General features: G+C 45.3%; 2 protein-coding genes and 1 long non-coding RNA gene across 9 annotated transcripts; all 3 read left to right on the plus strand.

Annotated features, from left to right (window-relative positions):
• Positions 1-7894: 7894 nt before the first annotated feature.
• Positions 7895-21876, plus strand: LOC122125132. Its single transcript, XR_006150729.1, has 4 exons — positions 7895-7991; positions 8247-8254; positions 19703-19705; positions 21864-21876. It is a non-coding gene; the product is annotated as an uncharacterized LOC122125132 (long non-coding RNA).
• Positions 21877-30212: 8336 nt separating this feature from the next.
• On the plus strand, positions 30213-240410 carry Dysf (dysferlin). Of its 7 annotated transcripts, XM_042699708.1 has the most exons (57): positions 30217-30304; positions 53318-53373; positions 54485-54576; positions 72276-72381; positions 82637-82751; positions 83966-84058; positions 84394-84605; positions 87464-87592; positions 87998-88060; positions 89089-89139; positions 93520-93550; positions 94287-94402; positions 96279-96405; positions 97946-98049; positions 106115-106183; positions 106387-106430; positions 110117-110199; positions 118222-118263; positions 119792-119907; positions 120353-120466; positions 121708-121885; positions 122523-122647; positions 124670-124776; positions 129948-130140; positions 131744-131899; positions 134869-135000; positions 135093-135259; positions 135932-136046; positions 136308-136413; positions 136515-136657; positions 138542-138715; positions 150464-150557; positions 151013-151090; positions 159406-159587; positions 162846-162986; positions 163652-163681; positions 164379-164408; positions 173454-173555; positions 173645-173806; positions 174781-174946; positions 175289-175365; positions 180361-180423; positions 206919-207017; positions 214483-214611; positions 214890-215045; positions 217671-217762; positions 219857-220027; positions 220693-220835; positions 223229-223368; positions 224441-224529; positions 224782-224877; positions 225241-225382; positions 229244-229343; positions 234128-234306; positions 235597-235706; positions 236933-237080; positions 240133-240410. In XM_042699708.1, the coding sequence occupies exons 1-57, from the start codon at positions 30217-30219 to the stop codon at positions 240169-240171; spliced, it is 6405 nt and encodes a 2134-aa protein (XP_042555642.1). In that variant the 3' UTR covers positions 240172-240410. The 7 variants fall into 7 exon arrangements, with proteins under 7 accessions (XP_042555639.1, XP_042555642.1, XP_042555640.1 ...); XM_042699706.1 differs by lacking the exon at positions 180361-180423; XM_042699703.1 differs by lacking the exon at positions 118222-118263.
• On the plus strand, positions 71454-71810 carry LOC122125141 (60S ribosomal protein L30-like; the record flags this gene model as incomplete). Its single annotated transcript, XM_042699709.1, has 1 exon — positions 71454-71810. A coding segment is annotated over one exon (357 nt), but the record flags the coding sequence as incomplete, so codon positions are not given.
• Positions 240411-288358: the final 47948 nt, after the last annotated feature.

A 288358-nucleotide genomic window follows, 5' to 3' on the forward strand; every position in this document is an offset into this window, starting at 1 on the left:
CTAGTAGTGTCTTTAATTTCATTCTTCTTTTACCTCCTTACTTATTAGTCTTTTACCTCCTTAGTTATTTAATTCTTTTGAAACTATTGTGGATAGAATTTTCTCCTGATTTAGATTCATCCTGTTCATTATTGGTATACAAAAAATGTTTTTTATTGGGCTTGGAACGTGGCTCAGTGGTAGAGCGCTTACCTTGCATGCCTGAGGCCCTGGGTTCGATTCCTCAGCACCACATAAGCAAAAAGAAAAAAGCCGGAAGTGGTGCTGTGGCTCAAGTGGTAGAGCGCTAGCCTTGAGCTGAAGAGCTGAGGGACAGTGCCCAGGCCCAGAGTTCAGGCCCCATGAGCGGACCCAAAAAAAAAAAGAATATTAAAAAGAAAAAGTGTTTTTAATGTTGATTTTGTATTCTGATACTTTGGTAAAGTTTTTTTTATCAGATTTAAGAATTTTGTTGGTAGTCTTAAATATCCTGTAAGTATAGAATCATTTGTAGATATTATGCATATATATGCAAGTAGGGAGAACTGGAGTTCCTTTCCTATTTGTATTCATCTTGCTGCAGCTAAGAAATTTAGTACTAGATTGTATAAGGATATAGAGAGTAAACACCCTTGTCTCATTCCTGACTTTAAAGAAAATGGTTTCAGTTTTTCTCTATTTAAGATGATAGTGGCTAAAGGTTTATCATATATAGCCTTATTGTGCCTGCATTCAGATCTCATCTGAAGAACATGGTCTGAAGACAGCCTGGACAGGAAGGTCTCCATTTAACCACCATAAAGCCAAAAGTGGAGCTGTGACCCAAGTGGTAGAATGCTAACCTTGAGCAAAAGCACTCAGGGTCAGCTGGGCTCTGGTGGCTCATACCTGTAATCATAGCTACACAGGAGTCTGATATCTGAAGATTGTGGTTCAGAGAAGTCCAGGCAGGACGTCCATGAGACCCTTATCTCTAATTAAGCAAAAAAAGGAAACTCCAGAAGTGAAGCTGTGGATCAAATCAAGTGGTAGAACACTAGCCTACTAGTGCTCAAGAACAGTGCCCAGACTCTGAGTTCAAGTTCCAGGACTGGCATCAAAAACAGCAACAATAACAAAAAAAAGAACAATACTTTTTTAATTTGGAATCATTTTTTTACTACCATCTGGATTCATACCAAGTCTCGTTTATTTGGATTTTTTAAGAGGTTATATTTTTAATTTTCTTTATATAATGTATTTTATGTTTTCTGAAGTTAAATTTGCAAAACAAGGCATATTCAAAGTAACTTAGCTTCCTTCCCCTAACCTGTATGGCCCCCTTTGCCTATAAGAGGTACCTTTGTTAGTTTTGCCATTTTTTTTTTTTTTAAGAGCAGAAAAGGAGGGGGGGGTGGTTCTTACCCAATTTTGGGATTTGACCTCAGACCTGGGCGTTGTCTCTATACCACTTGAGCCTTAGTTCCACTTTTGGAGTTTTGGGTAGTTTATTGGAGATAAGAGTCTCAGATGTTCCTACCCAGGCTGACTTTGAACCATCTAGCATACTTAGATCTCAGCCTCCTGAGTAACTAGTAGTATAGGCATGAACCACCAGCACCCAGAGTTTGATTAACTTTTTATAATGATGAAATCTTCAGTGATCACTTGTCTTAGAGAAGAACTACTGATAAGAATTGAGATTGAAACTGGAAGAAGACAGACAGGTAGCTAAATATGTTTAAATATAAGAAATGAGATGCTGAACCCTTTAATGGTCACAAAATAAGTTCTATGAACTAAAAGGAAATCTACTTTTATAAAATTTTAGATATCTTTTTTCTTAACTAGTTTTTATGGGATTTCATTTATTGTTGTTGTTGGTGGTGGTGGTGGTGGCGGCGATGGTTGTGGGGCTTGAACCCAGGGCCTAAGCACTGTCCCTGAGCTTTTTTGCTAGTACTCTACCGCTTTGAGCCATAGCTCTCCTTCCAGTTACCTGGTGGTTAATTGGAGATGAGAGTCTCACAGACTCTCCTGCCCTGGACTGGCTTCAAACTGCGATCCTCAGATCTCAGCTTCCTGAGTAAGATTATGGGCATGAGCCATTAAGACCTGGCCTGGTGAGATTCCTTTTAAAGACTTAAAAGGAAAATTGGGTCTACAGTCAGCTGATATTTGACAAAGGAGCCAAAGACATACAATGGAAGAAACACAGCCTCTTCAACCACTGGTGCTGGGAAAACTGGGCGGCCACATGCAGAAAACTAAAAGTGGACCTCAGCCTATCACCATGCACCAACATCAACTCAAAATGGATTAAAGACCTTAACATTAAACCTGAATCTCTGAAACTACTGCAGGACAGAGTAGGAGAGACACTTGAACTGATAGGCACAGGAAGGAACTCCCTGAACAGAATCCCAGGGTCACAACAAATTGGAGAGACACTCAACAAATGGGACTACCTTAAAATAAAAAGCTTCTGCACAGGGCTGGGAAGTTGGCTCAGTGGTAGAGCGCTTGCCTTGCATGCCTGAGGCCCTGGGTTTGATTCCTCAGCACCACATAAGCAAAAAGAAAAAAAAAGCCGGAAGTGGCGCTGTGGCTCAAGTAGTAGAGTGCTAGCCTTGAGCTGAAGAGCTGAGGGACAGCGCCCAGGCCCAGAGTTCAGGCCCCACGACCGGACCCCAAAAAAAAAAAAAAAAAAAAGCTTCTGCACAGCTAAAAGCTATCACAACCAAGCTAGAAAGACAACCAACTAATTGGGAAAAAATATTTACCAGCAATATATCAGACAAGGGGTTAATATCCATTATATATAGGGAACTCAAGAAACTAATCCCTCCCAAACCTAACAAACCAATTACTAAGTGGGCAAGGGAACTAAAGAGGGACTTCTCAGATGAAGAAATAAAAATGGCAAGAAACACACACAAGGAAATGTTCATCCCTGGTTGTGAAGGAAATAAAGACAACCCTGAGATCTCACCTTACCCCAAGTCAGAATGGCCCACATCCACAAGTCAGCCAACGACAAATGCTAGAGGGGATGCGGAGAAAGAGGAACCCTATTACACTGCTGGTGGGAATGTACACTTATACAACCACTTTGGAAAGCAGTCTGGAGGGTCCTCAGAAAGCTAAATATTGACCTACCCTATGACCCAGCCATACCACTTCTAGGCATCTACCCTGAACAACAGGAACACGTGCACCTCCATGTTTATTGCAGCACTGTTCACAATAGCTAGGATATGGAAACAACCCAGATGCCCCACCAAAGATGAATAGATCCAAAAATTGTGGTATCTATATACAATGGAATATTATGCAGCCATTAGAAATGACAATGGCATTTGCAGGGAAATGGATGGAGCTAGAAGAAATCATGTTGAGCAAGGTAAGCCAAGAGCAAAGAGACAAACGGTACATGGTCTCCTGATAAGTGGATGTTAAATCCAAAATGTTAGGTGATACGACAAAATTAACAGGACTTAAGAAACAAAGAACTTCCACTCATCTGGTCGAACCACTACTAAATAACCCCATGCTGCTGATCACATGTATGGTGTATATGTATATACCGTGATATGTTATAGATAGTGATAGACAATTTGCTCCAGGAAAGTTAGAATGAGTTTGTGACTTTAAATGAACATCATCCCACAATACTGTGAAATTTGGGAAATTATGTAATCAATCACAATAAAAAGAAAAAAAAAAAACTAGAAATGGCGCTATGGCTCAAGTGATAGAGCATGAGCCTTGAGCTGAATTGCTCAGGGACAGCTCCCAGGCCTAGAGCTCAAGTCCCACGACTGACCAAAAAAAAAAAAAAAAAAAAGATCTTTCATGGGATTGTTTCTAACATATTTATAAGATTATGTCTTTGTTGCTTTGTATGTCCCTCCCCCATGGTATAACCCCCCCTGCTTTCACTATATATGATGTTGGTGTATGTGGAGGGAAAGGGAAAAAACAAATCGTTAAAAAAAAGAGATACAGGAAGACCCATTGCAACAATGAGATGTACAAGTCGTTATGTCGAAAAATGAACTTTACAACTTCGGTGGGGGGGACGGTGGGGAGGATACGAAGGGATGGGAAGGGGAAACAAAGGAGAAGACTACAATGCTTGATAAGAAATGTGCTCATTATCTTGCCCATGTAATTGTAACCCCTCTGTACAGCATTTTCACAATTTAAAAAAATGGGGAAAAAAAAGGAAAACTGGGGAAACATAACTGGTAACCCTATTTTATACCAGAATCCTTGGAGAAGAGTAAGGTGCTATGATCTTTACAACTTTGTTCTCACAGCCATACATACAACACCTGTACTTAAACTTCTGAGGTAAGCACTAAGATTCAAGGTATGTATTTATGTATACTACAGGAGCATATTTTTTTTCATGAGCATATTTATATAAAGCCTGTTCTTGTCCTTTTGAAAGGCTTACATGAAAACATGCATAAAAAGATACCTGACTGTGTAATCTATGGTAAATTCCTAGTACCGTAACATAAAGAGAAATAATGGAAATTAAAAGGAGGATGCTAGGAAGTAAACTAGAGCTTTAGTGAATTGCTCTAATTTTAGTTCAAGGTCATTTACAATAAATTATCTTTTACAAACACATACACGACCAATCAGGGTGTTTCTACTAGTACCTTCCACATTCCTTTCATATGCCCATGGAACATAAACCAAGATTTGCCATTTTCTTTGGCTATAATGGAATCAAACTAGAAACCATTAACAAGATAACAACAACACTAGAATACTTTAAAACATAAAAATTATGTGTGAGTTAGTCATAAAAATAGTCTCAAAAGAAATTTTCAAGTGGAACTCTGGCTCAAGTAGTAGAGCACCTGCCTCAAGCAAAAAAGTTAAGGAATAGCACCCAAGCCACGATTTCAAGTCCCAGTACTGGCACCAAGAAAAAAAAATGCCAGTGCTGTTAAGTTTTAAAAAAAAAAAAGATCAGCCGGGTGCTGGTGGCTCACGCCTGTAATCCTAGCTACTCAGGAGGCTGAGATCTGAGGATCGCGGTTCAAAGCCAGCCCAGGCAGGAGAGACCGTGAGACTCCTATCTCCAATAAACCACCAGAAAACCGGAAGTGGCGCAGTAGCTCAAGTGGTAGAGTGCTCGCCTTGAGCTGAAGAGCTGAAGGATAGCGCCCAGGCCCAGAGTTCAAGCCTCACGGCTGACCAAAAAAAAAAAAGATTAATAATGAATTACTTAAGTTTTTTATTGTCCAAAGAGTTTAGATTATTAAAAATCTGAAAGTAATTCTTAGTTTCTTTCTCAAGAAACAAAAACAGAAGGAAAATTATAAGTAACTGAAATAAATTGAAAATAGAAAAACAGAAAATGGTGAAGTTGATTTTTGAAAGAATCAATGAAATTGACAAACCTCTAGAAAGACATAACCCACCGCTATTAGTATTGAAATAGGACAATATCACAACTTACTATTGTCACTAAAAAAGTGATAAAATACCAGTAACTGCTCAAAAACACAACTGAAAGAAATTGGTAAATTACTCAGAAAACAACGTGCTACAATTTGTGACACAATAGAGAACCTGAAAAGTCTTAGTGTCACTAAATTTGTATTGAAAACATTCTTGAGAAAGGTTTCCTAGCTCTGGTGGTTTTACTGGAGAACTTTTCCAAATACCTAAAGAAGGATAGATTCCTATACGGTGTGTTCTAGATAAAGAAGGTATTCATTTTATGGGGGGTTTATTTCAGATTTACAAGGCTAGTTCAATTAAAAACTCAGTTTGACTTACCATCCCAATGGGCTAAAAATGAAACCTATCAATTGATTTAGAAAAGGCATTTTAACAATTTAATACCTGTTCATATTAAAATTCAGAACAATAAAAAGGGACTTTTCAATTGCACAAATAATTGTATTAGCTTTGTGTTAAAATGAGATACTTAGCCAACTAACTTATACTCAAAACAAAAAGTTTTTTTATTTAACCCAATTTTGGAAACTTCAAAGCATACAGTATAGTTCTGGTTAATCTGGTAGATGATGACACAACATGGTGGGGGTTTCTATAAGAATAGTAAGGGGTATAGGGGGTAAACGAACTTTACAACTTTGGGGGGGGGGAGTAGATGGGAAGGGGGAACAAAGGAGGAGGCAACAATGCTTGATAAGAAATGTACTCATCTTGCCCATGTAATTGTAACCCCTCTGTACGGTATTTTCGCAATAAAAAAATATTTTTAAATAAAAAATAAAGCAACATAGGTGTTATGTCCCCAACACCTAACACACACACACACTCACAAAAGAACAGTAGGGGTCACCCACATCAGCAGGCCAAAAGCCCTGAGGGCACCATGCTCTGAAGAGGGGCTTTTCTGCACCATCAGGAATTTCAATTTGGAGAACCAAGGGGAACAGGAAATAAGCAAGAGTAAGCCCTCTTTGGTTCACAAACACTTCCACCAAACAGCTTCTGTGGAGCAGATGAACTGTCATCCAGAAATTGAGAGAGAAATTACTTAAAAAGATAATAAGCATGGGAGCTGGGTGTTTAGCCTAGCGGAAGGGCGCCCCCCTGGCACGCGCAAGGCCCTGGGTTCGGTTCTCAGCCCTGGAAAAAAAAAGATAATAAGCTGCTGTTATTTTTGAAAGATACATATGTTGGTTCCAGATCCTGTGTCTTCTATTTTGTTAGTTTTGAAGTCTCCTGAAAACAAGAAAGCACTATAATCAAAATGAACAGCATCACAAAAGGACTTTTCCTAGCTCTGATCTGTTTATTTCCTTGTGTTTAGCATCCTAAATTTTATCAGTCACTGTGTTTCATGCTCCCCTGACAGAACACAGAATTAATATATTAAGTTCAGAGTTTATAGGATTTGATCATATATATTGTTATAAACGTTAATTTGATATATGCACTGGTCCTATGTATACATTAGCATGGCTAATCATAACTATAAAAACAACTAAATTAAAGAGAATTTGTTATTTTAGGCATATTGTATCAGATCAAGTAACCAGAATTCCATATTTAAAATTCAAAGGATCTCCAACGTTAGGTGATTAATTCTTTGGTGTGGGGTTTGAAATGAGAGCTTTCTTGTCTCCAATATAGACACAATGTTTTCTTGTTAGGGAAAGATACCTTCAACAGTGAGATCGAATAATATGATTTCCCAAATAAAGACAGAAGACTAGATAGAAAACATTTTTTATTACTACTTGGGAATCAGAATTGAGGGTTTCTTTGACTTGGTTATGAGTATGGAATAACTTTAAAATTAAAGTGGTGCTTATAAAATGAAAGCAATCTGGCAAAAATAAATTCAAAAGTGTTGAAAGAAGCTGTAAGTATTGGACATATTAAAAATAAATTTTTCAGCTGGGCATCTGTAATACTAGCTACTCAGGAGACTGAAATCTTGAGGATCACAGTTCAAAACAATTCAGGCAAGAAAATCTGTGAGACTCCTATCTCTAGTTAAAACCAGCAAAAAGCTAGAAGTGGAGTTAAGGCTGTAGTGATCGTGCTAGTCTTGTGTGAATAAGCTAAGAGTGCCCAGGCCCTGAGTTGAGATCCCAGGAAAGTGCGTGCATGCTTGCGCATGTGCACACACAAGGATAGCCCAGGATAAGTGAAATCAAGAGGGTGATCCAATAGTGTTTTCCAATTTTCGTGCTAGTTAGAAGTAAGGGCAATTGGGGAGGGGGTGGGGAGGATGGGAAGGGATGGGAAGGGGAAACAAAGGAGGAGGCTACAATGCTTGATAAGAAATGTACTCATTATCTTGCCCATGTAATTGTAACCCCTCTTCAGTATTTTCACAATTTAAAAAAAAAGGGGGGGGGCAATTAAAGGGTTTAAAATACCTTTGGAAGGGAACTGGGACAATAGAGCTTCATTCACTTGGACCTTGGAACCCAGTATAAACCCATGCTGGGACCTTGAGTTAGACTTTATGAGTTTAGCTCTGTATTGCTGCCTGTGAAATCTTGGCTAGGTTGAGACTGAATGTTTAAGAAATGAACATAATGCTATTTTGCCTAAGGGCCGTAGTACTGGGTGAAAGGACCAAGAAAATGACTTTTTTTTTTTTTGGACTGAGGAAGACACAATATATTAGCTAATGTAATAAATGACAGGTCCAGAATTTAGGTTTCAAACACACACACACACACACACACACACACAATATGGTTACATCTTGAGCCAGAGCAAAGATGGCTAGGCCCCTAATCTATTTTAAGATACATCCTCAGTGACTTGAGAACCTCTTGTTAGGTTCCCCCTCTCAATGCCACCCTGGAGAACCAAGTTTCCAGTTGTTGACCTTCAGAGGGCACCAAAACCAAAGCTGAAATGGTAGCAAGGATATATGATGAAAAACAAAGTAATGTCCACTCTTAGCACTTTTTGCAACATAGTACTATAAAGCAAGAAAACAAGAGAAGGCACAGGATTACAAGAGAAGACTGCAGATTATGTGATTGCCTCACATGAAGTTCCAAGAAATCAAAATTCAGTACGATTGCAGGATACAAGGTCAGGAAGGGTCTATTACATAAGCAAGCAAGTGAAAGATATAATTAAATACCACTTAGGGTTGCTCTAAAGAGAACTACTTATGTATAAATGTGCCAAAACGTGTAGAATATATAATGGAAATTGTAAAATGCTGGTGGGAAAAAAATAGAATGATTTGCTGGGTTATTGGGTTGACAAACGTATTCCTTTTTAACTTTGTTTTCTTCTTAAGTGTATTGCAGTTCCTATAAAAATCCTAGCAACTTTTTTTTGTGAATATATGATTTAGTCTAAAGTTATATGGAAAGGAAAAAGCCTTCTAAAAGATGTTGAACAAAGTGAAGGATAAACTTTAAAAAATTAAGGCTTAATTATATAGGTGCTATAATCAAGAGCATATGGTAGCTGCCAGAACGGAGGCAGATTTATAGAAGAGATTCATAGAAAATCAATCTGGTAAAAACAAATATATATATATACAAATATGTCTAATTATTTACGCAAAGTAATTCTATGAGTAGCAGATCACCTTAACCTCACACCTTATGAACCCTTTTTGAAGGTAAAAACTATAAAAACATCTAGAAAAGCTTAGTACGGTTAGCATGTGCTTACAATATAAGTTTCAAGAGACTCTGAAGGATCACTTGAGCCCAGGAAACCATACAGGGCCAATACAACAAGACTTTGTCTCAAAGTTTAAAGAATCCAAATTTCTAGGGGAAATAAAGCTTGAGAAAATTTTCAGGATCTAAGACATTACCAAAGAACTCTTTAAGATTTAGCACAGTGTAAGAGGAATAGTGGATGAATTGGGTCTCATCAGAATTAAAATCTTGTTCTGTTAAAGACCTAATTTTAAAAGTTAAAAGACAAATTATAAACTAGTAAGATATATTTTCAAATCATATCCAATAAAGGCCTAGAATATACAGTCTCAAAACTTTGTATAGAAACTAAATCCAGTGATAAGATATGCTAAAGGGAATGTACAGATAAAAATGTACATCTAGACCAGGCTGGGCATGTAATCCTCCCTCCACCGAGGGCTGAGATCAAAGGATCAAGATTCAAAAAGCAGCCTAGGAAGAAAAGTCTGTGAGACTTCTCTCCAATTAACCACCAAAAAAGCCAGAAGTGGAATTGTGGCTCAAGCGGTAGAGCAATAACCCTGAGCAAAGAGGCTCAGAGATAGTGCCCTGAGTTCAAGCCCAATCACTGGTGCACACACACAAGCAGACGCACGCGCACACACACACTGAAAGAAAAAAGAGATAATACTAAGCGCTGAAAAGTATGAGGAGAAACAATCACTAGTACACTGTTGGCATGCATATAAATTGACCATGACATTACGTTGGGATAGTGGTGCACATTACCAAGTACTTATCAGAGCTGAACCTTAAGCTGGAGGGCCCAAACAACCTGCTTTCATGAAATCATTTGCAGCTAAATTAGACTGTGGAAAGTGCAACTTGTAGAAAGAAGTAACATTAATCCAATCTAGGAAAAAAGCCTACAACACTTGAATATGTTGGTAAATGCTCACAACTAAGGCATTTTATGAAAGGTTCAAGGACATGAAAAGTAAACATGGAATTGAACATCTTTGCTACACTGTTTAATGGGGAACCTGCTAATAGGCCTGATAACCTACAGTGCAATCATTCCAGTGCAAAGTGATGATAAGCACTGCTTGAATTCTTACAAATGTCACGTAAGCAATGATGAATTTCCCACTTTGAAGAGATGCATTGAAATATGCATCTGTATTTTGAACAACTTACTGCTGGGAGCAGTTCTTTTACCATTGAAAAGAGTGCTCTGCTCTAGATGGACCAACACAAACTTGGGGAAAAGTTGTGACTGGCAATAATCATCCATACCAGCTAACATGTCTCACCAAAGAAAAGCAGTTCCAACCATCACATTAGGGATGCATTAACTAAATGATCAAATACAGCAGGCTAATTATTTGTATGGCCAGAAAATATGCTCCTTGTAAATCTATCATAATTTCATAATAAAAATTTAAAATTTAACTCATGTTGGATTAGTCACATTCAAATAGAGGTTAGCTCTTTGCCAGGGATAAATGTGACCTACCTCACTGTCATGCAGTATCATCATGACATTGTCATGAAGGAATGGAGTACAGATAAGGGACAAGGAACTGGAAGACCAAGTGTCAAGTTACTAGAACAGTAGTGATTATAAAGAATGAAAAGTAACTTGTTTCTTACAGCCCATTGAGCATTTTAAGAAAAAAAAAAAAAGGTTAAGCAAACATTTAAAACACACAGAAATACAGCCTCTGGCAGCTTTCTAGTCTCATCTCTTAGGGAACCTGCCAACTGGTTGACCAAATTTTGCTGCTGTGCATCAAAGAGGGTACAACATGTAGTCATAATAGGAATTTTTAGGTTAGGGGCATTTGTCTTCCCTGAATTCATTGCTTCTTATGACACTACTATTTGTAGACTAAGGAATGCCACTTAACTTCATTTTGACAAGGAATTACTTCATGTGTGTATATGTGTGTTCTACTGTGACTTGAACTCAGGGCCTAGGTGTGCTTCCTTAGTTTTCTTCAAGTCTAACACTCTACCACTTGAGTCACAGCTTTTTTGGTAATTAATCAGAGGTAAAGTCTCACAGACTTTCCTGTCCTGGCTGACTTCAATCCATGATCCTCAGATCTTGGCGACCTGAGTAATTAGGATTGCAGGCATGAGTTACTAGTACCTGGCAGGGATGTATTTTTTTATGTATTTGCAGTGGGCTCGATCTCTGACTTCATATGGTGTTGTGGTTTTGTTGCCACTGTGACAAATATGTCAAAGAATCAAGAGAGAAAGAATGTTTTGGCTCACAGTTCCAAAGGGTTCAGTCCATAATCATTTGGCTTTATTACTGTGGGTCTGGGGTGAAGCTGAACATCATGGCAAACAGTATATGGTTATAGTAAAGTTGCTCACCTCATAATGGCCTACAGTCAAAGAGAGGAGGAAGTAGCTATGGAGGAGATGTTCCCATGAAAAGCACTCCTCATAGTGATGTACTTCCTCCAGCTAGGCCCCATCTCCTCAAGTTTCCAACGTCTCCCAAAAGTGCCACAGGCTGGAATCAAGGTTTCAAACATGAGCCTGAGAGGTACATTTCCTATTCAAACCATCCCTAAGGCTTGGGTCCATCTCATGGAGCAAAAGTACATTTGGTCCAAAAGTTCAAGGCTAAAGTATTCTCTGTGATAACAAAATTTTAAGCTGTGAACCCCTGTAAAGTAAAAAAGGAAATAATAGTCTTCTAATATGTAATGGTACAGGATGAACTCTCCCATTCCAAAAAGTAGGAACATTAAAAAAAAAAAAAAAAAAACAATGAAAACTAAAGCAAAACTAATATGCAGCAAGGCAACCATTAAATTCTCCCTAGCCCCATGTCTGAAGTCCAGTGGCATGATATGAGCTCCAAGAGGCTAGGGCAGCACTGCCCCTATGGCCCTTGTGGCTATATTCCACATAGCTTCTGTCCTGGACTAGCTCTGGTGGATGCCTTGGCTTTACTCACCAGGTCGTCCATGTTCCTAGTGAAGGATTGACCCTCCCCCCCCCCCTCGCCCCACACACACACCTTGTTTTCCCAGGTGCATACAGATACCAGACAACCCACCAAAGACAAGTGCAGACTGCCCGTCTCCAGCAAGGCAATCTAAGCCTGGCTGTAAACATTCCATCGTGGGCCCAACCAAAAAGCCCCCACCTCCCTTGACCTCTTTTTCATTGACCTCTGCCTCCTTGCTCAGACCTCATAAAACTCAGCTTCGTTTGCAGCTCTAACACACAGTCTCCAAGCTCGCTGTTCTATCTCAATAAAGTCCTCGCCTGTGGAAGACTGTGTTCGGCCTGTTCCCTTTCTTTCTCCATTTTCCTAACATATGGTGCCAAAACCTGAGAGAGGAGACGTGCCAGAAGTAACGAGGTCCCCTCCACCTGCCTCCTGGCCACCTCTCATCAAACCTTTGATCTTCCACTCTCCCCTCCCGGAGCACAGAACTCTCTATGCCTCTTCCTCCTACATCTTCCTCTTAGTCTTTCCCCTCTTGTATCCCCGGACTCTGATCTCCATGCAGGAGGCTCTTCACCATTTGACCAACTCCACCCACCACTCAAAAGCCTTCAGACCATCCACAGTCTGTAGCAGAGGTGCCCCAAAACAGACCAGGGGACCCCGGCAAGTCCTCTACAGACCTGGGAATTAGAAGTCCCCCACTCCCTGATGGCGGGTCCCCAGAGACTCTCTCATGCTTTGCTGACCCCATTGACACCCTTTAATTAGGACTTTGGGGATACCCTTTCCTAATTATTGGGCACTTTTTTATTTGCCTTCCCAAAGTATTGAGGACACCTGAAGGGCGGGACAGGCCACTCTTGTATTCCTACCAAAATCTCCAAAGTGGGCTCTAAGTTGTTCCCAGAGACACCCCATTGGCATGCCTGCGATCTAATCTTTTTTGGGGGGAGGGGGGGTCCGGTCGTGGGGCCTGAACTCTGGGCCTGGGTGCTGTCCCTCAGCTCTTCAGCTCAAGGCTAGCGCTCTACCACTTGAGCCACAGCGCCACATCCGACTTTTTTCTTTTTGCTTATGTGGTGCTGAGGAATCGAACCCAGGGCCTCAGGCATGCAAGGCAAGCGCTCTATCACTGAGCCACCTTCCCAGCCCCGATCTAATCTTAAGACTCTAGGCTGACTGCTTTACAGTCAAAGAAAACTCGTTTGTCTACTGAAATCTGGTCTTACTATCACGTAAACTGGCCACCATTGGCCTGAGGTTTGGAACCTTCCATTTTACTCTTACTGATCCAAACAATTCTCCAACGAAACAGTGAGGATCCGAGGGCCCCTACACCCAAGCCCTCCTCTACCTCCACTCCAGAGGGCCTCCTCCCCTCGTCCTGTTCTGCCCACCAAGTCCTTCTCTAATCTCTGCTAGAGACTGCCATCCTTGCTGTTCGGCCTTGGTCACAAAGCCCTTCTCTGCCATGAGCCTCCCAACCATCTCCTGTAGAAGAGTTAACTCCTTATCTTTTAGCAGCTCACTGTCTCTCACGCCCTTTTTCTCCCTCCTTCCCTCTTTCTCTCTTTCATTGATGACCTCCAGGACCAAAGATCCTTTTCTCCTTCCTTGTTCTTCTAATTACACTCTTGCTATTTGCAGTTGGTCCAGATTCTCTAAGCTAAAACTGACTGCTCCAAGCAAACTCCTTCTGTTGACCTCTGTCCCTGTGCCTGCCTGCCTATGTAGTTGACACAAGGGAGTAGTGGTAGGCCTCCAAAGGTAAAACAACAAGCTAAAGGCCCTGCTTAAACTCCCTCTAAACAAGACCCTCCAAACTTACACATTTCCATGTTGTAAGCCCCTTCTATGGCTAATACACCTTCTGCTCTAGCTCTTTTGTTAATCTGTCAATGACAGTGGCTGGCTAGCAAATACACTGAGGCCAGCTTCTCTCTTTTACTGCTCTCTCTCTTTCCCACCCAAAAATCGCATAATAAAAACAAACCAGTCCTTTTTGTCTTTGGGACTCAGACAATAATCCAATCCTTTTCTCTTTCCAGAGTCCACTCACTTCAGAATCTGGATTCTTAATTTCTCTTCTAGGAGGCTGCAGAAGAAAAATCCCTTCTTCTCACTTCTTCCCTATCAGATACTCTCTCTATCCAATTACTCAAGCATTCATTTTTCAGTACCCCTTAAATGTCTATGGGTTAAAGGTGCTGCCTCCTCCCCTTACAAACCTGTTGGGCCACTCCCTTCCCCAATTCTTTCTACAGGCACTGGAAGCTGACACCTAGGAAGAGACAAAGGCCACATGATGGGTTTTTCTACAACCTCAGTTCCACCAACCTTACTCCTTTAGGTGTTTAAAGGTTACCTCTTATAATGAGGTATAATATATCTCATTATCAAAAATTAAAGTTTTCTGTTTTTGTTTCTCAATGTTTATTCAAATATGGAAATTCTGTTAAATTCTGCTTTTTAATTCCTTAGGTTACCATGACATCCATCTTCAGCTTTCCATTAAAGTGAATCTGGGGACTGGGAAGGTGACTCAATGGTAGAGCGTTTGCCTAACATGCATGAAGCCCTGGGTTTGATTCCTCAGTACCACATTAAAAACATAAAACAAAACAATAAAGTTAATCTGGTTTATTGTATTTAAAAAACATGCAAGTCAATTATTTAAAGGTCAATATGTCTTGATAGCAAAGATGTTTGAATGTTTTTGGTTTCTGGCTAGCTAAATCTTGGTAATCTATAAAAGAACTCTATAGACAATGGTATGTGTTTTAGAGTTTTTGTTTTCCCAATTGACCACATGGTTTTATCATACTGGGCAAAATATTATTTTGCCACTGGAATTCCAAAAAGCTTATGGCCAATTTTCATTTTTTAAACCTAAGCACACCTTAAAACTTCTGTACAGTGGCTGGGAGGCCCTGGGTTCGATTCCTTAGCACCACATAAGCAGAAAAAAAAAGCCGGAAGTGGTGCTGTGGCTCAAGTGGTAGAGCGCCAACCTTGAGGTGAAGAGCTGAGGGACAGCGCCAGGCCCAGAGTTCAGGCCCCACAACCAGACCCAAAAAAAACTTCTGTACAAATGTGTATGTGAACATGTTCAACGTAATCTCATAAAAACTGTTATGATGTATAAAGATATCTTTTTTAAAAAGAAAGTTGGTAAAGACAGGGAAACTCAGGAAATAAAAAATGAATTCCTTTGGATAAGAAAGGATTTGGGAAAATTGTCTTAAATGTTACAAAACCCCAGAAGATTCAAGTATGTAGCAGATGCTATGAGTATGTCTTATAAGTTGGTAATATTGATCTATAATTAAGTTGGCTATGATTTAAAGAAAGTCATAATTAATATACTGAGGTAAAACTAGTATCTCATTTTTTATTTCCTTCTATAAAAGTAACTGTGCATTATGAAGTTTGCCACATAAACTAAGTGGCAACTAAACCAAAGTCCACTTAGATGTTTGTTTATGTTAAGATCCTTCAAATGAACACCTTTTAACTCAAATGCCATTTTTTCCTGTTTAATGTCTATTTCCCAAGTAATTAGTATCCTAAAGTGCTCTTCTCAGTTAAAAACTAACTAAATTGTTAAATCACTTGCTGTTTAAAACTGTCATGTTTACTGATTTTGTTATTACCGATTTGATCCTATGTAGTAAGTTTCAGATAAGCCTGCTTAAAAGCTATTTCTATTTGATTTCCTTGTTGCTTAAATTGGGAATAAAAGGGCACAGATTGTATCACCCTCTCTGATGTGGGATTCTGCCAAGTGGAACAAGTCATCCCAGCAATGGGCAATGCCAAGTATCATCTCAGCAAGAAGAGACCTCCCAGACCCACCTGGACAGTCCTGGTGACCACAGGCAGTTGGGAAGAACTGCTCAGCTAAGAGGGATGATGTCAGATCCTGAATAGAGTCACTTTCAAAATTAACCAGAGCTGGGAGATCAAGAGAAAATAGCTCATAAGCATGTCTATCTAATATCCATACCTGTCTACCTTCAAACTGGACAAGAACTTACAGTATTGCCTTTGTTATTTCTATTTCCCAACTATATAGTCCAGTTATATGAAAAGTCCTCCTTTCCTGTAATAGGCCACAACTGGGATTATGCTCCAAATGGAACTTTTCTGGCTTATGCCCAGGGTGTGTTTTCATGTGTCATTCATATCAGCTAGTCCTGCCACTTTGTCAGCCTTTTGCCTGACAAGTTTTTTTTTTTTTTTTCCAAATTTCTCTCTAGCAGGATAACAGCCCTCACTCAAAACATCACCTGGGAGCTTATCAAGGCCATCCTATTACTGCAGGCAACTGGGGGCTTTGCTTACATTGCCATGCCATGCCCAGCACAGACCTAGACCCTGAAGACCTCAGCCCCAATGACTTCTTGATGCCCTCATGTCCATAGGAAGTAGCCAGAAAAGACCATGGCATCCCTCAATTTTTGTACTTCTTTGGGGTTTCAAATGATAGGAATCTGCTTTGTTCTCATTATAACAACACGTTGCACCCTTGTCAGCCCAATTCTTTTTATGTATCCAAAGACCCTATATGAAGAACTTGCCTCTAGGCCCATTCTTTCTATGTATCCAAAGATGGAATATGAAGGATTGACCCCCCACTATGTTTTCCCAGGTGCATACACATACCAGACAACCCACCAAAGACAAGTGCAGACTGCCCATCTCCAGCAGGGCAATCTAAGCCTGGCTGTAAACATTCCATCGTGGGCCCAACCCAAAAGCCCCCACCTCCCTTGACCTAGTGGCTTTTTTCATTAGCCTCTGCCTCCTTGCTGAGACATCATAAAATCCAGCTCCTGTCACAACTCTGACACAGTCTCCAAGCCTGTGAGAAGGCTGTGTCCCTTGCTGCTATATCTCGATGAACAGTCCTCATCTGTGGAAGATGGAATCCGGCCTATTTCCTTTCTCAGTCCTCCATTTTCCTAACACGTAATATCTTCAATTTCTTGGAATCTGCTTGGCACTTTCAGCCTCATACAATTCCTGTACGGGCTCTGACCCTGTCACATTCGCATGAAATCTGAATAGAAAACCTCCATTATCCTACAAGTTTTTGCTTAGTGTATATGTGTGTAAAACAGCATCATGTGGGCCACACAAAGTACCATCAGTAGTCGGGTGCCCTCAGGCTATGCCTACAGTGGCTTCTCTGATTGCCTGGGTAGGGGAGCATGGTAAAATGTCTCCTAGGGAGACAGCTTCCTATCCTACGTGAGCAGAGTATTCTGACTCTTCTCAGATGTGAGTTTTAAAAAAATGTGTTTATGCTTTTATACCCATACAGCTGCAATGGCTGACCAGAAGGCTTCAAGGCATCTTTCCTTCTGTCCAAGTGTAAAATTCTTGGCTTCTTCGGCAGCCATGCTGTCCTTAGCCCCCTGTATGCATGGGTTCTCCTCACCAAGCCTTTTCAAGTCTTTTTATTCCTGAATCTTACTGTAAACCTGGCTAGAAGCTGCTAGCAATAACCACACCATGGCCTGAATGCTGAGATGCCATGACATTTTCTCTATCAGATTCACTCATTAGCTTTAATCTTATTCTCCCACAGTGCTTATACAAAGACAAGTTATTTGCAACAATATAAAATGGACATTAGTCCATTTCTTAGTAGAGTCTGATTCCCATCTGAAACCATGTGAATATAGACTTTCCTGTGAACATTATTACTGGTATTCTGTTGATTCCAAGGTTTTTTTTTGTGGTCTGGTTGTGGGGCCTGAACTCTGGGCCTGGGCACTGTCCCTCAGCTCTTCAGCTCAAGGCTAATGCTCTATTACTGGTGTTCTGATCTTTTGTACTTCCACCAAAATCACCCCTATTAAGCTCTGCCTAAAGCATTCTGTTTTCCCCATTTCATTTCTCTATCATTTTCCATCTGCTTTCAAAAACCAGTTCCAAAAGTTTTTTGACTATATCATCAGTAATAACAATAACCTCATGTCTGCTAATTTTCTGTGTTAGTTTCTTCATCTCTGTGACAAACAAGGGACAAAAAATGGGGGGGAGAACTTACTTCATAGGTTGTCAGTGTACAGCTGGCTCCATTACTGTCAGTCTGAGATAAAACAGAACATCATGGCAGGAAGCATATACTGAAGCAAAATTGCTCCTCTCATACCAGGAAGCAAAGAGAAGAAAGGTACAGGGACAAAATATGGTTATTGAAAGCCCTCTCCCCAGATAACATTCTTCTTCCATCTAGGCCCTATCTCCTAGTTTTCAACACCTCCCCAAAAGAGTTACATCAGCTGAGGGCCGAGTGGAGACATATTCAAAAATAACATGCTTTAAGAAGCAGTTGGTTTGATAGATTGAATGACTGCTAAAGGCATGAGTAGGCAACAGTGTTTCAGGACATATAGGTGTTGTCTTACATATGCTTTAGTGCTCTGAACAAAGACCAGTATATGGAGCCATCTCCCCCTTGGTTACAGTGCTTGGATTTGGGGACTAAGAAATAGACATGAGTATTTGTTCTCACTATCACACCCACTAACTCACTTGAGGGTTTTAGTTCCTCAGTCTTTGGAAGTCCCAAGTGCCAAGAGATTACAAACAATAAGGAAATAAGATTATGATTCCAATGAATTGGGAGTGAGATGCCTTTTAGAGTTCCTTATGGCACTTAACCAACAGGAAAGGAAAAAAATCACTGTGGTAGATACAGGTAGCTGGTCTTATTTAACAGGAGAAAACTGAGGCACTGCTACCCAGATTCATGAGAGTAATCCTTACAACTCATTTGTCTGATCTTCTGGTCAATGGAATACTGGAAATCCAAGAAAGACAAAACCAAGGGCTCAGATCTGCCTAGCCTCCATGCTGGCACAGGGACATGAAATGGATAGTGTAAAAATTAAATTGAGATTACCAGACTAAGTAAATGTCTCCAGCTACAGAGATGATGAGTATGACAAACACATTATACAGTTGTTGGTGATCCCTTGCCCAACTCATTTATTTTAGATGGTACAAACTGTGGATGCTTAGACAAATTGATAATCCTAAAACATTTCATGAGGAAGTCTGACCTCAGAGCCTACATTATAGGAATGAGGGCTTGAAGGAAATCACCTAGAAAGGGATAGTATTTTCAAATGGTAAGTGTGTCAAAAGACTGATACTTAGACCAAATATCTGGATGATGATTAGGCAAGGCTGTGCAGCAGCTGTGAAGTACAGACTCTGGGCATGAAAACTGCTACCTCTTTTTTTTGTTGTTCTGGATTGGTCATACTTTTCTTGAGAAGAGTGATAATTTGCCAGGGACAAAGAATTAATTTCCTTGAGTTTGAGGAGCCAAAACTAATAAAGCATGATTTTAAAAATAAAAAATAAAAACAAACTACCAGAGCCTCACAGAAGTTACAGTTCTTTTTTTTTTTTCAGTTAGCAGATAGCAGTTTCTATCTTATTTCTTTTTAATTTTTTAAAGATTTTTTTATTGTTATTATAAAGAGAGGTGACAGTTAGATGAGTCAGAGTACATTTCTTTTTTGGACAATGTTACTCCTTCCCTCACTCCTAGTTTATCTCTCAAACCCACCTGCAAGTTGTATATGCTCATTTTCAACATAGTGTCTAGTGAGTACCACCGCCGCATTTGTTCACATTTTGTTCCTCCATTTCTGTGCCCCTTTGACCCCTTTCAAAGACAGATAAGACAAAAAGAAAGCAAAAACAGCAACAAGGAAAAAAACCTCTTGTTTTCTTTTCCTGGAGTTCATTTCAATAAATATTATTTTAAATGATTAGATGCACATAGGCATTGTGCATTTGTGTAACTCTCTTAAGGAGATTTTAAAAATAATAATAAAACATTGTGGTATTTATCCCAAAGATGATTCTCTCAAGTTTCCCTTCTGTACCAAGTCCCTTTTATCAGTTCATCTAAGAGATGGAATTGTCCATAAGATAAGATAATTGCCCATAAGATTCATCTCTGAGCTGGGGTAGCTTCCCCAAATAACAAAGCTCAACTTGTCCTTGAACTATGTATTAGTTTCCACTAATACTACTGTCCATTTTCCTCTCTTCCTTGGTCCTTACCTAAAGCCTTTATATGAGTCCATTGTTTTGATTGATTTACAGAACTCTCCCTCCTTCTGGTAGTTATGCTTTACTGACCAAGGAGTATCATTTGCTATTTTGTTGGGTTTATGCAAGTAGTCTTATTGTTAAAATTTTCAGGACAGCCAACATTTTTATAGGTGCCAGAGACTATAAACATTATATGTGGCTTTATTTATAGGGTTTTAATCCTGTTACTACCTTCATATACCAATAATAATAGCTAACACTTCCAGATGCTGATTATGCTTTATACTGTATATAAAGCACTTATTTAACCCATGAAGCACATATTCTTTATAGTCCCCATTTAACAGATAAGGAAAATGAAGCTCAGAAGAGTAGGATAACTTGCCCAAAGCCATACACTAGTAGGTTAAGAGAGAGAAAATTTGAACCTAGGTAGGGTGACTTCAGAGTCAACCTTTTACACTGCTGCAATTGCTCTTTTTTGTCCTACTGGTTTGACCAATTTTAGCTGAATGTTATCTTCCTCACTTTGTCTCCTGCATTAGTTAGCTTTCCATTGGTGTTACAAAATACCTGAGAAAACCACTCTGAAGGAAGAAAGGCTCATTTTGGCTCCATTTCCAGAGGTTACACTCCAAAGTCATTTGGTTCCATTGTTTCTGGGCCATAGTGAGGCAGAACATGTTAAGCAGCAAAGCTGCTCACTTTATGGTCACCTGGATGCAGAGGAAGAGAGAAAAGAACTAGGAATAAGATATACTCTTTGAGGGCATGCCTTCAGTGGCTTACTTCCTCTAGCTATATTCTACCTCTTATAGTTTTCACCAGTAGTCCATTCACCTATTGATTAACTCATTGATGAGATGAATGCCCCTACAATCCAGTCACCTCTGAGCACTATAGCAGTGGAGACCAAGACTTTAACACATGCACCTTTGGGGACGTTTTCTATCCAAACCATAATATTCCCCTCTTCTCCATCTCCCCCCGCCCTTTTCCATTTAAAGACAATCTCCAGACAAATAGTCTTTTCAGTCCTTGTGAAATGTATTGCATCTGGACTCCAGTGCATTCAGCTAACATTATAGACTTTTGCTGTAAAGAACCAAAACCTGTTCTTTCTCCAGCATTGTCAGTAGTTCCTTGTCTTTAGCCTGCGTGAGATTAAGTGAAGAGCTTTTAAAGGCCAGATTCGTGAGCCATTCTCAGGGATTTTGATTCAGTATGCTTGGAAATGGACAGGAATCTAGATATCTCCAGTTTTTACAAACCAATTTTGGTACAGAAGTCCTCACACTGGCTTCACTTTAGCAAACACAGGTAAATTACATATTTACATTTCTTGCTATCCCTTCTTTTCCAAAGCTCTGACCTTCAGCTATAGAGGAAATAATGAAAGTGTCCTCTTAACTTTTGGAGATGTTTGCTTGGCCTTTTCTGGTTGTATATGAGCTTCATAAAGCTCTTTGACCTCTCCCAGCCCTGAAATAGCTTAGAGACACTCAATCTGCTCCCTTGCCTGTGTAATTTCTGCTTGTGCTTATGCCCTATTTTGTACCTTGGCAGGTCCATTCAGTGCCAGTACCTGACTCTGTCCACCTCCCGCACCTGAATCAGGTGTCCTCACATTTACTTATATTGGTTCATTCTGGGATGCTCTGGCCTCTTCTAGAAGATAAAATATGAGATGACTCCACTTTGGAAAGGATTTAATTTCTATCTGATACCTTACCTTTGTTTGACCTTCCCTCTGTTTCCTTAGATGTATTCTTTGCATATTCCTTAGTGTTTCAGAGAAGTAGAACCAAAAAGATGTGGAAAAGGAAAGGAGGAGGAAGAAGGAGAAGAGAAAAAGAAGGGGGGAAGAGAGAGAAGGAAGAAAAGGAAATGAACTAAAGGAGGAAAAGGTGGAAGAGGCAGAAAACAAAAAGGAGAAGGGATTGAGATTTCCTGTAGAAGTTAGCCCATGTTATTATGAAGGCAAGAAGTCCCCAAATTTGCCATATACAAACCAAAGAACCAAGAAAATCAGAACCTACAGGCCTTGAGGTCAGGAGGTGTTGAAGGATAGAGCTCTGAGCAGGAGTGTGATGGGTATTCAAGTTCATAAAGAGAATATATTCACCCTCCCCCCATCTTTTTGTTGTATTCAGGCCCTTGACAGTTTGTATGATGCCTCTCATTGGGAGAGAATAGATCTGCCTTACTCAGTCTACCTACCCCAGTGCTAATCTTTCCCAGAAATTTCCTTATAGACATTGAACAATGTTTTCCAGCAATCTAGGCATCCTTTAGCCCAGTCAAGTTGACACATTTCAACCATCAGTGTGTGACTGTCTGTTTGCCCTGGGGGGTAGAGGGTAGGAGGTTTTCCTTAATCCTATCTATTGACTCGTTATCCTCTAGAATAAGTTCAAAATGAGGACTGTGTGCACAGACTGACAGCAGCTCACTAGATAACCTGTTCTTTACTCCTTGATCAGGAGGAATGAGGGCTTTGAAGAAAGTTTCAGATCAACCACCTCACCACTCTGTACCCTGAACACACCTCTTCCACTGTATCAGCAGCCATTCTTAAATAGATAGTAATATTGTTTGTATTGATTGTTTACTGCATGTGTGTTATGATATATTCTCAAACAATACATTATCATGGGAACTTGAAGCCCTCTCACACTGCCCTTAGTGTTGCTTCCCAGGGGAAACAGATGAGATTAGAGTGCAACCAGTGTCTGTGTGTTCCTCAGAAGGCAGAGCACATGGGCACCATGTAGTTTTTCACATTATCTCCTTAAAAGCAGTATTTTCAGAAGACTTATAGTGTTGTGAGAATTGTCTATGGCATAATATTAATAATGAATGGAAAATTGCTCATAGTATATAACCTTAATAACAAAAATTGGTTAGAAGAAATTGAAGTAATAGAAAATAGAAAACAAATAGAAGTGATCTCTTTTTTTTTTTTTTGAGCTTTTATTTTTATTTATTTATTTATTTTTGGGTCCAGTCATGGGCCTGAACTCTGAGCCTGGGCACTGCCCCTCAGCTCTTCAGCTCAAGGCTAGCGCTCTACCACTTGAACCACAGTGCCACTTCTGGCTTTTTTTTTCACTTATGGGTGCTGAGGAATCGAACCCAGGGCCTCAAGCATGCAAGGCAAGCGCTTTACCACTGAGCCACCTTCCTAGCCCCTTTTTTGAGCTTTTATATTTGTTTATTATTCTTCATTCCACTTTTAAGACACTACCACAGTTGAATATAGAAGTGATCTCTTTTCAAGTATTTTTTTCAAGTTTTCTACAGAGTATCATGTGTAATATCTCTGGGGGGACTGTTTCTCCTTCCCTAAGATAGTGCATGCTCTCAAGTAACAATGCTATATTCATCATTGTTGCCAAAAAGAATGAAATTTCTCTTCTTTTAAATATCCAGCAGATCCAAGCTGGGCACTGGTGGCTTATGCCTATAATCTTAGCTACTCAAGAGGCTGAAATCTAAGGATCCCAGTTTGAATCCAGCCTCAGCAAGAAAGTTAGAAAACTGGAAGTGGATTTCTGGCTCAAAGGAGTAGAGCACAGGCTTGAGCAGAAAAGATCAGGGGCAGCACCTAGGCCTGGAGTTCAAGCCTCACAGCCAACAACAACATAAGTGCATATCCATAGCACAATAACTTTCAAGGACATGTTTCCTGTTATTCTGGTGATTGACACAGAAAGAAGCAGCAGCACGAGGCCAGGGTTTCAGTCCTCCCCATATACCCCTGTAATAGCCCTTCCTTTCCTCCGGACACTGGTCTGGAGGACACGATAACATGTCACTACAAACCTGGTACTTAAAACAATACACACACACACACACACACACACACACACACACACACACACACACGTGTCTCACTGAGCTCAAATTAAGGTGCCAGAAGGCCTACGACTCAGTGGAATCTTGAATCTTGGGAGAAGTTTCTTCCTTGCTTTTTTTAGCTTTAAGAAGCTGTTTGGAGAAAGCAAGGGAAGGGTGACATTGTCCAAAAACAGGTGTACTCATTACTTAACTTATGTAACTGCAACTCCTCTGTACATCATCTTTACAATAACAAGAAAAAAGAAAAAAGAAAAAAAAAATAAGAAGCTGCCAGTGTTCCTTGGTTCATGGGGCCTTCCCCTGTCTTCAAAACCAGCATCACCCTGTCTTTACCACTCTGCTTCCATCCTCATTTTCCCTTCTCTCTCATTTCTTTCTATTTTCTTTTAGAAAATGGGATTAACCATGTCCCTTAGTTTGACAGTGTGGTTGAAGAGAACTCTCTTTTCCACACACACACACACACACACACACACACACACACACACACACACACACATTTCAAAGCACATTTCTGCTTTGAAACAGTAAAAATGATCTCAACACTTGCCCTCCCTAGCAGTGGTCTAGTGTTGCCAAAGGTTTACTGTATTACTTTCCAACAGGAAATGAGGAACAGCCACAGCTCCTATAGCTGCTGTAACCAATTGTCACTACCTAAGTGGCCTGAATCAGCAACTTTCATGGTCTCACAATTTTAAGGCCCAAAACCGGGAGTTACAGTGTTGGCAGGACCGTACTCTCCAAAGGCTTAAAGGAGAATCAGTTCCTTGCCTCCTCTAAATACTGGTGGCTATATTCCTTGTTTTGTGGCAGAATCACTCTAATCTCTGTATCTTCACATTGCCTTCTTTGGATGTACCTGTCTGATCTCCCTCTGCACCTAGGATATAGATGCATCTGCTTGTGTTTATGGCCTATTTATGATTTAGGATCAACTCTCAAGATCCTTAATTTAAACACATATTTTACCCTAGAAAGTGTTATTTACAGGTTCTGGAGATTAGACAATGAATATATATTTATTAGAGTTTTTGTTTTTTTGTTTTGTTCCTGGGGCTTGAACTCAGGGCCTGGGTACTGTCCTTGAACCTTTTTGCTCAAGGCTACCACTCTACCACTTTGAGCCATAGCTCTACTCCAGTTTAGGGGTGATTAATTGGAGATAAGAGTCTCATGGACTTCCCTGCCAGGGCTGGCTTTGAACCACAATCCTCAGATCTCCAGAGTAGCAAGGATTATAGGCATAAGCCACCAGCACCCAGCTTTTTATTGGAGTTGGTTTATACCTCCTACACATGGCTGTGAGGTCTACTCCTTCTACTGTCAATCCTCAGAGATCAAGCAAGCTAAATCCCATGGTTTATATACAGACAATGGCAGTATCTCACACTTAGAGGAGGGCAAGAACAGAATGGACATATCTGCGTGTAAAGGTAGATAAAATAAATGTAAAAATACATTTTACTAGCTTTGATCTTGATGTTCTGCAATTTCCTATGTGCCATGATCTAAAGAGATAAAGTAAAATAAATGTAGGCCAGAAAACAGAGGCATCCCATTTTGAGAGACCCTAAAAGAGTGCTTTACATTATTCTCATTCTCAGTATATCTATAATTTTGTCTATTTATCTTACAGGACACTAAAGGTCAAAGAAATCAAGTCTATCAGTCATCATGTGTGATACCTGGGATCTAACATAATTACCATCTATCTCTCCTCTCCTCAATACTTTGTAATCTTCCATCTTCCTTTCTCCAGATCAGAACATTTAGATCCCGAAGACTTGAATTCATAGAAACAAAAATTGACTGACCTTGAGAATTTAAACAATTTCCCAGTAATTATTTAACTTGAAAATGGCTCTATAAGTTCTTTCCTAGAAGAGAAACCAAACTATAACTCTAGATAGAATTTAAGAATTGCACAAATTCAACTGGTAAGTATGGATAAAGCTAAGCAAAATTGATGTAAATCTTTCTAAAGACTGGTATGATGCAGGGATAGCTCGTTAAAGCAATCAAGATAAAAGCCATGAAAAAACAAATGACATTAAAAACTTTTATTATTATAAAGGTGATAGACAGAGTGGCTACAGTTAATAAAGAGTGCATTTCTTTTTGGACAGTATCACCTCTTTGCTCTCCCTCTCCCTCTCCCTCTCTGTCTCTGTCTCTCTCCCTCTCTCTTTTGGTTTTTCCTTCCCACCCCCACCCACAAGTTGCATAGTGCACTTTCAACATAGCGTCTAGTGAGTACCACTGCTGCAAAACTGGACATTTTAACATGCAAACATCTACAACTTCTCCCTGTCAGCCCACATGCCTACAGAGTAGAATGCATTTCAGGGGACTCCCAAACTGAAGCAGACTGACTGCCTGTTGTTTAGTACCTCCAGCCAGGGATGATTTTGATGGGTACTGAGGCTCAGAAAATGCTAGCCCAAAGTGAAAGTCTGAGAAGCAAAGTTTTTCTTGCACTTTCTGGCCTCCTGTCACTGTCTTCCTGCCTCTTTCCTCAGTCTTCCCTCATGGCAAGTGTTAGAAACTGGCATTCCTCTTGTCCAGAGTAGGTCATAGAAACTAGAATCTCTCTCTCCTAAAGCCAACAATTCTGAAGCCTACAAATATTTTTTTGGAATACACCCACTCCTGATCATTCTGTCTTAAAGCTAGTCACAGAAAATTTCTCTGGTCTACCTTGTCTGAGAGTAAGTCATAAGACCTTCATTTCAGAAAGAGTTCTGCCTCATAGACAGGAGGAAGGAATTCTGTACAGAGAGGCCAAGAAGACTGAACACTTGGGAGAAATAATCCATCAATTCAGCTTGAGTGGTCTCAGAGACCTACACATTGAGGAGTAAATTTTGGTTGTTCAGAAAAATCTTGCACAAGCCTGCTGTATAAATAGATAAAAGAATTGTATTAAACTCACAAAGAAAACTTACTATATCACTTTAGTTACACCATATTTGCAAGCAGCGAGGTGGCTCTTAGATCCAATTTTAGTCCTGCTATAATATAGGTTTGTGTTACTATATCATTTATATATAGCCAAATTGTACTTTAAAAATAGACCATAATTTGGGTTTTTCCCATATCAGCAGGTTCTCTTGCCCTGCTTTACAATACAATTAAACCTTCCTCTCAGCTTGGTTTCCTTCCCTACAACTGGAATATAGCAAATACTTGCCATCTACAAGGAAGACATCCCTAGTTGTTGGTAAATGATGAATGCATCAACCTATTAATCTTTTTTCCAGACTTAATGTTTTTTTGTTTTGTATTGTGTTTATGTCTCTCATGCCAGTACTGAGGTTTGAACTCAGGTCTGGCGTACTCTCCCTCAGCTATTTTGCTGAAGGCTGGCACTCTACCACTTGAGCCACATTTTTACTTCTGGCATTTTTGATGGTTAATTGGAGATAAGAGTCTCATGAACTTTCCTGCCTTCAAACCATGATCCTCATGTCTCAGCTTCTTGAGTAGCTAGGATTATAGGCATGAGCCATGGATACCCAGTCAAACTGAAGCTATTTTATCCAGTAACATAGTATGACCAAGTGCTATAGTAGATTGCATAATTTGTTCTGCAGAATTTCCCTTCTATTTGATGCCAATATTGCTCTGTTTTGCTCATTCACAGTTTTGGTCCAAGTCCCTGTCATTTTTCACCTTGATAATGCTGTAGTTTCTAACTCTTTCTTCACTTGCACTCCATTCTCTTGTGCTTCCTTCTCCAAAAGGCAGCCAGAGGGAGCTTTTGAGAAAGTAGATGATTTCCTGCCATGTTTCTAGATTTAGTAGGCCTTTTATAGTATCTCACAGCCCTGCAGGTCTTTTCCAACCTCATCTCCCCAATCCAGCCACCCTTGAGGCTATATGCCAATTAAAGCTCTCTTCCTCATTCCTCTGAAAGCCTGATGTACAGCACTCCCTTCTCCCCAGAGCATTGTTTTCCTCTTCCCATACCTTGGTCCTGACCAATAAAATTCGCATTGGCCTTTACATTCCATCTCTAGTAGCTCTTACTGTCCTGGAGCAAGATGAAGGTGACCTACTGTGTGCTCCCACACCCTCTATGCTTTTGTTCCACTTCACTTAGATATTTGTATTGGTTAATGATTGGCTTGAGTATTCAATAAATCTCAGCTTCTAGTACTGAGGCTCCTTGAAAGTAGAGACTTTATCACTTTGCTAGAACTGACATAATGAAATACTACAGACAGTGACTTAAATAACAGAAATCCATTTCTCACCTTTCTAGAGGCTGAAAGTCCAATATGAAAGTATTAGCAGGTAGGGATGGTTTCTTGTAAGCTTTCTTTCCTTGGCTTGATGATATTTGCTTTCTTGCTGTATCCCCATATGCCTTTTTCGGTGTATGCATAGATCCTGAGTTGATCTTTAAGCATCCAGTTTTTCTTCTTTCATAAGGACACTAGTCAAGGCTTACTGTAATGGCCTCATTTTTATTGAATCACTTCTTCAAGGTCCAATCACCAAATATGGTCACATTCCAAGGTACCAAGGGATTAAGTTTGCAACAGAGAAACATGATGTGTGTGTTGGGGGTGGGGGGAAGGCATCCTATAGCTTAGCCATGCCAGGAGCCATGCCATTTCTGCTTACCATTGCATCCCTATCACTCAGGACAGTGTCTTATTTGTCATAGGACTCTCTGTCTATTGTTTAAATAAATGATTGAGCCTCAACCCTTTTGTCCACACTCCCCACTACCACAGATTTTGCTAGAGACACACAAGCAGGTGGTACAGATTGCTGCTGAAGGATCACAAGTGATCACTGGAAATATATGCTATCATGATCTTGAAATTAAAGGCCTTGGGGAAGGGAGGTTGCTTAAGGAAAAAGCTAAGGAACAGTGTCCTAGTTCAAGTGCCAGTGCTGCCACTCTCAAATCCCCTTGCAGCTGCTGGCCTCTCCTGCCCTTAGTGTATCTGCTGCCTCAGTGGGCTGATGGGGAGAAGGGTTTGCTAACAGCTGCAAACCCATCCAACTGGCCCTCTTTAGAGCGTGAGTCACAGGCTGCTGAGAGTGCTGATCTACATAGCTTCCGGAAAACAGTTCAGCAACAAGTACTAGAACCTAAAAAAGAAGTCATGCCTTGTAACCTTATAATTCCAAAGCCAAAGAACTAACAGAGGCAGAGCTCAAGGTGAGTTTATATCTCAATGTAAGTTTCTTTGAAATATCTCTCACTATTATAATAGTGAAAATCTGGGAAGAACCTAAATGTGTGACAAGAAGAGAAAGCTTTGTGATAGGATAGTAATTATGTAGCTACTCAAAAGACTATTTGGGAAGAATTTTTACTGATGCAAGAAATTGTTACATGAAAAAATGGGACAGAGCTTGCATAGATATAATAGATGCTGTCATGTATGTGCATTTATACATTCAGAGGGAAAAGTTATCATTAAAATGTTACAGTTAGTTACTTTTTTTTTTTAAGAACCTGGTAATTTCTCCCTTCATGTTTTTGGTGTTAAAGTTAGCTTGTGTTATTTTTACAACCAGAAAAGGCAGTCAAAGTTTTCAAGGCAGCCTTGGTGTCTGCCAATGAAATTCTAAGCCTCCAATGAAAGCGGGCCTGTGCCTGCTCCCCAGTCTTTCCCCTGGATCTCTTCCTATCCAGGGCTGGCTGGATAGCGACTGGCTGCTGGAGAGTGTTTCCAAGTCCACTGCAGGAGCAGGCTAAGATCAGGGGGAGGGGCTGAGCCTTTCTTCTGAGCGGGATCTGGGCTAAGCTGGGTGTCCCAGCCCTGGTCCAGCCCCCTCCTCCCCTCCACCCCGCCCCAGGCCATCGCGTCCGACGCCCAGTCCGACTTTCCACCGCCGTCAGGTGCAAAATGCCGTGTCATTGGGAAAGCGGGCGGCTGGAGCATTGAATTACAGCTCTATGGAGCCCACGTAGGGCTGCGGGGGAGGAAAATGAACAGAAACCCCTGTTCTGGCAACGCCCTCTGACCAGCGGAGAGGACGCAGCCGGGGGAGGGGGCGGGGGACGGGAACGCGCTTAGCCCACTGGAGCAGCCCGCGCTGGCCAGAGCCCTTTAAGAGCAGCGGCTCTGAGCCGGGAGTCGGAGACCCAACCCAGCCCGCACACGGTGCCTCCACCCTCCTTAGCTTTCTTTGCGCCCGCCTGGGGCACAGCGGGCCCTACAGGCACCAGCCATGCTGAGGGTCTTCATCCTCTATGCGGAGAACGTCCACACCCCGGACACCGACATCAGCGATGCCTACTGCTCCGCGGTGTTTGCAGGTAGGACTGGCCAGAGACCCCCGCGGGTGGTTGGGGTGGGGTAGGGAACATCACTATGATCTGCGTATAAAGAAGTTAGAGGTGAGAAACAAGACTGCCCCACCCAGCCAGACTGAGATTGAATGTTGCGAAGACTCACAACACACCTCCGTGGAGAGGGAAGTCACGGGGAAACTGAGGCTGTGAGGTAAGATATGACAGTGTGCAGTTCCTCTAGGGCCTGACAGCTAGGTCCTAAGCTAGGAAGGCAAGGCCTGTTTCTCGCACCTTTTCTGGATCCCCTAAAATAAGTCTCATCACACTGCAAAGCTCTGTGCTGCTAGGTTCTGCTCCTCTCCCTGAAAGGTCTGATCCCGGGCCTATTTATAACCCAGCTCCCCCTCCCCTCCCCAGCCTGGGCCTGGCTACTGCCCTCGGCCTTTGTTCACTGTTAGAGGTCTAGCTAGTAGGCTGGCCATGGCTGAAGGCACAGACATCCCCAGGTCTCCCGGGATCCTACCCTTGCTGTCACCAGAACTAACCTTTAGGGACTGTCCCTACCCTTCTCCACCAGATTGGTGCATACTGGAGTAGTATTTGATCCCGACCATCAGATTGGGGCCTCCCTGAGCAGGGCAAACTGCTCTTCTATCATATTGGAACTCTAGTCCCTGGGAAAGCTTTGGCAAGTTTATGTTTGAACTTTTCCTCCAGGAAGTGAAGGCTGGTTGGAGTCTACTTTCTCAGCGCTCCCTCTGGGGATCTACAAAGCTAGGCTTGGGCCTTGGTGGGTGGAAGACTAGGGGGAAAGAATTTGAGCCAGGTTCACTACTCACTCTGTAGGTTCTCCTCACAGCCTCTATTACTTGCCACTTCCATTGTCCCCAGAGGACTAACTTATCTACCTGTATCCCAGGCACTCAGGAATAAGAGCATCCGTTTTCCCCAGACCATGAAATAGATGACAAGGCAGTGCCTGTTCCCAGTTACCTGTGTGCACATATGCTTCCAGGTAGATACACTTTAGAACATGTGGCACAACTACAATATTCGAAGAATGGAGAGTCTGAGAACACAGGCTGGAACCCACCACAGCACACACTGATATTCTCTTTGAGGTGCACCAATCTCAAGGTGTGGGATTTGAGGCTTCTGTCTGTTGGATAAGGGCAGAACTTGAGGAATTGTTGAATGAGGTCTGTGAAAAACATCATAAACCAGGAAGAGGGACCAGGAAGTCTAGGGAAGTACTCTGGCTGTTTTGTTTTTTTTCTTCCCTAATGCACTACTTTTTTTTGTTCTTATTTTGTGCCAGTTCTAGGACTTGAATACAGGGCCAGGTCATTCTTTAGCTTTTTGCTTAAGGCTGGTACTCTACCACTTGAGCAACACCTCCACTTTCTGCTTAGTATCTCATAGACTTTTTAGCCTGGGATGTCTTTGAACCTCAAATCTCAACATCCTGAGTAGCTAGGATTATGGACATGAGCCACTGGTGCTTAACTCTAGCACACTCCTTTGACTTGTTCTGTAGCATTGTTTATAGAGGCCCTGGAGCTTTGTCAAAGTATCTCCAGAAGGGAGAACAAGGATGTCTCTCTGTGGTAGTAGTATATGTAGTGGAACTTCATGTTTCTTCTCTGCAGCCTTAGCTCTGTGCAGGCTAGGCCCATAGCCTGGTTTAGCTGCCTGGCAGGAACTCTGGGCTCCATGTTGCACAACTCAGGAGGGCACTATGCATGTTGGAAATATCCCCTTGATATTTACATGGGAAAGCGAATATTACCACTAGAAAGAGAAAATAGACTCACTGTGCATTAAGCTGCTGCCACCCACTTCAGTGTCCCTTCTTCCTGTACTGTCTCCAAATGGTGCATGGAACAGGCTTTGTGAATGGCACACGCTGAGCCCAATGGTGCACAAGCCACACTCATCCACATGAATCTCTGCTCTCAGGGCCTTTTTTCTTCTGGTGTCTCACAGCCTGAATCTCCACTTACCCTGACCATCCCCCCTTCCCCCACGCATTCTGTATACTCTCTTCCAACCTCATCTCCAGTGCCCCCAGCTCTGATTTCATCCTCTCCCCATGCTTTCTGTACACGCTCCACCAGTCTCCAACCTCTGTATAGTTCCCCAGCCCTGATCTCATCCCTTCCCCCCCATACATTGCGTAAAGTCTCTAACTATCTCATCCCCAGCCCTCCAGAGTAAACTCTTCAGTAGGAGAAAGGAGAGAATGAGTAATGAATTGTAAGCACTTTCTAACCCCAGAAGAGCTTTTCCCACAGGAAGCGCTGCTGATATGGTTTCTCTCCTGTTATTTCAGCCCTGGGGACAGTCTTCCCTTTCTTCTATTCTCATATTTACATGTCCCTGTCTGAGCTCTCTCCCCCATCCTCAGTCTCCACCACAGTTCTGCCCCTCTCTTGTCCCTCTGGATGGCTGCCTCCCCCTTCCTGGAGTCCAGAGCTCATGATAGAGAAGAGGAGTTTACTGCCTGTGCTTGTTGGGAGCCTCTGACCTGGAAGAAGACTGACTGCAAGCTTGAGTCATCATTGTCATCAATGTCACTACTGCATGCAGGTCTTCCCCTCCCCCAGCTCCTGGCCACCTTCCACCTTCTGCATTAGCCAAACTCTTAACCCATGTCCAAATTTGGTCTCCCTGTGGCATTCAGACCTCCTCACTCTCCTTCTCCCAGCCAGGGCCAGATTGGCAAATGATTACTCAAGAGGCTCTGGCCTGGGACACACGGATGAGTGTAAAACACCCTGTGGAAAGTGCTCTTTCACCAGTTGCTCTAGATCTGGCTTTCTTCTCCTTCAGCTACATGATTATAATGCTTCAGAATAACACCTCACAGCCCCCTCGTGTAAGCATAAATTTATTTTATGCTCAATAGCAACTCTCAGAGCCAAAGAGATATTATACTCTTTTACAGATGAAGATTTGGCCCAGACAAGTACAGGGGTCTAGCCAAGGTCAAACAAAGCTGTCAAGTCTTGGTCACAATCTGGTGGTCCAACTCCCATTCCTATCCCCACCCTTACCCCTCAGGGCCCTCTGTTGTTCTCAGCATCCTTGGCTCATGAATAAGAACGTGCTTTGGAATGCAAACCATGTGCTGCCCACACCAGGGAAGGCGGACTGGTGCCAGGGCATCCATCAGATGGCTGAGTCAAAGCAGGAGGCATGCAGGGCTGTGGGGACAAGTTACCAAAAACTGGAGGATCATGGGTTTTTAAATATGTCTTCATCACAAAGAAAGGAAAATAAACATTCATTAAGCATAAGCAACATACCATTTTGGGGGGACACTGTTTCTTTTTTTTTCCTGTCCTGAGGCTTGAACTCAAGGCCTGGGCTCTGTCCCTGAGCCTCTCTGTGCATAAAGCTAGCGTTCTACCACTTGAGCCACAGAGCCACTTCTGTTTTTTTTTTTTTTTTCTGAGTAGTTTATTGGAGATGAGAGTCTCACAGACTTTCCTACTTAGGCTAGCTTTGAACTGCAATCCTCAGGTTTTAGCCTTCTTGCACGTATGAGCTACTAGCTCCAGAGACAATGTTTCTTTCAAACACCACAAAAAATCCTTTGACCTGCTTATTATGGGCCAGACTTTCTTTTAAATAGAACCTTTACTAGGAGCTGTATCATGGTCCAGCTAAAGTTAGTCTCAGGTTCTTGTATAGGTTCATAGGTTCACATAAACCTCATTTTATCCTCTTAGCAAGCATAAATGGTAGGAACTATAATCACAGAACTATTATTATCTTTTTTTTGTTGGTCGTGGGTGGGGCTTGAACTCTGGGCCTGAGCGTTGTCCCTCAGCTCTGCAGCTCAAGGCTAGCGCTCTACCACTTGAACTACAGCACCACTTCTGGTTTTCTGGTGGTTTATTGGAGATAAGAGTTTCATGGACTTTCCTGCCTGGGATTGACTTTGAACCGTGATCCTCAGATCTCAGCCTCCTGAGTAGCTAGGATTACGGGCGTGAGCCACTGGCACCAAGCTTATTATTATCTTAAAGAAATTAGTTGTGGGGCTTGAACTCGGGGCCTGGTCACTGTCTCCTAGCTTTTTTGCTTACGGCTAGTGTCCTACAACTTGAGCCACAGTTCCACTTCCATCATTTTTTACATTTAATTGTATATAAAAGTCTCAGGGACACTCCTGCACAGCTGGAATTGCAGCTTTGAGAACTGAGATCTTTTAGACCTCAGCCTCCTGAGAGCTAGAATTATAGGTGTGAGCCACCAGTGCCTGGCACAGAACTATTATTTTACAGATAAGAAAACGGAGGCCAAAGGTGTTAAGTAACCTGCTCAAGTTCATATACTGTTGAGTACTGGAATTGAGATTTAAGCCAAAGTATTATAGCTCTAGAGTTCCTTCTATCTTTAATTGCTCTGTGATCAAAGGTTTTACCTTTGACTTGTCAGAGACAACCATAAAAGGTGGAAGGGGTGGATTTGAACCCAGGTCTTGCTTACACTGTAAAGCCTTCTGTCATAGCCTGCCACCTCAGGCACATTGTCCTTATTACCATTCACCTACTTAGGTACTTAGAGACAGCTCTAGCTGTCTCATCTTGGGGATGCCTTCTCATCTTAGAGGGTTTCTGTCCTTCTACATTACCATCTCTGAATTTATTCGGGCATCATTAAGTCCAGCTGTTACCCAAGGCAGTGCCCTACTGCCAGGATAGCTCACAGAGCTGTAACAGGCCTATGCTGGTTGTTTAACCTGAGGCTAGGGTAATAATTGGTCATATGGCCTTGAGGTAGAAGATTTTAGTGGGTGTAGTAGGTATCCTGGGGTCTCTGGACTGGGGCTAGTGAAACTGTCGGTCTGAAGGTTAGCTATTACTTTTGGAAATAGGGTTCAGGAGTACACAGCTTTGGTCACAATCCAGTGACATAAAAACACTGAACAAGAGAGAGAAAGATGGAAGCTGAGTATACTGGTATTGAACCTAGACTGCTTGGGATCTTGAATGGCCTTCCAACTCTGTCACTTTCCAGCCATGTGTACTTGGCTAAGTCATTTAACCACACTGTGCCCCATTTTTTTATCTGTAAAGTGTTGATCATAGTAGTATCTGCTTTAGTGATATGATTGTGAAGAATCTGTGTGAGTGTAGATAAAGCACTTTGAATAGTGCAACAAAGTTAACTATAATAATTAGAATAACCATAATAACGATAACAATCATAATAAGTTACATGTATAATACATATACTAAGAAATCATTGCACACGTCCAAGAAGGCTTTCGATATCTTTTTTCCTGGTCAATTCTATCATCAGTTCTGTTTATCCATTGTCTTTCAAAGACAGAAATAACCAGCTGAGTGGTCAGTGGTTGTGACTTCTACCTCTAAGGACCTGACCCTGTCTCTTCCAGATGCTTTTCCTACAAGTAGCCCTTTCTGAGCTAAGGGCATTTGTCTGGTGCTGTGCCTTTTTTTTAACTAATATTTTCTGATTATCCCCTTAGCCCACAAACTGCTCCAGTCCCTTTCCTGAGCCAAATATACTTTCCTTCTACTACTTGCCTGCTGGTCTCTTTCCATATTTGTTCTTAGTAGGAAATGCTAGCAGGGAGAGCCTTCATGTTGATTCCACACCTTTCCCCAGTTACTATGCTGGAGGCACTAGAATTTTAATCCTTCCAACACCTCTCCCAAGTTGAAACAGACTCTCTGAAAGATCAAGTCACATGTCTCAGGTCACTTGGGGAAGAGAAAGTAGACTGGGCCAGAAGCCTAGGGTCATTCCCACTGTGGGTAGGAATAGGACTGTATCTTTAGTTTATATTGGTGCCCTGTCAACCTTAGAATATCTTCAGGATATTCTAACAAAGGGAGTGGGACAATTTAGTACACTAAAAACTATATTCTGAAAAAATCCTATAAACTCATATAGAGAGGGTTCCTTTCCAGTATGATGGCAGTGAGTAGAAAGTCAAGATCTATTTTTGTGGGCACTTCACATTTACACTTTGGGGGAAAACAAAGTCCTAGATAATATTAAGAGAACATTGTCAGAGAAGGTGAACTTACCCAATACCATACTTACAAGATGCTCAGGGATGTGTGGCCACAAATAGGTGGCAGAGAGAACAAACTCATGTGCCTTGGGTACATGGTCAGTGGGGAACTAAAGTTAGGTCAGTTATAAAACTATATGTGGCTATGGGTAAGTGGGGGCAAGTGTGAACACACTGTGAACACCTGTGCCAGCTCCTGTGCCTAGGGACCAGCTGATCAATGCTAAGCAGCGTCTCAGTCAGTCTCTGATTTTGTAGAAAATGTAAGTTGAGATTTGTATGAAAAAAATCTCCTAATATTTAATTTAGAGGTAATTTTGTTATAAAACATTGTATTGTTATAAGACCACATTTGTAGATCACGGCTCAGAGAACACCAGTCACATTCTTTGAGGCACAGTATTGAATCTTGGAAACTTTAAGCCAATATGATCCCACTTGGGCTCTTCAATAACAACTCTACTGGGTTGAATGGAGTTTTAATTCCCTCCCCCAATACTTCTACCATCTCTGAGACATTGTAGCAAATGGGAAACTTTGACAAAAGCTGGGCTTGCTCTATGCAAACTCAGCTTCAAAGCAAATTTCACCCTTGCCATGCATGCTTGGATTCTACATTTGGCTCCAGGGCCCTCACCTCTAGGTTAGAGAGGTCTGGGATATCAATAGGCCTTACTTTCAGCCTTACCTTAGGTGGAATGCCTACCATTTGTTTGCTAGTGGAACCCTAATGATAGTCTCTGTTATTCAAGCAATGATTGAGATGTAGGCCATCATGACTCGTAAGATTCTGACCCATCATACTGCCTAGGACCCCAGATTCTCCTGCTTTGTTACTCTTCAGGGTCCCTTTGACAACAAAGTCTATAATGGCTCACTACCACTGCTCATACTACAGCCAGGCAGAAAGGGGTACTAGGGTGAGGCATGCTCTTTCTCTTTAAGGGCACAACTAGGCAGTTACATACATTGCTTCTGGTCATCATTCCATCTCATGGCTACATCTACCTACTGTTGGATGCCAGAAGCTGGCTTGGAAGTATTTCTGTTTGAGTAACCAGGTACAACTCTTAGAAAAATGTCAATAAAAGAATGGAGGTCTCAGCCATGCTCTGCATTAGAGCTTTATTTCAATACAAATCCCCCCTGAGGGGAAGCTCTATTGTTTCTAGGCCCCAGTTTGATGTCAACAAAAGAAATGCTGTCTGTTTAGGAAAAGTCCTGGGTAGTGAACAGCAGTCTGACCAGGAAGTTGGAGGTTGGGATGGGAATGAGGTTTCAGGATGTGTCCAGGGCCCAGGTCACCAACTGTTGCCTTTCTGGTTTGCAGAAGAGGTATGTGGAGCCCCTGTTTCTTGGATATAAGCCAAAGGTTTGTTGACGTCCCTTAGACTAGGTCTCTTGAAACAGCAGCTGTACCCCCTACACATTTCCTGTGCTGACTCTGACATATAGGATCCAGGGTAGGGTGTGGTATTGAGGTACGGTGAGGTTGTGGAGTAGAAGCACAAAACCAGGAATCAATGGAACAGATGAAGGAGGAAAGGGGGGAGAGAAAGAGAAAGCGGGGTGGGGTGAGGGGGAATCCACAATTCCTAAGGTTCCCCCCTAGAGGGCATTACTGTCCTCTGAGATGCAAGATTAGATTCATCAGGTGAAACATCAGAAAGCCATATGCAATGTCCATTGCACCAACTCCAGCCCAGCCCTGAACTGCATACTAGGAACACCTGGGTCTAAGATGACCCCAGTCTCTGTCCTAATTCATTGAACCCACACTCCAGCTAGGTATTAAGCCAGCAATTATGAAATTGGCATTTCTTATCATGTGATGAGCTCTAAGAGCTCTTTGAACTGAAGGCTCAAGAAAGAATGGCGATGGCCCTGAGAAGTGAGTGGGGAAGATAGCTGCAGGCAGAGAGACTAGCTGACCCCAGAGTGGGAAGAGAGTTTGGCATGTTCTAGAAACTGAGAAGTCCCTGGAGCTGCAGTTCTAGGGTCAAGAGACTGAGTGGTCTTGCTCTCTGGGCCAAGGGAAGGAATCTAGACTTACTCTCAAGAGCACAGGAGGCCCTTGCAGGGAGAAAGGAGTGTCCAGCAAGGTACTGGTATGATCATTTATGTTTCTAAAGACTGCGTGACTGCAATCTGGATAGTGAATGGATGCGGCCACAGTGACTGTGAGGTGACCAGTTAGGAGGTGCCCAAAGAAACCTGTGCAGGAGAGGATGGTGGTAGACTTGGAGCTATTTGAGTCCACAGTGGAGCTAGACACAAGCCCTGCTATGAGGGAGGAAGAGTGCTAAGTGCTAGAAAGGGGCCAAGTGTCTACCATACCTTGAGGAGTAGTCAGGAGGAGGATGGGAGGATCCAGGCTGTTAGAGAAGTTCTGGAGAGGAGATAGCTGCAGGTTCTCCTTCCTGTCACTCCTTCACCATGTTTCTGTTCTTGAGAGTAATTCCCACAGTGCTGTTGGGTATGGGTGCCCTCTCTGTTTCCTAACACTGAGCATCCTGAGGGCAGGGGTATGCCCTATTCTCATCATCTAGTACAATTCCAGGAGGTTATCAGTACCTGATGATGGGCATAGGATGCATTTATTACTTCAATCCACTGTCTAGGTGCTAAGGAAATAGCAGTGGACAAAACAGACAAGAATTCCTGACTTTGGGTTGGAGGTGTGACTCAGTTGGTAGAGTGCTAGATAATGAGCAAAGTGTCAGGTACCAAGTTCTAGTCTAAGGCCAAAAAGAAAAAAAATCCCTGACTTTTAATTTTTTTGGGTTGATCGTGGAGCTTGAACTCTGGGCCTGGGCACTATCCGTCAGCTCTTCAGCTCAAGGCGAGTGCTCTACCACTTGAGCCACAGCACCACTTCCAGTTTTCTGAGTGTTTTATTGGAGATAAGAGTCTCATGGAGTTTCCTGCCCGGGCTGGCTTTAAACTGTGATCCTCAAATCTCAGCCTCCTGAATAGCTAGGATTACAGGCGTGAGCCACCAACGCCTGGATCCCTGACTTCTTGAAGCTGACATTCAAATATGGGGAAGATGGAAAGGAAATAAGCTACACATTACTGAGTGATTGGTGCTATTAAAAAAAAATCATGAAAGGGAGAAGGTGCTGATCCTGGGGCTTCAACTCAGGGAAAAGGCACTGTTCCTGAGCATTTTTTTGCTCAAGGGTAGTGCTGTACCATTTGAGCCACAGCTCCACTTTCAGTTTTATTAACTCTTAGTTGGAAATAAGAGTCTTATGGACTTTTCTGCCCAGGCTGGTGTTGAACCATGACCCTCAGAACTCAGTTTACTGAGTAGCTAGGATTATAGGTACCAGCGCCCGGCATATTGGTTATTTTCACGTCAGAGTCTCAATATCCTCCCCTTGTGCCTCCCCTTATAGTACAGGCCATGGTGCCCTATGAAATGCTTTATTCCGCAAAGTAAGAAAGGGAGTTGAAAGTTTACTTAGGGAAAGCCTGCTAATAATCAGGCATGGAATTTAGGACAAGTAAGGTGATTGGTTAGTGAGGAATTGCGGGGCGTCTACGGGGTGTTGGGATGTCGATGTGAGAAGCCAGGGTCCTGTGGTCAGGATACGCTGGAGAGGTGCCTGACGCCCCCTTGCAAGTGTGCTAAGGACTATCACCGCTCCAGGAGGAAGACATAAGCAACTGTTTCCACGGAGGTGATGGTGTGTATGTGGGATACGAGTGTAGAGATTTCTGGAAGCAGGGACTTGAAGAAGGGATTGGACTGCTATGCAACACAGTGTAATTTACATACAGACTTCAGTTCCCAGAGATGAGCAGTCCTAGCGAGCCATAGAGAAAGCTCAGAGGCGCCTTTGCAGGAGTTCGAGCCTCGGGATTTCCTCTGGACCAGGGTTCTCAGCAGATCAGAAAGGCCCCTTGGCAGCCAGAGCTAGCGCAGAGCAGCGGTTGGCGAGCGCTGGCGCCGGGCGGGTGTCGGGGGCAGAGCTGTGTGGACTCAGGGACTCAGAGCGCGAGGCGCACAGCGCAGGGCGCACTCGCCGCTCCTGTCTCCTCTCTCCCGGGGACACGCTGGTGTCCTGGTGGTGATCCCCACACCGTCCGCCTCCATTCATTTCTCCCGCCCTGGCCACGCTCTCGGGCACTGGGTGAAGTTCGCTAAGCTTAGGCCCATGGAGCCCCGGATTCTGGAGACTCCGAGTCTGCGCTTGGCCAACAAACGTGCGCTCCACGCCAGCTGCACTTTCTTTCTTGGGAGCAAGAGACCAGCGCCCCCACTGGTGCATCTGACCCCTGCGCAGCCCTGCCAGCTGCCGATTGGACGGATCTGGACGGGGTCTGGAGGGGTGGACCCGCCCAGTGGGTATCCGGTGTCCTCCAGGCGGCCTCTCCTCAGGGGCTGGGCTACTTCTTGGAGGCGCAGCGCAGGCGACGGCTCCCCTTTGGCTGGGCTGCCTGGGAGCTGCGCGCTTGCCGGGTGGGTGTCTGGGTCCGGTGCTCCTGCTCCCTCGTTGCTTGCCGGTGCGTTCCGTGCTCCAGGGGCTGCCCAGCCATGCTGTGCTGCCTGCTGGTGAGGGCCAGCAACCTCCCCAGTGTGAAGAAGGACCGCAGCGACCCTGTCGCCAGCCTGACGTTCCGAGGTGAGAGCCCCGGGGGCCGCCGCGCCCACACTCGGTCTGGTGCCACCCAACTTTGAGCTCACTGCCCGCTCTGTACCCAGACTGGGAAACTAACCCCAAACCAGCTCACAGTTTCTTTCGTCAGTAGGATCAGAAATCCCACTCTGTGATTGGCAAGAATGAAACACAGTTCAATAAAGGTTATAGGCTTTGGAAAATTGAAAGTGCCATTAATATGTCAGTAATTACCACTTTACTAGAATGATTTCGGAAGGAAAATGTCCCCACTCTTACCGAGCAGTGGGCATAAGGCATGGCTGGAAGATGTGTGTGGGAAGTAGAGAGGAATCAAGGCCACTTGACTGGGTATGTGCTTTGAAAGTGGTGTGTGTTCTGCCCATCCATCCATCCATCATCCATCCATCCGTCTGTCCATCTGTCCATCCATCCATCCACCCACCCACCCACTAGTTCAGTAATTTATCTTTATGGAACACTAGCCATATTGAATTCACCATATATGTCTCAACCAGAAATAAGAGGAACAGAATAGGATGAATAGGCCTTAAACAAGGAGGCTTGAAGGGTGTTTAAGGCATTTGTTTTTCTAAATTCAAGGAGCTAATTTTCTATATATGGTGCTTAGACTGGAGAGGGTCTTTCCCTGGGATAGCAAAGCAATCACACCCTCTTCTACTCCCCAGGCTCCTTGGCCACCACTTCAGGCAGATTCCCATGAGAGAAGTGTCTCAGGAGGGGAAAGGGAAGAGGAAGGATCTGTCAAAATTGAGAGAAGGAACAATAGCTGTGAGTCAGGACGCTAGTTCTGTGGAGAAAGATAAGGAAAGGAAAGAGGGTTTCCTCTTAGTAGGACCTATACTCTGTGGCTTCGTGAATTTTTTTTTTAATATGTGTTGCAAAAGATGGTGAACTATAGGGGAGTGAGTGACAGTTTTTCATGAAGGTTGAAGGCCATGGGGACATCAAGGGGACTTCTTGGTCACATTATCTCTGTGGCATTCCCTTCCCCCCAACACACAAATACATAATAATGATAGATAGATGACAGTCAATTTAGCAGAGTGAGTTCTAGGTATAATTTCCATTCTTTGTTATAGGAGGATTTATAAAACCATTCCTTTTTTTGAAAGATGTGGTTTGAAACATTTTAGACAATGTTGCTATTTCCATTGATTATTGACTTGCCAGGTAGTTCATAGTGCAAGAACAATTTTAAGACAGGAATCTTATGTCTCCCTGCTTTTCAGATGCTGCCCGGTCCTCCCACTGTTACAAAAGTTGTGGAGCAGTCCTGGGATATGGCTCAGTGGTAGAGCACTTTTTTGGTACTAGTATAGGCTTTGAACTCAGTGCTTAGGTGCTGTCTCTTAACTTTTTCACCTAAGGCTGGTGTTTTACCACTTGAACCACAGCTCCATTTTTGGCTTTTTGCTGGTTATTGGAGACGAAAGTCTCATGGACTTTTCTGCTTGGTCTGGCTTCAAAGCACAATCCTCAGCCCTCAGCTTCCTGAGATCTGGCTAGGATTACAGAAGTGAGCCACCGACATCCAACAGTAGTAAAACACTGTGTAATATGCACAAAGCCATAGGTTCTACACACACACACACACACACACACACACACACACACACACACACACACACACACAGAGTAAATGAATGAATGAATATAAATTGAAGGCCAATTATGATCAGAAGAAATCCCCAGAGGACATTGAACCCCAGGGACCTTGTCAGCCTGGGATGCCTGGGTGCCTGGATACCTCGAAACTCCTTTGAGCCTGTTCCTGACTCTCTTTGGTTCAGCAACAGTCCAGGGGTGGCTACTAAATGCCTTATTCTGCCTATAAGAAACCAGAAAGTTGGAGAAGTTACACGATGTGTCCATGTCAGTGGTCACAGCAGGGAGTGATGACCAGAGCTAGGAGTGGCACTGCCCTTGAGTCAGAGAGGTGACTAAATCTGTTGAGATCCCGCTTGGCGGTTGCCCTGGCCCAGATACCCTAAGCGTGAGCTCCTGCTGGTCTCCCTCACACTCTCTGTCTCCACCCTACGATATAATACAACATAGCATTTCTGACCATTCAAAGTCCATTTGACTTTCAAAGCCCTCCAGATTTATCACCTTTTCTGCAAAGGCACCTAGGATTCCCCTGGGTGATGTTAGTCTTCACTCTGGATGTAATAGCACCTTGTCAGGTCTGCTAGCAGACTCATCCCAGCTGGCCTGTGCTCAGTCTTCTACTCCACATAGGATGCAGGGATTCATTGAGAGATGGGCCCTGTCTTGTTTATTCATTGACATGGCCCAGTGCTCAGCACAAGTAGACTCTATGTCTTTTCTGGTCTGGTCTCTAGCATCTTCCAGAAACTTCCTTTAGTCTAGGGGTGTGTTCTTCCCACTTGACTATGACCCAGAGTCCTGGAAAGTTTATTTGCAAAACACACTTGAGTCTTGTTGATACTTTTAGAAGGCCCATTGCCAGACTCCCTGTCTCCAACTCTCAAGGAGCTAAGTCTCTCTTATGGGGCCCAGTCTTGGGTGCTTCTGACAAATCTCCCAGTGTTTTGGATACAGAGTCAGAGTTGAGAAGCCCTGAGCCTACCCTGTTCAGGGAGACAGTGGCCTTACAGAGAAGCCAGCTCACACTTTGTTTGCTTCCAGCTTGTTGCCTGAAATGCATGGGCCTGGGCTTGCCTCACTTTCCTTGCAGTTGTTCCTGGGCATTCCAGCCACAGATGAAATTTCAGGACCTGCTGCCCAAAATAGACTATGATGAGCTTTGAGAGCCTTTGGATTCTGAGGCTACTCGTTGGCTTCCCCATTTAAGGACCTCAGGATAGAGCTAATAATGAGTGCTGTTCATGGCATTGTTCTTGTATTAATTAATTAATTAAATGAAGATTTCATGTGATTACCAGTTAGTTGTACCCTGAGGAAGAAAATCACTCCCAATTGAGAACCACCATATGCCAGCATACATTTATGTTTATATGCACTTGTGTTCTAAATTAAGTAAATAAAAGATGTTTTTCTTTTTAAATAATAGGAATAAAAGGGTGTTGGAGGAAAGACATCAGATTGTTGAGGTTAATTCAAGTGGCTGGACTTAGGGTTTACTGTACTTTTGTCTCATGCTTGTCTCTGTCATTCTTACAGTGACTACATACTATGTTTTTTTAAAACGGCATTGGTAGATCTTTTTGATGGATCATTAATGTGAATGAGCAGCTTAAGCTTCATTTCCTGTAACATTAGATAATCTTTGCCTCCTCTTCTGTCCTTACCGTTTCCCATCCTGTAACACAATTATTTATAAGCCTCTGTTCATGCATTTGGTTCATTGGACAAATATTTATTGCATATCTACTATACTCCTGGTGTTGTGCAAGAGGTAAAAGAAAAGGGCCCCCAAATCTTGCCACTTGAATCAACTTGTTAACAATCTAATGTCTTTTATCTAAGATTTTCCCCCTTCCCATTTTTTTTTTTTTTTTTTGTTGTTGTTGTTCCTGTCCTGGGGTTTGAACTCAGGAGTTTTTTTTTTTTTTCTGCTCAAGGCTAGTGCTCTATGAGTTGAGCCACAGCTCCACTTTTGGCTTTTCTTTTGGTAGTTAAGAAGAGATAGGACTCTCACAGACTTTCCTGACTAGACTGGCTTCAAACCTTGATGCTCGGATCTTAGCCTCTTGAGTGGATAGGATTGCAGAAGTGAGCCATCAGTGCCTGGCTTTAAGATTCTTTTTTTTTTACAAAGAATTTCAGTTATATTTTTATTGGCTATATTAGTTATACAGGGGAATATTCAGTGTTATACTTCCAACATGTTCACAGTGTATTCTAGTCAATCTCACTCCCTTTATCATACTCCATATCCCTCTCCACAAATTATGATTCCCGTTGAGTTTCCTTGTTTCATTTTCTTAGTTGCAAATGGACAGTTTTCAACTTCCTTTATCCTTCCTACTAGCTCACCCCCCTCCCAATGGTTCCCATTCATCTACAGAGTCGACACCCCCTCATTCATCATCAGATTTCATTGAGTTTCTCTGTGCTGCCCTCAAACATGCTTGTGATAATATATTACAAAGTTTTCATTCATTTCTTTTTCCATCTTTTACTCTTATCTTGCTTCTATTTTTAACATATAAGTAATTATGGATATGGATGTAGATATATTTATGTACACACGCATGAATATGTATGTATTTTAGGTCTAGCTTCTACATATAAATGAAAACATACAATATTTTATTTTTTGATCTTGTTTTATCTTGTCCAATATATGTCCTCTAGTTGCATTAATTTTCCTGTAAATAATATAATTTCATTTTCCTTTGGAGATCATTTTTCTTTGGCTGTGTAATATTCCATGGTTTTCTATATATATAAATATATATATATATGTCATATTGGCAAGATTTTGGGGTCCTTTACTTTTACCTTATTTCTTTCTTTATCACTGCTTACAGAGTATACATATATATGTATATAATATGTGTATATGTATTTATAATATGCATATAAAATATATGATATATGTATATATGTATAGATTGTATATAATTATATACAGTTGTATATAATGTATATGTATATAATAATATAATGTATATATAATGAAGTAAAGTAGATTGTCCCATCACAGGAGCTAGACTCATGTTTTCTCCTTTCAGCTGCTGCTGTGTTCTGTCTGTCTGTCTATCCTTGAATTCCTGTAACTTTCTTTATGTTATGGGTAGTTCAGTGGGTGTCAGGAGAGTGTTCCATGCAGGGAAAGCCCTCAGTAATATCTATGGGGTAGATGAGAAATTACTTTGAGGCTACCTGAAGGATCTGAAGGTCTTCTGCAGCTTCTGAGCACCAAGTTCTGTCACCTGATAAAAAGCTGTGTCTGTCTGTCTGTCCTTTTCTCTCAGAGTCCAAAACACTGCATCTTCCCTCTTGCTCTTGGCTCTCTAGGTGGGCACCAGCAGCCACCCATATGCTTTGTCAGAAGCCATCCTCTCCCCTTCACACTTTTTATCCCACACTGACACTGATCAATAGACTCCAGGCTCACTGCCTATGTTCCCACCATTTTCCATTTAAACTTTAAAAACATACTGTAGTAAAGTGGGCACTGGTGACTCACACCTGTAATCCTAGCTACTCCCTAGCTGGGATCTGAGGATCATGGTTCGAAGCCAGCCCAGGCAGGAAAATGCTGAGACTCTCCAATTAACCACAAGAAAACTGAAAATTGAAGTTGTGCTCAAAGTGGTAGAACACTAGCCTTGAGCAAAAAGAGCTCAGGGACAGCACCCAGCACTGAGTTCAAGCTCCATTACAGAAAAAATAAATGAAGCCACAAAAAATTCTGTAGTAAAATATGCATGGTGGGAAATTTACCACCTTTACCATTGATACCAGTGGTATTAAATACATTCTTGGGGCTAAGGTGGAGCTCAGTGGTAGTGCATGTGCTTAGTTAGCATGCATGATGCCCTGAGTTCTATCTATAGAGCTACCTCCCCTCCAACAAACAACCAACCTGTCACCATCATCCATCTCCAGAAGTCTGTCTCCCAGGGGAACTCACTCCTTGTTAAACATTAACTCCTCACTCTAAGGACCTCCAGTCCTGAAAATCCCGAAGACTACCATCCTACTCTGTTTCTGTGATTTTGACTACTGTTCTAGGTACTTCATATTCATGTATCTGGAATTGACATGTATTTGTGTGTGTATGTGTGTGTGTATGTGTGTGTGTGTGTGTGTGTGTATGTGTGAGTGTGTGTGTGAGAGAGAGAGAAGGGGGAGGAGGAGGGAGAGAGAGAGAGAAAGAGAAAGACTGGCTGATTGGCTGAATCATCCAGTCTCGAGAAACATCCAGGGCTTCAACACAATTCTCAAGGATGTTTACTGACCCCCAGATCCACAGAAGGTCTATGGAGAGGGTGTGGCTCTTCCCCTCATTCCCTAGCACAAAAAGCTGTGAGCTGAGAAATGCCACACATAAAGTCACAGCCCTCAAGGTCAGAATTAAGTATTAGGCACAGGATAGGGCCAAATTAATGATGAGGATGAAACTGTTTCCAGATTAACAATTGTGTCTTCCCTTTCCTTGGTGTCTATAAATTATGTCATGTGCTGTGTGACTGTGGCTCATGCCTGTAATCCTAGCTATTTAGCTGAGATCTGAGGATCATGGTTTGAAGCCAGCCTGGGCAGAAAAGATTGTGAGACTCTTATCTCCAACAAACTACTCAGAGAAAACCAGAAGTGGTGCTGTAGCTCAAATGATAGATGGCTAGCCCTGAGCACAAAGAGGCTCAGGAACAGCACCTAAGCCCTGAGGTTCAAGCCTGAGGACCCCCCACCTCCCCACCCCCACAAAATGTGATGTGCTGAGTTTAAACTGACTTTCTTTTTCTTTCTTTCTTTCTTTCTTTCTTTCTTTCTTTCTTTCTTTCTTTCTTTCTTTCTTTCTTTCTTTCTTTCTTTCTTTCTTTCTTTCTTTCTTTCTTTCTTTCTTTCTTTCTTTCTTTCTTTCTTTCCTTTCTCTTTTTCTCTTTCTCTCCTCTCTTCTTCCTCCCTCTCCTCTTTTACCTTTCCCCCTTCCCTTCCTTTTTCTCCCCCTCCCCCTCTCACTCCCCTTTCACTTCCTCCTCCTCCTTCTTCTTTGGTTCCTCTTTGGGACTGTAGCACCCATTGGTGACCCCTCCTTAATGTCATCCTGCAGGTCTGATAGTTGGTTCTCTAACCAGAACTTAGCAAAAACTATCTAAGACTTTTCTTCTCCTCTTTGGGGAAGGCAGGAGAGCAACTGGTTAAATGATACTTAGCTTAGAGCTTGGCATGTATATTGCTTCATTATACTATCTGGGGGCACCAGGAACTGAGTTACCAAGTGGACAACACAAGAGAGGCTGCCGATGGAATTTTCCATGATACTCCTAGAGGCCACAGAAACCAATCTGTGCTTGAGGAAAGGAAGTGGACACTTAGCATCTCTGTTTCCTAAAACCCTACAGCAGACACTTACTATTAGTTCTGTTGGGGGAGCAAAGACCTAGAAAGGTAATGAGGTCACATAGTAGTGGCTATTGACTAACTCCAAAGCCATGTGTCCAAGTCCTGCTGGAGCCCTTAAAACATGGGCTACACAGTTTTCCAGCCTGGGTGGGCCTTAGATAGCAGCGTTGAGAAGATGAGTGATTTTTCCAGAATACCTCTCTACTCTAACGTGCCTCCTGCCATCTCTCCTCCATGGGCACAGAGCCTGAGTAATAAAGTCTTACGATTATCTCTTGGTGAGGAAGGGAACTTGCAGCCAACTTCTTCAGAAAGAAAAGGATCCTTCACTTGGCTTTGCTGTTAGCACGAGGGAGGCATGGTGTCTGTCCTCTGAAACACAGCCCATTTCAAGGGACTGACATAGAAACCCAGTATTACCTTGCTGTCCAGAACAAGGGGTTCCAGCAGGTTTGAGGAACAGAGAGCAGCCATCTCTGGGAAAGCTAGGGAGTCCCAGCCAAACCTACCCAAGGGAACATGGTGGAGAGTTAGTAGATGTTCACTAGATGTATCAGAATAGTGCAGAGTTTCTGTGGAAGAGGATGAAGAGTACTGGGAGTGGACGGTGAGGATGGCTACACAATACGATGTTTTGTTTTGTTTTGTTTGTTTGGTTTTGTTTTGGTTTATTTGTTTGTTTTGGTTTTTAAATTATCTTTAGTTTTCAAAAGGATTTTAACATATATCAATTAATGAGTACAATACATCAATGTCACCCCTTTTATCATTCTCCCCCATCTCTCCCAATTGTTGTTGGTTTTTGTTTTTTGTTCATGGGTTGGTTGTTTGAGAGAACCAGGTTCTGGGCAACTTTACATAGCTATGTTATTTAATATTCACAACCCCTGAGGAAGGTATTATTATGAATTTTCAAATGAGGAAACCGAGGGTGAAGTGTTAAACAATCAGGTCAGTAAGGTCTCAGTTCCCTCTCCTATACCACTAGGAACTATTTGCCCTTTACACGTGCTGCCATCTTCACTAATGATTGCACAGCAATGGAAGGTAAAACTGCTAGGCCCTTACCACTCAGCAAGAGCTTTCCAGCAAATCATGCAGGTTTTCTTCCTACATCCCAGCTACTCAAGTTTTTAAAAAGCCAGTTTTGTTTAAGAATGTCCCTGAGGGAGCAGAAAAATTACTAATTTTAATTCTTGCATATACATAATATGCAATCTTTCATATAATATTATGGTAGTGTTTTACATGTTATCTTATACTGCAACAGCAACATTTGGTGAGATGAAGTGGGAAGTATGTTCAGAGCCCCTCTGCACACAGATAATATGGTGATCATTGAAACGAAAAGCATGGATGTGTCTATCTGAGTTATAAGCTGGTTTGCTTTTATTATGAAATCTCTCTCTCTCTCTCTCTCTCTCTCTCTCTCTCTCTCTCTCTTGGAATGACTCAAAAACTACGATTGTTCATGCTTGAGCATTTGGCATGTGTTTTCTTGAAAATGGACAAGTGAGCCTGCTCCTTCAAGGGAAATGGACAATACTTACCTGTTGTTACCAGTCACAAAGTTTGGGCCCCCAAGCAAAATCTGGAATTTTAGAAAACTTGTTATTTCCAGCTTCCCAGCATGGGACTGCTGATGATACCAATGAGTGGGATTCTTTTGTACTGTGTAATGAAAAGTGTTAATATTTGGAAGAGTTACATAACTCATTGAACCAAAATTTTCTAAGTGACCAATGCTGGTGTTGTAGATTTATCATTGAGTAAAAGATCCAAAGTGTAAGATAGATTACTCAGTTTTAAGGTAACTAACAGAATATACAAAATGTCTATCGATTTAGTTTCAGACTACACATTGTAGCTTACCTTTAAGGTGTTTACTTAAGACATAGTAATTGTTGAGTTATTTATTTTAATTTTTTATTGTTTTTATTTATTTTATTTTATTTTTTTGGTCTGTTGTGGGGCTTGAACTCTGGGCTTGGCCGCTGTTCTTCAGCTCTTCAGCTCAAGGCAAGCGCTCTACCTCTTGAGCCACAGTGCCACTTCCTTTTTATTGTTATTATAAAGGTAATATACAGAGGAGTTACAGTTACATAAATCAGGTAAAGAGTACATTTCTTTTTGGAAATGTCACCCCTTCCCTTGCTCTTTACTTGTTGAGTTTTGATGTGATTTCAAAGTTCATTAAATTATACCCCTTTCTATTACATATCTGGCTGGATTTTCTTCATATATTAAACTAAAAAGAGAAATGTGAACAGATTGAATGCAAATGTAGATATGATAATCTAGTCATTAAAAAGATTTGCAAAAATGTAAATGTTGCATTTCTTTTTCCTTTGTTTTGGAAGGAACAGTTCTTTTTCATAGCAATGTGTCACTTATGTATTGTCCTTATTGCTTTAAATTACATATATATATATATATATATATATATATATATATATGTATATATTGCTAGTCCTGGGGCTTGAAGTCAGGGCCTGGGCATTGTCTCTGAGCTTCTTTTTGCTCTAGGCTAGCACTCTAGCCATTTGAGCCACAGTGCCATTTCTGGCTTTTTCTGTTTGTATGGCACAGAGGAATCGAACCCAAGGCTTCATGCATGCTAGGCAAGCACTCTACCACTAAGCCACATTCTCAGTTCCATTGCTATATATTTAGAATGATTCAGTTTTAATTTTGAATGTGGTGAAAATTTACAGACAAAAGCCCCCTAAATATGGGCTGGGAAGGTGGCTCAGTGGTAGAGCGCTTGCCTTGCATGCTCGAGGCCTTGGGTTCGATTCCTCAGCACCACATAGGCAGAAAAAAAAAGCTGGAAGTGGCACTGTGGCTCAAGTGGTAGAGTGTTAGCCTTGAGCTGAAGAGCTGAGGGACAGCGCCCAGACCCAGAGTTCAGGCCCCACAACCGCCCCCCCCCCACAAATAAAAGCCCCCTAAATAAAAGTTCATTGAGGTCTACAATAGGTTTTTGGTTCATGGGACCAAAAACGTTTGAGAATTGAGATATTTTACGGTGGTTTGTGTCATTCCAGAGTCTACTCATCAATCTTTTCAACATCAGTGATTTGCAACCAGAAGGGAGAGGTGGTTGGGATTTGTCTTTTCCCACTGGAAGAGTTTGTCAGAATCTCTGGGAGGACTCAAGCAGACTGAGCAGATATTTTTGAAATACTTGTTTTAGAATCTACCAAACCCACCACTGTTTCTCTCTTCTCTCTTTTCTCTCAATCTTCTCTTCCCTCCCCCCCTCTTTCTGCTCCTCTCTCTCTCTGTTGTTTTTCTCCTCTAAATCCTGTCATACCCCTGGCCCACATCCTCCACCTTTCTCTGCTTTGCCTTCCCTCCTCCGAACCTGGCAGGCAGGGATGACTGTGGAGGTTGGCCCCTCATGATGGATAAGCATGGAGAATTCTCAACTCTAGGGAACTTGGGGCTCTTGGGATCTTTTCAGATGTTCATGGGCTTTCATGGTCCAAGTTGAATGCAATGAAAGCTGAGCAGTCCAATGGAGGAGACCAAGGACATCTCATTGGGCAGTCTTACGCAGATGGGCTTATATGGGGAGGTCTTTAAGTCCCACTCCAAAGAGAATTTCTGCATCTGGCTGAATACTTTCTACCATCTGTTGAAGGCCCAGGCATTTCTGTTCCTGATGCTTCCTGGGAAAGTTGGACATGTGTAGTCCCTTCTGTGCCCCTGGGGATGAAAAGAACAGCAGGCCAGGCTTTATTACATATCTCCTGGGCCTCTCTGTGGATAAGTATGTCTTTGCAGAAAGAAGGGTTTGCCTCTTAGTAGAGTGAATGGGACCTTCTTTACTGTGATCTAATCAGTCTTGCATGTTGCTCCTCTAGTTGGGAGGCCAGAAGCTATACCAACTCTTTTTTGGATTACTCAGAGAGAGGAATGCACTGTTTGGCTGAGCCACGCACCAGGCCCCTTCCCTCTAGGTCCAATCTCTTTTATAATGATGAGTCAGAGTCAGAGAGAGGGGCACTAGGGGTCTCCCTATACCCATATGGTACCATCTTTCCTCCAAGGTCCACGTGCTCCACTGTACTGGGACAGGCATCCAGAAGAAATGCCCCTCTGTTATATGGGGCTCTGTCATCTGAATCAGATTTTCACACTGTTAGTTCCTGTGTACCCAAAAGCCATGCTGCACTCTCTCAGTCCTCATGAGCCAGTAGAACTACCTTGGCACAGCTTGCTTTATGTGGACTCCTATAAGGCCTTGGATTTGGAGGGTGATTTTGTTTTAATGGAGGTGAAATTCACAATTTAGATGACTTTTAGGTTGCAATGTTGTATGCAGTTGTTATCAATTCCAGATCATTTTTATTAGCCCCAAAAGAAATGTGATGTTCATTGATCAATTATTCCGCACTCTGTCTGCTCCTTATCCACTCCTGGACACAAAATCTGCTTCCTGCCTCTATGGATTTGATAATTCTGGACATTTTTAATTCTTTAAATCAAGTAGTTGCACAAAGGGGTTTTACTTCAACATATTATTCTGGACATTTTGTATACCTGCAATGTGGATATGACTTCTTTTTAAAAAAAGAAATGAACAATAAGAGAGACATATAGTATTTTCTAGGAAGATTTTTCATTTTTAGAATCTAAAACTTACAATTGGAACTAACAATTTGAAAAGTCAGGGATGGTAGATGTAGCTCAGTGGTTAGAATGCTTACCTGCCCTGTTTGAGGCTCTGGCTTTCATCTCCAGCACTGTGGGGGAGAAGTCAGGAATGACAATAATGAACTCAGTTGGGCATTTTCTTCTTCCTTTTCCTTTTTAGCAGTATTGGGATATGAACTCAGGGCCTCATGCGTACTAAGTAGGTACTCTACCACTTGAGTTATAACCTCAACCCTTTTTTGTGCTCTAGTAACTTTTCAGGTATGGTCTCTTGTTTTTACTCTGAGTCAGCTGTAGACATACCTGGTTTATTGATTTAGATGGGACCTTGCTAATCTTTTTTGGCCAGGATGGCCTTGAGCTGAACTCCTCCTGATCTCCACCTATCAGAAGCTGGGATTACAGGTGTGAGGCACCATACCTGGTCAGCTTGGACAATTTTTGAAAAAAAGCATCCTTCTGACCAGGCTTTTGTTTGGTGGTCCCAGAACTGAGAGAGAAGTTGTGTGATTAGATATTCCTTGGTGGGATTCACAGGGGATGGTGTTTTTGTAAGATTTGCTTTGGCCTTTCAATCATAGCATAGGTCTCAAGAGCCGAACCTAACTGGATGGATAATGGTTCAGAATGGGATATGTCACGCTATTTTCCATTTTGTATTTTCTGCAGGGGTAAAGAAGAGAACCAAAGTCATCAAGAACAGTGTGAACCCCGTGTGGAATGAAGTATGTGAATTTTTTTCACTTTCTCTTTGTCTCTGCAGGACAAGTTAGGGGACTCATGGAGGAGTGGCTTTCTTAGTGCTGTCCTTGAGGAGGGGAGGAGCTGGTGATCCAGAGTGTCAACCTGACTCCTAGGACTTTGGGTGGAGGGTTGGTAAATGGAGATGTCTTCCAGTGGTAGCTCTGGCATGGACATCAAAACTTGTCCCGCTTCCCCCAGCCCTGGCCAGCCAGGTAGAACATATCTAATTGCTCCTTTGCCTGCCTTTTCTTCTTCACACGGGCATTGCCTTTGCCTGAAACTATCACGTCTTCACAGCCCTCCTTCATTAACCAGGCCATCCAGTGGCTGCTAATGGTCGATGGCCTCTTGTCCGGCTGTCTACGTATATGTGATATTTGGTGACAAGGCAAGGTGCACATGGGAGCCTTTGTCCTTAGGAGGGTTTCAGAACCTCTGGCTGGGCCTACCAGGGATCTGTTTTTTGGACAAGCACAATGGTTTGGTCCTTTAGAATCCTACCCAGTCACTTGGCTTTGTGTGTGTGTGTGTGTGTGTGTGTGTGTGTGTGTGTGTGTGTGTGTGTTAGTACTAGGGCTTAAACTCAGGGCCTCATACTCTCATTTGTTTTTTCACTCAAGGCTAGCACTCTACCATTAAAGCCATACCTCCATTTCTGGCTTTTTGGTGGTTAATTGGAGATCAGAATCTCACTGAATTTCTTGCCCAGCCTAGCTATGAACTGCAATCCTCAGATCTTAGCCTCCTGAGTAGCTAGGATTACAGGCATGAGCTACTAATACCTGGCTCATCTGGCATTTTTCTAGCTTAATTCTACTCCTTAATGAGTTTCCTGGGGATGAATTGAAATTGGGTTGGGAGAAGAGGTCAGGAGAGAGTAACTTCCTCTTTTCCATTGCCATCAGCTTTCACAGTCACCTCTGAACCTCCGTAACCTGAGTATTCACCCATCCATCCAACCATCCAACCATTATTTACCCACTTACTAGACTTATTCACAGATGCGTGTTTAGTGCTGGGGCATGAAGGAAAACTAGATAGTCTTTTCTCCTGGATACCACTGGTTCAGATGCATTTTCTCTTTTATTCCAGGGCTTTGAGTGGGATCTCAAGGGTATTCCCCTGGACCAGAGCTCCGAGCTTCATGTGGTGGTCAAGGATCATGAGACAATGGGAAGGAACAGGTAAGGTGGCTCAGTAGAGTTTCTCTGTGGCTTGAAGGTATAGATAGGTTGTGGCCCTGGATCTGGGCCCCAGGTTTACTATTTACCAAGGGTTGCCTCTTCTGGGACTGGTCCAGTGGTAGATGCTGGGGAGAAATCTGGCTGCAGCTTCAGCAAACTCAGCCATGGGTACAGTTGAGAGCTGCCCAGACTGCTGGAGAGGGAAGGCGGGCCAGGATCAGGTGTCTATGGTTTGTACCTGCCTTGTGTGCCCCAGGGAGGAGGAGAAGGCTCCCAGTCTCCTGATCCAGTCCAGAGGCTTACAGGGTGGGGCGGGGCTCCCTTCCAGCCCAGTCTGGCTGGTGAGGTCAGGAGAAGAGTGCTCACACACTCCTGGAGACAGACAGGCAAATCTGCAGCTAGCAGGAAGCTTGTTATCCAGAAGTGCTATGAAGAAGACTTAGGTCTCAAGGTGAGATTCCTGGTGTAGAGGTCAGAGGAGTAATATGGGATTGCATGGACTAGATCTCTCTGTGGCAGGATTTCTATTCTGTGAGTTCATGCGCATAGCAGGGAGGGTTGTCAGGCAAAGCTAGCTCTCTCCAGGCAGGTGACAATGTCTTCTCTTGCCAATGGGCTCATGAACCTTGTACTTATTGCTGGTGGGGGTGCAGGAGGGCACCCCAACCCAGCTTGAGATTGATGAGCTGGTGGAGTGTGGGTGCAGGGAAATGCAAGGATGGATGGTGATCAGCCTTAACTGTCAGGGGTCCTTCATGGGCATGTGGGGACATAGTTGTATTAGGTGACAACAGAGGTGGGCTCATATACCTGAGGCTGTTTACTGAAGTCTGAGCCCAAGGATCAGGCCTGGGATTGCTCTGCTGGCCTGCTCACAGGGGAGCCTTTGTTTGGGAACTGGGTCAGCTGGTGTGGTCTCTGAGGCCTGAGGGACTGGCTGTGTGATATTGGGGCAGGTGGAGGGAAGAGAGGAGGAAGGCTCAACAGGAGGGTCTCAGGCAGCAAAACAACATGGAAAGTCTGAAATCTTAAAAGATGGGGATTAAAAATCCAGTGATCGTTGTCTCTGTTTTTCTGTTGGCCATGACTGCAGAGTGGAGTGTCTGCAGAGGGGACGAGGGAATGCTTATTTACTGCACCCTCAAGGATGGACAGCAGAGTGTGATGTGGGCCCAGCCTGCTGCTGAGGGTCTCCTGGGTGTTGCTTGTCCAGCTGTAGACATCAGCCACCTGCACCACACAGGGGTCAGGGGCAGAATCAATCAGGCTAAGCTACCTTCCCACACAGAGGCAATGCGGAGAACAAGGCAACCTTTAAGAAGCCTGAGAGGTGAGCCTGCCAGATGAGGGAGGGAGTAACTCTGGACACTGGGCAGACATTGAAGCCTTCCTGGAGGAGGCCTCATCCTGACTGGAAGGCTGGGCAGGCTTTGGTGAGGTGAGAAAGGGAGGGTATTCTAGTATGGAGGTGTGTAGGGCACTGGGCTCAAGTCTTATAGAAGGACTCAATGTCATGATGTGCAGCCCTGTCAGCCTCGTGAGAAGGGAGCAGTGGGGCTGGATTGGGAGCCAGGCTGAAGATAGCTGACTCATACCAAAAGCTGAGCTGAGTGCTGAGCCTTATAAATGAGATCTCTTTCTTTCAGTTAGATGCTATTCTTACAATTATCATCCTTAAAGATGGGGAGCCGAGGCTCTGAGATAGTGGGGAACTTTTCTCCAAGGCTGGTGATGGAGTTGTGATTGGAGAGTGGGTCTTTGGAACATATTTGTAAGCCTCCTACCCCCATGGTTGGTTGCAGAGGCCTCTGGAGAACTCAGTTTCCCTAATGATGCTAGAGTTGGGAGACATCACTGAGGCAAAGGCAGGCAGTCTGGTTACTGCAGGCTGTGCGGAGGAAATGCATGCTTCATCTTCATTATTGTAGTCTAGCATTTTCAGGCACAATGGGGTTTTCTGAGGCCACAAAAGGAACATGGCAGCAGGAACTAGCATGCAGGAGCTAGACTATATTTTGATCAATTCAAGCGTCAGGCTGGACTAGCAGGGAGACACTAGGCCTGGCCCTGAGGGTCATACAACCATGGAGGGGCTGGTAAATGGTCCTGGGGTCCTCCTGCTGGCCCCCTTAGCTCCTAGGGGAAGCCAGCTACAACTAGCTCCCACATGACCAGTTCACTGAATGTCAATTTTCTAGAAATGAATTCCTCAAACATTCATTTACAGAATTGCTCATTTGCTAATCTTAATAATTTGCCAGAAACTTTTTTCTTATAATTATTTGGATATAATTTTTGTCTTTTTCTGAACAGTCATCTTAATTTTGCATTTCTAGCAATTAAATTGTAGCTAAATCAAGTTAAAATTAAATATATATTCATAAATACCTGAAGAAAAACAACACTGCCCTTGAGGAAATGATTGGAGCCAATGGGATCTGAAGCCTCAACTGCAGTTTCTCCTTCCTTCCTTCCTTCCTTCCTTCCTTCCTTCCTTCCTTCCTTCCTTCCTTCCTTCCTTCCTTCCTTCCTTCCTTCCTGCCTTCCTTCCTTCCTTCCTTCCTTCCTTCCTGCCTTCCTTCCTTCCTTCCTGCCTTCCTTCCTTCCTTCTTTCCTTCCTTCCTCCCTCCCTCTCTTCCCTCCCTCCCCCCCTCCCTTCTTTCTTTCCTTCCTTCCTTCCTTCCTTCCTTCCTTCCTTCCTTCCTTCCTTCCTTCCTTCCTTCCTTCCTTCCTTCCTTCCTTCCTTCCTTCCTTCCTTCCTTCCTTCTCTTTTTCTTTTTTGCCAATACTGGGGCTTGAACAGAGGGCCTATGTGCTGTTCCTTAGCATTTTCACTCAAGGCTAGTGTTCTATCAGTTGAGCTACAACTCAACTTGCAGTTTTTTGGTGGTTAATTGGAGATAAGAGTCTTGTGGACTTTACTGCCTGGGCTGGCTTCAAACTGCAGTCCTCAGATCTCAGCCTCCTGAGAGGCTAGGATTATAGGTGTGAGCCCCAGTGCCTGGCTATCTACAGCAATTTCTTAATGTCTGGTACCTGGGAGACAGTGGAGGGGCACAGTCCCTCAAAGATAGTTTTGTAAAGTCTCCATAACCAGATTGCAAAGCACTTTCCCTCTATTTATGAAAAGTGGAGGGAAAATTAGAGCCCAGAAGCACTGAAAATTAGAAGACTGTAAAATTTAAGAATACATCTAGGAAATCATAAAAACAACCATGTATATTTCAATTTTGGAAGGAAAGGAAGAACACTGAATTCAACTTGGTGACCATTTCACGTTAAATGACTCCTCACTGCTTTCAAGTCACCCCCGTCTGGTCAGGAAGTAATTAACTGTGGCATCCAACTCTCTTCTCTGTGGTTGCACTGAGGACCATGGGGCTTTCTGCTTCATGTCTGAGATTCCTGGAATGTCTTCTGTGAGCTCAGCACTGTGTTCTCTGGGCCTTTTCCCAAGCAGTTGGCTCACAGCCTGAGAGCCTTCTCTCTTGCGCCTTCTTCTCACCTACTATCCCTTCCAGATATCCATCTTCTGCTTTTCCTCTGCAGCTAGAATTACGCTCCAGGCCTCCCTTCTTCTCCATAGTCTCTCACTGCACCTCTGTCCACAAATCTCCTCTCCTCCCCTTCCAGCTCTCCCTTTCCTCTCCTCCCCTTTTCTTTCCTCCTCTCTTCCCCTCTTCTCTACCACTGTCCTTTCTCTCCCCTTTCCCCTCCACTCTTCTCCTCCCTTCTTTCCCCTCTCCCTCTTCCCTTCTTCATTTCCTCCTCTCTCTTTTCCTTTCCCCTCCCCTCTCCTCTCTTCTTTCTGTCTTGTTACCTCCCCTTCTCTCCTCTCTTCTGTATCTTCTCCTCCCTTCCTTTCCCCTCCCTTCCCCTCCTTTCCCTTCACCTTTCCCTTCCTTCTCTCCTGTTTCTTCTCTTCTTTTTTTCCCTACTTCCTTCCTTCCTTCCTTCCCTCCTCCTCCTCCTCCTCCTCCTCCTCCTCCTCCTCCTCCTCCTCCTCCTCCTCCTCCTCCTCCTCCTCCTTTCTCCTCTGTCTCTGTCTCTCTCTCTCTCAAAACAGGGTTTCACTAAGTTGTCTAGGCTGACCTCAGACTCTTTATAATCTGGCCTCAGGCTCCTGAGTGCTGGGATTTCAGACATAAGCCATCACATAGTCTTCATTTTATTTATATTATTCCATAAAAATTATCTTAAAGTAGCTGTACAGAGGGATTTCATTTATCTCGTCAGTCTATGAGTACAGTGCATCTTGATCTTAATGATTTCAGTAGCTCTATATAGCTAGTGGCTATGGTTCTGGCCTGGGAAACTAGATCTTCAGACGATGTTCCAATCCTGAGTGCTTCTTACCATGACCCAGGAATTTAAAAGATAACAATGTCTGAGCTGGGTGCCGGTGGCTCACGCCTATAATCCTAGCTACTAAGGAGGCAGAGATCTGAGGATCACAGTTCAAAGCCAGTCCAGGCAGAAAAGTCTGTGAGACTCTTATCTCCAATAAACCACTAGAAAACCGAAAGTGGTACTGTGGCTCAAGTAGTAGAGTGCTTGTCTTGAGCTGAAGAGCACAGGGACAGTGCCCAGACCCAGAGTTCAAGCCCCATGAGCAACCAAGAAACAAAAAATAAAAAAACAAAACAAAAAAGTTTAATCTCCACACTAGATGGATCCAGTGGGAAATCTTGTGGTGGGCTGCAGGCAGCAGAAGTTTTAGAAACTGCCCAGTGGGGGCCATTCTGCTTCTAGGGTAGAGAGCTCACAGTCCTGTGCCAAGTATGGACTTTGAGAAGAACTTGGATCTAGATCCAACAGTTGTGTAGCCTAATCTCCCTAAGCCTCTGTTTCTCCCATTGTTTCAGATCACTAAGCAAATGCAAAACAGCATATTTAAGGGACCTGCTGCAAAGGACTACTGTACATATGGCAGCTGTATGTGGCACATCCCTCTCTTTACCTCCTGTACAGTCCTCAGCTGCCTCAAGTTCTGCTAACCTGGCCCTCTCCATGTCAGCCAGCTGTGGTTTGGAAGGGAACTGAATTGTACTAGTCTATAGGTGGCAGCCATGGCTTAAGGTTCTGCTCTTCCTTAGGACTGAGGGCTGGAGGATGCTTCTTTACAGCCAGCCTTGCTTGTTCAGGAAGGGGAAGTGCTTAAAGGGAAGTGCTAAGAGCTGTCTTGTGAATGGCCGATCTTCCTCTCAGAGATGATGACCAGTGGATTTACTATAGAAGCCTCTAGGGTGGTGAGAGTGACTTGGTTCCTCTTGTGAGGCTCTTAATATGTGTATTGAGGCAATTTGGGGGTTTATAGGAAGGAGCTAACCACACATCTCCGTCCTCTCTGCTAGGGTAGGAATGCTCAGGAGATGGCAGAGGTGCCTGGGGGATGGGCCTGGCCATTGGAGGTGTGCTGATATGATCAAGGGGCTCTCTCCCAGGAGTTGCAGGTGATCCAAACTTCTTGGGCTATTCAGAGCCCCAGCACATGGTGTGGCCTGGACTCCTCAGCAGTTGAATTTCCTCCTCAGAATTGTGTTACAGGACAATGACAATAATAGTACCTGTGTGACACGGTTGATATGAACTTTTAATGAGATATTGTGTGTTGAGGGTGTTCAAGTTAGGGGGACAGTTGGTAGGAACAAGATCCATATAGATGCATATACAAAACTCACACATGCATGTGTGTGTTATGTGCAAGCCCACGGGGACACATGGCAGTGAGATAAGTGTGCTCATATGTGTGTGTGTATATTAATAATAAATATTATAAACAAGTGCTATTCTTTAAAAATTAGCTTACATTAGTAATATTGCTACATTTCCACATATTTACAGTGAATTCCAATCCATCTCACCCCTTTATCACCCTCCCTGCCTCCCTTTCCTCCTTCCCAAAACAATTTCAGGTTTCATTGTTCTAGTTTCATACTTGCAAATGATCTGTTTCTCAGTATTAGACATCCTCCATCTTCCTTGTTAGCTCAGTTCCCTCCTGCTAGCATCATCCCTCCCTGAGTTTAATTCTCTATTTTTCTTGTAAGCTTCATTTGTAAGAAGTAAAGAAAAAGTGAAAATTGTTCCAACTCTTATTTATCTATTTTCTCTTTTTTCTTCAGAGGTGTCCATTGTTAACAATGTAGCACATCTGTCTTGAGTTTTACTAAGTGTACCTGGGGTTTTCACTAAGCATTATCCCCGCATCTATTCTCTCTCTCTCATTTATCAAAAAATTGAATTATGTACATGCTGGCCTGTACTTACTTTTTTTTTTTTGGGGGGGGGTCCAGTCGTGGGGCCTGAACTCTGGGCCTGGACGCTATCCCTCAGCTCTTCAGCTCAAAGCTAGTGCTCTATCACTTGAGCCACAGTGCCACTTCCGGCTTTTTTCTTTTTGCTTATGTGGTACTGAGGAATTGAACCCAGGGCCTCAGGCATGCAAGGCAAGTGCTCTACCACTGAGCCACCTTCCCAGCCCTGTACTTTCTTTTTTGTCACTTAACATTGCCTCTTTCCTAGTTCAGTACGTCATTTTCAGATGACCAGGTGGTATTCAAATTAGGTCCCTCCAAATCTATCCCTTTATGAATTGACATTTAGTTTCTCTCCAATATGAGCTGGCATTTAGTTTCCCTCTAATTTCTTACTCACAAATGATTACCCAGTAACAATATTATTCAAATGTCTTTATGTTCTTATAATATTTTTTCTTTAGGGCAGGTCCTTAGGAGTGGCACCACTGAATCAAAGGGCATAAGCATATAAAAGTTTTATGGAAGTGGCCAAATTACTTTCCAAAAATGTCTTACTTGATGTCTACCAAAAATTGCCTGCCAATCTATTTTTTCTAGTGTGATGGGGGAAAAAGTGCTTTGTAATTTGTTTCTTGACTTTCTTGTGCATTTGAGCATGTTTCTGTATGCTTATTGCTCCTTTGTATTTCTTCTTCCACGAATTGTCCCTCCATATGTTTTGAGTTGCTTTGTCTTTGTCTTAATAATGCATAGTAATTTCATATATTTGAGATCTTTTTTTTGGCATATGAATGCTGGATCTGTATTCTATATGGAGGCTATTTTTTTCTCTGCTTTCTAAACTCTGTCATACTTTGTCCTCAAACAAGAAATGACACTTACCCAGTTGCCTCTGTGTGTGTGTGTATGTGTGTGTGTGTGTGTGTGTGTGTGTGTGTGTGTGTGTGCAGATATTTCAAAAGGCAGAGATGTGCTTGCTTCTGCTAAGTTGGGAAGAATAAGGCACAAGTTGAGCCTTACTCACTGGCTTTCCTTTCTGGAATCCTTGGAAGGCTGTGTGGGACAAGAACTATTTGCAGTTCACTGTGCCATTGTTCTTAGCAGGCTCAAAAGCACTGGTGATGTCCTTATTTTTCAAGGATTTTTATAACTATATTTTGCCCTGGATTCTATCCAGGACATCCGTGGATGTTAGAATAATATTTCTTTTGTTTTTCTCAGGACAGAAATGGAAAACTATTTAGAATTACCCTTGGGTGGCCCCCAGGGAATCATATACTGGAAGGAAGGCTGCCAGAGGCCAGGTGGGCTCAGGGGCTGTGGAATGTCCTGCTGCCTCTCATTTCCTGTCCTTCACTGCCAGGCATGCACAACTGAGGGCCAGAGGGATTCAGCTTCTGGGTATTTCCTCCCTGGCAGACCAGTTAGTTCCTCCCTGGAGTATGTGTGAGACTTTCCATAACAGGGGCTCTGACTTCCCTGTACAGTCTGATTAGTGAGGACAAGATACAGCTGAGTCAGGGAGGAGCTGATTGGTAGTTTAAAGGACCTGTCCTTTCCTTAATTTCAATGATAAAGGATGAAAGACGGACACATGGTGACTTTCAAGGATATTAAAACATTCAAACGTGCAGACAAGTTGAAAAAATTAGAAGAAACTATTCATATTCTCTAATTCAGATATATATTATGGGAATATTTTGCTTGTGTGCGTGTGCATGTGTGCGCGCGCGCAGGCCGGCAGTTTGGAGCCTGAACTAAGGGTCTGGGTGCTGTTCTTGAACTTCTTTTGGTCAAGTCTAGCATTCTACCACTTGAGCCACAGCTCTACGTCTGGCTTTTTGGTAGTTCATTTGAGATAAGAGTCTCACAGTTTCTACGCAGGCTGGCTTTGAACTATGGTCCTTAGATCCCAGCCCCCTGAGTTGCTAGGCTTACAGGCATGAGCCACAAGCACCTGACTTACATTTGTTTGATCATAGTTTCTCTCCTTTCTTCACTTCTTCCTCATGCTTCCATATGAGAGTAAGTTATATTCACTGTGCCTGTGTGTGTGTATGAGAGAGAGAGAGAGAGAGAGAGAGAGAGAGAGAGAGAGAGAGAGAGAGAGAGAGAGAGAGAGAACTGGGACTTGCACTCAGGGCCTCAGCATAGTTTCTGAATTTTTCACTCAAGGTTGGCACTATACTATTTGACCCACACCTCTACTTCCAGCTTTTTGGTGGTTAATTGGAAATAGCTTCATAGACTTTCCTGCCAGGCCTATCTTTGAAGAATAATCCACGAGCTCAGCCTTCTGAATAGCTAGGTTTACAGATGTGAGCCATCAACTTCTGGCTGTATTATACTGTATTTCTTTTTTCTTCTTTTGGTTGGTTGTGGGGCTTGAACTCTGGGCCTGGGCTCTGTCCCTGAGTTCTTCAGCTCAAGACAAGCACTCTACCATTTGAGCCACAGTGCCACTTCTGGTTTTCTGTTGGTTAGGTGGAGATAAGAGTCTCATGACTTTCTAGCCTGGGCTGGCTTTGAACCATGATCCTCAGATCTCAGCCTCTTAGTAGCTAGGATTACAGGCATGAGACATTGGCACCAGCCCATACTGTATTTCTTAAGAATAGAGTTGTTCCTTTACAGAAGCATGTACAGTTTTTAACAACAGTACATTTAATATGGATGTGTTAAATCTCATCAATGGACCCAAATAAGGTTTTCATAACAATTCCCCCTTTCTCCTCATCACAGAGCAGAATCCAGTCTAGGGTCTGTACTGATACAATCATATTTGTCATACTTCCATAGTCTTATTTAATCTGGAACATTACTACTATTTTTGGCTTGTATGACGTTATATATAATGAATAGATAATATCCTACTCCTTTAAAAGTAAGCTATTCCTCATTTGTCTGAAGTGTGCCACGATTAGATTCTTGGTTGTATTGGGTTACTGACTTCTGGCTAGAAGGCTCTATTTCACAATCTGGGAGCACATGGTCTTTCTTACTATCACCTAGTCCAGGTCTGATTTTTCCTGCATAGATTCATTGCTCATTCTTCCCCTAGAAGTATAAGATAAATTAAGACTTGGCACTCACAGATGATTCTTGCCTGGCCAGTCTTTCTATTGTGACTGTGAACTGATTTCCTGTGTCCAGAACTCTTTTTATAGGTACCCAGCGGGGTCTAGTGAATCTTTCCAGTCTGTCTAGACTGCTATGTCACAGTGGGATTGGTGTACCTCCACCATGTTACCAGGTCGCACATTCATCTGACTCTGGCTGCACTAGGCACTAGCCAGCCATGGTTTCCTTGAGCTCATCCCTGGCTCAATGCCAATTTTCTGGACTCAGAGACCTCATGTAACTCATCAAGTTACATACGTCCTCTCCTGCATTCATGAAAGACTGTACTGGACTGTTGCAAGGTTTTTCCTTCTGCTGGGCCAGTCTTTCTCCCGTATCTTTTGAGGATCTTCTTCCTGTTTGATGTCATTTTATTCTATGTCATATTTTAAGTCATTTCTATGACTTAAAAGAAATCTAAGGTTTTACACATAATGGCACTGAAGTCATGATAGAACGTGATCCCCTGAGTCATTGGGTGGTGAAGAGACTGTTCAGAGAAAGAAAAGCAGGGAGAAGGGGAAGAGATATGGAGCTGGCATTTACCAAGGCCTGTCTATGCTCTAGAACACATGAGACTGTTCATGTATGATCTGAAATCTTACCAAAACCTTCTGCTAGTGAGTGCTAGTTCCTTGAAGCTCCAATGGTGTGGGGTAGGGGTCCTGGTACCTGGGACAGGGGCTCATGCATGATAGGTGCTCATTCATGCCCAACAATAAATTGACTGTCAAGTAGGAGAGCTAGCTTTCCAGCCTAATGACCTGAGGGCTCCTCTTCTGAGTCAATGAATGATGAATGCTGCATTTCTCTCTGGCAGATGGTTGAGAACTGAGCATTTTCAAGATGTCACTATGGGTTGAAAGGTATCATTTAAGAACTTTAGATTTGTGTGTGTGACACCCTAGGGTTGGCCAGTCTAAGCGGTACCAACTTCTCTGATCTTCCTGCTTCTACCACAGCTCCTTCCTGGAGGACTGCCTGACTGTCATACCCCCTCACTTATATATATATATATATATATATATATTTATATAAAATATATATATTATATGTAACATAATAGTATATAATATTATAGCATATATACCATATAGCATATATAGTATATGATGTATATATAATAGTGTATAATATATAATATACATATAACATAGTTAATATATATAATATATAGTTGTACAAAGGAATTATGCCATGTAACAAAGCAGTTTATGATTACAATATATCTTGTTCAATGTTACCACTTTCAATATTCTCACCCATCCCTTCCCTACCCACCTCTTCCTCACTCTTCTTAATTTTGTAGGCTGTACATTGGATGCTTGACTGCATCCTTCCTGCTCTTTCCCTCTTCATTTGTTCACCTTTTTCCCCCTGACCCCACTCCTTTCAAGTTCCCACTTCCTGGTGTTTTATTTTGCTGAACTTTGATTTTGCCTTTCTAAGGAATTATACTACTTGAGTTCTCCTTTGGATATGCCATATTTCAGTTAATACATTTGTATACCACTCACTCTGTTGGGAATGTAAACTTGTTTAGCAGTGTGGAGGTTCCTCAAAAAATTTAAATATAGAACTACCCTATGATACAGCAATTCCACTCCTAGGCATTTACCCAAAAGATTTCAACCCAGGATAGTAAAAACACCAGCATAGCCATGTCCATTGAAGCACTACTTACCACATTCAAGGTTTGGAATTGGCCTAGATGCCCCTTAATGGACCAATGGATCAAGAAAATGTGGTACAGATACACAATGGAATTTTACTCATCCATTAGACAGAATGATATTGTACCATTTGTAAAGAACTGGAAAGACCTATTAAATGAAGTTAAGTCAGGCCTAGAGACAAAGGATGCATGTTTTCCCTTATATGTGGAGGCTAAATTTAGCTTATAAACACTCCCTCATTTGTGTGCTCACATGTGATGCTGGCATGGAAAAGGACCCAGCTAACTGAGTGGCATGAGGGAGATTCTGCCATCTTGTACAGGTATGGAAGCTACCTTTAGTAGAAAGGAAACTTTTAGGGGTCCTCAGGTGTCCTACGCAAGGGTTCCTCTGACTCTGACTTCTTCAGACTTATATTCAATATTACCTCTTTTTCTTCCACCTCTCCTCATCTCCTAGCTTTTAAGCCATTTCTGTGAAAATTCCAAATGCTAGCTTTGCATACTCTTTGACTACTGAACCTCCAAACTCCTTTTCATATGATTGTTTAACTCATTTAAAAAGTACATTCAAGCTGGATGCTGGTGGCTTATGCCTAGTCATAGTTACTCAGGAGGTTGAGATCTGAGGATTGTGGTTCAAAGCTAGCCCAGGCATAAAAGTTTATGAGACTCTTATTCCAATTAACCACCAAAAAGCCAGAAGTGGAGTTGTGGCCTTGAACAAAAAGCTCAGGGACAGTGCTCAGGCCCTGAATTTAAGCCTCAGGATTAGCACCCAAAACACCAAAGCAAATAATAACAAAAAGGGTTGGGAAGGTGGCTCAGTGGTAGAGTGGTTGCCTTGCATTAGGCCCTGGGTTCAATTCCTCAGCACCACATAAGCAGAAAAAACCAGAAGTGGCGCTGTGGCTCAAGTGGTAGAGCACTAGCCTTGAGCTGAAGAGCTGAGGGGCAGTGCCCAGGCCCAGAGTTCAAGCCCCATGACTGACAAAAACAAAAAACACAAAACACAAAAACCCCAACAAAAAAATAGTACATTCAACAGCTCTCTCACTCTTGTGTTGGGCAATTAAACCCAGAGCCTGTGCTTGCTAGAGCAAGTGATCTACCACTTGAGCTACACCCTCAGCCTTTATTTGTGTGTGTGTGTGTGTGTGTGTGTGTGTGTGTGTATTTGAAATAAGGAACCATTTATATTTTATTTTTTAATTTTTAAAATTATTATTATAAAGATAATGTTCAGAGGGGTATATGCCACGTGACAGAGGGTATATGGGGAAGTGCCAGAGTCAATTGGGAGGTGGAGGAGCAGGAGAGGCCTAGGTAAGAGCCTTTATTGTGTTTTTCATAAGAAGGAATGGGCCAAGCAGGCTAAGCAAGCTTAGGGAGCTTAGTTTGAATAATGTAAGTGGCCTTGGGATGCAGGGCCCCAGCCTCATCCTGCCTCATTTGACTCCCATCCATCCCCTTGGACCTTTACCAGGCCACTGGTTAGAATGTGCAGGACCTTGATACACTGAAGAAGCCTGGATCCATCTCCAGGTGGGTGGGTCAGGTTCTAGGCCTTCCAAAGCTAAGATCTCTGAGTATATTGCAGGGGAATTTATCCTCCCCTATCCTTTGTGCAATGGATGAATGAAGGAGAAACTGCCTATAGTGTTCTATATGGTTGTCTCAGATACTTTCAACCTTTCCAGAGACCCCCTGCTCCATACCCCAGCTTCTCCTCTGTGAGCCATGTACTTGTATTACCAGGGAGGGGAGGCTCTACATCTCCTTGGCTTTCTGTATTTGGTTCCCACAACCATCTCCTAAGTCTTTGGGATAGACAGCCGCCAGCCCTGCCTCCTAGGGGAGTAGTGTTTGTGAAGCCATCTGTCAACTAAAAGTGACAGGCTTCAGAAGGTATATTTTATGGCCAAAAAGAAGTCTGGAGTTCTACCTCAGGGGTAGAGCAGCCTACCAAGTATGAGGCTCTGAATTCAAGCCCCTAGTAGTATAAAAATAAATACATAAATACATATGTAATAAATAACAGTCAACCCTGTCCACTGTGTCTGGGGCAGCCTGGAAGTGCCTGGGCTGGCAGGAGTGAGGCCAGCCCTTCCTTCTGAATTTCCTCCCATTGTTCCCCATCCTACTTCCGGGAATTCTGGGAATTCTCCATGTCTGGATCAGCATGGCTGGGCTGCAGGCAGAGGAGGTGTGGTTTTCTTTGGGCTTCTGGCCCAGAGAATAGAGTTCCAGCTGCTATACAGCTGTTGGGACAACCAGACTGCTACCTGTTCCTTCTGCTCATTTGTCTTGCCTGGCCTTTTCTTCCCGTGAACTGCTTCCCAAGAGCTGTGGTGATAGCTCAGGAAATCTGCAGAGTCTTGGGGCCAACTGATCCATCTACTTGCTTGAATGAGCCACTCTGATCTGCTGCCCATTTCCCCATGAAGGACAAGAGAACCTTGATCTCTGATGTGATTCCAGGGTCCTCTGTACCTAGTGCCTGGTCTTTTTGAAGTTGCTTGAGTGTCAGGTCAATATACTAGTGACAGGTGCCCCCTCCATGCTGACCCTTGGGATGACACAGGAGGCTCTGCTTAATAAGTTACGGTACAAAACCAATTTCTAAGTTTCAAGGGAACAAAACACAAAGCAGTCCACATTATAGGAAATATAACTCCAGCTCACAAGGGGCCTTAGGACCCTGGAGTGAACACCCCTTTAATTCTTTTTTTTTTTTTGTTAGTTGTGGGGCTTGAACTCTGGGCCTAGGTGCTGTCCCTGAGCTTACTCTATCATTTGAGCCACAGCGCCACTTCCAGTTTCTGAATATTTAATTGGAGATAAGAGTTTCATGGGTACTTTTCTGCCTGAGTTGGCTTGAAACTTCAATCATCAGATCTCAGCCTCCTCAGTACTTAGGATTACAGGCGTGAGCCACTGGTGCCTGGATTCCTTTTAATTCTTTATTTAAAGAAATGTAAGCCAGTGGCTCACACCTGTAATCCTAGCTATCAGGAGGTTGAGATCTGATGATTGAAGTTTCAGGCCAAACAGGGCAGAAAAGTCCCCATGAAACTCTTTTTTAAAAAAAAAAAATTTTTATTGTACCCATGAAACTCTTATCTCTAATTAAGCACTCAAGGAAGTGATGTTGTGGCTCTAAGTGGTAGAGTGCTATCCTTGAGCAAAAGAGCTCAGGGACAGTGCCCAGGCTCCGAGTTCAAACCCAATGACTGAAAAAGAAAAAGAAATGTAAAAAAAGAAAAAGAAATGTAAGAAAAATTGATCTTGAATACACACAACATTTTTTGTCTTCCTAGGAAGGGGAACTACAAGTAACTGAGCCTCCAGCCCAAGAGGGATGGATTTTAAGGTTGAGAAGCTTATGGAAGCAGCCTAATTTTCATTTATGTGCATGTGTTTGTATTAAAATATACATAACAGGCCAGCCACCGGTGATTCACTCCTGTTTTCCTAGCTACTCAGGAGGCTGGGATCTGAGGATCATGGTTCAAAGCCAACCTGGTCAACAAAGACTCTTTATCTCCAATAAACCACCAGAAAACTGGAAGTGGTGTTGTGGCTCAAGTGCTCACCTTGAGCTGAAGAGCTCAGGGATAGTGCCCAGGCCCAGAGTTCAAGCCCCATGAAAATAAATAAATAAATAAATAAAATATACATAATAAAATGTACTGTTTACACCATTTTAAGGTGTACAACACAGTGACATTAGTATGTAAGCCTCACTCCCATCCATCTCTAGGATGACTTCAGCTTCCAAACTGAAAGCCTGTATCCACTGAATAATTCCCCACTGCCCTCTTCCCCCAGCCCCGACAAACCCCACTCTGTTTTCTGTGTGTATGCATCTAATTACTCTAAGTGCCTCTAAATGAAAGCATATATTAATTGTTCTTTTGTGTCTGGCTTGTTTCACTTAGCATAATGTCTTCAGGATTAATTCCTGTAATAGTGTGTGTCAGAATTTTCTTCCTTTCCAACACTGAATAGTGTTCCATTGTATGTCCACATTGCTTTTTTTTTGTTGTTTATACATCTAGTCAAACTTGGTTGTTCCCATTAGGCTTTATAAATATGGCACTATGAATATGGGTGTGAAAAATATCTGCATGAGACCCTAGCTTCAGCTTTTAGGTGTTACATATGCAGAGATGGGATTGCTAGAGCATACTTTAGTTCTAGGTTTAACTATTTTTTTGGTCCCAGCCTATGGCTTGAACTCAGGGCCTGGACACTGTCCCTGAGCTTTTTTGCTCAAGGCTACTGTTCAACCACTTGAACCACTGCTCCACTTCTGATGTTTGGAAGTTCATTGAAGATAAATGTTTCAAAACCTTCATTGGGCTTGTTTTGAACTGTGATCCTCAGAGCTTAGCCTTTTGAACAGCTAGGATTCATAGCCGTGAACCACCAGTGCCTGGCTCTATGTTGAACTTTTTAAAGAAATTTCGGAACTGTTTTTCACAACAGCTGTACTTTTTTTTCTGTTTCAACCAGCAGTGAACAGGATAATAATTTCCCCACATTCTGACCAACACACATCTGCTATCCTCCTCCCTCCTTTGTTCTCTCCCTTCCTTCCTCCTTGCTTTTGGCAACACGGGGTACAAGTGCTCTATCACTTGAGCCACTCCAGTCTCTTTTTTTGCTTTTAGTCTGTTTTTCAAATAGGGTCTCATGCTTTTGCCCTGGCCAGCCTTAGACTGAGATCCTCTTGTCTCCACCACCTGAATATCTAGGATTATGTACATGTGCTACCACATCCCGCCCTCCCTCTCTCTTTATTATATCCATCCTAATATATATGGAGTGGTACCTCATTGTGAGTAGCCAGTTTCAGGAATCAGCCAATTAGATCATGATTGCAGTCTTATCTCACAAAGCCATAAAATCTCATATTCAAATCAATTGTTACAGAGCCAAGGAAAAGGAGGGTCCCAGACACCAGAGTTGCTTTATTCAGCAGGGGAAAAAATAAGCAGGAAACGATGAGAGTGTACCTGGGGCTGTTGATGGGACTAAAGAAGGGCTGTGTCCTGGCAGTACTGTACAGGACAGGACCCAATCCCCAGGGAAGCAAGCAGAGCCCAATACATATATCCAGAGACAAGTCCTGGTTGATACAGGCCCCGTATTGCAATTCTGTGCTGCCACCATAGAACACAGAGTGAATGGTAATCCCTTTAGCAGCTCAAAGAACATACCTTGCTTTTCAGCTCTCTTCCACAGGCCCTTCTCTGTGGGTGGCCTACTATTTCTGAAGACCCCATCCATATGTGGGGCCCCTGAACTCAGCGGGGCATGGAGCCTCAAGAATGTGTACTTGCTGATGATTCTGAGCCTCTTGGAGGGAATCTGTCTCCCTCGTCTTAGTGTTCACCTGTGCCTGAAGATAGGAAGGTTGCTTTGTGTTTATGTCATCATGGCTGCTGCAGAGCCCTGGGAAACAAGTGTAGATGATCTGTGTAGACATGGGTGATGGGAGCAGTGTAGATGTGATGGGGGAAACTGCCCTAACCTTGCTGCACTGTCAAGGTCTGGGGGAGAAGCCCTTATACTTGACAGTAGCTGCATGGGGAAACCTCTGGGGTAGGGCAGAAAGAGGTTAAAGTTGAGCTTGGAAAGGTGCAGGTAAGTCTGTTTCTTTTCTCATTTTGTGGGTATCTCTGGAGTGTCCTTGTTTTCCAGGGATGGTGTCTGGGGGTGGCTGTGGTAGGAGTATATAGAAATATGTGAGCAGCTTTTCTCTCCACCCGGCCATCTTGTCTGCTGCTTTCGGTTGGGAGCCCTCCCGCACCTAAGGCAGGAAGATAGTGGCCACCAAGAAGACGAAAAAGTCCCTGGAGTCGATCAACTCTAGACTTCAACTTGTTATGAAAAGTGGAAAGTACGTGCTGGGGTACAAGCAGATGCTGAAGATGATCAGACAGGGCAAAGGGAAATTGGTCATCCTCGCCAACAACTGCCCAGCCTTGAGGAAATCTGAAATAGAATACTATGCCATGTTGGCAAAAACTGGTGTCCATCACTACAGTGGCAATAATATTGAACTGGGTACAGCATGTGGAAAATACTACAGCGTATGCACACTGGCTATCATTGATCCAGGTGATTCTGATATCATTATAAGCATGCCAGAACAAACTGGAGACAAGTAAAGAGCACACAATTTTTCTTTAATAAAACTTTCCAGAGCTCTTTAAAAAAAAAAGAAAAGAAAAGAAATATGTGAGCAGATCAGCTCAGCTGGCTTGGTGATGGTGAGGGATGCTAGGGGAAGATTCAGGACAAAGGCTAGTTTCTTTTCCTTCCTTCTTTCCTTCCTTCCTTCTCCCTCTCTCTCTTTTCTTTTTTGTTGGTTGTGGGTCTTGAACTCAGAGCCTGGGAACTGTCGCTGAGCTCTTTTGCTCAAGGATAGCACTCTACCTCTTTAAGCCACAGTGCCACTTCTAGCTTTCTGGTGATTAATTAGAGATAAGAGTCTCATGAACTTTCCTGCTTGGGCTAGCTTTGAACCATGATCCTTAGATCTCAGCCTCCTGTGTATTTAGGATTATAGGCATGAGCCATCAGTACTCAGCTTTACAGGCTAGTTTCTACATGCGACTTTTCTGTCTTTTCAGGTTTCTGGGGGAAGCCAAAGTCCCACTCCGCGAAGTCCTTTCAACCCCCAGTCTATCCGCTAGCTTCAATGCTCCCCTGCTGGACACCAAGCAGCATCCCACTGGGGTAAGTGCCCATTGACCCCTGACTAGGCTCTAGTTTCTGGTCTGAGGCGTTACCCGATGGCTTCTTCCTCGGGCCTTGATGTTTTTCGACTCTGTTGATGTGTCAGAATCCAGCTCTTAGAAGCTAAGCTTGGCCTTCCCTGGCCAGGGCTTTGGATACCAGGATGGACACTGGACTAGGAGTCAAGAAAGCCCTGCCCTCCCCCATACATATCAAGTCAGCTGTACCTCACGCCAGTTTGGCTGCGCCTGGGTCGCGTCTTGCCCATATAGTTACCTTCTGCCTCTAGTTTTCCGGTCAACTCTGATAATCTGGCAGACCTTCCTTTCCTACTGCCCAGCCCCATTCTCCAGATTTGGAACATCTGAGTCATCTAGGTGACAGATCACATGGAGAGAAAGACAGATAGCCCACTTCCGTCAACCAGGACTGGGCTGACTCCCTTCCTTTTCCTCCATTGTCCTTTCCACCCCGCCTCCTGCCTGCTCAGGACCGTCCTGGTCCAAGCAGTCAGTTCCTGGCCCTCATCTCTGGCCTCCTGTTATTTTTAGTGAGCTAAATATACTCTGAAGGGCTCTTTCCTCCTGGTCACCAGAATTCCTGACCTTCCCTCTGGCTCTGCTCCATCTCCCAGGATGCACTTGGGACTATTGATCTGGAAATGCTTCTTCCCAGTGAGGCCTGGTTGGGGGGGAGGGTGAGTTCTAGGCCTTGAGACAGGATGATTGTGTGTGTGTATGTGTATGTGTGTGTGTGTGTGTGTGTGTGTATGTGTATGTGTGTGTGTGTGTGTGTATGTGTGTGTGTGTGTGTGTGTGTGTGTGTGTGTTTTGGCCCTTGGATGTCTGTGACAGTTAGTAACTGGCCAGTTTGAGACCACGCTGGCTGAGCATTAAGCACATCTGGGCTCATAGCAAACAGATTTCCAAAATGGGGACACCAATCAGTGGGGCATCTTTACATTCTGAGGATTTAAGGGGTCAAATGGACTTCTGCCTCTCTGTACTCCTGATCTGCTACCCTTCCGATGTTGGAATTTGCTCCCAAGGCATCTTAGGCCAGTGATGGCCAGTAGCTTCCTTGAATAGGAATAGTATTTCCCAACAGAATCCTTCCTAGCCTTGGGCTGGGAAGGTGGCTCAGTGGTAGAGCTCTTGCCTTGCATGCATGAAGCCCTGGGTTCAATTACTCAGCACCACAAAAGCAAACAGAAAAAAGCCAGAAGTGGCACTGTGGCTCAAGTGGTAGAGTGCTAGCCTTGAGCTGAAGAGCTGAGGGACAGCACCCAGGCCCAGAGTTCAGTTCCCATGACCGGACCTCCCCCCCCCCCCCCCCAAAAAAAAAAAAGAATCCTTCCTAGCCTTACAGTGCCAATCTGATTCAATGGGACAATCTGATTCAATGCAGTGTTCTTGAGCCTGTCTCTTATCACCTCCTGAGTCCCCTCTAGTTCCCCCCCACACACTTGTATGTGTATGTGTATGTGTATACATGGGTGCCATTCCTGGGGCTGGAATTCAGGGCCTAGGTGTTGTCCCTGAGCTTCTTTTGCTCAAGGCTAGTGCTTTATCACTTGAACCACAGCACCACTTCCATTTTTTTTTTTCTGAGTAGTTTATTGGAGTTGTCTCACAGACTTTCCTATCTGAGCTGGCATTGAACCATGATCCTCAAATCTCAGCTTCTTATGTAGCTAGGATTATAGACATAAGCCACTGTGCCTGGCTTCCAGGGACTTCTGGAACTGCTCCCCTCCCCATAGCGATTCTTAGGTGGTCCCCTGTAGCAGAGCACCATGGAGGAACCATGGTCATGAAGGTATCCACTGAGAGAGGCTGTTGGAGGCTGGAGTCTGCCTGGAGCTTTTCCATCGCCCTTCAAGATATGGTTGGCTCCTCTGCAGTATATGGGGTTCCCAAGCCCAAATTGGGATTTCTTCTTTTCTTCTGTACTGACTGAGACCTCAATATCTCTCCACTACTACCTTCTCTGCATCTGAGACACTCATGTTTCCTGCATCTGCTCCTCTCCAAGCTCAGCGTTTCCTCCATCCTTCTACATCTAGTTGTTGTTCACTAGACTGCCAGGCTGGCTACTTGTTACCTCTCCTCTCCTTGCTCCTATTTCCATGCTTTCATGCTCTCTCAGCTGCATGCTCATCAGCCAAGACCTTGTCTTCTCCCTATAGCCTGGGGTCCTGGGGTGCCTACAGTACAGGACCATCCTTTACCATGACTCCAAAATGGGTGGTGGAGAATCAGGAGGTGGTGGGTGAAAGAGAAAGGATGGATCCTCCTGGGAGAGCCAAGCATAGGCTGGGAGAGATGAGGAGATGAAGGCTGTCCTGCTGCCTAGGATGTGGAGAGAGTCCAGGACCAGACTCGAATCCTAGTGACTAGAGATCTTTTTAAGCTTCTACTCAAGATTTAGCATAGCCCCAGGCACATCTAAGACCCTCTGGCCTGGAGCTTCTTGGGCTGCTGTGTTATAGTGAATGACACTGAGAACTGGGCTGCATGTGGAAGGGACAGATAGCCACAAAAATTTGAGGATTCTCACTGGATTCTTTCATAGCTCAATTTCTGGACCTATTGAGCAGAGCATGGCCAACCACTTTCCGTTTCGTTGTAGCTCAAATTACTTCTAAAAATCTAAGGATTTTCTTCTCTGAAGAGGAAAGAAGGATGGCCAATAGACACATGAAGAAATGCTCAACCTCCCTAGCCATAAAAGAAATGCAAATCAAAACAACATTGAGATTCCACCTCACTCCAGTTAGAATGGCTATAATCAATAAATCTAATAACAACAGATGCTGAAAGGGATGCGGACAGAAGGGAATCTTACTATATTGTTGGTGGGAGTGTAAACTTGTTCAACCACTTTGGAAAGCAGTATTGAGGTTCCTCAAAAGACTCACATAGAGCTCCCCTATGACCCAGCAATCCCACTTTTGGGCATTTACCCAAATGATCACAAACAAGACCACACTAAAGCTACCAGCACGACCATGTTTATTGCAGCATTATTTACCATAGCTAAGATATGGAACTTACCCAGATGCCCCTCAGTAGATGAATGTATCAAGAAAATGTGGTATATACACACAATGAAATTCTCTGCCTCCATCAGAAAGAATGACATTGCTCCATTTGTTAGGAAATGGAAAGACTTGGAAAAAATTATATTAAGTGAAGTAAGCCAGGCCCAAAGAAACATAGGTCCCATGGTTTCCCTTATTTGCAATAACTAGTATATATTTGAGTCAAGTAGAAAAGGTCAGATAAGTTGATGTTAGGGGAAAATGAACCCCAAGATAAGTATTCAAATGTTTTTTTTTCTTTCATGCAATTGTTTCTAACATATTTATAAGATGATCTCTATGTTGCTTTGTATGTCCCTCCCCCACGGTATAACCCCTGCTTTCACTATATTTGATGTTGGTATAATTTGTGGAGGGGAAGGGAAAAAACAAATCGTTTAACTAGGGATACAGGTGGACCCATTGCAACAATGAGATGTTCAAGTCGTTATGTTGAAAAGCAAACTTTACAACTTTGGTGGGGGATGGGGGGAGGATCGGGTGGAGGGAAGGGAGGAGTATGGGAAGGGATGGGAAGGGGAAACAAAGAGGAGGCAACAATGCTTGATAAGAAATGAACTCGTTATCTTGACCATGTAATTGTAACTCCTCTGTACGGTATTCTCACAATAAAAAAAAAAGGGGAAAAAAAAAGAAAAAAAAAGATCCAAGGAGCCTGCTAAAGGAGTAAAGACAGAGCCTGTGAGATTTTTAGAAACCTAGGAAGGACTGAGGAGAAGAGGTGGGGAGAGAGAGTCTGGGAGGCTCTGCTTCAGGCTAGACTTTAGGGTACATGTGCTTATTTAGTTCTCATTTATTTATGGCTCACTGGGCTATGTGTGCTGGGCACACATGTAGGAAAAACATACAAATGCATTTTAAAAATAACTTTTTATTGAGATTAAGTAATTACATAAATTTCACATCGTATTGTGAGATAGTGAAATAGTTAAAGTCACAAACACATTTTAACCTTCACAAGGCAAGTTGTCATTATCATGGTCTTCCTCATTGGGTGATACGTATGTTTCTTTCCTTTTGTTTAGCATACACATGCATTTTAAGAGCAGCTTGTCAAATGCTGGACACATGACAGAGCTACATCCTATTACCTCAGCCTTGAAAGGCAGAGTCAGGTGGGAAAGGGAATCCCCAGGTGACAAGAACACATGGAGGGTTGGGAGAGCCAGCAGACACTGCACATTGGGCATAGGGATCAGAGGAAGGCAAGCACACTGCTCTGGGAATCCCTGAGCTTCTTTCAAATGTTCACCTAACCAATGCTTTAGCATGGGAGATGCCATCCTACCCTGCAGCAGCCCTTGGAGGCATCTGAGGGAGAAGTGAGGGATCCAGGAACACAGTAACCATTTGCCCATGAACTCCTGAGGTCCTACTGCTTGCCGCTTATCTCCTGGACTGCAGCTTTCCAACCCTGAGCTTGTCAAGACCAGTGCTGAAGAGCTGCCTCCAAGTATGGACAGATAACATGTGGCCTAGACTGATTGCATAACTTGTGGGAGGACAGAGACTTCAGAGTTGATGGCAAGGTAGCTCTCTCCTGCCTTTGTTTCCTGAGCCCTCTCTGCCTAGGGGCTGAGGACTCCAAGATGGCTGATTTTGGTTCCTGGGCAATGTGTTTTATTGGATATATGGTTGATAGATAATTGTCATGTAATAGAATAATTCCACAGTGTTATAAAGTCTGGAGACCTGAGGAACTGGGCATCTAATTTGATGTCTTGAAGAGGGTCCCAGTGGAACTTCTAGGCCAAAGTCCTGACCATAGGGCTCACATCCCATAGGAAGAAAATCCTGTGTTGTGATTGCAGAAGCAAAATTCTTAGATTATTTCTTCTTCTTCTTCTACTTCTTCTTCCTCTTCCTCTTCTTCCTCTTTTTCCTCTTCTTCCTCTTCTTCTTTTGGTGCTGGCCCTGGGCCTTAAACTCAGGACCAGGGCCTGGGTGCTATTCTTGAGCTGTTGTGCTCAAGGTTAGTGCTCTACCACTTGAACCACAATTCCACTTCTGGATTTCTTGGTAGTTAATCTTTCTAACCCAGGCTAGCTTTGAATCATGATTCTCATAGCTCAGCCTTTTTTTTTTTTTTTTTTTTTGGGTCCGGTTGTGGGGTCTGAACTCTGGGCCTGGGCACTGTCCCTCAGTTCTTCAGCTCAAGGCTAGCGCTCTACCACTTGAGCCACAGCACCACTTCTGGCTTTTTTCTTTTTGCTTATGTGGTGCTGAGGAATCGAACCCAGGGCCTTGAGCATGCAAGGCAAGTGCTCTACCACTGAGCCACCTTCCCAGCCCTAGCTCAGCCTTTTGAATAGCTAGGATTATAGGCAAGAGCTACCAGCACCCAGCTTTAGATCCTTTTAAGCTTCTCTCATAAAATAATTTAAGACTACAGTGATCCCTCACCAACTGCGGAAGTTATATTTCAGAGACCTCCAAGATAGGTGAAGATCTGTGAATTAGCAACATTACATTTATTTTATTATATACATATATTTAAAGGCTTTATAAACTCTTCCCACTCTCTTATCAATCCTTTCCCACACTTTCATAAACACTTCATATGTTCTTAAATATGTTCTACACTCTTAAACCTGTGTAATTTTAACAACATATAAAATTCTGTGTGGATACTCACCAATGAAGCATACTACAGCTTCTATGATGAAGACCATGGATCATGTAGCTGTGCAGTACTGATGATGATGAAAGCAATGATGATGAGATGAATGTACTGCACAGCTTTTCATCAGGCGTGTCATCAGGGGCAGTATCTTCTCCCTGCACTGTAACTTCTATTTCTGCTAAAGGTATAGGAGTAACTGATCTCTTTGTCTGAGTGATGAACATAGTTATGGGGAGTTGCTGGCGTTGCTTTTTCTTCTGCGTGAGAATGTTTTTATAAACTGACATACCACTCTCAATTGTATTTACGAAGTGCAACAAACAAAGCATCTGGGGGTATCATTCTACAGCTACTCGCTGAAGTTCTTTGGCCATTCTGACCATGGTTGCAAGACAGTTGAGTGTTAAGCCAACCTTCTCCTCCTCTCCAACACGTAGTTCATCTTGTTCCTCATCCTCTTCTTCACTTGCTGACTTTGTCTCATCCATGTTAAAAACTTGTTCAGGCTTTTAGCCCCTTGGCTCTGACTTTATCTGCAGAAGTAGCTTCTCCATGCAGAGAAACGCTCTTGAGTTCAAAGCATCTTGGAAATTTGTCAAACCAGCCCTTGCTGGCACTCTATGGGGTTGGTCTGGTAGGAGAAGCACTCGACAGTTCTGCTTCTGCGTTGTCATCCTGGTCTTCATCCTTGTCACCGTCGTGAATGTCTGTGCTGTCCGCAAAACTATCATAAAGTTTCTTCGCCTTCATCCAGATAGTGTTGGTATTCAGGGAGATATTCTTCTTTCTGCAGTCATTTATCCACAAGGCCAAGGCAGACTCCATCCTCACAATGGCCTTATAACAGGAAGTGACCACCTTCTCTGCAGTCTGGTTAAAAGTCATTGTTGCCATAGACCTAGTATTCTTTTCACCTTTATGTAGTGAACAATAGATTCATTGATACTGTAATGGTAGCCTACAGCCATGTAGCTTTCCCCTTTTTGCCTTTAATATGCTGAGAAGTTCTACCTTTCCTTTGGTGGTGTAGAATGTTTGGGCTGCATCATAAGGCTTAAAATAAATTCAAACTTTTATGATAATGTCACAACACAACACTGCAGAGCAACATTACATGCAGTGATCAGACAACGATGTGAAGTAGACAAGGAGAGATGCTGAACATATGGGCACAGCAAACAGCTGTATGCTATGGTCACTGAGCCAATCAGTGCCCAGGATACAGAACACAGTGCTATGGTTGGTCGCTTTCTAGTCCATCAGCCAATAGTGTGCTGTGTACAATCTCACATTGGGAAACTTGTGTAAGCAGTAGTAGTGTACTGCACATTTCCATTGTGTACAGTATGGTATTCATCTGCTGATGAAATACATACTGTGGGTTTTTTTACATTTTTAATATTGTTTTAATATTTTTGGCAAGGATAATTAAAATCGCAAATATTATATAAATACCTACACACCACAAAATCCCACAATATAGCGAGGGATGACCATAGAAAAAATTGTCAGGAATGGTAGCAAGAATACGGTGTCCTTAGCCATTTGAGATTAAGTTGCCAACCTCTTGGCTCATCACTCTGAATTTAATGTACATTTCTCTGATTAAAGATGTTCTCCCAAGCCAGGTACTGGTATCTCAGGCCTGTAATCCTTGCTACTCAGAAAGCTGAGATATAAGGATCTGTGTTTGAAGTTGGGCTGGGTAGAAAAGTCCCTGAGATTCTTTTTTTTTTTTTGGGTCCGGTCGTAGGGCCTGAACTCTGGGCCTGGGCGCTATCCCTCAGCTCTTCAGCTCAAGGCTAGCGCTCTACCACTTGAGCCACAGCACCACTTCCAGCTTTTTTCTTATGTGGTGCTGAGGAATCAAACCCAGGGCCTCAAGCATGCAAGGCAAGTGCTCTACCACTGAGCCACCTTCCCAGCCCCGTCCCTGAGATTCTTACCTTCAATTAACCACAAAAAAGCTGGAAGTGGAACTGGAGTGGTAGAGTGCCAGCCTTGAGCAAAAAATCCTTGAGCAAAAAAGAACGAGAGGCCCTGAGATTAGGCCACAGTACCTCAGTACTGGAGCGTGTGTGTGTGTGTGTGTGTGTGTGTGTGTGTGTGTGTGTGTGTGTGTGTGTGTGTGTGCAAAAAATCCTTGAGCAAAAAAGAACGAGAGGCCCTGAGATTAGGCCACAGTACCTCAGTACTGGAGCGTGTGTGTGTGTGTGTGTGTGTGTGTGTGTGTGTGTGTGTGTGTGTGTGTGTGTGTGTGTGTGTGTGTGTGTGTGTATGCGCACACACGTTCCCTCATAATCAGAGGATCCATCCTAGGAGGATCCTGCCTAGCAGGACATCAGGGATGGTCCCTGGCTGTTCACATAGCGCCACCTGGTGATATTTACCAGATCTGCAGGGCTGGTTCCCATCATGCCTTAGATGTGGGATTTAAAATCTCACTTATCTCTGGTCTCTGTCTTCAGTGTTCTGAGCCCTCTTTGCCAGTGTTCCCTGGATGCTCCTTCCCAGATCCTAATTTGGAGAGTTCAACCATGAGAGTGGTAACCTTCATTAATCTTGCCCAGGAGTCTCAAGATATTTTTACTATTACTCAATAGGGATGTCCAGTGTTCTGGGTTAATAACACTGATAGTAAATGCTTTATTAAACACTTATAAAAGACAGTTCACAGCCTTGGAGAATGCTTGTTATTTTAAGCTAAATTTAAAAAAGCAACTACTGTTCTAAAAGATTGGAGAGGCTGTGAAGAATAGAGGGATTTGAGCAATGTCTTTTCTTTCGCATTATTTTTCTTCCTTAAAGTTTTGATATGCTTTCCAAACTTTATTAATTTTTATTTTGTATTAACATATGTTAATTGTACAAAATATATGTATATCCATATATGCATATATTTTGACCAAAAGCATAAGTAACAAAAGTACTTCTTAAATGGAGTATTTACTATTTGGATAAGAAAACTTATGGGTCCCATGGACCAGAGAGAAGCCCAGCCAGGCCTCTGATGGCCTGGGACTGTGAGGCTGTCTGTCTTTTCTGGACAGGCTTAGGGTGAAGTTTAATATGGGAGCCCAAGCAGCCTTCTTTAACCTATTTATATGATACAACTAGGCCTCCCAGGAGTCCCTGCCAGGGCTTGAAGTCAGGGACTCACTCCCTTGCTTGACTTTCTCTCAAGGCTAGCTTTCTACTACTTGAGTGACACATCCACTTTGGGAATAGAGACTCATGGATTGATCTGCCCAGGCTGGTTCCAAACCTTGATTCTCAGAGCTTAGCTTACTGGTAACTAGGATTATAGCTGTGAGCCATTGGTGCCTGGCAGTGTCTTCATTTTACAGATGAGGAAACTGAGTCACGGGGATGTTACAGGTCTTGCCCAAAGTCACACTGCTCCTGAATGGTGGAACTTGACCACAGATTCTGACCGTAACTTCCTGTCTATGTTTGTGGATCCCCAGGGTGACTTTGCTGCAGCCTCCTGAATATGCAACTCTTTTTTTTTTTATTGTGAAAATACTGTACAGAGGGGTTACAATTACATGGGCAAGACAATGAGTACATTTCTTATCAAGCATTGTAGCCTCCTCCTTTGTTTCCCCTTCCCATCCTCCCCTTGCCCCCCCCACCCAATCCTTCCCGCTTCCCCCCGCCCCACCAAAGTTGTAAAGTTCGTTTTCGACATAACGATTTGTACGTTTCATTGTTGCAATGGGTCCACCTGTATCCCTATTTAAACAATTTGTTTTTCCCCTTCCCTTCCACAAATTATACCGACATCAAATACAGTGAAAGCAGGGGTTATACTGTGGGACATACAAAGCAACAAAGAAATCATATTATAAATGTGTTAGAAACAATCGCATGAAAGAAAAAAAAACATTTGAATACATATCTTAGGGTTCATTTCCCTAACATCACCTTATCTGACCTTTCTGCTTGACTCAGACATATACTAGATATTGCAAATAAGGGAAACCATGGGACCTATGTTTCTTTGGGCCTGGCTTACTTCACTTAATATAATTTTTTCCAAGTCTTTCCATTTCCTAACAAATGGGGCAATGTCATTCTTTCTGATGGAGGCATAGAATTCCATTGTGTATATATACCACATTTTCTTGATCCATTCATCTACTGAGGGGCATGTGGGTTGGTTCCATATCTTAGCTATGGTGAATAATGCTGCAATAAACATAGTCATTCTGGTAGCTTTAGTGTGGTCTTGTTTGTGAACATTTGGGTAAATGCCCAAAAGTGGGATTGCTGGGTCATAGGGGAGGTCTATGTGGAGTCTTTTGAGGAACCTCCATACTGCTTTCCAAAGTGGTTGAACAAGTTTACACTCCCACCAATAATGCAGTAAGGTTCCCTTCTGTCCACATCCCCTCCAGCATCTGTTGTTATTAGAGTTCTCTTGTCAGGGCTATATTTTCCACGGGAAATAGGCAAGAATTGGAGGGATGCTGGAGGCTGTGGTCCAGCCAGGATACTAACTCACTGCCCACCCTCAACTCTTGCAGGCTTCGCTGGTCTTGCAGGTGTCCTACACACCACTCCCTGGAGCTGTGCCCCTGTTTCCACCCTCTGTTCCTCTGGAGCCCTCTCCGACATTGCCTGACATGGACCTGGTGGCTGGTGAGGAGCCCACTTCCTGCATGGCAGGGGCAGGGGCAGCAGCCAGGCCTCTCAGCCTCATGGTGGGAGGCTTTCCAGGCAGGGAGAGGAGAAGATTTGGGTGGATGGAGAGTTCTGAGAGTTGCCTTCTGCCATGTGGGCATACTTTCTTTGGGAAGTGGGGCAAGGATGCTCCTTTAGTCCTTTTGGCTCAGGGAGGGTCTGGGCCCTTGACTACAGAGCTCTGAGAAGGGTCTGACAAGGTGGGGGTGATGCCCATCCTGGGTGATGGGCATCCTGTGTGATGGGCATCCTGGGTGATGGACATCCTGGGTGATGTCCATCCTGGGTGATGGGCATCCTGTGTGATGGACATCCTGTGTGATGGGCATCCTGGGTGACAGTTTAGGTGATACCTGAGGCCCCACCCATTTCCCTGTCCTGCTACCCAGCTTCACTGTAGCCTTCCTTTGTGACAAGAGAGCTCATTTTTCCTTGAAAGAAACCTGGGCTAAAATTAGGAAACATGAATTCCAGTTTTGCCATTGTCATTGGGTAGCTGTGTGCCTTTGGGCTGGCCAGTCTCCTTCTCTGAGCTTGCAGATGATCATTTGTGAAGTGATTTGTACTGACTTAGCTAAATCCAGTGTCTGCCTCACCCTTCACTTACATGCATTGATTTGTCGAGTAAGGACAGGTCAGGATGGCTGGCTTGCCAGAAGTGACCTGGGGGTGGAAGTTGGCATGGCCCCTGTGCAGTCCAGCCAGCTGGGTGAAGGAGGATGTCACACAGATGAAGCAATGAACATTTGCCTATAGAGAAAGCTCTAGAGTGTCTCCCATGCTGAAGAAAGGCTAGAAGTCATATGGCAGGAAACCCTGAGCAGCTCCTGCCTTGAATGTGCCCTCGGCCTGTCTGGACTAGGGCTGGCTAAGCTCAGAGAAGGAAGAGGGGAAGATAATGGCCAACCACAAATACTTTGGGTCCACAGTAAGGTGAGTCTGATAGAATCAGGTGTGGGCCAATCAGAGGGGGTGCCCAGGCCTGCCTGGATGTTGTGAGATGCACCAGCTCTCCCTTTCACCACTAGACAGGGCAGCTAGTGCTGAGCTTCATACCAGGCCTAATGGGCAGGGAAAGCAGGAGTTGAGCGTGGGGGTGCAATAGGTAGACATCCTTCACTCCAGCTCCCTCCTGTCCCTCCTCCTGGGGCTGTGCCCTGATCACATGCTAGGTGGGGGACAGAGCCGGGCCGAGACTTGGTCCTTGCTCAGTGACAGCACCGTGGACACGAGATACTCTGGAAAGAAGTGGTCGGCTCCCACGGGTGAGACACGTCCAGGACCAACATGATCTCAGACCTTACCTGTAACCATCTCACCTGCTGCCATGACACGTGGTGGCTAGAAGGATTCATCCTGCAGGGCTGGGGATGGGAGGGCCCGGGCCATTCTGTCTTCTTGCTGACTAACTGGACTGACTATCTTCAAGTGCCAGCGGCCAGAGCTGCCCTTCTCTCTGCCTCATCCATCCTGGCTCACTGTGGGGATGGGAGGGGAGGAAGTTGGAAGGATGGGAGGGCAGGCATCCTTTGGTGGGGCTGGGTCTGAGGGCAGTAGCAGAGGGAAGTGGTGCTCATGAGGGCCCGGTCCTCTCTCCCAGACACAGGAGGAGAGGAAGACACTGAAGACCAGGGGCTCACAGGAGATGAAGCAGAGCCGTTCCTGGATCAGAGTGGAGCTCCAGGCCCTGGCGCTCCTACCACCCCCAGGAAGCCGCCGTCCCATCCTCCCCCCTACCATCCTGGAAGCAAAAGAAAGAAAAGTGTGCCCACGTCCAAAAAGCTGCTGTCAGACAAGCCACAGGACTTCCAGGTGATGTCTGGATTGCCTCTGACCCCAGTCTCCAACTTTAGCCCATCAGTAGCTGCTGGTGCCCAGTACCCCCGCTGGTCTGTCTAGCCTCAGGGAAGATGTGCTGGAATACTAGATGTCTTCTAGTAGGAAACTGTGCTTTCCCCTGGTGTTTGCAGCTAAACAGGGAGTTAGTGTCTTGAGGCCTCAGAGCAAGCCTTTGCCCAGTTCCAAGCTTTTGTTCTTAAAACGAAATAAATAGCTGGGCACTGGTGGTTCATTCTGGTAATCCTAGCTACTTGGGAAGCTGAGATCTGAGGATCGTGGTTCAAAGCTAGCCCAAGGAAGGGAAATCCATTACACTCCAAAAAGTTGGAAGTGGCTCACGTGGTAGAGCACTAGCCTTGAGCCAAAAAGCATAGTGACAGTGCCCATGTCCTGAATTCAAGCCCCAGGACTGGTACACACATGTGCAACCGTGCATGTATGTTCATGCACACACAGAGAGTAAATATATCAGTTAAAAATTTAAAAAGAGTCCTTGTAGAGATCCATTGCATCTTGTATTTCTTTGCTGCTTTCTGTTTTCCTTCTTATTTTCTTTTTGCTAACCAGGGATCATCTTACTGGCTAGCATCTTGCTATTCCCAGCAGCCTAACAATGGTATTGCCCAGAGAGGGAAGTGTCTGCTGAATTAGGATCTGCTTCTCATAAGAAGTCTGAATCTTGAGGAGCTCTGTCCAGCATCTCGCTTCTCTCTTTTTCTCTCCTCTACTTAAAACTAGGGATTTTTCTGAAGGTCCTATAGAATCTGAATTTGTTAAAGTTCTTCATAGAATAAAGACTATTAATATTAACCCTTTGACACATCTAATTGCCATCCTATTATACTGCCTTTTAATTTTGGTCCTTTGCTTATTATTATTTTTCTACACAGTCTTCCATTTTATTACATTAGGTGCTATTTAAGTCTTCAGAATTACTTTGAAAATTAAAAACAGGAACTTAAATATTGTTTAGGTGCAGCAAATCACACATTTTATTTGGCTCTAAATCATGGTACTACAAGTCAAAATTCTGGATATGACCACTATAAATGTTATTTCCAAGATATGTTCTTATTGTCTTAAAAAATAATAATTTTTTTTCACAGACCATTTAGAAAATACAGCAAAGCAAAAAAGCAAAAAAAAATTATTAAGAATATGTCCTTCTATAAAATGCTGTTTTTCAAAAGGCAGTTGGTCAATAAATAACAGTGATTAGAAAATGAAAGAAGTAAATATCTTATTTTTTTCCATGAAAATTACTTTAACTTTTTTTTTATTGTGAAAAATTAACTTTTTTTTTTTAACTGGCCCTGGGGCTTGAACTCTGGACCGAGGTGCTGTCCCTGAACTCTTTTGCTCAAGGCTAGTGCTCTGGAGCCACAGCTCCATTTCTGGCTTTTTCTGTGATTAATTGTAGGTAAGAGTCTCACAGACTTTCTTGCCCAACCTGGCTTTGAACCATGATCCTCAGATCTGTTTCCTGAGTAGCTAGGATTATAGGCATAAGCCATCAATACCCAGTGTTACTTTAATAATTTACAATTTTGTATTTTAAAATATTTGAGCTAGTATTTGGAAGCACAGAGGTTTATTCAAAGTTCAATGGAAAAATTCTTAATTTATTTCTCAGGATATAAAAAAGCATTATATCTACTCAGATAAAGAATAAAGGGTAAAGTTGAGTGTGGTGACTCACACCTGTAATCCCAGCCACTTGAGAATGGAGACAAGAGGGTCATGGTCCCAAGCTGATCTTGGGCAAAAGTATGAGGCCCTGTTTGGAAAACAACTAAAAGCAAAAGGAAGAGAAGCATGCATCACTCAAGTGATAGAGGGCTTGAGGCCCTGAATTCAATCTCTAGCACTTCAACAAACAATTCAACTAAAAATAACAACAACAACCACCACTAGTACACAAAACTAGTGAAGGTTGAGGATGTTGCTCAATGGTAGAGTACTTTCTTAGCATGCTCAATGTGCAGGAGCCCTGGGTTGGATTACCAGCACCACAAATCAGAAATAAAGTCTATTTCTTGGGTCACTTGGATGAGTAAATTTCACTTCGTTGGAGATGATTGTCAGTAAAGAATTTTCAAGCCACTTCAAAATGTCAGTGGAGCTTGTGCTGAATGAAAGGACCCAAGGGCTGAGTCTGCCTACTCCTGTCTACCCCTGTCTACCCTTGTGGTTTTTTTTCTTTTTTATCAGTTGTGGGGCTTTAACTCTGGGCCTGGGCACTGTCCTTGAGCTCTTCAGCTCAAGGTGAGCGCTCTACCACTTGAGCCACAGCACCACTTCTGGTTTTCTGGTGGTTTATTGGAGAGAAGAGCCTCATGGACTTTCCTGCCCGGGCTGGCTTTGAGCCGTGATCCTCAGATCTCAGCCTCCTGAGTAGCTAGGATTATAGGCGTGAGCCACAGGAGCCCGGTTTCACCCTTGTGATTTTGCAGGGTTGGCTGACAGCTCTGCTGTGGAGCTGTGGAATTTTATAGACACAAGGGACATTGGTGGGAAATTATGAAGAAAAAAAAATTTCCCCGTTCTCCCCTTGCCCCTCCCCCCATGCAGAGGATTGAACTCAGGACCTTGGGCACACTGGGCGACCACTCTACTCTTCTTCCCTATTCTATCTGGATACATCCCAAGCCCCATGATTGAACTTAAAATGCTCCTCCTGGTGCCATTTCAAAAGCGTTTCAAGAAGCCAGCAGTGAGATAGTCTGGGAGATTATGAACTCCTCAGACAGGTGGTGGGTATCCCCCATTTCTGCCTGCTTTTCCCTTTCTCCTTCCCCTTCCTCATGCTCATGCCCCCTCCTGGCTTTCAGATCAGAGTCCAGGTGATCGAGGGGCGCCAGCTGCCAGGGGTGAACATCAAACCTGTAGTCAAGGTCACGGCTGCTGGACAGACCAAAAGGACTCGGATTCACAAGGGCAACAGCCCTCTCTTCAACGAGGTGGGAGACACTGGACATTAAGGCCAGAACTTTGGTAGGGCCTTGAACAGGGAGCCCAGAGCAGACACTCAACAGTGTTTCCATGTGGTGACCAATTCTGGTCAGAAGGTGTGCCAGGGTTTGAACAGTATGTCTGAGGAGCTGGAGAAGAACTCCAACTCTTATTTCTGCTCAGGGATCCTGCTGTTCCCCGTCCCTGGCATCCTACAGAGCTATCTTGAAGTGACATCCTCTTTGAGGGCAGGGATCGAACACACTAGAATTTGTGAAATCCTAGGGGCTCAGTTGTCGTTGTCTGTGTGGATTTGCTCCCGCTCTTGAAGGCTTGTGGGTGGTGGTGACAACTCTGACCGGCCTAAGGCATCAAGGATCCTCATTTGTCTCCCTTTTGCTCTTCACCAACAGACTCTTTTCTTCAACATGTTTGACTCGCCTGTGGAGCTGTTTGATGAGCCCATCTTCATCACGGTATGTCTCAGCATTCATGATGTTCTCCGTGGGTTGTGTGTATGCATATATATGTGCCATTGATTGGTACATGGAAGTGTGCATTGACTGTCAGTGCGCATGAGTGTGTGTAGGTAGGTTAGAGAGATGTGTTAAATCCTGGTATTTGGATAAATGAACAACTCAGCTCAAGCTCTGCTGACTCCAGAAATGTCCACCACAGCTCAGTGGGTACCTCAGGCCTGAGGCATGAAACCTCTTATTGTAGTGGATGTTTTAAGTTTCATCTTAATCCATCTGTTCATGTGTCTGCTTTCAGCCAACATCTTCTTTCTCTGGACCTTAGTTCCCTTCCATTCCTGTCAGGAAGGTAGTGTGACCTAGTGGTTAAACTTGTGGGTTGTGACACTGGACTGTATGGATTTTAGTCCTGTCTACGTGGATATGAGGTGCTATTTGTGTTAGTTACTTTTGCATAGTGGTGACAGAGCACTTTAAAGGAGGAGAGATTTATTTTGGCTTCCAGTTGGTCCATTATTGGGGGCAGAGCAGCTGACTTCATGGCAGCAGAGGAAGAATGTATAGGAAGAAACCAGAGCAAGATACAGCCCCAAGAATCATCCCTCACCAAGTAGCCTAGTTTCTTTAACCAGACCTCACCTCTGCCACTAATGCTATCAAATTATGACTCTGTCAACAGATTAAAGCACTATGTCAGAAACTTCATCATCTAATCATCTCTGGAAACACAGATACCTAGAAGTGTACTTTACTAATCTCCTAGGTGCTTCTCAATCCAATCAAGTTGACCTTTAAGTGATCACACTGGGCTTATCCTATAATCCCTCTGTGCCTCTCTTCCTTCATCTGGGAAGTGGGGGTAATCACAGTACTTATCCATGGGGAGCTTGTGAGGACAAAACATTGCATAGAACAGACTCTGGACTGGAGTGGGTGTCAATGTTGGCTGTTTGTATTTGGGAGGGAAGAGCTGTGGGGTTGAACGTGCCTGGGCTACACTTTCATTGGTCCATGATCTCTCCCTCCAGGTGGTGGACTCCCGTTCCCTCAGGACAGATGCTCTCATCGGGGAGTTCCGGGTAACTGTCCTTCTTCCTGAAAAGTCACTCCTCACTTCTCTATGTTCCTGGAAGCTCTGTGGACAATACTAAGGACAGACACTCCTGAGATTCCATGGTCTATGTAGTGGTACTTGAATTTGAACTCAGGGCCTTGTACTTGCAGGCAATTACTCCACTACTTGAGCTACATCCATGGCCCTTTTTGCTTTAGGTAGTTTTCAGAGGGGGCCTCAGGAATTTTGCCTGGGCTGACCTCAGATTGCCATCCTTACTCCCTCCTTCCTTCCCTTTTTCCCTCCCTTCCACCCCCCCCCCCCCTCCTTGTGCTGGTACTGGGTTGAATCAGGGCCCAGATTCTGTCTCTTAGCTTTCTTGCTCAAGACTAATGCTTGAGCTATACTTCCATCTCCAATTTTTTGGTGGTTAATTGGAGATAAGAGTCCATGGACTTTTTTTCTGGGCTGGCTTCAAACCACAATCCTCAGATCTCAGCCTCCTGAGTATCTGTGTATGACCTATTGGCACCCAGGCTCTTCTTATTTAGCTGGCATTACAGGCATGCCTGATATGAAAATACAATAGCAGCTCCTCCTTGAACAAATTATATAAAATCTGCCAACTCAGAAAACCTCTCTACAGGGGCTTGCAAGGTGGCTCAGTGGTAGAGTGCTTGCCTTACATGCATAAGGCCCTAGGTTCGATTCCTTAGCACCATATAAGCAGAAAAAGCCAGAAGTGGCACTGTAGCTCAAGTGGTAGAGTGCTAGACTTGAGCTGAAGAGCTGAGGGACAGAACCCAGGCCCAGAGTTCAGGCCCCATGATCAATGAGAGAGAGATTTAGAGAGAGAGAGATTGAGAGAGAGAGAGAGAGAGAGAGAGAGAGAGAGAGAGAGAGAGAGAGAGAGAGAGAGAGAGAGAGAGAGACCCCTCTACAAAGATAGAAGAAAAAAGAAAGCACTTCTATCATTGACCAAGCATTAACTAGAGTGGGTTGTATATCATAGTCTGCTAAGAGATTATACACAAAAGGGAATCCTCAGCCTTTCATGCAGCCAGTGGGTGGACACTGCATGCTTTCTAGCAGGTGCCTGGGCTTTGAGATAAACAATAATTGTATTCAAGGGAGAGGACTGCATGGACTGCATGGCACCATTGGTCACACAGAGTTCAACTTAGACTTTCCTAGTAATTGGGGCGACCATCAATGTTAGTTAAGGTCCTTTATCCAGATGAAGACAAGGCTCAAATTCTAACCTCTAGGACAGGAGGTCAGTTCACATAGTGAAGCTGGGTGCCTACGGCAGTAGGGTGACCAGCTTATCCCTGGCCACAAGCGTGAGTAGGGGAGAGGGTGACTCCTTTCATGCATCATTTATATTTCAGAGGTGGCATTTGAGAACGATCATCCATCCCATACATAGCTTAATGCAACAAGTGACTTAGTTTCTAAAAAGATGCATTTCAAAGAATCAGAGGAAGTTCTTACATATTTTCTAAGGTACTATGTGACAGAAAGAGGGGAAGGACATCTTCCCTCATTTCCAATAGGGTGAATTAAGCCCCCTTTCTTTTTTCCCTCCATCCCTCCTTCTCTCTTGTTTACCCTCTCCTCTCCTCCCCTCCCCTCCTCTCCTCCCCTCTCCTCCCCTCCCTTCCCCTCCCCTCTCCTCCCCGCTCCTCTCCTCTCCTCCCCTCTCCTCTCCTCTCCTCCCCTCTCCTCTCCTCTCCTCTCCTCCCCTCCCTTCCCCTCTCCTCCCCTCCCCTCTCCTCTCCTCTCCCCTCCTCTCCTCCCCTCTCCTTCCCTCCCTTCCCCTCCCCTCTCCTCCCCGCTCCTCTCCTCTCCTCCCCTCTCCTCTCCTCTCCTCCCCTCTCCTCTCCTCTCCTCTCCTCCCCTCCCTTCCCCTCCCCTCCCTTCCCCTCTCCTCTCCTCTCCCCTCCTCTCCTCCCCTCTCCTTCCCTCCCTTCCCCTCCCCTCTCCTCCCCACTCCTCTCCTCTCCTCCCCTCTCCTCTCCTCTCCTCTCCTCCCCTCTCCTCTCCTCTCCTCTCCTTCCCTCCCTTCCCCTCCCCTCCCTTCCCCTCTCCTCTCCTCTCCCCTCCTCTCCTCCCTTCTCCTTCCCTCCCTTCCCCTCCCCTCTCCTCCCCGCTCCTCTCCTCTCCTCCCCTCTCCTCTCCTCTCCTCCCCTCTCCTCTCCTCCCCTCTCCTCCCCTCCCTTCCCCTCCCCTCTCCTCCCCGCTCCTCTCCTCTCCTCCCCTCTCCTCTCCTCTCCTCCCCTCTCCTCTCCTCTCCTCTCCTCTCCTCCCCTCTCCTCTCCTTTCCTCCCCTCCCCTCCCTTCCCCTCCCCTCCCTTCCCCTCTCCTCTCCTCTCCTCTCCTTCAATACTTTATGTGCAGATCACAGGTCATCTGCACAGAAATCCTTTCTTTTTCATTCCTATTTTCCCCTACACTTAGGAAAGAAGGAAGCATTTCACCTGTCCATCGTGTACAGTGCCACCCAGCTGTCTTCTGTCCTGATCTCACTTTCACTGTGGGGTGGGGTGTGGGCCGTGGGATTTGGTTGTGAACCCCAGAGAAGAGCCTGCCCGGCCCTGCTTATTGTTCCAGGAAGCCCACAAGTGGACAGTCCACTTCTGAGCACCAAGTTCTGACTTCCCAATTCAGCCCCCGGACCAGTTCAGAAGCTTACATAAAATAAAGGCTCCTAGTGCTTCCCTAAAGTGAATGAGCCCGGAATGTCCATGTAAGGTCACCCATGTGGTTCTTACTGATGGTCTCCTTGAGAATCTTCAAGGGCCCATCAAAAGGAGAGAAAGAGGGTAGCCTCCTTATAATCTGCCTCTGGTATCCAAATGAATGACTTCCTCCTTCCCCCTTGACTCCCCCCTCCCCGCTTCTCAGGGAAGTGGTCACAGGAAGAGACCTGAGTGTAATTTTCGGGAGAAGCATTTTGTAAAGGAGTGGGTTTGAGCCCATGTTATTCTGTAACAAATGAAGTCTTAATTATGATTTAAGTTTCTAGTCTTTACATTCTTTTCTTTAAAAAACATTTTTACATTCTTGTCCTGAAAACATGAAGATTAAGTTAAAAACTATTATTTCTAAGTGGGTACCAGTCAGTGGCTCAGGCCCATAATCCTAGCTACTTACTCAGGAGACTGAGATCTGTAGCTTGAAGCCAGCCCTGGCAGGAAAGTCCATGAGACTCTTATCTCCAATAAGCTAGTCAGAAAAAGCCAGATGTGGCACTGGGGCTTAAGTGGTAGAGCTCTATCTTTGAGCACAAAGAGGATCAGAGATAATGCCTAGGACCTGAGTTCAAGTTCCAGGACTGGGGGAAAAATCCTAACTATAAAAGTAACATATGACTTATAAAATTTTCCCTTTTAGAGAAGTTTTAGGTCCACAGTGAAAACAGCAGAAATGGAGTGGAATGTACAGAACACTCCATGCCCTCTGCCTTCTACTATTAATGTCCTGATGATCTGTGTATTTGGCTGGTGCTCCACCATTTGTGTCACACTTCCACTTCTGGCTTTTTTTTCTGGTTAATTAGAGATTTGGATTTGTCTGCCTGGACTACCTTTCAGCCACAATCCTCAGATCTCAGCCTCCTGTGTAGCTTGAATTACAGGTGTGAGCCACTAGCACCTGGCTCCTATGCTTTTGTTGTTGTTGTTACTGAGGTTTGAACTCAGGGTCTGGCGCTCTCATGGTTTGTTTGCTTACAGCTGGTTCTCTGTCACTTGAGACATGTCTTCAGCCCTGCTTTTGGCTGGTTATTTTGGAGATGGAGTCTTGAAGACTTTTCTGCCTGGCCTGGCTTTGACTTGGCATTCTTTGGATCTCAGCCTCCTCAGTGGAGGAGGCACGAGCCACCAGCTCCCTAGCAACCTATGCCTTTTAATAAAAATTTGAAAAATACCAAAAAGGGCTGGGAAGGTGGCTCAGTGGTAGAGCACTTTCCTTGCATGCATGAGGCCCTGGGTTCGATTCCTCAGCACCACAGAAGCAGAAAAAGCTGGAAGTGATGCTGTGGCTCAAGTGGTAGAGCGCTATCCTTGAGCTGAAGAGCTGAGGGAGGGTGCCTAGGGCCCAGAGTTCAAGCCCCATGACTGACAAAAAAAAAAAAAGATACAGAAAGAATAAAACACCTTACCCAAATCTACCACCCACAGAGAGCCTAATTACCATTTTGATGTATTTTGTCACCCTTTTTCTTCAATCAGCGTAATTTACCAAACTGTGAGCCAAAATATATCCATGTGGCACCAGATGATGAGAATTATGTTTCCAAAGGCTTCAAAAGCATGACTTTTAATGGGCTCTTCTAATGTGTGGTGCTTGGCCTAACACTTCAGTGGCAGGAGTTTGATTTGTGGTTCCTCTCTGATTTCAGATGGACGTGGGCACCATTTACAGAGAGCCCCGTGAGTTCTCATCCCTTTGGCTGTATCCTTGCATTTTGCTTCTTGGGGACACTCATTTGGGGAGTTCACTTTCCCCCCTTGGGGGGAGCGGGTTGTAGGAAGAAGGAAGGAATTCATCTGCTATGCAAAGCTAGCCTTCAGGAGGATCAAACCCTCAAACAGTTGAGGGTCCAAGGTCCAAACAGTCTCAATCCAAGAATAATCAGCCTGGAAAGGTTGCTGGAGCCTAGGCTCACCTGAGGGATGGGGTACTTGGTGATGAGTCCAGATTTCTTTCCTTATTTTAGTTCTGCTCTGATCTGGTCACTTTGTGCGAAAGTGGAAAATGTCCTTTGGTTCAGCTTTTATAGCCACTGTAGATGTTCTGTTACTAGTTCTGACTTTGACCTGCATAAACACTCAAAGTATCTAGATTTTAATAAAAAGTTTGAGACATATACTTACTTCCCAGTATCACCAGGTATGGATTATATCATGATCCTGAGTAGCTAAATCCATTCTTCAGGCTTTTATTGAATGCCTGTGGCATTCTATGATAACTCCAGTCTCTGGTCAGTGTTGTGAGCTCTTGGTTTCATAGCCTCATGGATTGTAAGAGTTTGAGTCCTACCTTTTCCTCCAGTGGAGGAGTCCTGTATCATACCATCTACGGTTCATCCTGGGCTTCTGCCCTGGCTGCTAACTTGAGGGGGGGTCTTCCGATTCTGGGGTCATCTATATATACTGTCTCCTTTAGGGCATGCCTATATCAGGAAATGGCTGCTGCTCTCGGACCCTGATGATTACTCTGCTGGGGCCAGAGGCTACTTGAAAGCCAGTCTGTGTGTGCTGGGGCCTGGAGACGAAGCTCCCGTGAGTATCTTTCCCCAGATCTTCCTCACAGTGTCTCACAGAGCACCTGGTGGTGGCATGACACAGAATCCCAAATATTTTAATTGCTTTTTTTCTGATTTAAAAGAACACGTGATAATTGTGCAAACTGTAGAAGTACAACATGTAGGAAAAAAAAAAAACCCTTTAAGAATGAACCACTCATGATTCTACCACTAGGAAAGAGCCAATATTAGCATCACACATCTTTCTTCCAGGGTATACATGTGTAGTTTTCCTTTTACAAGAGTGTGATCATTCTCTGTATATCATATTGCAGCCTGACTTCCATTGCTTGAAAATGCATCATGAGCATCTATAACCTCAGTAGCGAGGTTATAAATGGGAGGTGGTAACTACGAAGTGTTTGTAGTAGGAGGTGTCAGTGGTAAGAAGGTTTGGAATAATTGTTGAGAAAAGGAGTCTAGGCACTGGAGTATTTAGGCCCTGTGAACACGCTGGGATTGAGTGTTTTACAGCAAGGATGCTGAAGCAGGTTTCCGTGTGCCAAGAGTATGCTGAGTGAGAAGCAGGGCAAGTCTGTGGGGCCAGGCAGATCTCATTTCTCTCCTGCCCCTTCACGGCCTAGCTGCCCAAGTACAACTGCCTGGATCTCTGTTCCTCTTCACTACCAACTGGGGATGCCTCCTCTGTCTGGGTGCCTGGGTCTCAAGCTGGGATGAGCAGGGCTGATGCCCTGCCCCTTCCCTCTCGTTGGTATAAACTCCCTTGCTCTGCGCCCTCCAAGCCTGTACTAGGCTTCATCTTGCTCATCTACAGAGTAGAGGCATTCTAGGGTTTTGTACCCAGAGAATCACCTATGGACCAGTACTTTGAGTATCTATCCATTCATATCGAGGACCATTTAAGTTTCTCAAAGCAGATGATAGAAGAATGTAATGAGAAGGCACAGAAAAATCAATAAATGTTGGAGGTTATGTTTATTATTAATGTTCCCATCAGAATGCACAGCATATGTTGGTGCCTTTATTTGTGTGTGACTCCTGCATCTCTAAGGCCAGGACTTCTGTCAACCTTACTCTGCATTAGGCTAACACCTAGTATTAGGTAAATGCTTGTGTGAGTGAATAGATGTTCCTGGACATGTATGAAATGGCTAGCTTAGGCTGCTGTTGCTACCGTCATTTCATAACTGGGGGATTCAGGGAGGGACTGGGGTTGGTTGGAAGGCTGCTGCATGCAATTACATCACCGTTGCACGTGATTCTGCCAGCAGAATCAGCACTAATTGTCAGCACTATTGTCCCCACTGTGCTGATGAGAGGTGGATGAGGTGAGAGGTCATAGCCCATTCTGAGCATGATTTAAAGTGGTAAGTTGAGACCTTAGCAGAGAGACATAAAACATTGTGCTCAGAAGTACATGAAGACTCAGCTTCAGAGAGACAAAGCACTCATGTTTTCCCTAATATGTGGAAGATAGATCTAAATTATAAATGTATATGGAAACATATACACGGTCATATGTGTATAACACAGTCCTATTGACTAAAGTAGGATGATTGCAGGGGAGGATTGAAGTGGTGCAATGCCTTTAAACAACTAACCTATAGTTTAATGATACCACAAAGCAGAAACATGTGCTGTTGGGAGTAGGGAGGATGGGCAAGAGGAAGGCTGGAGAGGGGAAGGATGAATGAATATAATAAAATATACAGATGTAACTATGGAACTAGGTAACTTGAGAGGATGGGTGGGGTTGGTAGAGATGGGAGAGAAGGCTGAAAGGGGTGACATACTCATAAGCTGACATGTTGAATGGAAACCCCTTGGTACAACTACTTGAAGATTAAAAAAGAAATAAAGAGCAGGAAGAAGCTGATTGTTTTGCATCGTAGCTGGACAAAAGAGACCCCTCTGAAGACAAGGAGGACATCGAAGGCAACCTACTCAGACCAACAGGTGTGGCCCTTCGAGGAGCCCACTTCTGCCTGAAGCTCTTCAGGGCTGAGGACTTACCACAGAGTGAGTATGGCGCCCCCTCTGGCGTGCAGGCCTGCCAGAAGCTTCTGCTGGGCCATTGTGATGGTGGACCCGAGCCAGGCCATAGTCTACTCCCTGGGGGAAGGAGAGGCCTCCAGCTGTGGGTCCCTATGCCCTTTCCCGGCATCCCTCCCCCCAAAGGATGAGCCCTCTGCTTCTTCTCTGCCTGTGTTTAGCCAGTGCTGGCCAGCTTTTCTACTCACTGTCTGGATGATGCTTCAAACCCTCCTTAAATTTCCTAGGGTTTTTATTTGTTCATTCTTTTTCTATTTTGATAGTTAAGCAACCAGAATTTCTTTGCCTGGTAGTGCTGGGAATTGAACCGAGGGCTTCACAATTGCTAAGGATGCTCTCTACTGCTGAGCTACAGCTGCAGCCTAGCAATCAGAACTTACTGGAAGGAAACACACCTGGTAGAGTTAGAGTCAAGCATCTAGGTACTAGCACTAGAGTCCTAGTGTTCCTTTGGCTCCACTCCAGTGCCCTCTGGTCTTCTTATCAAGCCCACTCTGAGGACTTTCCATGGGTCTCACTGGGGGAGGCAGCGCCATCTGCTGTCAGGATGGAGCTCACTGATTTCCTTTCCCTCTGTGAAAAGCTCAGGTGGACAGGCCCTGGCAGGGAGTACAGGCTGAGATGTTGGGAGAGTTTCCTTGAGATAATTGTCTGCACAGATGATAAACACAGCTCTGCTAGGTGGCCCACCAACCCTATTTACCTAGGACCACCCTGGTTTTAGCACAGAAAGTCCCATGCTCCAAGAAACTCGTCAGTGGATGACAGATCACCTGACTTGTGATTTTCTCCTTACCCTCCCAGCAAAGCCAGTGTGGCATTTACTAAACACAAAGTTGTACTGAATATCCCAGGGCCATGGGAGGCATTCCTAGCCTCACAGAACCACCTAGAGAAGGCTTTAAAAAGTCAGATGCCAGGACCGCACCTGATCAGCCTTTCAGATTAACTTGGGATGGGGTTACAGGGTGGTGATGTTTAGATGTTCCCCAGGTGAGCCTGGGGAGCATCGGTTGTAAGCCACTATTTTAGAGCAGTGTTAACATATGCCAGCAAGCTATCAAACAGTTTTACAAGTTTCCATAGAGGTGTTTGTTTATATTTAATGACATCAATAAATGAAATAATGAGGTTTTTTGGGGGGTATTACTGGGGTTCTTGAACATGTGCTTATGAGTCAGGTGCTCTTACACTTGAGTCATGGCACCAGCTCTTTTTTAAATTACTTTTTTGGGTGAGAGCTCTTACACTCTTGCCTGGGGCCAGCTTAGGACTAAGATTCTCCTACTTCAGCCTCCTGAGTAGCTGGGTTACATGCTTGAGCCACTTCTGCTGCCCAGTGTGCTCAGGAGCTACTGTTCTGAGAGTGCTTGGGCTGAGCCAACTATGAGGCGCCACACCCAGTGTCTCACCCAGGAAGTCCCAGACTGCTTAGAGCCAGATGGATGAAAGTTGGGACCTGGAAGGGGCAGTTGGTGAGCAGTGACCAGTCTGTCCTTCTCCCCAGTGGATGATGCTGTGATGGACAACGTGAAACAAATCTTTGGCTTTGACAGTAACAAGAAGAACTTGGTGGACCCCTTTGTGGAGGTCAGCTTCGCCGGGAGAATGGTAAGGAGCCACCCGTGGCAGGGGGTGGCTGGGGGTCCTGTGAACAAGCCCCAGATGGCACAGGACAGAGTGAAGTGCTAGTCTCCTGACTAGCTAGGATTACAGGTAGGAGCCACCGGTATCTGGCTTACCAGAGTCATCTTTCCTGACCCCAACCTCTCCACTCCAGAAACCTCCATCTTAATGGGGGTACCACCGGCAGAGTGCATGCAACTGTGTGAATTCCTCCCTCTTTTCTTCTTTTCACATCAAATATGCCACATGAAGCTCTTGATTTCAGATATGCCCACCCCCAGACCCAGCCTTTCCCTGTTTCCCCATAGCCATGGACATCTCTCCTCATGACCATCCAATAGAACTCTCTGAGGCCATTTTTCTTAATCACATGATGTTGTTTGGGAGAGTCCATGCTGTTTATCCAAGAATAGATTCTCTGTTTGTTTCCTTTTGGTATTATTTAACTTGATTCTTTTTTTTTTTTTTGGCTCCCGTATTTAACTTGATTCTTATGGCTCCTGTATTTCCTGTCAACTGAAGTTAGGCCTTTTGACTCGATTAGATTCCGATGCAATATTTTGCCAAGAATTCATCACAGGTGATATTCTGTATGGCATATTGCAACACAAGAAGCAAGCTGTCTGCTGTCTGTCAGTGTGATCACCATCTAGTCCCTTGGTTAAGGTAGTGTTTCCAGGTCTCCCCTCTTGCAGAAGCAAACATTCCCCCTTTGTAATTGGGAAATCCTCGGGAGTGATACCTACATCTTAGCACTTTCTGTTCTTTATTTTTTAAAATTATTATAAAGATGATGTACAGAGGGGCTACTGTTACACAGTCAGGTAAAGAGCACATTTCTTTCTTTCTTTCTTTTTTTTGGGTCCGGTCGTGGGGCCTGGACTCCGGGCCTGGACGCTGTCCCTCAGCTCTTCAGCTTAAGGCTAGCGCTCTACCACTTGAGCCACAGCACCACTTCGGGCTTTTTTTCTTTTTGCTTATGTGGTGCTGAGGAATCGAACCCAGGGCCTCATGCTTCCAAGGCGAGCGCTCTACCACTGAGCCACCTTCCCAGCCCAAGAGCACATTTCTTTTGGATAATGTCACCGTTCAATACTTTCTAGAGCATCAGCTCTAGGCATCCATGGATCTTTGCCTCAATAAGAGGGTAGGTTTCTTTTTTGGTTTTTTTTTTTTATTTTAAAACATTTTATTATTATTATTATCTTTAAGTAGTTGTACAAAGAAGTTCCCATTCTACAAAACAGTATATGGATACAAGGTGTCTGACAACATTGTCACCCATCATTCCTAACCCATGAGGGCAGGTTTCTTACTACCCTCCTAGTTTTTCTTTATTAACTGCATCTTTATGTAAACAGCATTTTTGCCCAGTCTCTTTATTCTCATGGGCTCAACAATTTTTCTTTTTTTTCTTTTTTTTTTTTTTTGGGTCCGGTCGTGGGGCCTGAACTCTGGGCCTGGGCGCTGTCCCTCAGCTCTTCAGCTCAAGGCTAGCGCTCTACCACTTGAGCCACAGCGCCACTTCTGGCTTTTTTCTTTTTGCTTATGTGGTGCTGAGGAATCGAACCCAGGGCCTCTGGCATGCAAGGCAAGCGCTCTATCACTGAGCCACCTTCCCAGCCCCTCAACAATTTTTCTTATTTCAGCCTATTGAAGTCGATCATTGTGTTTCCCATTCACGTGATTTTAAGGCTGCCTATTAGGAGCCCCTCCTGGCTGGCTGACCCTCTTCAGAGCCTACCACAGAGTCTCTGTGAAAATGACTGATGAGCAAAGTAACTGGATTTTCAGCTCATTCATACTGAGCTGTAAATGCTCTCTGTAGATCCTTACCCTGTGCAGGGTTTTTTTTTTTTTTTTGTCAGTTGTGGGTCTTGAACTCTGGGCCTGGGCACTGTCTCTTCAGCTCAAAGCTGGTGCTCTACCACTTAAGCCACAGTGCCACTTATGGTTTTCTGTTGGTTAATTGGAGATAAGTGTCTCCCGGCTTTTCCTGCCTGGGCTGGCAGGAAACCTCAATCCTCAGATCTCATCTTCCTGAGTAACTAGGATTACAGGTGTTAGCCACCAGTACCTGGCTCTGTGCAGGTTCTGATTTGGGTTTGAAGTCTTGTTTCTGATGCTCTGTAGGGGCCGGAATGGATGAAGGAGAAAGGAAATGGGAAGTTTTCCTAGACAGTTTTTGTTTCAAAGACCTGGAAAATGGATGGCTTAGTTCTACATTCCCAACATTATAGGGTGCTGTGGCAGTGGCTGAACCCAAGAGTGACTTGCCTCAAACATTTCTTCTTTGAGAGCTATGTCTCATAGCTTAGATGTTCCTGCTGCCTTTGTGGCTGCTCTGGCCTCCCTGGGCCTTCCATTCTGCAGTCTTCTGTCTGGACTTAGAGAAGTCTCTAGCAAGGAGTAGGTATCTAGATGGGCAAGGAGGTAGATAGAGCTAATGGGTGCTCAGGCTTAGGCAAGAAGCCCCTGACCCCTGTGGAGGGGCTCAGGAGCTGGGGTGCCTGGGAAGAGCTGGTAGAAAAGGGACAGCTTAAACCTCCTTGATAGCTTCAGCCTGCATAGTCATCTCTGCTTTTCAGGCCTCTTCTCTGCTCTGAGCCACCTCCTGTGACCTTGTCTCATTTGGTGTGTCCTTCTCTCTGGATTTTGTGTCACCATATCTCTCTCTTTTTCTACCACTCCCTCTTCTCCTCCCCCTCCCCTCTCTCTGCCTCTCATGCCTGTTTGGGGGCTTGAAATCAGAGTATGAGCACTGTTCCTGGGCATTTTTGGACAAGGCTAGCACTCTATCACTTGAGCCACAGCTCCACTTTTAGCTTTTTGGTGATTACTTAGAAATAAGATTCTCATGGTCTTTCCTGCCTGCACTGAGTTCAAATCTGGATCCTCTGTTCCCAGCCACCTGAGTTGATAGGTTTACAGGTATGATGCACAGGCAATGAGTACCTCATTATATTCTAATTTAAAAAGCCTCAGGATTTGTCTACCTATCCTACTTGGATATCTTTGCATTTCCTCCTATGGACACTTGGTGGCACTGTTGTCCAAGATGTAAACCAAACAAGATTTGACCAAGTTACTAATGTGGATCTCTGTGTGTGTGTGTGCGTGTTCACTCATGTCTTCATATCTGGGAGAAGGGAGGGGAGATAAGACAGGACAGGAGGCCTTAAAACTTTTTTTCTTTCATATAAAGCTTTAAAACTTTTCTGTTGGGTGCACTTATAAAAATATTACAATGAGAGGCTGGGAAGGTGGCTCAGTGGTAGGAGTGCTTGCCGAAATGGTCAGATAAGTTGATGTTAGGCAAAATGAACCCCAAGATAATGACTCAAATGTTTTTTCTTGCTTGCTATTGTTTCTTTCTTTCTTTCTTTTTTCTTTATTTGTTTTGTTGGTCATGGGGCTTGAACTCTGGGCTTGGGTGCTGTCCCTGCGCTCTTCAGCTCAAGGTGAACGCTCTACCGCTTGAGCCACAGTACCACTTCTGGTTTTCTAGTGATTTATTGGAGATAAGAGTCTCATGGACTTTTCTGCCCAGGCTGGCTTTGAACCGTGATCCTCAGATCTCAGCCTCCTGAGTAGCTAGGATTACAGGTGTGAACCACCAGGGCCTGGCTCTTGTTATTGTTTCTAACATATTTATAAGATATTTCTTTGTTGCTTTGTATGTCCCTCCCCCACAGTATAACCCCTGTTTTCACTGTATTTGATGTTGGTATAATTTGTGGAGGGGAAGGGAAAAAGCAAATAGTTTGAATAGGGATACAGGTGGACACATTGCAACAATGAGATATACAAGACGGTATATCGAAAAACGAACTTTACAACTTTGGCATGGGGATTGGGGGGGCATGGGGGGGAGAGAGATGGGAAGGGATGGGAAGGGGAAACAAAGGAGGAGGCTACAATGCTTGATAAGAAATGTACTCATTACCTTGCCCATGTAATTGTAACCCCTCTGTACATTTCACAATAAAAAAAAAAAAGAGTACTTGCCTTGCATGCATGAGGCCCTGGGTTCCATTACTCAACACCACATAAACACAAAAAGCTGCAAATGGTGCTGTGGCTCAAGTGGTAGAGGGCTAGCCTTGAGCTGATTGCTGAGGGACAGTGCTAGAGTTCAGGCCCATGACCAACCAAAAAAAAATATGTTTATATATTACAATGAAACTCCTTTGTATGATACAATCTGCCTATAATAATATTTTTTTTAACAAATCCTTCTTTTCCTGAGTGTAAGAATAAAACACATTGTTATGAAATTGAAAAAAAAATCAAAGCAAAGGAAAATTAAACATTTCTGTGTTCACATTATCCTTGACACAACTCCTGCTTGTTAGCATGTGGCTTTCCTTCTGCCTTTTTTTTTTTTTTTTTCCTGCAAACCACCCCACCCAGGGCGGTGCCCTTCCCGATGTCTCAGCTAGAAATGTTATAAATGTGTCTTTTTCTTTGATGATTCCACTGTTTAAAATGGCTTCAGAGCCCAGCATTGAGGTACTGTCCGGAGATTTTTCTCTTACAGAAAAGATAGGCATACGGTTGGCTTCACTCAGGTGCAAGGCACAAAGCCCATGCCATGAGTTCCATGTGAGTGAATCAAGAATATGAACTCCGGGGCCCTTCAGCAGAAACACATGAAACAAGGTTATGTGTTGACCAGTTGACCAGAACGTGACCAAGGCTGGCAGTAATTTCACATCATTTTTCCTGATGACCTTGTAGAGTCTAACTACTATGAGTAATGAGAATTGTGTCTATGAAGTCTGTAAACTGCTTTTAACATTGACTATTTCCTTGGGTTATTAAAAAGTCTTTGAAATCTAAACCTCAAAATTGCTAGGCAAGAGTTCTATCACTTAAACTATACCTCAGCCCTGCCCTCCCTTTTCAGATAGGGTCTTGAGACTTTTGCCCATGGCCAGCTTCAGATCACGATCCTCCTACCTGTGCCACAGCAGTAGCTGGGATTAAGAATATGAGGCATCATGTCAAGATCTGAAATCTTTGATAGTTGTATACTATTCCAATAGATGAATATTCTAAGCAGATACATGTGTGTATATTTATATGTATGCATACATATATAATACATATATATAGTTTCAATATTCTTTTTTATCATTTTGGGTCTTATTATGTATCTCAAGATAGACTTAAATCATAATCTTTCTGCTTCCTTCTTATTCTGAGTACTGGGATTATAGGCATGTACCACCACACACAATGTTCAATTTTCCCCTTTTATAAATAACAACCCCAAACACACAGGAATATTTGTCCACCCTCCACTTTCCCCTAGGGAAGTTTCTGGAACTGGGATGATTAGATGATGATGATGATTATTGTTGGATTATTATTCTAGAATTGGGATTATTATTATGCTTGTTTTTAGGTATTGGATAGGGATGGCCAGACATCCATACAGAAAGGCTGTTCTCATTATACTCCCCTGGGAAGTGAAGGAGAGTAAAGAGTGAAGGTAGGGGTGAAGAGGAGGAGGAGAGGAAGCACAGTGCTCACCTGGGGAGGCCAGAGGCAGTGCTGACCTGAACCATGACAGATGGACCAGCTGCTGTGCAGTCTCCATGCTCACTTGCCAGTGGCTCTTTCAGAGGGAGCCCCAGGGGATGGGTTCAAGTGCTTGTTGTGGAAGAGGCCCCAGATTTCTTGGGTGACATCCAAGTGGCCCTGCATGTAAGGAGGACAGTGTGGGTAAGGCCTCTCATTGTGTCTAAGGAGTTCTTTTTTTAAATTGTTATATATTTCTTGGATTAGATATCATCAATCTACCAAATGCATTTATCCTATTATCTATCTATCATCTATCTTCCTATCATCTATCAGTCTTCATCATCATCTATCATCTATCATCTCTCTCTCTCTCTCTCTCTTTTGTTTTTTGTCAGTTGTGAGGCTTATGTTCAGGACCTGGGTGCTGTCCTTGAGCTCTTTTGCTCAAGGTGAGCTCTCTACCACTTTGACCCACAGGGCCACTCCCAGTTTTCTGGTGGTTAATTGGAGATACAAGTCTCATGGGCTTTCCTTCCCAGCTGGCTTTGAACTTCGATCCTCAGATTTCAGCCTCTGGAGTAGCTAGGATAACAGGTGTGAGCTACCAGTGCCCGGCAATCTCTCTTTATCATCATCCATCCATCCATCCATCCATCCATCCATCCATCCATCCATCCATCCTCTCCCTCTTGCTTTTTACCCCATCTAATAATCTATTTACTCACTTTGCAAAGACCCCCATTGCATTTAGTTTCTTTCATAACATTTTGCTTTCCTTATGTGTGTGCAAGATCTGTGATTATAGATTGTTATCTTTCATTCTCTTAGTACAAATGGTTGGGTCAGGGTGCTGGCAGCTCACACTTGTAACCTTAGCTACTAAGGAGGCTGAGATGTGAGGATACTGAGTCAAAGTCAATCCTCAGCAAGAAAGTCTATGCAATTCTTATTTCCAATTAACCAGCAACAACCTGCAAGTGGAGCTGTGGCTCAAGTGGTTTCGTGCCAGCCTTGAGAAAAAATACAAAGGAACAGTGCTCAGGCCTTAACTTTTCAGCGTCAGTATCAGCATTCACAACACACACACACACACACACACACACACACACTCAGAGCTGAAAATTACATCCACTTTGCACTTTGGACTCTACTTCATGTAAAACTTGGGGGTTGTTTCAACTCTGTGTACACAGTGGCCCACATTCTTTTTCTGAACTGTATAGTATACCATCTTGTGGATGAACTATAATCTACACAACTTGTCTTCTAGTGGCAGACACCTGACTTGTCCATGCCACAGTAAGTAACTTCACACACATGTCATTGCGCCCAGGTACAGGTACTTGTGTAGGATAAATGTCTAGAGGTAGAATGGATAGGCCACAGAAATGTGTTTGTAATTTTAATAGCTGTCAATTGCCCCCTAGGGGAGTAAAATGATTTCATTTCCTCACACAAAATATGAGAGGGCATTATGGAGATGTTTCCAAGTCTGATGTATGAGAGATAGTGTCTCATTAATTTTACTCAAGGTTCTTTTATTATTAGTGAGGCGGGCATCGTTTTCTAAGCTTTACTCTTCCTGGTGTTCCATTAGGTGTGTTCTATTCTTTGCCCATTGTTTGATGTTTGTCTCCTTGCTTACTCTTTCTCTCTGATAATTCTCTGCCAGGCTTTGCCTAGGCTTCTTTTCCAGGGAGGAGGGAGGAAGGGGAACAGCAGTTGGTGCTGGGAGGTCAGGGGATGCAGACAGGGAATGTAGTGACTTCATCCTCACTCCTGGAGACCTGAAGTCCCTGATCTAACTCAGGCGCTCATTAACTGAGACAGCACGCACAACATGCTGTGTGTGGCAGGATACGGGGCCTATAGGAAGAACTGTGCACATGAACATGCCAGCACAGCCCACTAGAATCGATGTAATCCAAACGGAATCTGCTGTCCCCATGTGTGGATACAGACGCCCTGGGGTGCCTGGTGTTCCCCCATGGACTCCAAGGACATAGTTGGCTTATGAGCCCCTGGCTTGGATCTGTTTCTTCTCTTGCTAAGTTTTTTGTTTGTGGCAAGCCTGGTCTTTGGTGCAAGGCTGCTGTGAGATGGCTGAGGCTTACAGCCTGTGTATTCTCATTGAATTTGGTTTTTCTCTTAGCTGTCTCCTCCTGCCCCTTTCCCTCCTCTCTGACTCTCCGGTGCTCCCAGTCTTCTAAACTGGCAGGTTGATCTGGGCTGGTGGGGAGAGGGAAGTGAACTAAGCCATGAGGCCTCTGGGAAAGGCAGTCAGGGTCATGGCTGTAATGGGAGGTGGGAGAGGAGCACTTGCAGCCATAGGTATGAGTTTAAGGTAGAAGGGTTGGGCTTTCTGATGCCCCACTTCCCTCTACCTCTGGGTCAACAGACTCTGTGTCTGAGCCCACTGCCTCAGGTTCTAAGGCTCTGGAACTGCCCAGCCCTCAGGGCAACCAGCAGTGGAGCCCCAGGTCCTCATGGACTTCCACCTCCAACTCTCCATGTCTCCTAGCTCTGCAGCAAAATCCTGGAGAAGACAGCCAACCCCCAGTGGAACCAGAACATCACACTGCCAGCTATGGTGAGCCTCAGCTCTCCCAGGACCCTTGGGACCCTGTGGGTATGGGAGAGAGAGAGAGAGAGAGAGAGAGAGAGAGAGAGAGAGAGAAATATTCTGGGCTCTTTGTCTCCCTAGCATCCTGTCAGTATCTTGGGCTTGTCTAAGGTGGGGTGCCATTTTCTTTAAAAGGCCCATTCTCAACCTACCACCCTTTCCCTCCTCAGTTTCCCTCCATGTGTGAAAAAATGAGAGTTCGCGTCATGGACTGGTGAGTTCTGCCATCTGAGGGGTTGCTGGGCCAGTTGGGGAGGGTAGGGGTGTGCTGGTAGGGCAGTCTTCCACAGCTGCAGGCAGTTTTGGGAAGCTTGCTCACAGCCCCCTTGGCCAGCAGATAGGACGCTGCGCTGCTGGCAGGAGAGGAGGGCGGAGGTGTCCATTGCCCAGGGCTTCTGAAGGACTTGGGGCTGGCTAAGTCCAGCAAGGAGAGCATTACTTGTCAGAGCCCGGAAGCAGGGCTCCTTGGGAACAAGATCTCTGACACCCTTGTGAGGGTGGAACAGAGGGGTCCCCCAGGCTGGGGAAAGTGGACCAGTAGGTATGGAGCAGGTGAAGCTGGTAACCCCTCACATACCTCTTAAAAATCATGGTGTCTAGCACTTGTTGACCACCTACTGTTACTTCCCATGACTGACTCCATCAGACACTTGCCTCTACTTCCTGGTCCTACTTCACAGACAAGTTGGGAGAATTCCGTGACTTGTCTGAGTGACAGCTGGAGAGTGGCAGAGGTCAGGTGTGGACCTCAGCCTGTGTCACCAGGTGCCACCGTCTCCTGCAGCCCACAGCCAGGTGTCCCCTCTGATACCCAAGGGGGACATTAACATAGGGCCCCACAAGGGTGACCTCTAGGACACTAAGTTTTCCAGAGAGAGAGAGAGAGAGAGAGAGAGAGAGAGAGAGAGAGAGAGAGAGAGAGAGAGAGAGTTGTCCTTTTTCTGCCCCCAGTCTTGGCCGTGTGGTTCCCTGGCATGTTCTTTGGTCTCAGGCCCATGGCACCCCCAACCAGGAGGCTAATGAGAGACTAGGGGAAAAACCCCAGGCCGCAGAGCCATTAAAGTGTGCGCCAGTTCCCCAGGCCTAAAGAAAACAGCTTGTGAGAATTAGAGGGAAGGGAGCTGGGGGGGTGGGGGGGGGGGAGCCAAGGGAGAGGCCTTGAGGGCCGTGACCACGGGTATGTGCAGCCCCAGGGGAAGCGGTTTGGGGGAGAGACACACTTGACACCCCCTGAGTGATGATCTCTGCATTCAGGCTGGCACAGAGAGGGGGGGGGGAAGGAGAGAGAGAACACGAGCGAGCAAGAGTGAGCACCCGGGTAGCTGCGTGTCTGTGTGCGTGTGGACGTGTGTGTTTGGGCTGTGGAGTGGGCCTGGCCCGGCTCCCTCTGAAGCTGTGTCAGAAGCATCAGCATACTGTACAATCCAAACACATTACCGAATCTGGTGGCTGAATCTCTGGTTTGGGTTGAAGTGGCATTTTTATTGTGAGTCTATTTTCAGACTCGCTGTATTTTCCAAAAGCAACCCCAAGCCCCAAAACCTAGTTCTTGGCCAGAAAGTATTCTGTTGCTACAAGTTCCTATCCCAAAAGAGCTTTCTTCCCAGAAAATACAGATAAACTTTGTTATTACCTGAATCCTGGAAATATGATATACTCCATATGGCCCCCTTTCCTCCCTGTAACTTAATCTTCCTCTCAAATTGTTTTAAAATTCCTTTTTCATTAAAAGACAAAAAAATTATTCGAGCTCTCCCCTGCCACCCCCCCCATATGTCCATAAAACAACCCCTCTCCTTCCATTCACTACACCTCCTCTTCTAATTCAGACAAGATCAGAGATCAGCTGCACAAATCTATTCAAGTCTTTGCCTTTTCAGGATTGGGCAAGAAGACACAGTTTAAAAATGACATCAGCTGGCTTATGCTTGTAATCCTAGCTACTCAGGAGACTGAGATCTGAGGATCACAGTTCAAAGCCAGCTTGGGCAGGAAAGCCCTTGAGACTCATCTCTGATTAACTACCAAAAAGCCAGAAATGGAGCTGTATGGAGCTCAAGTGGTAAAGCACTAGCCTTGAGTAAACAAAGCGCAGGGATGGTGGTGCACAGGCCCTGAGTTCAAGCCCCAGGACTGGCACTTTCTCTGTCTCTCTGTCTCTCTCTCTTTCACACACACACACACACACACACACACACACACACACACACACACACACACACACACACACACACTATCAGGTATCAGTTCTCAAGGAAATTTCCTTTTTCTAGTTCTGGTTAACGTCCCTCACCAAGACCAGAGGTACAGATTTGTGCTCTTTGTCTCATGTCCCGGTGAAAAATTCAAAATCAGGGCTCAATTACCATGCTGGAAATACACAGAGGAAGGGATTGACAGAGGCTGGTGGGGGGGGGGGGCGTCTCTCAGAGCTAGGATTTAACAGTAAAATAAGAGAAATAAAACCACCTGTTCGTTCTGATGTGTCTTTTATAATGGGGCTAGATGCATCTTCTGAAAGCTGTCTATGGCTGAAGTCCACAAGCAGGGAGAAGAGACAGAAATGGTGATGGGAGGGGCTGGAAGCACTCTTCTGGGAGGCGATGGGGCTGCAGGGCTCCTCAATCTCAACCTTTGGGTGGATAGCCTTGGGCTTTGCTGTGGATCCTGTTCTGTGCAATCCCTGGCCTCTGCCCACCAGATGCTGGCAGAACCCTCTTCTCATACCAAATCTGTCTCCAGATATAGACAAATATTTTCAGGGAAATCAGAACTACCAGACCAAGAACCACAAGTGTGAGCTTGCCCAGTGAGCAGCAGGTGGCTGTCTGTAATCAAAGTTCTGGTTTCCATGCCAGGCATATCTGGCCTTGGACCTTTGCAAATGAATTAAACTTCTTCACCCTCCTCAGCATCCTCTAAAATTGGGGCTAGTTGTAGGGCTTACCTGCTAAAAGCGAGCTAAGTTGTGGGATGCTTTTAGTTCAATGCTTGTCTTCGTAGGTCACTGCTAGCTATTAGTATTTATTATTATCATCAAGGAAGGCGGTGTGGGGGTCACAGGAAGGGTCTGCGTAGGAGAAAAGTGGCTAACAGATTATTATTCCTCATCCCTGACTCATAGGCCTCTAAGATGGTGGGGGAGGGAAGAAGTCTTTCTTCAGAGAAGCAGGGTGGTCCTGAGCTATATCAGGCAGCAGTATGTGTGATGACACAGGACAAGACCAGGAAAGGGGTGAGCAGTCCTGGCTCTGCTCCTTCCTCCCGGGTCTGACCGTGGAGATATGCCTGCACGTCATCTTCTTTGCCTGGAGAGCAGAGGTGCTAAGACAAGTACTTGTTGCTCAAGGCTGTGGTGAAACTCCTGCAGGATGGAGGTTCAAGTGCTTTGTCACATTCAAAGGCACATTCTGAAAGCAATGCAGCAATAATTAGCGCTGGCTAATTCAAGACTGTGGCTCTGGAGAGGGTTTTGATCTAGTCATCTGAGCTCCTCCTTGATCTTGCTAATTTATTAGCTCCTGGAAACCTCAGCTGCCCTGTTCTGGGAATTGGGTTCCCCAAGCACCCTTCTGCTCCCCATCCTGCCTGCTTCCGGCCTCCTCCCTGTCAACCTGCAGTCTGCCTACACAGAGCCAGACTGGTGGCCCAAGGGTGGTTGACCAATGTGATGTCTGATGGTTGGGCAACTGGACTAGGGGACTAGGTCCTTCGAGGAAGACGTAGAGCAAGCTTCCCTTCCAGTCCCTTCTTCCCTGGAATTACCAGGCCTCAGTAATATACACGATGCTGTCTGAGACCCTTGCCTCGATGATGTAAACTGAGGCAGTTTCGTCCTTGCGTGGGCTGTGGCCTGCATGCCCCTCCCATGTTCAGGCCCTCTCTGCTTTCTTGTTCTAGGGACCGCCTCACTCACAATGACGTTGTGTCTACCACCTACCTTGGTATGTCAAAAATCTCTGCTCCTGGAGGAGAAATAGAAGGTATGGTTCACCTGTGCTCTGCCCCTCCCCTAGCATGCGCTTTTCTATCCTACCTCTATCTTATACCTGTAGGTTATTTATTTATTTGTGTCAGTATCAGGACTTGAGCTCAGAGCCATCTTCTCTCTTACTTAGTGGGCCCTCTACCAATTGAGCCCGACCTCCAGTTCCAGCTTTTGTGAATTGGAGATAAGAGTCTCTTGGATATATTTTCCCTGGCTGGCTTCTAACTAGGATTCTCAAGATCTCAGCCTCCTGAGTAGCTAGGATTACAGGCGTGAGCACAGCGGGGTAACTCACTCTTGCAGAGAATATTAGTGGTTGTGGCTTCATCATCTACTGGGTTCTACATTGCCTACGTGTGAACTCCCGCAGGTTTTCTTTTGAAATAGCGTTTATTGGACTGTTAAAAAGTAGTTCATTGTCTTTTTTTTTGTCTGTTGTGGGGCCTGAACTCTGGGCCTGGGCGCTGTCCCTCAGCTCTTCAGCTCAAGGCTAGCGCTCTTCCACTTGAGCCACAGTGCCACTTCTGGCTTTTTCTGCTTATGTAGTGCTGAGGAATTGAACCCAGGGCCTCATGCATGCAAGGCAAGCACTCTACCACTGAGCCACTTTCCCAACTCTCATTGTCATTTTGTAATTTTTTTTCTGGTTCTGGGGCTTGAACTCAGGGCCTTGGCACTGTCCTTGAGCCTCTTTGTGCTCAAGGCTAGCACTCTACCACTTGAGCCACTGTGCCACTTCTGGCGTTTTCTGTTTATGTGCTACTGAGGAATTGAACCCAGGGCTTCATACATGCTAGGCAAGCACTTTACCACTAAGCCACATTCCCAGCTCTCATTTTGTAATTTTTTTTTTTTTGTCAGCCTTGGGGCTTGAACTCTGGGCCTGGGCGTTGTCCCTCAGCTCTTCAGCTCAAGGCTAGCGCTCTACCACTTGAGCCATAGTGCCAGTTCTGTGGTGCTGAGGAATCGAACCCAGGGCCTCATGCATGCAAGGCAAGCACTCTACCACTGAGCCACCTTCTCAGCCCCCATTTTGTAAATTTTTAAATAAAGAAACAATCTGAAAAAATAGAAAATGTACCCCCTGCAATCACCTATACCTCTATCATTCCAGATAAGAACTATGAATTTCCCTAGAGCCTTTTGTGTGTATGAATAAACATGCATGTTTGTGGATGTACACATACACTAATGTCTGTATATGCATACATACATTAAAAGGGAATTGTTTTGAAAATTGCTTTTAGTCACTTGACATCACTATATAGATGTCTTTTCATATGATTAAATGCTCTTCCAAGTGAATAAGAATTTACTGTGTATGTACTACCATCTCTTTAGTAAATGTTGAATATTTAGGTATTTTCTAATTTTTCTACATTAGGAAAAGCTAATTTTGCAATGGAATTTTTGTGAGTAAATCTTATGCATTCACAAGTTTTCTTTTTCAAAATGTAAGATGGACTAAACACTAAATCTGTGCTAGTGCATACTTTATCAGGGCCTCTCACATACTAGGCAAGTGTCCTGCTCCTGTCCCCAGCCCCTGCATTTTCTCAGGCTGAATATCTAGAGGGAGAATCGCTAGGTCAGGGGATGGCAATTTCTTTAAGGCCCAAGTTGCCCTACAAAAAGTCAGGGTTAATTTTTCTCCAGTCACTTCCATAGGCTTTATGTATTGTGCCCTCGCCACCACAGGCTAAAATAATATCAGAAAAGACTTTTGAGCCTGAAACCAGTGGCTCATACTTGTAATCCTAGCAACTCACAAGGAGGAGATCTAGAGCCAGCTAGGGCAGAAAATTTGTGAGACATCTCCAGAATAACCAGCAAAAAGCTAAACTGGAGTCATGGTTCAAATGGTTGAGAACCATCCACGAAGAAGAAACTCAAGCAAGCATGAGGCCCTGAGTGTCAAATTCTGGTATACACACACACACACACACACACACACACAATATATTCAATGGTGTTAATTGGATGGATAAAAATGATATCTCATTGTTGCCTTCATTTCCATTTTCATTGACATCTGGTAAATGGAACAACATAAATTTTAAAATATCATAAATTTTGTATGTAATATATGCTTATGCATTTTATAGTTTTTATAAATGTATTCTCCTGGTCCATGTTTTGGATATGTGTTTGTCTTTTTCTCACTGTTTGGTAAGAGTGTTATGTTTATAACAGACACTAACTTTTCCCCTTCTTATATGTGACAAATAATTCTGTTTTATCTTTATAGTTTTGACTTATAGAAACTTTAGTTTGTATGTAGCCAAATCTGTTCATATTTTCCTTAGTGAATAAGGACGGGATCTAACATGACTTAAAAAAAATTGTTCACTGGTGATACCAATGCTGCATTTTGAATACTCTGTTCCCTATATTTTGCAATGCTGACTTGTCACCTACTAAATTCCTTAATGTGTTCTTGGGCCTGTTTCTTGATTTTCTATTATCTTCAATTGGTATGTCTGCTTATTATTTCTTTGCTTTTTGTATCTGGGTTATGCTGGCTCTGTAAAATTAATTGGAAAGATTTAAAGTCTTCTCAAACATCTGGAACAGTTTATATAACATAAGAATATAGTCTTTTGAGGGTTTGAAATAATTCACCCATAAAACCATATGGGCTGGGTGCCCTTTTTGAGTGGGTGTAGTAATGGCTCTTTAAAAACTTTTCAATTCCTCCTGTGATCATTGTTATTTTTAGTTTGTTACTTTTACTTTAGTCAATTTTGATAATTTATATTTCCTAGAAAAACATCCATTACACTGAGGTTTTCAAATTTATTTACCTAGTGTTTTTCAGAGTAACCTTTTATAGTGAAAACAATTCATTCTACTTGGTGCTTTCCTTTTTTGCTGTTCCTATTGTGTTTGAATTTTCTTTTACTATTTTCTCAATTAGCCTCATTAGTTTTTTCTATTTAAACTTTATTGGAATTTTCATTGGTGTACTTTTAACTCTCTTTAGACTTATTTTACTGTTTCCTTTAAAAATGTTCTGACTAATTTAGGTTTATTTGAAAAATTTGCATTTAAATGATTCAAGTATAGTTTCTGCATTACGTGTCACATTTAAAAGGTTTTTGGCAAATGCCTAGGTTTTAGCTTTTTTGTCTGTGTTTGTGCTAGTACTAGGGCTTCAACTCAGGGGCTACATGCTGCCCCTTACCTATTTCACTCAACTCTAGCACTTTACCACTTGAGCCCACACTTCTGCTTCTGATTTTCTGATGGTTAATTGGAGATACGAGTCTCAAGGATTTTCCCACCCCAGCTGGCTTTGAACTGCTTTCCTCAGCCTTTTGAGTAGCTAGTCATTGGTGCCCAGCTTTAACTCTATGTAAAATATTAACATTTTTCACACTTAAATATTTAATCTATTTTGACATATTTTCTGAGACCAGTATGACTTGAGTCATGTTTTTTTCTGACTAGACACTGCTTATAGGAATTTAATGTTTTTTTTTTTTTGTCATGGGGCCTGAACTCTGGGCCTGGGCACTGTCCCTCAGCTCTTCTAGCTCAAGGCTAACACTCTACCACTTGAGCCACAGAGCCACTTCCGTCTTTATGTGGTGCTGGGGAATCGAACACAGGGCCTCATGCATGCAAGGCAAGCACTCTACCACTAAGCCACCTTCTTAACCCCTTTCTTTTGAAGTTTTGAAAATACCAGTTATATAATGATTAATTATGGGAATAAATTCTGTGAATGCTTTGCTGGGTGATTTTTGTTGTTCAGACACCAGAGAGTATCCTTACACAAATAAACGATGCCACTAGTTGCTACAATCTTCTGCCACTGTATAGTACCTGGGCCCATTGTTGACCAGAGCGCCTCACCCTGCCTGTAATATATCAGAGACTCTTTTCACTGAATTTTGTCTGAGAGTGGTGAATAGCTAAGATTGAGGAAATGGATATTTTGTATACTAGCTATGTGTAGAGAGCTGAAGGCAGGTTGGGGTAATGGTAAGTGCGCTAGCATTGGAGCTGGCCATCTTGGGCTTAGATTCTGTCAACTCTGCTACTTTGTAACCTAGAGAGTACATCCAGCTTTCCTTCCATAAAATGGGCTCCTATGAACTTTGACTTCTGTGGTTGCTTGGGAGGATCCAGTGAGGTGATACATGATAAATGTGAAGTTCTTACAGTGTCTGGCACAGGATAAACCCTAGGTTAATCCTGGCTGTTCCTGTCATTCTTGGCTTTTTGATATCACCAGTTCTGCTTTTTTTGTGGTGTGGTTAAACTTTGGTCATTGCACATTTTGGTCCTTGTCAAGCCTTCTTCTTCTTCTCTCTCTAGACACTCTTTTTGTATCTACCTTTTCTTCATTTCTGTCCTCTCCAGCCGCAATGGCGGCTGTCCTGTTTCTCTCTCCTGGAGGTAGACAGACAGTCCCTTCCCCAATATGCTCTCTAAAAAGATCTGTACAGCTTGGCCCCTTTCTACAGACAGAGGATCTTCATTGTGTATCTCTGTAGCTCTTTGGCTGTAGGACAGGGTCATGTGCTTCATTCCTGGTATGCATTCATCCAGTGATCTTGCAAGTTCTCTGCAACCCCTTAACAAAAAGCATTAATTATTTGAAGGTTTCAAATATACACAAGTCAAGAATTATATGACCATCTCCCAGGCACCTTCACTTAGCTTCAACACCTAGTGGTGCTCTGCCATTTGGATCTTATGGATCAATCTTTTAATTGGTAGAATTCACAAAAATGGTGCTTTTATCAAGAATCTTCCCTTCCCAGTCCTTCCCCTACTAGCTTTAGGCACTGTTTGGTTCGAGTCCTAGTTCCCTTCTGGCTAGTCAGAAAGTTCTGCCAAGAGCTGCTCTGCAGGTACAGACAGAGAGAGAGCTGTGATGGGGGAGGGTGCCCCCTAGGCCATAATTCTTGGAATGGAAGGAAGCCCTTTTCTAGTTGGTTACTCATACTCTTCCTGCCTGTGAATCCTAGGGCAGATACTGGTAGAGGCACAATGTGGCATTTCTGACTGATTTAGGACAGTGGTTGATCCATAAGGCTACATCTGTGCCTACCATCAGCCACCTGGTGGAGAACTTAGGTCCTCCCTCGATCCCATTTCTGGAGGTAATGTTTGCCTTCATCTTTTTCTGGCATCCTGACTCTTTTACCCATCCAGTGTTTGTGTGGCCACTAGATGGTGCTCAAGCCACAGGCAATCTACTGTGCTTCAGGAAGGCAGTCAAATTAGGATCACTTCCTGCCCTCCCTCCCCCTGGCCCCCACCCCTCAACTATTGTTCTGGATATAAATGAAAAAAAATTTTAATGCCATCAGCTAACTAATTTTTGGATATGAAGTTAAATAGCTTGATTTATGTGACCATAAAAGAGTTAACGATTCTGATAATACTGGGGCTATTCTCAGGTTCTCTGACATTCTTTCCTACACAGGTAGGTCCCTTTTGGAGCCAGAGTTTGTCTCTAGCCCTGAAGGATGATCTCTTGCCTTGTGTCCTGCTAAACTTTCCTCACCCATCCTAAAAGCCCCCTTAGAACATGCTGTTCTCTCATACTTTCCTTTTTTTTTTTTTTTAAATTTCTTTTCTTCTCACGTGGGATCTAGCATACCTCTGTCATCTCTTAAGCCCAGCCAAAGTGAATTGTAAAAACTGGTATGTTCTCTCCCCCCTCACACGCCCACCCCAGTTCCCCTGATGGTTTGTTTTGACCAAGTGCTTTTGGTTTGTGTCTTGTTTTTGTTTCCGGGGAGGACAAGACCCAACAGTAACCACTTAAGCACTTCTGCCCATGGGTTTGCCTGGGCACAGTGAAGTATTTTTTGGACCCTGAGCACCACCAACATATTAAGGAAAGATATTTATTTAAAGGACTGTTCTCAGATACATGAGAGCCATGAAAACCACCCAGAGTCTTTGATAACTTTATACACATGACAGTCATGTTACAGAAATAGTACTTGTACCCAACAGTTTTTTTCCATGGCCAAGAAACCCAAAGTTCATCTTTCTGTCTTCGGAACGTAGCTGAGGATGATTTCCCAGCAGTTTTTGGTTTCTTCCCCTGCCTGGCTCAGGCTAGTGTCAGGCAGCCAAATGCCACGGGCTTGGGGATGTGCCCAGAGGCGGAGGGGGCTGGCAGAATGGCTGCAGGTAACACCCTCGGCTCCTCCAAGGCACATGCATGTCCCTGAGGACTGTCTGCGGGGCTCTGACTTGTGGCTCATGGGGCCAAGAGGCCTGTTCTCAATTCCTTCCAGTTTCCCTAGGTGAGGGAGCTGGGGAAATGGGGAGCATTCATCTGTGACTTGGGACGTCCACACTCCTGGATCTCTGGGCTCAGGGAAAGCACACTAAAACATTTGTGTTTTGGCAGAAGGACGATGAGGACTAAATAGAGGCTTTGTCTTGGGTGGCCCTCTGGTTGCCCTGCCCTTGACTTTATGAGCTGTCAGCAGACACAGGGAAGAGAACTTGGGGAGGGGGGCGGTGAGATGAAGTTCCCGGAGACCTATGACCTTCCCTCAAGTTAGGAATCTCTGGCTGACGTTGTCAGGAGGACCATTACCCACTCCCAGTGCCTAGAATTGTGCCTGGCAAGGCTTGTTGAATGAATAAATGAATGCAAAGGAGCGCACAGTTCACTCTGGTCACCCGAGGCCTGTGTGTTGATCGGATGGCTGGCAGGACTGGGGGGCCATGTGTGTCTGCCTGGGAACCAGTATGCAGCCAGGATTTAAAGTCAGGTTATGGGTGAGAAGCCAAGTTTGCCTTTCAAGAAGCACATGGGGGTTGGAATGATAACTTTAGCTTCTTTAGCCTGAGATAACAGGTCAGGCCTCTTGGTAATCATTTGGAAGGACCTGAAGTGGAAACTTTCTTTTTGGTGGTCCCTGGCCACTGCCTTCCTTGGGATCACAGCTGTTCCCATATAGGTCATATTGTTGAGAAAGCACATTCCCCGATAGCCAGGGGCCTGACTCACCCTTTGGTGAAAGTTGATTTTTGTGGATGTGAAAATGGCCACCAGGAGCATTTGTAGTGGATTCTTCTCTGCTTGTTCTTCCTTCATGACATTTTCCTGACCTTTGGCTTCTAACTAGAATTATGGAGCCATGGAAAAACAGCAATGAGATTTTTTTTTTGAGGTAATAGGCAAAGGTGAATAATAGATAAAAAGAATCAGCAAATGCACTAATGCCATTCCCAGGTGCATCCATAACCTCAGACATGATTACACTTTGCTAGTTAAAAAATATAAAGTGTAGAAAGAGGCACACATCACAGAGACAGAGGAAGGAGATGGAAGGTGCTTCCTTTTCTGGGTCATCTACCAGTTCAGAAGTGAATGATAGATACCAAGAGTCCAGAGTGGCCAGAACATATTTTCCCGGCTTCTATTTTTAGATATCTGTCACCAGCATTTAAGAACAGACTCAGATGTCAGAGCCTTCATCTAATGGGCAGTATCTGTCACCATACTTTACTGGAAGCAGCAGGTGTTAGAAGCCAAGTCCAGATGCCTATTGTTGTGAAAACGCAACATGTTGTTTTCTGTGGTACTAATAGAATTGACCACTAGGTGGAGATGTTGTGCCTTGAAATGCCCTTGCTTAGCTCTGTCCTGTTGGGTTTGGAACACTGAGTGTTCAGCTGCCTTACTCTTGCTCTTTTGTGTTTTGCTCACCCTTTCCTTATGTCTGTATTTTATTTTCCTCACTGATCTAGCTATAATAGAGAAAAGCACATTTTCTTTTCTGTGTTATTTCTTGAATATAATGAATCAAGGAAGTTCCAAGTGATTGTGGTACTGGGGACTGTGTCTGGCTGGACAGGGGTGGTGCCTTAGCTTGTGGTACGTTCAGCGTTGGGCTAGGGGTGGGGCCTGGGGCCATGTATGCTTCCCACTTAGGAGCTGTGTTTCTGCTCATCTGCCAGCTCCTGGTCACATAACCATTCCTCCTTCCAACCATGTCCATCCTAACACCTTTTCCATTTCTTTATGCTTCAGAGGAGCCTGAAGGTGTGGCCAAGCCTCCACAAGGCACAGACCGTACGTTACTGTCACCTAGGGGTCCAAGGGGATGGGTTTGGAGGCTCTTACTGGAGGGGTATGAATGCTGGAGATGGGGTTTCCTGATTTGCATGAAGCATGGTTGAGATTCACCCCAGCCTCTGAGTTTACCATATCAGTTTCCTTTCTGCCACTGGTTGAACACTAAAGTCATTTGGAATGTCTTGAGGACAGTTTCCTCTCCCAGACCCCTCCCCAAACTTGGGGTGAAGCTAGAAGGAGGAGTTTGGCAGGTATAGAAGCCATGGACAACCTGGGGAAGTATAAGGTATTTGGGGACCAGGAGGAAGTTGGAGGGAGTGAAAAACTCTTGAAGTGGAAATTCAAAAGGTAAATCATAATCAAGATATTTAACACGGATGATGAGTAATGTTCACGTGAGATCCATTATTCCAAGGCCGCCGCCTTCTGTTCCCAAAGCCAGAGCTTTGCTGGTGTGGGGTCTGAAAGAAGGAACATGTAGAAGGGTTCAGGGCACTCCTGACTGGTGGGCCGGCATGGCCAGCCTGTCCCTGTCCCCCTTCACTCCATGGGCTCCCCAGGAGCAGCTCATAGCACGCACCTTGGGTCCAGCCCTAGCACCCCTCTGCTGCAGAGATTGGTCTTGTGCTTGTTTGGCCCATCCTGTGTGGATAGGGTCATCCCAGATGATTTCAGTCCTGCCTGCTGTCTCTGGCATTCTGGAAATGTTCTCTTTCCCCTGCCCTCCAAAAGGGATACCTGACTTTGTAGAGTTTTCAGAGTATGGCTAGTGAAGGGCCATCCTAGGAAATGATCCACGAGCCCCCAAGTGACAAATGAACAAAACAGAGCCTCTCCAAGGGATGGGAATGATGCAGAGGAAAGATTTTCCTGCCTCATTCATTCTCAAACTCTCCTCCAAAGTGTTCCATTAAAAATATCATTTTTTTTTTGGTATTGTGTGTCCTGAAATGAGTCAGGGCCATCACGGCACAGGGATATACAAGTCACTGGAGTTTGGCTGTGGGGGGAGGGACGTCCCCTGAAAGGTAGCTTTTCTGGTCCTGAGGCTTTGGGTCTTCCTTTATGACACCCTATGCCTGGATGTGATATGTGTGCAGACTGGAGGGGGGTGGGTCCAGAAGGCACGGGGGTGGGAGCGCCTGAGCTCCAGCGTGTGTGCATGCCAGCCTGAGCTCCAGCGTGTGTGCATGCCAGCCTGAGCTCCAGCGTGTGTGCATGCCAGCCGAGAGCATGCGTGTTGAGGGGGCACCATTCCGGATCTGGCCACCTCATCAGCATGTGTTGGTTTGTATCTCTGGACCTCTATTCCCTCCTCTGTAAAATGAGACTAATAGTGACAAGGACTAGATGGATTTACTGGACATCATGACAGATCTCATCAGTGTCATTGTTGTTTACAAAGATTATATCTGACGCATGTGGGGGAAACTGAGGTGCTGGGGTGGACTCAGGTCTGAAGGTGGCTGGTTGAGTTCTAGAAAGCCCCACCGGGGGGCTTCTCTGACTTCTGCTGTGTCTTCAGTGGACGACAATCTGGGCTTCCTTCCCACCTTTGGCCCCTGCTATGTGAACCTGTATGGCAGTCCGCGGGAATTCACGGGCTTCCCAGACCCCTACGCAGAGCTCAACATGGGCAAGGTAAGCCGCCACATGCCAAGCGATCCTCTGGGGGGTCTCCCACCTGGCTTGGTGGCATTCAGGCCTACCTGAGACTTCAGGGGCCTGGGCAGGCTGGACCCATCAGAGTATCCTAATTCTAATTCTCCCTGGCCTCCTCCTGCTCCCCCCTCTTCTCTGTTCCCTCTGCCTCCCCCTTAGGGACACTGAGACCTCAGTCCCTAAGACACCCAGGCCGGTGTCTCTCAGGTTTCATCACCTGGGGCTAGGCTGGAGGTGGCACTGGTTCCCTCACTGGGTGGCTTGGCATGTCCCCGGAACGCTCTGGGCCATGACATCCTCATCGGAAGAATGGTGGGTTGGCTCAGCTTCTTGGCTGCCTGGGAGATGAACTGCCTTAGAGCCAAACCATGCTCCTTTCTTTCCCCTCATCTGCTCCGGCTGGTGACCTGATGTCCTCGTGCAGGGAGAAGGCGTGGCCTACCGAGGCCGGCTTCTGCTGTCCCTGGAGACCAAGCTGGTGGAGCACAGTGAGCAGAAGGTGGAGGACCTTCCTGCAGATGACATCCTCCGGGTAGAGGTAAGCAGCACTGCCCTGGGAGGGAGGTGGAGTCCTCTTAGGGATTAGAGAGAGAGAGGTGGCCAAGCAAGCATCATGGGGTAGAAGGGACACAGTTCTGTTCCGCACTTACTGTGACTTCACTTCTTTGAGTAGTTGACATTTCAGCTGAGAAGTGGGAAGAATGTAACATATATCCCACTTGGAATGCTCAGAGGAATAAAGCAGATAAATAGAAGTGTTTTGAAAGTCTTGAGTTCAATGCAACATGAGACGCTATTTTCTAACAGTCACATAAGAATGAAGTTCTATTAGGTCAACTAAACACTTATCAGGTGTTTGGCACTGCTAGTGATGTCCCTGGTATTACTGAATCTTCACAGTACCCCATAGTACTGCTGCTATGGTTACTATCTCCATCTTATAGATGGAGAAGCGGAAGCCCAGATATATCAGAGCAATGAATGGTAGAGCGAGGCCTGGTCTCTAGGAGCATTCAGACCCTGTAGTCATAGAGCTGTGGCTTGGATCCTGGCTCCACCACTTACCAGTTATTTCCCTGCCTGTAAAGTGGGTGTAATAATTATACTTACCTCATAAGATTGTGGTGAGAAGTGAATTAAGATATGTATGCAGTAAGTACTCATTAAGTGTTAGCTGTCATTACTATTTACATTCTCCTAAACCCCAATTGCTTAATCCTGCTTCTCTGTGCCTCCCAATGGAAGGAATCATAAAATCACATTGGTTCAAATCAGGACATATGAAAAAGTGCCAAACGTGCCTTTAGTCCTGTGCCCTATGCCCAGAGGGAGCAAAGAACTTCACACATCCCAAGTATATGGGAGAGGTGGCCAGTGCATACTGCAGTAGTGTCTGGTGTGAGGGGACCTCTACGGGGCTGGTGGGAGTTCTGGGTGAAGCCTGGTGATTCGGAATCCCAGATGAGACCAGGCTGCCCTGAGGGGCACTGAGGGAGACCTTGCCTCGCTGATGTGGTGGTGCCATTGCTGCTGGTTTGGATTAAGGAGTCACATGACCTTGGAGATGCAGATCTTATTAGGAAATGTGGCCAAATACACAGAGACCTGGAAAGAGTGTTGAGTTCATAATCAAATCTGGAGATTGTTTCTTTTCTGGACTATTTGCCACTGGGCAGCTGAGCCAGGGGTTACTGGTACAGGCCATGGTAAAGGCTAACAATGCCCACCTGTCTCGTTGGCTTCTCCTCATGCCCTCTGGCCTGCCCTCTCTGCCCACAGAAGTACCTCCGGAGGCGCAAATACTCCCTCTTCGCCGCCTTCTACTCGGCCTCTATGCTGCAGGACGTGGATGATGCTATTCAGTTTGAGGTCAGCATTGGGAACTATGGCAATAAGTTCGATACAACCTGTCTGCCGCTGGCCTCCACCACCCAGTACAGCCGGGCAGTCTTTGATGGTAAGCTCCCCAGTCATAGAGCAGGGGCTGAGCCCTGAAGCCTCCCTACCATGGGAAAATGCTGGGGCCCTGCTCCATATACCTGGCCTAGAAAAACCCTTCTGAGATCCCCTGCTGTGCTCCCAAAGCCACCTCCACCCCCCTGCAGTGCTCTAGGTGGAGCCTACCTCCCCCCTACCCCCAATGCCAGTTCCCATAGGTTGGGGTCTTGAAAGTATGGTGATCCATAGTCATCTTGATTCGCCTGGGTCATTACATGGTGGCTTAGAGTCATTGGGGACTATGGTCTTGATTTATGGGTCATTCTATTACCCTCTCTCTTTCTATGCACTGAAGTGTCCCAGTGTTCCCCATTCTGTGTGGACACTGAACGGTACAGATGACACCACATCTGCCCAGAGGTTCTAAGGTGGGAAAGAGAAGAAGGCACTAGTCTGCCTCCACCCTCAGCCCCTTCCCATCTTGGCTAGCTCCGTGTCTAAGTGACCAGGGGCCTGGGCTCTGTAGTACTTTGCCTGCCAACCCTCAGCTCCTACCCAGTAACCAGGCCCTTCTCCCCTCACCCCATACCCTCTTCCCTTGCTGGGGATCAGGTTCTCTTCCCTTGCCCAGTAACCAGGTCCCTCTCTCCACACAGGATGCCACTATTACTACTTACCCTGGGGCAATGTGAAGCCAGTCGTGGTGCTGTCCTCCTACTGGGAGGACATCAGCCATAGGATTGAGACTCAAAACCAGCTGCTCAGGATTGCTGACCGGTTGGTGAGTGGAAAGAGACCCCCAACCTCTGCTTTTCTGTGGGTGTTTGCAGACCTGCTGCCCACATGCACACTTGATAGGTAGCTTTGTCCAGTGGCTTTTATGGGCTGGTGTCCTCTGTGTTCTGTGTCCTATTTACTGGCCAGAAGAGGGGTGAGGAGAGCACTGGGGAGCCCCTAACAGATGCAGTGAGAGAGAGATAGATAGAGAGAGACAGAGACAGAGGGATAGAGACAGAGAGAGACAGAGATGAGACAGAGGCAGAGAGACACTCACCTGGAACTTCAGGACAGTGCCTGAGATGAATAGTAGATTTCTTTTTACTCTTAACTGCATACAAGAGATTTCCATCTAGAAGTCAGCTGGAAGTAAGCACTGAATAAGTCCACAGAAGGCTTTCCTGCCCTGTTTACCCAGAGCTCTCCAGGTGAGACTTGAGGTGTCAAGGGAGAGAGGTGGGGTGTGGAGGAAGGAGAGTAGCAAAGAGCATCAGGAAAGTAGCATGGGAACAGCAAGGGATCCATGTCCAGTGGGGGAACACAGGTGGTGGGGGCTTAGCCAGGCCCCCATCGCAAGGGCCCAGGAGGGTGGCATGGCCTGAGGAGGAGATGACCTTTGAGGGGAACTGCAAGACTTCAGCTTTTAGGTCTTGGTGGCCCATTGGATCTAGGAAAAGGAAGGTCTGTGACTCTGGTGGCTGAAATGACTCTGGGGAGCTGGGGAGAAAAGCAGAGGGTGCAAGGGTGGGTGGTGAGTTGTGTTTGAGAGGTGAGGAGAGGCTTCTAGAGATTCATCTCCATGTACAGGTCTGATGCTCGGCCAGTGAGCACAAGAGAGTCACAAGAATGTGTGTAAAGGTCAAGGGAGGTGGGAAGCTGATGGTCCAGGTGGTGGCTTCTAGGCACTTCTATGAAGTGTGTGTGTGTGTGTGTGTGTGTGTGTGTGTGTGTGTGTGTGTGTGTGTGTGTGTGTGCTCCCCTTCCTGAATTGAATGGCATGTGGGAAAGTGGGTAGCTATTCTGATAAAGCCAGAAAAAGGCAACAGGTTGAGGAAAGGGAGATGAATGGCCTGGAGAAGTCTGTGGATAAGCATGGTTCAAAAGACAGATGGAAAAGGAAGGGAAAAGCAGGAGTCGGAGTGGCTGGAAGGAATTCAGGCCCAGGTGGGGCCTTTGTAGTCCTTGGCTGTCTCTAGACCCTGGAGCTCTGCAGCAGGGAGAAGACCAGCAAACACTCAGGGCCTGAGAACTGGAGTCAGAGCTGGGCAAGTGTGGTCTGTCTTCTGGGCCACTTGTTATTTTACAAGATTACGGACTCCAAGGGAGCAGGGTCCATGTTTCCTTGGTAAGGTCTTTTTCTAGACTAGAAGTCCCTCTGTGGTATATGTATCACATGCTCAGAAAAGCTGATGGACAGGAAGAAGGGTCCTGGGGGACTGAGGGACAGGGCTGAGGTCCAAGGAGGGGGCTGGGTAGGGGTTCAGTAAAGGAGGCTAGATGCAGCTGAGTGAGAGAGCAGTCATTGGGATGAGGAAGTCTGAGTGGCTGTGGTGGTGGTGTAGGTAGATTTGGCCTGAGCCTAGATGTGTGGTAGAACCTGGAAAGGAGAGGGGGTCCCATGAGGAGCAACAACAGGCTCAGGAAGGGCCACTCAGCTGTGTTCACCTGTGGGGAGTCAGTTCTGGCTTGAAGATGGTAGGTGACAGGATGCCTTCAGCTTCTGGTAGAGCTGGCACATAGCTTATGAATTCCTTATGCTCAGATATGACGCTTAAGTGCCAGGCTTGAGAATTTGGGTGTGGGGAGCCCTGGAAGGTTCTTGAACCAGGTCAGTGCTGGTTGGCTGGCTCTGGACTATGTCTCTAGCTGCTCATTTTTTTTTTTTTAATGGATTGGGCTGTGGGAACAGGTGTGTGTGTGTGTGTGTGTGTGTGTGTGTGTGTGTGTGTGTGTGTGTTGGTTACAGCCAGGGTTTAACCTTCTGCATCCTGGTGGCACTCCTGACCTTGGCCTGCCCATTCCACAGGAAGCTGGCTTGGAGCAGGTCCACCTGGCCTTGAAGGCACAGGGTTCCACGGAGGACACAGACTCTCTAGTGGCTCAGCTGATGGATGAGCTCATTGCAGACTGCAGGTAGGGGGTACCTGGCGCCCATGGGGCGGCTTCCCTGCGAGTGTTCGTGTGTGGCAGTGAGCGGCAGCACGTCTCCCAGCCACGCTTGGCCAGCAGTCCAGCCCGGGCTGAGTCCAAAGGTGGTGGAGCCAGCGCAGGGAGTTGAAAAGGTGACATTTAGAGCAGGTCATAAATCTCCCTGCAGCAGCGGCAGCTGCGGGCCTGCGCAGCCCCGCTCACCTGAATGGGGAGCATTGTGTCTCTGATCCCCAACGTCTTATTTCCCTGATGGAATCTCCAGGAGAAGCTGACTGGAGGTGGGGGTAGGTAGCGCCCCTCCTTCCCCAAAGTCATGTCAGGAACCATGCTTTCTGCTTAGTCTTCGATTGACGTGGCTGATGGTCAATTTCAGGAAAAGGGGGTCCTCGGGGTGATGGAAAATGGGGGTGCAGAGGCTCAGCAGGGGGGCTCATCTCAGCATCTCTTCCAGCGCTGAGTGGGTCTGGAGAGGCACTTCCAGAGGGAGCTTCGAACTTCCTCTTGGCATGAGGAGTAACTACTTTAGAATATGTAATGAAGTGCTGGGACCTTAGGAAGGGTTTAATCAATGGGAACTGTAATGATTGTTAAGATGAAATGCCAAGTCTTAGGTACTAGCCCTGTTCACCAGCTTTGTGGGTTTACATAGCTTCCCTTCCATGGACCTCGGTTCCTCCACTGTTACTGGACTTAATAAGAATTCTGCTTTCTAGGGGATTAAGTGTGAATATATGTAAATGCATTCTCTGCCTTCTTCTGCCTCTCATCACTCCTTCTGTCAGTCTGGCTAGAGAGCCCCATTGAACAGAGCAGAGAAAGAAATGCCTTCCTGCTGAGAAATGAGTAACCATGCTGCCAGACACAGCCCCCTTCCAGCCCTTCATGCTGCAGTTAGTTCGGAAGTGCATTGTGATCAAATGTTCCCCAAGGACCTGTCTCCTTCACTCTCTATCCCCAGTGGTGGGGCTGTAGACAGGCCATTCCCAAAGCACTGCCAGGCTTACTGACGAGGGAACAACTTCAGCCCTCTAGAGGGTGATGGGTGCACAAATCCAGCACACAAAGCAAAGTATGCTCGGAATTAGAGGCAGATGTGAGTTCACAGGTATAATACATGAGTTCAGGTGTAATACTCCCAACAAATGGAATCCAGGGAAGTTTCTTGGGCAGAGGAGGAGGGAAGGATGGCTGATGGGAACTTAGAGGAGAAGAGGGTTGGCCTTCAAAGAGGGCATTGCCCAGGCAAAAGGAGAGGGAAGCTGATGCCCAGGGAACAAGCCTTGGGGGCTATGCCAAGCAGAGCTTAGGCTGGGGGGCTATGGAGGGGCAATGTAACCCTGAGTTGGATGCTGAATTGGTGATGTGAGGCAGGTACTAGGAGGCCTGGCAAATAGACTCAACATTGGTTGTGCAAGTGACTTGGGACAAAGGCAGCTAAGTCAACGGTGCAGAGACCATCATAGACACTTCAGGATGCATTATGCCAACAACATATTGTACCAGGCACTGTCCTAAGAACTTTATGTGTATTAACTCATCATGAAGCTATTTAATTATGAGGTAGATGTAGACTCGTCCTCGTTTTACAAATGAGAAAACAGGCACAGAGAGGTCGATCAACATGCCCAGAGTCACATATCAAGTAGGTAGCAGAACTTCCTTGGTCTAATGCTCTACCATGGGAAAACTTGATGATGGGTTGGAACTAGGAGCCAAAGAAAGGCCTAGAATGGCCTCCTCGTTCTGGCCAGGCTAGCGGAGGAGTAGTTAGGGCCAGTCTCTGAGAGGTCTGTAGGAGAGGAAGTGGGCTGGGAGAGATCAGGAGTCATACTTGAGAGCAGGGTATCTGTGAGAAAGCTGACCCTGTGGTCTGGAGGTTGCAAGACAGGTGGGGCTAGAAGCACGCACAGGGGCGCAGTCAGTATTGGGAGCTGTAGCTGTGAGGTGCATTCTCAGATCGCCCCTGTATGCTAGGCCACGCCTGCAGAGTGACTGGCTGTTGCCCATCTGGCACAGGCTCTCGGGCAGTGGGTGAGCAGAGTACAGGTTTTCCCCATACCACAGCTTGTGACTCATGTGTGGGTTGGACCTTGGCAGGTGTGTGTACCTGGAACATTGCAGATAGGTGGGATCTGGCCCTGGGATGTCCTCAGTGCTCTCCTCAGTGCTCTGCTCTGAGCAACTGGGTAAAATCACTTCTGTCAAACTTGGTCCTTTGAGTCACTATCCTGGGAGAAGAAGGTTGCCCCAGCCTCCCAGGGGCTTTGGTCCCAGCCTGGGGGGAAGCTGGGTTCTCTTGAGGGAATACTTAGATGAGACTCCAAGAGAGGAATTCCAAGCATCAGAACTGATTCCTTCAGGTACCACCTGAGGCCTCGAGCAGCCTGGGGCCCCAGCAAGAGGAAGGGAGTCCCTCACCCCAACTGTGGCCCTGAGAGTCTTCACAATGGATGATACCAAGGCTGTCCATGGCTGCTTACCTGTTCTTCCTGCCAGCTCTGCTATAGCCCTGACATCAGTGTCTTCCCTTGTTCAAGCCCAAGCCTTTTTTTCTAGCTCATCTTCCCCATGGCCAATGACATCCACTCTGCTCTTCCAACCCAGCTGTCAACTCTGATTTCTAGGTCCTGTTGGACTGCTCCATGTGCTGCCTTGTCAGCGCATATGGGCTCTTCCCTGGGCTGCGTGAACCCTGGGCAGGTTTCATCTCCTTTCTTTGCGTCTCGGCCTATAGCTAGCAACCCCAGAGCCCACAATGGAAAGAGGTACGGTGCTGCCTCTCCCTTTCTCAGACTTGTTGGGTGTCTGTCTCTCCTATGTCCTTCCTTCATCCTCCTTCCTCTCCAGCCCCCTCCCTTTAATATCCACACTGTCTCCCTAACCTGGGGCCTCCACTTCAGTCCTGGACTGCTCCCACTGCGAGTCTCAGCTCACTTCCTGTAGACCAGGCTTCTCTTCCCTACTACCTGCCTCACATACCCCATTCCTTTCTAGATGGTTGTACTGACTGGCTCTCCTCACCCCACCCCACTTCATTCCACACATGCGCCCCTTGCCTCTGTGCATTTGCCTCTATGCACACACCGGTCTGTCCTGAGCCTGACTAACTTCTGCCAGCTCTATAGGCACAGCTTGGGGCTACTTCTTCCAGGAAGGACTCCTGACTCTCAGGCTGCCCAGTGGGATCATGGACAGCTGCTTCTGTTTCTCTCCTGGAGATAAGCGGAGCTGGGTCTTATCTCTGGACCCAGCCCCCAGCTCAGCACAGGCCCAGCACAGCTGCTGCTAACAAGGACTGCAATGAACCACCTGAAACCAGTTCATCTGTCAGGCCAGAGGCTCTCCCTGCCTGGTGGCTGCCCCCCAGTAGTCACCTGCTTGGTGCCACAGGGCCAGGCAGCAACTTGGTGAGAAGCCAGGCCTTGGCTCTTGGCCTACATGGCCCACCAGGTTTCCAAGTCAGCTAAGGATATACAGGACGGGCTGGGAGCTCAGCATCACCTAGTCTCCCCATGTTTCTGAGCCCATGTCTTGGGCTCTCCTGGTGTGTGCGTGGGGGAGGGGTGGGGGAAGGCTGAGAAATATTGCCAGAGGCACTCACAGGTCCTGGCTGTATTTTGGGAAGTCTTGGCTTTAGCTTGTGTCTCCATGAAAATCTCCTTTTGGTGGTCTACATCCTGGTCCCTCCCAGCTTCCCAACCAGGCTGGGGTGCATAAATCACCCCAGTTGGCCCAGCTCTCGATTCTCCCCCGCCCTCTCCACCCCTTCCCACCCGGCCCTCAGGCTCCAGTCCGCCCAGACCCCCCTCACCCACCACAGCCTCAGCTTCGCAAGCCCCGCAGGCTGCCTGCTGCCGGCCTGGGGCGGCTGTCCGCGGCACCCTCGGGGCAGTAAATATTATATTACTACAGGGTGTGCAGTACGTGACCTGAGACAGGCCCCGGGGCTTAAGTTTCCCCGAGATGGAGTTCACGTACTGCTCCCCCCACCCTAAAAATTCAATTAAAAAAAATAACAGGAAAAATGTAGTGCGCCGAGGGCCTGCCAGAGTGGAGTATCTGGCGGCGGCGGTGCCGCTGCGCTCCGGCGGTAATTGGTTCTGCATAGCTCGGGGAAATTGGCAGAAAAATAAATCAGCCGGGAGCCGGGAGTCGAGACGCTGCAGGGAGGGGAGTTGGGGGGGGTGAGAAGCAGGGGGGTGCAAGTAGTGAGAGCAGACCTGACTGAGTGGGTTTGACTAATGTCCTGTTGGCGAGTGGAGGGCTCTGCTAGCCTGGGGGGCGGGGTGGCCCCCAGCAGCTCAATCAGAGACAGTTAGGAGGGGGTCCTGGGGGGAGCAGCAAGATACCTCATCCTGCAGGACCTTTGCTTGTGGAGGACCCCGGACCTGGAATGGTGAAGGACAGCCATTTGAAGAAAAGGCTTTTAGGGAGCTCCTGAAGGATGGATGGGAGTTCTTACTTCCAAACGAACCCCTCATCTGGGGCTCACAGTTGTGATTTGAGGTCTGCATGTAGCCCCTACCTCCTCTTCAAGGCCCTCCAAAGCAATGGATTCTGGGAGGGGTGCTGTGGGGCTGCCTGGGTACATGCATCTGTCTTACTGGCTGCTGACCTCCCCATTGAGGGGGCTGCAGCGGCTCATCAGGGTCTGTAAAGTTCCTTCTCAGAGAAAGTGCGCACATAGCACAGACTGAATTTGTTTCAGTGTTGGACAACTGAACCCAGGGCCTCTGCTCCAAGATGGTACAGGATACAGGAAGAGAGGGAGCTGCTGGGCCTTCTTTTGAGAGCTCACAGTCAGTTGCAGGGGAGAGAGGGACACTTTTGCAGAAGAATTCATCAGGTTGGAGGTTTAGGATGAGTTTCCAAAGGGGGCCCCAGACTAAAAGGGCCTTCAGAGTGGGAAGCATGTATGAGGGCCCTGTGGTCAGGGAAGGCTGCCTAGAGGTGATGGGATGGATGGAGCTTATCACATGGAGAACACTGGGCATGGGGATCAGGCTAGCAAAGGCACCCAGCAGGTAGGCTGAGGGTGTGGGGCCCATGCCCAGGCATGCTGTGCTGTGTGTGCACATGCATATGTGTGTGCCTGCACCTGTGGGTGTATGGAGGGCCCTGCTCATCAGGCACACTGCAATTGTCTTTCATAGCCAGCCCTTGGGTGATGTCCATGCGATACCTTCTGCTACTCACCTGGACCAGTACCTGTTCCGGCTACGTACCCGTCACCTGAGCCAGATCACGGAGGCTGCCCTGGCCTTGAAGCTCAGCCACAGTGAGCTCCCTGTGATCCTAGAACAGGCTGAGGACTGGCTCCTGAGGCTCCGTGCTCTGGCAGAAGAGGTAATAACTTGATGGTGCCTGCCTTCCTTTCCCTCCTGTTGCCTGGAAAATCAGAACTAGAAGGCATGTGGGTATTGTCTGGACCATGACTCTACCCAGGGCCTATTGATGGATGAGCCTTATATCCTCATTTGCAGAAGGAAGAAAGAGGATTGAGGGAATAATGGGGCCTAACACAGAACCTGGCATATAGGAGGTGCTCAATAAATGTACCTAGCCCATCAAGGAATGTTATAGCCAGTGCTGGAACCAGAATCCAGGGCACCTAGCTCCAGGTCCCATGCTGGGAACAGCTTCCTCTGGGCACTTCATTCCTGCACAGTAAAGGCCTGGCTACAAGCCTGCTTCTTCCAAGCTTGTGTTTTCTGATCTTCCGGATGCCTTTGGGTCACAGGCTACAAGTTGGTTCAGAATAAGGAGAAAGGTCTATTCACAGAGGCAGCTTCTGCCCACTCTCACCAGAGCCACCTGGGACCCTCAGGAAGCAGCTGCAGGCAGGAAGGAAGGCTGTCCCCAGGAGGATGCAGAGCAGGTTGCAGATAGAGGTGTGGGGGGGGGGGTACTCAAGAAGGGTGATGGGCCATGTATACTCTCTGTATAGGGCTACAGGTATATGGCCATTTGCTCATGTGTCTCAGCTGCACACGAACCCCTCACAGTTACAGGAGACATCCTCAAATTTGTCTCTGGCTACCTCTATAATTTTGCCCTAGACTGATTTCTTTGATCCCTTAGCCCAGGTACTACGGCTGGTAGGAGATAGGGCCAAACAGGGTGATGACTGTAATGGGACTGAAAGAGTACCACTCACACATGTGTATGCATCATACTGTTCAGTGTTCTTAACCCCCAGGCCTGGGCTCTCAGGAGCTGCTGCTGCTTTGGGGTCCTCAGTTGAGGGTCAGGAAAAATTAAGTTGGTTCCTTTTCTCTCTAAGCCTAAACTTTCTTTCTTGTCAAGTGGGTACTGCCATGCATCAGTGAATGATCTGGAAGTGTGGGTCCAACAACAGGGTTGGGTGGAGGATATGTTCCCAAACAGCTTTTCTCCAGTGTGTGCAGTAGAAGCAGCTGCCACTCGCTGCTATATCCCCGAGGGCTCAGAGGCCTTGGAGTTGTGTCCTGGGCTTGTCTACATTTTTCAGAGTCCCTGGACCCTAAGGCACTGCTCTTACCAGGAGGAAAACTTAAGGTCCTTTGGGAAGGCCTCTGGAAAGGACCTTAGGGGCTGGCATCTTAAGTGGAATGTTTGCCCCTAGTAACATTTACTGAGTAGAGGGGACTTATGAACCAAACCCTTGTGCTCAGGCATGCAGTCTTTGCTCACTCAGTAAGTTTTGGCAGGCTCTCTCTCTCTCTCTCTCTCTCTCTCTCTCTCTCTCTCTCTCTCTCTCTCTCTCTCTCATCTTCTCCTTTGGGGGCTCAGACACCCATGCAGCCAAGGGGAGGGACAGGAGTAGGCAAGTAGGCAGTGTGTGAGTATGTGGATGGAAGTCTCAGAAGGTGAGATCTTGCAGCTTCTGAGTCAGAGTCAGCTCATAGTATCACTATGAGGTGTGGGCATGGACATGTCACTGTTGCCCCCTGACTGCCATCCTCTCTAGCCCCAGAACAGCCTGCCGGACATCATCATATGGATGCTGCAGGGAGACAAGCGTGTGGCCTACCAACGGATACCTGCTCATGAAATCATCTTCTCCCGGCGTGGTGCCAACTATTGTGGCAGGAATTGTGGGAAGCTGCAGACAATCTTTCTAAAAGTGAGTTATGATCATATTTTCTCATGCAAGGCCTATCTTCTATTTCTTCCAGTTCTGGACCTGTTGTAGAAATCCTGGGTTCTGGTCTCAGAAGGGGACGGGGGTCTTTGGATAGAGGAAAAGTAGTTATTCTATCCATGCAGTCTCCAGCCAGACTCCACGCACACAGTTCCCAAGGTTAGCAGGTTGGAGTTGGAATCACGGTGCTAGAAATAAATGTGTGGCCCCAGGTCATCTGAAGGAGCAGGGTAGGGTGGTATCTGAGACCCATCCATCAGGGTGGGTCCCTTGTAGGGAGGACTAGCCCCCAGCCGTTAACAGTCCTGACATAGATTAGTCCCTGTCCCAGCGCACTGATCCCCAACTGGAGCCATGATTAAGCTTTCTGTTGGGAAGACTGGGGTCTGGGGTCAGGGCTACTTGTGCCTGTGACTTGGACCCATCCTCAGAGGGCTAAGAGCAAGTACTCCTGTCCCTGGTCCTACCCAGCGTCCACCTCTTCTCCCCACTCTCCTCCTCCCATACCTTCCCTGCTCCCTCCCTGACTTCTCCACTGGGGTTGAGGAGACTTGGAGTGAGGCTATGTAAGAGTGGTTGGAGGAAGGAATCCTCCTTCTCTCTGGGTTAATATGGGGACATGAAGCCAGGGCTTCTTTGGTCAGGGCTGTGACCAAAGTGTTGGGAACATAGTGTGAAGATGACACAGCTACTTAGGCTGATGGGAAGCTCCCTTCCTGAAAGCTGTTCCATCCCAGCCTGTTCCGTCTGCTCTAATCTTCTCCTTCGCTGCATCTCCACTCCCATCTCATCTCTTCCAGGAAGTCATTCCTGGCCAAACTTAGTCTCCAGCCATCTATACAGAGCCTTTTGTTGACTGCTGGTCGACCCATTCCTACCCTGGCCAGCCCATTTTGTTGCCTCCTGGGATGGGGTGGAGAGGGCAGGTTTCAGCAGCACAGCCTGCGTGGAGAGGTTTCCAGGGCTGGCTGGAACTCTGTGGCCTTGGACAGGTTGCCTAACCTTTTTGAACTACCTGCTCTCTTCTTACCTGTAAAATGGGGGTGGAGCTTCCTACTTCATAGGTTTTGAGAACTGAATTAGATAACACAGGTAAGGGTCTTGAACTAAGTGCTCAAGTATATTATTTTCCAATTTCTCTTATCTTTCTTTTGGGACCTCCTTGCCCTCCAAGTGCTATCATTGGGGGCTAACTGAAGGCCAGGAATGAACTGAGGATATATTTGCATGCAGGAACTCACCTCCCGTTCCTCTCCACCCCCAGCATCTGTGTATGTTGGCCAGCAGACTTCTTTATCTCACCTGCTCACCTGCTATCCAGGGGACGTCCCCTGTGGGACTCTAACCTTAAATCCTGACCACAAATCTCCCTCCAAAGTGTAACCTCTTCCCATAAGGATGGAAAGAGACGTCAAAGAGAGGCCGCCTCTCATGGGCTGGTCAGGGAGGTGGGAGCAGACAGGAGTGAGGATGCCTTGCATTGCAACTATTGCTCGCTGCCTCTCACCTCTTGACCTTGCAGCCTTAGGGAAATGCAAACTGAAATATTCCCCTGATTCCAAAGCAAAAAAAGATATAGAATTGTTTCTCGAAGTCTTCCCCACTGAGTTTATGAGCCCCGCCAGGAGCTCCTGAGCAAGCTCTACAAAAATGTTGGCAGCAAGTAGAGACCAAGAAAACATTGGTGTTTCTTAACTTAAACCAAAGTTGGAAAAAATGAGCACCAGCAGAAAAGGAGAGAAGCCCCAAACTAGACATTTCTTTATTTGCTGTTGCTATTTTGGGTCAGGCAGGCTGGCCCCGTCTGGGGGAGGGCAGGGAGAGATTGGGGTGGATGAGGAAGAGGGGGGTGGGGTTAGGCATTCCTGCCATGTCTGGGGCTGGTGGCTTGGGGGTGGGGGGAGAAGGCAGCTAACCATCTCATGGAGAGGACAGCTGAAGTGAACTTCCATGGGGGGCACTTTCAAGGAGTGTCACATGGGATGGGGGAGGTGTTCCTTAAGGAACACCCAGGAGGAACCAAAAGAAGACCTGGGAAATGACTGGCACCTCCTCCTAAACCTTTCCTGTCTCCCTCCAGGAGTCCACTCCTTCCTCATCAGCTTTGGGCCTCTTACTATGACACCTCACTTCCTTTTCTGAACCCACTCAAATTTGCTTCTCCTTACCCTCAGCTCCCTGTCCCCTCCTGGGGAGCTTCTGCACACCAGATCTGGGCAATTTAGGTGTTACTGCCTCTGGGGGCCAGTGTGTTATTCTAAGAGTGAGAAACTTCACTTCTTTAGGCCACATCTGATCTTTGTTTTCAGTCAAATGGATGGATTTAATTGTAGAGAATTATTATTTTTTAAAATGTTGGGTTGTTGTGGTCATTTCATTTTGACAGCACCTCTGAACATTTCAGGATAAAAAGCAGTTGAAACAATAGTGGTTATCAGGCTGATAAGCACTTGAAAGCATAGGGGTATTAGATGATCTACTAGTGTCTAGACAAAATATAATATGCTGAGAATGAAATGAAGTGGTTTGCATTTCTTTCTCTTCTAGATCTGTATCAAGGTTTCTCCTTTAGAGACAAATTCTAGCATGGTATTGTCCAATATGGAAGTCATATATAGATATTTACATTTAAATTAATCAAATAAAACTAATAAGAGTTCAGTTCCTCAGTCACACTGCCACATTTTAAGTGGTCAGTGGCCACCTAGGGCTTGAGGCCACCATATTGGACAGAGCAGATAACCATTTCCACTGAAGCCCAAAGTATCTCTGAACAGGTTCTAGGAGAGAATGGAAATGCAATGGTAGGAGCGGGGAGAGGAGGGATTCTGGTCTATATATGGCCCTATCTGCAGAGGGCTCATGGATGGAGTTTTAGACTGGTAAGCCCAGGTTTTGGTTAGGCTTATCCTGAAGAAGGACCTGGATTTCTGTGCTTTTCTGACATCCAGTATCCAATGGAGGCAGTGCCTGGAGCCAGAATGCCAGTGCAGATACGAGTCAAGCTCTGGTTTGGGCTCTCTGTGGATGAGAAAGAGTTCAACCAGTTTGCTGAGGGGAAGCTCTCTGTCTTTGCTGAAACGGTGAGTGTTTGCCAAGCCCACCTTTGACCCCTTCATCACTCCCTGCCCACCTGGAGCTTCTCACTTCTCCCTCACTTCTCCTCGCCCTACAGTATGAGAACCAGACCAAGCTGGCCTTGGTTGGAAACTGGGGCACAACGGGCCTCACATACCCCAAGTTTTCTGATGTCACGGGCAAGATCAAGCTACCCAAGGACAGCTTCCGTCCCTCGGCTGGATGGGCCTGGGCAGGAGATTGGTTCGTGTGTCCAGAGAAGACGTGAGTCACGGGCAAGGCTGCCACCAGTGACCACTTTCTCTGCCCTGGCCCTTTCTCTGAAAACCTCTGCTCTGTCAGTCCCTCTGCCTACACATGCACTGGCAATGGAAACTGCCACTTGGACTTAACTTGGATGGGGTTTACTAGGCAGCATTCTTTCTGGAAGGCTCTTAATACTCAGAGACTCCTTCATTATTAAGTCTCCCTTGAATTTTGTTCCCAGTGATGTGGACTGGTCTTCCATGATACCATGACTAAGACCCTTGCACCATGCACAGGCGACCCTTTGTGTTCCTGGTGGCTTATTCACCCCTAGGTGGTCCTTTCTCTCAGCCCTTCCCAGATTTATACTGGCTTTCCCGTCTACTTTTGCCAGCTCTATCCTTTTCTCCTCTCCCTATTTAGCCAACGTTCAACAACTTAAAAAAATATATAAAATGTAACCTATACAGTCAAGCACTCAAAGCTTAAGGGCATAGCTTGGTAACATTTTACATTTCTATAAATATCTATTGGGATTCAACTGTCTTCCCAGATTTGGGGTGTTTGGTCTCTTTTTCTTTGGCTCTAGCAACATGGTCCTTTACCTATAATCAGGTCTGTGCACTGCTCTGTGGTAGTGGGATGGGTAGGGGTCTCGTTAGCATGGCTCTGACTGGTCCTCTCCCATAGCCTGCTTCATGATGCTGATGCTGGTCATCTGAGCTTCGTGGAGGAGGTGTTTGAGAACCAGACCCGGCTCCCTGGAGGCCAGTGGATCTACATGAGTGACAACTACACTGATGTTGTAAGGGGAATGTCAACAGATGGGGTGGGAGTAGGATCAGCTTTCCCTGGTACCTTGGACATTTTAGTCCCAAGAGAGCTCAAGGAAGGCTGGGAGATTTTCTGCCCTGATCCTACCTACTGAGCCTCCATGCTCTAGTTTCCAGAAGGATGGTGATTCTTATTCATACAAGCTCTACTCTCTGTCTGGAGCTTCTTTTCTGGGACCCTGAAAAGGTCTATTAGTATCTTCTGACCCTTATCTATTCTATTTTGTCCCGAGAATGGGGAGAAGGTGCTTCCTAAGGATGACATCGAGTGTCCAGTGGGCTGGAAGTGGGAAGATGAAGAATGGTCCACAGACCTCAATCGGGCCGTTGATGAGCAAGGTAGGAAGCATCCCTACCATGTGCATGCCTCTGAGTCTGTGTGCATGTTGGCCAGAAGACATGAGGAGTTGGGCAGTGAGTGACACTTGCCTCTTCCCTAGGCTGGGAGTACAGCATCACTATTCCCCCGGACCGGAAGCCAAGGCACTGGGTCCCTGCTGAGAAGATGTACTATACACACCGACGGAGGCGCTGGGTCCGCCTGCGCAGGAGGGACCTCAGCCAGATGGAAGCTTTGAAGAGAGTGAGCGGCCCGTGGTAGATGGGAGGGAGGCCCCAGGGGCACAGGTGCAGACCTGTGTGATACAAATACATGCAGGTATGCATATGGCCATACGTCACATCCAACACATACACACACACATTCCATCCTCCAGTAGGTCATACCCAGCATATACAAATACCCACATATCACTAGCACACACACACACAGATACCCTCAAACTGTTGTATAACACACGGAGAAGCCTAGTTTATACGGCCCCAGAAGGTACAGACATGTAACTAGAGGTACCTTAGGCCTGGCTTCCTAGCTATAGCATGATTTTGTCTTCATGATTTTGTATCTGTGCTCTCAGGAGGGTGAGAGACAAGGATGTGTCCTTGGGGCACAGCATACCTCTCCTTACCTGAAGGAAATGGAGAGGGGCTTGTAATTTCTTGGCTGTCTGTCATTGGTTAAGGGATGCTAGAGTATCCTGGGGCACATACCTATCTAGTGAGGTTGACCCTTTAGCAGTGGACAGCTCCCTGGAACAGGCAGCCCCTTAGAATTAGATTCATGCACAAGAAAATGTGTTGGCTGGTGTAGGGGTTGGGATGGACTCCATTAATGTTTACCTTAGAACATGTGCAGATGTCACAGAACAGACTAGCCCAAAGTGCCTATGCATGAATACCCATTTGCTTGAGGGTCCACAGCTGCCCATGTTCCATATAGCCTCAGTGCCTGTCTCCCTCTTGGTCTATAGCCATCCCTCCCAAGCATACATTTGAATTTTGGGCCAAGAACCAGATGTTTCCCCAGGCTAAGCTTAGCATTTGTCATAATCCAGGTTTCATTTTCTAGCTTTGAGTAGAGACCTAGAGAGGATTATCTCTGGGTTTGGGCAGAGGTAAGTTCTTTTTTTTTTTTTTCTGGTCCTGGTTCTTGAACTCAGGGCCACGATACTGTCCCTGAGCTTCTTTTGCTCAAGGGTAGTACTCTACCACTTGAGCCACAGGCCACTTCCAGCCTTTTCTGAATAGTTTACTGGAGATAAGAGTCTCAAGGACTTTGCTGCCTGGATTGGCTTTGAACTGCGATCTTCAAATCTCAGTCTGCTAAATAGCTAGGATTACAGTTGTGAGCCATCAGCGGCCAGCCTGAGCCAAAGATTTTTTGATAACCAATCTGTTCAGATGCTACGGACCAGGTCACAGCTTCCCCGCAGAGGGGCACTCAATTGGTAGAAGTGGAGCCTGGCCAAAAAATGAGTGCCTCGTCCTCTTCCTTGGAGGGGACACAGCTGGCTTATAGGACTTTTCACTATACTAGTGGCCTGGACTGAGTGGTCCCAAGCTATTCTTTGCTAGGTGCTGGGGCAGGAGGTTCCAGTGTCCCTGTAGACTTGGGAAAGGGTGTCCTCCAAGTGCATATCAGAGATCCCTCCACAGCTAGCTTAAGTGCCCCTTCCTGGGGAGGGATAGGCTGAGTTTGAGAGGCAAGATCTTTGTGTTGCCTCTGAACCGCAGACCTACTTCCATTTTTATAAGCCGGGATGCGAAGACGAAAACGGAAATGACAAGAAAACCTCGGATTCATGCAATCCACCCATAATTCAAATAAACAGCAACCCCAGTGCCCAATTTCCTTCACAACTGCAGTCTACCTTCCCTTCCTGCGTTCTCAGCAGTTGGACTTTCCCCTCAGCCTACAGAGCCTCTTCCCTCTTGATCTTTCTATCTAGGGGTCTTAGGCTACTCAAAGCCCTCTCCTCCCACTGGTTCTTCCAGATTTTCCCACCAGGAGGGTGCTGGTGTGGGAGCTGGTGGGGAGTAGTGAAGAATAGGAAGGCACACCTGGGATGGGTCCAGGATATCCCAGGACCTGCCAATCAGCTCTGAGTCTGCCCTTTCTCCTGTGTAGCACAGGCAGGCAGAGGCAGAGGGCGAGGGCTGGGAGTACGCCTCTCTCTTTGGCTGGAAGTTTCACCTGGAGTACCGCAAGACTGACGCCTTTCGCCGCCGCCGTTGGCGCCGTCGCATGGAGCCCCTGGAGAAGACAGGGCCTGCTGCTGTGTTTGCCCTCGAGGGAGCCCTGGTATGTGTGGCTGTGCCTGTTGGGTTGGGTGGGGTGTGGCTCCCTTTCCCAAGGCTGTTCTGGGGTGATGTGGGGTAGGCACAGAGCCCCCTGGGTTAGGGCCTTTGGACAGATGTTGGCCAGTTGTCCTGGCTTTGATCCCTGTGGGGTGGCAAGTGGGAAAAGTGAGCAGCAGTCTGGGTGTCCTTGTAAAATAAAACAGCTTTCTTCTTGGCACTGGAAGACCCACTGCTTCTTGGAGTGGTCAAGATGGAAGCAGAGAGGGAGAGAGACGGCTTTGGCATCTAAGGGTCTGACCCAGTGCTTCCTGTAGAGGCAGCCTAACGTGGAGGTAGGAGGGGAGACCTCAGTCTCACTCATAGCTGTAGCCACAAAAGTCTGGCACCTCTGGAAGGTCCTCAGTTGAACATGCATCCTCATGAGACAGGATGTCTCATGGGCTTCCCCCCAAGATTTGGGGGAACAATGTATCTTAAAAACTAAGTTCCTGGATGGCTGTCCTGACCTTGTGTATATTTTATATAGTGGGTGGTCTTGGGGTCTGCTCCGCGTTATTCAGGATTTGGGCAATGGGCTTCCCCAAAAGAGATGATTAGGCATACAGCCAGCTTCTTGCTTTGCTGGCCTAGGAACAACTGGAGGTGGAAATGAGAGGCCTGAATGAGATGTTTCCTCTGAAATCTGACCAGAACTGTGTATCTTCTGTGGAGACTCTAGGCTGGGACCTTGGGAGACTAGTTATACCAACTGTACTTCTTGAGGGGACTTGAAGCTGTTCCTGTGAAGCTATTTGTGCATATGTACATCTAGTCTAGACCAAGGATGTATCCATCCATGGGACAAACAGCCGTGTGGGCTCTGGGAGTCTTAATAGGGCAGGCCCAGAGCATGATGGGATGGAAGCAAGAGAAGACACTGAGAGCGGCCTGGTAGTTCCAGACTTGATAGAAGGCAGGCCTTATGGTGGCAGTGTAGGAGAGGCAATCTCTGGTGTCCAGGAGCTGTCAGAGCAGTTGTGACCGGCCTCTAGAGAGGAGTCTTCTCTAGGCCTGGGCCACATATGTGGGGACCTTGTGGGGAGAAGCAAAGTCCTGGACCTCTGGGTTGCTAACTGGTCTTCAGCCAGACAGGAACAACTAGGTGCAGCTGTGGACTGGATAGGAGAAAGACTGGTGCTTGGTTACTGCCTTTGGTTTCAGTCAGAAAGGGTTTGACTTGGGCTTCAGGATGGTTGAGTGGCTGCACTGAAGAAGGCCAGGACTGAGAATCCAGATGTGTTTCTGTCAGACAGAGATGACACTCAAATGGGCTGATGAGAAAAGGGGCTTCTGGAAAGTTGGCCTGGAGGGATGCCAGGTATTAGAGTGGCAGGAAATGGAGTGTCCCTGGGACTCACTTCTCTGTCTGGCCTCATCGCACGGTGGCTCTCTCAAGATGGCCAGGGAAGATGGTGCTGGCATCATCTTCACAGTCCACTAAGCCCTGCTAGATGCAAACCACATCACAGAGTGCCACTTTCTCAACAGTCCCAGGACAGATCTTATGTAAAGGACTGGCTCTGCCTGGTCATGCACCTAGTCAGGTTCTGTGCTGGGGAGGAATGGAGGGTCCTGATTGGCCACCCTGGGCCATGTGCCAGCTTTGTGATGGACAATATTAAGCTGGGGAGAGGAGTTTCTGAAATGGAAAAGAAACTCGAAACCATGCCAGGTAAAGAGCTCCAGATGACATGCCCTGGACTCTATTCATTGAGTCTTAGGTTGTCCCTATGGGTTGTTGTGCAGAATGCTTTGGTTCGAAGTAGGAGGCATTAAGACCTGAAATCAAGAGCGTTGAGAGGGAGAACTTCCTGTTTTCAGATCATCAGGAGTTTGGGATGGAAATCCAAGGATGAGGTGACTTCTGGGTTGAGAGCTGTTGGGCCAATTTGAGGGAGATCAGGTGGCAGAGCATAGTGAGAGAAGGGTCAATAGTGGGGCCACTGACAGTGCCAGGTTGCAAGGCAGGCCTGGGGCTGTAATGAGTTCACTGTTGGCCCTGGCAAGTCTGACATACAGTGCAGTGCTGTGTGAGGAAGGCAGATCTGGTGGCTGCCTGCCAGGCAGACCAGGACAGGGAGGTAGGTAAGGGGAGAGCAAGGCCAAAGAGTCCTACAGGCATGTAGACAGACACTGAGGCTGGCTGGAAGGTGGTTCACAATGTGGCTGCCGGAAGTGTTCCCAGTGGGCTTCATTCCTGCCAAGGCTAACTTGGTAGGGGTGCTACTCTGGCTGGAGGAGGAGGCGAGCAAGACTGAGGAACCCACTGCCAAGCTTTCATGATGTGGTGACTGGGAGAATGGGGAAACATTTCCCAGAAGAGAGAAACCAATTAATTTATTCTTTATGTGGGAGAAAATGTCATGAGGGATCACTGAACTCAAGTGTCAAGTCAACAGATGTACAAGGGTGATGGATGACAGTTCAAATGTGACTGGCTGTGACATACAGCAGAGAGCTATCCAGGGGAGACTCCTGAGTCTCCTGAGAACTTGGCTGACACAGAGAATCCAAGGGTGACAGACAGTGGTTTGAGATAGTGAGTCTCACAGATCTGGAATCTGAAACTACACTTTCAGAAATCCTTAGGTGTCCGGCATTTGGACAGAGCCACAAGCCCGTTTGCTCATAACTGTCTAGACCATTCTGTCTAGATCCTCATCAGTTCTAATGCAGATACAGTCACTCCACATGCTATGCTTCCTTCTTGGTCAGCTTTACAGGACAAAGGGCAGTCTTGGGTCCTTGTGCTCTGGCTCTAGACATACTGATTCCTCCCTCAGGGATTGGGGGTCAAGTCTACTACATCTTGGGATGAATGGTTATGTTTTCTGGGCTAGGAGCTTGCTGTTGCACATATACCCATGATGTCTGCTGATATACCTGGTAGGATGTGGTGGGACAGCAGCAAGACTTCTGAGTGTGCAGAATCTAAGCTGGGGATTCCATGCTTTGTGCTTTCTAGCTGAGGCCAGGGCCCTCTCGCCTTTCACACTGTTTCCTCACCCATCTTAGCATCACTGTAAGGATTAACAGTGACACTTGTAAAGAATGGCTTCTCAGACTTAATGAGCAAGAGAGCCAGTTGGGATCTTGTCAAGACGTAGACTCTGATTCAGCGTCAGGGTGGGGCCCACAGTCTCTCTGTCTAATAAGCTTCTAGGTAATGCTGAGGAGGCTGGCCCGAGGGCCATCTTCTGATAATGAGGATATGCAAGGATATAGTGCATCTTGCAGTCCTAGGAGGGACTCACATTAGCCCACCTGTTGGATGCTTTTCTGAGAGAGACTGGCATCTGACTTGGTTGAAGGTACATGTATAGTCACAGTCCTGATAGAGAGGTAAGGCAAGAAATGATCTCATGGCCCAATTTGATGGTGGAGACCTCCTAGGCCAATGAGGATTTCAGGATGAGAGAGTGTAAATAAACTTGGAGAAGTCTTATCTTTGGAGTGCTGGACAGAGAGTAAGTCATTCCAGAGTGGCTGGTGAGGGAAGGGAAGGAAGATCAGTGAGTAGTGTTCAGGTAGCCTTCCTGGTGATGACGATTTGAATGTCTAGGCCTGAGGACCAGACCTGGGTGCTCCTTGTCTCCTGTCCCCTCCCCCTCTCCCTGGCCTGTGTATCTATGGCAGTCTGGGCCTTGCCTGCTAGCTCCCTTTGGAAGACGTCTCTTTGGAAGGCAGGCCCTGTCTGCTCATTAGCACGGGCAGCCTTTCCCTGAAGCCTTCTGTTGGGGCCAAGCCTGGCTCCCTTCATGGAGCGGGAAGCCCTGGCTCCGTCTGCTAATCGTCTGCTGTCTCCATCCCGAGCATTATTTTATTTTCGTATTATTCTTTTTCCAGCTAATATCCTGGCATTCCCAAAGACACCGGGTTTCATAATCTTCCTGGCGTTCCCAGGGAGCTTGGGAAGCGGAGCACAAAGCCGCTATTATAGCGTGTTCCATCTAGCTTCCCTCTCTTCGCCCCACACCCCTAGCTGCCGCCGCAGCCACCACCGCGGCTCCCACCCAGTCACCCCCTCCTGACGCCACTGGCCTCTCTGGGAACTTGGTGACGGCTGCTGGGATGAGCTCACGGAATCCATGCTGTTGCCCCTGCCCTAGGCCTACCCTCCAGGCGCAAGGATTTTTCCAAGCCCTGCCTCTGTGCTTGGCCCTGAGTGTCCTCCTGTTGGGAAGGGTTTCCTGAGTTGCCTGTGCCTGGCAGGGAGAGAGGAGACAGGTCGGCACCGTGTGCTCACAGCCCTGGAGAATTTCAACAAGGAAGAACTTGCACATTCTATAGAAGCTGGGCACAGGAGTCTTTTAAAATCAGCTGGAAAATGTGTGTGTGTGTGTGTGTGTGTGTGTGTATGTGTGTGCAGGTGTGTGCATGTGTGTAATATGCTCTGTGTATGTGTGTGTGCTTTTGTGTGTGTGTTTGTGATGGATATATTCTGAAATAAGGTTCTTGGTTTTATCCATTTCTCTAAGAGATCCAGGTCCTCAAAGAGGATAAACATTACTAGAATCTATTTAACCATGTGCCAAAAACCATGCCAAAGGATTCATATGCATTGCCTTACTTTATTTTGTGCCCAGAAAGTTGGGTGCTATTCTATTATTAAGCCTCATTTTACAGCTGTGAAGAACAAGGACCTAGATCTGCATTGTGTAAAACAGTAGCTACTAGCTACACGTGGCTTTTTAAATTTCCATCTAAAGTAATCAAAATAAGAAAATGCAATTCCCAGTTAGGTGAGCTACATCTCAAATACTCAATAATCACACCTGGAGCTAGGTATCTGTGGCTCATGCCTGAAATCATAGCTACTCAGGAGATCCAAGGATTGTAATTTTAAGCCAGCCTGGGTAGGAAAGACTATGAGACTCTTATCTCCAGTTAACTACCAAAAAGCTGGAAGTGGGACTGTGGCTCATGTGGTAGAGCACCAGCATTGATAAAGCTAAATGACAGCACCCAGGCCTTAAGTTCATGCTTTAGTACTGGCGCACGCGCGCGCGTGCACACACACACACACACACACACACACACACACACAATCACACATGGCTGGTTCTGGCTGCCATGTAGGATAATGCAACTATGGTACAGTTATGTTATTGAAAAAAGTTCTCTTGGACAACACTCCAGGCAGACAGCTAAAGAGGACTCTGCCCCTAACCCAGGACAGCTTCCACCCAGGAAGCAGTTAGTTGGCAGTCAGTCTGGAGTAGAGAAGACCTACAAGACAAGCATTTCAACCTGGGCCAAGGGCAGGGAAGAGCAGTTGGGAGTTGGAAATGTTGGGAAAGGGGTCAGGGAGAGATGGGTGCCAGAGCAGAGTAACTTAAGATTTGAGTTGGCTGAGAAGTAGGTAAGATGTGTGTTGACAGGGCAAGGTTCATTTCTGGACAAGGATGAAGCCATACCATGTGCCCAGCCCCAGGCTCTGTTCACAGAGTTAGTACAAGGGCAGGCCTGGGAGCTGTGGGGACTATGCCTTGTTAGTAACCAAGGCCTATGACTGGGGCTATGGCTGGAGCTGAGTGACTATAGGAATCCCTGTTTTTAATTTGTGCCAGTATTGGAGCAGGTACTCAGAGTCTGGGCCTGTGTCTGGGTGCTGTACCTTAGCTTTTTAAATTTAAGGCTGATGATCTACCACTTGACCCACAGCTCCACTTCTAGCCTTTTTGGTGGTTAATTAGACATATGAATCTCATGTACTTTTCTGCACAGGCTGGCTTTGAACTGTGATCTTCAGATCTCAGCCTCCTGAGTAGTTTAGGATTATAGACGTGAGTGGGCACCTGGCTCCCTTGGGTTTTCACATATATGAACTGTGCATCTGTTCCATCTCTGGTTTCATGCTGGTGTGTGTGTGTGTGTGTGTGTGTGTGTGTGTGTGTGTGAGATGAGTCTATCTTACCAGTCAAGCAGAGGCCTTTCTGTCTCTCCTGCTTCCTCACAGAAAAGGATAATTTCGGAAAATCTTCTAAATGTGTAGACCCTGAGTCTGTGGCTCCCATCTGGATACCAATAAATGTGGAGGCTCTGACTGTGTGTCTGTTTGTGTACCACACAGATATCTCGTTGGGTAGATATATTCGTGCCCATTGGATATCATTTTATACAAGGGACTGTGTGCACTATTGCTAGAGCAATCGTAGAATTTATTATCTCGTCTGGGAGATAAGCATGCTGAGACTCTAGGCATAAGCAGGGCTATTCTAGCAAATGGGACATATGGTTGTCATAATTACCAATGCAGCTGGCATGGAGCAAACCTGCTCCAGAGTTCTCTGCAACCTGCGCATGTGGAGATGTGGAAACCTTAGAGGGACACACGCATACGCTTGGGCCAGCCCACACGTGGCACTGGGGGCTCTCCAGGTTTCCTGAGGCCACTCCCAGCTCCCCAGGGCCCAGATGGTAGTTTTGCAAGGAATCTAGCAACTGCTTCCAGCCCTGGCTCTAGCTGTAAATTAAGTGGGGTTGCACCCTCGCCTGCTATTTCACTTAAGGTTGAAATCAGCCCTGATGGGGAAGGGAGGTCTATGTGTTTCTGCCTTCTATTCTTTCTTTTAAAGGGTTCTCCTTTGGCTGGGTTTGCAGGCCTGTGTGGGGTTTTCCTCTAATCCTGACAAGCCAGAGTAGTGAAATGGGTCCAGGGCTCCACACAACCCTGACTTGGCACTTAACTCTCTGCAGTTCAAGAGCCCTGCTTAGGTGCTGTGACCTCTGATGGGGAAGAGGAGTCTGGGAAGACCCCTGGGGTGAGGGGAAGGCAGGGAGCCCCTAGCTCTATCAGCTAATTTGCTATCTATCACCAGGGAAGACATTTACAGATCTGGGATCCAGTTTTCTCACTTATCATCTGTGGATGATAATAGTACAGCAAAAATAATAACCTGCCATTACAGAGCGGTGGCTGGCAAACTAGGCCCATGGCCCAAAGCTGGCCCTCTGTCTGCTTTTGTAAGTAAGTCGTCGTTGTCTTCTTCGTCGTCATTTCTTCTTCTTCTTCTTCTTCTTCTTCTTCCTCTTCTTCTTCTTCTTCTTCTTCTTCTTCTTCTTCTTCTTCTTCTTCTTCTTCTTCTTCTTCTTCTTCTTCTTCTTCTTCTTCTTCTTCTTCTTCTTCTTCTTCTTCTTCTTCTTCTTCTTCTTCTTCTCCTTCCTCCTCCTCCTCCTCTTCCTCCTCCTCCTCCTCCTCCTCCTCCTCCTTCTTCTTCCTCTCTTCCTTCCTCTCCTTCTTCTTCTGCACACAGCCAATGCTCAGTCATTATTTATGGTTTGGGGCTGCTTTTATGCCACAGTAGCAATCAAGTAGTTTTGACAGGGCCAGTACAACCCACAACAGTGTACTAACTGGCTTGATCAGTGCCCTGATTACGGCAGGTATTGAGGGTTACAGGGCCTTCTACTGAGTTCATGCGTTATCTCATTTAACCAATTCTAGGAGGTAGGTTCTTGAAATCCCATCTCACGGATCAGCAACTGAGGCATAGAGATTACAAGGAATAACTGTTCTAATTGTGCTTTCTTTCACAAGTATTATGGAAAATCTTCCAGGTGATGGCAGGATGAACAGGGTTTATAGGACCCATCCCACATCACCACATTATCTGGACATCCAGGCAAGGGACCACTGGTGAAGAACCAGTGATGTTAGTGAATTCTTGGAAAGTCACTTTAGGCTTTTCTGATCAGTGCACAGCAGCCAGTTCTTCAGAACAACAAAACAACAATGCCACATAGTATGCAGCATGTGTTGATTTCCATGGTGTAAATACCTCTGCTGTGGCCGATATCAAGCTACAACATGGATAGAGCCACTGGAATGCCCACTGTTAAGACACTGTGGTATATCATCACATGGATACGCCCCATGTAGCTGAGGAGAGTAACATAATTAGGATGGGTTGAATATTTACTACTTTTTGTTTTCAAATACAATTTCTTGAGTTCTAAATTTATACAAGCTGATTTCTACTAATGTCTGTGTAACAACTGGCCTGTAAAGTTTCTGAGAATTGAATCTATTCTTGTGATCCATAAGAGCCCTGTATTTACTGTTCTCAGAGGTTCTTCTGGTCCTGTTTGCATAAGCAAAGAGTCAGGGGACAGTTTCTCCTAGTGAGAGTGTCCTTTTCAACAACCCTGTGATGTGTGCTCTCATACCCATCCTGAGTAGGAAGTAACCCTTCTGTAAATTGAAGGATCGCAGCCCTTTACCCAGGCCGTGCCATGCCCATCTGTTTGACCTGACTGGGGCAAGGAAAGTTTTTATAGTTCCCTGACAAGTTTCTGAGGTCCTGTTAGTTCCTGCCAACAATGTGGTATGGCTACTGAGGTGTTCTTCCTTGTCTGCTGAATCTATGTGGTATCCATCTCTGCCCTCTGTTAGGAGATCCTGATCTAGACCTCAGTGCCCTGTTCAGGGCAGGCACCCTTGCTCCAGGGAGGAGCAGCACACATGGCAGGCCACGTGTGGAGTGGAAGGAATCTCAAGCATGCTGCCGGAATCCTCTTGGCTCTGTCAGTTTAAATGGAGGAGGGGTCCCCTTCATAGTCTCTGTGTCTCCCATAATCTGCCAGCCTCTTCCCAGCTAAGGTTTTCAGAGGTCAGTCCTGGGAACACTCTGGTGGATTTGGCCTTGGCCTGGGGCCTGTTGTGAGTCCATTGGCATCCAGAAGGCTGAGACCTCCTTGCTCCTACCTCAGGCTGGAGCTGTGGCCTCCTGCTGGGTAGCAGTGGCTTGGACACTATCCAGTCCCCCAGTAACCAGCAAAATTCCTTACACGGCTAGCCCCAGGACAGAGTGCGGGCCACAGACCACGTGGCTGCCAGCCTCAGCCCAGGAGTAGAAGGCATGAGCTATGGAGGCAGGAATGTGACTGTGGGAAACCCAATGCCCTGGGCCTGGCCCCGGGGCTGGGCAAGAGTATGTGCACGTGTGTGAGGAGTGGGTGGGCAGGTGGAGACTTGAGCAGCAGCTTCCCTCTGTGGCATGGCTCCATGCAGATCAGTGGGAGCCCTGGCTCTGTGGTCTGCCACTAGCTGAACATTGTTCCTGGGCTGTGGTAGTGGCTGCTGTCTCTGAGCAGCGCTGTAAAGCCATTCAGGAAGAGGAGGTTGCATGGGATTTTCCAAAGGCCCACCTGTGCCCTTTTACCCACAGAGGGTTCCTCCTAGGTATAAATGTGCTTCTCAAATTCTTCCTTGTGTGACATGTCAGACTGACTCTTAAGGCTTGGATGGGGCTGCCTGATACTCTATTTCCTGGCTCCCATCCTGGGGCCTTTAGTCCTCTCACTGTCCATGTGGCTCAGGGCATAGAGATGGTTTCTTTCATGCGGTAAGTCTTCACTGAAGACTGTTTAGTGCCAAGTGTTGTGCGGGGGGGGGGGGGGGTGGGCTGGTTATAAAGAACTGGGCATACCTTGCCAGAATACCTGGTAGGTGGATGCAGGAGAGAAGCTGGGGGAAGTCGGAGGGATTTTTTGAGGTAGGCAGGTAGCCAAGAAGGTGCCCCTGCCTCAGCGATGCATGAGCTCCCCACAACTCCACTTCTGGCCTTTTTTGGGTGGTTAATTGGTGGTAAGAGTCTAATGACTTTCCTGCCCGGGCTGGCTTTGAACCATGATCTTCAGATCTCAGCCTCCTGAGTAGCTAGGATAACAGACATGAGTCACCCACATCTGGCTGTTCTCTGTTTCTTTAACAACCACAGCAATGTTCTGAGAGATACTATGCAATTATCTCACATTTACAAAAAGATTGATTCAGGGAAGTTTAGTAATTTGACAAAAGTCACAAGGTTAATGACAGGATCAGCATTAAAGCCCAAGTAATCTGGTTTTAGAGCCATATGAACATTGTGGCCAAAGGAAGTGTGTGTGTGTGTGTGTATGTGTGTGTGTGTGTCTGTGTCTGTGTCTGTGTGTATGTTTGCTGTGTTCTCCCTATCAGAAAGGAGGATGCCCAGTGGGAGGAGCCCACGCCCATGCAGGTGCAGCAGGGCCTGTCATATTACCTCTGCATATGTGTTGTGTGTTTACACTATACAAGGAGAATGGAAGGACATGGAGGGAAACCTCTACTTGCACTTAAGGTGCACTCTGTGGCCCTGGAGGGACCAGAATGGGCTTTAGTTAGGTATCTAGGGTAGCCAGTGATAGGGAGGGGCTGGAGTGGTGAGGGCCTGCTGGCTAAGGTAGAGCATGTGTTGGGAGAGTGTTCTGCTTGCAGCAGAGGACTGGAGTTGGGAATAGCAAGACTTGGTGTTGGATGGGGAGACAGGACAGGTTCCCAGGATCTGAGCAGCAGAACTCTGACACTGCTGGAGGATTCAAACCTGGAACCAATGGGTCAGAAAGTTGGTTCTGGCTTGGGGATGGGCAGGATGGAAGTGGGTAGACAGGCATCCAGTGGGGTTCTAAGACAAGGAAAACAGTTAAGCATGATTTGGAGAGGAGGACACAGAAGTGGCAGTAGTGTCACATATTTGGAGGCATGGGACTGGAGTATGGATACCTTGTAGCTCAAAGGTCTGAGGGGATTCTCTGGAAATGGCTCCAGCCAGGACAAAGGTCAGGACAGTCCTAGGGACTGACCATTCTGGGTGGGTCTGGTGGGGTGAAGAAGCCAGGGCATTCATAAAGGGTGTGTGTGCATCTGTGGGTTTAGGAGAGCCACTGGGCAAAGGAATTAAAGCAGAGATTCCTTGTTACTATACACTGACATCTCTGAGATGTATCACAGGAAGAAAAAATAGGGTTGGAGAAGTCCCAGGGAATATAGAGGGAGTGGGCAGTACCAGGTGTCTGGTAAGTAGTGTCATTCTCTCCAGTCTGGCTGCAGATGTGGTTGGAGCTTCTGGCCCTGGGAGGGAGACAAGTGAGCCTGAGGGAATGCCCCAGAGAAGGGTGTGTGTGTGTGTGTGTGTGTGTGTGTGTGTGTGTGTGTATGTGTGTCTCAGGGAGTGTCCTGGTCTTGGTGCCCTCCACTCCCAAGTGGCTTGTGACTAAATAGTAGAATCTAGTACTGATGAATACAAAACAACAGTCTGGCCATCTGAATTTGTGCACAGTTATCTGACAGATTGGATTTTGAGTCAGACTATAGCCCCACCCTACCTCCTGCTCTTGTCTCTGTCCATAGCTCTGGACTCTCCCAAGCCCTGGCCTGACAGATGGATGATTTGCTGTGTGGCATCTTCACAGAGATTGAGACCTGGTTCAGTGCCTGTATATCCCTGGCACTGGCACACTGTCTCTAAGTACACAGAAGTTGGGGGAGAGGTGGTAGGTGGCTCAGAGATGGGAGTCTGGGACTTCTAGACTTTGACTCCACTGGACGTATCCTGAGTAGGCAGAACCTCATTTGATTCTCCCCTGGAGAGGCCCTTAGAGTGCTTTCTTCTATTTAACTCTTTCCCTGGAATAGCTCGGGGTCCATTCTGGATGCTTGGTTTTCTCTGAAGGGGCAGAGGAGTTTCCCATAATCCTTTGGGGCTTTGACATTGGTGTATAATAATGCTACAGGAGAGGATGTGCTCCCCAGAGTGAAATCCAAGGCTAATGGCCCTCCTTTCAGCACTGTTGTACGGAGGAACTTCATGACCTTAAGGACCTAATTCTCTGGGATATTCTCTGCCAACTCTCAGTCCTGGGGTGGGGTGGGGTGAGAATACACCCATGACCAACTTTGTGTCTCCAGGGTGGTGTGGTGGATGACAGGAGCGAAGATTCCATGTCTGTGTCTACCCTGAGCTTCGGTGTAAACAGACCCACAATCTCCTGCATCTTTGATTGTAAGTGATGCTCAGAGGTATAGATGGGTGGGTAACCTAATACCTCTGAGTTTATGGAATTATGTGGTCAGGTGTTTGTGCTGGAAGAATCAGGTCTGTGTATATTTTTGTGGTCAGTGTCATTTGGTATGTATGCACAAGTACATCTGTATGTGCATGTCTGTGTGTGGTATGTTTGAGATTGGACATCCTGGGCCCTTGCATTGTACTGTCCTTGTCATAGGCCTGGCCTTTCCTCCTCCCCTTCCTCTTCCCTTCTTCCTCAGCCCTAACCTAGCTTAAGTACTCAGCACTCAAGTGTCTCACCTTTCCTCCTGACCTTGAGAGGCTCACTCCCACAGGGTTGTTTGTATCATTTGCTCCCCTCATTTAGGGGCAGTCCCCACCCCCTCTGTAACTCCAGCCCTTAGCCACCATTGGCTCTTCACCCTGGCATCTTTGTTTTTTCCTTCAAGATGGGAACCGATACCATTTGCGTTGCTACATGTACCAGGCCCGGGACCTGCCTGCGATGGACAAGGACTCATTCTCTGGTAGGTGGGAGAGCTGAGGATCATTCTCAGAGATTGATAGAAGAGATATTGGGCCCATAGGCCAACATCTAGGGAATGGGGCCTGACATATCTCCTTTTGGGTGGGGTGCAGTCATTGCTGGATGCTATTTCTGGGTCCTGTGGCCTCTTCCATGATTCACTTGACTCCTTAGCAGGGTTTGGCTTGATTGGATACTTCCTGAAAGCTCCTCCTGTCTTTACTCACAAGCCACCACTCTTTTCTGGCTCTTTAGCATCCCTCCTTTTCCTTCTGTACCTACTTTATGGCACAAATAGCTATTTATCAGAGCAGTTCATCCCACCCAAACTCAGCTCCATGATCACCTCATTCCAGCTCTTCTGTCTTCTGTCTTAGCCCAGGGAAACTCCTCTGAATGTTTCAGATCTGTTCCCTCCTCTTTAGTGTCACACTGCCACCTCATGCTGCCCTTATAATTCAGGTCACTTGGTGTCTTCCTGCTTTCCCTGCCAAGTCATACCTGGGCATGTGGCTGTCCCACTTCAAGTGTAGCTACTTTGAAATTAATCTGCTGCTCTTCATCCTGGCAGAAGACAAGTCCTGAGAGGTGACTTCTGTGAACCTCACCCATTCCACCTTGTGTTTGCCCTTTTTTTCCATTTGTTCCAGTTTTGTATGATTTGCTAGCATCTTTTCCATGTCTGGCCTTTGCATCAAACACCCTCTTTGTCTAGAATATATTTTCTTTTAGCCCAGTGACCCCCAGTCATCCTTCATTCCCAGCCCGGATGCCTCTGACTCTCCCCAGAGAGAGTTGGTTGCTGCGTCCTCATCCCATGGCCAGCATCTTTCTAGATCTGTCCAGATCACTTGCTGTCTATCTGCCACAACCTCCCCTCTTTGGTGGTGAATGCCTCTGGAAGGGACCTGGTCTTCCTTCTGAACCTGAAGTACCAGGTATCAAAAAAATGACATTTATAGAGTGTGACTGTGTACCTAAGCAGCTGCTGAGAGTATTTCATGTGACCCTGCCACTACCCAATGAGATAGATCTCCAATACCCCTGTTTTACAGGTGAAGAAAGGGAGACTCGAAGAAGCTTGCTAAATTGCTTGAGTTAAAATAGTGGGCAAGTGATAGTGCTAGGAATTAGAGGCAAGCCGTTACTCTCCACAACCTGCTGTTTGGCTGAGTAGGACTGAGTTTCAGGAGCTTGGCTTCCTGGTCACAGAAAAACTCTGTAGTTGACTACCATATGCCTGTGTTCCTTCTCGTCCATTCTCTCTAAGAGGGGACTACTGTGCCACCCACCCCTGCACCCTCAGCCGTGACTGGTTTCCTTTGCTCTCAGTGACCTACCCCATAGCTCCATGCAGCCAGGGAGGCATGGGGAGAGTAACTTCTCTTCTGGACTTTGGGGTCTGGGGCCTGAGCATGTCCTCTGTGCAGCATTGCAAAGCCATGCAGTGTATTGCCATTAGCAGTCTGGCAGCAGGTAAATGCTTGCAGTGATGACTTCTTGGAAAATATGTCTAGGGCTCTGACATTGGAATTGACCCTGAGAACAAAGAAATGGACTAACAGTTTCATTTCCACCTCATGAGAGGTGATGGGTACAGGCAGCAGGTTTGTGCAGGGCAGGTGACCAGATGGGGCCCAGGTGGAAGAGCCCTTGTCCTCTGTCGATCTAGCTGGCTGGGGACTCCTGCAGGGAGTGTGTGTGTGGGGGGGAGCAGGGACTTCCCCAAGGGACCAATGTGGGGAGCCAGTGTTCAGCCTGGGGACCCCAGGCTGCAGGGTCAGCTTGGCACTGGTCTGCAAAGACGTCACACTTTCCATTCTGGCTCCCTCCCCCACCCCTCAGATAAACATCCCTTGAGCTTTGAGGGCACTGCCCAGGGCTTCCTCAGAGGCCACCAGCTTCTGAATGAAAGGCCCGATTGAGCAGCTGTTGGAAAGGAAAACAGCAGCCAACACGGGGGAACCTATAAAACCCAGAGTGTTTATTTTCACTCCCAAACCCTAAACCAAAGCAATTTCTCCCCTGGAACTGACCCCAGGGTGGCTGGCGGCTTGAGGCTGTGCATGGCCACCGGCTGGCATTTCTCTGAGAAAACTCATGTGTGAGTTCAGAATGTCTGGGGCCAGGGAAGGGTCTAGATCCTTCTGCTCCTGGGAGCACCTAACATCTGTCTGCCTGGGTTTTAGGCAGAGGGGACCATCCTTAGGATGCAATCTTGCTTCTAACTGATGTGCTCTAGGCCTTTCCTGGAACTCTTCACTTCCAGGAATTATGGTGGGCTTTGAGAACTGCTCAGAGGATGGGGCCATATCTGCTCCTTCTCCTTGGATGAGGAACTGAGGGCACATCTAGAGATGCCTTACTGAGCAACAGTGAACTTGGGAGAAAGAAGGTCTTGTGGGGCATTGCTGTATAGGTAATCTGCGAATTGCAACTTGATGGGACTTCTGAATTTGACAAGCATGGGTCCACAGGAGAGGATCTGTGGCATGTGCTTGTGTTTTGGAATGTGTGGCCTGCCTAGAAGTAGGCAGACAAAATGTAGGCTGCTGCTAATTCCAGTGGTTTCCCTTTGCTGTTGAGATGGTCTTGCCACCTCCCTATGAGCATCTGTTAAGCATGCTGGCTTTACTGTTATTTGAGTGGAAGTAGAAATCACACATCAGTGAAGTTCCTAGCCCTGCCCTGCTGCTGCCCCAGGAAGTGACAGCCATTCTCTTTGAGCACAGTCTGAGTTGGATTGTTCCTCATTGTAGAGTTAAGAATCTGAAGGGAAATCAACAGGTAGAAGCTATTTCCTTTGCCCAATAGCTATTTCCTTTGCCCAATGCTTCCCTGGAGCTCTGCTCTGCCCTTTCTTCAGTTGAAAACTGCTTCTGTGTTTGTTGGATGGAGCCATAGTTCTGCCTCCGATGGAGGATTGCCAGGTAGCACTGTCATGATGCCACCACATTCACCCTAGGCTTGAAGGGCCTAAAGATGCTTCTTTGAAGGTCTCATAGATTGGTAGGTCCAGGCTAACCAAGCTAATGATAGTTAGCTAGCAAACCATACCACATTATTTATTAATCTACAGAGCAGATTTTTCAAGAAAGCTGGTCTCTGGATCCTGGAAGGGTGCAGTAATATTCTAGGTGGGTTGTCCTGAGTGTTGTTCCTAACAAGCCAGGATATTGTATGGTCTGATGAACCATGGCTGCTCCACAGCTGGAGCCACATTTGGTGACCAGTGCTTTAGTTTTCTCTCAGATCTGGACTCTGTCCTGAGCTCTTGTTTTGAGGCTTCTGTTATCTGGTCACTGGTCATTTTCTCCCTGTTCCAATCACAGTGTTTTGCTCAAGTAGGTACTGGCTGGGGCAATACACCCGAGGATATATTTTCCAGAATGTACTGGAGGCTTGTGAAATGCTCCACTTAAAATACTCCCTAAACACTATGAAAAATGAACTAAACAACTTGTGGAAGGGGGGAGGGGAAGGGAAAATTGGGAGAAAGTAAGGGAAGGGGTGACACTATTCAAAAAGAAATGTACTCATTACCTGATGTATTTGACTGTAACCCCTCTGTACATCATCTTCAATATTTTTTTTAAAGTGAGTTTGCTCATCTGCAGAAGCTAGGATAAATTATGTAGAATTCTAAACATTCACGTACAATGAGACCAAAGAAGAAAACTCTTAAGAAAGGAACACAAAGGTGCAGTGCCTCTGATCATGTGAAATTATATTTATCAAAATGAACTCCAGGAAAGGGAAATGAAGTTTTTTTTCTTTGTTGCTGTTTTTGCTTTCGTTTCTTTTGGTCTTATTTGTTTATCTGTCTTTGGGAGGGTAAGGATGGCAAAACAAAAGAAAAAAAGACAATAAAAGGGTTAGTGAGTGAGGAAAACTGGGACAGTTTAGAGCACAGTGGTATACCAGGCCTGCATGAAGCTGCAGCGGCAAGCTGCTAAACCTGAGAAAACCTTAGCTCTCCCAGAGAACGGGAACCATTCATTAGCAGGATTCATCCACATTGCATATCATGAATCTAGGACTGAGTGATCTGCCCATTTCCTTTTCTACCATGACCTGTGTCCAGCCCTCGCTATTTCTTTCCTTTATCCTTTCACTGAGGCAAACTACTGTTTCCTAAGTGTCTGTGCTCTGTGGTGTCTTTTCATGTGCCATTCTAGGTGCCTATAATGAATGCTCTCTTTTCCTTGTTCTTGGACTCCAGATAGGAATCTGTTTTGGGAAGCTTGGCTAGGTGCCAACAGGCTACATTGGACTTCCTCCACCCCTTGCATGGATGGTCCAATGTTCAGCTGCACATCACTTTGCATTATAATTATTACTCAGTTGTCATTTCTACCCTCACAGTTCTGATGACAAGAGGTTGAACTGAGGTTCATGTTTCCAGCACCTATGTTAACCTACCACATGACAGTCATTCAGTACTTTGTATAACAAGTGAATGATGTATCACAAATTGTGTCAGAGTGAACGTCTTTAGCTTTTGGCTAATTGGATAATTCCCAAGAATATAGGAAAAACGAGTATAAACCCTTTTATGTTTTCCAGGGCAGACTACTCATGCTCAATTGCTTTTCTAAAAGGTTACCGAACTGTTTCCGGCAATAAAGGAGAATACTTATTTCGTACTCATTGCCAACACTGAGTTTTATGATTTTTTTAAACAGTTTTTCTTAATTTTACAGGAAAAATATTGCTGTAGGATAGTTTCAATTTGCATTGCCTTGATTGTTAGCAGTTTACCCCACCCTCTCCTTCTTAGGAGATTGGTGTGGCCAAAGGAGCATTAGTCTAGGAGTGGGGAACTTGGTCCTGTAATCATGGGCTAGTGACTTAGTCTTTGGGGGCAAATCTTCCTCTTCTGACAAAGGGGTGATACTGAGAAGCTTAATGTATGGAGTACAGAAATCCTCCATAGAGCTGCAGGAAAGTCAGAGCAGCAAGGCTCTGGATCCAGCCAAAGAATTGCCTTTTTGGGGGACTTGGTAGGGTTCTTGGCTCTCTTGTGATGAGGGACTCTGCTGGAACGCTTGTGTGTCCATGTCTGGAGCCTCTTCAGGAAAGTTGGTGTTCCTCAGAGCTCCCACTCAAACATGCTCTTCAGCCTTGGGGTAGCTGCACATAGCTTGGCATGCTGGACCTGGGGGGACAGCCCTAGGCCATGATGGATTTGGAGCACCCAGTACTTCACCCCTCTTTGGGAAGCCACCTCTCCCTCCTCTTTGCATCCCTGCAAGTGGGTGTGTCTGAGTCTATCTAACCACCTTGCTGTAGCAACACAGGCCCCCTTCCTTGTTTCTTTTTTGGGAGGAGGGGCTGGGCCCTGTTGGGGGCAAGGCTAGGCCCCAGCACACAGTAGCTCAGTGTCTGAGGCCCCAGGCCTCCTGGCTTGCTCTTTACAATGCCTTTGTTGTGTGTTTCCCTCCCATGGGCGGGTGGGGCACTCCTGTGTGGGTCTGGGTGAGTTTTGTTTGAAAGCCTCCCTCTCCCTGTCCCCCTCCAGTGTTGAGCTCATTGCCTGAGCTGATGGGGCTTCTGGAAGGAGTCAGCCTGCTCCAGGGCCAGCGTGGGGGGTGCTGCCAACACCAATACTGCGTGCACAGCCGCTACAATGTGCAATTGTGATCTTTGTGTAAACGCGGTCGGTCTGAGGCCCGCACGCTTATAAAAATAAAGCATTGGGAAGCACAGGGGGTGGGAACAAAAGGGGCTTTTTCACTGGCTTTCTAATATGGTTTTATTTATCGGAACGCACCCTCCTTTCCTTACTGGAACTGGGAGAGGTTCTCTGCCGAGCTTGGAGCTGATGGTATCACAGCCAGACGGTTTCATTAAATGCACAGACGCCGCTGGGCCCTGCCAGGGGCAGGAGGGAAAGGGCTTAGGGCCAGCCCTACCAGGGCTGGTGCATGGAAAGGGGAGCCCCATGCCAGGGAGCTTCCTACCAGGTAGGGGTGGTGAGCCATGCTGGCCTCTCCCCTGCCCTTTCCTCCTCCAGGGGCCTTCCCTTGGCATCAGGTTCAAAACCAATTTCCTGTAGAGGCCCTCCATGATTTGACCCCACTGTGCTCTTGGGCTGGCAGGCTTGCCTCAGCCTCGTGGCAACCTCCATTCATAGCCACCTCAGCACTGTTCATCCAGCAGGTGCCCATGGCTTCCACCCTTAATGAGGAGATTCATCAACCTTATAACCAGCTCTTTGGGTGATAGTCACAATCTTAAATCCTGCTGTCTCTATGCCTTAATGGAGTCTGGCTGGTATCCAGCCTATCTTCCTATCACTTCTACTGTCACTCCTGCCAGCCCTTCTCTCTGCTACTTCCCATGCAGTAGCCAAGGCTTTCCCCTTAGATTTCTTCTGGCCAGGAAGTCTAACCTGCTTCCCCTTTGTAGGGAGCACTGTTTCTTCATTCTGGCCCCAGGTTTATATGGAATGTTCTTGCATCCTCTGAAGCCAACAGGGTCACACAGGCCCTCTTGAAGTCACCTGGGGAGTCACTGGTAGTGCTGGAGCTGGCCTGTGGGCTCAGAGCCTGAAAGCTAGTACAAGATGGGACAAGACGAAGCTCTCAGGTTGTGTTAGGGCATTGGCTCTGTCCTCCCAGACATTCAACACCCAACTGCCAGCCTCCTGTATCCCAGGAATTTCCTATCCAAGTACCTTCAACATTTGGCTCTATCAAACTGGACCCAGTCTCCAAGCTGATGTCCTGTTAGGAGCAGTTAGAAGAACTTCTTCCTCTAAGCTCTCTGCTTCCCTCCCAATCCCACACACTCAGTGCCACTGAACCTTCTCTTGCACTGGTTCCCAAGTACAGTCCCAATGGCAGCATCAATATCGCCTGGGAACTTCTCAGAACTCCAGGGTATCCCTGCCCCACACCCTAAACTTGCTGCATCAAGGTGTGGAATGCAACCCAGCAATCTCTGTGTGTGCATTCCAGGTGGTTCTACTCACACTCACATTTGAGAACCACTGTTTCCAAATCTACCAATGATACCTATTTGCTTTGGAACCAGGCAGAGAGAATGACCTGTAGTTAGGTTCTAGGCTGCAAAGGAATGGGTTGGCAAGGAGCTCACACCACCTGTTGCTTCAAAACTGAGTCTACACCAGGCTAAGCCAGTACCATCTCTGCCTGGACCATTGCAGTAAACTCATGACTGGTCTCCCTGTGCTCACTTCTGTCCTGCCTAGTCTGTTCTTTGAGAAGTACATGGGGATGATTGCTGAAACAAAGTCCTGGTCATGTTTTTCTGGTGGCATTTCAGAGTTCTCAGAGACCAATATTTCTTTCTGCTCTTCTTTTTTAAGGAAGCCAGAACACTCTTCACCATTGCCACAAACCTACTTCCTTATTTTATTCTTTACTTAAAATTTTTATTGTGAAGATGCTGTACTGAGGGTTTACAGTTACATGAGTACATTTCTTGTTGGACATTGTTACCCCTTCCCTTGTTGTTCTCCCACTATCCCTTCCCTCCTCCCCTTCCTTCCCCTCCTCCCAAAGTTGTAAAGTTCATTTCCAATACAGTGTCTTGTGAGTATCATTGTTGAATAGGTCATCCTGTGTCCTCATTTCAGCATTTTGTTATTCCCCGCCCCCTCCCCAAATTAGATAAATATATATACAAGATGCAGGGTAACAAAATCAAGTATAGTGACAACAGAGGATATACCATAGGGGGAAAAACATACAAAAAACAAAAAAATCACTTAGTACATTAAAAACAACAACAAAGAAAGACTTGTTGTGTCCATATCTTGGGGTTCATTTTACTTGGCATTATGTTATATGGTCATATGTATTCCTAGATGTATACTGATTATTGCAAATGAGGGAAACCATGGGACTTATATTTCTTTGGGTCTGGCTTACTACACTTAATATTTTTTCCAAGTCTTTCCATTTCCTAACAAATGACTAATCAGAATTGTCATTTTATATTTGTCCTTGCAGATACTTCATTCTTTCCTCAAATTCTGTTCCCACCTCCCAACATCTAGTGACCAACCTGGTGGTTAGACTTTGCCAGGACCTTACCCTTACTGGCAGAAGTTCTATGACTCTCAGGCTTATGGCTGAGACCAGACTCCATTCCCCCATGGGGGCCTGCCATAGAGGGTCTTCATAGAGAGGCTAGAAGAATCCCTTGGGAGAAAGAAGTTCCAGCCTGAATGCTATTTCTCTGGAGTGATAGCCACAGCCCTGCTTCAGCTTTGTGGTTCAAGGAACTTCTGAGCAGATGACTCTCATGGAGCTGGCTGTGTCCTCTCTCTCTTCTCAATCCATACAGATCCCTATGCAATTGTCTCCTTCTTACACCAGAGCCAGAAGACAGTGGTGGTGAAGAATACTCTGAATCCCACCTGGGATCAGACACTGATTTTCTATGAGATTGAGATTTTTGGTGAGCCAGCCAGCATCACAGAGCAGCCACCCAGAATTGTGGTGGAGCTCTATGACCATGACACCTATGTAAGTATCCTTGTCTTGCTTCTTGTGCCTTGCCACCCTCCTGCAAGTACAGCTTCCAGGGAAGCCATACTGTGAATGCTGTCTCTCCAGAGACTTTGGTACCCTATCGAATGTAAGGTTTATGCAGATGCCTCACCCTGCCTAAGTCTCTGTCCAGTACCGAATCCGAGTCTTGGGACCCTATGTTAGGTTTAATTTAGATAGCCGATGAAGAGAATGCCACGCGATATTCAGGCAAAAATAGAAGTTTTATTTTCTGAACTGCCTGGCCTGCTGTGCATGGTGGAGCCACATGGCTAAAGGGGTGGGTCAATGTCAGGCCTAGGGTAGGGGGAGAAGGTGTGGCCAGGTGGGGGGAAAGGTGTAGCCACACCAGATGCATATGTGACCTCAGAACCTGGGACCTCCCACGGTCTGACGGGAGGCTAGATTGGGGGGGCAGTCTAGGATGTGACCTCAGAGAAGGGGGGAGGTAACTGCCTCCAGGTGTACCAGATACGTAGGTGACACAAGTACTGGGCGGAGCCTTAGGCATGTGGAGGCATCTGCACAGCCTTCCCAGGAGGACCTTACATCTAGCTGTTGCTCCCCAAGACTGTGATTGGTGGCCTCTTCTCTGACCCCTCAGGCTGTAGAGTAATTGATACTATTTTAGAGGAATTAAAAATGGATTGCTAGCATATGTGCTGTGCTCCGTGGCAGACATTGCTAAGCAAATGCCATAGAGAGGGGGCAGATCTGGAAAGGGTGCTTGGCTGTGGGTTGGGAGCCTGGATTTTCTCTGTCTTTACCTTGCTTATGTGATGCTAGGCTAGCCCTTATCCTCAGCAAGGGCTGTGTTGATTGCACAAAGAATTGTCAGGTACTTGCTTTACTGAACAGCTAAGTGGCCCCTTGCTTGCAGTTGCCTGTCTGGGTGAGAGCTGAGATTCATCCACAGAGAGGAGAATTCTTTATGTGAGACATAGCTCAAGGATTAAAGCACTAGCTGAGCAAGCACAAGACCCTAAGTTCAAATCCCAATACTGCCTCCCCCCTCCTGTGATGATAGACATTCTTTATGACTATGCTGTCTAAGATGAGAGCTGGCAGCCTCATGTGGCTAAGAGTACTTGAAATGTGGCTTGCACAAACTAAGTCGGTTTAAAATGTTGCTGTGTTTTAGTCAGCTGCTGGTGGCAGATACTGGTAGCTATTCAGGAGGCTGAGTTCTAAGGAGCGTAGTTTGAAGTCAGCTCAGGTAGACAAACTTGAAAGATTCCTATCTCCAATTAAGTAGCAAAAAGCTGGAAGTGGAAGTATGGCTCAAGTGGTAGTGTACCAACCATGAGCAAAAAAGTTAGGCAAGAGCGGGAGGCCTTGAGTTCAAGCTCCAGTGCTAGCACTCCCCCAAAATTGAGTTTTAAGAAATTAAAATGTGAATTTAAATAGTTACAGGTAGCTAATTCTGCAGTGTTAGAAAAGATAGCTGTAGAAAGCTCCCAGCAGGAAAGTTGCACGAAGTTGGAATGCCAGGGAAGGTGGTGAAGAAGACAAGGAAGCTCAAGGTGGGGTGTTGAATGGGAGGTTATAAGGACAGGGGTGGACAGGCTGGGAAGGAGAAGGCAGGATGAAGCTGGGGGAACAGGGTGACGAGGTCAGCCCAGTATTGTAAGAATGTAGTAAGGATGGATACTACTGGAAAAGATGACTGGGCAAAGAGGCTGGGCCTGGGCAGCAAGTGGCAGTGGGCTCGAAGATATTTCTAGTAAGAGCTTCCATACTGTATGTCAGGTGCCCTGGGAGAGTGTGGTCACCAGAGAATATGGGAAGGTGATGTTCAGAGCACCCGCCAGATGGTGCTGGGAAAGCCAGTAGAGAGCAAGATGGGTTTGGGCTTAGGTCAAGAGAAAAGCTGGGGCCACAGGAGGGAATTGGAGAGAGGAGTCTGGTTAGGACATTATGGAGAAAAGTTCAGGGCCTGGCACCTAACTACCCCTAACCCAGACCCCAAACTCTTTGACAACATGCCTGGCTGGCCAACATAGACTGTCTTACAAAGCACCCAAATTCCTCTTCTTAAACTACTGCTCTTAGCCTGTCATTCTCCTGCAGGCCAGTGGGCAAGAGGGATCCAGGGGGAAAACCATGCTTTTGTTCTTTTTCCTGGGTTTCTGAGGATACACTAGGTTGTACCCATTGTTTATTTTGTACAGCTGGAAGGTGATCGTTGCTCAAGCTTCTGCAGCTCCTGCCTGCCCAGGCACTCAGCTAGTCCTATTCCTCTCCAACACCCAGCAAGCTTGAGGGGTGACCATTGGCCAGAGAAACCCGGACTATTTCCAGTGCTATGGCTACTGTCCACTCCGAGCCATTGGTGCTGGGTTGTTACTGTTGTGGGCACTTCTTCAGGAGCTGGTGGCTGTCTCAGGATGGCTCTTGGGATATTGAGGTCTCCTGCAGTGCCATGACTACAGGCAGGGCTACTTCCCAGAGAATGTTTTGGGTCTCCATGTGCTGGGCAAAGCCTGAGAATTTGTGAGGGCCACGGCATCATCTGGCTGAGACTGAGGTCTGCTGAGCTTGGGCAGGGAAGTGTCTGTGTAGGAGGTGGAGAAGGGAGAGGCCAGCACCACTGGAGGAAATAGCCATGCCAAGGCAGCTGAAGCTGGCAGGCTGGAGTGGAGGATGTGTGGGCAGGAAGTGAGGCAGAGAAGGAGACGTGTGCAGGCTGCAGTGTGAAGACTTTGGTGCCAGAGGAGCGTGTGGATGCTGAACTCTGAGCAGCAGGGAGCCAGAAGAAGGTACCTAGGCAAAGAAATTTGTCAGGTGAAAACATCATTTTTAACAAGACTCACTTGAATTGATAAGTGATATCACAGCTTTCCCATTTGGAAATGGAAGAATTTAAGGGTAAAGTGAATAGTCAGGAGATACATTCCCCAGAAATGTTGAACACAGACTTGGTTGAGGGCATTAGAGAAATGTAGAAGGCTGTTCTTCTGGTTCTAGTGGATGCAGGGCTGGATTAAATTAAAGCAAGAAGGACAGTAGTTGGGCATTCAGAGGGATTTCCTAGTCATGGTGGGAATTCAAATATAGCACAGTGGCCAGAGGATTCTGAGGTATGGTCCTTGTCCATTCTGCAAAAAGGGGCTGTCCTACCTTGGAGGTCCTTTCTAGCCCAGGAGGTCAGATGCAGGCCTGGTTCTCTTGGAGGCCACTCCCAGACCTGAGCTGGGGAGATTATTGACTTCTCTTCTTCTATACCTGCTTTAGGGTGCAGATGAGTTTATGGGCCGCTGCATCTGTCAGCCAAGCCTGGAACGGATACCCCGGCTGGCCTGGTTCCCACTGATGAGGGGTAGCCAGCCAGCGGGTGAGCTTCTGGCATCTTTTGAGCTTATCCAGAGAGAGAAGGTGAGCCTGCTCCACATGCAAACTCAGGAGGCCCAGCTGGGATGTAGGGCAAGGGCTTGGTGTGCACAGTGGGGTAGGGCTGTTACTCTGATGTACTCTTCTCCCCTGAAGGGGCCAGCATTCAGTGGGAGCCTGGGTGGCTTGTTCTAAGTTAGATCTCTTCTGGAGACCTGTTTTTTTTATATCTTTTCAGATTGGGACACAATAGATCACTGCAATAGAATGTGGGAATTAGGGATGTCAATCCTTTGGCCACTGGCTTTATTCTGCCAGGGAAGTGTCCCTCCCATGTGATTTGAGGGGTGGGGGCTGTGAGGCCTGGGGGAGGAGCCTCTGCTGCAGCAATAACACTCCAGTGGTGGGGAAGGACAAGATCCAGGGTTCAGTGCTGGTTCTGCCACGGCCTGACTATGTGTCTGTGTGGCCTCGGCAGCCAAATACCTGCTAGGAAACAAACTGCCCTTAAGTTTGTTCTTGCTATGATGTGAACCCCAAAGTGTAAACTATGCCTTCTCCCAGGAAACAGTTTACAAAGCTCTGGTTTGTCTAATCAGGGATATGTTCTATTGCTGTCATTTATGTGTTTGTCTGGCCAGAACGGAGATGTTACTTGGGTGTCACTTGGGTAACAAGTACATGACCAAAGTCTCCTCTCCTTTTCCTAGCCGGCCATCCACCATATTCCTGGTTTCGAGGTAAGTCTTGTTTTTATGTTTAAACTGATTTCTAGCTTCCCTGTGATCACAATCTTTTCAGGCTAGGCATGACAGACAGAAGGTCCTGACCCCATCCCACCTAGATGTTGTAGAACTTTGGTACCAAGTTTATGGGATTCCGAGGCCAGAACAGGTGCAGCTGCAGCTGTCTGGGATGTGTGGACTCCTCATTTGCCTTCATGAGGCAGCCCACTCATTCTAGACAGTTCTTGCCACACAAACTCTCCTTTGCCCCATCTCTCTCGCTCCCTGTGTCTTCCATACTCCTAGCCCATCTGAGCTTTAGAGCTCAGTTTTTATAGGCCTGTAGACTCGAGGTTGTTGTTCTCCTTGGCTCAGCAAATCCACAGGCTTCTGCAGGAGCAACAACTCTAGGGGCCTGATTACTTCTGGGGCTACTGCCCAGGGTCCCAGGCCCTTCCCATTCCCTGTTCTGTTACTCTCTTTCCTCCTCCCATTTCTGGAGCTGTGTGGATTCTTCTGCTTGGCATTCATTGGTTCCTCTGGCTCTGGGACCACCTTGGGGGGTGGGTGTGGGTGAGAGTTTCACCATATCTGTGGTGTGTTGATGTCTGGTATTGCCCAGCTATGCTCCTGATTACTAATGGAGAACTTTGCCCCATTTTTGTTCCCCTACTCTTGCCTGGATATGGAACATCTTGTGGTTGTGATCTAGGTACAAGACACATCAAGGATCCTGGATGAGGTGAGCTGAACCTGTGGCTGGGGAGAGGGGGGTAGCAGACACAGATGGAGGTACAGACCCACTCCAGCATGTGTCCAGAGCCTTTCAGTTTCCCAGTACCCAGAAGGCATGAGTCACATGGAAACCCATCTAGATTTTGTTCCCTATGCTCTGTGTGGATCCATGACAGCCTAGGGTATATCCAGGGGGTGATTCTAGCTTCAGACTCTTAAGAGGTGCCTATTAAGAGGCCAAACTCACCTATACTACTCAGATGAGGATATCTGGTTAAGTAGCAGGTGACATATGTTCATGAATAAGATGTTCAGTAGTGGAAAGAGTAGCCAAGGAAGCCCTCTGGTGAAAGCAGCATTAGTTGGACATTGTTGTAGCACTTAGGAAGAAGATGGTAAATGAGTGCTTGGTCCATGGAGCTAAGACATAATACAGGGTCCCAGAAGGGAAGTGCTGCGGGTCGTTGGGAACTGAAGAAGTTTGGAGTTTGCGTCTTAACAAAACAGACCACATCCCCGAGGGTGAGAGGCATCTGTGAGGATCCTGGTTATGGGCGAGCTGGGGTGGGGGGTGGGGCAGGGAGACAGGACGGAGAGCCCTGGGTGAACTGGGGAAAGGGCAGCCACTTCCTGCAATCAGGGAATCCCCAGCCTGGGAGCGGACACCATTTGACATTTTCAGTACATTTGGACTCGAAGCTCAGGATCAGGATGTGGGATCTGAAGGCCCTGCGCCTCTTACCTCACTTCCTTTTGCTCCCAGACCAAGGTGGGGTCCGCCAAGTGAGCTGGCCATAATTGCGCCTGACAGGCAGCCTCCTGCTTCTGGCTGCAGTTGCGAAAGACTGCCGTTTGGAAAGGGAGGCAGAGTCCTGTCCAGGGAAGCAGCACAGAGCCCTCACTCTTGATTGAGAGCACTCTGTGGCCAAAACCCACAGCCTGCTCTAAAGAAGACCCAGCCCAGGGATGGGTTATTAAACAACAACAAAAAAAAGAAGCTAAAATCCTTAATAACTGGATTTGTCATATATAACAGCAAAGGCTCAGATTCTGAGAGCAGGGATCTGGCTGTGGTCTGGTTGTCAGGAAGCAAATCAAAATTGCAGTTTGGGGCCAGACCTAAAGAAAGCCAAGTGTCCTACTAGGGCCAGCCAGGCCACAGACTGAGGCCTTTTGTGGTCAGCAGGGCTGGGAGAGAAGCAGTCCTGGGGGTCTCCTGGAGGGGTTGGTCTGAGCCACAGGTTCAAAAGGTCTGAGGCCCAGTAGAATATGAGGGGTGTATCATCTGATTCAGGGGACAACCCCACAAAATGACTTGTGATTGCCTTCATCCCTTGGGGGTGTTCAATCCAGCTATGGCCAGTAGCTCAGCTCATTTCTCCCTCACTAGAAGACTGAGTCCAAGTCAAGACTCTGGGTGCTGTTTGGCTTTAAGATTCCAAAAAGAGGCTGGGAGCCGATGGCTCTTACCTGTAATCCTAGCTACTCTGGAGGCTGAGATCTGAGGATCTAGGATCAAAGCCAGCCCGGGCAGGAAAGTCCATGAGATTCTTTTTTTTTTTTGGGTCCGGTCGTGGGGCCTGAACTCTGGGCCTGGGCGCTGTCCCTCAGCTCTTCAGTTCAAGGCTAACGCTCTACCACTTGAGCCACAGCGCCACTTCCGGCTTTTTTCTTTTTGCTTATGTGGTGCTGAGGAATCGAACCCAGGGCCTCAGGCATGCAAGGCAAGCGCTTTACCACTGAGCCAACTTCCCAGCCCAAGTCCATGAGATTCTTATCTCCAATAAACCACCAGAAAACTGTAAGTGGTGCTGTGGCTCAAGCGGTACAGAGCTAGCTTTGAGCTGAAGAGCTCAGGGACAGCACCCAGGCCCAGAATTCAAGCCCCATGACTCACAAAAGATTCCCAAAGAGCTGGGTGGAAGCCAAGAGGTTCCACAGGAAGGCCTGACATCTTGGTAGGGTTTTTCTTTTTTGCTACATCCTACCTCCTGCCTTATGTTGCCATTCAGCCTCTCATAGACTCTCCCTGTATACCAGCCTTCTCACTGGTAATGGGAGCTCTGGGAAGTCTGGAATGGGGACAGGTGAGGGATTAGGAAGTTACTGGGAGAGCCTAGCTAAGTGATGATTGAGACAGTTGCAGTGATAGAGGTCCAGCCTCCAGTGGGGGTGGCTGGGGTGTGGTCGGGAGAAACAACTTGGATCAGCAATCTAAAGACCCCACCAGTGGGAAGCAACTCTCCTCTATCTCAGCCAGGTATAGAGATTCACATGCATCTGTATAGAAGCTACAATGCCCATGAGTGAGATATAATGCTGGTTGCCCTGGCAGAGGGCTTGTGGACTGGCCTCCTGGAAGAAGAGACACTGAACTAGTTTTGAAGCCGGGATTGGCAGAAAGGGTGAGGGAGGGGTACCGAGCACTTTAGATTCCTTGAATCTGGAGTACATTCCAGCCTCAGGTCAGCTTGATGAGCGAGAGTATCCCTCTTTTAGGCTCTATCCATCCTGAAAGTTCCTTCTGGGGCTCTTGGGAAAGTGGACTGTTACATTGTATTGGAGGCCTGGGTCCTTAACACCAGAGGGTAGACAGAAGGAGTGGCTTCTTTCTGCTCTCCCAACCTGCCGGTCTTTTTGCCTTTGTCTTTTGCGCTTTTTCTGAATCTCTTCCCATCCTCCCCTTCACATTTCAACCTTCCTCTCTGTACTCCCTGGCCCACCTCCCTCCTTCTCCCGCCTCTTCTGAGTCCCTGTCTTGTTCCTTTCCTTTTTTGTCTGGAGAACAAAGGCGGTCCATGCTGCCAAGGGGGAATGAGTTCAAACAAATTGCAATTTTAGATTTCCTGGGAAATGGAGGGTGTGTGCATGCACGTGTGAGCACGTCGCACGCGTGTGTACACTCTTGAGAACACACGCACACGCACACTTGGCAGGGGAGTTGCTGGTGAGCTCCTTACAAGCGGGACCCCTGTGAAGTGGAATGCATATAGAGGAAGACCCCCAGGGCTTTGAGGTTCCACCATCCAGGGGGTGTGGTTCTGTCTCTTCTGCTCCGTGGCAGGGGATGCCCCAGTGGAAGGCTTTGTATGCTTCCTGGCTGGCTTCATTGCCACTGAAGTGCCAACCATCTGCTGCCCTGTTCACCTTTCCCAATCCAGACGACAGGTTGTATGTCTTTTATTTTGTGATACGCTGGAGGTAGTCTCTTCGCACCCTTACAAACACTAGAAAGAAAAAAAAAATCACTGTTTTGCAATCAGGAAAAAACCCCAGTGGTCCCCATCCCCCTCCTCCTCCCCCAAGGCCTTAATTTGAAACACTATTTTTCCTGGGAAGTGTAATTAGAGCAACATGTTGTTCCTAACGAGCTGGGTGGGGCATGCAGACAATGGAGCCCTCCCAGCCTGCCTGGCTGCCCCCTGCCTGGAGCTCCCTGAGGAACTGGGATGTGGATGTCCAGAGGGTCTCCTTGCTGTCTCCCGCCGCAGGAGGTGGGAGGTCTATGGGCTACTGGTGACAGGGCAGTCTAGATGGCTGGAGAGGCTTGTCCACACTTCCCCCGCCCTGGAAAGGAATATCTGTCTAGTGTGTGTGTATGGGGGGGGGTGTCACTAGACAGAGGGGTGCTCTCCTCATGATGCAGGGCCTCAGCTCCCAGTGCTGGACTGGCCATAGGGCAGTAGATAAAGGGGACTTAAAGGTGGCGTCTGCTTTGATGGAGAGAAAGCCTCTATTGTTCTTGGTGGCCTTGGTTGGAACTGGCTTGATGAAACACCCTGCCCACTAGTAGATGCAGTCTGTGTGAGAACTCATTTAGGGCAGGGGATAAAGGGGTTAGTTAAATATGGCAGAGTCCCCATCACCCAGAGGACAGAATCAGGAGTCCCCATTACACCTGCAGCCTGCATCTCTCCCCCAGTTCTGATCAGGTCACAGCAACTTCAGTGAGGATTACTATTCTGGAGGGAGTGTGTGGAACCCTTCAGGTAGTGGAGCCAGAGAGCAGTTGAGAGACAGGCTGGGAGCTTGCTGTCTGGTCAAGGTTTCTGGAATCTTCCTATGTATGAGATGACTGAACGCGTTTGCACCATAGGAATTGGATCGCAGAAGGAAAGGTGCAGGATCAGTTAGGTTCAAATATATCAAAGATATCAGAGAGAAGAGGTTTGAGAAGTTTCTAGAGCCTTTGAGGAAATTTCCTGGCAGATGGAGACCCATCTTGAACTCTATCCCTCATAAACTCTATGAGAAAAGTGTGCTAGAAAGGCAGATTCAGAAAGGCAGTGTAGGAAGTTTTTCAGAAAGGGATCAGGGAGCAGGCACCAGGAGGACCAAAGACTGGCTGGGGCAGATGGGAGCAAAAACTCCCTCTCTCACTTCCTCTTTCCCTTTCTTCCTCCTTCCCATTCATCCTCCTTTTTCCTCCTCCCCTCTTCTCTCTTTATCTCCTTCCCTCCCTCCCTCTCTCCCTCCCTTTCTCCCTCTCTCTTTCTCTCTTTCTTTTTCTTTCTTTTTTTTTTCTTTCTTTCTCTTTCTCTCTCTCTCTCTTCTTTTTCTTTCTTTCTTTTCCCCTCCCTCCCTCCCTCCCTCCCTCCTTCCCTCCCTCCTTCCCTCCCTTCCTCCCTTTCTTGCATTCCTGAGGTTTGAATTCAGGGATTACCTTTGCTAATCAAGTGCTCTACCTGGAGCATTCCCCAGCAAGACTCATTTCTTGAGGTACTACTGCACTCACTATTGCACTGGCTACCTTCTCTCCCCTTTCCTCTTTCCTGCCTTTCCTTCTCCCCTCCTCCCTCCCTTCCTTAAGTTATCCATTCTGAGTATTTTTTTATTTGATGAATTTAGCTATGACCCTTGTGTAGAACTGCTGGTGTAACCAGGTGCACAGTCAAGGGAACACAGTGGTCCAGGGTGTCTGATGTGTCTTTTCAAAGGGATGAAGAACAGTGGCTATGAGACCAATGGGTAGGGGTGCTTACATTTTGAGCTCTGGGCACCAGGGACGTTTGACATCCGCAGGAGGTAGACAGTGAAGTGGAGTAGAACTGTATCCCACATGGAGCAACAGTGAACTGCAAGCCTCAATGTGAATGAAAGCATGGTGCTGCCTGCTACCTGCTAGAGTTGTCTAAGATTGAGCCTCTCTAGGGAGGCGGCTTGTCACTATTCAGGGCCCTCGAAAGGAAATATATGTGGTGAGAGATGTGGTTGGAGGAGTCTGAAGGAGCTAGAAGATGAGTAGTCCTCAAGGCCATGTTGAAGAGTGCATTCGCTCTGAGACTTATAGGGCGAGACTTATAGGGCCTTAAGTGGGGAGTGAGAGTTTTAGAAAGATCATCCTGGCTGCAGAACACAGTGTGTATTGGGAGCTGGGAAGGAGTGTGCAAAATCGATTGTCAGGAAGCCAGTGAAGAGTGAGGCTGGCCAGTTTAGGCTTGGGAGGTACTCACTTGAACCAAGGAAAGAAAACAGATGATGGGAGGGAAGGAGGGAGGGAGAGAAGAAATGAGGGAGGGAGGGAGAGAATGGGAGGGAGAGAGTCAATTAAGGACTTAAATCTCCAATGATTGGTGGTCAAGTAGACTTAGTGGCGAAGAGAGGAGGAGCCAAGGGTGGTATGGTATTGGGTTTTTGTTTTGATTTGTTTATGGACTGGTTGTCTAGGTGGGGCCAGTCTTTGGGATGGCATTTGAAAGAAGCAGTTTTATTTTTAATGGGGTAGGGGAGACCAAGATTGCACTTTGGAAAACAAAGGAGGAGGCAATAATGCCCAATAGGAAATGTGCTCATTACCTTGCTCATGTAACTGTAACCCCTCTGCACAGCATTTTTACAATTAAAAAAAAAACATAAAAAAGAATGCACTTTGGGACAAGTTCAGTATGAGAAGCTAGAAGGACACATGGATGAATTGAGAATAAAGATGCTAGGGTGCAGGGTGGAGGGGGGGCGGTGTCTGGATTTAGGAGAGAGAATCAGGAGCAGAAAGTCTATGAGACCTAAGGAGCCCTGGCTTGGTAGGGCTGTGGAGGAAGAGGAGGAGGTTGCCAGGGAGACTCAGCCTCAGAGTAGTAGTGGCCCTGCAGTATAGAATCCAAGAGAGACTAAGGTCAGCTGGGCAGATGCTGTTGAGGACTGAACAAGTGTCCTTTGGGCTGAGCTCAGGAGGTAATGGTTGACTTTGGAAAGAGAAGTTTGCGGGCAGAGTGCGGGGTAATGAGAGAAGACAGGAAGAGAGAGAAGAGAGGGAGGGATGGCTTCCGCAGACAACCCAGAGGAAATGGTGTGGATGGAGTAGACAGCCATGTGCTGGGAAGGCAAGATCAGGCAACAACATGAAGAACGGAAAGGACTGGGAGAGATGGGATTCAGGGAGAGCATGCAGGAGAGCATGGGCAGCAGTAGCTGCAGATACCAAGATGCAGTGTAGTCTGTGCAGTGCTGGGACGGGGGTGGGGCAGAGGACTGAAGGGACAGTTTCAGGCTGGGCAATGGGAGTCCAGGGGTCACACAGATGGAGATCCCAAGCAGTTAACACCAAATGGCATAAGGCAGGTGTGTCCTGGGAGTGGGAACAGTGTGGTGGATGAACATGTGCTGTGTGCTGAGGACACACCTCTAACCTCTGTCTCTGCTTCTCTTCCTTCTGCCTCCGTGGACTTGGTGCTCCACAGCTGTGTGCTCCTGCCTTCTTCCTCCAGGGCCTTCTGCAGACGGTACTAGCACTTACATTGCTGCAGGGCTTTGCTCTGTCTTCAGGGTGAGGGTTCAAGGCAAAGGGAACCGGATCCTTAGCATTCAGAGAGGACCTCATTATCACAGAGCTTGAGGGAGCTAGGAAAGAAGTCTAGAACATGGACATGAAGGATAAATATGTTCTGAGGGCAAGGTATTAATGAATTTTCCTTGGTGACTTTCAAAAAATGTCAGTCACTACCCTGTGAAAAGAAACAGACTTTCTGCCTCCCACTTGAGAGGAACTTGTTCCTTCCCTTGTTCCTGCTATTTGCTCCCTTTGGTCTTGGTCCCACAGTGGGCTGGTTATCAGCCACTAGAGTCCAAGAACAGGCCACAAATGGTCCTTGAAGTACAGCCCTTCCTTTAAGGCAGTCACTCTGGATGCACAGCCACCTGAAGCTGGTAGCCTTAGAGTGCTAGGGAGGACATGAAACTAGGGGTCCCTTTAGCAGCCAGGCCACTGTGGCAGCTGTGTAGGTCCAGTTTCCACCCTCTGAGACAACTTTCCTGGGGACCATGATGGGTGAAGCATGGTACCTCTGGAAGTGCACGTCCTACCCATAACCCTGCCTGGGAAGTCAAACATGTAAGTGATTCTTACATCATGTCAATCTGAGGCTGGGCCTGGAGGAAAGTAACCAGTTCCAACTTTGTGCCCTGGTGACTAGGGATAGTTATAAAGCCAGTGTTGTTCTGAATGATGCTCTGGGTAGTCCAGTTCTCCTCAAGTCACCTCAGCAAGAGCAACACTAATGCCAATGACAAAAACAATGGCACTGACAGTAATAGGAATAATTACACCTACTACCAATTATTAAACACCCTCTGTGTACTGTGCCAGGTACTTCTTATGTTCCTTCTCTCATTGAGTTCTCAAGGCACCTCCATAAATCTTGTTATCCTCCATCTCTTTGATGGTGCTGAGTCACAGGTTGAGTAATCTGCTAGCGTCACATAGCTAAGAAGTGGTGGAGCTGGCTCTGGAATCCGGTTTGGCTAATTCTAGAACTGAGATGCTCCTTGCTCTAGGTCAGGGAAATATATCTGTCAATAGACAGGAGAGAGGGTTGAAATCTTATGGAGACAGGAGAAAGCAATAGTCTTTTTTGTTCCAACCTCCCCCTACATCCTCTATGTCAGAGCACTTGAACATATATTTACCATTCTTTCAGAAGAAGCCTAAAGCAAGTCACTTAGAGAATGAATCCAATGATCCCATTGTTTATTAAATAAGATTATGGCCAGCCAGCTCTGTAAAATATCCAGAACAGTCACTTTAATTATGATTTTACTTTTTCTCGATGTCAAGGGCTCTGTGTATGGAGGTGGAGCAAGTTGAGCATTACACAAAGGCATTGGGCCAAAGAAGGTGCAATGTCTAACATAGATACCGTATATTTGTATTATTATAAAATTTTTCCAGTAGGTGGCAGTCAAGGGTCTTGTCCTATTAGACTTGTAAAAATATGAGACTTCTGACATGGAAGTAGAGTCTTAAAAGAAAAGGAAATTTTGCTTTAATTGCCCTCACACTAATGGCTAGAGATAGGTGATTTTTACTAACCATTATTTATAGATCAAATGAGTTCAAGAAAGGAAAATGATGTAACTTCATGACTGGTGGAGGTATGGTTCCTGCACAATGTTTGCTTCTAACTTCCGCAGTCATAGTTAACTAATGGAGTTAACCCCACCTCTCTTGCCCTCCTCCTCCATGTAGCTCTTTGTGACCATGGATGTAGGGGTGGGGTTCCTGCTCAAGATTTTCTGGGAAATTGTTAGTAGGCCAGAGTTGACAGGTGTCTCTCTTATCCCTGCTCTGTGGTATGGAGGGAGCCTCTCCCGGCGCTGTGGTGATGTCTCCTCTCATTTCTCCGCTTCTCTGTTTTTCCAGTGTACATGTTCTGTTCTCACAGAACATAGAAGTGAGGGGTGGGGTTTGGGCTGGAAGTATCTGGGTAAGGGGATGATAATCCAGTTGAGTCAAAGTCAAGGGGCAGGAGAGGCAGTGGGTAATAGAAGCTGAAGTGGATGGAGTGTGTGTGTGTGTGTGTGTGAGAGAGAGAGAGAGAGAGAGAGTGTAGCAGGTACTCAAAACCTGAACTATGGGAGGAGGGATGACTGTGAGGATTTGTGAATCCTGGAGATGGGACTTTGTACCCTTCTGTCTGCCTGTTTGCCCACTCCTGGGTCTCATCTTTCTGTTCCTATGTCTCTCAATGCATGTCACCGCGTTCCATCCTGTCTCTCTTTTCTCTTACATCTTTGCTTGATCTTCCTGCCACTTTTGTCTCTGTGCTACTTGCTACAGTCGGATGACACAGACCTGCCCTATCCACCACCTCAGAGGGAGGCCAACATCTACATGGTTCCCCAGAACATCAAGCCAGTTCTGCAGCGCACTGCCATTGAGGTGAGTCTGGCCCTGGGTTGGGGTGGCTTTGGGACAGCCTGCCTATTTCCCTTCCTGTCCCTGACACTGTCCTCATCCCCTGTCCTCAGATCCTGGCATGGGGCCTGCGGAATATGAAGAGCTACCAGATGGCCAGTATTTCATCCCCCAGCCTTGTAGTGGAGTGTGGGGGGCAGACAGTCCAGTCTTGTGTCATCAGAAACCTCCGGAAGAACCCCAATTTTGACATCTGCACTCTCTTCATGGAAGTGGTGAGCCCCATTTCCCTATTTTCTGTCCCCTTCTGGAGTCCAGAGGGCTAGATGTTTTCCTGGCCCTGGGCATCCTAGGGGCTGAGCTCCAATTACCTGTAGGCTCCCAGCACATCATTTTTCTGCAACAACAAGGAGGAAATGCTTGTGCTGCCCTATGAGCAGCACAAATGGAGTTAGCTAGCTCTCTTCTGCCCAGGTCTAGATCAGAGGACCCCTCCTCTCCCAGGAGCCATTCCAGGGCTGTTTTTGGGACAGGACCTTACAAACTCTGACCTATTAGAGACTCCCAGCCTAGGCCTGGCAGAGGAGCTCCACCCTTGCATTCCCCCTCTCCCCCTCAGCCCTCTCCAGCCCTCTGGATTGCCTGGGTCTAGTGGCCAGTGTAAGGCAGGTCTAAGGAAAGGAAAACAGTTTGCGAGATGACAGTTTGCAAGATGAAAGCTCTATAGAAATTCCAGGCCCAGTGGCTGTCAACAGGAGCCTCCTCTTGGCTGAGCCAAAGCCGCCACTGAAGGAGAGCATATAAATTATTTCAAGTTGTGTTCAAAGTACATTTGGGGTGGGGGGAGAAAAATCTGGGTCTGTAAGCCAACTCCTGAGTATCCACTTGGGGGGGACTGTCTGCAAGAAATCTTGAGTCCTGGGCCAACTCTCCTCTCCCCCTCCTCAGCCAGTGAGAGTTCAGGGAAAGTCAATTTGCTCAGACTTCAGGCTGAGCTGAGTGTGTTGGCTATGGGGGAAGCCAGCCTCTGCATGTAGCATGAAGAGGCCAGCAGAAAGTTGTGTGCCCTCAGCTCCTACACTAGGCCAACAGCCATTTTGGATTTCTGGCTCTTGGTGATAGTCTGGGTTTACAGGCATTGTCTGCTCCTTGATCCTATGGTGAAAAGCCCTCTTTACTTCCTTTCCTGAAACTTCCCAGAGATGGGCTCAGGTTGGTATCCAGAACAGCATGCTTCTTCCTCCTCTAGATGCTGCCCAGGGAGGAACTCTACTGTCCCCCCATCGTGGTCAAGGTCATTGATAACCGTCAGTTTGGCCGCCGGCCTGTGGTGGGCCAGTGTACTATCCGCTCCCTGGAGAGTTTCCTATGTGACCCCTATTCAGCTGAGAGTCCATCCCCTCATGCTGGCCCAGGTAGGGAGTGAACAGTGGCTTTTGCTCAGCTACACCAGAGGTAGGTCCTTCCCCTTCCTCAGCAGTGGACACTTGGAGCAGGCAACTCATATTTGGGGGAGCTGAGGAGCAGTGGTTGGAATGGGGGACAGTGGGAAGAGGTAAGGGGAAGCAAATGTTAAGGAGGCAATGAGAGGAAGTGAGATTTGTGAGGAGAGGAAGAGAGAATTGGGAGTGTGGGGCAAGATGGGATAGAAACAGGAGAGGGAAGGACCAGGTGGGAGAAGTGTGAAAATCCTCAGGGGTCCTATGACAGCATCCTAATGGAGCTCACCACAGGCCTGGACACCACTCTTCTTACAGATGATGTGAGTTTACTCAGCCCTGGAGAAGACGTGCTCATTGACATTGATGACAAGGAGCCCCTCATCCCCATCCAGGTATGCTGGGTCCTATGGGAGAGGCTCCTTCGAACTTCCCTTCTCCCTCTGCTCCTCATCTCATTCTGGCTTCACTACAATGCAGCCATGATGAAACATCTCCCTTCACCCTCTGGGGGTAGGGGTGGGATGGGTGCCACAAGTAAAGGAATCTGGCTGGGGATTAGATTCAGTTCCATTGAAAGAGGAGCTGAGTGGTCTTCAGGGTAAGATTACCAACCTTTTTTTCTTGGGCCTCTTTATCTTAGGGTCATGTTGAGGGTGTTTACTCAGCAAATCAGGGTAGGGAAACAAATGAAAGAGAAGGCAGATGAGAGGAAATGTTGGAGTCTTGGGGTGTTCTAGCCCTAACTACCCTAACCTGGGCAGTCCCCTTATGGAGCGAATGGGGGGAGATTTTTTCCATGGGTTTGTATTTGGTGGCATTTTGGAGGCAGTTTAGAAAGACGATGCCTAGGCTACTGGTGCATCTTGTCCCATGCCCTTAGGAAAAAGAAGGGAAAGGAACAGGAAGAAGGACATGCAAAGGCTCCAGACTGGAGGGAACTTAGTCCATGGTGACCTAGCTGCAGTGAAAACGTTGTGACTGGATGTCTGTGGCATCTTCTACCCAGGGACAGTATTGTCTCCATCTTGGGCCCAAGAGGGGCTCTGGATCCCATAGGTCTGTGTCCACCTGGTCCTTCCTATGGTAGGGATAGAGAAATGAGCACTAGCCTTGAACTCACTGTTTAAGCCCTCACCTTCCTTTGCACATTGCGAGCTCCACATTCTGTTACCCCAGATTTCTAGCACTTCCTGGAACCCTGGGGGGAAAGCACCTTCTCCCAGCCTAGTAGGCAGCACTGTGTCCTCAGGCTACCACCTGTTGATTTACCCAGGATAGTGGCATTATCTGGAGTGCTCTATAGTCTTCATCCATCCATCCTGTGCCGTAAGAGGGAGAGAACAAACCTAGGTGCTGGATTGGCTTCAGGATGGGAGGCCTCATTTGTAAAATTACCCCTGGCCATGTGTATGCAGGGCTCCCCTCTGACATTTAGGGTGCTTTCTTCCTCTTTCTCACCCTCCCATCTTTCTGTCAATTGCCGACAGAGCATTTCCAGTGTTCAGTTCTGTAGCCTCATGGCTGCTGAGGGTAGTGATCTTGTTCTGTAGTTTTACTGATAATATAAGAAGTCACCAAAGCCCTGAGCTCTCATCTCTCAGCCCCTTCATGGCTTTCAGGTCTCTGTCCTTCCTTCCTTCTGCTGAGGAAAACTTTGTCCTGTTCTGTGGCCTGACTCATTCTTTAAGCCTCAAGGTAGGTGTCTTCCCTGGTTCCCGCCCTTCTCCTATAGGATCTTGACCACTGCACCCACTCCCCCGGTCCTGTGTATCTGTCAGTCTCAACATCTTCCCTGGACTGAGTTTAGAACACAAATGGATTGTCATTCTCTTTATACCCTTCTTGTCCAGCACAGGGCCTGACTTAGAGAAGTGTTCAGTGAGTCTGTCTGGACAGGCAAATATGGATAAGTGGGGGATGGGTGGAAAGATGGGTCCACTGTCTGGATGAGTCTGAGAGCAAAACTCTCCTGTCTGGAAAGGCCAAGTGGAAATTTCAGATGGTTCTACAGGAACTGTAGCTAAACTCCACACTGTGTCTCTGGCCTGGTTGAGTGTTTATAGCTGAATTAGCCCCAAACTCTGGATTGCCAGGTCCTAGCTCCTGTGTTCCACCCCCTTGGTGGGCCTGTCTGAGACAGCAGGGAAGTGCAGTGCTTGCCCAGCAGGATTTCCGTTCTCTATGTGCTGCCCTTAAAGTGTCTACAGACTCAGATGCAGAGTTCCCTTTATTTTGGGTCCTGCTGGCTACAAACAGCCAGAGGCAGACAGTGAGGAGGCCCAGGCTGGACCTCCTCCCGGTGTTGACACGAGGGAACTGGGGCTGGGGTCTGAGGCCTGTGTTCTTTGTGGAATGCATGGCCATTCCTGCTAGACCTGCTGGCAAGGAAGAAGGGTGGCCAGTGGGAGTTGGGATCCTGGAGGTGTGTCATAGAGGGAGGGCCCAACCTCACCTGGTCAGTGGACAGGAAGAGGAGGAAGTAAGACCAGCCTGTTCTGATGGAGCAGTTTTGGGCTCTACCCTTACTGTCTAATTCTGAAGGAGCTCCAAGTTCAGCCTCAAATTTAGACTGGCCTCCTTGGGCCTGACTGTCTGGAGAAGTCTATAGTGTGGAGTCTGATTTTGTATACTGTTTTCTCTGACATCTATTGATCTGGCTTGAGTGATCCAGATTTTCCATCTCTCTGTCTCTCACTCCTCCATCTCTCATTTGTAACCCCTGGCCTAGTGGAGGACCGGGGACTCCTCCAAGGTTGATCTAGGTACAGAGGGCTCCAGTTCCTTTGGCCAAGCACTCTTTCCCTGTTCTTCCTCTGTAGATAAAACGAAAGGCCCTGGCCTCTAGGGACTGGAGGCACAGGAAGGCTGACAGGGACTTTTCCTGGCTTCTGCTTGTCCAGCCTATGTTTCATTCTTATAGTTGATGCCACACCTCTGGTTGTACACTAAGTCTTGGCTATGGTCCCAGCCTTGGGCTCCTTCCAAGCCAATTCCCATTCTTGCCAGATTCTGCCTTCTTTTCTTCCCTTAGTTATATCTTCTCTCTGTCCAAGAAGCCTTCTTCCCATCCACTGCCAGGTCCTGAGAGGAGTCTAGCACACAGATGAAAAATGTCACCTGAAACTCAATGTTCCAGCCATAGCTGGAACTCAGGGCAGAACTCAGGTGGTTAGTAGTGTCTTGGTTTGTGTCGAGTGGTCAGTTCTGGATATATAAGACAGATCTATCAGCTTGGCCTTCTGGATTGTATAGGCCCGTGTCTGTCTGGGGCTAAGGAGATTCTGAGTGGGTGGAGGCCATGAAGGCTTGGATGAGACACTCTGTGTGGCTGACTGCTATATAGGTTTCAGACTGATAGCTTAGGAGTGGTGTGTGTGTGTGTGTGTGTGTGTGTGTGTGTGTGTGTGTGTGTGTGTGTGTGTGTGTGATAGGTGGTGTATGTGTACGTATACATGTGTGTGTTAGAGGTAATGTGTGTGAATATATATTGGGCATGGAAGTTTGCAAGGAGACACTTGACAGGCTGGTCTGGAAGATCCTTGGAAGGCAGCATAGACCTGCTCCTCATGCCTGTGGGCTGAGGTACAAGGACTGGCATGCCCTTACACCCCAGTAATTCCCTGCTTTCCAGGATCTCAGGCCCTAGGTTTTCTCATTCCAAGGCCTTTGGGTCCCAGGCTCCTTGATTGCTAGGCCTCCAGAACCCTAGTCGTCAAGCCTTCAGCCACCCATACCCCTAGGCTCTCACACCCTAGGTCTTCACCTTTACATCCCCTGATTTCTAGGCTCCTAGTCCCCCAAGCTCCTGGTCCCCAAGCCCTCAGGTTCTCAGAGCTCCAGATCTCCAGTCCCCCCGGGTCCCAGGCTGGGCTTAATTTTGAGCTTGGTGTTCTAGTTATAGTCTCTGGGAGAGCATGAAGGTGGAAGTGCACTTCCAGAATCGGAGCAGCAAATTATGCCCACATCTCAAAAAAGGAATGTGTAATTTCTGAAGCTGGACTAGATCTTTGGAGCACTATGTTTAACCTTATTTTTTCATCCTTTTGCTCTGCTGAACTGCCTGTTTCCCTTTTACCTTTCTAAAAAAGAACTGTATTCAAATAAAAATAAAAATAAATCTTCAGTGCGGTTCAGGATGAGAATAGGAGAGGCAGGCCAGTCTCTGGTGAGCTGGGGGTTGTACATGGAGTTCGTCCAGTCTGATCCAGGGCTTAGACTGTGTCCAGCAACATGTGGCCAGCAGCCCTGGGTGGTTGCCATTGGCTATTCTACCCTCCCACTCAGGCTTCTGGATTTGGTGCACCCCCTCCCCCCCACTCAGTGATGCTCCTTGTACTGAGCAGGAAGAGGTCTATTGCCTTCAACCCTCTCCATTTTCCAACAAGGCTTCCTCCTCCGCCATGTGGAATGTTTCCCCTGGGCTCCTCCTCGAGTGGATGTGAGGTCAGCATGGAGCTTGGCCTTTGTAGATATCTCCTAGAGCCCTCTGCTCAAGGTTTCAAGGAAGAGACAGCCTTGCAACTCTGCATCCCTTCTGGCCCCACCCTCACCTTTCTGGGACTGCCCTCCACTGCCCTTGCCTTCCTTCCTGGGTTGTTTGCCTTCTCAGCTGTGCTGTGTTTCTTTATTCGTCTGCCCTCGCCACTCCTCTGCCAAGAATACACGCCTTTGCCTTGTCCAACTGTGAAGCTGCTGCCTCCACCCAGAACCCAGTCAACTTCTTCTAGGACCAACCAGTCTCCCTGTCTCTGGTCCTGATCTCTGAGGCCCTCCTTGGCCCTACGGCCATTTGTAGGATAGGGATGGTGGGTTGGGCGATGGAATTCTTGAGTTTTCCCAATTTAAGGCTCTGGGGGAGCTGTGAGATGCTGTGATTCTTGAGGAGAGAAGGATGAGAAATATAGCCTCACTTAGGAGCCCTGCTCAGCAGAGATGGATGGTTTAGCTAGTAAAGGAGCTCATGAAAGGATTGTTAGGGGTAGGAATGTCCCTGATGTAGATTTAGGAAAGATAGGGAGAGCAGCTAAGTGGACAGGACCAAGAGAAGCGATAAAGAAATAAGATAGCATTGATGGAACCTTTTTCTGTGTCTCACCTACAGCTGTACTGGCATAAACTTTGTCTCATTCATGCTTACTGCTGCTCTGTGAAATAGGTTTTGCACCTATTCTCCAGATGAGAATGTTAGTTAGAGAGATCAGTGCTTGCCTCAAGTCATACAGATTATAGGGCTATGCAGCCAGGTTTGTCCATCTCAGGACATTCTTCCCATGACTGGTGGAGTGGTGCCTGGATGGAGAGCAAGGGCACTGTTCCCTCAGGGCTGTCCTGTCTTCCCTGAGGTGGATCTTCTAACCCTGTGGCTAACCAGAATGTTTAATTTGTAGCTTGCAGATGGTCTGTCCAGTTTGGCTCCTACTAACATGGCGTCTTCTCCAGCCAGTCCTCATGTATGTATTGCTTACTTATCTGTGGGCTCCTTGATTTCCCTTTGAGGGCTGGGGAAGGGAACAGAGGAGGGGAAATAGAAGTGGTATCTCCTGAGACTTAGCAAAAAAATAATGCTCACATGTATGTACCCAGCATGCAGTAGTGAAGGATGGGGAGAAAACTCCAGGGCAGAGTCTCAGAAACAAATGCCCTTATTCTACTTCCTGGTGCATCCTGGGATTTCAATCTTGTTTTACCCATGTGAAGGCTGGGGGTCAGGTGAGGCTGCATGGGTCAGTGGAAATAGGACGTTCTATAGCTTAGATCGCAACTTGGGATTCAAGACGCCTCAGTGGGTGACAGCAGGCTGATGTTCTTTGTTATTCCCAGACATGTGGAGTGTGTGTGTGTGTGTGTGTGTGTGTGTGTGTGTGTGTGTGTGTGTGTGTGTAAAAGAGAGAGACAGTGGGGAGAGAGAAAGTGGGAGGTGGGAGGGAGAGAAGAGAGAAAGATATTGAGGAACTCTGGCTAGTCCTAGAAGGTTCTGGGAGGTCAATTTGGGTCAGCACTTGCATTTTCCAGCAAGGCTTCTTTCTGCCTGCCTCTTTTCCAGGTGTTGTTTTTGGAGTGTGGGTCCCTCCAGGATGATAATTTTGGTGTCGAGCTTTCAACATATATGAATGAAGGTCCACACTCAGGACCAAGGGGTTCCCTGACCTGCTCGGGGAGGCATAAGACATAAGACCTGCCAGAATTCCATTATGGGCTTCCAGGAGAAGGCAATGATGTCTCTCTCTCTCTCTCTCTCTCTCTCTCTCTCTCTCTCTCTCTCTCTCTCTCTCTGTGGTGTGTGTGTGTGTGTGCCTCTCCTGGAGTTGAACTCACGGCTTGGGCACTCTATCCTTGAGCTTTTGTATTCAAGGCTAGTGCTCTACCAATTTGAACCACAGTACCATTTCCAGCTTTTTGGCAATTAATTGGGGGTAAGAGTCTCATAAACTTTCCTGTCCAGGATGGCTTCGAACCTCAATCCTCAAATTTCAGCCTACTGAATGGCTAGGATTATAGACGTGAGCCACTGATGGCTAGCAACAATGCCTACTTTTATTTTATTACGATTTATCTTTTGTAGAAGATATGGAAAGCAACAAATTTAGGGCAGAGAGCTGAAGCTACCTTTATTTCTATCAATTAAAGATAAGCACAGTTTAGACATCTTTTATGTATATGTGAATACTTGTTAAAACAAAATTGAAGTCACATTATACCCTTTTTATAATCTGCAATTTAAAATTCAAAAACACAGCATAATGTTTTTCTAAATTAAAAAAAAATGTTTGAGATAGTCTTACTATGTAGCCTAGGATGACCTTGAACTTGAGATACTCTCATCAGCCTCCCAACTGCTTAGTGCTAAGACTACAGAAAGTACTACCACATCCAGCTTTTCAATTTTTTATAGTCATATCATTTTTATAATATCATGTCATAAATGAATTGACTACATCTTATCATTGGACATATAATTTGTTAATTCTCCCAATTGTCCTTGTTTTATATGCCTTATAGGAGTTATTTTAGTTTGCTGAGTCTAGCTACTTCTTACCTAAATTTATTCCTACGTGTTTTGGACCTCTTTGGTGGGTCTCAATGAATATTTCTTTTCTAATAACTAACACTACTGTTCAACTATAGGAAAACAATATTTTTGAACCCTTACTTTGAAACTAATTCTTTGTTAAGTCCCTTCATTAGTTTTTACAGTTGTTAGTTGATTTTGTTTTTAATAAGTTTTTTTATTGTGAAAATACCGTACAAAGGGGTTATAATCACAAGAGCAAGGTAACAAGTACATTTCTTTTTTTAAATTTTTTAAAATTTTTTATTTTTTATTTTTTTGTGAACACACTGTACAGAGGGGTTACAATTACATGGGCAGGTTAATGCATACATTTCTTATCAAGCATTGCAGCCTCCTCCTTTGTTTACCCTTCACATCCCTTCCCAGACAAGTACATTTCTTATCAAGCATTGTTGCCTCCTCCTTTGTTTTTCCCCTACCATCCCTTCCCTCCCACCTCCACAACTACATCCCCCTTGCTACCCCCCACTCCCCCTACCCCCCACCTAAATTGTAAAGTTCATTTTTCAACATAGTATCTTGTACATCTCATTGTTACAATGGGTCCACCTGTATCCCTATTTAAACAATTTGTTTTTTTTCCTTTCACTCCCCAAATTATAGTGAAATATAGTGAAAACAGGGGTTATACCATGGGGGAGAGACATACAAAGCAACAAAAAAATCACGTGGTACCTTATAAATACATTAGGGGTTCATAAATACATTGGGGTTCATTTTGCTTAACATCATCTTATTTGGTCTTTTCTGCTTGTCTCAGACATATACTAGTTATTGCAAATAAATGAAACCTTGGGACCCATGTTTGTTTGCACCTAGCTTACGTCACTTAATATAATTTTTTCCATGTCTTTCCATTTCCTAACAAATGGGGCAATGTCATTCTTTCTGATGGAGGCATAGATTTCCATTGTGTATATATAGCACCTTTTCTTGATCCATTCATCTACTGAGGGGCATCTGGGTTGGTTCCATATCTTAGCTATGGTAAATAATGCTGCGATAAACATAGTTGTGCTGGTAGCTTTAGTGTGGCCTTGTTTGTGATCATTTGGGTAAATGTCCCAAAGTGGGATTGAGGGGTCATAGGGGAGCTCTATGTGGAGTCTTTTGAGGAACCTCCATACTACTTTCCAAAGTGGTTGAACAGATTTACACTCCCACCAACAATGCAGTAAAGTTCTCTTCTGTCCACATCCCCTCCAGCATCTGTTGTTATTAGAGTTCTTGATTATAGCCATTCTAACTGGGGTAAGTGGTATTTCAATGTTGTTTTGAGTTGCATTTCTTTTATGCTAGAGAGGTTGAGCATTTCTTCATGTATCTATCTTTTTTTTTTTTTTGGGTCCAGTCATGGGGCCTGAACTCTGGGCCTGGGCGCTGTCCCTCAGCTCTTCAGCTCAAGGCTAGCACTCTACCACTTGAGCCACAGCGCCACTTCGTCTTTTTACTGTTTGCTTATGTGGTACTGAGCAATTGAACCCAGGGCCTCTTGCATGCAATGCAAGCACTCTACCACTGATCCACCTTCCCAGCCCCTCTATTGGCCATTCTTATTTCTTCGTCAGAGAAGTTTCTCTTTTTATAATATATACGTATTTTTTATTGTGAAAATACCGTACATTTCTTATCATTGTTGGCTCCTCCATTGTTTTCCCTTCGCATCCCTTCCCGTCGCGCCCCCGCCCCTCCCCCTACATCTCATTATTGCAAGTAGTTTCTCTTTAAGTCTTTAGCCCACTTATTTATTGGGCGGTTGTTTCTTTGAGGATTTGTTGTTGGGGGATTTAATTTTTTGAGTTCCAGGTATATTTTAGATATTAGACCCTTGTCCGTTGTATGGCTAGTGAAGATCTTCTCCCAATCCGTAGGCTTTCTATTGATCTTGCTAGCTATGTCCTTTGCCATGGAGAAGCTCTGCAACTTCATGCAATCCCATTTGTCCAACCTTTCTTTGATTTGTTGTGCTTTTGGGTCTCTATTAAGAAAATTTCAGCCTGTGCCAAGAAGACCTAGGGTTTCTCTATTCTGTCCTGCAATTTTTTCAGGGTGTCTCCTTTGACTGAGGTCTTTGATCCATTTGGAGTTGATTCTGGTGCAGGGTGATATATAAGGATCTAGCTTTAGTTTTCTACAAGTGATTAACCAATTTTGCCAGCACTATTTACTGTCTTTCTTCCATTCTATTTTTTTAGCTCCCCTATCAAAGATTAGATGGCTATAGGTCTGTAAGTTCATTTCTGGGTTTTCAATTCTATTCCATTGGTCCTGAAGTCTCTTTTTGTGCCAGTACCAAGCTGTTTTGATTACTATGGCTTTGTAGTAGAGTTTGAAATTTGGTATTGATATTCCTCCAGCACTGTTCTTTCTGTTAAGGATTGTTTTTGCCATTCAGGGTATTTTATTGTGCCATATGAATTTTTGGAATCCCTCTTCTATTCCTTGAAGAATGAGGTTGGAATAAGTATCACATTGAATTTGTAAATAGCCTTGGGAATTATTGTCATTTTCACAATGTTGATCCTTCCAATCCAGGAGCCTGGGAGGTTTTTCCACTTTCTAAGTTCTGTTTTGATTTCCTTTTTCAGATTTTTAAAAGTTTTTCATCATAGAGGTCCTTCACTTCTTTGGCTAATTCCTAGGTATTTTATTTTTTGTGGGCTATTACGAATGGATTTGCTTTCCTGATTTCAGCCATGCTCTTCTCATTGTTGGCATACAGAAAAGCAATTGATTTTTGAGGGTTAATTTTATACCCTGCTACTTTGCAGCTTGAGTAATTTGGGAGTGGAGTTCATGGGATTCTTTAAATACATGATCATGTCATCTGCAAAGAGGGAGAGTTTTACTTCATCTTTCCCTATTTGGATCCCTTATATGTTTGCATCTTGTCTTATTGCTGTTGCTAAGCATTCTAATACTATATTGAAGAGAAGTGGAGAGAGTGGACATCCTTGTCTCATTCCTGAGTTTAGAGGAAATGGCTTTAGTTTTTCACATTAAGTATAATGCTGGCTGTAGGTTTGTCATACACAGCCTTTATTGAGGAATGTTCCATGGATTCCTACTTTTTCCAAAGCCTTCATCATAAAAGGGTGCTAGATCTTGTCAAATACTTTTTCTGTATCTATTGAGATAACCATGTGGTTCTTATCTTTGCTCTTGTTGATATGAAGAATTATATTGATTTGCATATATTGAACCAACTTTGCATCCCTAAAATGAATCGTGTTTGATCGTGGTGTATGATTTTTTGGATGAATTGTTGAAGTCGATTGGCCAAGATTTTGTTGAGAAGTTTTGCATCGATGTTTATCAAAGAAATGGGTCTACAGTTCTTTTTCTTTGATGAGTCCCTGCCTGGTTTTGGGATGAGTGATTTTGTTTTTTTTCTTTTCTAGGTAGATAATAATAGGCAGGATTTTCTCATTGCTGTATCTTATTCCCTTTTCTAGAATAATACTCAACAATGGATATGCCAAAAAATAAAGTTATTTAGACTCTGAATGAGAGTGCTTCTACCATTACACATTGATATGATAAGGTTGTTTTTTTAAGATAGATATTCTTGATTCTGTTGAGTTTCATCTTTCATTCTTAGTTTATAAAAAGCTTAAAAACAGGCTGGGGTTTGATTTGACCAAATATCATTTGGTATTGATCAAGATGATCATTTTGCTTTAATATTTCCCTGATCTTATATCAAACAATGAGTGGTCTTATATTCTTAGAGTAGACCCAAATCAGTCAATTAGTCATGGGATTACAGTTTGTCAAGACTAAAGCCCTCCTATCCAATGAAAATGTTGATCAAGTTGGGATCCATTGCCTTCCAAAAAGATTTAAGTCTTAACCTTATCTATGTTTCTGCATTTGCCCATCCTTCCACATGGCTGATCCCACTTTGATGTGGATGTGCTGAACTGTGAACCACACCCAAGATGCACGGGCTATGGTTTTTAACTGTAGGTTTATTAAAGTTTGATAGGAATTTATGACACACACACACACACACAAAAAAAATCAGAGTGAAGCCAGGCATCATGGCTCATGCTTGTAATCCTAGCTACTTTAAGAGGCTGAGACTTGTGGATTATGGTTCAAAGCTAGCCCAGACAGGATGATCTGTGAGACTTTCATTTCAAATTAACTATCAAAAAGTTGAAAATGGAGCTGTGGCTTTAGTGATAGTGTGCCAGGCTTGAGCCCAAGGCTCAGGCACAGCAGTAAGGCCCCAAGTTAAAGCCCTAAGACTGGTTAAAGAAAAAAAGAGTGCATAGTTCTTTTGTAGTTTAAGATCCTTCCTCAACCCATTATGCTATATTACTTGCACTTCTTTTTCTTTAGACATATGCAGTGAATTCAACATTCATATGTGCCTTGTCTTGTCACCCTATTAGTGTAACTGGCATGAACAGTTTGGGTAAAAATATGATGGATTGCTCGGGGGATGCTAAGGCTTGAACAGCTTTAGGCCTTCTCTTGCTCTGACCTTAGTTATCTTGTTCACAGGCAATAGATACTGCTCATTGGTCCTGATTAGGAGGACTTTTTATAAGAACACCTATGTTATATATTTGTGTAAGATTTATTATTAACAGATTTTTTTTTTCTCCAGAACTTGGGTTTGAACTCAGGGCCTGGTGCTCTTACTTGGCCTTTTTGCCTATTCAAGGCTGGCACTTTACCGGTTGAAACATAACCTCTATTTCCAGCTTTTTGATGGTTAATTGGAGATGTGAGTCCCATAGACTTTTCTGCCAAGGCTGGCTTCAAACACTTATCTTTATCTCTTCACCTCTTGAGTTGCTAGGATTATAGGTGTGAACTACTAGCCCCCAGTTACTTAGAAGATTTGCGTTTTTATTAATATTACTTTTAGGCTATCTTTATGAGGTCTTGATACTTATTATTGTGTTACTTATTTTCTGTGTTCATGAGAATTTTTGTTGCTTAAAGGGTCAACAACACACTAGATCCACTCTATGAACTTGACTTATTTAAGTTGAAAATAACATAATATAAACTTCACTTCAGTTTTTAGGTCAGCTTATAAATTTAAAAGGTATTTATAAAAGCATAACTTCTGGGATTTGTGACTGGATGGATTACAGTGAATCTCTGGATCAATTTGGGGAAATAGTTTTATAATACTGTCTTTTAACATATGTTTCTATTTACTTAGGTTTTTGTTTGCTTTGTTTTGTTTTTGGCCTGGGTGCTGTCTCTGAGCTTTTTGGTGAAGGCTAATTCTCTACTGCTTAGGGGGCTCCACTTCTGGCTTTTTGGTGGCTAATTGGAGATAGAAGTCTCACAGATTTTCTTGCCTGGGCTGTCTTCAAGCTATTATCTCCATATTTCAGCCTTCTGAGTAGCTAGAATTACAGATGTGAGCCACTGGTGCCCAGCCACTTATGCCCTTTGAGTACATTTTTTCAAATGTATTTGAAAGGTGTAGTAAACACATTTTTTGGCTGTAGTTCTAGCCATTTTTGTTTTGTTGTTCTTTAAAGGTACATTTTTGAATTAGTTTTTGCTCATATATAAATGAAGTAAATTTTCATATGCTGTTCTTATATCCAGAAACTTTGTTTTATTAATTCTTTCAATTTAAGGATTCTTCTCAATTTTCTGAGTAGTTGGACATAAAATTAGTGATTAATCTCTTTTAACTATTCTATGTATGTCTTTTTTCCTTTCTTTCCCCTCCCCTCCCCTCTCTTTCCCTTCCCCTACCTTCCTTCCCTGTCCTTCCCTCCCTTCCCTCCCCTTCCCTCCCCTCCCCTCCCCTCCCCTCCCTTCTCATCCTCCTTCCCTTCCCTCCCCCCTCCCCTCCCCCCTTCCCCTCCCCTCCCCTTCCCTTCCCTTCCTTGCTTTATAGCACTTGCTAGGTTCTTTAGTTTAATGTTTTATGTACCTGGCTATAAAGAACATTTTTCCTGCTCCTTATTTAAAAATGAATGCTTTATGTTTCATCACTGAGTGTTGAATTCACAAGAAGAATGACTATAAGTTAGCTTGCTAACATTTTTCACATGAATCTCTTCTTGTCTTTTATTTTACTTTTTTTTTTTTTTTTTTTTTAGAGGTACTAGGCTTTGAACTCCAGACCTTGGGCTTGCTAGGCTAGTATTCTTCCACTTGAGCCACATATCCAGCCCTATTTTTTGCTTTACATATTTTTTGGATAGGGTCTCATGTTTTTGCCTAGGCTGGCCTTAGACCGTGATCCTCCTACCTATGGCCACCCAAGTATCTGGAATTATAGATGTGGAATTATAGATGTGAACCATGACACCCAGCTTAGTTTTTGAGAAGGGAGTCTCGCTAAGCTTTTCTACAGCCTGGCCTCAAACTCAATTTTCCTGATTTCCACCTCCTGAGTAGCTGGAATTACAGGCATGATCTACCTCACCTAGCCCTATTGCCAATTTTATTGAATGTCTATTTTATGTATCTACTGAGACAATATTTTTCCTCTTTTCATCTGTCAATGTGGTAACTTACATTAATAGATTTATTTAGTGCTAAAATAACTTCATATTTCTGAAACAAACGAATTTGGTATGATATATTAGCCTTTTTCTGCATTGCTGGATTCAGTTTGCAAGTATTTAGTTGGTTTTTTTTCATTAAATTTTATGAGTGATAATGGCTTGAAGTTTCTCTCATTCATACTTTTCTCTTCAAGTTTTGGCATCTACAGAATAGTAATCTTATAAAGCGATTTGAGTGTAAATGGTCCTTTTCTAGTCTCTACAAGAGTGAAATAAGACTGGCATTATCTGTTGCTAAGTGTTTGGCAGATTCACTTGTCTAGACTTAGCGTTCTTCTTGAGGTTATTTTAAAGTGCTGCTGCAATTTGTAAAAATATTTATAGGACCTTTGAGAGTTTCTGTTTCTAGGTGAGTCACTTTCAGTGATTTATATTTTATAGGAATTTATCCATTTCCTCCTAAAAATGCCAGTGTAACATTTTTCATGATACTCTTTCAATTTTTCTAAAAAGAATTTTCTTCTCTATCTAGTTATGTCTTCTTTCATTCCTCAGATTATATATTATTATTCTTGCTGAAATTTGTCAGATTTTTTTTAGTCTTTTCCAAGAAACAATTTTCAGTTGATCTTCCTTGTTTCATAGTTTATTAGTTTTTCTTTATTATTTCCTTCCTTTTATTTTTTGGGGGGGAGTGTTTGTTATATTTTAACCTCTATGTAAACATTAGAGACTATAAAATTCCCTCTCAGTGCTGCTTTATGCTTCCCATGAGATTTGAGGAGTAGTATTTTTGTCATTCTCCATTCTGAGTATTTTCTGATTTCTGTTATTTCTTTTTGACACCTGAATTGTCTAAAAATATATTTTGGGGGGGGTGGCTTTCATGTGTATGTTAGGTTATCTGTATGGTTTTTAGCTTAACTATGTTGTAACCCAGCAAATGAGGTCTGTGTGGTGATACTTAGAATGGAACATGCTTTATGGTTTTGTATTTGAAAAGAATGTTATTTACATATAACATGTCCATTTAGGACAGATTTGTGAAATCTGTTTTCCCATTTTTTTGTATGTGTATCATTGTCAGTTTCTATGAGAGGTATGGAAAACATCTGGCTTTGATGTGACATTTATCAGTTTCTTCTTGTAATTCTGCCTAGTTTTCCTCTTTGTGTTTGATACTATCTTATTAGGTACCAACAAAGTCTACAATTCTCCTATTTTCCCAGAAAACTGAATATGCCCCTTTGTCTTTTAAAATCTTTATTGTTTTTCTTAAAGCATATTTTTTGTATACACATACCAGGTTTCTTTTGGCTAGAATTTCTTTAGTCTATCTTGTTCTCTTTTTACTTTAGACTTTTCTGTGACTTTATGTTTTAGGTGTCTCTTCTGTTAATCATAGAAATGGTGGATTCTGGGGCTAGGAATGTGGCTTAGCGGTAGAGTGCTTGCCTAGCATGCATGAAGCCCTGGGTTTGATTCCTCAATACCATATAAACAGAAAAAGCTGGAAGTGGCACTGTGGCTCAAGTGGTAGAGTGCTAGCCTTGAGCAAAGGAAACTCAAGGACAGTGCTCAGTCGCTGAGTTCAAGCCCCAGGATGGATTCTATTTTATTTTTTAATGCATTATTCTGACCATCTTTACTGATATATTTGGATTTATTCTTGCCATCTTATTTTGTCTCTATTAGCACTGTCTTCCCCCCATATCTTTCCTTTCTTGGTTGTGTTGGATTGAAAATCTATCTCTCTTAATTTCTTGTCCCCCTTTTAAAAATTAGATATTAAATATTTCTTTCTTTCTTTTTTTTTTTTTTTGGGTCCGGTCGTGGAGCCTGAACTCTGGGCCTGGGCGCTGTCCCTCAGCTCTTCAGCTCAAGGCTAGCGCTCTACCCCTTGAGCCACAGCGCCACTTCCGGCTTTTTTCTTTTTGCGTATGTGGTGCTGAGGAATCGAACCCAGGGCCTCAGGCATGCAAGGCAAGCACTCTACCACTGAGCCACCTTCCCAGCCCCCTAAATATTTCTTATTTTACATGGTTTATATGACTCAGGAACTGAAGCAGCAAGGTTGAGACCTTTTCTTCAGGGTCTTTAAAAGTTGTAGCACAGATACAAACATGGACTGCATGCATCCGAATTTTAGATGGGACTGGAGGATGGACTTCCAATGAAGCTCAGTCTTATGTCTCCATAGTCAATTCTGATGGTTGATGGAGGCCTGACTTCTCCCCCAACCCCCAGTCTCCATAGAGCTTCTTTAACATGATATGGCAGTTAGTTTCAGCCAGGTGAAGGAATCCAAGTGAAACAAAGGTAGAAGTCTCAATGTCTGTGTGTCTTTGCCTTGAATATTGCATTTTGTCATGTTTGCAATACCCTATTTATTACACAGGTTGGCCATATTAAGTGTGAAAGAAATCATCTCAGGGCCTCTCCTGTTTTTGGTTTTACTATACATTATTTCTATTCTTTTAGTGACTTGCATATGCATATTTAACTTAGCAAAGTCTAAATTTGATTGTTACATGTAACTTCTTCTAAAATATTACAAACAACTTAGAATGCTTTAACTAATTTCTTACTGATTTACAAACCATCGGTCAATACTTCAGTTAATTTAAAACTACATGTAAGAGCATTTTTATTAATCAGTTTTCACATTGGGTATTTCTTATAGTATGTCAGTTTTTTTCCTCTTGGGATCTTCTTCCTGCAGTAGAACCTACTGAAATTCCTATGATGAGAGTCAGTTTATTATACATGGTCTCACTTTTGAATTGTTTGGAAATACTTTTATCCCAGTCTTGTTTTGGAAACATTAGTTTTACTGACGATTATTTTCCGTTAGCCCTATCATCCTAAATCTGGATGACTATTTATTCCTCATCAGTACTGGGTAGTTCTCTTTAAATATGACATATTCGCCATCACTTCCATCATTTTAGCATTAATTTTTTTTCCTGTGCTTTTACTAAGGCTTGAACTCAGGGCCTGGGTGTTATCCCTTTGCTTTTTTTGCCGAAGGCTGGCACTCTACCACATAAGCCACAGTTCCACATTTGTCTTTTTTGCTGGTTAATTGGAGATAAGAGTCTCATGGACTTCCCTACCCAGGGTAACTTCAAACTGTGATTCTCAGATCTCAGCCCCTTGAATAGCTAGCATTATAGCACATGGCTGATGGTTCTGCAATTTTGATTAGATAAGCAGTTCTCCATTCTCATATCAAACCTTCATATTTCAGTTGGCTCTCTTTTATCTCTGGATTCCATATCTACAGGTGCAAACAACAATAAATTGAAGATACTCGAAAAAATAGTGTTGATACCAAACTGTAGAGACTTTTTTCCTTACTATATCCCTAAACAATGTAGCTTAATAACTGTTTTCCTAGCATTGACATTATATTGCATTGTAAGTAATATAGAGATGATTTGAAATATATGAAAAGATGGGTATAGGTTACATGCAAATTCAGTACAGTTTCATATGAGGGAATTGATAATTTTCAGATTATGGTCTCTATAAAAGGGTACCACAATAGCAAAGGATAACTATATTTCTTTTGTTGTGTCACAGTTTTGCTCATTTCTTTTAGTTCATTGTCTTTAGCTATTTCTGAACTACTATTTAACCTCAGTTAGTGTTTTTAGTTTTATTATATTTTTAATCTCTAAAAGTTCATTCTTTTCCAAATCTGCTTATTTATTTTTGAAGTTCTGTTGTCTTTTTGCTATATTTTTAGTGTCTTCAGATTCTTTAAATAGTCTTTTTGTTAACGTGTTATTTGTGACAACTCTGATTTCTGTTATTTTAACAGGTCTGGTTCTGTGGTTGGTTGACTTTAGCAGGCTCTTGCTCATGGTGTGTTGTTCCTTATGCGTTTCACTATTTTTGATTGTGAACTCATGTTCCTTGGAACTTTATCTGAGAATTCTTTGAGGCCTGGATGGAAGTTACATTCTTCCAGCGAGGATATGTGTTTACTTTTACCAGATGCCTGGAGACACTACAAACCCAGATTCACTTAAAAGTAAATGTTCCATGTGTGGATTTTTAGGTCCCATAATTAGTATGCATTTGACTCCTTATTTCTCTGGATTTTTTCCTCCGCTTTCTCATTTGCCCCTAGGGATTTCTCATTATATCCTCATCAGCTCAGCCAAACGTTTAAAAATAATTTTAAAGGTATCTTATCTGTCAGTTCAGATGCTCTTGTTTGGAAGATTTCTCTAGTTGTGTGCTTTGTCATTTTGCTGGAAATCAAAGTGTTTAATTTTACATTTGACAGTCATGTTTTTCATCATCAGGTTATATAGCTCATTCAGGTTTGCATCCTCCAGGCTTCGTGTTTGTGGTGTCTTCCTGAAACTTTCTATGATCATAAATGAACAATTTGGGTTTTTTTTCCTGCTTTTGATGTAGCTCTTTAGCCCCAAAAGACACTTGGCCTAGTCCTCACATTTGCTCTTGTTCTTGTTAATCTCAATGTCTTCTGCTTCACCTTATGGAGAGAAGTTCTTACTTGTTAAGTTCAGAGAGCTCAGGTGGCTTTTGTCTACCAATACCTGGACCCCTCTAACATCAAATTCACATAAAAGGAAGAAGGAAATTATTTAGATTTTCTGGAATATGACTTTGCTAGCTAGAAATCCAACACAGTGGGGGAAGTAAGAAGGAATCCAGAACCAGAAGGAGTTATCCATAGTTTTTCTCCTGGGCTACAGAAACTATTTATTTATTAAAATTCTTTGAACTCAAGACCTCATGCTCTCATTTGGATTATTTTGCTTAATGTTGGCACTCTACCACTTGAGCCTCAGCTCCACTTCTGGATTGTTTTGCTAGTTAGTTGGAGATAAGAGTCTCATGGATTTGTCTTCTTGGGCTGGCTTTGAACCTCAACCCTATATCTCAGCCTTCTGAGTAGCTAGGATTACAAGATGTGCTTACAACTAGGATTACCGACTCTTCTGTGTGTTGTAGCAGTTGGATGTTACCTAGTTAGGTTAGAACTGCAATCCCCTTGTCAATGGACTCCTATGAAAAAGTTTTCTAAGTAGAGGAGACTTGGCCCTCTCCTATCAGGACTGTCATGCAGACATATTATCTTAAAGAACTTTTTACAGACTTAGCTGAGTAGATTCTAAATTTTGTGGGCTCAAACAGCTCATAGGCCAGTTTTCTTAGGGTTGGCTGTTTTATACAAGACTTTAACTGAGGACACCGGTGAGAAAAATGCCTGCTTGGGGCATTTCACATTGGTCTGGCTCATGGTCTCTCAGTGGCCTCACCAATTGGAAAGGCAATTGGTGAATGGAGATGAGTGAGAAATAGAGACAAGGTTGTGATTTGAAATTTAGTAGCAGCTGACCAAGATGGACTGATAAGCCTGTATCCAAAGAGAGGCAGGAAGCTTTAGTCCCTTCATCTAGACTTGCTTCTTTCCTTATCATACAGGTGTAGACAATTGTCAACCTTTGATTGACTCCTGGTTCTTCCAGGATGGACCAACTGGTCTCTTCATTGACATTTCTCTCATTGCATTCATACATTCTTCCCCCGTACAGCTAAAGCTTTGTGCAGAGGCATTATTCTTGATTTTGCCTCTCCTTGCTCTGACACACTGTGCATTTATTTCAGATTCTCATTCTTCACAGGCAGCCTTATTTTAAAAAGTTTGTGAGGGGGAGGGGCAACTTTTTGCAACTCACCAGTACTGACAATTTATCCTAAGACTTTGAAGGAAAGCTTTTTTTTTTTTTTTCCTGAGCAAAGGAATCAATTACAGGGTGTGGCTCCCAAGTGAGGAAGCATTTCCAGAAGTATCTCTGAGCCACATTCATGGCTGCACCTCTGAACTGGAGAGTTTGAATAGGAGCAGTTAAGCTTCATGAACATTCAAGGGTTTCCCTGTGTTGTTGCACACGTGTTGAGCTAACTAGGAAGATACTTCTCTCCTGCAAATCGGTTTGCTAAGGACATGAACTTGGTGATATTGGTGTAACCAGAGTCACAACGTGTCCTTCTCCAACAGTATCTCTGGTTCTGCAGTCCGGACTCTTCCATTCCCAATAGTTCTGATTGGGGAGTTCTGGTGTAATCTGGACCTTCCTTGTGACTCATTCTTTCTCTCATTTTCTCAGAGCAAATACAAATCGCCCATCAAATGACAAGTGAAGGCATGGGGGTGGGGGTTGAGGGGTGGGAAATCAGAGCCGAAATCTGTTAGCTATTTGGAGTAATTGGTTATTTGCTGTGTTTGCTGGGTTGGGAAGCTGAACACATACTTTACGGTCTCTCCTGTTACGGGGGCTGGAGTCACCCGCCGATATTGGATCCTCTTTGCCGGAGCCCTTGGCTCGGGGCGCCTTTCCCCTGCTTGGCATTCCTGTGGTCTCCTCGGGGGGTGCACCCCTCCTCCCTTGATGCACACTGCAGGGGGGACAGCCTGGGGTGAAACTTGTCTTGCAAACTCCAGGGCCCCATCAGAGAGGAGGCCAGTCCCAGCTCTCTCCAACCAGCCATCCTGGCTTCTACTCTGACGCCACCACCATCTTCCTCTTCAAGGGTCTTTCTCCTAGGCCCCAAGGGACCTGCCCGCCCATCCAAAGAATAACATTCTTCTCTTTCTAGAGGGACATTCCCAGCTTTCCTTGGCAATCTACAGGATAGGAAGTTTTCTCTGGGTTTAACTTAATCCCTGCTGGTCTTTCATAGCAGTGGCTACCCTCCTGGACTGGGTCGAAAGGCAATTGGAATTTGTGTCCGTTTTTATTCTGGAGCCCAAGGCTCCTGAAGATGCTTGGCTAAGCTTCTTATCTCTCCTAGTGTCTTTGATACCTCTCTACATCAACTGAGGTACAGGGAAATTAGAACTGAGTTGGAAATGAGTTAAAAAAATGTGCAAAGTAACATGAGTTTTACATATGAGAATACAAATAGTAACTAGAAAGTAGGTTGACTTTGGCAAATAGTAGACTCCCCCCAAATCCTTTTTAAATTGAATTTAAGATAGCTAATATTAGTATCTGTAGTTTGATGAATGCCTTGGGAAGTCCTTCAAAAAGAGTTTTTCTATTAAGTAGGTTGCTGGAACTCCTGTTAGGCAAAACTGTCTAGATCAGCAGACTGAAGGTTAGGTAAGCTCTTGCTTCCCCAGACCCTAGGAACCACCACAGCTTCTGAATTAGAGATGCCTCATTGCTTCTTTTGTAGGCTTAACGACTTGGATGGAATCTTCTTTTCCTCAGCCTACTGAGAGGATTCCATTCCTACAGGCATGCAGGGAATCATGTGGTCATGATGCCTTTGGAGGACTGAGTCATGGTCTCCAGTACCTACCTTAGATGCTAGAGTGAAGAAAGAGCCAGAAAGCTGAGACCATCCCCAGGTCCCTACCCATGTAGATTCCCATCTGGAGGAGGCAATTGAAAGATAAGATCCCTTAGCCATCTGCTTAACTTTGCTAGATCTCAGACACACTTATTCACAGGGTCTTTGATAGCAATTTGCCACTTTGGTTAAAGTCCTTCCTTTCCTTCTCCCTCAGCTGATCCAGCTTGAAGTCAGGGTATACAGAGTAATGATCCCTTCAACAGACAAGGGAGCTGGTCTACAGGGAGTGTCAATAAGAGGTTGAAAGCCCAGTGTTCCACTTGTAAAAATAATGAAATGGAGTTTTCTTTCTTTCCTTCTTTCTTTCTCTCTCTCTTTCTCTTTCTTTCTTTCTTTCTTCCTTCCTTCCTTCCTTCCTTCCTTCCTTCCTTCCTTCCTTCCTTCCTTCCTTCCTCCCTCCCTCCCTCCCTCCCTCTCTCTCTCTCTTTCTTGGCATGTGTAGAGAGTTTGCTGAATCAACATGGTAACGGGATGTGGGCACATGCACATGTCTGTGTGGTTTTAGGGGGTGTTAAGTGTTTTATTATGCATGGGGTGGGGTAGGTTTGAAGTCAAGAGTATTTGCATGTCTGGGAGTTTGTCTGGCTTATGTGTGGGCAAGAATACTTGTATATTACAGAAGTGTTCATATTTGTATGTTAGGGGCAAATAGTTTCTTAAATCTAAGAAAGTTAATTGAAGAATTAGAGGAATCATCATACTATTTTAATTGGGCAGATGTTAAGCCAGAGTGTGGCATGAAACTGATGATATGGGTGATGCCAACAAGAACATTTATCATGGTAAACTTATAGGTCACAGAATATCTGCACAGGTATCAACCTAAAGCCTCATAGTAACCTCAGTGTTAGGTTATTGTACTGTCACCCTGATGATAATGACTTCTCTAAGAGAGGAATTAATATAGTCTAGGATGTCTGCTTCTGGGTTTAAATCGGTAGCGAAGGTTTACTTAAAAAATCATAAAAATGCCAGGCATAGTGGCTCACTCCTATAATCCCAGCTAATCAGGAGACAAAGACAAAGATGATTGCAGTTTCAGACCAATTCCAGCAAAAAATTTGTAAAATCCCATCTCAGTAAATAAGGGGCATGGTGGGGCACAACTGTAATCTCAGGAGCGCAGAAGACATAGGCAGAATGATTGTAGTCCATTGCTGGCCTGGGAAAAATGTGAGATCCTATCTCAAAAAGAACCCTAAAGAAAAAAGGCTAAGGATGTAACTCAAGTAATATATCACTAGTTTAGCAAGCACAAGGCCCTGAATTAAGATCCCCAGTTCTGCAAAAAGAAAAGATTGTTTTATTTAGCAGTGGGTTATAGTTCTGTATCAACATTATAACCTTGGTGATAAATGAATATGTCCAGAAGCTAGGCTAGGAGAATTGAAGTTCTGGGGAGAGAACCTAAATTCTGTCCCTATCCTCCAATTACCACTTCCTGACTTCACAGAAAGGAAGAGCTGGAATTTATTGTTGTTAGTTTTGCTATGTACATTTCTGAAATGCGTTAGGTTCATTGAGTGATAAAGGATGAGAAAATGTTTGGAATATACCATACTGACTTGAGTATTTGGGGCATGGATTGGAGTACCCAGTAGATTGGATCAAGCCTGTTACAAGGCTTTGAATGTTGGCTGTTAGCTGAAATTGGAGGTGTTGGATCCATGCTTTGATTAGATATACTTGGTTGGCAGACTGACTGATGAGTAGTCTTGATCCTTGGGCACGGGAGAACTAAGTTTTAATGTCCAGACTTCTTGTTCAAACATTAGATCACACTTTTAAATCAAGCCTTTTTAAATTCTTTCTCCTCCTTGCCATGACCCAAGGTTGGATGATTAGCTGCAAAATGAGATCAAGAATCTACATGGAATTGGAGAACATAGGGACATTTCCATTTGAGATCTTTGAAGGATGGGATTCCACTAACATGAAGGGCCTACTTGGCTTCAGCAACCTGGGTTAATATGTGGAAAAGCTTTTTTTTTTGCGGGGGGGGGGTCCTCAGCTTCAATTCTAGGCCTGGGAGTTGTCCCTGAGCTCCTTTTGCTCAAGGTTAGCATGCTACCACTTTGAACCCAGTGTCACTTCCTCCCCCCCCCCCTTTTTTTCTGTGATTAATTGGAGATAAAAGTCTCATGGGCTTTCCTGCCTGGGCTGGCTTTGAATCACAATCCTCAGATCTCAGCCCCCTGAGTAGCTAGGATTATAGGCATGAGCCACAGGTGCCTGGCTGCTGTTTTGTAGTTTTTGGTGCACTTTTTCTTATGGGCATGCAAACTTGTTCTTGAACTTTTTGGTCAAGGAAGGAAGAAGTAGGCTTGAGATAACTCCACTAGAAACTATACTGGTATTATGGCAGAAATTATGTTTTCAAGTCACATCTGTGTGTGCTAGATAACATTGATCAAGATATATTGTATTAAAAAGATATACTGTATTCATAAACTACTTTGTTAAATGATAACTCCTTTGTACAACTACTTAAAGATAATAATAATAAAAATATTTCTTTTGAAAAACAAAGAAAATAATATAACTACTTTTATATATGTGAACATAATCTCTTTGAGCTCACAGTTTTTCCTGTGGCAGAACAGTCCTAGTAATTTTCAACATTTTAAATTTCAATTTAGTAAGTTTGGGCTTCCTCTCCATACACCTGAGAGGCAGCTAGAATCAGGTTTGAGCTTCCATAATGTCATTAACTCTACTGGGAGAGGATCCTGGTCACCAGCATGTGTCTATCCTGGCATCTGTTGGTCCATTGATTTTAGGACTCAGCTCATATTGGATTGCATCTTCTCTCAACCTCCACAATCCTGCCAGTTCTTGATCTTTCTTTCTCTCTTTCTCCTCTCCCCTCATGCAGGCGCAGCCCAGCTGTGCAGCTTTCCCATGCCACTCTGAAGTCTACAGGAAATGTCAAGGGCTCTCTCTCTTTCCTATGACACCCCTATGACCACCTTTGGGCACATGCCCCATACTAGAATTCCTCTGGCAACTTCTGGGTGGCTGTTGCTTACTAGATCCTCCAAGTTAATGGAGGAGCAGACCTGGGGGTAAATGAGAGAGAGGGATGGGCTCTGACAAGGGGAGACTTTCCAGGTTGTTTTAAAGGCTTTAGCTTTATTTTGAATAAATTGACAAATCATTGGAAGGATTTGCACCAAGGACTACTGTGGTCCCATAGTCAGATATACATTGTGGCCATTGGCTTTAGAGTGGATTGGGGGAGAGGGAGCAAGAATAAAGGCAGGAGACCAGTAAGGAGGCCACAGTAGTAATGCCATGAGGGTATGGAGCTAGATCAGGGTGGCAGTGACAGGTGAGAAGTCTTATGACTCTGAATATGCTCTGAAGATGGAGCCAACAAGAGTCACTGAGGGTTTTCTATGGGGTGTGAGTAAGAGGGCTAAAGGTGACTGTAAGGTGCTGGCTTGAACATCTGGATGGAAGGAGGTGCCTTGTATTGATGTGTTGAAGATCACACAAGGGAAACGTGTGTGGAATGTGTTGGGGATCTAGACATGGTACACTGAGAAGCTGATTATCTGATGTCAGGTACCCACTAGGCAGCTGGAGTTTAGGGGAGTCAGGCAGGCTGGAGGGATCTCAATATGGGGCTCACCAATATACTTGTCCATGGGGAACCTCAAGGGAGCAAGAATGGATAGAAAGGAGAAAGGGCCCAAGCACTGAGCCCCAGTGTGCTCAGATGACCAATTGGTAACTGACAAGGAAGAACAAGCACAGACTAAGAAGATGTGACCAGTGAGGTGGACCACGCTGAAGTGTCTGGACAGTGGGGAACTATTAAGGCAATAGGAGATGTTTCAAAGGCAGAATAGTGGCAGCCACTAGTTTGATTACTGAGGCTTGAGTCATGGGTGATCTTATTAAGTGTGTTTCAGAGAATCAGAGAGAATAAAAGGTTAGAATTTAGAGACAAGTGTAGGCAGTTTTTCCTAGAAGTTTTTCTGTAATGTGGAGAAAGAGAGGATGTTGGAGCCAAAGGGAAAGTGTGCTCATCTCTCTTTGTATATCTCTATATTTATCAGTCTATCTATCTATCTATCTATCTATCTATCTATCTATCTATCTATCTATCTATCTATCTATCTATCTATCTATCTATCTATCTATCTATCTATCTATCTATCTATCTATCTATATCTCCCTGTCTCTTTCTAGGTCTCTGTCTCCTCTATATACACGTGGACATCTATATCTCATCTATATTTATATCTCTATCTATATGTAGATTACATCTATATTTAGATCTATATAGACATAGATGCTGAGGAACAAGAGATCTATGTTTGAGAATGATCTAGTAGAAGAAAGTATGATGATGTAAGAAGAACTAGGGGAGAATACTGGACTGAGATCCTTGAATGGTCCTAGGGGAAGGGACTTGGGGGCACATTGATCTGGGGTGGGGTGCAGGAGAGAAGATAGTGGTGGTGCAGGTGCCAGTCAGATAGAAAAGTAAGAGGAATCAGGGTCATCACAGAGGAAGGCTAGATAGGAGGTAGAGTTATTGACAGAGTTTAGGTTGGTTAGAGTTTGAGAAAAAGGAGAAGTATGGAATGATTGTATCAGAAAATAAAAAGAAAAGAGGACCAGGGAATGATCAAGAAGGTGAGGTCGGACCACAGCAGGCCCACTTGAGACTGTGACATAATCTTTTTTTTTTTAATTTAATTTAATTTTATTTGTGAACATACTGTACAGAGGAGTTACAGTTACATGGGCAGGATAATGCGTACATTTCTTACCAAGCATTGCAGCCTCCTCCTTTGTTTACCCTTCACATCCCTTCCCAGCCTCCTCCCGCCCCCCCCTAATCCCAAACCTTCTCCTTCCCCCCCCCCCCCCCCCCCCCCCCCCCCGGCACCAACGTTGTAAAGCTCGTTTTGGACATGACAACTTGTACTTCTCATTGTTGCAACAGGTCCACCTGTATCCTTAAACAACTGTTTTTTCCCCATCTCCTCCACAAGTTATACTGACATCAAATATAGTGAAAGCAGGGGTTATACTGTGGGGGAAGGACATACAAAGCAACAAAGAGATAATCTTATAAATGTGTTAGAAACACATGCATGAAAGAAAAAAACATTAAAATACACATCTAAGGGTTCATTTTCCTGACATCACATTATCTGACCTTTTCCGCTTGACTCATACATATACTAGATATTACAAATAAGGGAAACGATGGGACCTACATTTCTTTGGGCCTGGCTTACTTCACTTAATATAATTTTTTCCAAGTTTTTCCATTTCCTAACAAATGGGGCAATGTCATTCTTTCTGATGGAGGCATAGAATTCCATTGTGTATATATACCACATTTTCTTGATCCATTCATCTACTGAGGGGCATCTGGGTTGGTTCCATATCTTAGCTATGGTAAATAATGCTGCAGTAAACATAGTTGTGCTGGTAGCTTTAGTGTGGTCTTGTTTGTAAACATTTGGGTAAATGCCCAAAAGTGGGATTGCTGGGTCATAGGGGAGCTCTATGTGAAGTCTTTTGAGGAACCTCCATACTGCTTTCCAAAGTGGTTGAACAAAGAGGCTGTGACATAATCTTTGAATAAGAGTAGGCAGTGGGTCTTTGAAGTTGGTTCTCCTCTGGTCACATTTGCTTGGGGGGAAGGGAGGTGGCTCGTGTATAAGACAGGATAGCTAGATTGAAAACCAGCCTGGCTTGGTAAAAGAGTAATGGAGTGAGAGCAGGGCAAATGAACTTAGAAGCAGGAAGGTCCAAAGAGGTCACAAAGGACTGGAGTGGCAAAGAACAAAAGTTAGTTCCTATAGTATGGTTCAGCTGCATGTACAATTAGGGTTAAAAGTGAGAGCATTTGGTTAGAAGTGTTTATCTGTGGGATACAGGCAGACAATGGAGATGGAAGTTACTGGTGAGTGACTGAGTGTGACTAGGAGCTAGAAAGGTCATGGTATGCTATTCACCACTCATGTCTGCTCAGGAGCCACCAGCCATCTCCTGGAGCTTAGAGTGAAGAGAAAATTGCACCTGAGAGAGGTTCATAGGTAAGCTGAGTGCAACAAAGCATAGATCCTGTTTGGTGGCCAACTCCTATTCTGTTTTTTTAAAAAATTAAATTCTTAAGCCAGGCACTTTGGCTCATGCCTCTAATTCTAACTGAAATATGAGATTAGTGGTTCAAAGCTAGTCTGGACAGGAAAGTCCATGAGATTCTTATCTCCAATTAACCAGCCAAAAGCCCAAAGTGAAGTTGTAGCTCAAGTGGTAGAGTGCTAGTCTTGTGTGAAAAAGCCAAGCAAGATCTCTAGGTTCAAACCCAGTAAAGAAACAAACAAAAAATTCCATTCTTATTTCCTTAGAATATACACTTGAGATTTCTACTGTTATTCTTAAGTCTGTACTTTACTTCTACACTTGTACTTGGTCATTTGTTACTTTTTGTTTTGACAACTTTGTGGAGATAGCCCACATAAACATACATCCCTATTTAAAGTGTACAATTTGGTGTTTTTTAGTATATTAACAGAGTTGTGCAACCATCACCATAATCTATTTTAGACTATCCTCATCATTCCAAACAGAAATCTTAGCTCAGAACAGTCACTCTTCATTTCCTCCTAACCATTCTCAGCCTCTGGCAACCACTCACTGAATTGTCTCATTTCATATAAATGGAATCATGCAGTATGTGGTCTCCTGTGATCAACTTCTCTTTGCTTACAATGTTTTCAGAGTCCATTCATACAACAGGTATCAGTTCCTCATTCCTTTTACTATCCAGTAACAGACCATGTCTTCTTTATTCATTTTTCCATTGTTGGACTTTCATTGTAGAGGTCTCTAATATCTTTCATTGGGTTTTTGTCTGAGGTTTTTTTTTTTTTAGACTATTGTGATTGTGATTGTTCTCCTGATTTCTTTTTCAGCAAGTTCATTATTGGTATAAAGAAAAGCTCTTGATTTGTGTATAGTTTTTATATCCTGCTACTTTGTTGAACGTGTCTATCTGATCTAATTCTAGAAAAACCTACATTGACTAGGCCAGATCCACAGCTACAATTTGATAATGTTATGTTTAGGGTTTCTCTTTTTTGTTTTGTTTACTTGTCAGTTGTGGGGCTTGAACTCAGGATCTGGGCACTATCCCTGAGATTTTTTTGCTTAAGCCTAGTTCTCTACCACTCTGAGCCAAAGCAGCACTTCCGGTTTTCTAGTGGTTTCTTGGAGATAAGAGTCGCACTGACTCTCCTGCTCTTGCTGGCTTTGAGCCAGATCTGAGCAGGAATCAGATCTCAGCCTCCTAAGTAGCTAGGATTACACATGTGAGCCATCAGTGCCCAGCATATTTAGGATCTTTATATCTTTGTTCAGGAATGAGATTAATCTGTATGTATATGTCTTTGTTAGGCTTTATTCATAAAATGAATGGGATTTCTTTCCTTTTTCTTTTAAGCCAGAGGATAAAGAATGATTTCCTCTTTGAAAGGCTGAATTATCTTGGCCTGATATCTTTTTGGAGGTAGCTCTTTATGCTAGAGCTTTTCTAATTTCAGGGTTACTGAAATTTTCATGCTTTGAATTGGGCTTTTGATTTGTATTTTCTAGAAAACTATAAATTCCTACACTTTTAGATTTTCCTAGATTTTGCTATTGATTTATGTCTATTTTTATTCTCTCCCATAATATATTTTTATTTAATTTTTCTTTATTTTTAATGTTTATCTACTTTTAAAAGTTAGGCTTTTAAAAGTAGATAAAATAAGTGCTTATATCTTTTATTCATCTTTTGAACTCTTTCTGTGAGTTATTAGCTACTAATTGTAATATTCTTTCTAATATAATCACTGCTATTTACAGTTTTCTTTAATCTCTTATTCTTTACAATTTCTTGAATTCTCAGGTTATTTATATTCTTTTTGTATAAAAATGAAAACACTTATTGAATTTTCCTTTGCATATAGGCTTGTCTTCAATTTATAAATTGTTGGCATTTTTGTTGTTTTCTAAGTTTTTGTTTGATTCACTGTAGTTAAGAGTGTGCCTTTGAATTTCTGGAAGACTGGATTTTTTTTTTGGTAGGGCTTGAACTCGGGGCCTGAGTGATATCCCTGAGCTATTCTGCTCAAAGATAGTACTCTACCATTTTGAGCCACAGCACTGCTTCTAGTTTTCTGGTGATTAATTGGATATGAGTCTTAATGACCTTTCCTGCCCAGGCTGGCTTTGAATAGTGATCCTCAGATCTCAGCCTCCTGAGTAGCTAGGATTATAGGCGTGAGCCACCATCGCCCGATCAAGACTGGAATTTTAATTTTAGAATTAAAAAAATTAATTTCAAGTTTTTCTTTTCCAAGATGATGAGAGATATGATTGTTATGGGTTTTATTTCTGGAACTTCATGAAAATTTGCTTTGTGGCTTTTTATTTATTCTAAGTGCTGCAAGAGTGCTGGAAATGAAGGTATATTTTCTGTCTTCAGTTTACTTACTGTTTGTCTATTTACTTGTCTCTGTTAATTGTATTATTCAGATTCTTTGTCTTCTGTTTCTATTGTTTTTTAAAATACCAGGACACAGACTTGAGCTCAGGACTCCATGCTCTCACCTGGCTTTTTCACTTAAGGCTGGTTCTCTACCACTTGAGGCACACATCCAGTTCTGGCTTTTTGCTGGTTAAATGGAAATAAGAGTCAAATGAGTTTTTCTACCTGAGCTGGCTTTGAGCTGAGATCCTTAGATCTCAGCTCCCTGAGAGACAGGATTACAAACATGAGCCACCAGCTCCTGGCCTCTATTATTACTATTGTTGTTGCTGCTGCTGCTGCTGTTGTTGTTATTATTATTTTGGTGCCAGTCCTGGGGCTTTAACTTAGGGTCTGGGTGCTGTCCCTGAGTATTTTTGCTTAGCACTCTACCTTTTGCCACAGCTCCACTTCTAGGTTTTTGGTGATTAATTGGAGGTAAAAGTCTCAAGGACTTTCTTTCCCAGGCTTACTTTGAATGGTAATCCTCAAATCTCAGCCTTCTGAGTAGCTAGGATTACAGGCATGAGTCACTGATTCCCATCTGCCTTCTACTATTGTTGTTGTTGTTATTGCCAGTCCTAGAGCTTGAACTCAAGGCTGGGGCACTGTCCCTGAAATTTTGGACTCAAAGCTAGAGCTCAATTGAGCCACAGCTCCACTGCCAGCTCTTTGTGGTTAACTGGAAATAAGAGTCCTTGCCTGGGCTGGCTTTGAACTGGAATCCTCAGATCTCAACCTCCTGAATTGCTAGGATTATAGTTCGTGAGCTACAGATGCTTGGCTGCCTTCTATTATTTTTTTTAAAGTTTACTTGATTTTTGAAGACTGAGGGATGCGCAATAGTTTTCCCACGATTCTTGTGTTCTTGTTTGTTTGTGCTTGACTTATGAATTCAATTGTTTTAGGAATCTGGGTTGGGAAAGAGAAAGATTCAGGAGGATTCAAACAGCTAAACTGAATTCCATTCTAATCTTTTCTATGTAACTGTACATATTTGTCCATGCATTTATGTGTCTTTGTGTATTTTTGTGGGAGAATATGTATGATTTGGCATATACATCTTATTTGGGCATGGCTGTATAAATATATTTTACCATGTGCTGATCATTGTGTAAGTTTGATATGTATGTCTCTGTATGTGTGTTCCTTATAGTGTCTTTCTTTAAAGTAAATTTTAAACATCAGGGATGGGTCTCCTTGCTCTATGCTAGTGTTTCTTGGAGTGGTTGTAAATTAGAAAGCTCTGCTTCTCTGGTCTTAATCCACCTGAATCTCTGTTTCTTTTTACTGGCTGCAGAAGATACTCCTGGTAAGTGGGTCCCATAGTGACAACTCTGCTGTTCTCTGCTCTGTGTCTAGGGACCACACCTGGCCACGCCAAAAACATTAGGACCATACTTCTGGGAAAGGTGGGCGCTCAGACCACCTCATGTAATCTTTTCTCTAGTATACCTGCTTCAGACTGTGGTCACCCTTCAAAATCCAGAACTTGAAAGGATTTAGCTTTGGCTTCAAGGGATCTGCCAGCACTTTTAGAAACTCCATGATTGATATCTCCTTCCCTGTACAGCCATAGTGCAGCTCCTGAAGATCTCCTAGCTACCTCTTCATACAGAAATCTCCAGGGCTTCTCCTCCCTGGCTTTTTGCACTAGGATGGATGAGCTTCAAGAGGCTTAACCTGAATGGCCAGTCCTGGGTGGGTATCTGGGGCAGGCCTGGGAGCAGGGCATGCTACCTAGACCCATCTAGAAGAACATTCTAGACAAAAGTCAACAGTGCTTGTGGCTGCACATTATGCAAAAGGTGGAGAGGCCACTTTTCACAGCAACCTTCACAGTCAACAGGCCAACCTTTTCCTTCAAATATAAATGATGGATGGAAGGAAAGGGCAGAGAATGAGATGATACAACTTCCTTTCTGCTCACTAATTTCCCCTTACTTAACAGTGTCTTTTGAATAGGGGAAGTATTTGCTAATTGTTTTCCCCAGAAACTCAGTCTTGATTTGACCTTAGGATTCTAAGTACTGACAATAGGGAACAAGGGCCAGGTTTGAGCTTTGAGCTTTCCTAGATTTATTTACTCATGAATAATATGTTATTGGTGCCTTCTCCAGAGTATCCTCTGCACCCTCTGATGTCAGCTTCACTTTATCCCTAAAATGTAAAAGGTACTATGATAATTGTACCTACTTCACAATAAAGTGATTGTCCTAAAAGGAACACATGCAAGTTAGTGCAGAGCCTATGCCTCTTACATACCTCTCAGGTGCTAAAACCTCCTCCAGTTAGTGGATCCTTTGTTTATGGAGTGTGAGGGTTTTGGTTCCCTGTTCACGTAAACTCCACCTTGGAAGATGTGTCATTCAGAAGGACCTTGCTTGGCAAATTGTTTCTTAAATGGTCTCTTTCTTTCTTCCTGCTTAGGAGGAGGAGTTCATTGACTGGTGGAGCAAATTCTTCGCCTCCATAGGGGAGAGTGAAAAGTGTGGCTCCTACTTGGAGAAAGATTTTGACACTCTAAAGGTAAGACCACCCTTCAGAATGCTTCCCTTCAGTCCACAGCCACTGGGTACCTGGGATGGTGTGGGATAATATAGATAGATAAGGGTGATAAGCCCTGATGAACTCATTGGAATGAGGAAATTTATCTGCAAATTTGAGTAACAATGCTCAACAAGAAATGTACTCATTGCCTTACTCTTGTATCTGTAACCCCTCTGTACAGCATCTTTACAATAAAATAAAATTAAAAGAAATCAGTGTAGGCTAGTATAACTAACAAAATATTTCTGAAAGAATACTGAGAAGTTCTGAAGTGTTTATAGGCAAAAAGGTGCTTGGGATTTTTCTTTAAAATGCTCCCTCACCTACCAAAAAGCATAAGGAGGAAGCTATATGGTGTGGGTGTCCCTCTGACAGATTTCCAGAATGCTAGCAATCAGTAAAATTGCAAATCACTGACATTTCAAATCTTGGCAATGGGTACTTAGTGATTTGTGGTACTATTCTTTTGATATTCTTTGAGCTTTTCTATTAAAGAAAATGTGAATTAAAATAAAATATAAAATCAGCTTGAGAATGTACCTCCAACCCCTGACTCCTACAATTGGGATAGAAATTACTTAGTAAATACAAGAAAGTGGCAAACCTTATTTCTGTGGATGACACTAAGGATGAGACTGCCAAATTCTAGAATTTTGAGGAAATTCTACAAATACAATTATACTTTTAGAAAGTTGACTGATTAAAAAAAGATAACCAAAGGTGACTTAAAAATTGCTCCTCAAATGAATTGTCCCTTGCATGAGACTGCCAGATAAAATTTAAGACATTGGAAGTGGCGCTGTGGCTCAAGCAGTAGAGCACTCGCCTTGAGCTGAAGAGCACAGGGACAGCGCCCAAGCCCAGAGTTCAAGCCCCACAACCGACCAAAAAAAAAAAAAAAAGTAAGACATTGATTTGAATTTAAAATAAACAATTTTTTGGGTATAAATATGCTTTAAATATTATTGGAGACATACCTAAATACTGTTTCTGATTTTTGAGACTCAAATCTAATTGGATATTGTATATTTTCATTTTCTATTTCTAGGATATAAATAAAGGAGATTCTATACTCCATAATTACTTCTGGATTGAATAGAAGAGAGTAAGAGGTGGAAACAGGCTGTTAGGTGTATGGGAAGGACCTAAGAGCTACATTCAAGGAGACAAGGATAAGCTAGGGTTGAGGCTAGTTGGGATGATGGATGGCTTGGACTTTTGGTTGATTCTGCTGGCTGATAGCTGTTAGTCTGGACTCTGTAGAGTGGGTTCACAAGATAGTGGACCATGTCCTTTCTGATAATACAGGAAGTTGCCTAGTGAATTGTGCTGGGAGACAGTGCTGCTCAGAGATCAGGCCACAGGCGCCAACAGCAGCAGCTCAGGCAGCAAGTTCTTGACTAACTTTGAAACTGGGTGTGTAAGATTGGGCAAAGACACAGAACTATTTATGTACCAGGAAGAAGATCTGACATATTAGGTCTGGCATGTGGCATGTGATCTTGCCAAGAAATGAGACAAATGAAGCAAAAATAAGAACTGCTTCCAAGGTGGACCATTGTCCATGGCCCCTCACTGCTCGCTAAGATGTCGGATGCTGAACTGGCACCTAGCCCTCCAGCTTGACCTCTCTGAGATCTCTAGTAGCAGCCAAGTGGAAATAAGCTCTCCGAAGCAAAAGGAATTCAAACTATCTTTTAGGGAAAAACTAGACTTGGAAGGAATGAATAAAGGGAGTGATATTGTTCAAAAAGAATTATACTCATTGCCTGACATATGAAATGGTAAACCCTCTATATAACACCTTAAGACTAACAATAAAATTATATTTTTGCAAAAAAGACTAAAAAATAGAAAAATACGTAGAAAAACACCACTAGCAATGTGAGTCTTTGAAAATTGCCTATAGCATAATGAAGACAATGAAATACACAAAGGGTAGGGGAAAAACACTTTGGAAAATCACTAGTATGCAGGGGTAGAAAACAACTCATCGTCTAAATAGCAATATAAAGAAAGTAAACTATGTAGCAAGAATGCATTAAAAACATAAAAACAGAAGTCATAGGGAAAACCAACAGCATAAAAATAAAATATATTATTTTTCCTAATAATCACAAATGGATTAATCTCTCCTATTAAATGATCAGGACTCTTAGGCTATCTTAAAGTCAAATTCATTGTATTGTTTTTATTTTATTATTATTATTATTTTTTTTTGGTCCAGTCATGGAGCTTGAACTCTGGGCCTGGGTGCTGTCCTTTAGCTCTTCAGCTCAAGGCTAGCACTCTACCACTTGAGCCACAGCGCCACTTCTGGCATTTTTCTTTTTTGCTTATGTGGTGTTGAGGAATCAAACCCAGGGCCTCATGCATGCAAGGCAAGCGCTCTACCACTGAGCCACCTTCCCAGCCCCCTCATTGTATTGTCTTTAAAAGACACACAATAGGACTCCACATAGAGCTCCCCTGTGACCCAGCAATCCCACTTTGGGGCATTTACCCAAATGTTCACAAACAAGACCACACTAAAGCTACCAGCACAACTATGTTTATTGCAGCATTATTTACCATAACTAAGATATGGAACCAACCCAGATGCCCCTCAGTAGATGAATGGATCAAGAAAAGGTGATATATATACACAATGGAATTCTATGCCTCCATCAGAAAGAATGGCATTGCCCCATTTGTTAGGAAATGGAAAGGCTTGGAAAAAATTATATTAAGTGAAGTAAGCCAGGCCCAAAGAAACATAGGTCCCATGGTTTCCCTTATTTGCAATAACTAGTATATGTCTGAGTCAAGCAGAAAAGGTCAGAAAGTTGATGTTAGGGAAATGAACCCTAAGATATGTATTTAAATGTTTTTTTTTCTTTCATGCGATTGTTTCTAACACATTTATAAGATGATTTCTTTGTTGCTTTGTATGTCCCTCCCCCACGGTATAACCCCTGCTTTCACTGTATTTGATGTTGGTATAATTTGTGGAGGAGAAGGGAAAAAAAACAAATCGTTTAAATAGGGATACAGGTGGACCCATTGCAAAAATGAGATGTACAAGTTTTATGTCGAAAACGAACTTTACAACTTTGGTGGGGAGGGAGGAGGATTGGGTAGGGGGGTGGGGGGGGGGGAGGATGGGAAGGGATGGGAAGGGGAAACAAAGGAGGAGGCTACAATGTTTGATAAGAAATGTGCTCATTTTCTTGCCCATGTAATTGTAACCCCTCTGTACAGTATTTTCACAATTAAAAAAAAAGACACACAATACAACCTAGGATAGCTAAAAATTTAAAATGTTGACAAACAATGCTTTAGAACAGTTTTACAAACAAAATCAAGTAAGTGTAAATATAGGGAAAGGGAATTTAAGTAAAAAGTAAAGGAAACAAAACAGATCATTTTATATAAATAAATTGTATACTCCTTAGTGAAAAGAGCTTAGAAATACTCCAAGCAAAAATGGTTATGAAAATTGAGGGGATGATTGGGGTTGGGAGAGATGAAAGGGGCAACATTGATCAAGATGCTTTGTACTAGTGAACTGACATGTTGAATTGAACCCCCTTTATACAACTACAAGATAATTTTAAAAATTAAAAAAGAAACTTAAAGTGACTCAAAAGATAAAATTCTTTTCCAGTAAAAATATAGCTAAGAGTACATAAACTAATTAACTTCCACAAATAAAAGCACAAAATTATTGAAATGAAGTGATTGTGTGTGTGTGTGTGTGTGTGTGTGTGTTGGTCATGGGGCTTGAACTCAGGGCCTGGGCACTGTCCCTGATCTTTTTTACACAAGGGTAGCACTGTATCACTTGAGCCATAGCTCTACTTTCTGCATTTTTAGTGGTTAATTGGAGATAAGAGTCTCACAGACTTTCCTGCTCTGGATGGCTTTGAACCGCGATCTTCAGATCTCAGCCTCCTGTGTAGCTAGGATTACAGGCGTGAGCCACTGGCACCTGGCTCAAGACAAAGATTTTTTAAAATATTTTTTCTTTTTGTCAAATATTCAATAAATAAGTCAATAAAAGAACTGAACAACAAGATAAAGTTGTAGCTATAAAATATAGAAAAAAATAAACAGAGAATGTGTTTTTCCTGGTCTTTATAGAACATACATAATTTGATCATATATTAGTTTAGCAATAAGTTACCAAAAGCAGAAATAATACCAGACAGATTAAAATGCAATAAAATGAGAAATTAATAACAAAAGTTTAAACAAAAAGTCCAACTAGTTGGAAATTTACAAAGTATTTTATTAGGACTTCCAGTATGAACATGGCTGCATAAGTCAGCATTTTTCCTCTTTTCTCTTGGAAATCATTCAAACCCACAAAATCCATTTTTCAGAAAAGTTGGAAACAAATAAAAGCCACAGTCTCCAAAATATAAGTAAGGGCTGCTCAAGGACAAGTGAAATTGGGTAGAGGCAGTAAATGAAGAGAGGATTCATGAGGCTTGATGAAACTCATAGGGGTAACAGGTCTGAGAAAGCTTCAGCAAAATGGACTTCCAAATGGAAGAATGCTGATAATTACTGAAGACAGGTGTTGGGTTCACAAGAGTTTGTTAGTTATCCTCTTTATATTTTATTTTATTCTATTTTTTGCTGGTACTAGGACTTGAACTCAGGGCCTCATGCTCTTACTTGGCTTTTTCTCTCAAAGCTGGTGCTCTGTCACTGAACCACAGCTCTACCTCCAGCTTTTTTTGTGGGTTAATTGGAGATAAAGAGTCTCATGGACTTTCTGCCTGGGTTGGTTTCGAATCATAATCCTCAGCTCTCAGCCTCCTAAGTAGCTAGGATTACAAGCATGAACCAACAGTACTTAGCTTCCTTTGTTTTGGTGTGCTTGAAAGTTTTTTTTTATAATACATAGTTTTAAAATATAGTTCTTGCACTGGGAAATAGGATATTAATCCCCTTCTTTACAAAACAAGACCTTTGGAGACAAGTTCAAGTTGATGATGGAAATCTATTAGATCTGGTTTGGTTCAGGAAGCTGAGAAGGAAGAGTTACACAGGAGTCTCATGGACAGCCCTGTATTAGAATGCAGTCTGCCTCCATAGTTGAAATGAAGGGAACAGCAGTCTAGCTGAAATAAGCTCATTTAGGGAAGTAATAGCAAAAAAAAGATGCAGTGGGGGCTGGGAAGGTGGCTCAGTGGTAGAGCGCTTGCCTTGCATGCGTGAGGCCCTGGGTTCGATTCCCCAGTACCACATAAACAAAAAGGGAAAAAAAAGCCGTAAGTGGGGCTATGGCTCAAGTGGTAGAGCACTAGCCTTGAGCTGAAGAGCTGAGGTACAGCGCCCAGGCCCAGAGTTCAGGCCCCACGACCGGACCCAAAAAAAAAAAAAAGATGCAGTGTTAACTTAAAAGTCATAGATATATATATATATAAATTTCATCTATAAAAATATAGAATAAATATAAATATAATAACAAATAAATATAAATATAATAAATATCTAATATTTATATAATATAGTAATAAATTAACATAAATAACATATATATGTATATACACATATATGAAGAAGGGAAAATAGAAATCAAACTCACCAGTAGGAAAAGACATATGCACACTATAACAATTTTGCCAAGGAGCAGAACAGATGAGACTGTGAACTTTTTAGAAATGGCGTCATCAGAATGCAGAGCAGAAAAGAAATGACCTGAGGATGACGAGCTGAGTGCAGATGGTGGCACTCAGGAGGGAAAATGAGGGAAACCTGTTACTGGAACGTGTGTGGAGTGGAATAGACACATGGAAACACAGGGCCATATCATTTCATCACAGAGGGAAGAAAGGATAAAGGTAAGCAAAGCAAAAGGGAAACAAGAAACAGTTATAAAACAATGAGAAAGTGATAGATGCATATGTCAAGAAAATGAGACCCAACATTTGTATAACTGGAGTCTCTGAGGAAGACAACCCAACAGTGAAAGAAAACAAACATCATCACTTAACCAAACTTCACTGGATACATGAATATACATATGTGTATATGTATATGTACGTGTATATGTATATTGAAAGACCTTACTGTGTACGAGGAAAAATTGACCCAGAAAGGTTAACAATGAAGTTATTTTATTTCAAAGATAAAGAGTCCTGACTACCTTTCTCACTCTCAATATATGTTTTTTTTTTCTGCATTTTGGGGGGATAGTACTTGGGTTTGAACTCCTGGCCTTGTGCCTGCTGGGTAGGCAGGTAGGTGGCTCTCCCACTTGATCCACACCACTTTTTCAAAATGACTAATTATAGTGGTATTTTTTTGAGGTAAGGTCTCATTTTATGTCCTTGCCAGGCTGGGCTAGTATCCTCTTGACTTGTACTCCATCATGTCTCTGGAGTTCATGAAGGCTTGTCATTGCTCTCAGCCACTGTGTTTCCTCTGCACGTGGAATAACAAGTGTGAACCACTGGTTGAGATGGAGTGTTACAAACTTTTGTGCTTGGGTTGGCCTTGAACTGTGGTCCCTTGATCTCTACCTCCCAAGCAGCAAGGGTTATAGGTTTCAACTACCAAGTCTGCAAAAATACATCACTGTCAGATAATGCTACCTCTTACTTGTATTTCTGGTCATCAGGAGGCGTTGATCAGAGAATAATTGTAGTTTGAGGTCAGCTGGGTCAGAAAAGTCTGTGAGACTCCATGGCTAGTGAACCAGCAAAATGCTGGACTAGAGATATGACACAAGTGATGAGTGTCAACTATAAGCAAGCAAACAAGCAAACTGAGTGAGAGTATGAGGCCCTGAATTCAAGCCATGGTACTAGCATACACACACACACACACACACACACACACACACACACACACACACACACACACACACACACACACACACACACACACACACCTCTTGTATATGATTCTCAGGTACCTAATTTTTTTGTTGTTGTTGGTCATGGGGCTTGAACTCTGGGTCTGGGCGCTAACCCTGAGCTCTTCAGCTCAAGGTGAGCACTCTACCACTTGAGCCACACTGCCACATCCAGTTTTCTGGTGGTTAATTGTTGATAAGAGTCTCATGGACTTTCCTGCCTGGGCTGTCTTTTGAACCATAATCCTCAGATCTCAGCCTCCTGAGTAGCTAGGATTACAGGTGTGAGCCACCTGTGCCAGGTCCTAGAAAATTTGATTAACTCAAAAACCCTATTCCCTAAGGGACTGGGCAAATGTCTTCCCATACTCCTTTCTCCTGGGCATTTGTTCTCATTCTTTTCTCTCTTTTTCTTCTTGGCTCATATCTCCACCTTTCCAGCTCTGCTTTTGTTCATTTATATATTTTTGGCTTACAACACTCTCTTCTATGTCCCTCTCTTTCTTTCTGCATTCTTACATTGTCTTGTTTCATTCTTTTCCTGTTCTTCCCTTAGTGACCCTTGTCTCTTCTTCTTATTCCCATGTGTGACAGGTCTATGACACACAGCTGGAGAATGTGGAGGCTTTTGAAGGCCTGTCTGATTTTTGTAATACCTTCAAGCTTTACCGAGGCAAGACTCAGGAAGAGACAGAAGATCCGTCTGTCACTGGCGAGTTTAAGGTGAGCTTTTGAGGACATGTCCCGGTACAGACGTATAAGATTGTAGTATCGACACAGTAAGTGCATAGTGGGAGAGGTTGTGTTGATATTCGTGACCATGTGAGGAACGGAGGTGGTGATGTTGCTGCTGGTGCAGATTCTGATGACGGTGATGGGACAGTGTTCTGCTGGATGGTTCTTCATGGTGGTGACTTTTCATAGAGCAAAAGATGGATTGCCATATGGTTATCATGTGGATGACAATCATAAAAGTGAAAGTTAAACCCTCTGTTTTTTAGGGCCTTTTCAAAATTTATCCCCTCCCAGAAGACCCAGCCATTCCCATGCCCCCAAGACAGTTCCACCAGCTGGCTGCCCAGGGGCCCCAGGAGTGCTTGGTCCGGATCTATATTGTTCGAGCATTTGGCCTCCAGCCCAAGGACCCCAATGGGAAGGTAATATTTCTGAAGCTTTTGGTTCCCCTAGAAGAATACACCTAGCTACAAAAACTTGTAAAATCTGGACACAGTTTCTGACCCGGAAGCTTTCAGTAAACTGGGAAAACCAGATGAACACATGCAGAACTGAGATGTATCTGGACAGAGTTTTGTCAGGGATCAAGTGCTCCAGAGGTAAGAGAAGGTCAAAGTCAGTATAGGACTTTGGAAAAATAGAGAAGACTTCCAGGAAAGACTAGGATTCTTAAGGATACTCAGAGTTTTGATAGACTCAAGGGGAGAAGGAAAGTCATATGAAGGGGTCAAAGCATAGACCAGACTTTGAAAGACAGTTGCTTCCTTTATGTGTGGAACCAGGGTAAAGTATAAGATATGAGGTTGAGGGTGCAGGTTGGGAGTGAACTTGTAGAATTTCAGTGATGGGTAGGGAGGAGTGAAGAAGGAAAAGATAGGATTAGTAACTGCCACGCTCATCCATATGGAGATAGAGGCAAAAGAGAGACCAGGAATACTCATCTTGTCTTTGTTTGGAATTTTGATATTTTGTTCATCATGGATTAATGGCATTAATTTTGATTTTATAATACTATTTGTTTTGATTACTGAATTTTGGAGCCTTCCCTTAAATTTTGTGTCTGAGGCAAGAGACTCAGCTGTCTCACACTAGTCCTGGCCAGAAATAGAGGAGGGAGATTCAATGAAGGGAGGATTCTAGAATAACACAAAGGTAATGGGGAGGGAATGGAGAAGATTTTGAAAGAGGAAAAAGGAAGACAAAGAGGTAGCAGTGGGGTAAGACAAGAATAGAGTTCACAGACAAGAATAGGGTTCTTCCTTATCTCATTATATGAGTTCATGTCTAGTGTGTATCCTTGTGATGGTGGGTAGAGCCTACCCCTGCTGTGACGTGCCCCCCCACCCCAGCCCTGCTTTGTTGTTTTTGGTCATGGGGCTTCAACACTGTCCCTGAGCTCTTCTGCTCAAGGCTAGTGCTCTACCACTTGAGCCACAGCATCATTTCTGGTTTTCTGGTGCTTAATTAGGGATAAAAATTTCATGGGAATTTTTCTGCCCAGGCTGGCTTTGAACCACAATTCTTAGATCTCAGCCTCCTGAGTAACTAGGCTTATAGGCGTGAGCCACCAGCATCCGCCTACAGCCCTGCTTTATTTTTTTTTATTTTTATTTTTTAAATTTTATTTTATTTTATTTGAGAACATACTGTACAGAGGGGTTACAATTACATGGGCAGGATAATGCATACATTTCTTACCAAGCATTGCAGCCTCCTCCTTTGTTTACCCTTCACCTCCCTTCCCAGCCTCCCCCCTCCCCCCCACCCAATTATATCCTCCCTCCCCCCCCCCACCGACATTGTAAAGCTGGTTTTGACATGACATTTTGTACTACTCATTGTTGCAACAGGTCCACCTGAATCCTTAAACGACTTGTTTGTCCCCATCTCCTCCACATGTTATACTGACATCAAATATAGTGAAAGCGGGGGTTACACTGTTGGGGAGGGACATACAAAGCAACAAAGAAATAATCTTATAAATGCGTTAGAAACACATGCATGAAAGAAACAAAAACATTAAAATACATATTTAAGGGTTCGTTTTCCTGACATCACATTATCTGACCTTTTCCGCTTGACTCATACCTATACTAGATATTGCAAATAAGGGAAACCATGGGACCTATGTTTCTTTGGGCCTGGCTTACTTCACTTAATATAATTTTTTCCAAGCCTTTCCATTTCCTAACAAATGGGGAAATGTCATTCTTTCTGATGGAGGCATAGAATTCCATTGTGTATATATACCACATTTTCTTGATCCATTCATCTACTGAGGGGCATCTGGGTTGGTTCCATATCTTAGCTATGGTAAATAATGCTGCAATAAACATAGTTGTGCTGGTAGCTTTAGTGTGGTCTTTTTTCCCTAATGTTTACAGCCCTGCTTTATAAGGCTGAGAAGTCCTACCATCACAGGGTACAATGGCCTCCAGGATGTAGCTAGCAAGCAGGCCTGTATCTTTCAAGCATTCTTAGAGGTAGGCTAAGTCTGGGTGCTCTCTGGCCCCAGCTGCTCAGGAAGGACGGCTGAAGGTTGCTGTCACTCATAGGTATCATCTGGGAGACAGGCCCAAGCTGGCTGGCTAGCTGACAAAGGGTGACCACCTCTCTTTTCTTCTATTTGGATAAGCAGAGGTCACAAAGGACCTCCCCACACACCTAGGCGATTTCTATATAGAATACTGTCTATGTATTATATGTATGAGGATAGGGACCTAGTCCAATCAACCTCTCTTAATGAGGTAGTGGGTCAGAAGTATGGAGGACTTGGGAAAGAAGAGCTGGGGGTATACCAACACACATGCAAGGTCTAGGGAATGTGTGTGTGTATTGATATAGCCCCACTGCTGGAGCTGAGATTGGAAGCCTGTGTCTGGCCAACTGTTATGGTATGGTGTACAGGATGGACTCCCAACCAGACCCGACACAGTCTATACTGAAGTTTCCTCATGGCTGGCACCTCACCCCTTTGGAGACCCAAGAATCCCCAAAGACACGTTGGGACAGTGATTTCACACATGTGTTTCTGTGTCCTCCTCCAGTGTGACCCTTACATCAAGATCTCCATAGGGAAGAAGTCAGTGAGTGACCAGGATAACTACATCCCCTGTACCCTGGAGCCTGTATTTGGAAAGTGAGTGGGATGTAGTCTGGTCTTGGGGTGGAGGGGACTCTCTAGAAATGCTACAGTCTAGTGAGTAGAGATGGCTGCCCCTGGGAGGTCCCTGTCATAAGAAGCAGAAGTGCATTCCCTAGAGCTTTCCTACATCAATATAGCCCCAGTTCCTCTTAGTTAAACACACCTTACCTCTAGGATCAGAAATCTCCATGGATGCTCAGAAGATACATTAGTTAGGTTTTATTTGGTGAACTTTTGGGGGATAATTTTAGATTTTACAGAAAATATACAAGGATAATGCAGAGTTCCCATATAGGCTTACCCCAATTTTCTCCACCGTTAACATCTTGTATAACTATGGTCCATTTGCCTGGTGCATTATTATCAATGAACCCTAGACTTCATTAGGACTTCACCAGTTTCCACCAATGTCTTTTATATTTTCCATATCTAGTCCCATATATCAAGTTGCATTGAGCAGTTACTATTTCAGTGTCCACATACATCTGTGGTGGATATCTATAGGAAGAATGGAGACCCAAGACAATGAAATACTGCTGGAAATATAAAAACAAAGGAAGAAAATCAATACCTCTGCTGTGAGAGTGGGTGCTGGGCCTGAGTTGCTCTTGGTTATGGGCTCTTAAAACAACAACAAAAAAAGAGGCTGGCAGCGATTTCTCAGGCACCTGTAGAAGAGGTCTGGTGTGCCAATATATCAAGCAACACATTGCATCCCAACATGGGTATCTGTTTGGTTAGTTGAGGTCCCTCCATCTACAATGCAGACCAGTAGTCAGCTTGGAAAAAGGCAGCTTTTGAAGGAGAAACAGTCCTAGGTGGCACTGAGTCATTATCCAACCAGGATTTAGGGTGGAGAAGGAGGATGGGAGAAAGTAGCTCTGTTTGATAAGTTTCAGTGGCTGGTCCAGGCCTATGGGCTATTGGTAATGGCCCTCTCTCACACAGGGGTGAGTATGGTCAAGGCCTAGGGCAGGTGGCAATAAGATAGAGTGCAGAAAACATTCCTCCTGCTCCCATTCTCCATTTCCTCTGAATCACAGCCCAAAGCGGGTTCCTGGGATTTTGAGCCTCCTGCAGATCAGTGCAGAAGCACTTTCACTCTACTTTGACTTTATAAAAGTCAAAAACTTAGGGTTAGGGCTGCAGCTAGGATGACCAGATCTGTGTATGAGCACCTTGAAGGCACCCTAAGCATCTTTGTTGCCAGGACTTTGAGTGAGCCATGTGTTTCATAGGGGACTGTGAGGAGGGAAGCAAGCTCTTCCTGCCTCATATATCCTGTTTAGTGAGTGTGTTCCTCTGCCCTCTAGCTAGCCAGCAACCCTCCAGGAACAGAACCAGGACCAGAGGAGCTTAAGTTATGGCAAAGTAGCATTACACGTGCCATCTGTGATTGAGTAGATGCTGTACCCCTTTAGCAAGCCACTGCTCAGCCTCTGAGGGTCCTCAGATAGTTCACTCCACAATCTCTGGCTGTTGGGACCCTATGAGGTCCCATAGGGTAGGATTCAGAGCAGCTGTAGTCTGGCCTTGCAAGAGTTTCCTCTTCTTCACAAGATGCACATGTGTTCCTTGTCCCAGGCATTGCTGGGAATCCAGCTTCTCCCAAATGTGGCCCTTGTCTGCTTCTGTATGCTGCTTAAGTGACCTTGAGCACAAGAAAGTCAGCATGAGTCTGCCAGCCTAGAACGCTTTTTGTCTCCATCTTGACCCTTGTGGAGGCTGAGGTTCAGACCCCATAGGTGCTCTCTCCCAAGAAATCGTTCCATAAACCCTCCTTTCCTTCTGCACCAGAAGTGGATGTGTAGCCCAAGTCTGGACAGCAGGTAAACTCCAGAGCTCTGGTATCTGGAGTTTTACATCTCTTGGTCCTAGCATTTTGTTCTATGTTATTCACACACACATACCCCTCACCCCCACCCCCATGTACACATGCATACACACTCAGCGTACAGCTACACTGTGGGTGGTGTGATCTGAGGAGGGTAGCCACCCTGGGATAGCTCACTCTGGTGCTCCTTTGTCTTCCTACTGGGTCCAGTGACATCAGGGGCTGGCAGTGTCCTGACCTCTACCCTCCTGCAGGATGTTTGAGCTGACCTGCACTCTACCTCTGGAGAAGGACCTGAAGATCACTCTCTATGACTACGACCTTCTCTCCAAGGATGAGAAGATTGGGGAGACAGTCATTGATCTGGAGGACAGGCTGCTGTCTAAGTTTGGGGCTCGTTGTGGACTCCCACAGACCTACTGTGTGTATGTGCTAAAGGCTGGCTGCTTCTCGACAACCAACCATTCTGTCTACTGAATACTGCTGTATGCAGCTTGGACTTAGCGCTTTCCAGACATTCTTTCCTGAACTCAGTGGCGGGGGTGGGGGTAGACATGGGGCAGGGGTGGGGGAAATTGTCTCCACTCCACTCAGAGAGGTTATGGTTCATAAATGGAGGATTAGGATTTGAGCCTGCTTATCTGACTCTAGAGATCTGGCTCTTTATCACATTGTTATAAGCCAGTGCTCTCTAAGGTAGTGGACTGGGCCCCTGGGGAGAGGATGGGAAGAAGGGAGAGAAGGAAGGTGACAGTTGGGTACAATGGGCTCCAGCTGGGCCTGGGGAGGAATTCTGTGTTAGTCTCTCAGGAGAATTCAGGTGTGAACAGTACTTCTTCTAACCATCTCCATTCTTGTTTGGGTCTGCTTCTCTAACTCTGGAAATGGGAAACATGTAGATTCCATTTCCACACATATTATGACCTTTTCTTTCGTGAGCCTCAGTTTCTTCAACTGTAAAATGAGGGTGATGAAGAATATGATGGGGCATCCACTGTGAAGGGTGGATGCTGCTGTGTGTGAGGGTACAATGTTCACTACCACTAGGATCTGTGCTACATCTCATCTTTGCTTTGCACTTGGGCTTCAGCTCTGGACCGAACCAGTGGAGGGACCAGCTCCGCCCTTCCCAGCTTCTCCACCTCTTCTGTCAGCAACACAGAGTCAAGGCCCCTGTGTATCGGACAGATCGAGTGACATTTCAGGATAAAGAGTACACCATTGAGGAGATAGGTGAGTTACTATGTGATTCCCCCACTCCCCACATCAAACCATGATGGGCTATCCTCTCTCAGTCCCTCCTTTCTCGTTAAGGCCCTAGTGACAAGTGACACATCCCAGAGCAGCAGGGTTAGGGTACATGTGTGATACTACTTGTAAATTAGAGGTCAGGATGGGATCAGGTTCAGAACTATATCCAAGGCCATGTTTAGGCCTATCTGAGGACAAGATTGGGATGAGTTTGAAGCCAAGATCAGGGTCCTCTGGTGTTGGAGGTCAGACTTTGGTCAGAGTTTAGAGAACATTTAAACCCTTTTCTACATGAATTGCACTAACCTGCTAGCTTGACAGACGCTGATAAGCCTTTGAAACTCCTGTGCATCGCCCACATAACTAAGCATCTGAAGGGCAGGCCAGCGATCTTGCAGTGTTTCCATCCCTGCCACAGATTCTGCCTACTATTGGTGGCTGAAAATCCTTCCACATGCTCTCCATGTGTCTGAGATGCCCACAGGCCTGTGTCGCCCACCCAGAGCAGCCCAGACTCCCCTGAAGTGTTTACAGGCCCAGCTGGCTGCTCGCCTCCTGCTTGTTTCAGAGATGTTTGATGTCAGAGCTGGTGCTGAGGTTATAAAAGGGAAATGATGGCTTTGATGGTCCATGCCCAAGTCGCCCCTCCTCCCCATTCTATTTTCCTGTGTTTCCTGGGTCATGAGCCAGGCTTAGCCATTAGGCATCCTCCCATTCTCTTTTTCTCTGGAACATACATCTGTTTCAGTGGTAGTCTCATTTCCTCTGGTGGCAACTGTTTCTCTGTGAGCAACTTTAGTTCCAAGAACCAAGGCACAGGCCATTAAAATATGAGGTTTAGCATCGGTCTGGTTTTACTGATGAGGCTATTGAGTTCAGGAGTGGTTAATGACCTACCCAAAGTCACCACCCAGCTAGGAGAAGAGCCATATTTTTGGATCTCTAGTGCCATGCTTATTCTTTTGGGACCCTTCTTTCCTCTATCCTTTTTTTGGTATTCAGGCAAGTCTGGTGTGTGTGTGTGTGTGTGTGTGTGTGTGTGTGTAAATCTGTATTGGTGTTCATTGGCCCACATGAGTGGGACTTGAACCATCATCACCTCTAAGTCAAGGCCTCTGGCACAGGGGGTTCCAGGTTTGGGATTCGGGCTGACAGGCTAGGCTTCTCCACATGCATGACATCAGTCACCAACTCATTTCCTGGCAGGCAGGAACTGCACTAGGAAGCATGAGGGGGAGGAAAGATGTGACTGTGCCTAGGTGAACATGTGAGCCTGGCTGCCCTGCTGCCCAGGTGTGGCGCTTCTCCATGCTGCAGGCTTCACATCCGTGAAAGGGTGAATCAGTAACACTTAGTTTCTAGGGTTCTTGTGAGGACTGGATGTGTGAATACATGTGAAGAACATTCTGGAAGTGTTTTCTGTTAGTGCTGCTATTATAGCTAGTGCTGGAATGACTTTTGTGAACCAGAGCATAGAAATAATAACATGAAGCCACTAGATCTAGGGGATACAGATTGTGGCAGCTCACAGTTGTGGCAGCTAAGAAAGACTTCCTGGAAGGGGTGGCCTTTGACAGACAAGAAGATTTGTACTGATGAGAAACAGGAAGGAGTTTCTAGAAGGGCCCTGTTAGAAATGATGGCAATGACTTGACCAACATATATTTGAAAACGAATAACACACACAGGTGCCATATATGTATTCTATGTACAATAATGGTTGATGGACATGTGGATTAGTGGAGCTCATAGAAAAATTTCTGTGACTGCCAAGCACCTGAAACCTCCAGTTTAGGAATCTTAGGACTCAAAGCAGGTTCTTAGCCCTTGGGAGTCGCAGGCATCCATACTACCTCAGAGAGTCCCACGGTGTCTCCCATCAGCTGGTGACTGGAAACAGGCTCGCTGTAAGAATGTGTCTGTTTACTGCAGTAGAGAAATTGTCATAAGTTGAATGTTATTTCTTTTTGTTTCATAGATCTATAGTTTCACTTCAGACAAATCTCCAAATAACGGTTCCTAACACTAGATCTCTATTACTACTACGCTGAAATAATAATGACTTATAAAGCAATATAAGAGTAACTGAGGGGAGTCTGTGGTGAATCCCTCTGCTCAGAGGGTTTCACCAGAAGATTCCCTCTGGTATGGAAAAAAAGAAATGATGGAAATAAGGAAATAGGAATTTTAAGCCTGTTGACGATAAGATTCCCTCATAGTAAGGGAGACATAGGACCAGAGCAAGGATCTGGGCTCGGGTGAGGCTGTTAGGGAGAGGGGCTTCCCATTTCCCTCAAGCAGTCCACTTAATCTGCCTACTGGGCTGCCTTGCCATCTCTCATGCACTTCACATCTTTTTTCTTGGTTTGGAGCAGATGCTGGCAGGATCCCGAATCCACACCTGGGCCCAGTGGAGGAGCGTCTGGCTCTTCATGTCCTTCAGCAGCAAGGCCTGGTTCCTGAGCATGTGGAATCACGGCCCCTCTACAGCCCGCTACAGCCAGATATTGAGCAGGTGGGATCTTGAACCCACCTGGGCCCTGGAGAGTCCTTAAACTATAGAAAGCTCCACCCCCAAAGCAGCATGGACACCTAGAGGACCTGCGAGGGATTTGGGGATTTGGCCATTCTCTCCTTGGCCTGTTTCTTCAGAGTCTGGGTGGTCACCACAGCTAACCTATGAAGGGATCTGAGGGCTTGGCCTCCATGGTCACCTCTGGTCCTCAGAGCTGGTGAACAAGGTCAGCAGCAACTTACTCCACATGTAGGCCTGGCCTCTGCCTTCCATCTGTCTTCTAGAAAGACCGCTATCTCACCCTGGCCTCAGAGTATACCCCTGTGTTTGAATTGGTCAGTGGCTATCTCAGATGTACCTCTACCCCATGATGGGTTGTAGTGGTTAGAGAGCAGGCTCAGCACTCCATGATGAACTCGCAGAGACCTATAGAGATAGGCAGGGGAAGCCTCTTATACAGAGGGGAGTGTGAACAGACAGCAGGCTTGAGATTGACCAGAGAAGGCTGATCTTTGGAGAAGGAGAGGAAAGGTTGCAGGCAAAGAGAAGGGCCAACATGAGCCCTGAAGATGCCTTTGTGAGAAGCAATCTTTCCCTACTAGATGGCCTGGCTACCAGCCTCCCAAATCAGTGCAGCTGAGTTGAGGACCAGCTTGCAGGGGTGACTTCACCAAGTTACTTTAACCCCAGCTCCTTAAGATAGGGAAAGCATTCTCATACCATTTGTAGATGTGGAGGAGAGGTTACAGGTGGGCTTCTATATAGAATCCTTCTGAGCCCTTGTAGCTAAAGCCTGTTCTGTGACCCTTCACTGAGTTGCATGTACCAATCCTCAGGTACACGAAAGCATGTCTCAAAGGTTGCTATCTTTGAGAAGCCTGCATAAGTCAATGGCTTGTGGGACTCAATTTCTGTGATCAGCCCTACAGTTTCCTGTTTAAGGTCCCTCTGCATAAGCCTCTTCTAGAAGGCCTGGATTTTCTCAGGTCTGTGTCTCAACTGCCTGGCACAGAGCATCATGCTCTGTGGGTTGAATGGAAAGGATAATGAAAATGAACTCCTGTCTCTGCAGGGGAAGCTGCAGATGTGGATCGACCTATTTCCAAAGGCTCTGGGGCGGCCCGGACCTCCCTTCAATATCACTCCTCGGAAAGCCAGAAGGTGACTGGCTCAGCCACAGGTTCAAGCTAAACTGGAGGGTCTGAGCTAGTTGTGGGTGGGGCCAGGAGATCACCCATTGGCCAGGATTTGTGTCACTTGCATCTTAAAGCACAGCATTTGTTTGGGCCTGGCCAAGGGTCCAGCCATGTGGGTACTAGGTCTTCTTGGACTAGCCAACTGCTCAACCAAGGGTGTTCTACCCTTTGGTGGGAAAGGCTTGCAAATTTGCGTTGTTCTTCTCTTCTGCCCCAGGTTTTTCCTGCGTTGTATTGTCTGGAATACCAAAGATGTGATCCTGGATGATCTCAGCCTCACTGGGGAGAAGATGAGTGACATTTATGTGAAAGGGTAGGGAGCTATTGCTTTGCACTTGGACAAGCTGAGGGTTCTGCTGTAGGGAAGGGGAGAACAGGAAGCTTTGAAAGAGGATCTCGTGGGTATCTTCTCTGCCTTTGAGAAGTGGTCCTCCCACCATATTTTCTCTTCTGCCTTCATCTTTGAGCTAAAATGGATGATGCCCCAGACAGTTTCTGAGAAGTTAGAATGTTCTCTATTGGATGTCATATTTTGTGCATCAGAGAAATTTCCTGGAAATTCTATTTATAATAGCATATACTAAGTTTCTTTACCTTTGTCATCCTTGTTGGGCCAATTGGAGGATGTACATTGTAGTAGAGATGTAATGAGAAATGTCCTTTAACATATGTCTAGTTGGATGGTGGGCTTTGAAGAGCACAAACAGAAGACAGATGTGCACTATCGCTCCCTGGGTGGTGAGGGTAACTTCAATTGGAGGTTTGTGTTCCCCTTCGACTACCTGCCGGCCGAGCAAGTCTGCTCCATTGCCAAGAAGGTAAGCATTCCTTCAGTCCTGGTCCTGGGACTTTACCTTTCCTTTGAGACCTCACCACCTCTGTCCCCTGTCTTTCAGTGTCACAGCCAGCATTGCCCCATCATTGTTGACACTCCCAACAACCACCACCCAGCTCTCATTACCTGCAAAGCTGCCCCCATTATCTCCGTACTCTTCCTCTTCTTCCTCTTTCATCACCATAGCCATTACCAGTGTCATCGCTGCCCACAACCACTTACAGCCACACAGCCATCATCTGTAGCTAAGTCTAAATTCTACAACTACTATCTTCCTCCCTATTCCAGACAAAGCAAGCAGCAAGAATGGTCTTGGGCCTGAGGGGGAAGAGTAGAAGAACACACGATGGTCATCAAAGAGGCAAAGGGAAGCCTGATGCTTGTGGTTCAGGCCTGTAATCCTAGTTACTCAAGAGGCTGAGCTCTGAGGCTCAAAATTCAAAGCCAGCCCAGGCAGAGAAGTCCATGAGACTCATCTCTAATTAACTTTCAAAATGCCTGAAGTATAGAGGCCTGACTCACATGGTAGAATATGAGCCTTGAGCAAAAAGCCAAGTGAAAGTGAGGCTCTAAGTTCAAGTCTCAGTACTGGCACAAAACTAGGCCAAGGGCTGGCCCTAGCCAGGGAACTTCCCAAAAGGCTGGCTTGGTTAGGTTGTCTGTAGGTCTGAGAGTAGTTTGGCTAAGCTCCTCTGGCTCAGAAGATTCCCACAACTGTCTGGTGCCTGGTGTCTGTGGTCATTATCTGGACAGGCACTGGGTAAGACACCGACTTCGAGGCCTAAACTGCTGCTGTTATGTACCCAATCTGCTTGAGCTAAAGGCACTTGTGGGGACAAGTAAGTATCAGTGGGGATCAGTGTATATGTGTCTTTGCATCTCCTGGCTTAGGTCTCATCTAGACTTTAAACTTTGTATCACTAAAGTACAGGGAATCTGAGGGCACCTGGTATGCCCTTAGGAAGTAGCCACCAGAGCATAATGGAGGAAACCGTGGTACAAAGACCTGTTGGAGCTTCCAAGTACTTTTGTTCTGCCTGGCATTCATTGCCACCAAGAAGTGTCCTCCTGCTAAATGGACAAGTGCCTCTCTGCTTGAGCCATCCAAATGTGGCTCTAGACTTCCAGCCTGGAAGTCTTCTGATTGGCTGTGTAGTTTCACTAAGGGAAATACACATATGTATTTGGCTACCTCATCCTTCTCAATTCATTGCTTCCTCTCCACCTGAACCATTCCAATCTAACACACAGGATCATCTGCACAGCAGAGAAACAAGAATGTTCCACCAAACACTCTGAGACCATCAAACAAAGGAAAATATGGATTAAGCAAGGATTAGGGATTCTTTCATCCTGAGATTTCTGTGCAATGCTCACTAGAAAGTAGAATTTAGTAACAACATTCTGTGAAGTCAAGAAAAACCTAGACTGTTAGTAGTTGTAATCTTGTTTGCCTTTGCTGGTCATGTTTGTCTATCACCAGCTTGTTTCCATAACACAGCCAACACTGCAATTGTCAGAGTGTAGAACATACCACATTAGATAAATCTCCCCTCACCTCTGCTGTGGGCACAGAGCCAGGAGTGGCCAAGGGGAGGGCCAAAGCATCATGTACATTCTGTGAGGGGCTGGGCACCCGTGAGGAAATTGAGGCTGAGGGAGATGCACATTGACTGCTTAAATGAGTCAGAACAACCTTTCTCTGTGACAGGTAGGGTGTGCAAGGAGTGGTCAGAGGTGATCTTCCTGGTTTATTCTATAAAGTCAGAGGAGAATCTGGCACAGTAGCAGGTGATTTGAGACAAATGGAGAAGGTAGGACAGCTTTTATGAAGAGACAGAGAGAAAGAAAAGAGAAGAGGAGGAGGAGGAAGAGAAAGAGGAAGAGGAAGAGGAAGGAAGAGAGGGACAGAAGAGAGGAGAGGAGAGGACTGAATGGAGGCACAGAGAATAGCTAGCTGATGGTTCTGCAGCCCAGTTGCAGGTACTAATTCAGAACTGGGGTGTTTGATTCAGGCACCTATGAAGTGTGTCTCTGTATTGAAGACCCTGACAAGGAAGAGGAGAGTCGGTGACCTCCAGGAAGTTAGCTTCAGGGGCTGAGGATGGAGGATAAAGGGAAAGGTCTGCTGGGCTCCATGAGTGATAACTAGGCTTGGAGAAGAAGCCAGCAGGAGAGTGGGGTGGAGAGGAGAAATAGATGTCAAGGTGTCAAGGAGAGTCATGGCTTGAAGTCCCAGGTCTGGGAAGAGGATGGCTGGAAGATCCGAGAAGGTCCAAGAGAAGAATGAGTAACTGAAACAGTGCAGGTGGCTCTGGAGGCAGCCAAGAGGGTGAGAGAGCCTGTGGACACTTCAGCGGTAGAAGGGACTCTGGGAAGCAGGTGGAGCCATCCCCACAGGGCACCAATTAGCCAGTCTGGACTGGAGGATGGGTCTGAGGTGGCTTAATGAATGGACTGAACAGCTGCTGGGCTCCCTGGGCCTGCTGCAGAGCCAGCTCTCTGCCATGGGGTTCAGGACTTCTGGCAGGCAGTCCCTCCAGGGACCCCATTAACCAGACGAGACTGTCGTAAAGTACAAGGTCTCCTTTCATCCAGCTGCTTTGAACCACCGCTGCTTGTCCCGGCTGGCTTCCCACCTGGAGTCCAGCACACCCACCGGGGCCTGCCTGTGTGTCAGGCACCCACCCTGCAAATAAACAGCTAGTAAAAGGGCCCAGGCCAGGAGCATAATGAGCGCCTGGGACCTGGGAAGGGGGCTCATTCCTTAAACTGGAGCCCCCTCCCAGCTGCTCTCACTATGGGCTGTTTGAACCTCTGGCTCATTACTGAGCCCATAAACCAGGCTGGCCTGAAGAATGGAGGCTGCTGGCGGCCCTGCAGGCCAGTCGGGCCTGGAGCTGGCCATAAAAGCTGGCCAGAGGAAGGAGACACCTGCAGGAGGCTGGGGAGAGGCTGGGCTTGGAAAGGGGGTGGCACCTTCACCAATCTAGGCTGCCATCCAAGATGTGGCTATTGCTTCTCATGCGCAGTGCTCCTCGGGTTTGGTTAGGGGATTTGGTAGCATCTGCATGACTGGTCATGGAGGCTGGAGGTGGCCATACAGCCCTCACAGCCTGAGATAGACAGTAAGGCTGTGTTTGGTGGGCAACTACAGCCAGCAAACCTGTTGTCAGCAGCGCCCTCCCCTCCCAGTCTATGGAGCCTACTCCTCAAGAGAGACTCATATCCCTTGCTACCTGCTCAGATCAAACCACAGTGAGAGAAAAAAAATGAACCAGTATGTGTAAGAAAGCTCAGTGACTGACCTTTAAGTGTGGCTACTCTCAGGCCTGTACCCCTTAGATGTTCAATGAAGCCTCTGAGGGAAGTGGCTCTGAAGATCTGGCTGCAGATGGAGCTGGTGTGAGGGAGAGGCTGGGAAGAAGTATCCTCTCCTTCTTCCAGCCCGAGGCAGGCTCTTGGAGGTACAGGGGATGGGGATGGAGGAGCTGAGGTTCCTGTCCTAGTGCCAGTTCCTTACAATCATGGGCCACAGTTATTTCCAGGGTGAGGGGGAGACCCACAGGTTCTCAGCCAACCTACCACATCACCAAGGATCACTTGTGCAGAGCAGGGCTTCAAGCCTCTGTAACCTGACTACCTGGGTTTGAATCTCAGCTTGCCACTTCCTGTCCTGTAACTTTGAACAAAATACTTGCCTTAGATTTCCAGTCTTCCCTTCAGGAGTTGGCTCTGGCCAGACCCTCAGGGAATATCCCAGTCATTGTCTTTTCCAGACTGAAGAGACCCCGGCCTCTAACTTTGCTTGTCCACTCCATTCTCTGTTCCTTCTCTGGGTCAGGATGCCTTTTGGAGACTGGACAAGACGGAGAGCAAAATCCCAGCCCGAGTGGTGTTCCAGATCTGGGACAACGACAAGTTTTCCTTTGATGATTTTCTGGGTGAGCCTCCTTTCTGGTCAGGTCTGAGCTGCCTATCAAGGGGCTGTGTGTGTGTGTGTGTGTGTGTGTGTGTGTGTGTGTGTGTGTGTGTGTGTGTGTGTGTGTGTGTGTGTGTGTGTGTGTATGTTTGAGAAGCCGGGGAGGAGGAGTGGCCTGCATTCTGCCTGCAGGGGGCTTTGTAACCCAGGTCCCAGCTCTGAGTGAAGCATGAGACACAGAGCAGGATCAGAGTGGTCAGAATGGCCTTGAGTAGCATCAGCCACAGGCTGGGCTGGATGGTGGGGCTCTGGGAGGAAAGGAAGAGAAGGAAGCGCAGGCTGAACCAGGCCACTGGTGTGATGGTTGTAATGGTTGCCAGGCCTCATGCTTGATAGGATGTTTTCACCTCACCCCTACGTAGGCAGAAGGAGCCCCTAAAATCAAGTGGCTTTTCATCCTGTGCTGGGGGATTACAAATGGAAGGACATATATTACACAAATCCATGGCTATGAAATGTCTGTACCAGGCAAACACATAGAGAAGAAGAACTCATTAATAAGGCATGAGAGGGAGGAGAACTGCTAATGGGCACAGGAGGGCTATTTTGGGGGTGATGAAAATGTTCTGGAAATAGATGGTGGTAAAGACTGCATTACTGTGAATATTCTAGAAGTGGAGCTATGGCTCAAGCGGTAGCCTAAAGGCCTAAAGATCCCAGGCAGTGCCCACACCCTGAGTTCAAACCCCAGGAGGGTCACCAAAACAACAACAACAACAAACTGACAAAACAAATTTCATCAAACTCTGTGAATATTCTGGAAGCCACTTATTTGCATACTTTAACATTTCTAAAGTGTGGCATTGTTACATGAAGTTTACACCACCCAAAAAATGTAACCCCATGAGGAAGGCAGCCCAGGAAATAAGGAGCCCTGGCCACCTGGGAACAGGGTGGCTTTAGACAGATGACTGCACCATCCATCACTGAACAGAAAAAGGAGCTGGTTCTAGCTGAGCCTGTGGCCTGTAGAGGGGTTCTGAGGAGCATAGACTGCTCTTCCTGTCCCCAGCTCTGCTACCCTGTCTTGTCATAGAACAAAACTACTGCAGGACTCATTGTAAAAGACTCCAGGAAAACAGTGCCACCAGATATGAATTGTATTACTTTACTTATTATTCTATATAGGACTCCTATAGAATATTAGAAAAAATGTGGATAAAAGTCATACTTCTCCCCATTCATGTTACCACACAGAGATAACCTCCATGAACATCTTAGCATATACAATTATTTATTATTCCAGATATAAAGGCATTTACATATCCATCATATAGGCATTTTATATGTGTCATACATATATGACATCATCCACATATTATTTAGTACTGTAGTTAGTATATCCTGATTTGGGGAGAACTTAGTATTTCATGAGCATCCTGGTCAGCAGATATCTGTCTACTATGACCTCTCTATCACTGCACTTGAAGCTAGCCTGATGGTCCGTCAGGCAGACAAGTCCTGTTGAGCTTAGCTTACTTTAACTGTCGTGGCAGTAGTGGATGCTCAAGATGTCTTTAGGTTTTTGGATGCAACAACCCAGGCATACATCTTTGGGCCTATTTCCCATAACTTCCCTTAACTTTAAGAAGTAGATTAGTTAGAGTTTGTGGATTTTCATGACTTTGAAATATTTTATTCAACTTTTTTTCAGAAAGGTTGTACTTGTTAACATTTCTACCTGTGTGTATTGTTTGTACAAGGGTGTCATTTTCCCTAAACCTTTACAATCACTGTTACATTAAAAAAATTCCAACAGCATATTTCATTTTACTTTAAATTTGTATTTATTATTATTTATTAGTATATATTATTCTTACTATTGGTAAGCTTTTTTAAATCATGGTTTGGGGATGTTCATTTTTATTATTGGTTTTCAGTGAATTTTGTATATTGAGAACATGTTGCAAATAATTTCTCTCCTTTTTTATTTAATTTGTAATTTTTTTCTCTGTTGTGGGCTTGAACTCTGGGCCTGGGTGCTGTCCCTCAGCTCTTCAGCTCAAGGCGAGTGCTCTGTCACTGAAGCCACAGTGCCACTTCTTGTTTTCTGGTGGTTTATTGGAGATAAGAGTCTCACAGCCTTGCCTGCCCGGGCTGGCTTTGAACCTCAGATCTCAGCCTCTTGAGTAGCCTGTAATCACAGGCATGAGCCATTGGCGCCAGGCTTAATTGGTAATTTTTATGAAATTCTTTCATTTACAGACTTAAATTTTTTGGCATCAATCTATTCCTTATGGAATGAGGCATTAGGAATATAATTTTCTAAAGAAAAACAAAGAAATTGCATTTTTACTGAATGAGTAAGCAATATTCAAAATAAAGACAAACAGGCTCATCCTTTGTTTTTAAAAATCAAACTTAAGGCCAGGCACCAATGGGTCATGCCTGTAATATTAGCAATTTCAGAGACTGAGATCTGATGATCAAAGTTTGAAGGTATCAGAAAAGTCTATGGGACTCTTATCTCCAATTAACCACTAAAAAGCCTGAAATGGAGCTGTGGCTCAAGTGGTAGGGCCCTAGCCTTGAGCAAAATTGCTCAAGGACAGTGCCCAGGTTCTGAGTTCAAGCCCCAGGACCAGTAGACTCATACACACAAGGACACACACACACACACACACACACACACACACACACACACACACACAAAATCAAACTTAATAAACCACTAACAAAAACTACCTTTTTGTTTCTTTTCCACCTTTATACTGTGTTTATAGTTGTCTTATGTCTGTTGAATATTTATTACTTTTTGGATTTTCAAAGGAAATAATTAAGAATTTATAATCTTACCACCCAGATATAATTCTGTTTCCTTACAGTATTATGTAAATCATGTTAGGACAATATGAATGTGTTATGTGTGTGCAATGTATGTATGTGTCTCTGTGTGATTAAATAAACAAACTTCTAGAGACAAAATATAGGTTTCTAGGGGCTGAAGGGAATAAAGATCTTTCTTCCCACCCTCCCGCCCTCCTTCCCTCCTTCTGTCCTTCCTTCCTCCCCTTTCCTTCTTTCTTTCTTCCTTCCTTCCTTCCTTCCTTCTTTCTTTCTTTCTTTCCTGCTTACTTGCTTGCTTGTTTTTTTCATGCCAGACTTAAGGCTTGAACTCAGGGCCTGGGCGCTATCCTGGAGCTTTTTTGCTTAAAGCTAGTCCTGTATCATCAGAGCCACAGCTCCACTTCCAGCTTTTTTGGTGGTTAATTGAAGATAAGAGTCCCATAGGCTTTTCTGCCCTGGCTGGTTTTGAACTACAATCTTCAGATCTCAGCCTCTAGAATAGCTAGGATTATAGGCATGAGCTACTGGCACTGGGCTAAAGATTATTTCTTAGTGGGTACACAGTCATAATTAATTAATATATTGGGATCATAGTTTAAGTGAAGAATTAACATTTATTTGCATTGGATGGAGGGAAATTTAAGTGGATAGATAGATGAATGGGGATGTAGAGTTGAACAAATGGATCAAAAGGATCATAACTATTAATGTTCAAAAGTAGTAATTATGTAAGTTATGGAAAACGTTGAAGAAGATGAATGCATATAGAAGGCAATTAAACTAGAGAATAATAGATCCAATGCTCAACTGCAGTAACTGAGCATTGTATATTGAAGAAATCCAGTCTCCTTTCCACAGTGCTCAAGGATTTCCTTCATTTGGCCTCAGAAAACAGTTTTTAAAAAGTTTACCTTTCTCACTTAATCACTTCAGTAACCTGTATTCCAGAGTCATTGACTCTACTACATTATTGTCCTTGGATTAGGTGAAACCACGTAGGATTGCTCTTTTTGTAGGTCAAAAACTAAAGACTAAAAGTACATGCATTTTCATGTTTTAAACTAATGGTTGGAATTGAAAAGAAAAAAATGATGGCCTTTAGGTTGATGAGATGGAACAATATAAAACGATGACCGTTTGGATGGCTAAGTTGGTAGATGGGAGAGACTGATGAATGAGTCACAGGAGGTTCTTCAAACTACCAGGACAGCAATACTAATAATATAACAAGTGTTGGTGAAGATGCTGTGAAACTCAAACACATATACATCATTGGTGTGATTGTAAAATGATGAAGCCATTGAGGTAAACAGCTTGATTACTCCTCAAAAAGCTGAACACAAAGTTAACATATTACCCAGAAACTGTATTTTTAGGTGTCTATCCCAAATCACTAAAAACCACTGCAGCATTATTCACAACAGTTAGAAATAAAAGGGGGGGGGGGCTGGGAAGGTGGCTCAGTGGTAGAGTGCTTGCCTTGCATGCATGAGGCCCTGGGTTCGATTCCTCAGCACCACATAAACAAAAAGAAAAAAAGCTGGAAGTGGTGCTGTGGCTCAAGTGGTAGAGCGCTAGCCTTGAGCTGAAGAGCTGAGGGACAGCGCTCAGGCCCAGAGTTCAGGCCCCACAACTGAAAAAAAAATTGGTGGCTAGATGTATCTGGACAATGGGAGTGTGAGTGCATTTGTATACAGAAGTAGGTGGGTAACTTCGTTAAAGGAGGTCACTATGGTGAGTAAATGGACACAAGGTGCCTGGGTAGATGGCTGAGAAGCTGTGTGGAGAGAACAGGAAATGGTGACGTTGTTGAACCTGACCCACAGCTAAGCCATGACTAGAAGCTGAGGAGATGATAGTAAGTTTTTCTTGAACCTGCCTGTCCCAGGGTTGAACCTACCTCCCCCAGGCTGGCAGTGATTAAGGCATCCTTGGCTAAAGAACACCTCTGTGTCACAGGCTCCCTGCAGCTAGATCTCAACCACATGCCCAAGCCAGCCAAGACGGCTGAGAAATGCTCCTTGGATCAGCTAGATGACACTTTCCACCCAGAATGGTTTGTGTCCCTTTTTGAGCAGAAGACGGTGAAGGGCTGGTGGCCCTGTGTAGCAGAAGAGGGAGAAAAGAGGATCTTGGCGGTAAGTTAGCTCCCTCCAGGCCTGGTAGAAGGCATTGGGTAGTTTCTTCTATGGCATTCAGCAGGCATATGCCCATGCACTATTCTGCCCTTCTCCCTCTCCCGACTTTCCAAGGCTTTCTCCCTCTCCCCCATGCCCTCTTCCCAGCCTTCCCCTCTCTGGAGGTCACATCCAAGGAGGAGCCTATTTAAATGGAATGCTAGGGATCCATTCTGAGTCCTCCTGTGATCTGGGATTACTAGTGTCTAGGCAGAGGTTTTGCATTCCCATTTGAAGAGGACTCTCTCAGGCCTATTTTCTTCTTGCTGAGAAGTCTGCTTAAGAGACTGGAGGAACTTCCTTTCTTCAGTCCAGAGCAGCCTGGAGAGGAAGTTATTTTTTTGGGTGTTTTCCTAGAAATAGCAGGTAGTCAGCCAATTCTAAAGTGGCCCTTGAAATAAAATATTCTTATTCTATAAAGAACTGTAATGATTAATAAGAAATACTTAATGCCCTAAAGAAAAAATATAAGCAAAGGACATACACAGATAATTCACAGAAGTACAAAAGCCCATTAGATGTGAAAAAGAGGGTTATTCCCTCTAGTAATTAAGGGTGATTTCTTGTGGTCTATTACATTAGATTAAAAAAATAGAACTATTCATGTGGGGTGAGGATGCAGAGAGACAGACCTCATTTACTTCTGCAAGGAGCATTAGTGGTTTCACTGTGTGGAGAGGCAATTTGGTAACATATAATGAGAGATTTAACGAGATTTTTTTATGCCCTTGGACTCTATCCCCTACTTCTAAATTCTCTTCTAAAGAAATAACCAGATAAAATTAAAAATTTAGCTTCTGGGATATTTATTGTAGCACTATTTATAATATCAAAGAGTTGGAATCAACCTAAAAGAACCTAAATAAGTAGTTTACTAAGTAAATTATGGCTAACCAACCATGGAATGAACGTTTTACAGTCATTAGAAACATAACTTGAAAGAATATCTAATTATCTAATGAAATATATTCCTAAATGAAAAAACCAAGCTATAGAATGAAATATCCAGTATGACATTTCATACATTCAGCTGTAATGGATAGAAACATAGCAGGGCTGCTCTCCACATTGTGGAAGTGTGGGCAGTGGTCTTCTTTAGACATTTCTGTCATTTCTAAATATTTTGTAAAGAATACAGAATGAGGACAATCCTACATCTTAAAAATAATAGTCACATGGCTTTTAGGTTTGTCTTTGCCTGGCTTCTCTTCAGGTTACTGGGCAGAGGCCCTCACCATGTTATGTCCACAGGGAAAGTTGGAAATGACCTTAGAGATTGTCGCAGAGAGCGAGCATGAAGAACGGCCTGCTGGCCAGGGACGGGATGAACCCAATATGAATCCGAAACTGGAGGATCCAAGGTTAGTTCCTGCCCCTAGTCTCTGACCTCAGGCATAGCTAGGCGATTATAAGGCCCACATGGCTCAGAGAGAAGCAGGCGATAGGCACCCTTTTGGGAGGTGCTGGGCTCCTCAGCTATTTCAAGCAGGCTTTAATGGATGCCTGTTGGCTTTGTGGCATACATGCTGTCATAGGGCATATGATGTATCATTGTGCTTGGGAGCCCTCCCTGAGGGGTAATTCTTATCCTCCTTTTATAGATGAGGAAACAATCTCAGTCAAGTTATGTTAGGTCATTTCTAATCCCAGAGACGGGAAGCAGAAGTTCTCTCACCTGCTCTGGAGTCTGATCAAAATCTTCCCAGTCACCTATACTTTCTGTGCTGCTATCAAGGTGGCTTTCAAATGACCTCTCAACCTTAATGTTGTGTATGAAGTGCAGAAACTGTTGCCTATCTTCATTACACCAAGGGCCTTTAGGGTGATAGACCAACCAAGCCAGAGGACCATTCTTTGCAGTTCCTTGGACAGTCATGAAAAGATAATTTGGGGGTTTAAGACTATATTTGGTGGGTCCCTCAACCCTACTACCATGGCATGCTTAATGTAATCACAGTGCTGTCCATGTGCCGTGAGGCTGGCACAGCAGCGACAGGTGTTCTAGTCCAGAATTTTGGGAACTGGAGAGAAAAGAGAAAGCCCTGAGACCCCAGGAAGAGAAATCAGATGTTAACTTGGCCTCGATTGAGACACAAAGTTCTGCTGCTAATGGAATTGTGGTGCTGACTAAGGAAAAGGCTTAGAAGTTCTTGACTGGGAGTAAGAATTATTTTTATGAGCTCCTTTCTCTCCATCCCCCCTGAGAATTATGTGTGTTTGGGCAGATGGCGTGGCCTATAGGTTGCCCAGGGTGACATTGTTCACTTAACAGGGCAGCCTTGAGGATCCCATGTGTAGCTTGTGATTAAGTCCAAAGTCAGGAAGGGAGGATGACTGGAACAGGATTTCACTGCAAGACCAGGAGGGCAGCACAGTCTAGTGGCACCCAGAAGAACCTCTAGGGACTGGGGATGCAGATCAAGACAGCTGAGTTTAGCAGTAGCACATGGGACATGGAGGCTGGAAAGGTCCTTGAGGGATCACAATGTGGGGAGTGGGGCTATTTGTTGTCCCTAGGCTGAGAGTAGGGTTGGGAGAAGGCAGCCCTGGAAAGGAGACTAACCACCCTCTGGGATGTCACTTTCAGGCGTCCTGATACCTCCTTCCTATGGTTCACCTCCCCATACAAGACAATGAAGTTCATCCTGTGGCGACGCTTCCGGTGTGCCATCATCCTCTTCATCATCCTCTTCATCCTACTGCTGTTCCTGGGCATCTTCGTTTATGCCTTTCCGGTGAGCAGGACTGATTGGGGAGGCAGAGGCTGACCGGGGGAACTCGTGGTCTAATGGGGGAGCCCATCCTCCTTGTTCTCAAGGGCCTTCTTCAGTCTGATGGAGACATAACCTGTCCTGGGGGAGTCCCTGGGCTGAGGAGATATTGATCCTACTCTGAGAGTCCACACTCTGGCAAGGAGACAATACTCAACATGTAGAACCTGTAGTCCACGGGGAAAAGAGTTCTTGACCTTGACAAGGTGACCTAGCAATCTTTAGTAAGCCCCGAAGATGTGCAGTCAAAGGGTTGAGAAATGAGCTGGACTGATGGCACACACCTGTAATCTAGCTACTGAGGAGGCTGAGATCTTAGGGTTGCGATTCACAGCCATCCTGGACAGAAAAACCTGTGAGACTCTCATCTCCAATTAGCCACCCAAAAAAGCCAGAAGTGGAGCTCACATGGTAGAGCCCTAGCTTTGAGCAAAAGAAGCTCAGGGGCAGCACCCAGTCCCTAAATTCAAGCCTTAGGACTGTCACCCCCCCCCCCCAAAAAAAGGGTCTAGAGAAGCAAGACTCCTGGGGCTGGAGGTATAGGGAGCCTCCCGAGGGAGGTGGAGGAAGGGAAGTGGCTGGCACAGCAGGGGTGACAGCCCCTCTGTCTTGGTGACAAGACTTGCTAAGTCTTAGGTGGGCCTGGAGAGGGTGGAGATTCATACTGTGGAGAACCAAAGGGGTTTGGCCATGACCCACTCCTTGGCATAGTACATACTTGGTAAGAAGCCAAGAGACACCTGGTAAAGAACCTAGCAGGGTTTCCAGAGCCACCCCAGCTACAGCTGTTAGGCCACAGCTCCATGGGGCCCTGTCTAGAGAAGTGGGGTACAGGTCTTTGTTCCCTGCCTGTGGTCCCCTGCCTTTCACAGCTCAACAAGGGACCATGAAACGACTGTACCCCAGTCCTCCAGGGTCTCTGGTGCTCTCGACCCTTGAAGGGTTCTGTGTATTTTCAGGCTAACACCTGGATTTTCACGTAATGATGAAAACAAATGTTCTAACAAGAGCATTTAAAGCATATAAAAGTGGAGAGATTGGTGACATCATTCCCTTGATAAGCTGATTTTCACAGTCAAAACCCAAGCACCAGGGGGTGATGATGGGGCTTGTCCCCCAGGGAACTCTAGGTCTCCCTGGAGGCACTGATACCAGAGAATAAGGACAACTGCCCTTCACAGTGAAGCATTCCATCAGCATGGGGGAGGGGCTTAGCATCCGAGGACAGACAGTTTCCCACTCTTCTCAGTGTAGTTTGAGCAGTATCAGCATCCCCAGGGAACTTCTAGAATGCAGAGTCCTGGCCTGGGCTCCAGTCTCCTGAGGAAGGATCCATTCTTGGATCTCATAATCTCACACCCTGTGCAAGATAGAGCTTTGAACTCAGGAACGCCGGCTCTAGCTGTGACTTGTTGTATGACCTAGGCAAGGCCTTCCCATGTACGTGCAGAGAGGGCTGGATGGTGTCAGCCTCCATTTTCTGTGACTGATTCTTCACCTGGCTTAGACACCTGTGGTTCAGTCCTTCTCCTGATGCCTCCTCCTGAGCCCTGGGGAAGGCAGAGTGTATAACATTACAACCACCGAGCACCTAGACCTGACTCAGCCCCTAGCCAGCTGGGCCCCATCCTGTGGGGTCCTTTGGTGGCAGACCTAGGTTTCAAAGGCCTAGGGAAGGAGCCTCTGTGAACCAGTTGGAAAAAGGGAAGATTTCTAGTCCTTTCCTACTTGTGGTCTTTCTTCTTCTTCCCTGGGGGTAGCTTTAGCTCTGGGTCCTGTGGGAAGGGGCTGAATAGCCCCCCTGGAGTCCTGGCCAGAGTCCTTCCCCTGCTTTCTGGGCCTCCTTTCAGTTGTCTGGCAATTGTTCCCTCTAAATGCTGACCCTGCCGAAGTTCTTTCTCTCAGCCTGGGCGTGCTGGGGACGGATCCTAAGGCTATAGACGGTTTGCTCATTTGCTTTATCAAGGTCTGGGAGGGAATGCTGCTGCCCTCCACTGAAGTAATGCACTTACCTGGCCTGGCCCACACCTGTGGGGTGGGGCTAGTCCCATTCCCTGCCTTTCAGGCAGAGGTAGAGAGTCTCTTCCAGCTGCCCCAAGCCAGATACAGGGCAGAGGGGCCCAAGGTGGAGCTGCTTCCTTCCCTCCAGTCAGCCCCATCCCCTACCCTTTTGGACATTCCCCTGGGAGGGGGTGGGCGAGAGGGGCAGCCTGTCTGATTCCTCTCAGCTCTGCCCTCCCTGCCAGCTGGGAGCAGGGCCAGCATGGGGAGGCGGGAGGCGATTTGGCGAGGAAGGAGGCCGGCTTTGTTTCCAGGGTTGGCTTCCCCAGGCCGGCGCTGGGGAACATACTGTCCCAATTAGGAGCCCTGTGTTGTGTTGTGTATGTTTTCATGGTGTTTTGGAGGGAGTAGCAGGGAGGGAGGAGAGGTTCCTGTCAGTCCTACAGCAGACAGGGCTAGACTACAGCATGGTTATGCCTGTATCCCACCCCCCCCAACCCAAGTCCAAGTCTCTCTCTCTCTCTCTCTCTCTCTCATTTTCTCATTCTCTTTCTCTGGACAAGAGCTTGGTGAGCATAGGTCCTGGGTATGCATATGTGGATGTGGGAGTGGAGGGAGGAGGATCATGGCCTGGCCATTCATACCTGAAACCAGGCAGGGCAGGCTCCCCCTGGCTAGGCCCTGGGTGACTACAACCTCCTTGGTCGCTGGCTGGGTGAGGGGCTGAATTATGAGCAACCTAGGCAGCATTGGTCAAGATGGGCAGGTGTGAGCAGTTCCAGAAGGGAACGGGTTCCCCTAATTGGTCGCAGAATCTGTAGGTGGAGTGTTCAATCTAGAGACAGGGCAGGAGGGTTGTAGGTGGTAGGGTTGGCTGCAGGCTGGGGGAGGAAGGGCCATGAGTCTCTTGTCCCAGCCCCCTGCCTGCAACTCAGCCCCTCCAGCCCAGGATAACCACTTGGGCTGTGCCTGCCCTGAAGGAATCACCACATGCCCCGCCTCCTTCCTCCCCTAGAACTATGCTGCCATGAAGCTGGTGAAACCCTTCAGCTGAGGACCTCCCTGCGCTGGACACGGGGGCGCCGGCTGCCCTCTGGCCTCAGGACTGGCCTGCTCCTCCTTCCACTTAGCCACTTACTTCAGACCTGAGGGTCCTGCCAGGCAGGTGGATGGAGGGACTCACACAGACTCCAAGAGGTGCTGCCTTGGAGTTTCACTTTCATCATCTCCTTCCCCCAACTCTTCTTTTGTGTCAGCTTGTATGTATTTCCGTATAAAGCATCCTGAACCAGAGTGGCTGTTGGTTTATGTGCATCTACATGGTTGACTGTAGGGGGATGTGTGTAGGTAAGTTGGGGTGCAGGTGGGGTGTGAGCATTTCTAGTATAGTCTTTTGGAGGTAGAAGCAGGCAGGATCTAAGGGGAGACTTTGAGATGAGCAGCCTCTGCCTTCTCTCCTCTCTATCCAGGCATGTGTTGTCTCTTTGCTCTGCCTCTTCCAGCTTTGGCTTCAGCCTAAACGTGGCCCCATTCCTAGAGTTGGGCTTGAAACTGTTCCCTGGGATTCTATAGGTCATGATGCAAAACTCAGGGAGACTGGAGAGTGGATGGCAAGGGAACTGTGTATGAGGCAGGTCTGGAGCATGTACTGAGACTGACTTGGTCTAACAAGAGGCATGTCACTGGCTTGGTCAAGAAGATATGGATGGAACATGTTAAGACTGTATGAGGGGATGGCATGGAGCTGAGACATTTCTAAGAAAGATCTGTCCTCAACAAAACCGCAGAAGGAGATTCATAGTCATCTTTTGCTTCTTAAATTTGTGGAGAAAAATATAATGACTGGAACTGTGACACCACTTTGTGACCCTGAAGGGAGAAGGCTGGGGAAGAAAGTCAATACAGAAACGTAAAAGTCAACACAAAAAGGATGGTAGAGTGAATGACAAGGAGCTAATCATTGCTGAAGAAAAAACTCTGGCGAGAGAACCGAGCCACATGTACCTCTACACCATATGTCTGTGATGCAGGTCATAAATCCCTGACTGTTCAGGCCACCTTTAGTTGGTCATATGTTACCTCACTGGTGAACTTCATTCTCTCTCTGAAACCTGTTTTTATGGCTGTCACCAAAAACCAGAGCAGCCATGCATCGCCACCACATCTAAGACATCATATGCTTATTCTTTATTATAATAACTTTCCCACAGATGGCAGCAAAGTGTTTTGTTCTAATAAAACCAGTGTGTTACAGTAGTTTTCTGATAGAAGTAAATTACCTGCAGAAGGAGGCCACCTTTTCCTAATTCACCCAGGGGCTTCGTCTGGCCCTGATTGTTTCTCTGGACCCTGGTCGTTCATGACTCTTTTCAGCAGCTGGAGCAGGGACTCACACTTCTTGACAAACTTAGTCCTTAGTTTCCATTGTTTTTGGTTGCTGGGGTTTCTCTCCGTGGCCTGGCCTTCTCAATCTCTGTGGCTTTCTAGTGTCTCCAGCCTCTTTTTCGGTCCTTGATCTCAATGCAAATCTCACAGTGACACCTGCTCATTTGCTCCCCAGAAGGGAATGGCCCTAGAATCTCAGGCTAGCCTCAGAGATGCTGAGGCACTTTATCCAGCTGTTTACCTACTAGTGATTCCACATTTCCCCTACAACTTAAAAGTACTCTCTCTCCTCTCTCCACCCTCCCTCCCTTTCTCTCTCTGTGCTGTCCCTAAGCTTTTGTACTCAAGGCATGAACCCTACTCCTTGAACTGTAGCTCCACTTCCAATGGCTTTCTCTGGCCACAATCTCCCTCTTCCACTGCTGAAGCAGCCCCTGAACTGTTCTTCCCCAGTCTCTGGAGTTGCAATGTGGAACGTATCCTTCAGTCTTGCCTGCCTTCCGTGCTCCATCATCACATGTTGGTTCTGGAATCTTCCAGAGCAGACTGCTTCTCAGTCCACTGTCAGTACTCAGTACCTCCTCTCAGGATCAGGTCCTGCAAGCCAGCCTTACTCTCTGCCTTTGTCCTCTGCTCTCTGATCCCTGGCCTCCACCAGGGACTGTCCTTATCAGGGTCCTCCACTGCCCCAGAAGGAAGCTAGACCCAGCCTGTCCTGCTTACCTCTCCTGCCTTCCCAGCTTTCCTTTGCATTTTCTCTGCTTTCCTCTGGCCTCCCTGGGGCCCCATCCCTGCTCTCCGATCATCGTGCTTCTTAGTGCTGCTGCAGAGATCCTTGACTTAGGCGTCTGTCCCTCCCCAACCTATGCTTGTGAGCTGAAGTCATATCTCAGTCCTTAATGAGCTGTCTGCTTCTTTTACCAAAAGGACTTAAGTGTTTCACTCTAAGTTCTCTGAATAGCCAGGCCCTCAGAGCCATTTCAAATGGATTTTATGTTACAAAATTCAGTTAGTTCACATTTGAGACCAATTTTGGCAGCAAGGTAGAGAATAAATCTCCTCTGTTTAAAAATGATTCAGTAAAACTTGATAAGCCTTTTGTGTCTAGAATGCTCAGTTTTCTGTCTTTGTTATCTCTGCTAATTTGGAGGGAAATTCTACACAGGCACAGAGTCACACATACATACACACAGACACACACAGACACACACACACACACACACACACACACATGCTCCATTTTCTGTTCCTTTCTGGGTTCAAATGGGCAGCTCAGGGTAGGGTGACAGGGAGCTAGAGCTACCTACCCAAGCCCCAGCTGCCCCCGCCATGCCCCTCCCTTTTTGCCCCTACCCCCAGGGAACACAAACTTGCTTCAATCCTCTCTCTATGTGTTTCATAAATACAGGATTAGGAGATTTCCAGGGGGCAGGTGGGCATCCCCTGCCTGGGAGCTGGTGACAGCTCAGCAGACATTTCCTGTTGGTAATGGCAAGGGTTCACGGGACACACCAAGTCCGTACGTTGCCCCTGGCCCTGAGCAGTATTGAAGTGAGTAATGACAGCTTTTCTCCTCACCATACCTTTATCCATTTATTTTTGTTCTTTCCTTTGGAAAAGTAGCTTCAGTCCTGTTCCCTAAGGCTTGGTCTAGTGTGGGCTCAGACCAAAGGCAGTGGTCTTTGTATTGGGCTCAGTTCTTCATGGTATGTGTGAGTGTGTGTGTGTGCATTCGCATATGAGTGTGGGTTTGTGCAAAAGAAAGCTAACAGATGAGTTACATATAGAGAGAAACAGCTGATAGCAAGGACCAGAGGGAGAAAGATGGTGGCAACAGCCACAGGAAAGAGACCAAGATGGCTGGAGTATTTGTTCTGTCCGTGACAGAACCAGATTCATTCTGCCATCTCCATGGGTTCTCAAGGCCGCCTCCTCCTCAAGGGGAGGAGGAAGAAACAACACTCTATACCACAACCCCCAGATTACCACCCATACTCAGCCATGGAGCCCAGCAAGCCTGCTATTGGATTCTGCTCAGGTCACAGTGGCAAAGCTCTGTGGATCCTCCGCGCTCCCCGGGCTGCCTGGTGCATACTTGCCTGGAGAGGGGCAGAATGCCTTCCCCAGTGTCAACATTCCTCACTCTCCTGTCAGGTTCATTCTCCTGACAGGCTCAGGGTCCCCTAGGAGCCTACCTGTGCCCCAACTTAGCTCAGGCTCTTCCTCTCCAATGTTGCATTCAGCAGACAAGTCCTGGGGTCTTTTCAAAAGGATTGATCAAGAACAAATGGAAAACAACAACAACAGGAAAAAAACCCAAACAACAAAAATACACAAAGAAGTCACTGGCACATACCAGGTGTAATAAAAATGTCTAAAATATCTGCTGGCGTGTGTTCTCTCTCTGTCATTTGCTTTTTCTCCTCCTGAAGGCATTTGTCATCCAAGATTGCTCCCAGAGAAGTAGAGGAGGGGCAGGAGGTGGAAGGACAGTACCACTGAAACTCAGGGGACACGTACTCTTATACCTCCTTGGAAGTGGAAATGTCTGCTTGGGAGCACTCCCAAACCCAGGGACCCAAACTCACATAAGGTGTAGCAGATGCATTTCTAGGAGTAAAAGCTTCTTCAGTCTACGAAAAGGATTCCCAGCCTGACAGGCTTCTGCTTAACTGCTTGGGGAGTGGTTAAAGAATTAGATACACAGCAGTCTAAGCCCTGTTTCTGCCATTCAGGTTGGAGACTTGGAGGGAAGTCCCTTGACCTCTAGGCTGTGTTTCTGGTCTGAAATACAGCAATGCAGATAGTTTTTCCCTCCAAATGTGGTGATTACCTGCTATGAGCCTATCTAAGAGGTGCTCTGTGGAAGACAGCGTGTGGAAGACAGAAAAAGTGGGATGGCTTCCCTCCATGGAAGATTCCTCCAGTGCCGGGCAATGCTGACTCGTCTCTGCGCAAGAAGCACTGGGCTTTCCCCTGGAGTGTGAGGAAGGAGCATTGTATGTCATACCTGATGTCCCAGCAATGCCCACCACTCTGCCACATCTCAACTATCACTTCTGGGTGTTCCTTTCTCAGCCAAGAGCATGACCTTATTCCATAGGCTACCTTCTGGTGAGCTGGCTCCGAGTCACCCCTAAGGTACAACTCGCCAGCTCTGTAGACAGACCCCCTCAGGCAGATGGCTACACCCGGGCATGCGCAGACTACCCCAAGACACACTTAGTACTTTCAGACTTGGTCACAGGCAGATCTGGGCACCAGCAGGGAAGCAACAGGCGGTCTGAGCATGTGCTGGGTCTCGCTTGCTCTCCCCCTTTGTGTGTGTGAGCGCGCACGCGCTTCACATTGTCGGCTCTGGAAACTCAGTCAGGAAAGAGCGTGTGAATGTGGCCATCATCAGGAATAAATTAACTCCAGACATGTAAAGCGTTTGCTTTTTTCATTCTCAGCCCTACTGCAAATTCAATTATGACTCTCTGCCAGCTACTGAAATGAGGGGACAAGTAAGTATGTGGCTGGGCCTGGAAAATGGGGCAGGGCAGGGGACTCTTTGCAGCCACATGCACATTCTCCTTCCCCATTGTCCTAGGTTGGAGAAAGAGTTGTAGGCATTCCTGAGTTCCCCACTCCCATCGGACTGGGAAGGAGAAATGGAGTCATGAAGTAGCTGTGCTTCTGAGAGCTGAACAGGGAAGTGTCCAGTACTGGCTCATTAATTAGGCTGTGGGTCTCAAGGCCTAGCAAGTGTCCATGGCTCATGTATATTCATTCATCTATGCAGGAAAATGTGGGTCATAGTCACCCACCTTTGACTATGTCCAGGACAGCAAGGTTTGGGCAGTGGACACCTTGGCAAGACTTTCTATCTTACATGGCTAAGGAACAGAAACATTCGCTCTGTCCTTTACATTCATGCTCACAGGAAAGCTTCTTTCTGATGGTCTCCTGCTTACAGTGGGGGTGGGGGTGGTTAAGTCATACCGATGTAGGCTGCAGCTTTTAAGTCTACCCACACCCTGGCATGTGGATTTCCATGCTTCTTATGCTTTTCTCTCTTCTCCCTCCCTCCCTCCCTCTCTCCCTTCCTCCCTATATCTCTCTATCCCCCTTCCTTCCTTCCTTCCTTCTTTCTTCCTTCCTTCCTTCCTTCCTTCCTTCCTTCCTTCCTTCCTTCCTTCCTTCCTTCCTTCCTTCCTTCCTTCCTTCCTTCCTTCCTTTCTTTCTTTCTTTCTTTCTTTCTTTCTTTCTTTCTTTCTTTCTTTCTTTCTTTCTTTTCCTTTTCTTCTCCTGAGGCTTGAGAACTGTTTCTAAACTTTTTTTGTTCAAGGTTGGTGCTTTACCACTTGAGCCACAGCTCTACTTTTCTGGAGTTTTGCTAGTTAATTGGAGGTAAGTGTCTCATGAACTTTTCTGCCTGGTTTGGCTTTGATCCTCAGATCTTAGCTTTTGGATAGCTAGGATTACAGGTTCCATGCCCCTTTCTGATAATGAAGAAAACCTGGTCCTTGGAGCTGGACCTCAGTTCTCACATCCACTCAATCAGGGTCTTAGCATGTAAGAAGGGTGTAGTAGCCCCACAGAGGCTAGCTTCTCCTGTGATACCCTTTCTATGTGTTCATGTTTGCCCTAGGCTGGGGGGCAGTGCACCCCTCAGGGGAGACACTATGCTTTCTGTGTGACAGAGCTGCCATCTTCTCCTCCTGCTCTTGGGATGGGGAGAAGAAGCCATGATGGGGCAGAGTTACGTGAATGGAGTCTATGTAGATGAGAAGTGGCCTGTTTGATTTTCTAAGGATACCTGAGGTCAGGTGGAATCTGAAAAGGGACGGATGAATTGATGGAGAAGAGATTGTTTTTGAAAGTAGGATGGTTGTGATATGAGGGGGTATCAAGGAGCCTGAGGCTGGCAAAGATGAGCGTGAGCAGGGATTAGTCTTGGTGACCAGAACAGGGAGACTGATAGTCTCTCCCTCCCTGGTAGAGGGGGGAGAGGAGGGTGGACAGGGCTCCATCTGCTTCCCTTTGGCCCTCTAGGACCTCTTATGCAACACAAGGTCTTGCTGCAGTGAGCTGGGTTTTCACACTTAGGCTTACATTTCCAGGAGAATGGAAGAAGGGTTGGAGGAGCATCTCCACTGTAGAGAATAGAAGGAAGGAGGATGGGAACAGAGGCCTGGGACCCAGCATATGTGTGTGTGTGTGTGTGTGTGTGTGTGTGTGTGTGTGTGTGTGTGTGTGTGTGTTGCGGGCTGCCATGTCAGCACCTGGCCACCAGTGCCAGGTGGCACAGCCCCAGGCCCTGATCCCTCTATGCCTCTGCACTGGGGAGGTCCCATTCCTGGTCAGCTAGGATGTGGCAGATACCTGAGCCATGTCCCACTAGGCCAGCTTCAGGCCTCTTTCTGAGCTCACTCATCCCAGCTTGTGCTCTCCCTTTCCAACTTTGTGAGGTAGGAGACCTGAGGACAGGAAAGGAAGCGAGGAGGGCCAGTGAGTGCCCAGCCTCTCCCCACTCCAGTGTTGACTCATTTGGACTGAGGGTAAAGCTGGAGGCTGACTTGCCTCCAGGCAGATCGGAGGAGCTCTAGCTACCAAGTGCCAACTGCATGCCTGTCAGACACTGTGCCAGGATGTTGACACCTTTATTGTCCCCTGTGAGGGGTAGCTATATATAGGCTCAAAGAAGTCACAGAGCCTTTTATGAAAGGCAAACTCAACCATGTGGACCCCACCTGCTCCTTCTTTACACTCCTAGCTCCACCCAGCCACCCCACCTCCAACAGTCTCACAGTGTGACTTCCTGGTACACCCAGAATCCTGCTTGTTTTTTCCCTTGTTCAACCACTCCCATGCCCAGGCTTGGTCCTAAGCACAGAGGTCTTGTGTGCTGGCCTAGCGTCCTGCTCAGAGATCCAGGTGATTGTTTCAGGTAGCAATAAATAAGCATGAGGAGGAAAATACAAGCAAGGGGAGATTTAAAAAAAAAAGGTGCTTGCCAAGTGCCAGTGACTCACTCCTCTAATCCTGGCTACTTTAGAGGCTAAGATCTGAGGGTCTTGATTCAATGTCAGCCCATGCAGGAAAGCCTGTGATACTTGTATCTCCAATTAACCAGCAAAAAGTTGGAACTGGAACTGTGGCTCAAATGGGAGAGTACCAGCCTTGAGTAGAAAAAGCGTGCCCAGCCCTTAATTCAAACCCCAGTACTAACATACATACATATACTAACATCATACATACACACACACACACACACACACACACACACACACACACACACACACACACACACACACACACACACACACACACACACACAGATTCTGGGTGGCTTTCTGAAATGACTGTCCTTTTCAGATGGGTTGGGATGGGTGGATCATTTTGAGAATGTGACATCAAAACAAAGACCTGACTGATGTGGGAGGAGTCACACAAACATGGGGGAGAACATTCCAGGTAGAGGACACAGCAAGTACAAAGGCCCTGTGGCATGAATGAGCTTGGCTTGTGTCACACAGCTCAGAACTGTCACCCTTGTCCCCTCTATGGTTCACCTTAAACTCCTGAGCCAGGGAAGGAAATCTATGCTCACTCCTACGTCTCCTTGCTTGGGCTTTGCCAGAACCCACATGGACACTTTCATTGGTTCTAGGCTAGACTTGCAAGGTGGGCATAGATCCCCTTGGCCATCCTGTTTCCCATGGTTGTCTGCCTGGAACCCAGCCTGGGCCCTGAGAAAAATCCTTCCAGAGTTCACACTTCTCACTGCCCACTGTAACCCCTCCCCCTCCTTCCACCCAGGGATTTGGGCAACATGCTATTTCCAGATGGGCGAAGGCGACTATTTGTTTTATTTTTTAAAAATAGCTTTTATTGGTTTTTGTCTTATTACAAAAGTAATATATGTTCATTACAAAAATCTGAGAAAACAGCTAGCAAAAGGAAAATTATTAAACAGCCACGAATCACATTACCCAGAAAGAACCATGGCACTTAGGTAATTCTAGAATTTTCCCTGAATAAAATTTATGTGAGCACTATTTTTTAATGTGACTTCACTATACATAGTGGTTGTAGTGCTGTACTGTGAATATCCATCCCCAATGGGTCTCTAAACATGATTTCATCTCTGGATAATAATCTATCAATTGGAGGAATCATGACTCACTTAGCTAGACCCTAATGATGGACCTTTCATTTTTTTAAATTATTTTATTGTTAAGATGCTGTACAGAGGGGATATAGTTACCTGAATAAGGCAATGAATACTTTTATTGTCCAACATTGTTGCCCACTCCTTTTTCTCCCATCCTCCCTTCCCTTCCCCACTCTTCTCCGCCCCCACCCCCCATGTTGTAAAGTTCATTTCCAACATAGTGTCTTGTGAGTCTCATTGTTGCATTGGATCATCCTTTGTCCTTGTTTTAACATTTTGTTATTCCCCTTCTCTTTCCCCAATCAGACAAATGTATACACAAGACACAGGGTACCAGCATCAAAGACAACGATTGCCAGGGATAAACCAATGGAAAAAGCAAAATGAAATAAAGTAAAAAGGAAGAACTAGATACAGCACATTGATGACAGCAAGTGCTGGGGGCTGGAACCCAGTGTTGCATATGTTAGGTGAGTGAGTGCTCTGTTACCTAGTCACATCCCCAGCCCTAGCTTGTGTGTGTGTGTGTGTGTGTGTGTGTGTGTGTGTATTAGGACTAGGGCTTACACAAAGAGCCTCTTACTCAGCTTTTTTTTTTTTTTTTTTTTTTTTTTTTTTTTTGCTATCACTTAAGCTACAGCTCCATTTCCTGCTCCTTGCTGGATAAAAATGAGATTAAAAAAAACTTACGGACTTTTCTGCATGGGCTGGCCTAAGATCTTAGCTTCTTGAGTAAATCTTGTTAATTTTCCCTGAGTCTGACAAAAGCGAAGACACAAAAAGCAGCATACCAAGGCTGACAAACCAGGCGGATCTAACGGACATCCCTTTCCTTGGGACACCTGGTGACTGTACATAAAATATGTGTGGCCACTGTCCACATGGCATGAAGGCAGTCTAGGTCTAAGCATTATATAACAAGAAGGAGTAACCACTTTCATTTTATACATATTTTCTTCCTAGAATCCAATAAACAGCTGTGCACCTCTGAAACAGAGGTTAGTCTTTCTATCAATACCTCAAAGACTTAGTCTAAGGTGGGAAAGGAAAAGATAGTAGTAACAGATTCTACTAGATGCCATGTTCTCCATTCCTGGCCTCTGGACTGCATAGTAAGTAAGGGGGACTGTGGTGACCCTGTAATAACTAGGAGGAGGGGAACAGTAGAGCCCCAGCCCCCACAAAGGTAGGGAGAGAAGCCAGAGAGCTATGGTCAAGCTCAGGGCTCCCCAAATGGTTGCTGCTAGCATGAACTGGAGAGACAATGGCCCTGAGAGAGACAAACGTAAGAGCAAGGGAGCCCCAAGCCTGCCTTGATAGAGAAATCAGAGGTAAAAGAAGGAAAGAAAGGGGTCCTATTTAGTAAGCCTCAGGTAACTTCATTCCTCCACTGGCACTACATTCCTTGTGGTTTTCCCCATGTCTCCCAATCCCCAGCTCTCCTGCGAGGCCTTCTGTAGACCCTCTGGACATCACCTCAGGGAAGTGATCCTGACCCAGCCCTTTCCACTGTGGGTCCTGTGTCCTCAGTGTCTCTTTACCATCTTTGCCCACACACTTCCTGTGGGCAGATGGCAGAGGTGTCTAGAGACAGAATAGAAGCCAGAATCATCATCTTCCATAGCAACAGTGCTGGTAGAGAGCAATAGAGAAATCAGATCATCCTTCCCTGTGACATCCTTCCAGATATTCACTTCTTGTCTGGGGTGTATTTAGGAGTTTAAAGTGACTCCGCTCTAGAAAAGGAAGAAAGAACTCCTCAAACCCTACCTCCATGCCTCAAGTCAGACACTGTGGCCTGAACTATCTTTTGCTGCCCTTGTGCTTCAAGGATTGTTTGGATACTTCAAGATAATCACCTAGCAGGGCCACGGAAAACCCTTGAAGACAAGCTCCTTCAAGGGGAACTAGAGCCAGGCACCAGTGGCTCACACCTTTATAGGTGGTTGAGATCAGAGGATTGAAGTTCAAAGCCAGCCAGTGGCATACAAATCAATGAGATGCCATCTCCAATTAAGTGGCAAAAAAGTTGAACTAGAGAACTGGCTCAAGTGGTAGAGATCCAGCCATGAATAAGGAAGATGAACAAGGGGAAGGAAGCCCTTGAATTCAAGCCTGGTAAAGGCTTGATAAAAGTGGTGAATTTGTTCAAAGTACATTGTATGCGTGCATGGAAATATCACAATGAAAACACCTTGTACGATTAGTAGGCACTAATAATAAAAACAAGTAAGTTTATAAAACAAGGATGTGTAGTGTCACTTGCTATACATGTAGGCCTACTTCCGGGACCCTCAAGAAGACTAAAGGCAAGTCTCTTGTTAAAATGGCATAGCATTTGCCTCTAACCTATGCAACATTTCCATGTACCTTAAATGATTTTTAACTTATTTATGATATCCTAAACAATGCAAATAAAAGTTCTGCTATATTATTTAGGGAATAATGATAAGAAAAATATGTATGTATTCAGTGCAGATACAACTTTGGGGGAAATGTTTTTGACCATGGGTTTTGTTTTGTTTTTGTGCTGGTTCTAGGGCCCGAACTCAGGACCTCTCACTCTCTCTTGCCTTTGTTGCTTGAGGCAAGAGCTCTACCACTTGAACCACAGTTCTATATCTGGCTTTTTGCTGGGTAATTGGAGATAAGTCATGTTTGTCTGCTTAGGCTGGTTTTTTGTATGTCTGCTCAGGCTGGCTTTTTCAACTGAGATTCTCAGATCTTAGCCTCCTGAGTGGTTAGGATTACAGATGTGAGCCACCAGTGCCCTATTGATTCACAGTTTTGGTTGAACTATAGATTAAGGCACTGACTATTATCTGTGGGCCAAGAAGCCAGAGAGGAAAGATGAAGCACCAAGGAAACTTGTATCTATTAGTTGTATCAATCAGTCGACCTTGCCCTAAGCCTAGGAGTGATGCTCTGAAATAGTAACTCATGACAATTGTCCATAGATGTTTGGAATGGGGTCAGTAAACACCTATGATGAGTCTGGGCTCAGACTTTATACCCATAGGTGTTTGGAGACCAGTGCTTCATAGCCTCCAGCACCAAGCTGACCCACTACGGGGTGCAGGAAGCTTGTGTGGTGCTGACCTGTGTCTTGTGAGCCAGTAAGGGGTTTTTATGACTGTTTGACTTGCCTCCTCGTTTGTAGCACTCACCCTTCCTTCTCCCTACCCCCTTTTCCCTCTCATTTATTCCCTCCGAGGGTGGGTGCCCCTGCCTGACCCTCATTAACTGCAAGTGTCAAAACCATTTGTCTGCAACCCCCTCCCCCAGCTGGGGGCAGGGCCATGCCTTCTTCCCTCCCTTAAAGCTCTTAAAGTGGTTTATGCACTTAGCCTAATGGCTAAGCCCCCTAGAACACATGGAACATGTTAGGGGATGGCCTTGGGTTGCTCAGAGACCTGAGGGTGTGATGCTCCCAGGAGCTCAGACAGCCCTTCGTTCCTCAGAAGCTGGCAGGAATGCCTCATGAGGTGGCACAGGTTGTGCACTGCACAGCTACAAGGACAGTGCGGTAGACGTTAGCCCCTCTCAGAGCTTTGTAGGATCAAGCCACACAGCTGTATGTGGACATCTTCTTCTGTCTGCCCTAGCTCTCCAGGGCCTCTGCCTCCCATCTCCCCACTTACAAGGAGGATTTTCCATCCATCAGCCCAGGGGAGGGTCTCTGAACAGCGAAGAAAGAGGGAGAGTTGGACCTAGATTACAAGAGCTAATCAATGTCAAGTGCTCAGAACCCTATAGAATTGTTTGCTGCAGCCTTGGGGATGGAGTGGATAAGGCAGGAGGTTGAGGAGATGAGCCAAAGGATTTGACTGGTGATCTGAAGGTGCAGGGGTGCAGGATGGAGCTTTTTAAAGCATGTGATATCAACTATCCCTCAAAGCAGATGTCCTCCTGCTCTAGCCTGTGACTCGTAGGAGCCATGGTGGCCTCCTTAGGTCACATTGCGGGGATGTCCCAGGGGCAGGGGGTCTGCCTCTCCTCTGGCCTCCATCTCAGCAGCTGGTGAGGTGCTAGCAGCCTACCTCTTTTCCTTGGGCAGCCTGCAGGGCAGGCAGAGCTGAGTGGGCACATGCTGGCAGGAGAATAGAGGAAGCCGGGAGTTAGAGGGATCCAGGTTTGTGGCCAGGAGCCCAGCCTGGCCCTGTGTGAGAAGGCAATTGCCTTTTCATTACTCAGGGGGAGTGTGGTTGGGTTTATGTAACGTAAACACCTCAAACACCTGGGCATACTGTGTTCCACCTGCAGGGAGACAGGTGGGAGTTCGTGCTAACGGCTGGAAACAAGTGGTGGGAACAAGCTGGCTTCGCGGAGGAGCTGGGAGGGGCCACCCAAACTTGGTGCCAGATGGCATGGTCTAAAGTTCCCCCATAGTGTCTCCCTATCTAGCTTTAATACCTTCCCCAGGTCCTCATTTAAAGGCTACCTCATCATCCACTCTCAAACAGCAGATCTCTGCTCCTCAGGGTCAGAAAGATGAGACCCTATATTTCTTCCTCATTCTTCTAGACTTTGAAGTCCCGGAGCATCGTCAGAAATTTTAGAGCTGGCAGGAAGTGTTATTCAACTAGTTAAAGTGAGTCAGAGGTCTGCAGATCTATTCTAGACTGACCCTATCCACAGGGCAGACAGGGACCAGTATGACTATGAGGGGATCAGAGCTGGGGGTAGATTTGGCCACCCTGCTGGGATGTGTCTCCCAGATGTACTGACCTGCTCCTTGGCCTGAGGCATACCTGACTGGATGCTGCTCTGTGGGCTGCCTGGTGGCCCTTGGCTGCTCTGGGCTGCCCCTCCCTGCCATGCCTCCCCCGTGCTGTCCCATCCCAGGCGCTCATTGGTCCCTGTGGTGACTGCTCTGGGATTCACTCAAAGCCACCACTGACCTGCCTTCTCGCCTGCCAGGATAAAAATAGATGTTTCCACCATGGCCACCTCCACAGCATCAACTTTCTCCCACTTGAGTTCCTGCCAGGGCTTGGCTCACAGAGTGTAACGTGAATTGCAGGACTGAGCCTGGCATTGGAGCCTGGCATCAGAGCCCTATTTGAAAGCCAGGCTGCTCATGAACTGTTCATTGTTGAGGAGCTGACCTTGGGTGTCCCTCTTCCAGGCCTGAGACCTGTCTTGCTTGTCTCCAGCCTTTTCCTTACCTCCTCACTTTCTCCTTTGTTGTCTGAGGGCGACATGGTCCCTCCTTATAGACCCAGGTTCATGGGCACATGCCTATGCAGTACAATGAGGTCCCATGCTTGACCGAATGTCCTGCCATTGAAATCCTTCATCTTTGAACAAGGCACTCCACATTCTAATTTTATACTGGGTCCCATGAATTATGATGTCTGCTCAATGGGGAAGACAGACTTTGCCCCCACAGAAGTCCAGGTCTGATAGGAGATACGTCCCCATCCTGCTTAGGGGAGCCTGTGGATTGGTGATAAAGGCCTGGTGCCCCTTAAGACACAGCCAATGAGACAGTCATTGCCCCTGTGACCCCAGAAGAGGTGTGAAGCTCCATCCTTGCTGTCAGGGAGCCACAGCTGGGCGGAGAGCCACAGCCCCTGAAAGCCCAGGGGAGAAGGTGAGGCTTCTGGTCTTAGAGAACACATGTTCTGATGCAGATGGGAATGGCCACAGTTAAGAGGTGGAAACATTGATCTGCCCTCAGGACCAATGCAACAACCAAATGGAAATGAAAGTATCAGGGCTGCTCCTGGCTAAGACTCAAAGGTACTCAGGTAGGCACAAGACAGGGCAAGTATGGAGCCCTCAGTGGGCACTGATTCCTATGGGACTTCCAAGGAAGGAAAGCTTGGGTCCAGGCTTGGTGGGAGAGAAGGAGTTGAAAGATAGGGGAGACTACCTGGTCAAGGGAATAACTTCTAGAAGGACTTTAGGGAGTGTGGTCAAACTCAATTGCGACAAACTGGGTGTTTTCCTGTAGAGCAGCCTGTGGGACCAGGGCCTGTGTGTCATGGCAGGACTGGGTACAGCAGAGCCCTGAAAACTAAGATTCTTTCCTTGAACTTTGGTTCCATGAGGAAGATGTCGATTATTGACTAGGGTCCAGGAAAGGCAGGTTGTATGGCAGAGCTGTCCCTGAACTCTGTGGCTCCATGATTGGATGGGAGGTTTTCCAGAGGAAGTGACTGAGGGTTGACTTGCACGGGAGCTCTGAAGACACTGCTGTCTGTCCAACAGAGGACTACTGCCTTGGTTCCTCTAGAGGCTCCTTCTTTAAGATGATCCCCTTCACCCTAAGAAGAGCCCACTGTGGAAATGGTGAGAGGTCTCTCTGGTCGTTGAGGGGCTCCCCAGCCCCTGAGAAGCTAAAGTGCTCGTAGGCAAAGGCAGAGAAGGTGGAACCATGGAGTCTATCTTCCTTGTGTGGCTGTGAGTGCTATACCCCAGAGCTTCCCTCCCATCATAGAGAGGCTGGCTTGGGTTGCTGCCCTGTGTTTTGCCTCTTTCTCTGGCTGGTACCTCAGGCTAGAGGCAGCCAGGCCCTGGGGAAGTTCTGTCACATCCTCCCCTCACCCCCATCCCAGAATTCTGGATACCATCTTGAGAGATGCCACTCATATTACCTGGTACTTGGGCTGCACTCACAACTCTGATCTTCTGCCTCAGGTAGGCTAGACATCATTGCCCTTTCTGATTGGTTCTGGCCAGCCTTCAGCCATAGGAGGCTCCTGAAGTCAGAGAGGATTCCTGGGAGAGGGATTGGGTTTGGATTCCTGCTTGTGGAGGCTGAAGGCTTGTGGGAACATGAGGTTTAAAGTGTGCATTAGGGCCTTCGGCACCCTGAGAATTCTCTCAGTGGTGGCTATTACTGGTCTAGGATGGAGGAGAGAAGGGGGTTGGAAAGGAACTGGGGAGATAGATCCAGAGTGAGGGCTTAGTCTGGGGCTAAGGACAGACATGTCACTCCAGGTGGGATAGATGCATAGCAGGCAGGGTCCCTCAGGCAGGATCTCAGGCAGGACAGTGCTCTGCTTAATAGGTGGTTCTGCAGGTATCATGCTCACTGTAAATGTTGGGGCCTGAGTGCCAATGTGATGAGGGCTTCCTGAAGATCCATTGTGCCCACAATGGCCAGGAGCATAGGAATCATGAGGATGGGGGACAGAGGAGAGCAACAGGGCCAACTTCTTATACTCTGTCCTCAGCTGATCCTCTGGCTTAAACCTGATCAGAATAGGCAGCAGGAAGAAATGCAGGCAGATATTAAGAGGCACTTCTAGATGGTCCCATTGGCAATATATCCTGCACAATGGTCCAGACATTTGTGGAGTCAGGCATCTGGAAATTGACATTGAAGTCATTCCCAAGTCTGCACCTGTGGCTGAAAAAGCCAGTTGCCAACCCCCTGGGGTGGGGTGGGAGAGAGAAATAGCCCTTTCAGAAATCAGAGCTCCACTCTGCTGTCTCTAGGCAGCCCAGCCTGAATGTCATCAGTTCATGTATTCACTCAGTCAACAGATGCTGAGTGTAGGCCCAGCACAGAAGGCCATGTGCAGGGTGTGAGCTGCAGACAGATGGCACTGCTCTCGTCTTTGGGGAAGCAGGCAAATCTGGGTCAGCAGGTGTTCCCGTGCCCTGTGAGGTGGTTGAAGCTGCTTCTGGTCCAGGGAGGGGTCCCTAGGAAGGGTTCAGAGGGCTTGAGTGGCTCCAAGATCTGTGGGATGAGAATGAGTCCCTGGGTCCTGTTGAGGCCGCACCCGAGCTGACAGCAGAGGGGGTATAGGGGTGGTGTGTGTATATGGGAGGGGGGTCCAGCATCTAGCTCTCCCTAGGACTGTCACCCCCCCATCCAGAGCTGTAGGTCTAACCTCTGCTTGTTTCCCTCCCAGAACTGGGGTTCCTCTCAGAAGCTTTATTTCCTTCCTCTCACACTTCCAGAGGAAAGTGTTCCTTTTTCACCCAGGCTGCCAGCGCACCTGCACTCTCCTCCACCTTCTCTCTTCTGTCACCTCTACTCCAGAAAGAAGCCTTCATTTCCCCCACCTGCCTCTCCTCCAAACCCCAGCATGTGTGGGGAAATTGGGCTATTTGAAGACTAAAGGCAAAGGCAGGAGAAAGGAAACTCAGGGCCCAACCCACAGATGGTCCTCGTTAACACCTCGAATCAGGGACCAGGATGGGGGTGTCACACCTCCCTATCCTCCCTCAGGGACCAGGAGGGAAAGGGCATGCTGGGAGATGGAAGCTCCAGTGATTGGGAGCATATGGGAGGGGTTGGGGAGCGTAGGGAAATGAGGAGGAAGAGCACTAGGCATCATGGGAAGGGACTGGCTGACCCTCATCCCACCCTTCTAGATACCAAGCCCCAGACCCAAATACTTCTTCTTCCTCCAGGGTCTGAGGAACGTTTTCAGGACACTGCAGGGCTAAATCATACATTTGGGTCTAGAATGTACACAAGGAAGCCAGTGTTCACTGGACAGAACTGGACATGGGGCCAGGGAAAGGACTGAATGGGCCACCAATAGAAGAGACATTCTTTTTAGGCCATTGTTGGTCAGGGTTGATGGTAGTGGTGGTGGTGACTGGGCTCACAGTGACAGTGTGACAGTGGTGTTGAGGTGATGTCAGTGAAGACGGATATCCTCCCTTGGCCCACTTTAATAGGGTTCATGGAGATGTCACGTTGGGGGACCACTCCCCCTGCCCCTCATTGCATTTCCAGACCTCAGAATCACCCTGGTGTACTTTGCAGTCCTTTTCTAGGAGCTACTGAGTTCTGGGTCACAGCTGATCAAAGGTGGGCCTTGCTCTCATGGGTTCAGTGAAGTGTGACAACCAAAAATAGCCACAGGCTGATTGAGGGACTTGCTGAGCTGGGTCCCTCTTCTACCTCAGCTACCCTAATCCTCAGCTTGGAGTGGGTTGTGTCTACAGAGGGTCCATGATCTGCTGCGGAAGGCCCTGCCACCTCACAGTACCTTAAGCACTGGAGGAAGAGACAGGGTTGGGAAGGGTAAGGTCAAGACCAGAGTTGTATTCTCCCTCAGTCCTTGCTCTTCAGCCAAGCCTTCCTCCCACTGAACTGAGGTTCAGGCAGCCCCAATCTACATTTCCTGAGCCACATGGCTTGGGCCCAGGTTCCTCCTCCCACATTTTAATTAGATTGAGTGCTCATTAGTTGCCCAAATGCCTTCCAGCCAAGGCTACAGCTGCTCTAGCCGTTCCCACACCTGCCCATCCAGCTGGGCCTCCCCACACCTGGAAGACATCGAGCCTCTAGCCAGGGCCCTCAAACTCCAGCCCCTTTCTTGTGGCCTCCAACAACCAGACTAGAGGGATGCAGATCTTTTACAGAGGGACAGTAGGGACCAGAGGACAGCTGCCTTTCCAGCCCCTGCCATACTGCCCTGGTAAGGAAGGCTGGGAAATGAGTTGTGGCCACAGTATGAAAGATAAGAGGGCAGATGTCCCCTGTCTGCCATGCCCAGGGAAGTCCATATGTCTGGCTCATTATGGCTCTTTCAGGAGGGTCCGCTTGAGAGGATGTGCTCAGGATCCAGTTTTTTCCTTCTGTATTGGGTAGACAGGAGAACGGTAAACAGAGGGTTGAGAAGAGTTTGAGCTCAGGAAGCTTAACCAGCCAGGGGACAATTCCTGGAGGATTCGTCAGCCTGGATCGTGATTCAATGAGTTCCAAAGACAGAGTCAAGTCTAAGGTCTTGGTCCATAGTTGAACTTTGATTTTCTCCTAGTGACAATCCCCCTTTTTAGTCACATCTCCACGTGACCTCTCCAGACCAACTCACTAAGGGAGCCCTAGCAAATACGGAGCAAAGATGGGGAGCAGAGACAGCCCCTCCAGAAGCTATCCTAGAGAGGTGGGTAGGATGGATGGGGTAAGTGCCTTCAATAGTTTTTCCTTTTACCCTCTACCCTACATTGTGTTTCTCCAGCAAGAGGCCAGAAAAGGCTGGCTACCAGGACCAGCTCCAAATGTCAAGGCCTGAAAAATTTAACCAGCCCCAAGAGCCAGCGTTCTATTCTTATCTTCCATTCCTAGCAGCAAGATGATGGGGATGATGGAGTGGAAAATGGTCCACCTCTGCAGAATAGGTCTGCTGGGACTCCCAGATCCAGGCTTTTCCTTGACTCCATTTCTCCTAGTACTAGTCCTGTTGTATTAGGGCCTTATCTTCCTGTCTCATTTAACTGAAATTTCCTCTTAGGGACTCTGTATGCAAATATAGTCATTAGTCACATTGAAATTTCAGCATACTCTTCCTTATCCCCGCATTTTCCTCCTTGCTTCCTTCCTTTCTGTTCTTCTTTCATATGAGGTCCCTAATGCTGACTGGCAGCTCTATCCTTATTTGGCCTCCAGACCAACCCCCCAGAGAGAGCTCTTTGCCATCATATGACATAATGGCTGTGTTAGTCAGCTTTCATTTCCATCTGAAACCTCAGCACAGTCTCTACCATCACATTTCTAGCAGCATTCTGGTCTTCTGTGCTCCCATTACAATCATCCATTAAGCTCTGCTTACAGCATTCTAGTCTGTAGGAATAGACTTGAAGGATCAAACTTTTCCAAATGTCTCCCATAATCCAATTCTGAAGGTTTTATCACTTTGCCTCAGGTATAGCTATGGTTAACAGCCCTACTCCTCAGCAGCAGTTTTCTGTGTTTGTTACCCTTTTTGTTACTATAACACAACATCTGAGACATAAACTTATAAAGGAAAAAGATTAATTTGGCCTTACAGCTTGGAGATTCCAGTCCAACATGGGTTGTCCCATTGCTTTTGGCCTGTGGCAAAGGAGTGCTTGATAGAGCAAACCACTTATATCACGAGCCAGGAAAGGGTGGGGGTGGAGAGGCTTGAGTTCTACGATTCCTTTGAAGGGAAAGCTGTGGATGTCCTAGGGTGACCTAGTTCTGATGATCTAGGAATTTCTCACAAGGCCCACTTCTCAAAGGTTCTACCACCTCCGCATAGCATCACCCTGGAGTGTCAGCATGTGGGCCTCTGGGGAAAATTCAAGATCCAACATACAGCAATTCCTTGCCTGGAAACTGAATGATGGGCAACAGAACAGGGAAACCCTTTATCTTTGTTGAAATTGGTGCTCCCAGGAAAGGTGGACCAGAGTCTGGCTACTCCAAGGCCTGGGAACCAACAGCATGGGCATCTCCTGGGAGCTTGTTTGGAACTCAGCATCTCAGGCCCTATTTCAGTCTGACTGAACCAGACTCTGTAGTAACAAGCTCATGTGTGATTTATGGGTGGCATATTCAGGTTTGAGAAATTCTTGTCTCCAGCAGTGATTTTCATAGCTATAGGCCATGACTCACAGGAAGGTGGGAAGACAAACCATGAATCCCAGTCAACAACTATAAATGTAAATATATATTATATTATATATAAAATATATGTTAGATTATATAAAGAAACCAAGAAATACTGGATGCGCTGGGAGCTGGTGGCTCATGTCTATAATCTTCGCTCTTCAGGAGGCTGAGATCTGAAGATCTTGGTTCAAAGCCAGCTCCAGCAGAAAAGACTGTGAAACTCTTACTTCTAATTAACCAGCAAAAAGCCAGAGTTGTGGCTCCAGTGGCAGATTGCCAGCCCTGAAGGAAAAAGCCAAGTAAGAGCATACAGTTCTGAGTTCAAGACCAAGTGTAGGCACAAAAGAAGAAATACAGAATGTATTTTAAAGAAAGAGGAAAGATTTTGAGGGTAGGGGAACTGTGTGTTTTAAGTGGTGATTTAAAATGTGCACTGGCAAGACGGCACTGGTTGGGTGACCTCTGCCTGCCCTCAGCTGCCCTGGTTTCCCGTCACTGACCACACACACCTTTGTCACCACACCCCGTGGCCCAATGCTTGGGCTTGAGGGTGTGGTGGGGAGAGCTGGAACCCAAAAGAGTGACTTTTAAAATAGGTTCTTCTCAGGTTTATTTTTCCCTGGCCCTTCTCCTTCTGGCATTTCCAGCTCCTTCCCTGGCTTCTCCTCCTCCTCTTCCAAGTTGGGAGGCAAAGCCAAATCCAGCTCGCTAGAGATGGAGTTTCTCTCTCTCTCTCTCTCCACATTGGAGATTTTTTTCCCTCTCAAAGGTTCCCTCACTCCACACAGGGAGGCAAAATAACTTTTCTGACCCCACACCTGCCAGGCCTTCCTGACTTTTGGCAGTCAGCCACCAGCCAGTGTCTGCCAGAAAATTGATCTGATCTTAGATGTGCTCTGCTAGAGAGAGACGTGGGCCACTGTTAAAAGCATCAGAGCTGCTGCTGTGGTTGTCCAGACGGGGTGTGCAGAGGTGAGCAGAGCAGGGAAAGGGCAAGAGGTTCTGGCAGGGGTGGGAGACTGGCTACCCAGGTCTCTGCATTGTGGCTACAATAGAATGTCTGAAAATCTACTGGGGACTTTCCCTTTGGAAATCTTTTCTTGTTGCCATTGGCATCGTCATCATCGCCATTCTCTTCCTCATCATCCTCTTCATTATCCCTACCATAGATGATGAGGGTGATAGAGGCAATCACACAGCCTGGTTACCATGGAACAGTCAGAGTTCAAATGGATATGATAGCCCCCTTTCACTCTCAAGAGTGTGCTAATTTAGATTTTAAAGGACTTCACCACCCTACATAAGAAAATTAAAGAACCTTCCAAAAGTCATAAGCAGTTCAGCTGGAACTTGACCCAAGTTTCTTTATGTCTTTCCCAGGAGATCTAATGCCCTTCCTCAAATGTCTTATGATGTACTAGGATGCCTCATACCCTTCCCAAGTTGTCTAATGACCTTCTGAAGATATCTCATGTTCTTCCCGTGGTGTCTTATTGCCATTCTAGGGTAACTAACTCATGGTTTTCCCAGGATGCCTCATATCTTTCCCAGAATGCCCCAGCTTTTCCTAGAATGCCTTATGCCCTTCCCAAGATGCCTCATGGCCTTTCCAAGATACCTCATGGCCTTCCTAGGATTCATACCCTTCCCAGGATGAATTACAGCTCTTTAAAGTGTCTCACTTTTGGTTTCTTCTTCTACTTGGCAGGAAGGGGAGCAAGGATCAATGTAGGGTTCTGCGAGTCCTACGGGTCTTAGTCTACTTATAGGCCTGGAGAAACAGTTAAAGGAAGTTAGTTCATCTTATAATGGTCCTTTGCAGGCAGCAGAGTGAAGCAGATTCCTAAACAGTCTTGAAAGGCTTAGATGTTCCTACATGAGTGGGTGACGTCATGACTGATGTGGAGGCTGAAGGCATTGGCCAGAGATGCAGGATCCTTCTTTTGCATATGTGCTGGCTTTGGTCTGCTGAGGTGTTCTCAGAAGCTCATCTGTAGAAAACTTGAACTTTCTAAGGGCAGGAGATACACAGGCTCCTGTCTCCCAAAAAGAGAAGAAAGGGTGAGCCTGAGTGTTAGCAGTGGGCTGGAAGTGGGATGAGAGCAGAGCTAGTGCTTTGCATGCTGCAGGCCTTGGGGCTCTTAGTTGTAGGTTTTTTTCTTTTTGTTCTGCCAATAACTTACCCTTGGTCTTGGCACCGGGATAAGAATTTCGAAGCACAGAGCCAGTCATCCCCAAAGACTTCCATATCCTTATTTTTCTAGACTACTGCAGAAATAGGCATTGGACTGCTGACAGGCTCTGTCTCTAGACAAGGCTAATGGCCAGCAATATAGGAGGCTTGGGATTTTGTCTCACAAAAACTTGAGGCTTTGCTGAGACTCTGTCACATCTAGTCCAAGTTATATGCAGGAATCTCAGGTAAGGGGGCACTGCAGGGTGACTTTCAAGGGAGGTATCACTGCTGATCAGTGATAGAAGAGCAACATACCCCTCAAACACACACACAAACACACATACAATGACAGCTGTAACACACTCACAAATACCTACATGACACATACATAATTATACACACACCAAAAACACACATTGGCATCTAGATACTATGTGAACACTTACTCCTTCATCTCCATGTACATACATACACATGCATATACCACACTGACACATGTAATTATAGTAGGTTCATAATACAGGTATGTCCCATGCATACAAATAACACACACCCCTTGCATAACAGGTACTCATAAGTATAATGCCCTTAGCCATTCATACAGGAAGAGAGAACATCTGTCCTGGGAGCCTCATGGCGCTGAGAGGGGAGGGTGTGGTGTTTTGAGATCAGGCGCAGCAATTTTGGGGCAGAGGGTTTAAGGAAATCTCAATCAGCCTCTCACTCTTTATCCACATGCCTGTGTTTCAAGGGACATAGCTATCCATGGTTTTCCACCCATATTTTCTTTCCTCCTGATTTATTTAGAGAGGGAGAACAGATTATCTACAAAAAGGAACCCAAATCAAAATGACACCAGACTTCCTCTCTGTAATAATATATGTAAGAAGACAGTAATCTTCAAGATTCAGGCTTATAGCTGAATCCTAGCTAACTGGGAGGCTAAGATCAAAAGGACTGAAGTTCTAAGTTAGCCAACAAAAACTTCACAAGTCTTAACAGAAAAAAACTGATAGTGGGCTGGGAAGGTGGCTCAGTGGTAGAGTGCTTGTCTTGCATGCATGAGGCCCTAGGTTCAATTCCTCAGCACCACATAAGCAAAAAAAAAGCCAGAAGTGGTGCTGTGGCTCAAGCGGTAGAGCACTAGCCTTGAGCCTGAAGGACAGCGCCCAGGCCCAGAGTTCAGGTCCCATGACTGACAAAAAACAAAAAACAAAAAGACTGGTAGTATGTGTGTGTCATCCCAGCTTTACAAGCAAGTATACATAGGAGAGTTCCAGTCCAGGGTAGCCTGAGTCAAAAAGTGAGATCTTATCTCAAAAATAAGCAGCAAAAATAGGATTCGGCAAGGGCAAGACCCTGAGTTCAAAAACTCAGTACTGACCAGGTACTGGTGGCTCACACCAATAATCCTAGCTACTCAGGAGGCTGAGATATGAGGGTTGCAGTTCAGAGGTAGCCTAGGCAGAGAAATCCATGAGACTCTTATCTCCAATAAACTACTCAGAAAAAGCTGGAAGTGGCACGGTGGTTCACGTGGCAGCGCACTAATCTTGAGCACTAAGAAGCTAAGGGAAAGCACCCAGGCCCTGAGTTCAAGCCCCAGGGCTGGCCAACCCCCACCCCCCAAAAACCTTCAGTACTACCCACCCTCCCTGGCCCCCACAACAAGTCTTGTTGAGGGGAAACAAGGGCAAGTCCTACATCCACTCTTGGGTTGAACAATTGTGGAGAACCTCTTTGAAGACACTTCCAGTGAGAATCATGTACTCAAGACCTTTGAACACTGAAGTGGAGCAGTCAGACGAGGCTCTCCGAAGGTGGGACTGGAGATGATGGGATTAGTGGAAGCAAAAGAGAGGCATATGGGGTGCTCCAGTGAAAAGGCCCAGGGGCCGATAAGCTAGTTCTTGGTAACTGCTCGGCCTCTTTCAAATGTTCTAGATGGCACTTCTGAAGTCTCTGGATGGGAATGGCCACGTAATCCCTGAGTTCGCAGGTAGACCATCCTTTGGGAATGTGTCACTCAAGTGTACCACCTGTGTCTGACACTTGTGGGCTTGTGAACTGATATATTATACCCACAGATTAGAGGCCAGACACAGGTAGTGATGAGGACTGGGGTCAGTTTTATAACCAGGGTCAGATTGCTTTTGGATAAGGTCAGTTCTGTGACCACTATCAGAGATTAGTTTGGATGAGGGTTGGGATCAATCTGAATCAATGTCAAGATTGTTGTTCTGTGACCATGGCTATGGTCAGTCTGGGGTTCCATTGGTGTGAGCAGAGCTGGGGTTGAATGTGGCTGATGAGCAGTTCACCTTTATCGTAATGGGTGGGGATGAGCCTTGCAGTGAGGTCTGGGCCCTCCCCAAGTCCAGCTGGTGGGAGGCCACTTGACTGCTTCTCCAATGGGGAGTAATGCTGTGTCTCGACATTAGCTAGCAGCTCAGTTCCTTTTTGAGACCTGGGCTGGGTGACAGCAGAGCCATGTGTCCCTATAATCAGGCGTCCCTAGCTTCCCACAGGCAGGACTCTGGTATCTGGTCACAATCTGAGGGAACTTAGTAGAGATACAGCAGATGGGTTCCCCAACTCTGGGAAGCAGTGGTATGTGGGGGACAGGCTTTAGCATGAGGTTACCCCTGAGTAGGGATCTTCAGAGTGACACAGCTGGTCATGGGCTGGCCCACAGTGGCAGCCCTCATCACATCAAAGCCCTTTCCTCATCCCCTAAAACAACCAACAGCCCCATTCAAGACGGTTCTTCTGCTCAAGGAAAGGGACAACCAACCAATCACTTTCTATGCCATCGATTCAATGTGCTGTCCTGCCAGTCTAGGAGAAATGGAGACAGGAAGAGTCTTGCAAGGCTGTCTAAGGGCCATGCATCTGCTCTGGGTCAGCGTGGTGTCAGAAAAAGTTTGCAAGGAATGGAGGTTGTAATCTAGGACTTTTAGGTCCTGGGAAGCCTTCTTTCGTATTTTGGGCCTGACTTAGACTCTACAGAGAATTCAAAGGCAAACCTAGTTTCCATTCTCCAGGCTTCATGTACACGGCTAAGTATGCATGCACAGGCTAGGCTGTCAGCTCTGGACAGGGCTCTGCACATGCTAAAAGGCCACAGGGCTTCCGTTAGCATCACTGAGGAGCTTCTAAAAGCTAGGAATGCCTGAACTCAACTCCACTTCAGTTGTAGCCAGAATCTATGTAAATCAACACCCATCAAGGAGACAGGATGCCTGCTGAGTCTCTACAAGCAAGTCTTGCATAAACTGTCATCAGAAAAAAGCAAACAGTGCAGCTGTAGATGACTAGGAAAAGCAGCAACAGTGCCAGCTACTCTTCATGGGGTCCTTGCAATGTGTACCCAAGACCTCACAACTGTGGTGGATTTTAAATACTACTAAAGTCTCTGACACACACACACACACACACTCTCTCTCTCATGAGAAATGGGGTCTACATCCCGTCCCTTGGTCTGGACTCTGTGACGTTTGACCAGGAGAATACGATACCAGTGGTTTCTTCCATCTGTGACAGTTTCTGGGGCCACATCTTAAGAGGTTGAAAGCTTTTGTTTGCTGTCTTTTGGCATGTTTGCCTCTACAATCACATGAAGTGGTCACCCTTAGGTGTTAAGACCAACAATTTGAACTGAACTTCCAGCTGACATCCGTCAAACACCAGACAAGTGAGCAGGGCTTCAGACAGTGCCTCCCTACCCAGTAAAACAATTCTGCCGGGGCCATCCCAGATGATACTGGCTGGAGAAGATGTAACCTTTTCCTACCACATACTTCAGATTTGTATGGTAAATGACAGTGGGTGTTTGAAGCCAGAGGTTGGAAACTTCTCTGTCAAGGGCAAGGTAGTATTTCAGGCATCATGGGCCACAAAGTCTTTGTTGTAACTTTGAAACTCTGCTGTTGTCCTGCCCAAGCAACCACAAGCAACACAGAAATGAGTGGATATGGCCCTGTTCCAAGACAACTTTTGTTTTGTATACTAAAATTTAAATTTTATGTAATTTTTACATGGCAATAAATAGTATTCGTCTTTTGATGTTTTTCCAACTCTTCAAGAAAAAAAAAAACCATAAGCAACTATGCCTAACTCACAAAAAAACAGGTGGTGACCATGGTGTGCAGACCTGTTTTAAGCTATTCTAACTGAGACATCTGTTACACAACAGGAGAAAAATGGAACAACCAGTATAGAGATGATTTTGTGAGATATGTGTGAAGATGAGGTATAGGACATTAAGAAACACCTTTAAGTTTATAGCTCAAGAAGTATGATTAGTTGAGATGTTTAGATTAGATTTGGAAAGATCAGAGAAATAAGATATATTCATTACTTCCCAGCCATTTCAAGGAAGGGAGGTTCAATAAATGGTAGCCAGGAAGAGGAGTCTGTCTTGTGAAGCTAGAATATTTTATTAGACTTCTCAAGAGTAAAGTAAAACCTTCCTGCAAACTACCACATCTGCTTTTCTAGTTCCAAATTTGCTAAGCAATCTTCTGAATAATAATTGTTCTTGCCTACTTTTGGGGTGATTAGTGTAGGCTCTGCACTGTTCTGGGCTCCTTGTGTGTATGCTAATTTATTATTCCAAACTTTTAACCTAGAAAAAAACTCAGAGAGTAAGTTAAATTTTAGGGTCTAATTCATGAACTCAGCAAAGTTTCAGGGCAAACAACCCACAAAACTCAGTAACATTCCTATGAAGAAAAATACCAAATGATTTGAAAAAGAAATCAAGAAAGCAATCACATTTACTACAGATACCAAGAAAGTAATCTGGGAATAAATTTAACCAGCACGATGAGAGATCTCTACAATGACAACTTAAACCAATGAAAGAAATTGAAAAAGACAAAAATGTTCATGGATTTAAAAAAAATCACTGTTGCTGAAATGTTCATGTTGTTAAAGTCATCTACAGATTCAATGCAAGCCTTAACAAAATGCCAATGACACTCTTCATAACTAGAAAAATAAATCATAAAAGTTCTATGGAACCACAAGAAGTAATCTTGAGCAGAAAGAACAAAGCAAGAAGGATTATATGTTCTGAATTCAAAATATACCAAAAAGTTGTAGCAATCAAAATGTCATGGATACTGGCATATAAAAACACACAGAGACCAATATAACATAGTAGAGATACTGAAAAGGAAACCCACACATCTATAGCCAGCTGATGTTTTGACAAAGGTGTTAAAGTAAGAACATGAATTGGAAAAAGGACAGCATTAAATAAAAGGTTCAGGATAAATTAGATGCCCATATGCACAAGAATGAAGCTAGACTTCTGTCTTTCACCAGCTACAAAAATCAACTCCCATTGAACTGAAGATGTAAATATAATACCTGAAAACAACAAAGATACTAAAAGAAAACACAGGGAAAGTGATAAAAGAGAAGAATATTTTGAACAAGACCCCACAATCATAGGAAACAAAAGCAAAGGAAATAATGATCAAGGTAAAGATACAGACAATAGAATGGGAGATAGGATCTTCAAACTAGACATTTGGCAAGGAGCTAATATCCAGAATCTACAAGGACATATATATCCCAAACCCAAAGAATTTAATTAAAAAGGTGAGCAACATTATCTAAATAGCATTTCTCAAAAGAAGACATAGAAATGGCTAACAAACATATGAGAAAATGCTCAATAATACTAACCATTAGGGAAATGAAATATCATCTCTCTTCAGTTAAATTTGTGACATCAAAAAGACAGTTACAGTGCTTCCATGTCATAAGGGTGATCCCCAGTCCACCAGTTCAGTATGACCAGAGTCCTTATAAAAAGAGAAAGTACAAGGCCCTGTCCAAAGGAGGTTCTCTGAGACTGAAAGGAGATTGAAAGCCAGGTGTCTTGATTCACTGGTCTGGGGTATCTTTGCCCTGATATTTATCTGCCTCAGAGCATGGCCATGCTTCTTCAGGGTAGCACTTCCAGAGGATGCCATTGTTCTCACTACTCTTGGCCCTGGTTTGTTTGTCAACTTTTCCAGAGCTCTAGAGCCCTTTGTCACCAACCTCACTCTAGCTCCTCCCCTCCTCTCATCTCATTTCCTTTGGGAGCAAGAGATGCAAGCCCATTTGGGAAACGCTCACTTGCAGAGGGGTCTGGCACAATGTCCAAGACAGCCAAACTATATTTAACTGGCTATATTTGCAGTCTCACTCACTTGTCCCAACTTGGTCCTGCCTGTCTCCTCCTCCCTCAGCAGCTTGTCCTGCACTATTGGGTCCGCGTCGTCCCTGCTCACCCTACTCCAGCTGTGCAATTGTGGTCTGGGCCACAGGCTATTTTTTGCTTGGTGCCAAAGATTATTCAGTTATCAGGAATGTGTGTTTAAGTGGCCGTCTCCGGAATAAAGTTTATAAATAGGAACTTGGGGTCAAGTCCTAGGCCCCAGTGTCATCCTCCTTTTTTGTCCTAGGTCTTGTCCCAGCTCTAGGATTTTATTTTGGGGTGATCATGATGAAGCCACAGTGAGGGGTGGAAAATTAAGGGCTATCTAGGGGAAAGGACCCCAAATTGGAAGATCAGATGCCCAAGGACTGAGGACAAGCAAGTCATTAGCTTCTCTGAGGCTTGATTTCTCCCTCTGGGCTATGGGGAAGACTCAGATCCAGACACCCATGGAGAGCATGTAACCTATGAAGAAAAATCCAAGTTAAACAGGGAGATGCCTCGATGGAGAACTGTCAGTTGTCAAACACAAGTTCTTTCTGGTAAGTAGGTAACAAGGTATTGAAAAGAATAGGTACGAGCTGGGAAGGTAGCTCAGTGGTAGAGTGCTTGCCTTGCATGCACGAGGTCCTGGGTTTGATTCCTCAGCACCACACAAGTAGAAAAAGCCAGAAGTGGTGCTGTGGCTCAAGTGGTAGAGCACTAGCCTTGAGCTGAAGAGCTGAGGGACAGCGCCCAGATCCAGAGTTCAGGCCCCATGACCGACCAAAAAAAAATAATAATAATAAGGAATAGGCTAGGAGCATGTGTCCAGTGGCAGGTTACCTGTGTTTAAGCACCAATATGTTAAATAAATTTCAAAAAGACCCTAATAAAAGGATTGTCAAGAATAGTCTTGGGAGTAAATGTATAAAAGTAGTTGACTGGGAGCTCCCAGTCTGACGGTGGAGGCAAGGCCTACCTTAATCCCAACACCAAGTAGCTTAAGCAGAATGAAGTGAGTTTGTTTGGACATAGGTTACCATGATGAAGCTGTCTTTCTCTGGTAGAGTGAGGGCAGCCTCCTGAGGTACCAGTTCTTGAGAACAGATTCCAGGGAGAAGCCTTGGATCATGCAGTGTGGTTGGTGAATATGAGCATCTGGACAAAAGTCGAGCTGCTTGTTGATGACCAGCAGTCCTTCCTGTCCTACTAAGAACTATCCTCTCAAGATCCATCCCATGTTATGTTAGGGACATTTAGGTTAAGGGCAAAGCTACAACTCCACTAAAATGCAGGACTGGAATCAGAACCGAAGCGCTCCATACTGCTAGGCATGGAAAGGGAAATAGAAGGCCATGGTGTCATCTATTTACCTCAGTTTCTCTATCTGTAAAATAGGAGGAAAAATGTACAAGCTCTTCTCTGGAATTGTTAGGAATGAAAATGCTCTAAAAATGAATATTAAAGATATTCTGAGCTGAAGGTATGATTGATGTCAATGGTCCCAGCCTCCTGATCTTAGTCAAGCTGCTCAGTCCTACGGCCTTAATCACCATCCTTAGAATGTCAGTCTGCCCCTTAGGTATAGATTCCTTCCTATATCCTGCTTTATTACTGGTATTTCCTACCCTTCCTCTGTTTTCAGAAAATCTCAGGCAAGGTGACTGATCTGTGACACAATTATTCCTCCTCTCCTACCAGATCTCTGGACAGAGAAGATATTTAGTTCTCCCACCTTTTCGGGTGAGGAGAGGTCAATATTTGTCACCAGGATAGGATGTTGTATTGCTTGTTACAGTATTGTCCTCATAGCTTTAGTCCCTGTTCTGAGGCCATGGATGTACCTCAAGGGCTCTTCCTCTTAATGTATGTGCATTAAAATCAAATGGAATCAACTGCTATTTCTTAGAAAGACTCTTGATTTAAACTTTGAAGGAAGAAACTAAAAGTCTTACAACAGACTATATTTTGGTTTAAAAGAATAGGACGGATGGAAGAATTGGACACATCCCAATGTGGGTGTGAGTTGAGCAGTCTGAGGAATCAGAGGGCTCCACAGCAGGAGAATGGATGTGTGGACAAGTTGCTGTCTGGAAGTATGGAATTCTGGAGGTGACAAGTCCACGGAGGTCCTTTCTCCACTGGCCCTCCTAACAGGCCAATGGGAACACTTGCTGGACTATTGCCAGGCCTTCCTTTGCTTTTACTTCTAGGGGCTGGTTTACCTTGGGTTATGTAGGTCAAGCAGGCCTACTTCCATCCAGAGGGATTTTTCCCTAAGTGGAGAATTGGGGATGTGTGATCAATAAAGAAGAACACACAGAGGCCGTACTTTGATTATTCAAATCCTCACCCTCACCTCCCTCCTGGCTTCCAGCCCTGGCTTTCCCTTACATGTCAATTTGTGTTAGGCAGCACAGATTCACTTGATTCAAGATGGAGGCTTGGATAGTTTTCTTTGACAACTCAACTGCCACTCTTTTTTCCTTTGACAAAGCCAGGACAATCCCCAGCCCAGAATCTTCCTCAGTCATCAGCCTTGAAGTTCCATGGAAGAATAATCATTTTCTTGCCTTGTCTAGGATGAATGCTTTCCTCATTTCAGGCTCTCGTGTCGCATTCCGATCTTTGTGTTGGTTATCACACTACCTTCTCTAGTTTCTTCTCTCTGTCTTCTCCAGTCCAAGTTGGCAGTGTGCACCAGAGAACCTTCCCCAGGGACCTTGCTCTTGTGACCCAGCTTGGGACTTCTTCTCCTCCTCCCATTGGGCCTGCAGCCCTGATCCTCTGACCCTAACTGCCTACTTTGGACAAGTAGCCTTTATGTTAATCTGTATATTCTCCTAGGGTGCTTGGCTTAGTGACCCTACTTCTCAAGTGAAACAGAGCCATGGCCCTAGGACCAGCACTGAGGGCAAGGGATAGGGAGTCAGTACAACTCTATCTGCAGGGCCCTGAAGAGCAGACCTAAAGATTTAACTCTTGATTGTACTTTCTGTGGCAATACCAGGACACTGGATGTTTAATCTTCACAACAATTCTCTCTCTGGTTAGGCATTATGGCAGGCTAAGATGAGGGTCAAGGAGGAAGAGGTTTGAAGTTACACTAGCACAAGGCAGAGCCAGGACTGAAAACTGTTGCTGTCTGTCCCTCAATATCCTCCACTACCTCCAGCTCCAGCACTACCTTAGATCTGGGCAGGAAGGGCCTCTTGCCTTGGAGCATCTTCCCTGAAGTAGAGAAGGTCGCCCTCTGCACCTATACCATCCTGGGCTGTACAGCTACGTGGCTGAGGCTTCTTGATGTCGGTGGAACCTGTATGAGCCCCAGTCCTTGTCAGCAGCATGCCCAGGGAGCAGTGGGTCTCATCCTATTCAGTCCTCTCAGGGCCTCGTAACCACACTTGGTTCCGGGTGGGCAGTCTGGTGAGTGGACTGGTTCCCCGGCTGGTGCAGTAGTATTTTTTCATGTGGGATCACATGAGAATGGCCTTTCAGAGTAGTGTTGACATGCTAATTCTGAATGACTCAAAACTGTTTATATCTACAGGAGCCTCTCAAAAAATAAATAAGTAAATTACCCAACTGCACCCACCCTCGGGATGGCTCTGTCATCTCCTGACATGAAGCCATCTTGCTGTGTTGTTATTTGTTGTATTAATTGGTTTTTCTCTTGGTTGCCTCAAAACCTCTTTGAAAAGACCTACACCAAGGGAGATCTCCCCAATTCCCTTTATTACCCATTCCCCACCATGTTTCACAATCCTTAGATTTGAAAATTGGATCCAGATCTGACTTCCAAGCCCTAGTCCTTCAGCTAAAACAATCTCCCTTTGTCCTGGCCCCTCTGGACAGTGTTTAGCCCCACCCAACCATTAGCCTTCTCTTAAAAAAAAGAAGCAGGAGGCTCACTCACACCCTGGGATTTTCAGGAGAGCAAAGATGTGATTAAACGTGTGAGAGAGCATATCCATGGAAGCTAGCCATGCAAGTTTGGGATCGTCACTTACAGCTTGTACTTCACCCTGAAATGGGACACTCTAGGATGTGAGTGGAGGCTGGGGCCAAAGGGACCTCATAGCATGGGCATACCTGTGCTTGGCACCTGCTCCCCTTCTCCTCTCTTTATAGTGTCCAGGTTCTGATCCCCTGCTGCTTTCTAACACATGTCCTGTCCTGTGCTCCCCAGTGAAGTTAGGAGCTTGGAATAATGCAGCCATGGAGGGCCCTCCATCTGGGGAATGATTGTCCCTTGGGAGACAGAGGTGAATGGACCATCCTCACCCCAGGAGGTCAGTGTTCTGAACCACATTTCCTTTCCAGCAGCATCTGCCTGAGGGCCCCTCTCTGAGCCTCTTTGTCTCTCTCTTCTCAGCGGGGCTGTCAAAAGCTGAGCCTCACAGGTTGTGACTAATCACTAGCAGATTTTTTTTCCATCCAAGAAGAAGAAAAAGCTGAAGGAGATGAAGAAAAACCCCAACAGTGAATAACTCGGAAGAGTTTCCAACATGTGGGTGTTTTTCTGGGACCAAAGATCAGGAAGATTCCAAATGTAAACAATCCTAAAATAACTCAGTTCTCCCAACCCCAGGCATTCCCAGGACTGGATGTCCATACTCCCTCTCTTTTCCTCCTCCCGCCCCCCCAGGGGAACATGGGGTCAAGGAGAGGTGGCAGGGTTTGGGTACTGTGAAGAGTTGTTGAAGCAAGCCTTCAGACAGAGTGTGGGCTCTGTGAGTTTCCTTTGTCAGGTAATAGTGATGGTCTTTCTTTTTGAGGGAGGGGCTTCTGCCTGCCTCATCAGACCAGATCTTAGAAGGGACTATGACTATGGTTTTCTTTGCTAGGAGTCATATCCCATTGTGTTTAAACCAAGCTCCTGAGATTTCTTGCCAACATAGTGTAATGGAAAGAATATGGACTTTGAAGTCATACAGGGTTGGAATCTTGGCTCTGCCACTTATTAATTGTGTGGCCTTGAGTATATTATTTAGCATGCGGGAATCTCAGTTTCCTCCTTTAAAACTGGGGTAATGTTTCCTGCCCAAAAAGATACTTTATCTAAAGTGTCTAGTATGATGACTATGGCTCAGAAAGGGCTCAGTGTGTGTTCTCTTTGTCCCTTTGTTCCACATATATGTTGCCTGAACTGAGAAATAAGTTAAATCTTTTCTAGTATTCTCTTTGTGAAGAGAAGCTGTGTGTTCAAAGGTAAAAAATAGTTCCTCCTCATTACTGAAAAATCACTGCGTCAACTCTCCCGTCTCTCTCATTGTGTTGCTCAGGACTTCTTGGACTCAGCCTTTACTACAGGAATGTACCACTGTGTCTGGATGATTATGACAGCTGTGGAAGCATAATACGTTTAATATATAAGAATATTTGAGCTAGGTGTCAGTGGCTCATGTCTATAATACTTGTTACTCAGGAGGCTGACATCTGAGGATCACAGTTCAAAGCCAGCCTACACAGGAAAGTCCAGGACTCTTATCTCCAATTAAACACCAGAAAACCAGATGTGGTGCTGTGGCTCAAAATGGTAAAGTACTAGCCTTGAGCAAAAGAGCTCAGGGACAGTGCTCAGGTCTCGAGTTCAGGCCCCATGACAAAAAAAGAAAGGAAAGAAAGAAAGGAAAGAAGGAAGGAAGGAAGGAAGGAGGAAGGAAAGAAGGAGGAAGGAAGGAAGGAAAGGGAAAAGGAAGGAAAAGGAAAGGAAAGAGGAAGGAAAGAAGGAGGAAGGAAGGAAGGAAAGGGAAAAGGAAGGAAAAGGAAAGGAAAGGAAAGGAAAGGAAAGAAAAGAAAAGAATATTTTACACTACTGGTGAAAATAAAGCTGAAGAATGGAAGGCACCTTGGTTAACATTCTGAATGTGGTAACAGTGAAGTTGATGGTATTCATGATGAGGTAATGATGGCAGAGGATTCAGTGGTGATGTCAGAAGTGATGGGTGGTGATGGAGAAGGTGGTTAAAGTGATGGTAAAGGGTAGTGATGGTCATAGTTACATGTTGTGATGGAGAGAATGATGAAGAATGGTGAGTGATGGGGATATAATCAGTGAAGATGTTGGCAATAAAGGCAGTTGGGGTAACAATGTTTGTGTTATATAGGATAACAGACTTTTTGTGGGATGATATTGAGGTTTGAACTCAGGACATTGAGCTCACTAGGCAGGCACTCTACCAGTTGAGCCATACCTCCAGTCCCAAAGTGACAAATTGTAGTATGCTTGATTTGTCATCAAGGGAAGATATGGTACTAAGTGACCAGACTACTTCAGTTGGCCATCCACTCCATAAATAAAGGCACAGAGGAAGCAGACAAAGCAAGGTAGAAGAATGCTCCATGATTAACTGTTACTTTGGCTCTGAGCTACAATAGAGAACATTAGACTTCTTAATCATAGCTGATTGAACACACATGTTTATCTTGGCTACCTCCAGAAGCCCCACTAAAATGTCATTAATGGAATTTTTAAAAAGGCATAAACCCACAAGGAAAAGAATGGGAGAGGAAACAGCACTAGGCCAGAGAAACTAACAACCTAGAAATTAGAAAGTGAATGAGTGAGTGGCACCTGACTTAGCAGACCACAGAAAATAGAAACCCAAGCCTGCAAGGGGGTAGGGTAGGTGGTGTGGGCCAACAGGTAGCAAGATATTTCTAGCCACAGGATTCCAAAAAAGATCTGGGGATGGGAGGAACTAGTTACTTCTGAAGATAGGAATTTGAAATGAGGCTGAAATACAGGAGAGTTGGTTACCAGTCTTCAAAAAAATTCTCTTCTTCCCTCTACCTGATGCATCCAGGTAACCATTCCATCCCATGTTGGCAGAAATGAGAGGGGTTTTACTCTATGATGTTGAACGTGGAAATATTCTGGGCACAGAGGTACCAGAGAGGTAAGGGACCAATCTGAAAACAGGGAGATTAAGGATAAGCCGAGGCATTCAGCTCTCTTCCTCAGGCCTGTCCCAGAACATTGGCACACATGTCCATTCCACATGGGAAGATATTGGAAGAGGCTTTCCTGGGAAAACGGATTTTTCCCAAATGAAAAGGCTTGTACATGTTGATACTTTGTTTCCTGGTGACTGTAACTTCCACTTAGTGACCTGGTGACTTGGTTCCACTTAGTGACTCATGTGTCAATACCTTTCTCCCTTCTCCTCTTTCTCTTCAATCAGCATTTTAGTGCTTCACACTTCTATATGAAGGAGCAGCCAAGAATTACGGTCTATTAAGGAAGGCCTTCATGATGAAAGAGCTCCCAGAACAGGAGGAGACAATGAAGAAAAAGTAGCATGAAAATTAAGCTGAACATTTTCAGAATGATGAAAGAAATTGATGCTCCTTTTAACTGAGAGCTGGAAGTTATTATATGAGTATTGGGAACTTGAGCCTAGGGACATGTCCTTTTGATTGTGTGTTTTTTTTGTTTGTTTTTGCTTGTGAATGGCACAGCACTATTTGAGTCACACTCTCACTCCCAGCTTTTTGCTGGTTAGTTGGAGATAAGAGTCTAGAGGATTTGTCTGTCCAGGCTGGCTTTGAACTCTGATCTTCAGATCTCAGCTTCCTAAGTGGAATTATAGACATTAGCCACTGGCACTTAGCTTTAGTTTTTAATGAATGGAAAAAAATTAAGTTCTTAGAAATTAAAATATGTCATATGACCAGATAAGATGATGTTAAGCAAATGAACCCCAAGATAGGGACACAAGTGGTTTTTTTCTTTCTTGATATTGTTCCTAACGTATTTATAAGGTACCATGTGATTTTTTTGTTTCTTTGTGTGTTCCTCCCTCACAGTATAACCCCTGTTTTCACTGTATTTGATGTTGGTGCCCTGCATCTTGTATATACACTTCTCTAGCTTGGGGAGGGGAAGGGAAAAAAACAAAATGCTTAAATAGGAATACAGGTTGACCCACTGTAACGATGAGATGTACAAGACACTATGTTGAAAAATGATCTTTACGGGGCTGGGAAGGTGGCTCAGTGGTAGAGTGCTTGCCTTGCATGCATGAGGCCCTGGGTTCGATTCCTCAGCACCACATAAACAGAAAAAGCTGGAAGTGAAGCTGTAGCTCACGTGGTAGAGTGCTAGCCTTAAGCTGAAGAACTGAGGGACAGCGCCCAGGTCCAGAGTTCAGGCCCCACGACCAACAACAACAACAACAACTAATAAATAAATAAAGCTTAAAAATAAATAAAAAAAAAAAAAGAAAGAAAAACGATCTTTACAATTTAGGTGGGGGGTGGGGTGGGAGGGAGTGTAGTTGTGGAGGCGGGGAAAACAAAGGGGGGGTAACAATGCTTGATAGGAAATGTACTCATTACCTTACTCATGTAACTGTAACCCTCTGTACAGTATTTTTACAAAGAAATTTTTTAAATTAAATTAAAAATTAAAAAAGAAATTAAAATATGTCAAACATGTTTGATTTTAAAACTCAAGTTAAACTAAAGCAAAGTTTAGGAGGTAAAGTCAAGACAAATTTCTTTAAAGTAGAACAGAAACCTAAATAAATAGGAATTAACAGAAAAAATACACATTCAGTATGTTAGAAACATCTAAATATATGTCTCAGATATAAAAATGAAAAAAGCTGAAATTGCCAAAAAAAAAAAAAAAACACAAGGAAATGTCCTAGGACTAAAGACTGTGAAATTATAGATTGAAATTGTTCTATGAGTTCATGGCAGACTTTAAAACATACAAAACCAAATCACTCTAAGGCATACTGCAGTTTTGAAATCTCATAATGGATAAGAAAACTTTAAATTTTTCCAGAGTGGAGAAAAAATAGTTTACTTAAAAAAATCATTGAGAAGCCAGCCGCCATGGCTCATGCCTGTAATCCTATCTACTCAGTAGGCTGAGATCTGAGGATCTAGGTTCAAAGCCAGGCAAACAGGAAAGTCCATGAGACTCTTATCTCCAATAAACCACTAGAAACCAGACTCAAGCGGTAGAGCACTCGCCTTGAGCTGAAGAGCACAGGAAGAGTGCCTAGGCCCAGAGTTCAAGCCCCATGACCGACCCCCCCCCCCAAATTATTGAGAATCACAATTATGTCTAAGTTCTCTCAACAGCTATCATGTATACTCAATGAAAAGGACAGAGAGAATGCCTTCCAAACTAGAATTCTTGAGCAAAAGAGTTTAGGGACAGTGTCCAGGTCCTGAGTTCAAACCCCATGACAAAAAAAAAAAAAAAAAAAAAAACAGAAAGAAAAGAAAAAGAAAAGCATATTTTGCACTATTGGCAGAAATAAAGCTGAAGAATGGAAGGAACCTTGGTTAGCATTATGAGTGTGGTGACAGTGAAGTTGATGGTATTCATGATGAGGTAATGATGGCAGAGGGTACAGTGGTGGTATCAGAAGTGATGGTGATGATGGAAATGGTGGAGCTGATGGAGAAGGTGAACAATTGAACATGACAATAAAAATAAAAATAAATATCACTTCCTCACCACTCTTTCCAGGAAGACATTTGGGAATGTTACCCACTTTAATTAGGAGGTAAACCAAGGAAAAAGAGAGAGACAAAGGATGTAGGAATCAGATGTGGTTTGCAGGGAGATTAGAGAATCAGAGGGAAAGAAATTTCAGGACAGTAGTCATTAAAATATGTAGAGAATAATGGGTCCAGATTCACTGAGGATATTGAAGATGCTAAGAAGGAGGTCCCTTTCCCGCCCCAAAAAGTAAAACTGACAGTAAAATTCAAAGGAGATTCTCAGTTCTGTTGGTGAGTTTGTGGATTATATACTATGTAGTAGATATAAAAAATTAAGCACATGACACAAAAGCAGCAATTACTAACTCCAGTAAATCAAAAAGGGCTATAGCAGATGGTAGTAATGTAAAGCTTAAAATTGGTTATGATCAATAGCCATGTTCATGAACATGCTTATATGTTGAAAGGGATGTGATGTGTATTTTTCTGATGGTATAAGAGAGTTGAAAGAAGAGCATCCTTCAACTCATCTTAGGTTAACGGATAAATCCCAAAGGTAGAATATGCAAGAAATATCTGCAATATTATGTCACTTGGAAATATATAAATAAGGATGAGAGTTAAATGTTTGTTTCTGGGAAGAAGTCAGAGGCAAGTGGAAGCGGTGCAGAAGTGGGTTTTTTTTGTTATAAACCTTGTAGAACATTTTACTTTCAAAATATGTACATATATTACTTTTGTAAAAAATAAATATTTAAATAGAATATAAAAATGAGTTTAGTGAGCCATATTTGATGATGTGGAGAATATCTTAACCAAATAAATCAATCCAAATGGCCCAGGACCAAAATCAGCTAAAAGACCTGCTCCATCTATTGCCTCTATGTCCAAACCCAAGTCTTGGACGTGTCCACATTCACCAGAAAGCCACAAAAGGGAGCTCAAGAAACACAGGAACATCTTATATTTGCTACATTGCTTAGGCCTTTCCAGGACCATGTGGCTGCCACATGGGAAAGTGAGAAGTCGGGGGAAGATTCAAGCCAAAAAAAGGAAAGATGATTGGGCCTCTCCTTCAGGGACCAGACCTCAGCCCTCATACTGCACCCATGTGAGCTCAACCTTCAGTCTGGTGTACTGTCTCCTTAACTAGCACAGCACAACATCAGCTATTCCTGGATGTAGAAACCACTGTGACACTCCTTGAGGACAGAGGAAGGAGAGAGGGGGAGAATTGTGAAGGGGTGGGGAGAAAGAGCTGGAGGTTATATTGAAGCTGATAGATGTAGAGAAAGTGACACTGACACTTTGTATGATGGGAATAATAGTGGGTTGTAAATAATGAGAATGGTAGGGGTGAGAAAAGTGACAGAGATGGCACTAGTGCTGGTGGTGATAGTGAAAATAAAATAGATGGGGATGCTGGAAGAAATGGTGATGATACACACACACACACACACACACACACACACACATACACACACACTCAATATAAAAATGGGCTAATGAAAATGACTGTCTGCCTGACATTGGAGGTAGAGACAGTGGTGAGAGATGGAGATGATGCGATTGACAGCCAACAGGGGGAAGCGATGGAAATGAGGATGGCATTCACAATCACGGCAATGAAGGTGGAAGTGGGGGTGGTGCTTGGTGTTGATAATGGTGGGAGTATGGGGAGAATGGCAGCATTGATGTGGGAAGCAGTAGTGGTGAGAATGTTGGCAGAAATGACAGGTTTCACCACGGTGGAGGAGATGATGGAACTGGGAAGGGAGGTGGTGATGGGTAGAGATGTGATGGAGAATATTGTCATTGGGGGTGTTAATCAAGATCAAAAGACAGACACATGCAGGGCATCTAAAGTCTTCAGTCTGGTTGAGCTGGGTTATGCTGTAGCAGCAAAAAGTTGCTACATCTGAGGAAATTTACACAACATAAGTTTAAGTCTCATATTTTATGTTTAAAATGGGTCAGAAGAAGGGATCTGCTTTCATAGTTCCCCGTGGAACTGTAGTGATGGACAATCCAATTCTATGTGTTTGGGGATCACCATGGCAGTAAGAAGAGAATGTGATGAATTATGCACTGTGCCTGTGTTGGTCAGCTTGGGCTGGGTTAGGGGTGGTAATGAAAGACTGTACAATTTCTATAGCCTTTGATAACAGAATTTCTCACTCACACTCTATGTACATTGCGGGTTGGCTGTGGTTTTGCTCTACATCATTTCCACTCTGGGATCCAGGCTGTTAATGCAGCCTCCATCTGTAACTCTGCCAGACTTGAGGCAGAGGGAAGGAGAATATGGTTAAATATGTGCTGCTTTTCAAGCTTCTACTCAGAAGTGACACATCACTGATTGCTACATTTGAGTAGCAAAAGCAGAAAAAATTCTTCTGTTTTCCCTCCATTTCCTCCTCCTCTTTCTCTTCCTCTTTTTTTCCTTCTTCTTTGAGACCAGGGCCTCATGTATTCTAGGCAGGTATTCTATCACTGGGCTTTATCCTGAGCCACCCAAAGTAATTTTAAAAGAAGCAGGGAAATGCAATACTGTCATCTGCCTAGGAAAAGACCCTGGAATATTTGCAAACTATTTGAAGCCTATGAAAGTCATTGTGTGCTCTGAGTACAGGAGGTAGAAAGAGTGGTGGAGAGGTCACAGAAGGTTGGTGTGGTCAAGAAGGAAGCATGTGTTCACTGAGGAGGGCCCTAGGGATAATGGAAAAATAACTCAGAGGGAGGAACACCAGGGATAAGAGGCATCTTGGCAGTGTACAAAGCCACTTGCTGATGGTTCTCAGTTCTCATAGCATTTCTGGATTCCCAGAAATTCAACAGATTTGAGGATAGTTTGGAACACAAGATTCACAGAGAAGCAGCAGAACATAAGAATGGACAGGTTGTTGAGCTAGAGTCTGAAGGGCTATGAATGCCACGCTATGAATGTGATTTGCAACTCAAATCACAAATGAAGTATTCCATAGTCAAATAAGCTTAGGAGAATTTATTTCATGCCTCATACAATTAACCCTCTTTACACAACGAATCCAATAGTGGTAACTCAACATGTGGGTCACAAAGTCATCCTGATGTCAATATTCTAGTTAACAGAAGGGAAAGAACAAACACATGGGAGGGTTTGGATGGGCCAGGCTAAGAGGTTATATGAGTCACATCTGTGCCCTAACTATGACAGATGAGATTTTTGGAGGAAGGACAATGAGTTTTGTGACATCTTATGAAATCTTTTAAAGTCTTAATGTCAATGAAGCTAAGATGTTCCCAGTACTGCTTTAGAGGAGAGGAAGATCTAAGGAGACAGATACTTTTCTTGATCATTTAATAGAACTATGGACTATTAGGATTGGGAATGACCTTGGAGACAGGCCTCTAATCCCAGGGACTTGAGAAGTGAAGGCTGGGTACATCAAGGTTTGAGGCCAGCCCAAGCAAAAATGTTAACTGAGATATCATCTCAAACATATTGGATGTGGTTGGGCATGTCTGTCATCTCAACTATGCAGGAGACATTAATAGAAAGATCGTGGTCCAGGCTGGCCCAGTAAAAAAGCAAGACACTACTTGAAAAAATAATAAAGCAATAAGATTTGGGAGTGTGACTCAAAATGACAGAGCAGCTGCCTAGCAAGCACAAGGCCCTGAAGCTTACTTCTTAAAATTAGGTTTAGAAACTTGTAACCATGGAACACTTTTCATGGATGGAAAAAGCCTGCTCTGTTTCCCAAAAGTTCTGATGACTACAAATGTGGACTGTGAGATTTACACAGAACTGTGCATAGAATGAAATGAGAAGAGATGGGGGATTTTTTTTTTAATCTACTGGGTCATTTCCTAGCTTCATAACATCCACAACAACTGTTAGTCTAAATTTTGTTTTGTTACCATTCAATCCACGCTGATGCCTTCATATCCCATAGTACCACAGCCAGCAGTGCGACAGCTTCCCTTATGCTCTGGAGTAAGGCTTTAGAGGTTGGATTCATGTAAGTGCAGCTTAGGTGAAGGCTTGGAAATGATCTCTATACCTTATTGTACTGAGATGTCTGTCACCTCAGGCTGCTCATCCTCACTGGCTGTCTCTCTCTCTAGACCAGCCCTACTGCCATACTGCCTAATACCAATCTTCTCAGTTCTCAGGCACACTGTCTTGGACCCTTGTGTTATCTCTGGAAACAGTCATATTTCTGTTTTCTTATGTTGAGTGACATATTTCCTTTTGCCTCCCATCTCTCTTCTTTGAGGGTCAGCTTTGCAAGTCCCATGACTTTTTAAAGTACTTTGTATAGCAGGGAGGTAGCTACTTAGAGTAGAATCACTATAGTTAACTATGGTATTAATAAATTTCCTTCTCTGCCATTCATTCCTTCAGCACATTATTCATTGAGTACCTATAGTATATGCATAAATATAGTCAATAAGGTACTTAGCATAAAGAAGGACTCAATAACTAGTAATTCACAGTTTTCCCTCCTTTCCTTTAGAAAAGTCTTCCTACTGGTGAAATGACCATAAGGCCTGTAGCTCTAGGACAGCTGTCCAGCTGCAGGATTGATTATTTTCTGAGTATAGGACATTGTTTCCCATTTTGCCACAGTAAAGACTACCAATGGGAAATATCAGGCCTGAATCTTCAAACTCCACGACCATGTCTGACCTGAAAGACCGGTGATTGACAACTCTAAAACCCTAACACTCTGGTATCCTCTGTGAAGACTGGAAATTCATTATTTTTCTGGTGGTCCTGGGGTTTGAACTCAGGGCTTTATGATTGGTATGCAGACGCTCTATCTCTTGAGTCATACTCTGAACTCTTGTTACATTAGCTTTTTTTGAGGCAGGATTTCACTGTTTGTTTGTTTGTTTAACTGGGCCAGTTGGCACCAGGATCCTTCTAGTAAATACTTCCTATATAGCAGAGATGACAGACATGCACAACAACATATAATATTTTTGTTGAGATACAGTCTCAATCACTTTTTTGCCTGGGCCAGCCTCAAATCCTAATGTACTCATTCTCTGTATCCCAAGTCTCTGGGATTATAGATGTTTGCTACTGTGCCCAGCCCTTTGTATTTTCTTTGAAATAAAGTCTCACTAACATTGTATAGACTAGCCTCCAACTTGAAATCTTCCTGCCTGTACCACCAAAGTCATTGTTTCTTATTGGCTTAGCATTAGGAGATGTAATAGGCTCGTGTGGGCTGGCATCTTCCTACAGACTTTCTTGGGAAGCAACATGACCTTGTTTAACTAGAATGTTCTGAGCAGAATTATTCTTCTGCAGGGACTTGGCTCCTAGAGAGTCACCAATAGTAGCTGAACAGGAAACCCCACTACTCATCCAGGAGCACTCTGGACACCTACCACCCCTCTTGATAGCACCTTTCACATTGAAGTTGCAGAAAGACTTGTTTTCCAGAGATGCCCTGTTCAAAGACCACCATAGGGTGCTACCATTGGGATTGTGCAACATAGCAGGCCATACTTTTATCTTTATTTGCATTCATATTATATTTTCCTTGAGTGCAAAGAACCTTAAGCTTTTACAATATTTTTAAAAGCACACTTGTGCTTTTACCACATCCTCAAAATACCCTTCTATCAGGTGGTATTTCCATTTTATAGTGGGAAAATGAGATGGCGATCTAGAATGTGACTTCTCCGGGCCTGAGAGAAGGCTGTATCCTCTCTCAGCACTGTGCTACCTGCAGCATCATGTGATATCTCCATGCCTCCTGCTGTAGAACCTTGGCCCACTAGGCTTCTGCCACTCAACTACCTCCTCTCTCTCCTATTCCATTTGGCTCCAGCTTCCCTTTTCCAAAGCAAATATATAATATATAGTCCTGGATGCTGGAGGTAAGACAGTGCAGCCTCTTGTCCAAGTTTCATAGGTGTATTTCCTCAAGGGCCATGTCTTCTAGGATACCTTTGGTGTCTTAATGGAAAATGAAGAAAGCAGACTCTCCATAGCTGTCCTAGGACAGAACAAGAGAAACAAGGGTTGAGGGAAGCACCAATGACTCTCATATCATACCTTGTAACTATATCTCCTTCCTGTCCTCTGCCCTGTCAGATACTCATGACATTCAGAAATTTGAGATGCCTGGAAAAAAGGGAAGAGGCAGCAAGCAGTTATGAGCTCATCCACATCGGCGCCGGGAGCCCCTGCGGGACCCTTTTTCCATGGCAGAGTCCAGGCTCCTCAGATAGCGATGACTTCAGGGCTGGAGATTCCCCACTGGTCACCCCAGGGAATGGACACTGGCTTGTGGTGCATTCCAGCCATGCTCCTCTCAGCCCTAGTGACATGAGAACTGGAGCGTCTGTCTTCAAGCTACTCTCCGGGGGAGACTGGACCAACATGTCCCCAGCGGTCTACCAGAAACCTCCTCCTGACCCAGACCTTTCCAGTCTCCACTCTTCCTGTTCCAGGGATGGAACACCCAGGACCAAGGGATGGGTTCCTCTTCTGTCTTTCTTTAATTTTTAAAATATAATTTTATTATTGTTTTTTGTTTATGTGGTACTGAGGCATCGAAACCAGGGCCTCATGCATGCTACTGCTAAGCCATGTTCTCAGCTTTCTTCTTTCTTTCTTATCTTTTCTTCCATCTGCCTGCCTTTTCCAGTAATCCCTAAAATGCCTTTGAGCCCTCGGCCCTGTCTGCCTAGCAGACATGGACTGAGATAACCAGGGTCCCCAACTCTGGTGGCTCGGGGAAGCTTCAACAGGAGAAATTTAACCTCGGAGCCACCAGTGTGTTCTGACAATGGAATTTTCCAAGAAATTTGCTTTTTTATTTCCAAACCCTTCATGAAGTACCCTACTCCAATCCTTGAACAGACCTCCCAGCTTTGAGTCCAAAGCAGCCATGTCGTGGTATTTCCCACTATCTACTGGTGCCTCTTATGGTATTAAATGTTTTGTAGGCTCTTGATCCCTGCTGCTTGGCTAAACCAGCCACCATGATCTAGCCCTGGGTTTATTATTTTCTAGCTTATTCTCATAATGAAGGGCTTCCATTGGGGTTTCTCCTTCATGAAACCTCATTCATTGGCTCTCCATGTCTCTCTATTGCCGACATGCCTGGTCCATAGCTTTTCTCACCCCCAAGATCACCTTCTTGGAGTTATCTACTCTTGCTTGACTCTTAGGTCTGTGAACATAGCTCACCTACCTATGTCATATTTAGGCTCATTGTGGTTCCCAGTAGCCAACATCTGTCTCATACCTCCCCTCTGAGATCTGTGCAGAGCTGACTGGTTCACTGACATTCCCTCTTCCTGTACCTCCCTACTACCCATCTGAGCCAAAGAACTCACAGAGAAACTCATGTCTATCTCTGTCTGGGCTCATGGCTGGTGTAAAAGGAGCCTGATGGAGTCAGTGTATACTCCTTCTATTGGTACTATCATCTCCAGTGTCCTTCTTCCATTTCTTGGTCTGGAATGGCTTCTCCAATCCTTCTATAGTGAATAAAGATTGGAGGAAGGGGTGCTGCCAGCTTGCCTTTAAAGGCCAGACTCAGGCTGTAGCTCTTTTTCAGCTCATATCCACTCACCTCTGCAGGGTAGAATATAATAAGCACAGAGCTACACCTCAGTGAGGACTGTCATCTGAAGGCAGGCAGCCATGTGCCTGGTGAAAGTCCCATTGCTATGCAAGGAGTAGAGAACACAGTGGAAAACAACTGTCTCACAGTGTTTCTGGTCCATGTGTTCCATGTCCCTCCAGTGTTAGGGCTCCCAGGATTTCCTTCTCAGGCCTTCTGATTTCTCTCCCTGCGAAGTTCTCCACTGGGACCTAGTGTACTTCATGGGGTCCATCTCTCCCCAACTAGACCCTACTCCTAGCATTTATATACCTATATGTTCTTTCCTAAACTCTCAAGACTTCTTTTAGAAATCTCTCTAGCACCTCAAAATCAGTATGCCTCAATTGAATCCATTATTTGCTTCTGAAATCTCCCTTTCCCCATGTGGGTCCCCACCGGTGTATGGCATGCCCAGCCTGGTCTTTGTAGTAGTACTGGGGTGATCTGTCTCTGTAGCTCCCTTAAAGCCATCCCTTCTTCTCATGTCCCCTGCATGAGTCTGTGTCTTCTCTTCACTTCTCTTCACTTTTCACTTGGCCTTGTAGTCACGTGCTAGCTGCCTCCTTGCCTTCTTACCTCTCCAGCTCTATGATTCAGCCAGACTCTAAAATGTCTGTCTGATGGCAGCACTGCCTGCTTGCAAACCTCATGGCTCCTATTGCCCACAGTGCGCCTCCCAGCGGCGGCTGCTTTTCCTTCTAGTTCCTGTCTGTCCTTGCTAGTCTTGCTTTGTCATTCCAAATAGCGCTATGAGCTCTGAAAATTGTACATCCTGTTCTCTGCCTGGCTTTCCCACCCCATCCAGTCTCTCCTTTTCCCCAGCCACATGGTAAACATCTGCTTAGTCCTAGGACTTGGCCTGAGTGTCAACCCCTCTGGAGATTCCTTTCTCACCACCTCCCATGCCTTGTGGAGGGCGGAAACAGAATTCCAGACATGAGCTTCTATGGAATGACCTCTATCCTTCCCATATCTAAACTGTGATAGTCCATGTATAGATCAATCTCTTACTAGAAGCTCTTTGAGGGCAGATCCATGTACTCACCTCTCTGTCCCTAGCACCTGGTACAATGATTAGAAGATAGCAAAGATCCATGAGGTATCTTTTGAATGAATGAATAATCATGTTAACCTAGGTTAAAAACAAACAAACAACAAATCTTCAGTGGTTTCTACTTGACTATATAATAAAGTCCAAACCCTTTTCAAAGGCATTTCACATGATAGCCATTAAGTTCTTCAGGTTCAACTCCCTTTCAATCACTGGAGTGTGCATTTCTTGTCAAAACTATCCATGATGAGGCTTCTACATCTCTTTTCTCCTGTTTTCTCTCCACATTGTATTGTATGTCTTTCTTCTCATGTACTGAACATCCTATTTACCCAACTGCCTTCTTCCATCCACACAACTCATTCACATATTCTTTCTTCTAGATCCTCATTGTTCACACTGCTTCAAGTTCTTTCTTACTCCTGTCAATAGGGTGCACTGTCTAACTGTAGTATTAATATCCAGTACCCATTCTTTCAGAGTACTTTCCCTTCTCCACTGACCTCCCTACCCATCACATGGTGGAAGAGAAGAGACTGCCTTGACCTTCAACTGTCCTACCTTTATGGTCACCACTGATGAACTTTCTAAACTTGGCCCCTGTTAGTTCCTCACTATTCTGGTTGTAATTAAGTTAATTGATTCAAGATCAACCATCTGTCTTCCAGGCCAATAAGCGTCCTTCCTTGATATTGTGTGCAATAAGGAAGGGATGTGTGTAAGACAGACTTAGAGGGATAGGATGTTTCGTGGTAGTGCTTGAAGTTTTCCTGATACCCAATCTTATCTCTGCTCCCGCTATGACTTGACTGGATTCTCTGAATGAATTACACCAACGTTTTCTCCTAACCTGGTCTAAGTTGCAACCAAGAGTTCTGACTCCCACATGTACCTATTTGACTCTGCTTAGTCTTACGGCTACAGTCTACAGTAAATGGGAGCCTTCTTCACTCTCTCTGCAAGAGTGCAGAGGGTGCAGCCCTCATGGTATGTCTCCCTATGGGAACAGGGTTCAATTCTCTTTTACTCTTCCCTCAGGTCCACAGCCCCACACCAACCAGGATTGGTGCACACCTTTGCCAATTCAATAAGTAAATGTTCTTGAATAGGAAGACTGGGCCTCTGTCTGACCATGGCTTTATTCTCATTTAGGCTGTGTAAACCCATCAACAATCAGCAAATTAATAGTCTGTGAGCCAAGGTCATTCATGGTTTGTTTACTACAGCTGCTATTCCCCTGGGCTGGGGAACCCTTTCCACAGGTGTTTGTGGAGTCTGGGTCTGATTTATTCTTTTTCTCTCTCTTCCCTCACCCAGGCTAATTATTGCTTTTGTTTATGATTGAGTTAAGTAAACTGACCACCATGTTCCCCAGCAGAAGCCTCTGTGCCTACACGCTCCATTAATGCTGCCGCTGTGTGGCTGGACACTAGCCAGGTTGTAGGACACCAAACATCTGGACACTGAAAAGCCTTTAAGAGCTGTTTCTGAGAAAGACATGGCAGGGCCCGAGGAGAGGGACACTGCTGCAGGAACCACGCCTGTGGGAGGTGTGAGATGGCCCTCTCAGAAGAGACTATAGAGCAGACCCCCTGGGGAAAGAGGAAGCCAAGTGGTGGTAGTTGAACAGAGGGGTCTAAGATGGAGGAGAGGCAGGCACCACTGGGATGAGGCAGTCATAGTGCCCTTTCTGGTGGAGGCAGGAGGTGGAGCTGCCTTCACAGAACTGCAGCTGCAGAGGCTGAGATCTCCCCAAGGACCCACTCCATCCAGGGATCCATAAATACTTAGTTGTTTTTGATGTACAAAGACCAACCCCTAGGCCCATCATCAGGGTGTCCTCAGCAGGGAG

The sequence above is a fragment of the Dipodomys spectabilis genome, unplaced genomic scaffold (genome assembly GCF_019054845.1).
Source record: "Dipodomys spectabilis isolate Male_0828 unplaced genomic scaffold, ASM1905484v1 ptg000262l, whole genome shotgun sequence".
In the NCBI taxonomy this organism is placed as follows: domain Eukaryota; kingdom Metazoa; phylum Chordata; class Mammalia; order Rodentia; family Heteromyidae; genus Dipodomys; species Dipodomys spectabilis.

Excerpts from the sequence above, each read along its gene's own strand:
- Dysf (XM_042699708.1), top strand. The coding sequence starts at position 30,217 with ATGCTGAGGGTCTTCATCCTCTATGCGGAGAACGTCCACACCCCGGAC. Across the intron at positions 135,001-135,092 it reads TCTCTGTCTTTGCTGAAACG|TATGAGAACCAGACCAAGCT; the intron begins GTGAGTGTTTGC and ends CTCGCCCTACAG. Across the intron at positions 162,987-163,651 it reads AGCTTATCCAGAGAGAGAAG|CCGGCCATCCACCATATTCC; the intron begins GTGAGCCTGCTC and ends TCCTTTTCCTAG.